The sequence below is a fragment of the Schistocerca cancellata genome, chromosome 3 (genome assembly GCF_023864275.1).
Source record: "Schistocerca cancellata isolate TAMUIC-IGC-003103 chromosome 3, iqSchCanc2.1, whole genome shotgun sequence".
NCBI lineage: Eukaryota > Metazoa > Arthropoda > Insecta > Orthoptera > Acrididae > Schistocerca > Schistocerca cancellata.
Genome location: NC_064628.1, coordinates 414,181,430 through 414,469,787, shown reverse-complemented (window position 1 = coordinate 414,469,787; position 288,358 = coordinate 414,181,430). Strand labels below are relative to the sequence as shown.

The window sequence follows — 288,358 nt, the reverse complement described above, 5'->3', positions numbered from 1 at the left end:
TTTATTCTGATCAATGTAATGTAGCAAAACTGGGCCTGGTCTTATACTCAGAATTAAAGAATGATGGTTTATCCTATGGCACATCTCTCACTAACATTAATTATAAGTAACAAATCATAAAAAAACACCATGTAAGGAGGCAATAACAAACAAAATGGGAATGAGTCCCAGCTCACATTGCTACAAGGTCTCTAGCTAAGTATTATTCATTACTGAATAACACCACTCATATAGATTTGTGGGTTTTTATGGTTCATTTATTTACAGAAACACAAGAAAAACAATGCACAATTTCACTACACGTGTAACACTACTCGAGGAGCAGACAGGACTGCCAAAGGAGCTCGAGTCCCCAAAGACCTTTTACTCTGCGCTTCGCCAGTGAAGTTACTGGCAGTCGACTGTCGCCACAGAGCGCCCCCCCCCCCCCCCCCGCCCCAGGAGTGCGGAGCACTGGTGGACAGACGTGGGTGTCTTCCTGTGTAGTGGCGTTGTGGGATGCTCGCTGGTTGATAGCAGCGTGTGCTAAGTGTCCATACTGTCTTTGCAGGGTGGACTAGCGCTTGTATAGTCCGCCATCCAGTAGGGGGGTCGGACTGTTCGACCTGCGCGCATGAACTGGACGGGCACAGGAGATGTTGTTGCAGTACCGGCGGAGAGTGGGATGCGAATCTTGAGCATCCCATCGGTGCTGAACGTTGCGGTTATGGCAGCCGTATCCACCCCATTTGGGATAGGGACTGTGCGCAGGATGTTGATGTGTGACGTGGGTGTGGAACCACGTGAAGTGTCCCCTATGCGGAGGACGAAGATGGATCCCTCATGGAGCTGCAAGGAAAGCTTGTCGCATTGGCACTCAGAGGCGTTGATTGCGATGCAAATTTCGTCGACAGTGGATGTAGGGTGCACTAGGGGGGGGTGGGGGCGAAAAGTAACGTAGTTCAGGAGAAACCTTGGAACACTCTGTGGAGGTATTGGGTACCAACACTTGGGACGGTGTAATGTCACATGCAACATGAGGTTGAGCCTGAGGTTGTGGATTGTCACACACATTGCCTGTTTGGAACGAGGGTAGCATATCATCGTACGCAACCGCTGAGTTGCCCTCGGGTGTAGGCTCGGTGCACATACGATCATGGTGGGACGCAGGAGGGTGGGTGGTCTGTTTGGGGTCGGGGTCATCACCATCTGGTGGAAGAACACTAGACTCGGAGGGGTGTGTTACAGATTCTTCGATCGTCCAGGCTGGTTTCACGCGTTGGAGGGAAACTGTCTGCCGGCGACCACTGACGAGAATGTCCATAGTATTGTCTCTGCAACACACTACTCGATGTGGGCCAGAGTAGGGTGGTTGTAATGCCGGTTTGACCGTGTCATCCAGTAACATAACGAACTCACAAGAGTCCAATGCCGCATGCCTGAACACGTGAGGGCGGGTATGTGGCCATGGAGGAGGCGTGGGGATCGCGGCTATGTGTGTCCGGACCCGTTCAACTAGCATGGGGAGGTTGGACAGGTCGGCGATTGCTTCGTCGTTGACGAACTCTGCGGGGAGGACTAGGGTCTCGCCATACAGTAGCTCCACGAGTGAAGCCTGGAGGTCTGTCTTATAAGCCGTGTGTATTCCTAGCATAACCCAGGGAAGGGCATCGCACCACTCACCACCGTGGCACATGAGTGCCGCTTTCAGCGTTCTGTGCCACCGCTCGACCAGTCCATTGCTCTGGCGGTGGTAAGCCATAGTGCGGAATCTATCCACCCCACAGAGGACGCAGAGTTTGTTAAACAGCAGGGATTCAAACTGTCTTCCCTGGTCGGTGGTGATGGATGTAGGACAGCCAAATCGAGCTATCCAGGAGGATACAAATGGCGTGCTACGGAATCTGCTGAGATGTCCTGCAGGGGGATTGCCTCCACCCAACGTGTAACGCGATCAATGCCGGACAGGATGTACCTGAAACCATCCGACATGGGTAATGGTCCTACGAGATCCACATGTACATGACGGAAGCGGCCTTTCGGGATGTCGTATTTACCTAGACTGGGTTGTGTGTGCCTGCCAACTTTGCTGCTGTAAACAAGCACGAGCCCAAGTACGACAATCCCTCTTCACACCTGGCCACACAAAGCGTTCTGTAACCAGGCGCGTAGTAGCCTTAGCACCAGGGTGTGCCAGGTTATGTAAAGTACTGAACACTTGGCGATGCAGCACAGGGGGAACAATAGGCCGAGCAGTGCCCATGGAAGTATCACACCATAGTGGCTTGGCCGAGCCCGGTAGGTTGCACGAAACGATCTGAAGGGAAGTATCTGGGTCCTGTCGGAGGTTGTGCAATTCGGTGTCACTGTCCTGTAAGTGGGCCAATTCATCGAAATTAATAGGGGATGAAATTGCAGTGATACGTGATAGGTAGTCAGCCACCACATTTTCTGAGCCTCGAATGTAACGGATGTCTGTTGTGTATTGGCAAATTAAGTCCATTTACCGGAACCTACGTGGGGGAAGGTCAGTAGCGGGGTTACGGATAGCCTCCGTGAGGTGGCGGTGGTCCGTGAAGATTGTTATATTCCTTCCTTCAATGTCTGTGCAGAAATATTTTACAGCTTCATAAACTGCGAGCAATTCTCTGTCGAATGCTGAACATTTACGTTGAGCTGTAGATAATTTTTTGGAAAAAAAATGGAGCGGTTGAGTCGTGTCATTGACATGCTGTTGTAGGACTGCACCGATTGCGAAATCACTTGCATCCGCTGTAATAGAGATGCAGGCATCTGGCAAAGGATGGGCGAGAGTGACACCACGTGCTAACACTGATTTAAGGTCTTCAAAAACTCTCACCATGCTGTCAGACCACGGTACTCGACCAGTGCCTGAGGTTTGTTTTCCGGCCAATGCATCAGTCAAAGGGGCTTGAATTGCTGCCGCCATCAGCAGGTTACGACGGTATAAATTGACAGTTCCTAAAAACCGGCGTAATTCGCGAAATGACACTGGGAGGGGTAGCTTACGAATGCAGTCAACCCGCACCTGCGGGGGGCATATACCATCCGTGGAGACTGCGTACCCCAGAAAAGTGACAGCGGTGCAGCGGAGTTGTGACTTGTCATTATTGATCTTGACTCCGTTACGTGTCAATAAGTCCTGTATTGTGGCCAGGTGGAGTTCATGTTCCCTGTCAGAGGGGGAGAATATTAGTATGTCATTGAGGTATGCGTACCAATACGTGCAGTTAAAAAGAAGTGAGTCTATAAAACGCTGCCAAGTTTGGGCAGCGTTTTTGAGACCATAAGGCATGTAACAGAATTTGTAAAGGCCAAAAGGTGTGATTACTGCTGTCTTTGGGATGTCTCTCTGTTCCATTGGTATCTGTAAATATGCCTTGCAGCAGTCCAAGACACTGAAGATGCATGCTCCGCTAAGTACTTGCGCAAAGTCTTGTATGTGAGGTATCGGGTAATTGTCTAATACCGTCCGCGCGTTGAGGCGACGATAGTCGCCGCACAGGCGCACAGCGCCGTCCTTTTTGGGAACTAAATGTATGGGGGAGGACCAGTTACTGTCCGATGGGCGAACAATGCCTGTCCTTAGAAGTTCCTCCACTGCGGCTTTAGCAAGGCGTAGTTAATGTGGTGGCAGTCAGCGCGCTTTATGGCGCACTGGAGGCCCATCTGTCGTGACAATTTTGTGTGTCGTGCCATTCGTAATAGCGTTCAGCTTGGCTGGCGGACTCATTTTGGGCCCATCGTGAACGGGGATCGGTAGCACACGAGAGTCACTAACCTGATGTGCCAGGGAAGCCGTCTGCTTCGGTGTCGATGAGGTTCCACGAGGTGCATCTCCAGTGTCAGGTGGTGGCGACGTTGGCAGGCGTTGTACGAGGCGTCGTGCCTCGGTGAGGGCTTGCATAGCCGATGATCTGGCACGGTTCCGTTCGACGTTGTGAGGACGGAGATCGTCGAATGCAGGGCATTCAGGCTGGAGATGGGCGGTAGAAATCGTGAGGCTGTCTGCCGATGAAGAGCACTTGATGGGAGCTGTGCCCAGGTCGTCAGGCAGTCGAGGGGGAGGGGGGGCCGAAGAGGCGACTGAACATGCAATTTGCGTGGACGAGGCGTGGTGCAATAATGCGGCTGACTGAAAATCTGGAGACAGTGCGAAGTGGAAAAGGAAGTCGATGATTAATACTGGATCTTCGACATCAGCCACGTAGAAGGACCAAGTGAACTGTTTACCAGGTATGAGTTCAATAGGTAACTTGACCAGGCCCTCGACACGAAGTGTCGACTTATTTGCTGCTTGAAGGGACAGTTTGGTTGATGTCATGTTCTTTACAGAAAATGTGGGAGGTATGACACTAACGTCTGCTCCGGTATCGACGAGAAAATACCGGCGCGAACCTACATCCAAGGCGTACAGACGTCCTCATGGGGTGGGGGATCTGACAGAATGCAATGTCTGTGGGCGCCCCTGCCTGTATCCGCTTGCCATGGCGCCTACAGCGGCCCGAGTGCGGTTTTTGGGAACGCGCAGGGCGGACGGCAGTTGCGAGCAGCGTCCCTGAAAGTGGTGTGAAACCAGCATATGCGTGAATCGGCTATACTCATCCCACCAGCTGAAGCGTCGGGCGGGGGGAAGGCAGGGTGGGCAGGCGCTAGCCTGGTTGGGGTAGGGAGCGGCTGTTGCCGACCCACTGGCAGTTCCCGGTCTTGGCCGCTAGGTGGCTGCTGTTCCGTGTGCTGTCCGCGATACGCACGCGCCCGGCCTCTACCGCCCGACGGTGGAAGTATACACACAGGGTTACCAACCTCGGCGGTGTTAGACACTGTGCTGTGTCGAATAATGGCGTATGCCTGATCCGCCAGCCGTAGTTTATCCTCGAGTGACGCTGCGGTATGTGGGAGCAAATGTAACTGTAGTTCTTGTGGCAGCTTCACCAACCACAGTGCCCAGAGCGCTAAGTTCGGCAGGATCTCGGTACCGACCTGTGCATGCAAGCGTCGCCACAGCTGTGAGGGTGTTCTGTCGCCTAAAGTCTCGTCGTAAATTATGTTGCGAATAGTATCGGCCGGCGGACGAGAGAGGCGTTCGATAAGTAATGCGTGAGCAGAGGCATATTTGTTGCTCTTAGGAGGATTCAGCAATAAGTCACTGATGAGATCAGGGTGGTCGTGCAGGTGGTTCACTAAACACACAAAACGGGTGCTGTCGTCCGCAATACTGTGTATGTCCAACATGTTGTCCACCAAGGTAAACCACGTCACTGGGTTGTCCGGTTGTAACGGCGGCAGCTTCGGAAAACGGCCGGGGGTCAGTGTTTGCGGGGCTGTAGGACGGGCATGAAACGCACGGGGATTCTGCACGGTGTTCACTGTGTTGCATTGAATGTCCATTAACTGTGTAGGCGAGACATGGTATCCAGTCCCTGTAGGCACGGAATCTGCGCGGCCACACGACAAGCACGGTGCGGCAGGCGCGGGTGGAATCTCGAGCAGAGGCGCGAGATCGTGATTGAGCGCCGAGTGACGGGGCGGAACCACGGCAGGTGCGTCGCCCGAGGTGTGCGCGGGGCGGCAGGACGGGTAGGCATATAAATGGTCCGGCGCGGTTGGCGCGAGTGTCCCTTCGACCGGCGCGAAGGGGGCACGTTAAACGGCAGCCGTGCATGTGGACCCAGAAACTGGCCAGCCGCGTGGTCCATGCTGTGCGGTAGAAACTCGGGGTTTCCGGGGTCTTGTGCTGGAGGGGCATTCTGTTGAGCGTAGAATGCCGTAGAAGGTGTCTGTGACGATGTGTACAGCGCCTGGTGTGGTATGCCGGCAGAGGTTAGAATCGTCCGGCCAGGTGAGGCAAACACAGGAGATACGAACATTCCCGGTGTATTAGTGGCACACGGGGTGAAGCGTTGTGCTTCACAGTCAAATGTCCATTCTGCGGTCGCGGCGTCGTGCACTGCTGTAAAAACTGGAGGCTGTGACATTGTCTATTGGCGCGAAACCGGTGATACACAGCGAGCGACTGCAACGTATTTTCGCGACTCGGGGTCACCAACGTGGGTTTTTATGGCTATAGTGACCGTCCACGCACCAAAAATACCAACTTATTACGTTAAGGCACTTTTATTACGGTTCGTTTATTTACAGAAATGCAAGAAAAACAATGCACAATTTCGCTACACGTGTAACACTACTCGAGAAGCAGACGGGACTGCCAAAGAAGCTCGAGTCCCCAAAGACCTTTTACTCTGCGCTTCGCCAGTGAAGTTACTGGCAATCGACTGTCGCCACAGATTGTTTTGTTTCATTGAGCACATCACGTAGCAAAGTGAATGGAATATTTAAATGTCATCCACAAGCAAATGAAAATGTAACAATATGGTAGAACGAGCTGGGATATGGGGTAATGTTGGGCTACATCCTAATGTTGTTTTAAGTTTAAAATTTGAGGAAATGAAATCAGAAAATGAGAACTGACAGTCACGCATTAAATCAGTGTGATGAAATGCTGAAGTCAACGCAAGACAACAGAAACTGAAATTTTGGAACCAAAATCAGATATGTGATGAACAACATCGAGGGCTTAGCAACAAGCAACATAAGGCTTTTGACACTCTACCACACAAGCAGCTTGTAGTGAAATTGTGTGCTTGTAGAATATTGCCTCAGTTATGTGATTGGATTCTTGATTTCCTGTCTGAGAGGTCACAGTTCGTAGTAATTCACGGGAAGTCATCGAGGAAAACAGAAGTGATATCTGGCATTCCGCAAGGTAGTGTTATAGCCCATTTGCTGTGCTGTTCCTAGTCTATATAAACGATTTGGGAGACAATCTGAGGAGCCATCGGAGGTTGCTTGCAGATGACGCTGTCGTTTATCGACTAGTAAAGTCATCAGAAGATCAAAACAAATTGCAAAACGACTTAGAAAAGATACCTGAATGGTGCTATAATTAACAATTGACCCTAAATAACGAAAAGTGTGAGGTCACTTATATGACAGCTAAAAGGAACCCATTAAACATGGATTACACGATAAATCAGTGAAATCTAAAGGCCATAAATTCAACTAGATACCTAGGAATTACAATTACAAATACTTAGATTGGAAAGGACACACAGAAAATGTTATGGTGAAGGCTAACCAAAGACTGCGTTTCATTGGCAGGATACAGAAAATGTAACAGATCTACTTAAGGGACTGCCTATACTACGCTTGTCCGTCCTCTTTTAGAAAACTGCTGCACGGTGTGGGATCCTTCCCAGATAGGATTGATGGAATACACCAAAAAGTTTGAAGTAGGGCAGCACATTTTGTATTTTCGAGAAATAGGAGAGAGAGTGTCACTGAAATGATACAGGATATGGGATGGACATAGTTGAAACAAAGGCATTTTTCGCTGCAAAGGAATCTTCTCATGAAATTCCAATCACCAATTTGCTCTTTCTCAAAAATATTTTGTTGACGCCAACCTACATAGAGAGAAAGGATTACCATGATAAAATAAGGGAAATCAGTCCTCGCACAGAAAGATATAAGTGTTGTTCTCTCTGCGGACTATACGAGATTGGAAAAATAGATAACTGTGCAGGTGGTTCGATGAACCCTCTGCCAGGCAGTTAAATGTGATTCGCAGAGTATACATGCAGATGCTGACATGTAGAAGTAAGTACCCTTCAAAATCAGTTTTATTTATATCACTCAGTGTATTTCATATAGTTCATATGAAAAACTTATTGTATAGGTTTGTTGGAACTTACTGAAAATGAATGCATCTCATGAAGTTGTTGGTTGGGAATAGTAGGTAGACGACAATGTGCATTCAGAACAGGACAGTGATGATTTGAAGATTTTAATGAAGAATGAAAATTTAAACGATGAAAGCCACAAAGCAGGAGCTGTAGGTGCCTCGAGTAATGCTCCCCTTTTCGATGAGTGAACTACCGAGAGCTTTTAGATGAGAGCAGTGACTTATTTGAAAAGCTCTAAAAATCTTAGAGGAGAAGTTGGACAAACAGGACAAGCACATAGGCAAAAATGTTCAGAATGGAGAGAAAAACTTTCATTGCTTTCGAGAAAATTTTGAAAAGCAAAACAAGTTTCTTAGTGGGAGAAGCACAAAAAGAGGAGAAGCAAAAAGACAGTTAAATAATACAATCCTGTAGATTGATGACTTAAAGGAGGAAGTAGGCAGTTCGGTAAGTTTTGTCAATACTGAATACCAGCTGACTGACACTCATATTATGGCAGTAGAAAAGAAAACAAGTAAAGTAGAAAATGACTTACTTATTTGAAACAGAGACAAATGGAGTAGATTTTAGGTACTGTATGGCATGATTAAAAATGAAAGGCAAATGTCTGAACAGGAATTAATTAGAAGTAAAGAGTCTGTTGACAGAAAATTAGCAAATTTCAACATTGATATTGATACATGTCAAAGCAACATATCAGATGTTAAAAGTAAATTCTATATTCTAAAAGAAGATTTTGTTACTAAGAGTTTTGGAAATGGCCATGATAATGTATGGGGAAACGAAAAAACGAAAATCTTTTAGAATAAAACAAATTACACCCAGTCAACTTCATCTTTTAACGTAAACACAATTTTGTATCACTAATGTTTGAATGTTTAAAATTTAATTTGTAAAAACATTTTTAGATGGGCAAGTATTATCTTGGGTCAACCAAAATATTAGTACAGATATGAAAATATTGTCCGAAAAAATTTTTTGTAATTAACTTTCGGTCAGAAACTACATAAACAAGGAAAAAAAGTGAATTCTTAAATAGACCTAATTTCAGGGAAGGTAGTGGTAGAATGAAGGACTTTTGTGAGCAGCATTGAAAAATGTTAATGTGTTTAGATAAGTCACTTCATTAATTAATCCATATTGATGGCCTAAGGAGGAGATTCCAAATAAAGTTCAGTGGGGATTACGATATGGGCCAGATGCTCCTTTTCTAAGATATGTAGACAAATCGTGAATGGTGTGTCAGAGAAACGAAAGACCAAGGGATAGACAAAGAGAATACAATCATAAACAGAGCTAGGTAGGGGGGCTGGTCTCAAAATTATTATGAGGATAGACATAGAAGGGGAGACTCAAGATATTATAGAAATTATTATCAGGATAATAATAAAAGAGAGGGAAAGCTACTGAAATGAAAGGAATAGAAGTGAAGACAGGAGCAAAGAAGTAGACCATGGGAAGGAAATAACACACACTTTTGGCAACAGGGGGACAGAAAATAGAAGGGATGGCGTGGAAAACTGAGGGACATACCACTGGGAGACTATCAGTTTGTGACGAGAAGAATACATCAAAATGAGGCTAATTGTTATAGAAGAAGTAGCTGAAAAGCAGTTCAAATCAAAATTTCACCATGGAAGTAATATGAAGAGATATCAGGTTAACAGTATTAATTTTGACAGCGAATTTTGGGAAACTATACCCAAATGGTGAAGATATTCTTTCTTCTAGTGTTGTAGTTATGTACTTTGCTATTATTTTTCAATTGGATGGGTTATTAATAATAACTTTCGTAAGTAAATATATGTATTGTAAGGTACTGTGGATATCCCAGTTCCTTAAACAAATGTCTGCAAGATAGTGTTGGGTGGGCTCCAGCTAGTATTCTGATTACACACTTTTGTGCAGTTTCAGTTTATTCACCGTTGACCATTCACAGCGGAATTGTTTTGACCATTAATTATACAATTAAGAAGAATTTTTACATTGAATACTTTTCTCTTAATGACGAATTACGCCAAAATATGATGCCATATGAAAGCAGTGAATGAAAATAGGCATAGTAGGCTAACTTACTGATATGTTTATCACCAAAATTTTCAATAACTCTAATAGCATAAGTAGCTGAACTGAAACAGTTCAGCAAACCAATAAGTTTCTTCCAATACAACTTTTCATCAATGCACACACTCAGAAATTTTCATTATTCTGCCTTTTCCAGACCACTTTATCTACCTATCCTTCCCCCCGAGTTTACATGAGTAGTGGGTGGTCCACAAATATGGAATCAGCCTTCTGAAACAAAAATATATGGATGAACAGAAATTTGAAGTTGCTATGTCGTTCGAACAAGACACAGTCAGGGAAAAAGCATGGCAGGCGCCAAGATGCGAGTTGGTGCCAATTCCGTATAAATTCGCCACCTGCGCGAGTTCCACCAGCACCACCGGCGGCGGTGAGGAGGATGAAGGTATCCCGACTTCGCCTCGGCGGCCGAGTACAATCCGCCAATGACCAGACGACAACGGACAGAAGCCTCTCTGAAGATAGAAGAGAAGCTCTCGTCGAGTTGGTTACAGATCATCGTCCAGGGCTTACGTAGACAGGGAACGTCGTTTAGTGAACTTTTAGAAGTGAATAGACGTGTCGTAAATTGCATTTGCTAAGCACTGTGAAGCTTACCTGCGATTACTTGCACTTAGCCATTGAGGGCCTTTTTTGTGTCATAGTACATGTACAGTTACAGACTTCATTATTCGACAAGTCACAAAGATGAGTAAACCTTTTTAACTCATTTGTGTGTCTTTGTTACCAATTTGTTGGAGCGTTGTAGAACCTTCGTTCTCCAATCCTGTTACCTGATCCTGTGACATAGCTGTGTAATGCCGTTCGTAATAATCAAATATTACATTTAAACAGACAAAGAGTTGGGGACAGCTTTATTCGTTATATGGTTAAGTCTGACGTGTATACCTTACAGGTGAATGGAAGCTGATGGTGAATTATTTCTACGTATGTTCTGTGTTGAGATCGTCATGATTTCGGGAGAGAGGAGCACCCGTGTTAACGCAGAGGATTTCAGCCAACTCTTACCCAGACAGACCAAGCTGTATCGACGGTGCAGAGTTGAACCGTTCACGATATTCCACGGAAATGGATGTATCGGAGGCAAAGCGAACGCAGGACGATCGAGAACGCCTGCAGATGTCGCAGCATCAATCGCTGTTCTTGCATTGTTCACTGGGAGTCCCGACGGCAGTGCTCGCTATATCTTGCAGGAAACTACGGTCAGCCGTAAACGAATAATGAAAATTTGGCCCACACATTAATGGCACCCTCATGAAACACAAATGTTACGTATCACCGAGATCGATCCAGATAACCGAATTCAGTTCGCAGAATGGGTGACAAGCAATCTGGAAGGAAACAGTCGCTTCCTCTCCCTGACGTGCTGTTTACGTTTGATGCTCACTGCATGGAGAGGCAAATAAATAAATCACAGATGCTGACCTGATTGAATCCTGACTGGATGCATCCATCTACGATATTTGGCGTATCACAAGTGATGTTTTGGCCTGGAATATGAGATTCTCGTATTTTCGGGCCCTTCTTCATTCAGGATACACTAACAGTACTACTCTATTCTGCAGCTGTTAGACAAAGAAGGGCTGCCGTGGCTCTGTTTGAAGACAGCAACTTTCTTTCAGCACGATCTTGCCCAAGGAGGTAGAGAATACATGGAGAGGCTATACAGCACGTTATTTAGGGCTCCCTGCAGTACCACTGCAGTTTCGGGCAGTCATTCGGCGGTAGTTTTGAATTCGTGTATGGTTTTGTAAGCTACACAGTTGCAGAGTTTCTTTTCAGAATCGTGCTTGCCGTGTTCTAAGAGCACAACTGCAGGCATGTGTCTCGAAAAGAGATTTAAGATTGATGTCATCATTTCTACGTATGTTCTGTAACAGTGGCGTGTTTTAATAAAGTGGTACATTTGTTTACTTGTGTAATAAAGCCGGTTTCATCAGTTCTCCATGGCAACTAGCTTAAGCCATATGATATTCTGGCAACTTTATGATGATGGAGAAGTGTGACAAAGGCTTTCATCATACTTTGTAATATTTCCGAAACGTCAGGAAATCGTAAGTATTTTCTGTGACTGAAATTTAGTTGCTAGATAGAAGGTGTGATTGATTAGGTCTTTTTCATCATTTTGTTTTTTGACAGCTGCAATAGGCATTACTTCAATAATATTGTTTTGTTGCTTTCTGGAAAATTTAAATGAAATAAGCTTTTGCATTAGAAAATATGGACTACTAACAGAAACGTTTTAAATTATAATGTTAAATTTCAAGACGAGCCCTTTATATACAAATCATAATGTGGAAATTACTCTTTGAGGCAATCTCGTTGTGCTTTAATATAACGATAATCATTTTTCCAAGTTTTGACCGACAACGAGTGGTTACACATTTAGACTATAGCTTCAGATAAACGCGTAAATAAAGTAAAATGTGCAAAGTGTAAATTAATTTGATGCCGAACCTTTGAAATCGAAAGCAGATGGATAGTGTTGAGGCTGAAGTGTGATACTGGACGATTTCCCCCCCCCCCCCCCCCCTTGAAATCTTGGTTGTTGTCACAGAATTACCTACAGCGTAGCCTAATGTTTACTTTCGCCCATTATTGAACCGCACTTTCTCATATATAGCGTACTTTCCGTCATAAAAACCTACTGAAAGGTAAAGTCAGTGTTTTCATGCTTATTTTGTACATACATCGTAAATAAGGAAAATGCAAGCGTAGAGAGAGGGAGGTGGTGGTCCGCAACGAATCTTGGCTGTATATGAGGATGTAAGCGTAATATCTAATTCATGAGAAAGACAAGATAACGTACTGACTATAACATTAATAAATCTATCACCAGTGAAAAACTTCATTGCATATTCGAATGCTTGGGTGACTTTGGTTGTAATTTATCTGCTCTGCGGAGTGGTGTGGTGTTTCCTAGCTCAGCGTAACACAGTTTTTGTTTTGCGTCTGAAATTAATGATACATACAATTGAAATCAACGAAATCTTTCAGGAGAACGTTTGTCTCTGAAACCTTTGTCATTCTCCAAAAGTTTTCTGTTGAAAATGGTGTACTAAAACACATGAATAAGAATCCTAAACTAAGTTTTGCAGACTGTATCTTTTACTTTGAAATGCTCCGCTGCTGACCGTCTGGGGTCAGGGTATTTAAATGAAAGCTACTGACACTATCAAGCGACGATGTACACAAAGTGTTAGTGGGCTCTACTCAGAGGTTATATTGCTCCTGGCTATATAGGATGGTCAGAAACAGTATAAAAAGCTCGTAAGGGTGTTGCATGGTAGGTTGTGATGAGAAGTAATTGTCATGAAAAAAATTCATACGTTGCGCCGTTTCCAAGCTAATTGTCGTTGAAGTTAGTCAATGAGACCGTTACGCGCGCAAATTAAAGCGGCTCACCAGATACAATAAGTGTCACCTGTCATCATAGCGTAGATGACAGCACACAGGACTGCTCAGCCTTGGCTCTACCGTCCCATGTCCAACTTTTGTGTCGCTTTCTTTTTCGGTTTTAGGAAATCAAACCAAGTACCGGCACATTTGGCGACACAGTCACTAGCGTAACGTATCGTATTTTTTCAGAACAGTTACTTCTCAGCGCAATCTACCCTGCAACACCCTTACAAGCTTCCCTAACTGACCACCCTGTATCTGCTAAAAGCTAACAGTTGCAATTTCCTGCCGGCCGGTGTGGCCGAGCGGTTCTAGGCGCTACAGCCTGAATCTGCACAACCGCTAAGGTCGCAGGTTCGAATCCTGGCTAGGGCATGGATGTGTGTGATGTCCTTAGGTTCGTTAGGTTTAAGTAGTTCTAAGTTCTAGGGGACTGATGACTTTAGAAGTTAAGTCCCATAGTGCTCAGAGCCATTTTTTTTTGCAATTTCCTGCCGCGCGGTATTAGCCGAGCGGTCTTGGGTGCTGCAGCCATGGACCGTGCGGCTGGTCCCGGCGGAGGTTCGAGTCCTCCCTCGGGCATGGGTGTGTGTGTTTGTCCTTAGGATAATTTAGGTTAAGTAGTGTGTAAGCTTAGGAACTGATGACCTTAGCAGTTACGTCCCATAAGATTTCACACACTTCCAGTTGCAATTTTGTAATCTTCTTACCCACAGTTACGTACCGCACCCCTTTCCTTCGACTTCCAAAAATAAGGCGAGGATGGTTCAGTTTATTTCACTTTGATCACGGTTTTGCCTCTATGTGGTCTATCTCTTTGATGATGCATCACCTCATTATTGGCTAGCTGTCGGGAATACTTAGACATCCAGTTTCCTCGGAGATACATAGGTAGTAAAGATACAGTGAAGCGGCCCCCACGATCCCCGAATTTCAGTCCCCTAGATTTCTACCTGTGAGGACGAAACGCTGTAGACCTCAGGGAGCGGATTATTGGTGGTTGTGCCCGCATTTCGGAACGTGTTATGGTTATTGAGAAATGAATGAAGCGGATAACAACAACTTTACAACTTGCTGGACATGACAAGTACATCTTGTACCCTTTTTGTGTTGTCTCGAGCAGTTGCCTCGTTCTATACAAAATGCAACGTAACTGCAGAACTAATAAATCTATGCGTAAATGAAAGATGAAGGAAAGACATCACAGTTTCTCTCGTGTAATTCTCTGCCTGTTTCATTCGTCACATAAACCCATTCTCATCAGAAAATTGCGAGTTTCATCGCAGATATAGGCTTCCGAAACGGTCACCATGTTGGTAATATAGCCTGACAGGTTCTCCCCCTCTCTCGTCTAATGCTACTTCAAATTATTTATATTTATCAGCCTGTTTTTATTATTAGAAAGGTGGTTCCAAACCTGTGACTCACTCGTAAAAGCTCAGTACTGTTGAAATCATGGTCACAGTTCGTTCGCCTCTAGAATCTCGAATACTAATCGCACTGACATACCATGGGTATATACTTAACCTTGATATCACATTAATTAACAAGAACACAAAATTTAAGAATAATATACGGTCTTGTGGTAGGCTAGAAATGTAAATCAGGTGATTCTGTTGCAAATGAAAATGGGATGCATGTCGTGTCTGTAAGGAAAATGTTTCAGTTTATTCATGGAAGTCGCCCCTACAGTTTAGTTAAAGGCCTTCAGACCATCTTTGCCCCAGACTTAAAGTCAGTCAATGGCAACACACTATCACATGAACATTAGCAGCAAATTAAAATTTACAGTACTTGTGTATGTGGTAACCCAGATATATACTCCAGCACAGTACGTAATAACAGCCCAACCGTGTGGTATGGCCCCGCTGTTTAAGGCGTCATGTCACGGATTGCGTGGACCCTCCCGCAGGAGGTTCGAGTCCTCCCTCGGACATGTGTGTGTGTGTGCGTGTGTTGTCCTTAGCGTAGGTTAGTCTAAATAGTGTGTAAGTCTATGGACCGATGACCTCAGCAGTTTTGTCCCTTAGGAATTCACACACACGTAAGAATATAAACAGTTTCTTTACAGGAGCTGTTCCAAATGCCAACCATTCTAACACTTTCTCCCACGCCAGTTTTCACTGTTGTCGTTGTTATGTGCAGTTTGGTTTGATGTAGCTCTCCACGCAACATCAAGCTTCTTCTTCTCTGAGTAACTGCTACAGCCTACATTTTTTAGACCTTATTTACTGTATTCATTTACAGGTGTCCCTCTACGATTTTTAACACCCACGCTTCCCTTTAACATTAAAATGGCGATCCCTTGACGTCTCAGAATGTGTCCTATCAACCGATACCCTTCCCCAGTCAAGTTATGCCTCAGGTCTTCTTTCTCCCAGTTCAGTCTAGTACCTGCTCACTTGTTGCACGATCTACCCACCTAATCTTCGGCATTTTTCTGCAGATACACATTTCAAAGCTTCCATTCTCCCTCTGTCTGAACTGTCCATCATCCACATTTCACTTCCATACAAGGAAGACGAACGCCTTCAGAAAAGACCATCTCTCAACAAATTCATACTCAGTACTAACAAACTACTCTTCTTCAACAACGTCCCTCCAGCCATCGCCAGTTTACATTTTACATCCTCTCTATTTCAGCCATAATCAGTTATCTTACTGTGCAATAGCAAACTTCATCCACGACTTTTAGTCTCCCAATTCCCTATTCAGCTCACTCAGCATTACCCGATTTAATCCTGCGACATTCCATGTTCGTTTTAAAGCCTCCTTTCAAGACACTGCTTTCCGAAGTTCCTAGCCGTCTCTGACAGAATCACAGTGTCATCGGCAAACCTTCAAGTCCCTACCTCTGCTCCCTGAACTTTAATTCCAAATTTTTCCTAAGTTTCCTTTACCGCCTGTCCAGTGCAAAGACCGAGTAGTATTGGGAACCGGCCACAACCCTGCCCCGCACCCCTCTCAACCGCCGCCTCGCCCTCTTAGTCCTCGACTGTTATAACTAATGTCTAGTTCCTGAACAAGATGTATGTAGCTTTTGCTCCCTACACTCTACCCCTGCTACCCTCAGAATTTCGAAGATTGTACTCTAGTCGACAAAATCAAAAGCTTTCTCCAGACCTAAAAAAGCTATAAACCTAGTTTTGCCTTTCGTTAGCCTATCTTCTGAGATAAGTTGTAGGCTCAGTGTAGCCTCGTGGTTTCCTATGTTTCTCCGCAACAAACTGACCTTCACCGAAGTCGACTTCTACCAGTTTTTCCATTTCCCTGTAAATAATTCGGGTTGATATTCTGCAACCATAATTTATTACAGTGGTATCTGGGTTATATATACACTAGCCAGCACCTCTTTTCTTTGGAATTGGCATTATTACACTCATCTTGAAGTCCGACGGTATTTAGCCAGTTTTCGCAACAAATTATTATACTCACTGTACAAAATTCTTACACTTTGCCGCCTCTCTCAACTCGGCGCCCCAAGGGGCGCTACTGATTGTGATACGTCTTGTATAAAAATCTTCATTTGTGGCGCTTTTGGTGATCTCCTCAGCTTGGTGCCTCAGCCGGCGGCTTGTATCGCTTGGGCTTTAAACCGAACTTGGACGCAACTTACAGTACAGCCAGGCACAATGGATGTTTTATGCGCACATCAGTCCTAGAGGACTGGCGTAAAAGTTCAGCAATTGTGAACAAAAACGATGCGCATCACTGTATATCTACAACTGATGTTGCCAGAAGCGGTTCCGAAAAGGGCTGGGCTGTAGACAACTGAAGAGCGGAAATGGAAAATGTTCCAAGTGCCAGAGCTCACTTTTGTCAGGAGAACCAAAAATATGCATATCTTTTTGTAAATAACTCATTTCTATCCAAAAAATTGAGAAAATATTCAGATACCATGGATTATTTATGGAGCCCGCCGCATCACTGCAAAAAGTAATGAAACAAATGAGAAAACAGGTAATTAATTAAAAGCCATGAGAGGAAACTGTCTGATTCTAAGTGCCACCAGGAAACGTTTTGTTACAAATGCCATTAGTACAGAGGTATTACGTTTTATTTGTGATAGTTCAAGTACAGAAATACAGCAGTAATATTTTAACTAGTAGAACTGTAGTCGATAAAACTTTTCCTTTAATTGTTTTACAAGACAACACAATGCATCTCCAGGAAAAGTACCTCTCAGTATTGACTTACGTTTCTTATACAACTAAACTGTTGGAATCAGATGTTGCAAAGTGTATTGTAAAAATTCCTGTACCGCTGGCAAAGAAAAAATAATGGCAACATCGTCAACGGCATGGCATGCGTCTACCATGGTCTTCCCGCTTTTGAATGCTTTGGTATTTTTCAGTTCTTCAGCTTCAGAGTAAGAACTTTTACACAGCTCTTTGAGATGGATGAGTATGAGACATTTTGATCATTCGCATTTGAGACACCTGCGTTGACAAAACGCTTCACCGGAATCTTTAAAAACAAAGTAGTCAGTAGTATGCATTGGAATTACAATGCATTGGTTTGTAACTTTAGCTGGCTCTACAGGCTTGTGTAAACCTAGCGGAATAATGGCCTTGCTTATATTTCTTCTTTCCTCTATGACTGTAAAGACACTGTCACAGCTCAAAAAGATGTGCCCACTCACCAAAAATTTGTGTGTTATCGCTTCAAATCATCCTAGGTTAATGGAGCACTCTCTGACGCATGGCATTAGGAACCTAATTAAGAAGCACTGCTTGGCACAATGTCCGTGCGGCATCTAGTAACGAGTGTTAGAAACATTTTTCTATGACTTAACACTTGGAATACGTTTAGGGACATCCAACAGAATACCAAGAATGCAACAGCACTGAAAATATTTTGTTGACACCCACCTACGTAGGGAGAAACGATCATCTTAGTAAAATAAGAGAAATCAGAGCTCGAACGGAAAGATTTAGGTGTTCCTTTTTCCGACGCGCCATTAGGGAGTGGAATGGTAGAGGAGTACACTACTGGCCATTAAAATTGCTACACCACGAAGATGACGTGCTACAGACGCGAAATTTAAACGACAGGAAGAAGATGCTGTGATATGCAAATGATTAGCTTTTCAGAGCATTCACACAAGGTTGTCACCACCTACAACGTGCTGACATGAGGAAATTTTCCAACTGATTTCTCATACAAAAAACAGCAGTTGACCGGCGTTGCCTGGTGAAACGTTGTTGTGATACCTCGTGTAAGGAGGAGAAATGCGTACCATCACGTTTCCGACTTTGATAAGGGACGGATTATAGCCTATCGCGATTTCGGTTTATCATAGCGCGACATTGCTGCTCACGTTTGGCGAGATCCAATGACTGTTAGCAGAATATGGAATCGGTGGGTTCAGGAGGGTAATACGGAACGCCGTGCTGGAATCCCAACGGCCTCGTATCACTAGCAGTCGAGATGACAGGCATCTTATCCGCATGACTGTAACGGATCGTGCAGCCACGTCTCGATCCCTGAGTCAACAGATGGGGACGTCCGCAAGACAACAACCATCTGCATGAACAGTTCAACGACGTTTGCAGCAGCATGGACTATCAGCTCGGAGACCATGGCTGCGGTAACCTTTGCGCTGCATTACAGACAGGAGCGCCTGCGATGGTGTACTCAACGACGAACCTGGGTGCACGAATGGCAAAACGTCATTTTTTCGGATGAATCCAGGTTCTGTTTACAGCATCATGATGGTCGCATCCGTTCTTGGCGACATCGCGGTGAACGCACATTGAAAGCGTGTAATCGTCATCGCCATACTGGCGTATCACCCGGCGTGATGGTATGGGGTGCCATTGGTTACACGTCTCGGTCACCTCTTGTTCGCATTGACGGCACTTTGAACAGTGAACATTACATTTCAGATGTGTTACGACCCGTGTCTCTACTCTTCATTCGATCCCTGCGAAATCCTACATTTCAGCAGGATAATGCACGACCGCATATTGCAGGTTCTGTACGGGCCTTTCTGAATACAGAAAATGTTCGACTGCTGCCCTGGCCAGCACATTTTCCAGATCTCTCAGTAGTTGAAAACGTCTGGTCAATGGTGGCCGAGCAACTGGCTCGTCACAATACTCCAGTCACTACTCTTGATGAACTGTGGTATCGTGTTGAAGCTGCATGGGCAACTGTACCTGTACACACCATCCAAGCTCTGTTTGACTCAATGCCCAGGCGTATCAAGGCCGTTATTACGGCCAGAGGTGGTTGTTCTGGGTACTGATTTCTCAGGATCTATGGACCCAAATTGCGTGAAAATGTAATCACATGTCAGTTCTAGTATAATATATTTGTCGAATGAATACCCGTTTATCATCTGCATTTCTTCTTGGTGTAGCAATTTTAATGGCCAGTAGTGTAGTATGAAAACGAGAAAAATGGTTCAAATGGCTCTGAGCACTATGGGACTTAAATTCTGAGGTCATCAGTCTCCTAGAACTTAGATCTACTTAAACCTAACTAACCTAACGACATCACACACATCCATGCCCGAGGCAGGATTCGAACCTGAGACCGTAGCGGTCGCGCGGTTTCAGACTTTAGCGCCTAGAACCGCTCGGCCACTCCGGCCGGCAGTATGAAAACGGTTCGATGAACCCTCTGCCAGGCACTTAAGTGTGAATTACAGACTAACCATGTAGATGTAGTTGTAAAATGCGCTTTTTTAAAAAATAGCACTTACAAGTTCAACGTTTTCCATTCTTCAACTAATATCTGACGGTAAAGATACAAGAGGTTATTTAACTTCATTGTCAACAGTCATTACCAGCAACTAGTTGGATCAATAAATTTGTAAACACAGCACGCATTGTCACTAGTGTATTAAAAAAAATTCTCAGAGCAATATACGTGAGTGAGGTAACGAAGTCAAAGAAGGACACTACAGCCAGTCGTTCAGTACCAAGATTCTCTCACGTCGAAATCCTCAATAAGGAACGGTGATAATCATTGAAAAGTCGTCGTAATGGTCTACACCTTTCCTGTGGACATTTTACGCCGAACACGCCACAATGAGCATTAAAGTTGTGATAGTAAACCTTGTCACTGGACATTTTAGATAGGTTTATCAGTCATGCATGTTTTCGTCGCGTCCGATGCTCTCTGTGAACTAACAAGCAACTATCGAATCAGTCTTTGTTTCTTATGTGCGTAGAGAACCATATCAGTTTCCTCGAAACGACCTATCGGCTAAATACTAACTCTTTCCACACATCTAACTAAAGTCCAATGTCATACGTGGCTGTAACAATGTGTAACGTTTGCAAGAAAAAGCGATAAGATAAATAACTGTCTTAGTTATGAGGGCGTGTTGAAAAGTAATGCCTCAGAATATTTTATACGAGAACTCTTACGGCTTTTTAAATAAAATGAACGTTATTAACACACTGCATCATTATTCTTCATGTCTACATATTGATTTTTCAACATAGTGACGAACGCACTTCCCCCAAAGGGAGACGAATTACCTGATACATTCAGCCTAGGATGTTTGATTTTGTTAGCGGAGGCACAGGTTCACCTCTGTTTACACAGCTTCATCACAATCGAAGGGGTCCTTAAGGTTTGGGAGCCGATGAAAATCGTATCGGGGCAAGTCGAGACTGTATGGAGGGTGATCGACTATAGTGAACCCAAGGCGTTGGATCGTTGCAGATACCGCAGAGCTCGTATGCATTCTGGCATTGTCATCATGAAGGAGAGGTTGCTCCAAACGTGGTCGAATTCTTCAAATTCGAAGCTCTATTACAGCAGGCTGTTTCTCACGCACCAACGTAGTTACGTTACTTACCGACATGTTACACTCCACAGTTCAGAGCTCTCTAGCGGCAGAGGCTGCAAACATGTAGACATGAAGCATGAAGGTGTAGAATGTTAATGACGTTTGCTTTATTTAGAAAGCTGTAAAATTTTTCGCGTAAAATATTCTGAGCCATTCCTTTTCAGGGTGCCCTTTTAATTAGCTGTATTCAAGTTCCGCGGAAATAATTGCGACCAATCGCTATGAAGTGAAAGTGTCAACTGTTTTACAAACATATAAAATAAATAAATGGAGGAATCCCAAATGTGTGTGCGTGTAAATGTATGTTGGGTTGTAGTCAATGTTCCCAACTGATTGAGAAGCTGTCTAAAAAAGCTTCTGTAGCTGACGTCAGGTATTACCTATATAACACGCTCCTACACAATGAAGATTTCCCTCATAAACGAAAAGTTGTTGCTAAATATTATACCATAAGATACCAGTAAGTGAAAATAGAAAAAATAAATCAACATCTTGACATCTGTCTCTCTAGCCGTTCTAGTGATTCTTTGTTCCTACGTTTTTCATTTTCTTCCCTTCCTGTTTAAGAATGTTGTAGTCTTCAAGCTGAAGACTGATTTGATGTAGCCCTCCAGCCTAGTTTATTTTGTGCAAGTCTCTGGTCTCTGCCTAACTGCTGCAGCCTACAACCATACATCCACTTGCCTACTGTAGTCAAGTCTTAATCTTCGTCTATAACTTTCACCCCCAGAACTTCCCTCCATGACTTAGTTTAACATTCTATGGTGCCCCAGGATTTGTCTCTCCTTTTCGTCAAGTTTTACCATAAATATACAGGGTGTTACAAAAAGGTACGGCCAAAGTTTCAGGAAACATTCCTCACACACAAAGAAAGAAAATATGTTATGTGGACATGTGTCTGGAAACACTTACTTTCCATGTTAGAGCTCATTTTATTACTTCTCTTCAAATCACATTAATCATGGAATGGAAACACACAGCAACAGAACGTACCAGCGTGACTTCAAACACTTTGTTACAGGAAATGTTCAAAATGTCCTCCGTTAGCGAGGATACATGCATCCACCCTCCGTCGCATGGAATCCCTGATGCGCTGATGCAGCCCTGGAGAATGGCGTATTGTATCACAGCCGTCCACAATACGAGCACGAAGAGTCTCTACATTTGGTACAGGGGTTGCGTAGACAAGAGCTTTCAAATGCCCCCAAAAATGAAAGTCAAGAGGGTTGAGGTCAGGTGTGCGTGGAGGCCACGGAATTAGTCCGACTCTACCAATCCATCGGTCGCCGAATCTGTTGTGAGAAGCGTACGAACACTTCGACTGAAATGTACAGGAGCTCCATCGTTCATGAACCACATGTTGTGTCGTACTTGTAAAGGCACATGTTCTAGCAGCACAGGTAGAGTATCCCGTATGAAATCATGGCGGTGTATCGAGGAAATACAGTACATAGTGACGAAACTAAAATGAGCTCTAACATGGAAATTAAGCGTTTCCGGACACATGTCCACATAACATCTTTTCTTTATTTGTGTGTGAGGAATGTTTCCTGAAATTTTGGCCGTACCTTTTTGTAACACCCTGTATATCCTTCACGATTCGATTCAGTTCCTCACCATGACATTTACCCGTCTAATCGTCAACATTCTTATGTATCATCACATTTTTATTTTTTGAGTCATCAGTCTTCTGACTGGTTTGATACAGCCTGTCACGAATTCCTCTCCAGTGCCAACTTCTTCATCACAGCGTACACTACAGTCTGGAACCGCGCGACAGCTACGGTCGCAGGTTCGAATCCTGCCTCGGGCATGGATGTGTGTGATGTTCTTAGGTTGGTTAGGTTTAAGTAGTTCTAAGTTCTAGGAGATAGATGACCTCAGAAGTTAAGTCCCATAGTGCTCAGAGCCATTTGAACCATTTTTGAACAGCGTCTACATGCAACTTACGTTCTCAATTATTTGCTTGATGTATTCCAATCTCCGTTTACCTGTGCTGTTTTTACCCTCTACAGCTCCCTTTAGCGCCATGGAAGTTAATCCATAATGTCATATAAGGTGTCCTACCATTCTGTCTCTTTTTCTTGTCCTTATATTCCTTTGCTTGGCGATTCTCCAAAGAACCTCCCCATTCCTTACCTACCTAATTTTCACCGTTCTTCTATAGCATCACATCTCCAGTTTTCCCACTGTGCATGTTTCACTACCGTACAATACAGTGTTCCAAACATACATTCTCAGAAATTTCTTCCTCAAATTAAGGTCTATGTTTGATACTAGTAAATTTCTCTTGGTCAGAAATGCCCTTTTTTCCAGTGCTAATCTGCTTTTTATGTCGTCCTTGCTTCATCTGCCATGGCTTAATTTGTTGTCTAGACAGCAGCATTCACTAACTTCATCTACTTTTTGATCACCAATTCTGATGTTAAGTTGTTCACATTTGTTGCTATTTTTCATTACTTCTTGTCTCTCTTAGTTTCACTCTCAGTCCATTTTCTCTACTTGTTAGAGCGTTCATTCCATTCAGCAGATCCTGTAATTCTTCTCCTTTCTCACTGAGGATAGCAATGTCATCAACAAATCTTTTCGTTGATTTTCTTTCACCTTGAATTTTAATTCCACTTTTGAATCTTTCCTTTATTTCCGTCATTGCTTGCTCGATGTATAGTCTGAACAGTAGGGGCGAAAGACTACGCCCCTGTCTTACACCCTTTTTAATCTGAGTACTTCGTTCTTGGTCTTCCACTTCTATTATTCGCTCTTGGCTCTTATACATGTTTTATATTACCTGTCTTTCCTTTTAGCTTACCCTAATTTTCCTCACAATGTCTAAAATCTTTCACGAGTTGACACTGTGGAAAGCTTTTTCCAGGTTGACAAATCCTATAAATGTGTCTTGATTTTTCCTTAATCTTGCTTCCATTACCAACCGCAACGCCAGACTTGCCTCTCTGGTGAATTCACCTTCCCAAAGCCAAACTCATCGTCATCTAACAGATCCTCGATTTTCATTTCCATTCTTCTGTAAATTGTTCTTGTCAGCAACATGGATGAATGAGCTGTTAAGCTGACTGTACGATAATTATCTCACATGTCAGCTCTTTCAATCTGCGGGATCGTGTGGATGACGTTTTTCCGAAAGTCAGATGGTACAACCTCTGACAATAAAGTTCGGTGAATGAAGTCAGATCGGTCGATCAGGAAACACTGGAGACTCACAATGCTGCACCTGTGTAGCGGCCAGTGTCGACAACGTGCCCCCACCGCAGTTCAGTACAACATCGTGTGTGTTCCGTGTTGGACGAAGTGCTTGTTTAGTGTGTTGCTTCTGAACAGAGAACAGGACGATGGACGAGCAAAGGATCAAGTTAGAAGTTTTGTTTTAAGCTTGGCAGGAAACCAAAAGAAACGCATGCAATGCTGATTCTATTTTACGAGGATCAAGCGCTGCCCATGAAGTGTGTGTACGAGTGGTTTGCCCGTTTGCGAGGAAGCTGGGGAAGTGTTTCTCAAATACCCACAGCAGACGACCGGCGACCGCTGTCAGTGACGAAAACATTGGGGAAGTGAGGACTTTAATCACGAACGACCTTCGATTAGCTATGCACATGATAGCAGATGAACTGCAGATGAACCGTGAAGCCGTGCCAGAAATCCTAACCCTGGAGTTAGGGAAGAGGAAAACTTGTTGTCGTCTTGTGTCACATCACTTGGCTGACGGTCAGAAGCAGGAACGTTTAGAGGCTTCACAGGATTTTGTGGAAACGGTGGATGCGACACCCAGTTTCTTGAACCACATTGTCTCTGGTACGACCCTGAAACGAAACGGCAAAGCATGGAATGGCACTCTCCGATATCACCTCGCCAGAAAACGATCAAAGCCGAAAAAATCACGCATCAAAACAATGCTCATCACCATTTTCGATAGTCAAAGCATTATCCGCAAGGAATTTCTACCTGGGGGAACGACATTGAACGCTGTTCGGTACGTTGAAATTTTTACCCATTTCATGCAACGTCTACACAGGGTACGATCCCAGTGCGCACAACAAAGTTCCTGGTTTTTTGCTCAACGGTCGGCCACCCACAGTCAGTATCGTCAGACAGTTCCTGGCAAAAGAGGGGGTGGTGAAACTTGACCATCCACCATACTCGCCAGATCTCAATCCTCCAGACTTTTTCCTATTTCCTCGACTCATGCCCGCTTTGAAAGGAAAGAGATTTGACGATATTCCTGACATTCAATGAAACATGACGCGACTTTTGAACACCATCCCAAAGGAAGACATCATGCAAAGTTTCCAGGACATGTATGGCAGAGCTGAGTGGTGCATAGTTATGGGATGTGACTATTTCGATGGACAGTGAGGTAACTGTAGTTCATAGTTCACCTATGATAATGTTACAGGACTGCTCACTGAACATTATTGTCATAGGTTGTATATCACCAGACTCATACGTTCTACACACCAACGTGAACAGTTGTTTTGTTCCCACTTCCCCAATGATTTTAGATGTTCTTATGCAATGTTATCGATCCCTTCTGCCTTATTCGATCCTAAGTCTTCTGAAGTTCTTCTAAATTCTGCTTCTGATACTAGATCCCCTATCTCTTCTAGATCGACTCCTGTTTCTTCTTCTATCACATCAGACAAGTCTTCCCCCTTACATGGGCCTTCAGTGTACTCTATCCACTTATCCGCTCTCTCCTCTGCACCTAAGGGGGGACTTCCCATTGCACGCTTAATGTTAGTATCACATGTAAAACAATGAAAAGGATGAAGACTAGAAATACTGCGCTATACTTCCATACGAACATTTCCATTCAGAAAGGCACCATAAGAAATATCATGGAAGTTGCATTATAATAAGCTTGCAGATATCGTAAAACGTTCTGTCACATTATTTAAATAATGTGAATGGTGAAAGTAAAAATGAATAAACACTGATCAGCAGACTACAACAAACATAAACCCAATAACTTGCTTGCCCAGTTTGATAGGTCATGTGCCAAATCCACACAAGTTAACTTAGCGTTAAAGCCGATATCAGCTGCTGATTAAACTCTCATCTTTAATAGTGTTTCCTAATGTGCACAGATTTAGTAAGCGCGAAAGTCTGTGGGAGTCCCTGCACCACAGGATGCAAAGTATCAGGGATACGAACGTTAAATTACGTACAAACCCCAACAGGCATACTTAAAGGAGTCTCTTTATAATTGAGCAATAAATAATTTGAACAACGATTGACTTGTGTGAGGAAAGGCCCACCGCAGTTAATGAAATATTGTCTAAAAAACATCGTTTTCTTTGTTAATAACGATTAATCGGTGATTTGAATTGTGCGTTTTTGAAAGTTATTTTTTAATGATCAGTTACATGTTAAAAGTACAGTATTAGTGTTTAATCAGTTTATGGCTCTGCAAACAATTCAAGACAATGGGTTCCTTTCCTTTTGTGTTTTGCAATTTGTGATGTGTATGTGTGAAAGAGTAGCTTCCTCCTGATTCTTTTGTTCACTAAAGTGATATATGTACTTTTGTTTGTCTTGCTTAAATAATTATTGTGTACTCCATGTAATAGATTCTTGTTCTTCTCCATGATGCAATGTTAAAATTATTAAGTATGCTCTTTACTTAGCTTTCCAATTTATCAGATGGTTCATCGATTCAGTCATGAATGTTGAAGTACTTAAAGAATGGGTGCATAAAACGCGTTTGGTTTTGTTCTCATGTTGTGTTTGTGTTTCTTTTACTTTCACATTCGCTCTAAAACATTGCCTGTTGAATGGATCTTTCTATGAAAGACAGTTTCTTTTTTATCCCTTTACTTTATACTAGAGACTGCCCTCCCATTGGAAGGCCAGTCCAGACTCATTTTTCTCTTGAGGCATTGTGTGATGAAATGGTTAAAATAGACTAGTTTCCTAGATGTAAGACATGTATCACATACAACTGTGCTCATAATAATGAGCTTACATTGTGTATGAGTAAATCAGTCTGTATGATGAGCATCTACAGATGGGATCAGTTCACTAGTTTCTTTATTTAATTTGTCAAAGACCTATTGTGACTTAAGAAGTTGGGATTGGCATGGAAGGCCAAGCCCCTATAATGTCACTTCTTGAACACAACAACTAGTAGGTCAATAAATTAACAATTTATTCAAGACCACATTTATAAAACAGCTAACACACAATAAACACACGGCCATCTTAAAAACAATATCCAGAAAGACTAATGATTTCCTTCTCAAGCAAACAGCAAATTACAATTACTTAATGAACAATAAATCTGAAGTAATTTAAAAAGATGACTCAGATAAAAAATTTTTTGAGCAATAACACAATGAGCACAATATGTTACACTTCATATAAGGGAAATTAATTTTTTTTAGTACATGAGAGACATTAAATGTTTATCAAATTTGGCAGTGACGCCAGACTGGCCTGGGCAAAAGGTGACTTAATTTAAAATGCCGGAAGCAGCAGACCAGCCTTCCTAAACAACACCTAAACGCCGGGGCCCAACTGGGAGTCACTTCCCATTAGACGACACGTCACAGCTTCTGTGCACCGAAGCTGAACGTGGCTTCGCTGCCACACACTAGAACACGCAGAGAACTGGAGCACAAACAGACCGCAGAAAACACGGCAAACACCAAGCAAACATGAATCAATATAAGTGAAGAGAACAATAAGCAATATAAATTTAAAAAAAAAAACAGTAAGTGCTCTCAATAGAAACTACTTAAGTTTTGCAGCAATATCAATGCTGTAAAACATTGAAACTAAGACTTGTACACCAGTGCAGTGCTGTCAAATAATTTTAGACCTTTACACTCTCATAGTTTACCCAACAATGAAGGCCGACAATGTGTACAAAGATGAAATGGAAATAATTTCAAGATAATGTCACGTTATTCAAATGCACATCACAACAAAACTAGGTCTGTGCACTTTAATTTTGTTGCATAGGTCTGCATGTAATTGCCAATTGTGTAAGTTTGGTATGCAGAAAATCAGAACTAGACTATGAGCTAATATCTGCAACACCTTACATTTACTACATCTTTTGGGAGCGCTGATTTCCTTAAAGGAAGTAGTGACTGCTGGTCTCCATGCGATCACACAGCTTGCTGGCTGCTCTTATTCAACAACACATACATTAGGGCAACCAACTAATCAAAAAGTGACAATTGCTACAACGCAAATAGTTCCACGAAACGAAGGCACCAAAACCACTTACACCTTCGATGTAGAGCGTTGTTCCAGATGGTCTCGAGGAGTGGGTCTGTCTGAGAAAACAGGCACCAAAGCAATGCGACGAGTAGCGCCCGGATTTGACATCAGGCAGGTCCACCACAAACTCGTGCTGTCCGAGCCCGCGTGTTTTGCTCCTTCGTCCCCTCAAGCATGTCCTAGAGCCTCGTAGCGAGTCCGACGACCAACTCCTGACCGCAAAATACCCGCTGCCAGATCACAACAGGAGCAAAGATCGTAGTACAGCCGGGTAATCGATAGTCGTGCCAAAGAGTGCTGTGCCAGAAAAGGTGCACCACGGCTCACCTGTGAATCTCCTCTTTCCTTTCCATGAATGAATGGATGATTGAACAACAGAATGAGTGCAGATCAAGCTTAGCCATGTGCAAGACAGAGTCAATAAAGTAGTTTTTTTATCTACCAAACTTAACTTGGTGGAAGGAGATAGCAGAGAGTAGAGCAGTGGTCATTGTCAAAGATAGCAGGTAGTCCTGCACAGCATGAGAGTGGTGTTGGCTGTACACTACTTAATGGGATCTCTCCACAGCACCTGTCCAAGTGAGAGGTGATTTGGACTCATGCTTCTCAGTGCATTCATGTTCTCATAGGGAAGTTGTAAGTAACTGCTCTAGTAGACAGTCTGACTAGTGTATGAAGGTATCAGAATATATTAATAAAGTCTGGGAGAGTGTTTAATCCATTTCAGCTACATTTTGTTAGGAGAGTCACCTGCTATATGTTATGTACATTTTCCTGAATTTGATGTGTTGAGGGTTATCTGATAGACTGCACTTTGTTTCTTGAGGATGAGTGTCACTTTTGAATTTTATTAGCAGTGTGAGGGTCACCACGAACCACCTATTCACTTATTTAATGTCGTAATCTTACATGGCCCTTATGAGGAATATGTGTTGAATTATCGTTTTTTTAACCCTGCTGTCTTTTTGTATGATGTCTCAGCTTTTGATAAACGATTCACCACGTTTTTTTTAGAAGTAGTACTTGTTACAGAACAGTCAGATGTGTTACACAACCACCTTGAGGAATTGTCACTTCCATATTCACAATTTATTTTTGCATATCATCTTTGTTTAAAGAATAGGTGATTTATCGTGACTTAGTCATACCAAATGAACATGATTCAATCCAGATCTCTAGATTTAGTACCTATCGTTTAATATCGCTGAACACGATGCATAATGCAAGATTTCACCCCTATCGAATACTGATATACTTGAAGAATTTACTTTCATTCTTGAATTTCCCAAATTTAACTCAATTCTTGCAGAATTGAGTCTTATCACCAATGCTATTCCCTGCTCTCTCTGTCTGTTATTTGAATGTTGCCATAAAATTTATTGGTAGGAGTTGACATTGTTCACTCTCTGTGCATGTGTATGCTTGGATGAAATAAGTCTTGTCATATTTGTTGACCAGTGGATCCAAGCTGACACGGGTGCAGTCTGCATTGTTGCCAAATATATTCAGGATGTCAGCAGTAGATGTGGCGTCGTCACATTACTGATGTCCCTGGGTGACGTCATGGCTTCCACTCCTTCCCTCCCCCCACTCCCCTCAACCTCCTCTTCCCCCCTCCCATCCCACCTCTCCCCTTGCGTTCTCTACCTTCAAATAGTGAAGAATGCTTAGTTTGTGCTGAGCTATTGCTGTGGAAGGACTTAGTGTGGCATTTTTTATTTTATTTTGGGAATTACGGGTACTATCGCATTGGAAAATTTTCTTTTAGTTCACAATACCACTCGAAATTGGCGGGGAAGCTAAGCTGTTGGTGTGGAAGGTACAAGTATTACCCTGACCACAAATTACATGTCTTAATTACGTAATTATGCTGCTACTAGCTATCCCAACCCTGAACTGCTGAAAAAACGTATACATGGGAAACGAAAAATACAAATAAGACCTACAATCACCATATATGGATGTATTGCCCAAAAACTGTATTTGTGTCCTCAAATGCTGTGGAGATACCTGTACATGGTGCCTGTCTAGAGTTTAATAGTGGAAATATAGGTAGAATTAAGTATCTGCAGAGATTAGGCTTCCCTCCAAGGAAGGGTTTATGTTTGCCATGTGTAGTGCTCTCCAAAGTAATTTTCTTGGAACAGTATCATACGCTTTTTCTAGATCTATGAAAATTAATCCTATACTTTTTGATTTTTCCCTATGTTTCTCCAAAATCTGTCGTAATGTGAAAATATGGTCTACACATGATCTTCCAGCTGTGAATCCACATTGTTCTTCTTGGGTTCTAAAATTTTTTTCCAGTTTGTTTTTAATTACTTTCGCAAAAATTCTCATTAATGTGTTTGTAACACAAATTCCTCGATAGTTTGAATAAATTTTGCTATCCCCTTTCTTAAATATTGTAGTAATGTAACCTAGCTTCATCTCGTTGGGTATTGAATCTCCATTTATCATTTTATTGAAGAGCTGTGTTATCAGTTTCACAATTTTGTCACCCCCATATTTCAGACACTCCAGATTGATATTGCCTGGTCCCGGCGATTTACCATTATTTCCTGTTCTCAATGCCTGAAGTACTTCACTTTCTAAAATCTGGATCTCATCATCTTCATGTCCTTTATCTTCCCCTGTTCCTTCTTCTAGATATTCTTCTGTCCTCATTTAATAATTTTTGGAAATACTCTTCCCATTCCTTTTGTGTTATCAGTTGGAGATTAGTTTTGCTTTTTGTATCCTGTCGAAGCCCTTTCAATACTGACCATGCTTCTCTTGCTCTCCCAAATCCTAATTTGCTATTCACCCTGGCACATGTTCTTTCCCATGCTTCATTTTTTGCCATCCTTATTTTTTTCATCACTTCATTCTTCTTTTCGTTGTATATTGACCTTGTTTCTTCTGATTTATCATTCAACCACTGAAGGAACGCATTTCGTTTTTCTCTAACGAGGACCTCTAGTTCCTCTGACCACCACTCTGCTGCATGGTTGTGGTTGCTATCTTTTTTACCCAACACCTCTGTTTCAATGATTTTCACATTAGCTTTTATATAGTCATATATTTCCTCTGTACTTCCTTCAAATGATTCAACCAGTTTTCTTTCCATCCTCGCCGCAAAGAGTGTTCTGATACTTTCGTCTTGTAGGCTGTCAATATTAAAAGGTAAATTTTCATCTTTCTCAGTCTGGTTCATTTTATTTATGTTACTTGTATCACTCCTTGCATTCTTCCATGGTCAGGAAGACTTCATTTTAAGTAGATAGTGGTCTGATCCACACTGGGCTCCTCTATAAGATCTGACGTCTACTGCCTTGAAACTACTTGTTTGCCTAGTGATAATATAATCTATTATAGAACGAAGTTCTTTGGTGTTCTGTTGCCAAGTATATTTATGAATGTCCTTATGTTTGAAAAATGTGTTGGTAATTTTTAGATCTAATTGTTCACAAATTGCAATCAATCGTTCCCCATTGTCATTATATTCGTCCTCTCCATGTTTTCCTACTATTCTACAAGATTCTCTAATTCCTACGCTTCCATTCAGATCTCCCATGATAATCAGTTCCTTTCTTCTTGGGATTTTTTCAATAGTCTCCCTGAGGGTGTCCCAAAATGTATCTTTCTCCTTATCTTTTGTGTCGTTCGTGGGTGCATATACGCCAATAATCACAACTTCCCAGCAAATAATGTCATTTCAACAGTTATAAAACGTTGATTGATGAATGTCCAATTTGTGATTCTTTCTTTCCATGATTTCTTTATCATAATGGAGACTCCTGCTTTGGCTCTTACTGCTTTTGATACCCCACTCCAGATATGAACATTATTATCCAGTTCTTCTCCTTGGCCTTTCTTCTTTGTTTCAGAGAGTACAACAACATCCATGTTGAACATGTCAAGTTCTGCAGGGAGTAAATTTATTTTAGTGGAAATACCTTGCACATTCCAGCATGCAAACATAATTTTCCGTTTCTCATTGCCAGTTCGTCGTCCAAAGTTCCAATTTTTCCGAAGCATATTATTAGGTTTTTTAGCATTTTTATGTTTTTATGTGAGTGAGGAGCTGGCCCACTGCACAACCCCCAACCCGGAGGACCAGGTAATTTTTACTCAAGGTTTTCTTCCTTTAGCCTTTGATAAGCAAATATCATACTACAAGGCAGCAGTTGCTAGTTTTGGTCCACCCCGGGTAGTTTATTCCCCAGTACCCACCATATCTGGTGAGCATTCCTCTATCTGCCACCTGGGGAGGTGTCCGATGGGAGACCAGCAAACTCCACACAGGATAACACACTTCACGTCCTGGGAAGACTTCAGTGATGCATCACTTACTCAGAATGTCTCTATTACAACGGCGGCTTCTGTGAATGCTGTGAATGCAAATCTGTAAATACAGGATGTAACAAAAATGTAAGGCACAAATTACATGCCACATTCGTAACACATACATGAAGAAATTATATTATACGAACGTGGGGCTGGAAACACTTTGTTTCCATTTACAACTCGTTTTCTCCGACGGATTGAGCGAGATAAAATTGTAAATTATCACTATCAGCATGTTTGGGCAGGTGTCGACCCTCACACAACTGTTGAAACATGTCATCAACAAAGATTTCCTGTCAACGTTTGGTACAGCATTATTGGTGACTGTTTGGTAGGGCCTAACTTTCTTCCACCCAGTCTCAACGGAAAAAGTTGTAATTTCACAGGGATTGTTCTGTCTCATCTGTTACCAGACGTGTCTGTAGCTGTGTGGCAACACATGTACTTCGTAAACGATGGAACACCTTATTTTAGCATTAATGTACACTGGCTTCTAAATAACAGATTCTATGACAGATGGATAGGTACAGATGTACCAGTCGCCTGGTGTAATTGCTCTCCAGACTTAAACCCAATGGACTTTAATTTGTAGGGGCATTTGGAAAGTGTTGTACATGGAACTCCAGTACAAAATGTTCAGAGACTCGGTCCCATATTATGAAATGCTGTGATACCATATGCAATACTCCAGGCACCCATCAGCACATCCGAGATTCACCACGACGACCAGTTGATGCATGTATCAGTGCCCATGGAGGACATATTAAACACCTCCTGTGAGAAAGAGTTGCATGTGGTATGACGGTGCCATCTCTTTGTATATGTTTACCATGATTAATGAGTTGGAGAAAATAAGTTGTGACACGGAAACAACGAGTTTCCAGACCCATGTTCAAATAACATAATTTCTTCACCTACATGTGAGGACTGTACCTTACAATTTGTGCCGTACGTTTTTGTTACACCCTTTATGAACCGTCTGAGCTCGTCATCATAGAAACCTCTGTAATATACACGACACTATGATCTAGCCACAACATGTTAAAATGAACTAAGTGTACAACCTTCAACAAATATTATCGATACTATGTATAAAAAAGACTGTATTGTGTAAAAATGACGATAATTATTTCATTATTTCTGTAATAATTTAATTTCTGGGCGAATTAAAACTATTATCAATGAACTACATTCATAGACAACGACAATTATATATATATATATATATATATATATATATATATATATATATATTTTGTTATCTGTGACAATTGTGGTTCATTTGTTCTTCCTGTACTAACCGATGAATTGTTCGGACATGAGACATGTGAGGTCTGTAAAGAGAAAACCTGTATAACTATATTGTTAATTATTATTTGAAAATTAGAGTCGCTATTGTCTAGACGTGTATTTGTATTTATTTCAATTGTAATCCAATCTAATTATTGTTTTAAGTGTTAATTTTCAGCTCCGCAATTAGGAGTGCAGCCATTAGCGCTAGTACCTTACTGCAGAGTTTATTAGTAGCTGGTATAAAATATATGAAACATTTTTGATTGAGAATTATTTTTAGTGCTAAAGAATAGAGAACAAAAGGCTTAAAGACTTTTATCTGAATATATTAACTTAATATAAAGGAATCGAGAGTCACAATAGACAAATTGACTATCGTCTGTCTGCCGCCATCTTAGCAAAAATATCTCCGCAGCAGTTTTCAATCGAGAATTTTAACAAACATAAATGTTGTTAGATATAAATGAATGGAAATAAATGTGTACTGATGGTCCTGAATATACTTTAAAAGACGGAATTCGACTCAGAGTGAATCTTTAAAAATAGTGCTCACAGCACGTTACGTAATATTAATCTCTTATTTGCTGATGTATGAAGCCTATTTATTTCGGACAATTTACATGGAATATTTCAATAGAAGACACACGTCACTGTTTTGCACGGGTGTGTTTCCATTTTAAGTAACACTTGTGTAAAATCTGATAAATGATATGCAATTTAGTGCCACTCACACGACTTAACAAACAACATTTCTACACAACGTCAAGTGGAGATTTCTTTAGCAGAGTGACAAATATTAGCCGGGATAATCATTTTTTAAATCAAAATTACCTTAAATATCATTTATAAACAATTAAAGTTACAAAATACTATAAACCGGTTCCGCCACTCCTCGAACATCTGCAATAATGTTCACACAACGAGATGCCATTGCAAAATGCTCTGGGTATGACATAATACCTGTTCATTTATACAGCTTGTTGCAGAACAGCAGTGAGTAGACAATAGTTAATCACACGGTCATATGAAACTGGAGCAAGTGCTGCAGCGCTTTCTGGGATATTGCTCAAGATTCAAATTCAATTTGTACATCTATCAGTCAGCTCTTTGAATTACTGAGGGCTGAGTAGACATCCTTCTTCTTCAGCACCTTCATAGTAAGAAGCAGAGAACCTGACATACATGTCAAATGCTAGACTGTACATATTTTCATCTCACTGTAGCAGTTAATTGTCATTTTGATAGAATTCCGAATTAAAGTAGGCTCTGGCATTAGTTAACTTATAGTTGTCAAATTTGGTGGAATCTTTTGTTATATTCCTCCTTATTTCAGTCTGAAATGCAAGTCTAATGAATCTGGGTGTCTCCAGTTAAGGAGAGGTTTTAATAGCCCACACTTATCTGAGTGCTGTAGGTAGCACTGGGTATTCCAGCTGACCAGAACAATCCGTAAATTGTATGAATCAGTATATCGTTGAGATAGGAGTTTTTTTGAAACGTTGCACTCAACATAGATTTTGGTGATGGGGAGTATATCCAAAGGTAGATCAGACTTGTAAAATTTACTAGGATACTTCTTCAAAATTGTCACTTGTGGAACCCAATCCTATTCAGTCTTACTGGTTAAAGTCAATCGTTGCATTCATCGTCCTTTTTTCAGATTTAAGTGTACTGATGTTCGCACGTAGCTCAATCTCTTTTCCACACTGTTTTAAAACCTTGTTTAAGTAGTCAATATCATGCATCTGTTTGTGTTTCCACAATTTCTGTTTGCCATTAATTTCCAGATGGAGTTTAACAATAGTCTCTGTGATATTTGGAATGCTGTTGTACGTTTCCAGCCCGATCAGCAGAATACTGCAATCTCCAATGCTTAAATCAACTGGTTGGAAGTAATTTGCATGTAATACTACCTATCATTCTTTTAAAGTCAGAGTATATGACTTTGCATGTGAACCTCAACTGTTGAATGGATGCTTAATGCTCCTTGTTGTATATCCTTCTTCATAAACGTCAGGAGGAACATGATGCATAGATGACTGCGCAGGTATATATGGAAGTCTTGACAGCGTTGAAAATTATAGAACGAGTGTCTTCTATTGATGAAGTATCACTGTAATTCTTCTGGAGGCTGCAGGTCACCAAATCAGTCGAAACAGTAGATATTATTAGTGCTTTTTTAACATACGTCACAGTTTCACATTGCCAGGATTTCCACATAGTCTTTGATAACGTAACCTGCTCAAATACACTGCGTGATCTCGGAATGTTGATTTTTTTCTATTAAACCTAGACAGATCTGTATTTTCAAGCGCCCTATATGCTTTTTGTTTATGAAAAGATCTAGTCCTTTCTTGTGTGATTTCAGATATTGCCCTCTTCCAGTGCCTGCTGCATCTATCATGAGTTTATGTAGATATAGTTTAATATTATATAATACTCTATGTGATCAAAAGTATACGGACACCTGGCTGAAAATGACTTACAAGTTCGTGGCGCACTCCATCGGTAATGCTGGAATTCAATATGGTGTTCGCCCACACTTAGCCTTGATGACAGCTTCCACTCTCGCAGGCATGCGTTCAAACAGGTGTAGGAAGGTTTCTTGGGGAATGGCAACCAATTCTTCACGGAGTGTTGCACTGAGGAGAGATATCGATGTCGGTCGGTGTGGCCCGGCACCCATTCGACGTCCTAAAATATCCCAAAGATGTTCTATAGGATTCAGGTCAGGACTCTGTGCAGGCCAGTCCATTACAGCGATGTTTTTGTCGTGTAACCACTCCGCATAGACCGTGCAATATGGACAGGTGCTCGATCGTGTTGAAAGATTCAATCGCCATCCCCGAATTGCTCTTCAACAGTGGGAAGCAAGAAGGTACTTAAGACGTGAATGTAGACCTGTGCTGTGATAGTGCCACCCAAAACAACGAGCACACCATAACACCACAGCCTCCGAATTTTAATCTTGGCACTACACACGCTGGCAGATGACGTTCATCTGCCATTCGCCATGCCCTCACCCTGCCATCGGATAGCCACATTGTGTATCGTGATACGTCACTCCACACAACGTTTTTCCACTGTTCAATCGTCCAACGTTTACGCTCCTTACACCAAGAGAAGTATTGTTAGGCATTTACTGGCGTGACGTGTGGCTCATGAGCAGCCGCTCGACAATGAAATCCAAGTTTTCTCACCTTCCACCTAACTGTCATAGTGCTTGATGTGGATCCTGATGCAGTTTGGAATTCCTGTGTGATGGTATGGATAGATGTCTGCCTATTACACATTATGAACCTCTTCAACTGTCGGCGGTCTCTGACAGTAAACAGACGAAGTCGGCCTGTACGCTTTGGTGCTGTACGTGCCCCTTCACGTTTCCACTTCACTATTACCTCTTAAACAGTGGACCTAGCGATGTTAAGGAGTGTGGAAATATCGCGTACAGAAATAAGTAACACCCAATCACCTGACAACGTTCGAAGTCCGTGAGTTCCGCAGAGCGCCCCATTCTGCTCTCTCACGATGTCTAATGACTACTGAGGTCGCTGATATGGAGTCCTGATAGTAGGTGGCAGCACAATGATCCTAATATGAAAAACGTATGTTTTTAGGGGTGTCCGGATACTTTTGATCACATAGTGTATATATGCCATTTTCACCCTCTTTTGTACCACTTTCTTACAAAATAAATTGTCCCCGTATGTAACCTCAAAATCTTTCTCCGTTATTAGTATTCCTTTTATGCCACACAACTCCGATCATCTATGGTATCCAGAATGCCAATATTAGGTTCCTCAATGCAAACTCAACAAATGTATGCTCCCTGAAAATCAACAAGTTCCAAGTTAAAGAATAATTACATAAATTATCCTGAAAGGGGCCGCTGTGTCATTAACAATCATTGTATTTTGGCTGACATCATGATAATCCATTGCGCTATACTATTGTAATTTTTATTGATAGGCCTCAATGGATGAGAATCAGTCCTTCGTCCCTCCGCCTGTCGCAGCTGCTACTAGTCTCCGACCATTGGTGTGAGATGACACAGAGTGTTGGAGGGACTCCATTACTTGTTCTAGCATGGTAGGTGGAGATTTGGAGGGGCTGTGATGTTCTTTTACGGCAGTCTTCCATTGTGGTCGACTGGAACCTTCGTAACGTGTATGCTTGTCCTCACATTCCCATGTAGTGCAACACTGGGCCACTGTAACATCCGAATGACAGACGGATCTGGATATTGCTCGATTTGATGAGTCGGCCGAATGTAAAGCCACAATGAGGCCGCTTTCAAATTTTGCCAGGTGCTGATAACCCTGTCTCTCATAAGGATGTGGCATCTCCGTGTCCATCGCAGCGATCTTTCAACAGCCGACAATTTTCATACGCGGCCAGGCCTGCTAACAACACTAAACCCCAACAATAGTAATGCATTATGGTCGCTGTTGCACCTGTCACAGAGAACTGGAACTCTAGCGAATTACATACTCGCTGATAGCGTGCAGGTGTACGAAGTTACATTGATGTCGGAAATTTTTTTGTGGGTTTCAGTTTTTTTTTTTGTTAAAATGTATATTAGATGGACGACGTAGTACAGAATGTAAGCTTAATAATGGTCCAGGAGCAATACCGTGTGTTTCAAAATGGGTCTTGGGGTTTTAAGGCTTTCTAAAATTGTTCAAATGGCTCTGAGCACTATGGGACTTAACTTCTGGGGTCATCAGCCCCCTAGAACTTAGAACTACTTAAACCTAACTAACCTAAGGACATCACACACATCCATGCCCGAGGCAGGATTCGAACCTGCGACCGTAGCGGTCGCGCGGTTCTAGACAATAGCGCCTAGAACCGCTCGGCCACCCCGGCCGGCTAAGGCTTTCTAGCGTATGTTACATTCAACAGTCAAAAATAACACTTCAAATGAAAGGGCAACTTAAACAGTTTTCCTTACAAGTGTTCAGTGTGAGCACCATTCGTCACACGGCACAAATCGAGTCCATAGGTGAGGTCTTCCCCAATTTTCAACAGTATGTCTAGAGTAGCTATTGCAACAACTGCTTCAATCCTGTTTCTTAAGCTGGTTAGCCTAGTTGTTAGCGGAGGCACATACACATGATCCTTCATGAAATCCCAAAGATAAAAGACACATGCCGGCAGATCGGGTGAACATGGGAGCCATGCGAAACAAGCTCTGTCATCCGGCCCATTGCGGCCAGTCCAGTGGTCGTGTATAACGTCGTTTATCCAGTAGCGTACTGAGTTATGCCAGTGAGGTGACTCACCATCTGTTTGCCAAGTTCTGTCGTTCAGCTTCTACCAAGTTATCAAGGAGCCATAGTTCTAACGCATCAAGGTAAGAAACAGCAGTTACAGTCGCTTCACGAGAAAAGAAAGGCTCTTACAGTTTCGCAAGGATATGGCACAAAAAAAAACCTTCAACTTAGGGCAGTCTCGTTGTAATTTCACCATCTTGTGGGGATGTGCTGATCCACAGATTGGCACATTAAGTATGTTATCATTATGACTTAGGTGAAATGCCGATTCAACATTGAAGACGACATGACTCAGAAAATTTTCATCGTCATGCATCAACATTTCGTTTGCAAAGCTGGCATGTAAACTGTAGTCTGTAGAGCTTGTAACAACTGCAGTCGATAAGGGCGTAGTTGTAAGCGTCTCCTTAAATGTTTCCACGCAGACATCACAGGAATTGCAAATTCACGACTAGTTTTCCGAACTGATTTCTTGGGGCTGCGTTTGAAAACTCTTTCACTTGTTCATCCCATTCTTCAGTCGGTGTCTTCGAACTGGTGATACCATCTACAGATGTTACTTTCAATAGGAGGATTAAAATGGGACTTGGCAACACACCTTGCACAGTACTAACAGAGTCAGTTTTTGCAAACTATAAATCACAAAAAGCTTTTTGGTCATTAGTCGCCATCTCTGCTGCTAACGCTTTCGAATGGAATATACAGTAAACAGCGCATGGGCACAGGTATACAACCAAATTGAATGGAATACATGCTACAAAGCGTAAAACTCCGACACTCATTTTGAAATTCGTGGCAGATAAGAATGTACCCCGCAACAGAAGCATAGGACGAAGCACACAGTCGACCAAGGTTATGCCCGTTCCAGTGTGCCGGCCTCCTTTTCCGATAGTGCAGTATCTGAAACCAGTTGGAGCCTGTCGCAGGTGTTGCTTTCATGCCAACGCGTGAGGAACTTCCTTTGCACTCGTTTTTCTGACAGACCCGTGGAAGCCCGTTAGTTAGTTAATTAGTGACGTATTCCATAGGTCACTTAGCTAATTAGCGACGTATTCCATAGGTCACTTGAACGACTTTTTTTCAAAATGTTGTGAAACGAGTGAGCTTATTGGATACGGATAGGTGATTAGTTTGAATATTAATGAACGTATTTTTAAGTCCTAATCATACAACTATACCTGTAAACTAAGTTCTTTTACAGGGCACTAGTTTTTAAACAAAAATTCGTCAATGGAAAAAAGTAGTCCAGAGGTAATGGTTTTAAGTTTAATTTTTAAAAATTGTTTTAGATGAGCCATTGACAGCTCTGTTGTTGGATCCATACATATCACTATTCTTTTCAGATGTGAATGATGATTTAAGAAGAATTTCATTATCGAATACAGATATTCTGAAAGTTCCGTTAAAATACCTAACTCCGTGAGGAGGTACCACCAAGAAGGCTTAAAGTGAACACCATGTGTTTTTCTTAGTGCTTGCTTTTGTGCAGTCGGTACTTTCTTTGTAAGTGCAGATACCCTCGTACATTATTCCGTAAGAAATTATAGAGTGGATATACATAAAATACCTCAGGAAGTTGATTCGTCTGTTTATTGATTGCCAAGTGGTTAGGACCACAGTCCTCATCTGTAACTGCGCCAACATCAAAGTATCTCTTAAATTTTTTTCTAATGTAACTTTTAACTAAATACATATTCCACAAACACAGTGACAGAATAGCTGACGAAGGCGTAAGAACTCTTGTCTTTGCCGGCCGTGGTGGCCGTGCGGTTCTAGGCGCTGCAGTCCGGAACCGCGGGACTGCTACGGTCGCAGGTTCGAATCCTGCCTCGGGCATGGATGTGTGTGATGTCCTTAGGTTAGTTAGGTTTAAGTAGTTCTAAGTTCTAGGGGACTGATGACCTAAGATGTTAAGTCCCATAGTGCTCAGAGCCATTTGAACCCTTTGAACCAACTCTTGTCTTTTAGAAACACAGTGGTGTCAGCACTCTTTTCAGTAACATTGGTAACGATAGTTGACAGCCCACAGTGTCTATCATAATTAGCAGCAAAAATGACGCGTGTAAAAGTATTACAGAAGCAAAAATCGTTTCGGCGAACATGGATCTGCAACCGCGACGTTTGCGAGATAACTACAGATCTGTGGTTACAAGTCGCCGCTGATTTCACTATAAAATACTGTCTCAGTCAGTACAAATAAGTGGCATCGTTGCAATTCGTTTTAAGTGCACGGATCATAATTTTAAATGAGCAAAAAAAAGTTTCATTTCCTAACCAATTGAAGCATGTGACAATTCTAGACAACAGGACCTAGGTTTTTATACACTACTGGCCATTAAAATTGCTACACCACGAAGATGACGTGCCGCAGACGCGTAATTTAACCGACAGGAAGAAGATGCTGTGATATGCAAATGATTAGCTTTTCAGAGCATTCACACAATGCTGGCGCCGGTGGCGACACCTGCAACGTGCTGACACGAGGAAAGTTTCCAACCGATTGCTCATACACAAACAGCAGTTGACCGGCGTTGCCTGGTGAAACGTTGTTGTGATGCCTCGTGCAAGGAGGAGAAATGCGTACCATCACGTTTCCGACTTTGATAAAGGTCGGATTGTAGCCTATCGCGATTGCGGTTTATCGTATCGCGATATTGCTGCTCGCGTTGGTCGAGATCCAATGACTGTTAGCAGAATATGGAATCGGTGGGTTCAGGAGGGTAATACGAAACACCGTGCTGGATCCCAACGACTTCGTATTACTAGCAGTCGAGATGACAGGTATCTTATCCGCATGGCAGTAACGGATCGTGCAGCCACCTTTCGATCCCTGAGTCAACAGATGGGGACGTTTGCAAGACAACAACCATCTGCACGAACAGTTCGTCGACGTTTGCAGCAGCATGGACTATCAGCTCGGAGACCATGGCTGCGGTTACCCTTGACGCTGCATCATAGACAGGAGCGCCTGCGATGGTGTACTCAACGACGAACATGGGTGCACGAATGGCAAAACGTCATTTTTGTCGGATGAATCCAGGTTTAGGAAATGAGACACTTAAAGTAGTAAAGGTGTTTTGCTATTTGGGGAGCAAAAAAACTGATGATGGTAGAAGTAGAGAGGATATAAAATGTAGACTGGCAATTTGTATACATCGAGTATAGCTTTAAGTGTCAGGAAGTCGTTTCTGAAAGTACTTGTAAGGAGTGTAGCCATGTATGGAAGTGAAACATGGACGATAAATAGTTTGGACAAGTAGAGAATAGAGGCTTCCGAAATATGGTGCTACAGAAGAATGTTGAAGATTAGGTGGGTAGATCACATAACTAATGAGGAGGTATTGAATAGAGTTGGGGAGAAGAGGAGTTTGTGGCACAACTTGACTAGAAGAAGGGATCGGTTGGTAGGTCATGCTCTGAGGCATCAAGGGTTCACCAATTTAGTATTGGAGGGCAGCGTGGAGGGTAAAAATTATATAGGGAGACCAAAAAATGAATACACTAAGCAGATTCAGAAGGATGTATGTTGCAGTAGGTACTGGGAGATGAAGAAGTTTGCACAGGATAGAGTAGTATGGAGAGCTGCATCAAACCAGTCTCAGGACTGGAGACCAGAACAACAACGAATCCAGGTTCTGTTTACAGCATCATGATGGTCGCATCCATGTTTGGCGACATCGCGGTGAATGCACATTGGAAGCGTGTATTCGTCATCGCCATACTGGCGTATTACCCAGCGTCATGGTATGGGGTGCCATTGGTTACACGTCTCGGTCACCTCTTCTTCGCATTGACGGCACTTTGAACAGTGGACATTACATTTCAGATGTGTTACGACCCGTAGCTCTACCCTTCATTCGATCCCTGCGAAACCCTACATTTCAGCAGGATAATGCACGACCACATGTTGGAGGTCCTGTACGGGCCTTTCTGAATACAGAAAATGTTCGACTGCTGCCCTGACCAGCACATTCTCCAGATCTCTCACCAATTGAAAACGTCTGGTTAATGGCGGCCGAGCAACTGGCTCGTCACAATACGTCAGTCACTACTCTTGATGAACTGTGGTATCGTGTTGAAGCTGCATGGACAGCTGTACCTGTACACGCCATCCAAGCTCTGTTTGACTCATTGTCTAGACGTATCAAGGCCGTTATTACGGCCAGAGGTGGTTGTTCTGGGCACTGATTTCTCAGGATCTATGCACCCAAATTGCGTGAAAATGTAATCACATGTCAGTTCTAGTATAATATATTTGTCCAATGAATACTCGTTTATCATCTGCATTTCTTCTTGGATAGTAATTTTAATGGTCAGCCTTGGGTTGGGTATCGACAGAACCCAGGATGCTTTAATCGTCCTTTATGCTTCCGTGCGCTTTCATCTGCATACATTGCATCAGGATACAGTTTTTAAGAACTCCTGCCTTGGCTTCTCCTTGTTCTTCGTCATCGTTGTCTTCTTCTTCTTCTTCTTCAGTGCACAAAGTGTGGAATTCATAACTTGCTTGAAATTCATACCCAAACACACACTTAATTTACCACGCATGGTTTTATCAACAATAGATGCTGCAATTTACTGTCCTATACCAATATCCTTTTTCGCACATATTGCCTTGGTTTCATCAGCTAAAATTATATCTGCTTCGGGACGTCCTGTGAGATGTTTATGTTTTGAATATGCAGTGTCATGTTCCAATCAAGCCTTGTGAAACAGATTAATCCCTCTATCATGATGAGCCCAACATCACTGAAGCTTTGCATCAAGTCCACAGTAATTATGCTCTGGTATGTGTAATTTGACTGTAAGTTTGTGGAGAATACCGCCACATCCTACAATGTATTTCTTATCTTTCATGTTATGCTACTGTGCACGTTATGCTCTGTGCACCCCTTTATATAGCAAATCGTCACCGTATGTCCAGCTGTTTCGTGTGGAAGGAAAACCAAGCCATTTAACTAGTGCTCTATTCCCTCGCGCACTCTATAAGAAACACATGTGGTTCTGAGCACTTTTGCAATTACTCTGAGTAAAAGCATCCTGAAATTTCAGTGCCACTTCTATTCTTTAAGAAGCAAGTTCTGCGACTTGTTCTCTGCACTCTGGAAGTTGTGAATATCTCAATCGACCAGTTTGGGAGATATGACTTCTCAAATGCTGTCTTGTGTTTTGAGATGCATAGCAAATTACCCACATTTGTTTATGTGAATCCAAAATTTTAATACGATAGTTCACTGTATCCATGAGTCCATTATTATGAACATCGATTTCTCTCATTTTTATTGAGCTACGTTTGCTTCGATTATACTGGGTGGATAGCCACGAACATGGACCACACAGATTAAAACACTTCCCCATTTAAGCTTTTATTGTTCTTTTCATACGTTACACAATACTCGCCTTAAGGTGGGTGAATGTTGAGTAGTGATGTATTCCGTGCTGCTGCATCAGGGTCTTGAAATACCTATTGTAAAGTCTCCTCTGTGATACAGTAATACTGTGCCTTGACGGTCTGCCATGGAGGAACGTAATGCGTTAGGATAACACCATCACAGTCGTACACGAGATTCACCATACCTTTAGACCTCTCCATTCGCACCATCAACAGAACAGGCCCTGCTAACGGCATACTACGCCTTCCACATCGCTGACAAAGGGTTCTACGCAACGCTGGTGACTACTTTGAAAGACAGTAACAGGTGCAGACATGTAACTCTTTTGTATCGGTTGTGAATAAATAGTTGCCACTATTTAAGTTCCAACCCTCGTATACTGAGCGGGCCAACTGCTGACTCTTTTATGCAAGCTGTCAACACCATTACCAACCTTATATCACCATATATAGGTTTTATAAGGGTTTTCTACTTCGCTTTCCTACGTACACCAGTCAACTGCAGTATTTCACTATACGTACCGAGACTTTTGGGCTATTAATTTGCTGTGTATGTGGGATTTAGGAAATTGAGGTTCATTAAACCAATTGTTCTTTGAAATTTCTATCACCTACCTGTATTGTACGATTTTTCAGAGCCTGTGTTATTCCGTATTGCGATGCAAAGTTCCTTTGGACACGCATGCAGAATAACACAGGCACAGCAAAATCGTATTTATTCGCCGACAGGGTCAAGCGACTTTCAGTAAATATCTCCCCTGCACAGGAATATACATAATGAATGTACAAGTACAGTTTGTGACCACATGGTTGACTACATGTGGACGTTTGGGTCTGACCATGCGTCGTGCGCGGATAGCCAAATGGCAAGGCGACCACTCGCTATAAGCGGGAAATCTGGGTTCGAATCCTGGTCCAGAACAAATTCTCATTGTCGTCATTCTATTACGTAGCAGTTGCGAATACATTTCACATCTGTATTGTTTTTTCTTTTTAACTCATAGGCTGGGTACCCACCATGTCTGGTTTTTCACCACTGACACCAAATGTTTTCTCTGTCCTACAATCGTTGTGACGGGTAATGAAATCAGGAACTCTGTCGTCATTGTATAGTTTCGCTGATAGTTCATCGAGAGATTCAATAACTGGTTTAAAGGTTTCTTTCAGTGTCTGCTCTCGATCCAAATGTCCTAACCTTAGCAGTCATAATTTCTCTCAAACAGCCTTCCATGCCATGATGACCTTATGCTTAGTTGACATCTTGTTATGTAATAAGTAGATTACTTTGCAGGTTATACCTTATATACATTCTGTGCTATTCTATTAATCTTTCAGTTAAGTCGTTTACATTCTTTCTATGTTCTGTAACCCTAGTATCCAGTTCGTTGGTAAGTCTCAGAAGGGTCTGGATATACGTCTCTAGATCCTTTACGTTTGAGAACTAAAATTTTCCGTCTCTGTATAGACGAATTCTTTGTCTATGTGTACCCACTCTCTTGGGGGAACTTCCTAGCATGCATGCAAATTTGTCCATGGCATGATGCATATTAACATACCATATATTTCAGAGCTATGTATACAGAAACTTCTGGAATTTATGTCTATACCTACCATCATTCAGTTTTCTTGTTTTATAAATCACAAGAGTCTGATACTGTGAGTGATTCCAGAAATCTCCAGATATATTTACAAATTAATTGGGCAACGCATCAATTCCGACAGGAGCTTGGTAACTGTGCTTTAAGTAAAAATTGTCTTGTTTGAAGGCTATAATGAGGTTTGCTTTATCCATCACCAACTGTTTCAGGATTATGGAATACGTTCGGCTCAAATAAAATACGACTACCAAAACAGAAATATCGTAGAATTTTATCCTGGGTTTCCACAGAGACGTTATCAAACAAGAACACGATGTTTGGCTTTAGTTTTTCTAGAAGGAGTTTTTCGCTGCTTTGGGTGAATCTCACATACGTTACACCATCGACGCCTTGCAGTATCTTCTGCAGCAACTTGTAGTTGTGCTGAAACAGCGTTTTTGAAAATACAAATTCTTGCTCAAAGCAAACTCCTTCTGGGTGTTTTACCAGTGACATGAGAACATCTGTTCTGCCACAGCTTTGTGGACTTACAATTGTCGCCCGCCTATTATCAGGGAGGAGTATCCCATTCTTCTTCTGGTCTTCTTCTGCACAAACATGAGATCAGTATATTTGTGTCGAGGATGCTTCACCCAGACTGCCATGATACTTCATAAGGTTTTGTTGTGCAATGTGCTTTCATAGAACATATATGTATGTAGTGTTCACAGGGTATATACACACACCTGAAAATTGATCTGTCATTTAGTTTAACAATGACTGCTGAAGATACTGACTGTGGAGATGAGGTGATTCAATATACAGAGTGAGTCACAACTATTGACACCTAGATTAACTCCGAAAGTATGATAGTAGCCGAAAAGTTTGTAGGACAAATGTTGCATGGGACAACAGGGGCCATAATATGACGTTGGTTTTTTGTTGCTAGGAGGGGTCGCGTGCGAGATATGAAGGTCAATTTTGTTTTTTTAAATGGGATGCTATAGTTTGGTACTTATTTTCTGATAGCAGCTATCGAGACGAATCCAACGATGTGTAACGGTAAGGTCTTTGAAGGTCAACGAGCGTCAAAAATGTGACATGAATGTCCATTTACAGGAGGTGTTCGAAGCGATGACTGTTGATATCAGTGCAGTGCTGCAATCTTCTTACCATGGATTGGGTGGTATTCGTTATCACTTCGGCGCTTTTCGAAGCACATGTTCTGACAATTCTCTCTCGTATATCGTTCCAATAGTAAATATTCGCTGAATACAGCGTGCGAGGTGCCGGGGCTAGCAGTGTATTTAACACTAAATTCTTCTAGAATCTACATATGTAAATGATGCTCTATGCCCCCCCCCCCCTATACTAACTCCGACTTTTGCTGTTGCACATGGATTAAAAAGATACGCAAACTGACTGTAATCAACCCTGCAAGTGGAGTAGAAAAGAGTTTGGCACCTGCAATAATTTTATTTGATAAATAAGTTAAATAAAGGAAGGTTTCATTAACGTAGTGAGAAGTGATAGGATTGCTCTACCGATTAACAGAATGAAAGTTCTGTCCAAGATAACAATATGATTTATTAAGACTAAACACAAAATAATAAACAAAAACACATGATACATTTACAATACATCAAATTGGCTCAAATTGGATACTCAAACAAACGCTGTGAAGGTGAAGTTGTCCCTAAACTAGATTGTGACGTTTATGACGAAGTGGTATGTGGAGCCAATTCCTTGCAACTCAAATCTTAAGAGAGACACACAGCTAACCCAACATTAATTGCTGCTACATTAGTGAGAACTCAGACAATGAACACCCAAGATAGAACAAAGTTAGAAAAGACAAACAGGCGCGCTCTGCTGAGCTCTGATTATCGCCTAGCAAAAATGCCTGCTTTGCCGGTGCTGCGGACGTAATTGCCAAGCTGTCTTCTTAGCTGCAAGGACACGATCTGGCGTACTGGAAGCGATGGCTGGTTGCTTCGACGTCCCGTCGTGGTGACGATAATGTCGCGAGTATAGCCCGAAACAAATTGTCCTGGTCTGGTTGTTCCAGACTAAAGACTTCCTATCAATACAAACGCGCCTCTGAGGGAGACGAAGAAGGCTCGCCACACAATCACTGACGGTACAGTAATTGATTTTAACAAGCAAAGTCACACAGTAACTCCGATACAGTCAACTTTAGTCAAAACTGCCCAAGACAGACAACATAGGCTGCTTGTACGCAGAATGCTCAATTGCCAACTGTACTCGGAAAGTTACGTTGAAGTCGAAACTTCAGCAACTTCGTCAATCAGTTACAATTAAATAAAAGTATATTAGACAGCCAACAGAAAGCAGGCTGTCCAGAGCAGCGAGAGCTCAGTCTTGTAACCTACTCTGACCGACAGGTGAGAGCCAACTACCCCACAAGAGCACCCGTACAAACCGAACACAGAACATTCCCGCCCCCACGACAGTGGCCGTGGTTAACCATTCCAATCAGCAACTCCAAAACCGGCGGAAAATCCCACTCTATTGCCGGAGCACTACCATTCCACCAATGGAGATTCTTGGCGCCAATTTCTGTGCCGATTTTGCTACGTCACGGAGCTACGCCCTGAGCAAGCCAATCACAGTTACGATTTTGCAGAAAGCGCGGGAATTTTCCCGCCACAACTGCCTGGGTACACAAGTCATTCCCACGCCTCGCTGGTAGCCCGCCAGAAAGTGTTTTCGTTAAGTTTCTGCGAAGTAACGGAACCTCTAGCCCAGCCGCTACTTCAGGCCCCCGCGAGCGTGGCTGCCGCTATTGTACAATGTCGGCGTCTGGAAAGCATTCACTCGACTCCCTCACACCCGTCGGCTTACCCTTTCAAAATCAGCAGAGCCCGCCTGACACCGGACCAACCAGGTGACGAGAGACGCTGCGTGGGGAGTCCGCGTGTGAAGGAATAGCAACTTTTCACCGCATGCAATTAGAGAGGAAAATCGTTAAGATAGAAATATGAGAGGGAGCTCATGCCACCTCTCAAGCGTACCCATCTAAAGTGCCATTGACATGTAAACACAATTTGACGGTTTCGCTATACAACACTAATAGGAACGATAAGACTAATATCGGCGAATCAAGCGAATGTGAATGATGCATTCCTTCGAAGAACAAGTCGATATGCTTCTCATTTACAGAGAATGCCAACGAAATTTAGTGAGAGCTAGAGACTTATACACTGAAAGATACCCTCAACGTACTCACCCCACACATCGTACATTTAAATATGTTGTGACTGCGAAGGCTTTCCCAGCGTAATAATTGATAATATTGTTCTCGGGTATGCAGCCGATTATAGCGTCTTCATGACACAATATTTCCGCGGTCCAACTGGCCGCCATCTTCAGGTGAGAGTGCTGGTGCACGATCTCGCCGGCGAGAGTGCTAAAATAGTGTAAGCAGAGGTGAATCTGTGGCGCCATCAACAAAGTCAAAGGTTCAACAAATTGGTCTCTCGTTGGGAGGAATGTGTTTGTCGCCGGGGTGACTAAGTTGAGGAATAAACATGTAGACACGAAGAATAAAGATGTAGAATGTTAATAAATTTTGTTTTATTTAAAAATCTTTAAGGGTTTCCACATAAATAATTTGTAGGCATTACATTTCCATATGACTCTTAGAATCATATGAAAATTCATTCAAAACGTCATGAAAATGATCGAGGGAAGTGTCTCATGCTCAGTGTTGAACAATATAACAAACACAATTTCCAGAGTTCTTTCATTAGCCTCACTGAAGGGTTGCTGGCAGGATAATTCTAAATGAAAGCAGGTTTTATTTGCTTTCCTTATAGCATTTCTTTCCATTTCTGGGACTGAAACTGGAGGCCATTGTTGGAAATTACTTCCATACATGAGGTGAGTTGTTTTTAGCGTCCCATTGACAATCAGGTCATTAGAGATAGAGCAAAAGCTTGGGTTACGAAGTATGGAAAAGGAATTCAGCTGTGTTCTGTAAACGGAACCTTTCCAGCATTCATCTGGAGTGATGTAAGGCGGTATGCCTACTCTTGCTCTTTCCTGCCACTTAAAAAATAAAACAAAATGCCATGAAAACTTAGAATGCAGTACTGTTTTGTACAGATTATTTTATCTGTGTTTTACTCTATGTTTTCAGCCCCACTGTTTAGTGAAGAATATAGTGTCATGGTACTAACAATGCTAGCTGCTTGTTGTGTATTTCATCCAGGCATGATCATTTCTGGAACAGAACATACCGGTAAGTAAGTGAAGGGCCCGGTTGCCATTTGCCGGAAGTTTCAACAATAAGCAAGTCTGCTTCCTGTTGTTGACTCGTACCAGGCATGGGGAAACAAAAATATGATGTAGGAGCAACTTTATGTCAGGCTGTCACGTTGAAAGCGACTACCTCTGCATATTCCACAGCGTCCGTTTGTGCACGTTTGGAACCACCGCTGACCTGAGGAGAAGTAAAGTTGTTTCCCCAACGCCGCCAACATACTAGTGTATGTGGAAATAATACTGTAGAGCAGGCGAAGCCAACTTTTTGTACCTACGCCCCACCGGATCCACGGTAGTAATGATTTACAAAGTAGGGAAGTAACTTAATAAAATTTATAAACCTGAGTTGCAGCAAGTTAAACCATATAAAAATAATTACTTACGAAATGCTTTATGTGAAAATATTATAAATACTAATGAACATGTTTTTAATGCCTCAGCAGCCTACGACCCCGAGAAAGCTGGTACTCCCACTGGTGGGCAGTAGCAACAAGGTTGTTTACCATTGCTGGGGAGTAACTGAATAGGTTTGTAGTGAGAACCGGTTAAGCCAGTAACATTCCATAGCGTAGTAGCAGCTTTGCGGCTCTGTATTGTCCTGTGAAATTCCTCGGGACAGGATAATGCACTGGAATACTTATGAGGACAGGAAACTCGCTCGCCAAGATAGTAAAATAAACAGCAATACATGGAGCACCTCCTGTTCCACAGTTTCTCGGAATCACCCTACAGAATCTGAGCTCACCAGAACATTGCTTCAGGTCGCTAGATAACAGGAGTCCATTTGTTACGAAAACTTCATTGAGGTGTCTCGGGTGTAGCCTGTCATCAGCAAATCAGAGACAAAGTCGATAAAAAATATCGTGTCAAGTGCTGTACTGTGGTAATATCGGTGTAAAGTAAACAATTGACACGATACTTTCTATCAAGTTTCTTTCTGGTATTCTGACGATAGACCATGCCGGAAACGCTCACTGAAGTTTCTATAACAAATGAATTACTGTAATGTGTCGACCTGATGTAGTGTTAAGAGAAGACTAAGTTCTCCTGTACGACTTTGTAGTGTCCACAGAGGTGAAATTCGTGGAAGTCTCTGACGACAATAGTGTTTAATAACAGACTGCTGACGTTCTATTATCTGCACAGATTCTCACCTTTCTTCAAATTTCAGCCGTACGTGTGCGGCGAGGATTATTTTCAATGGTTACCGAAGCCTCTTTGGGTTTAAGATGAGTGAGGTCTGTGTAGATGATAGTAAAGTAAGAAATCGACACTTGCTACATTTTACTGTGAACTTTTCGTATTTCATTCAAGTTCAAAAATGTCGCCATCGATTATGCACATTTTGTGGCTGATACACACAGATGCTTCGGTGCAATCGGAACAGTTGTCTACGCGAAATTTTAATATTACGCCGCTGGGAGACCAGGTACTAAGGTACTGTCCCCCCACCTGCTCTCGACTGTGGTGACACATTTGCCAACTTTTTCGTGCAGTGTTCCAGTGACTATTCAGTGTTGTTTGTCTTTCTCGTGTTGCGAACAGAAACCATGCTGTCGCTAGGTGTGAATTTTATGTCTTTTGCGAACAGAATCCAGACTGTCGCCGTGTTTTTTAATTGTCTATTGTTTTCCCTGTCTGCTTCGTATGTATTTTTATTAGCATCATCATCCCTCTGTTGTTTGTTTTAAGTTCCACGATTTCTTTCCGCCATGTTACTCTTTAAGTCTCCGATTTTATCGCCTGTTTTTTATTATTTGTTCTCTTGATCTTTGTCACAAAATCTGTAGGCTGAAGAGCGGCATACTAAGCTGCTGCCAGCCCGCCCCCTTCGGGGGGAATTGAAATTCAATAAAGAAAAAAAAAATAAGGTACTGTCCGGCACAATAATCATATTAATTTAATTGACTCAACATTTAGTTAATTAACCTTGGCCAACTTAATGGAGCACCAAGCAGTGAGGGTAACTCAGCCCAGTCCAAGTACAATTTTCCAGAATAGTAAAAAAGTAGCTAAGAGCTGAGAACAGTCCACAGTGTCACAGGAAACATGCATGCTCGTGCGCAACACAACGTCCGCCGTATGAATACGCCACAATTACTCAAGATAACACGTAGCGTCTCATGGAAAACACGTTTTACGACCTTCACTGTCAAACATCATATCACTTCAGAACATGAATTAGGTGTAACGATACTCAGAAGGAAACATGGAACTAAAATGTGGTCCGGTTTATACGATAATAGCACCATCGTATGGATATGTCAGCGAAGCTGTTACGTAATGATTGTATTATTTTCTGTAGACAACAGTTCATCAAGTACATTTTTTCTCCGTGTCTTTGTCTGTTTTGAAATCCCAACCCCATCTAGTAGCGCACAAAAATTTAAAAATAAAATATTAGGTTGTGCCTAAGGTCGTAGCGTTTTCCCATGAGTTTGATAAACATAACGGATAGACATAAGAGAGACTTTTGTCGTCAATAATATATTCTCTTTCACTATTTGCAGTAGCCTAACAACGCTGACGTAACTTTGCGATTATGCGACTGTAGAAATCACGTGGTTTTGAGACGAAGAACTCGTCAAGACATATTTGGAAAGCATTGTCATCCGGAAAGGAAGTTCCTTGAAGGTTGTTCGAAGAGAACGGTGAAGGTGAAGATCTGAAGGCTCAGTATCAGGTGAGTAAGGTGGGTGCGGAATGACTTCCCAGCCCAACTCTGTGTATAGCGGTTTTTTGTCTAGCAGAATTCTGACGGGAGTCACCGTGGAGTAGCATCACTACAAGCAGTCTTACTGGTCGTTGTTCATGGACTGTCTACAAGAAGTCTCAGCCGTTCACAGTAAATGTCAGCAGTGATGGTTACACCTCGGCGAAGAAATTCCTCTTACACCATACTATCGATGTTCCACCAGATGCATAACGTTATCTTTTGTGGACGCACACAGGTCTTTGTACGGGCCGTTACTGTTTTGTTTGGGCTCTACCTTTCCTTTCCTTTACTTATGTTGGCATAAAGATGCCATTCCATGTCACCTGTAACGATACAGGATAGGAAGGATCTTGACATTCACGAGCCATCTGATGACGAGCAGGCATATTGTTCGTGATTTTGGCTTAGATTTTTGAGCCTTCCACATTGCATGCAAATGTCGCACGATGGTGGAATGATCACAGTCTATCGCATTTGCCAGCTATAGAGGACTGTGACGTGGATCATTGTGGATTTATTCGATCTTCCAGTTCTTCTTGACCTGAGAGTCACTAAAGTTAAAACGATCTCCTCAAAACGACAAAGCCTTTTCTTGTCGTGCTCTGTCCAATGGAATTATCCCAATACACGGCGCAAACGTTTCTGGCTGCCTCCGCTGCCGTCGCCCCTCTATTGAGTTCAGAAGAATATGTCGAAAATGTTCCGATTTCTCCACTTGGCACTCCATTTATTTTCTAGCGTCCAAAGCTCCACTCGTTGTCTCCAAATGACAATATGTAAACTCACATAGCAACAGTGAACGACGAATTAAAACGACAGGCGATAAATAAACGCATAGCAACCGGAAAATAGCAACATGTAAAACGAAAACGCTACGAAGTTATCCACCAACCTAACAGAATGGGCTGTGTAAAAAAAAAAAAAAAAAAAAAAAAAATTACGTCGTCAGCCGCTCGAGATTAGCCGAGCGGTCTAGGACGCTGCAGTCATGGACTGTGTGGCTGGTCCCGGTGGAGGTTCAAATCCTCCTTCGGGCATGGGTGTGTGTGTTTGTGCTTAGGATAATTTAGGTTAAGTAGTGTGCAAGCTTAGGAACTGATGACCTTAGCAGTTAAGTCCCATAAGATTTAACACACATTTGAACTTTTTTTTTACGTCGTCAGAGGTAACATTTTCATCATAAAATAATGAAGAAGATCCGTAGATAATGACTGTTTATCCCCTATTTTTATTAGGGGGCGATCAAGATGTTTCCGTTTGAGGACATTGCTGCAACGTATGCGCAGCCCAGCGCGACTCCGACGCGGCTGCATAAGTACCTAGAAACTGAAACGTCGGGGAAAACTACAGGGGTTGCCGCCGCTTCATGTTAACGCACGTCCCCAAATCGCAAATGTCGTAACGCAGAAGTTAGGTCAACTCAAGTGGGGGACACTCGAGCACCCGCCGTATAGTTCCGATCTTGCCACATGCGATCATCGTGCCTTCGGTCCCTAAAGACAGTTTTGAAGTGTCGACAGTTCCTGTCGGATGGGGATGTGCAGTAAGCAGTTACGGGCTTCTGCACGCAGCAGGACATGTTGTTTTACGAAATGAGTATCTTCAAATTGGTGCTTCAGTGGAGTGATTGCCTCAAACATCACGACGGTTTTGCCTGATAGACCGATTCTTGACTGTGCAGCCTTCAAGCAGAAACTTTGTGATCACGCCTTATTGATAATATTAGATGTACGTTTCGTTTCAATAGATGCGTAACGAGGAGCTCCTCCAGAATGCAGGCCATGTCAGATAAACAAGAATACACAATAAATATTTACAAAGCAATTAAATATGCTAATGTACCTTCCACAGATCCCAAGTGATACTATCCCTCTGGATGTGGAATAAATCAAAACTACCTTAAACACACTTTTTTAATAAATGTAATAAATAACCTGTCACAAAATATGCAAATGTTCAACGCATTGGTAATTCTTAGGGTATCGAAGCCATCCATCATCAGTTCATAGAAAAATCATTTTACGACCCTTACTTACAATGATCGCATTACTGCATTGAATTTGTACAGAAGTTAGATTCTACTAATAAAGTAAGTCTGGGAGAGATGACGCACATTTTCAAAATTATTCATAAAAAATCCCATGAAGCACTTAAGTCAAAATAATTTATTGTACAAGTAAACAAATCTGTTTTCTTAAAATATAATTTTTTGAGAGTTTTACGTACACGCTTTCGTCATGATATTTGACCATTAAGAAAACCTTACAATGCGTCATCTACCCCTTAGACTAAAGGTGAAATGCCGCGCCCTTATGGGTGACATGCCGCATGATGATATTTGTTGAAATTTATAATTTTTCAACAAAAATATGGTTAAAACGCTAGTTTCTGATAGAAGTAATTGAGGAATAAAAATAAACACTGAAGAATTGGCAAACAAATAATTTTTATTTTTATTTTTTTACCTCCATCATTAGTTTTTATTCGTATTTTCCCTGCCACTGTCAACACAATAAGTATCAAAGACTGTATTGTTCAATTTTCGTGTGCCCAAAGCTTAAAAGCCAAGCAGCAAACCAGTCACATTTTTTACTGGTTTCACAATACAATTCTTTACACTCCTTACATGGTGTATTATCAAGATATGCTTCCTTTGATATAGCACTAGGCCTATGTTTGTCGTAATTCAGATCGTCGGGATCTACATCTACGTCTACATCTATATCTTCATCTACATCTACATCTACATCTTCGTCTTCATCTACATCTACATCTACATGGATATTCTGCAAATCACATTTAAGTGCCTGGCAGAGGGTTCACAATTCTCTATTATTCCAACCTCGTATAGCGCGCAGAAAGAACGAACACATTTATCTTTCCGCACGAGCTCTGATTTCCTTTATTTGATCATGGTGATCGTTTCTCCCTATGTAGGTCGGTGTCAACAAAATATTTTAGCACTCGGAGGAGAAAGTTGGTGACTGGAATTTCGTGAGAAGATTCCGCCGCAACGAAAAACGCTTTCCTTTTAATAATGTCCATCCCAAATCCTGTATCATTTTTGTGACACTCTCTCCCATATTTCGCGATAATACAAAACGTGCTGCCTTTCTTTGAACTTTTTCGACGTACTCCGTCAGTCCTATCTGGTAAGGATACCACACTGCGCAGCAGTATTCTGAAAGAGGACGGACAAGCGTAGTGTAAGCAGTCTCCTTAGTAGGTCTGTTACATTTTCTAAGTGTACTGCTAACGCAGTCTTTGGTTAGGCTTCCCCACAACATTTTCTATGTGTTCCTTCCAATTGAAGTTGTTCGTAATTGTAATACCTAGGTATTTAGTTGAATTTACTGGTTTCAGATTAGACTGATTTATCGTGTAACTGAAGTGTAACGAGATCCTTTTAGCTCTCATGTGGATGACCTTACACTTTTCGTTATTTAAGATCAACTGCCACTTTTCGCACCATTCCTCTATTTCTTCTAAATCATTATGCAATTTGTTTTGATCTTCTGATGACTTTATTAGTCGATAAACGACAGCGTCATCTGCAAACAACCGAAGACGGCTGCTCAGATTGTCTCCCAAATCGTTTATATAGATAAGGAACAGCAAAGGGCCCATAACACTACCTTGGGAACGCCAGAAATCTCTTCTGTTTTACTCGATGACTTTCCGTCAGTTACTACGAACTGTGACCTTTCTGAGAGGAAATCCCAGATCCAGTCACATAACTGAGACGATATTCCATAAGGACGCAATTTCACTACGAGCCGCTTGTGTGGTACAGTGTCAAAAGCCTTCCGAAATTCCTTGTCAATAGCACTCAGAACTTCAAGTGAATAAAGAGCTAGTTGTGTTTCCCAAGAACGATGTTTTCTAAACCCATATTGACTGTGTGACAATAGACCGTTTTCTTCGAGGTAATTCATTATGTTCGAACACAATATATGTTCTAAAATCCTGCTGCATATCGACGATATGGGCCTGTAATTTAGTTGATTACTCCTACTACCTTTCTTGAATATTGGTGTGACCTGTGCAACTTTCTAATCTTTGGCTACGGATCTTTCGTCGAGCGAACGGTTGTATACGATTGTTAAGCATGGAGCTAACGCATCAGCATACTCCGAAAGGAACGTAATTGCTATACAGTCTGGACCAGAAGACTTGCTTTTAGTAAATAATTTAACTTGCTTCACTACTCTGAGGTTAATTACTTCTACGTTACTCATGTTGGCAGCTGTTCTCGATTCGAATTCTGGAATATTTACTTCGTCTTCTTTTGTGAAGGCATTTCGGAAGGCTGTGTTTAGTAACTCTGCCTTGGCGGCACTGTCTTCGACAGTTTCTCCATTGCTATCGCGCAGAGAAGGAATTGATTGTTACTCGCAGCTCACAAACTTCACTTATGACCAGAATCTCTGGATTTTCTGCCAGGTTTCGAGACAAAGTTTCGTTGTGGAAACTGTTATAAGCATCTCGCATTGAAGTCAGCGCTAAATTTCGAGCTTCTGTAAAAGATCGCCAGTCTTCAGGATTTTGCGTCTGTTTAAATTTGGCATGGCTCTGAGCACTCTGGGCCTTAACATCTGAAGTCATCAGTCCCGTAGAACGTAGAACTACTTAAACCTAACTAACCTAAGTACATCACACATATCCATGCCCGAGGCAGGATTCAAGCCTGCGATCGCAGCGGTCGCGTGGTTCCAGACTGAAGCGCCTAGAACCGCTCGGCTACTGCGGCCAGCTGGCATGTTTGTTTCGTTGTTTCTGCAACAGTGTTCTAACCCGTTTTGTGTACTAAGGAGGAGCAGCTCCGTCGTTTGTTAATTTATTTGGTATAAATCTCTCAATTGCTACCGATACTATTTCTCTGAATTAAAGCCAAATCTGGTCTGCACTAATATCATTAATTTGGAAGGAGTGGAGATTGTCTCTCATGAAGGCGTCAATTGAATTTTTATCTACCTTTTTGAATACATATATTTTTCGTTCATTTTTGGAGGATTTGGGGGCTACAATATTCAGTCTCGCTACGACAACCCTGTGTTCATTAATCCGTTTTGATACTAGTTACTAACTCAGGTTTATTTGTTGCTAAAAGGTCAAGCGTGTTTTCACAACAGTTTACTACTCGCGTGGGCTCATAGTTTTCAGAGAATGCGTTTAGCACAGTTTCGGATGATATTTTATGCGTAACTCCGAAATGAAACATGTATTTTCGCTAATCGAGGTTTTCCAAATTTAATTTCCTTTTCCCGGTCTGAACTTTAGCAGTAGAATCTTTTTATTTTTTAGCATTTTCAGCTAACCTCTTCTTCAGCTCATCTCTATTTTCTTTGGAAGTTAATAAAACTGCCCCTTTCTTCTTTCCTTTCCTGGGTGTCTCTTGATTTAGTTTAGGTATAGGGGAAATAACAGCTAGAAATTTTGAAGCAGTTCCCTCAGGCTCAGGCTCGAAGCTGTCCTTGCTGGAACCACGTTGTGGTTCGCTGTCAGATGGTTGTGAGATGCTAGTTGTGGATGAAGATGCGGTTTGAGGTTGTGAAGATATCGCCTCGGGATTAGGCGCAGTGTTATCTGATATCGAAAAGAGGTAACCCGGAAGAATAATCTTGTCTAGACGGTAAATTCCTGTAGCCTTGAATCCACTGGTCCCATTGCCAACGGAGGCTGCTTTTTCCCAAGCCCCTCAAAGTATAGGGCCAACATCGTACCTAGTCAGCTTCCCGCCAACATTTTGTTCAACACAGGTGTTGCTCGCTGCTTTAAAATAAGTTTTAAGTGGGGCGAAGAATGACTTACCAAGAGGCTGGAGAGCGTGTGTAGTGTGAGGGGGTAAACAGAGCAATGATACATTTTCAGCTTCAGCGAGTTCAAGGAGCGCGATTGCTGTGACATGCGAACAGTGTCCATCGAGAATTAAAATGTTATGCCCTTGCGCTTTCCGGGACGGAAACATATCCTTGAAACACTTAAGAAATATATAATAAACTATCAGCCTCGAATGCGGTAATGACACCAACCTTTACCTAGGTTTCAGCCCAAATAATTGAGCCTTTTTCAGAAGATATACCTGAATCTATAATTTTTCTATGAGGGCATGCTCTAGAAATAAAACTAAAACGGTCTGAATAGGTGTAGTAACATTTTTAAAATGCGGTACATAAGTACTAAGTAAACACCAAGAGTTAACTTAAACTCTGGCGTGCGCCTCGTCTCCATGGACGCCGTGCGTTGGGCCTCGGGAGCTCACGTGAAACTAAGTAGGACTAGCTAACGCGCTGCGAATCAACATGGCGGGGAAGATTGCGCATGTCTAACTGAGACCATGACTGTCAAAGATAAAAGACCGAGGCAGTTATATCTTAAAGCATATAACTTATAGAAAGTTTGAAAATCTTACACATAAAGCCTCTGCACCAGGTTATGACTAAAATGTAACAAACTCTGCACAGACTTATATAAGTTCGAACACACTACCGCGACTTACATTATTAGAATATATCGGCCCTTTCACAACCAATGCTGCATGACGCACCCATCGTTATTAATGAAAGATGACACAGGACATAAAACAGCGAGACTGGAGTATGTAAACGCCATAATGCAATAATCTCGGTTAACCGGTACACAGATGGTCGAGTAGGTGTTTTTATCAGTTGATGTAGATATACTTCTTATTACTGACACGCACTGAATGAAGAATATTATCAAGATAAATTTTTTATCTTATTAGTAAAAATAACGCGTGAGTGAACGAACAACGCCACTTCATTGCCATAATACCAAATGACCAGCATGGGTCAAATTATGTGCTACTTGTAAAAACTATGGTAATTGCGTGAACGGACATGCAACGCCCTTTCATCGCCCTTACACTCTGTCGACTGACAGAGGTCAATTTCACTATGCGCTACGAAAGAGAATTATCGCCTCTTATATTAAAAGCTATTGTTAAATACATATGATATGATAAAACATGCCTGACCCAAAAAGACACATAGGAAAATTTTATGGACACTTGACAAGGGAAAACGGCATGTTATTCACAGGAAAGAATTAAAAAGAAATGAAAGATAGCTAGTAATATGCCCATGTGCATGTCATTAATGGATAAGGATGAGCCGGCCGGTGTGGCCGAGCGGTTCTAGGCGCTTCAGTCTGGAACCGCGTGACCGTTACGGTCGCAGGTTCGAATCCTGCCTTGGGCATGGATGTGTGTGATGTCCTTAGGTTGGTTAGGTTTAAGTAGTTCTAAGTTCTAGGGGACTGATGACCTCAGATGTTAAGTCCCATAGTGTCAGAGCTACACTCCTGGAAATTGAAATAAGAACACCGTGAATTCATTGTCCCAGGAAGGGGAAACTTTATTGACACATTCCTGGGGTCAGATACATCACATGATCACACTGACAGAACCACAGGCACATAGACACAGGCAACAGAGCATGCACAATGTCGGCACTAGTACAGTGTATATCCACCTTTAGCAGCAATGCAGGCTGCTATTCTCCCATGGAGACGATCGTAGAGATGCTGGATGTAGTCCTGTGGAACGGCTTGCCATGCCATTTCCACCTCAGTTGGACCAGCGTTCGTGCTGGACGTGCAGACCGCGTGAGACGACGCTTCATCCAGTCCCAAACATGCTCAATGGGGGACAGATCCGGAGATCTTGCTGGCCAGCGTAGTTGACTTACACCTTCTAGAGCACGTTGGGTGGCACAGGATACATGCGGACATGCATTGTCCTGTTGGAACAGCAAATTCCCTTGCCGGTCTATGAATGGTAGAACGATGGGTTCGATGACGGTTTGGATGTACCGTGCACTATTCAGTGTCCCCTCGACGATCACCAGTGGTGTACGGCCAGTGTAGGAGATCGCTCCCCACACCATGATGCCGGGTGTTGGCCCTGTGTGCCTCGGTCGTATGCAGTCCTGATTGTGGCGCTCACCAGCACGGCGCCAAACACGCATACGACCATCATTGGCACCAAGGCAGAAGCGACTCTCATCGCTGAAGACGACACGTCTCCATTCGTCCCTCCATTCACGCCTGTCGCGACACCACTGGAGGCGGGCTGCACGATGTTGGGGCGTGAGCGGAAGACGGCCTAACGGTGTGCGGGACCGTAGCCCAGCTTCATGGAGACGGTTGCGAATGGTCCTCGCCGATACCCCAGGAGCAACAGTGTCCCTAATTTGCTGGGAAGTGGCGGTGCGGTCCCCTACGGCACTGCGTAGGATCCTACGGTCTTGGCGTGCATCCGTGCGTCGCTGCGGTCCGGTCCCAGGTTGACGGGCACGTGCACCTTCCGCCGACCACTGGCGACAACATCGATGTACTGTGGAGACCTCACGCCCCACGTGTTGAGCAATTCGGCGGTACGTCCACCCGGCCTCCCGCATGCCCACTATACGCCCTCGCTCAAAGTCCGTCAACTGCACATACGGTTCACGTCCACGCTGTCGCGGCATGCTACCAGTGTTAAAGACTGCGATGGAGCTCCGTATGCCACGGCAAACTGGCTGACACTGACGGCGGCGGTGCACAAATGCTGCGCAGCTAGCGCCATTCGACGGCCAACACCGCGGTTCCTGGTGTGTCCGCTGTGCCGTGCGTGTGATCATTGCTTGTACAGCCCTCTCGCAGTGTCCGGAGCAAGTATGGTGGGTCTGACACACCGGTGTCAATGTGTTCTTTTTTCCATTTCCAGGAGTGTATTTGAACCAAGCCATTCGATAAGGATGAAGTCATCTCTGGATTGCAACTACAAATAAATGTAAAGGGAATAAAATCCCAAATGGTCGAGACGGACGAGCTAAACTTCATCTTGTCACCTGAGGCTCCATTTCACCCCTCGTGGGTTAGTAACCACTTATATGAATATGACTATTGTCTAAGGGATAGATGCAGGCATCTTAATTATTTAAACAGCATGTGTGCCACATTATGTAAGCATGGAAAGACCACCTGATGGGATTCATATACCAAAATGTCACATGCTCAAATGCACGCATGCTAGCCACTACCTTAAAGGATGTCTAAAATAAAGTATATCAAACACCGACCATCTGTGTCACACCGTCACCGAAATACTGCTCGGCTCCTGCAAATCAGCCATTATCTGGTCATGATATTCTAAATAATAGCATCAAACATTCAAAAAAAATTCTTGTTTTTAAGATGATGTTGATCATTAAGGAGGTTATCCTTATCAAATTGCAGATGTTTAAAAATTTCCATTTCTCCTAGGATGTCTAATCTAGCACCTTTAATCTCATGATGAAGTAGCTCCGTGCTGGTTAGGGTATTAGGCGCATGTGCCATTTAGATCAGGTGTTCGGCGAAGGAAGAACCTCGTGTGCCGTCACCACTTTTGGTTGGAATGTGCTCCTTATATCTAGCAGCAATAGCTCTGCCTGTTTGACCTATATAAAGTTCGGGCAATCCCCGCAGGTGATTTTATAAACCCCAGAGCGAAATAGAATGTCATGTGATGCTTGCAGTGTATGGACCAAAGTTTTTTTCAGATTATTGTTGGTTGAAAATTCTACCTTAAACCCACAATTCTTAAGCATTCGGCCTAATCTGTAAGAAACCCTGCCTATGAATTATCTGTAAATTATCTGGGAGTATGCGTGCGGAACGATTTGAAGTGGAATGATCATATAAAATTAATTGTTGGTAAGGTGGGTACCAGGTTGAGATTCATTGGGAGAGTCCTTAGAAAATGTAGTCCATCAACAAAGGAGGTGGCTTACAAGACACTCTTTCGACCTATACTTGAGTATTGCTCATCAGTGTGGGATCCGTACCAGATCGGGTTGACGGAGGAGATAGAGAAGATTCAAAGAAGAGCGGCGCGTTTCGTCACAGGGTTATTTGGTAACCGTGATAGCGTTACGGAGATGTCTAACAAACTCAAGTGGCGGACTCTGCAAGAGAGGCGCTCTGCATCGCGGTGTAGCTTGCTCGCCAGGTTTCGAGAGGGTGCGTTTCTGGATGAGGTATCGAATATATTGCTTCCCCCTACTTATACCTCCCGAGGAGATCACGAATGTAAAATTAGAGAGATTAGAGCGCGCACAGAGGCTTTCAGACAGTCGTTCTTCCCGCGAACCATACGCGACTGGAACAGGAAAGGGAGGTAATGACAGTGGCACGTAAAGTGCCCTCCGCCACACACCGTTGGGTGGCTTGCGGAGTATAAATGTAGATGTAGATGTAGATGTATGAAGGGAATAGATAAAATGGCAGCAAGCTCACTTTCTTCCCCATCAACTAATGCAAGTGACGTGTTATTTCTTTTATTTAGTTTCTTGTTGTGCATTTGCCTCACCAAATCAGCCTTGTAACCATTATTTCTACCAATTTTCTCAAGCTTTGCTAATTCAGATTCTAACATTCAGGAGTGGGGGCTATGGGTCATTTTGGAGTGCCTCCACAGTGTCGGCGTGAAGCAACTGGTGGGTTCAGCATCGGCAGTAGATAGCATTTGCATTATTTGCAAGCCTACCCAGGCATGATACAGAGAAGGGTGTCATCGATGGCTGATGAGACATCACTTGACCAATAACGGCTGAACTGTGGGATCATTTTCCCATAATTTCGACTTCATGGCAATATATCCACGTGGCCAGGAACAAATGGTCTGCGATTCTTTCTAAAGATCAATGTGCTGTTGACGGTGTTGGTCACACATACTGTGAACTCGACTACATGTCACAGGAAGATGTTAACCACTTCATTGCTGAGCAAGGACTAGTTGTGGAGTAGCTTGAACAAGTGGGTCCTCCCTATCCAAGGGTTTGAGTTGAATATGGTTTGCTGATAGATACTGAGTGTGATGGCAGATATGATTTGGGGTATTCTCACTAGGAGAACAGAAATATGGTACTGGATAGTGTCCATTTAGCTCAGTTCTGCTTTATTTTATAGACTGACTAATACATAGGTCTTCCTTAATGAGGAAAGGTGGGTTTGCGTCATTGCAATATAGTCACTATATGCGATATTTTGCTGTAGGTAATATGTTCATTCCCTATGATACAGCACCACCATGACCAGTAAACAGGGCATTCATAGTGCACGAGGTTCCGTAGCAGACGTGGAAAGCTATGTCGTCATGGGTTTTGACATTACCATGTTGTGAAGGGGAGCCATGTCTGTGTTGTTCTTTGACTCTCTGTCTCGATGGGAGACTTCAACTGTCTCACTCTGAAACCGCTGGTCCTCCATTCACGCCTAGCTCACTGTCACTGGACTATCTGGACCAGTTACGTCACCAACTAGAAAGGTCACTCACTGTTTGCCCCCTGGTCTGCCTCGCAGTCGGAGCGTGGCGTCGTCATGTCCCCACTCCTTGTTCATGATTCTGCACTGTCCTTGAGACCAGATTCCGTACAAAATCTTATTCTCCTACAATATAAAACACAATATATAAACACTTCTCCATGACAGACTCAGGTTTACTAATTTATTTATGGAGTAATTTGATCACATGCAAAATAAATTTTTCGTAAGGATTATAATGCAAACAAATGTCCCTCGTTCCAGTTTATTATTACCAGTACTGACATAATCAACCTTACGTGTTATGTTTGTAATGTAATTGACTGTCATTTCCTCTTACAGTAACACAGTCTTATTGTACCTTGGCATGCCTGGATCTAGGGGGGAGAGGGGGGAAGGGAAACTGGGGTATCTGCCCCGAGTGGCAATTTCAGGGTGCCGCCAAATCCATATTCTTGAAGAAAAAAACCTTGTTTCACAAAGCACCTAGCATCCAGTGCACGGTCTATCGATTGTTCATATGATACTGAAACGCATCCCTGTTGGATTTTGAACATTTTTTAACACAAAAAATGTTCAAATGTTCAAATGCGTGTGAAATCTTATGGGACTTATCTGCTAAGGTCATCAGCCCCTAAGCTTACACACTACTTAACCTAAATTATCCTAAGGACAAACACACACACCCATGGCCGAGGGAGGACTCGAACCTCCGCCGGGACCAGCCGCACAGCCCACGACTGCAGCGCCCCAGACCGCTCGTCTAATCCCGCGCATTTTTGAACACATTGTAAGTTGATTTCTGAACTAATAATAAGTTGATTTTTGAATTCGGGCGTAGTGGATGGTATTTCTCTGCCAGTTGAAGCCCCTTCGCATCTAGAAATAAAGAACTTTCCCGCAGTTAAAAGGGGACGGGGTTTTACTAGCTGAGCTTAATAAACCGGAACGGGCGAATGCCAATCGTGTTTGTTTTTTTGGTTGATTTGGTGTGCTAATGATAAGCGTTGTTATAATTATTAGCGAAATCCATAGACTCAGACTACCTGAATGAAAATAAACAAATAAAAGGAATAACAGGTAAGAAAGATTACATATTATCTTCTCGGTGATCCAAGAAATCGAAATTTTGACAAAATTTTAGCCACATCGCTGCACTACTAAGGGCCAGTCGTGCCGTCCCCGGTTAGTAGACGCTTAATTCTATTTTCGAAATACCGCGGAAAACGCGTTGCACGAGCACGTAATAACGCCTAACCAGAGAATAAACGCGGTATAACTAAGCCGGGGGTTTGGCAGGGTTAGTGAAGTTAACCGAAGAACAAGTTCTGACAATGGCAGAAAAAGTTACTGAATTAGTGATGACAAGATTGTTTGTTAGAACGAGAAGGGACAAGAAATAGGGACATCATACAAATTATATGGAAGAATATGGCGATTCTAAATTTACATAAAAATTTCGGACTACTACTGCTTCCCAGTCTCATGCCTGAGAAACTGGAGCATATGAATGAAATGTAAAACTATTTCCTAACATGGAACTTTTTGCTCGTAGTAGCCCTAACAGGCATTTGATATTGGTATTTTGGGTATTATATTCCGTCGTGTTATGTATGTAAATGCGGTAGATAAAAATGACCATTTGTGCGAAAACACTCACTTATTTGCTGTGTGTTACAATTGCTGCAATATTAGAAAGGGCTATTTCGTTTCATGTAGCAGAATGTGACAAAATAGACGTAATCAAATCGAGAAACCACACCATTCTTGGGTACTATTCGTATTAACAGCTTTTCAGTGTTAAACAAAATTTTGATGTTTCATGTAGTTAAATGTTTGACGAACTTTGATATAATAAATTCTTTCGCAGAAAAGAGAGTACGTCTTGTAGACCTGTAACAAAATTAGAGAGAAAGAAAATGCTGGGACCTAAGGATAGAAGAAATATGTACTGTCGTGTTTGTCTCTTGTGTTTAGTGCTTTTATGTTTCCCATATTTAATTTTATGGCACACAAAAGAGAATGTTATTAGCTAATAGGCAATAAAGAGTGCAACATTTCTCAGGAGTTCTTATTCTTCCGTTCGTAAATAATCCACCCACCACTAAAAACTCACAATTATGTGACCGGACTGGGAACAGGAGAGGCACCACTGGGCGTTTTAATTTCCACTGTCCCGAATATCGGTTTGGTGGCTTCTATTACAAAATATACGTATGTTAATTACACGGAGCGAAATACATTGGCTCGCGATGGAAGAATACTGTGTGATGAAGTTTTGCACTTCACTTTGACGTACTTAAGACCAAATAACATGGCTTACATTTCCTCCAACATATTTGTTTTGTATATCAAAATCTTAAGGAAGATGTGAGATTCTGGAAAAGTCGATTTTTTTTTTTTTAAATGTCATCCTATCCCAAACGCTCAATTATGATGGTTGGGGGGCCGCCACTATCAAATTTTTGCCCCAGTCGGAAATATCGTAGATCCGGAGCTATGCCTTGGTGCTGTCAGTGTCTATTCTACAGAAGCTGAGATTAGTACAAGGTTAGTGAAACTGTTTGCTGAAGAGTGCTAACATGCATTTTCTGTTCATAGTATGCCTTAAGATCTATCAACCGTAATTAGCTGCTCGCTCACCATATCCTGTTAGTTACGTTAACATGCGAGTAAAGCTGCGTGTTTACAGACAACCTGGATGATTACTGTGTACAAGCTGAGGTATGCCCTTAGTGATACTGTAACGTGTATTTAGGCGAGCTAATCGGCCGCCCAGTACTGGTACGAGGTAAGGTGAATTTGTTGTACGGTCGGCCGCCAAAGCGCCGCGGCCCATTTAGAGACAGCGACCGTTGCTAGCGAACAAAGGTCCAGGAACAAAGGCTTGGCCTAAAATACGAGATTTTGAAGGTTAAGAGGACAGACAATGCCAAGAAATGGTGGAGTGTCCGAAAAGCTGAGAGGTGATTTCTTACAGCTGTTTGAGAATCTATAATAATTTACAGTCAAATATTAATGCAAATCTGAATACATCCACGATCTCACAACAATTAGGTGTCTCGAGTGACTCAACAATATTTCAGTTTCTTTAAAACTAGAGAAGTCAGTATTCCACAGCGAATAAATACGAGGGCTATCCACAAAGTACATTACGTTTTGGAATTAAAAATAAATAAAGTATTGAATTTTTTTTATTATATACAGATGAAAGCCACACTTAAATACTACTTTTCTACATAGTTCCCATTTAAATTAAGGCACTATCGTAGCGATGGACGAGCTTGGAAATTCCCTCGTCGTAAAATTCGGCCGCCTGCGCTTCCAACCACGTGGTTACCTCTTTTGGGACAGAAAAGGTGTGATTTTTGTGGATTTCCTGGAAAGAGGCACTACAATAAACTCTCAAAGGTATTGCCAACCTCTACACAACTTCAGAAGAGCAATACAAAACAAGCGCAGGGGAAAGTTGGGCTCAAAGATCTTGCTGATTCACGACAACGCCCGGGCCCACAAGGCAAATGCCACTCGTGAAGTTCTCGAATCTTTTAAGTGGGAGTTGTTTCCTCATCCGCCGTACACTCCCGACCTGGCACCGAGTGACTTCCACTTATTCCCAGCAATGAAGAAGTGGCTGGCTATGCAGCGTTTTGATGACGACGCACAGCTTCAAGAAGAGGTAACCACGTGGTTGAAGGCGCAGGCGGCCGAATTTTACGACGAATAAATTTCCAAGCTCGTCCACCGCTACGATAAGTGCCTTAATTTAAATGGCAACTATGTAGAAAAGTAGTATTTAAGTGTGGCTTTCATCTGTATATAATTAAAAAAATTTCCAATACTTTATTTATTTTTAATTCCAAAACGTAATGTACTTTGTGTATAGCCCTCGTATTTTCACAATGAACCTCCGAAGAAATAACTTTTAAATGTTTCATAAGATTTTAACGTGCAGTAACTCAATTGACAGTATCGAACCACAGCTATCATCGCTAAAAGCTACATATTTGCATCTATTTTATTTTTGATTTATTACCTTTTTTTTTAATCTTTTGATTATGCAGATGTCTGCCGGAATATCGTATCCTCCACAATTATACAAAAAGTGAATACTCCATTAACACTTTATATTTGACATATTTGTGTATTTATTTATAGAAAAGTTTCCTCTCGTTCTTGTTAATTCTTGTTATGAAATTATTTATTTAACTTTATTTTGTAATTCTATTTTATTAAAAAATGTTTCTAATGGCTCTGAGTGCTATGCGACTTAACTTCTGAGGTCATCAGTCGCCTAGAACTTAGAACTAATTAACCCTAACTAACCTAAGGGCATCACACACATCCATGCCCGAAGCAGGATTCGAACCTGTGACCGTAGCGGTCGCTCGGTTCCAGATTGTGGCGCTTAGAACCGCACGGCCACTCCGGCCAACCTGTATGTTTTTAGTTCGCAGTTGTAGCCAGTGCATAGACTATTTGACTGCAGGAACACAGTTACAGGTTCTTGCTTGCAGGAAATTAGCTGCGGCGCAAGAAAGCAGACAAGTGCGCTTCGACCGTATGGCTACAACCAGTTATTCTTTTTAAACAGAGCCGTGCATAGCCTACATACCAAAATACGAGGAGTCGTAGGTAAGACGCTACTGGTTTGCTCATACGGGATGCTTTCTGGAGGAGGCGTTACTCAGCGGTAACCATTGGGTACCATCAAAATGTCGTACTTTGTCTGTTGGTGACAACATTGTCTGTTCCCCCCCTCTGTCTGTTCCCCTTCTCTACAGTCATTCAGTGTACCATGAATTCTGTGTTCTTGATGTGCTACAGTTAACGGCTACCGTCCACAACCAAGCACTTTCGTTCCCTTTATGTGCATTTCTGTTATCCCTAACTTCATATCGAACACAAGTGGCTCACTCCGTTCATAATTTGCACAAATAAAATTTTCATTTTCCCACGTTCGTGGTCCATACCGATATGTATGACATCCCCTTTTCCTTCTTTATTCCCTCTGTTTACGCTCTGTAGACCACGTACTCTCCAACTATGTACTGAATTCACTCGAGCTCTCTTTCTTTCGACCAATTAAGGACCAACGATATTTCGTTGGCAGCATGTCATGGCACAACCATATGATTTCAGTAGGAGTGAAAGGTTTGACTAAATAAAGATACTATTATCTTCCAGTTCTTCAGGCAGTTGGACTAGGTTTCATAAACCCGTCTCTTTAATGGCGTATAAACTTACCATTACTTGCTCACCCTGGTCCTGTGTTGAGCGTGACCAGTATATCGCTAGAAACTTCTCTCTAAATACTGCAATCAACGAAAAGTTCTTAATAATTGGAAAGAGTCTAATGGTGCTTCTGTGTCGAGGTGACTGACTCATTACAAAACGTAGCCGACAAAGCGCTGACCATTTGGCAGGAAAGCAATAGAAGAACTGTCGAACCCAGGCCATCGGTTTTCTCTTGAAGTTTTGGAATGGATGTGCTAATATGTAGAACACATCGTCCATTTATTCCTTTATTAGAGATGCATTTTTTCAGTCCGACTCACACCCTGTCCCTCGTTCCCAGCTATTCGGCGGCGATAAGGCTAACCCCTGCTTCGCTAATTGTTGATTTCAGGTTGCACGCTAGGTATGCGTCCTTGTTCACGGCCTGTGGGCAACTTCCTGCGCAACACCGCACCTTTTGTTGTCTACCAAACAGTCCCCATCTGTTTCATACCGGAAAACGTTCTCGTTACACTCCTCTACTTCTTTGTTCCCCCATTGATTGAGACTGTCCTGCTGTTATTTGAGTATAGGCTGCGTGGACCCGAACATGGCTTTCGTATCTCTTGTCCCACGTGTTCACTGTTCTTGGTCTTTAACTGATTCATGATCTCTTCTGATTTCGCATTAACATAGTCTTTGAGTTGACCGACACGCTCTTCCCTTAATTAATCACGCTTCTCCATCTTTTCTTGTCTCGTGCTTTTGCAAATCAAAGTTGTTCCTATAAAAGTTCTATGGTTTCAACCATACAAGTTAGTTTCATTATCTCATTAGCACTTCCCTCTATGGTACGATATTATAGTACCTGTATTACTCTGATTATGATGCAAAGTTCGTTTGGAAATGCATGCATGTCCAAAGGAACAGGCACTGCGGTGACTACATCCGCCTTACCATTTGGCTATCCGTGCACGATTCACAGCCAGCCCCAAACTTCCATATGTCGTCAAGCATGTGTCTACGACCTGGACTCGTACATAGATTAAGTATATTCCTGTAATGTCAGATATTGTACTTAAAAGTCGCCTGCCCAGTATCGGTAGCGAAATACGATATTGCAGTGCCTGTGTTATTCTGGTTACAATGTCCGCCACCGTAGCTGAGTGGACAGCATGCCGGCTTGTCATGCTGAGGGGCCGGGTTCGATTCCCGGCTGGGTTGGAGATTTTCTCCTCTCAGGGACTGGGTGTTTGTGTCGTCTTCATCATCTCGTCTTCATCATCATCATCTAATCCTCAATGCCGCGGGATTAGCCGAGCGGTCTGGGGCGCTGCAGTCATGGACTGTGCGGGTGGTCCCGGCGGAGGTTCGAGTCCTCCCTCGGCCATGGGTGTGTGTGTGTTTGTCCTTACGATAATTTAGATTAAGTAGTGTGTAAGCTTAGGGACTGATGACGTTAGCACAAGTCGCCGAAATGGCGTCACCTCAAAAGACTTGCACCAGGCGATCAGGTGCATTCAGGTCCATAGGAACAGCAACTGCGGCGACTACAGCCGTTATGAAATACATTAAACGTATTCACAATTGCGGATAATGACAACCATCAGCTGTAAAATGGAGTGACGACAATGAAAATTTGTGACGGACCGCGATTCGAACCCGGATTTTCCGCTTATCTCGAACGGCCGCCTTACCTACGATTTGGCTAGCCGCGCATGGCTCTGCCGATACCGAGCAAGCGATTTACAACGTCTGACCTGTACGGGAATATACATAATGGATTTATGAGTCCACGTGGTAGACGCATGGTTGACGAGATATGGAAGTTTGGGTCCGTCTGAGTCGTGCACGGATAGCCAAGTGGTAAGATGACCGCTCGCGATAAGCGACAAATCGGGGTTCGAGTCCCGGTCCAGCGCAAATTTTCATTGTCACCATTCCATTCTACAGCTGATGGTTGTCATTATCCGCAATTGAAATACATTTAATGTATTTCCCTTTACTGTTTTCCTGCATTCTTCTTTCGTTTCCATCGCTACCTTCCTGGCTTCTTGTGCCGGGTTCCTGGCTCCCTGAGCTACTTTCGGTTTCTTCTGCCAATTTCTTAGTTTCCTTGGTCTCTCCCTTTACTTCCTTGACCTCGTTTTGTATTTTTTTCCCCATTTTCTTGGCTTTTTCTCTCCACTTCTTGGTCACGTCTTTGACTTTACTCCTCATTGCTTTTAAGAATTGTATGACACCAAGTCTATTATCTCCTGTCTCACTACATCTATGTGGCGAAGGTGCACATGAACCCAACGAGGTATCAGTTCTCGCTGTTCTACATGTGGCGTGGCCTTGTCTTCCTCTTTTCGATAACCAAGATCGGCATCTGCTTCCTGCACAGTGAAGTTCGTGGAACGCAATTGGTGAATCGTATTTTTATGTTCGCCCTGACCAGCACCAATTCCGCAATCGTTTTCACCTTTACTACTTCCCAGAACATGTTCCCGACCTCCAGCACCGCCCTCATTCGTGTCTTAGCTCGTTAGACCATCATCTTGATAGAAATTGCCCCGTGCGTTCCTCATTATCGCTGCTACGAAATTAATTGTCCCATTTCATCCTTCGTGTATTAGGTGTCCTTCCGTCAGAACAGTAAACGCCAGTTGCCACAAGGTAGTTAACTTTTTTTTTTGGGGGGGGGGGTGGCATGATACTGCGAATACGCGGAGCTCGCAAATAAGATATGTAAACCTTAGAATTATATAGACTTGTACAGAGATGCTTACGCCTCGGTTAAATACAACGAAGTATGACATTTAGAAAAAGAGTGACTCACTGTCTTAGATTCCTTTTAAGGTTGCTGCGACCCTCATGTTGCTATTGTAATTTACTTCAGTGTGGCTCAAAAAAGAAAAAAAAATTCAAACTCCCATGTAATTTTAAGCTACCAAAAACATGTTGTTTATGCACTCGTAAAAACTTACATTTACCGTTTATTCTTTACAACCATCTAACATTCTGCGTGGTGTCTTTTGTTCTATGTCGTGTCTCCCTACCTCTTTCGCGCAACGACGCTCTGAGCGTGCTTTTTAGGGAATTGACTAGTTTGAACCTGGGACCTGTTGCTGGTAAGGAGACGCCAGAGCACACATGACATGTAGAGTTCAGAAGAGTTCAGTGAGACTAGCGATGCTATAACCAAACACTTAATGATTTCAGCGTCAGCTCCACTGCACTCCCTGTAAAAGAATCTTAACACTAACTAAATTTAGTAGAAGGGGTTCAAGGCTTTCCTATTTTTAGTTAGCTGGTAAAATAACGTCGAAAAAGCAGTTAAGTTTACCATTGGAAAATGTATTCTACTCACAAAACATTGTTTATAAATTGCATTATTGATAAAAGTAAATGTTTTAGTACAGGATGATAAAAACCAACTTCGTTAAAAAAAATGTGAACGAATATTCCCTGAATGGGTTTCCAAGTTTTACAATGGATCGAAGGATGATCTATGCCATATCACAACTATAATCTAGGTTTAAATTAAGTTTCACAAAAGAGAAAACTATCAAAATGGTCTACAGTGACCCTCAATTATCTTTAATTATTTCTCTAACTTGTCGTAAATTACAGTGGCTGATGTGGCTTCTCAATAATTATATAACAGAAAAATCATCGTGTTTCAGATTTTAACTTACGTAGCAAATGTGAATACCATGAGCTTCAATTGACGATCGACACTAGTATTACGTAAAAAGGGTATGTAACAGATGAGACTTCTGCAGTTCTGAGTGAAGCCTTATGCACTCAAAAATGCGGCATCGCGTGTGTTCATTACCTTGTCGGTGTTCGTCAGGGGGCGGCGGCCGGCGCAGCTCCATCCAGCTCGCCGTCTCGGAAGTAACCCTCTCCTAACTTCTCCTTACTACAATTTACCGAAGTTGGTTTAAAAAAAACTGTCTGGCTGTGTTTTCATCTGACCAATCAGTGTCTCAATGTTAACCTTAAGCTCCGCCTACAAAAATTCTGTCCATCCAATGAGAAACGTTATACTTTTCGTGGTGGGGCAATGTTTTTAAAGTTTGCAACGTAACAGAGACGCGAAAAAGTCTCACGCTAAAGCTTGCGGCTGGTGTGGCCCTTTTGGTGTTATCGTAAGATCTATACTGTTCTTCTGGAGGGCTCTAGCTTTTAACATGGGCTGGGGGGTGGTCCTGGTGGTTAGCAGGCGTCGTGGGTGTCAGTCCCTTATCGTAGGACCTTCTAGCTTAACACGGTTCTGCTCTCAGCTTCTGTTCTCGTTTCTCCCCTCGGAACTGCGTCTGTCTCACGGTGGGAAGGTATGACATGCATTTAGGCATTCTTGTGTTAGTCTGTGGTATTCCATTTGCTCACTCGTTAAACGTATTACTTTGGTTAATTTAATGTTACGATTTATTCGGAGCTTTGTGACATACTACTGGATTTGCTTATCATGTCAGGGTTTTCATGGAAGGTGTTGGATTTGTCTGACACCTTACAAACATTCTTTTCCTTGCGGCATCACTTTGTTCTAAATTATTCTTGACGGAGAAAGAACAACATCTGAGTTCATGTAAACCACTGTCCATCGCTTTCGTATACCCTCTAACGTCTGCTTTTGTTACTTCATTCCAGCACAATTTGCCACACAGCATTACTCTTCCACAACTTACGATTTGTATGTAATTTCCCTAATACTAATTTCGTATCCGCATTCATCCGTCTGATTTGGACACAATGCTTTAGTCAGACTGTTAAACCTCACTCTCACTTTACAGTATAAAAAAATTGTACATACATAAAACCATTAAAAATATTTACAAAACGACATCACTAATCAATCAGCCGAAGAATAGAATCCACGGAACAACAGACATGAAGCTGAAATAAAATTACATCTTTTATTTATTCGCACCAGTAGAGTGCTATTGACTATCGTGGTTCTAAGTATTTATCGTTCCCAAGTCACTTACAACAAATCCGAAAGATGACTGCGTCATAGAAAATTCTATGCTGATACAATCAATTTATGCAGAACCACATGTGTATAAAAAGTGAAAGCGTGTATCAGAACGTTAATTATTAGACAGATAAATTCCCCGATGACCTGTTGCACTCAAACGGATTAGTACAAACAAAGAAACCCTAATGCTCTAGCTGTGGGTCCTTAAGGAGTGTGTTGCGTAATATTAAGAATGGAAATGTTTAAAGTGTTGGCAAAAATATTATTTGAATATCATATTAATTTATTCAAATAAACCACAAAGAGGGAAACGCATCTGATTATCCCACGAAAGGAAGTTAATAATAATAACTATACAACAAACTTCAAACTATATGAAATCCTTGGTTGTCAAAGTTACTTAAAAAATTTAAAATGGGCACTTATAAACACATCTGACATACTGCAATAACTCACGATTTCCTACTAATCGATTACAGTGACTGCTTGGCAGAATGTTAGTCTGAAAAGACACATGCATCTGCTAATGTGCTGATAGACTTGGATTAGATAATTGTAATGCTCAGTTCCGTGACAGGGTTGTTCTTTTCAGAATCAACAGCAAACCAACACCGACAACGATAGTTCAGGTATACATGCAGACGTCGCAAGCTAAGATGAAGAGACAGAGAAAGTGTATGAGGATATTAAAAGGGTAATACAATATGTAAAGGGGGATGAAAATCTAATAATCATGGGGGACTGGAACACAGTTTTAGGGGAAGGAGCAGAAGAAAAGGTTACAGGAGAATATGGGCTTGGGACAAGGAATGAGAGAGGAGAAAGACTAATTGAGTTCTGTAACAAGTTTCAGCTAGTAACAGTGAACACCCTTTTCAAGAATCACAAGAGGAGGAGGTGTACTTGGCAAAGGCCGGGTAATACAAGAAGATTTCAGCTAGATTAAATCATGGTCACACTGAGATTCCAAAATCAGATACTGGATTGTAAGGTGTAACCAGGAGCAGATATAGACTCAGATCACAATATAGTAGTGATGAAAAGTAGGCTGAAGCTTAAGACATTAGTCAGGAAGAATCAATACGCAAAGAAATCGGATACAGAAGTACTAAGGAATGACGAGCTACGGTTGAAGTTCTCTAAGGCAATAACGAATAGCTCAGCAGGCAGTAATGTTGAAGAGGAATGGACATCTCTAACAAGGGCCATCACAGAAGTTGGGAAGAAAAACATAGGTACAAAGAAGGTAACTGCGAATAAACCATGGGTAGCAGAAGAAATATTTCAATTCAATGATGAAAGGAGGAAGTACAAAAATGTTCCGTGAAACTCAGGAATACAGAAATACAAGTTGCTGAGGAATGAAATAAATAGGAAGTGCAGGGAAGCTAAGACGAAATGGCTGCAGGAAAAACGTGAAGACATCGGAAAAGAAGTGATTGTCGGAAGAACAGACTCAGCATACAGGAAAGTCAAAACAACTTTCGGTGAAATTACAGGCAATGGTGGTAAGAGTGCAACGGGAATTCTACTGTTAAATGCAGAGGAGAGGGAGGATAGGTGGAAAGAATGCATTCAAAGCCTCTATGAAGGGGAAGATTTGTCTGATGTGTTGAAGAAGAAACAGGAGTCTATTTAGAAGAGATAGTAGATCCAGTAGTAGAATCAGAATTTAAAATAGTTTTGGAGGACTTAAGATCAGATAAGGCAGAAGGGATAGATAACATTCAATCACAATTTCTAAAATACTTGGGGGAAGTGGCGACAAAACGACTATTCACGTTGGTGTGTGGAATGTATGAGTCTCGCGACATACCATCTGACTTTTGGAAAAGCATCATCCGCACAATTCCGAAGACCGCAAGAGCTGACAAGTGCGAGAACTATCGCACAATCAGCTTAACAGCTGATGCATCCAAGTTGCTTACAAGAATAATATACAGAAGAATGGAAAAGAAAACTGAGGATGCGCTAGACGACGATCAGTTTGGCTTTAGGAAAGGTAAAGGCACCAGAGAGACAATTCTGACGTTGCGGTTAATAATGGAAGCAAGGCTAAAGAAAAATCAAGACACGTTCATTGGATCTGTCGACCTGGAAAAAGCGTTCGACAATGTAAAACGGTGCAAGATGTTCGAAATTCTGAGAAAAGTAGGGGTACGCTGTATGGAGAGACGGGTCATTTACAATATTTTCAACAGATTAGATTAGATTATATTAGATTAATACTTGTTCCATAGATCATGTATACGACACTTCGTAATGATGTGGAACGTGTCAGGTTAATAAAAGATGTCTGTACAAGATATTACATTACACAAAGTATTGCATGACACAAATGTTTAAGTTTTTTCCCCTTAATTTATATCTAAAAATTCAGCCAATGAGTAGGAGGAGTTGTCATCTAGAAATTCTTTTAATTAATTTTTAAATGTTAGTTGGCTATGTGTCAGGCTTTTGATGCTGTTTGGTAGGTGACCAAAGAGTTTTGTGGCAGCATAATTTACCCCTTTCTGTGCCAAGTCGGATTGAACCCTGCATAGTGAAGATCATCATTTCTCCTGATGTTATAGCTATGCACACTGCTATTACTTTTGAACTGTGTTGGATTATTAACAACAAATTTCATAAGTGAATATATATACTGTGAGGTTACTGTGAGGTTCCCTAGATCCTTAAATAGATGTCTGCAGGATGACCGTGGGTGGGCTCCAGCAATTATTCTGATTACACGTTTTTGAGCAATGAATACTTTTCTACTCAACGATGAATTACCCCAGAATATGATGCCATATGAAAGCAGTGAATGAAAGTAGGCATAGTAAGCTAATTTACCGAGATACTTATCACCAAAATTTGCAATAACCCTAATAGCATACGTAGCTGAACTCAGACGTTTCAGCAGACCACCAATGTGTTGCTTCCAGTTTAGCCTCTCACCAATGGACACACCTAAAAATTTTGAAAATTCTACCTTAGCTACATACTTTGAAACGTCCCCTTAGTACATTTATAAATGACTGTTTAAACTGACACCCAATATTTTTTAGCGCAACGCAATCTGACTTTCAGAAATCCCTACAAAGGAATGGCCCTCACTAACATTAACCTATACCTTTTTACAAATCACTTACCCCACCAAAAATCTCCGTTACTCGAACTACTGCAATACAGCGAGCGCCACTACTGCCAGCTAAATAAAAGATTCAAACTACGGAAGGCACTAACTACTAATAGGCATAGTTAGCAAATGAAAGATTTTAATAGAGAACAAACAAAGAATTTACCTTAATATCATCAAAAGTAATAATATATGTAATTTCAGAACTCCGCCATTTCCTTCCACACATCCACCACTGCTGGCGGCTCACCTCTAACTGCGCAACGCTACGCGCTGTTCACATCCAACCGCCGCTGCCCAACACTACAATGACAGACAACAATGCAAACTAGCCACAGACTGCACACAGCACAGCCAGTGATTTTCATATAGAGCGCTACGTAACGTTGCCAATAAGAAAACATAAACAGCCTACTTACATAGCCCCCATGCTCCCCACAAAAAATTTTACAAATTGTTTTGGGCAGTGGCCAATAATGATTTGATAAAATGTTTCATAATTAAAATAACAAAGAAATCAAATGCACACACTTATTAATACAATGTTGATCAAAACTAAAATTTTCTCACAGTCCATAAAGACAGTCCAGATTGTTCATCACAGTAAAATTTCAGTGTTTTTTTTTTCAAAGTCTGAGCAGTAAAAGACAATGCACACGGAAGTAGTGGATTTCCATGCAGTCTTGAAGAAGTAGTGTTGTCCTTCCAACGGAAAGACAGTGCTGACTCTTGACATGCAGTCAGGTAATGGGCCACAACAGAGCAAACCCACAGCATAGTCATTCGACGTTTTGAAGAATATTGGTAGGTAGGTCATCACAGAGTAGACCCACTGTAGTCCTGGTAGAGAGTATGGTATTGGTGTTGGTGGGCCACCAGAAGTGCAGACCCACTGTAGTCCATGTAGAGATGGCCAGCAGCCATCTGCTGTGACTGTGCAGGTGCACAATCACCATCGAAGAGTCTTGCAGAGAAGTTAGCAAGTCCATAAACCACCACTTGTGCATGCACAAAGTTTTTGGAATTGTCCTTAGAAGTCTTGCAGACAATATAGCAAGTCCATAAACCACCACTTGTCCACTCAAGAAATTTTTGGAATTGTCCTTAGAAGTCTTGCAGACAATATAGCAAGTCCATAAACCACCACTTGTACACTCACAAAGTTTTTGGAATTGTCCTTAGAACCAGCAATGCTGTTATCCAGTCCCTTGCTGAATTATTAACCCACATGTAAACACTAAGAGTCCCAGCTTCTCACATATTGTGCATTACTATGACCAACAGAAATGTGTGCAGTGAAATGAATGCTTACAAGTTACTTAATTTGATGAACTGGCGTCAATTACAATATTATAACATGAGAATACAATAACAAGGTACAAAATACATCATTAAAGATCATAATAATACAGATAACATTTGTAGTAATACAGGCTTTACAAAAGAACAGAAATAACATATACATCAGTGTTACAGGAATTATGACATAAGTAAATACATAAAAGATCAGAATAACTTTTGAAACATCAACTTTACACATGAGCATTAAAACAAAACAGAATAAATAATGTCTAAGCATATTTACAAGGTAAATAACATATTATTAATGCCAATTATATTTGAGGATAACAGTATTCCTCATCATAGTGAATATAGCTTAGTATTAGAAGAAGAAAAAATTCTATGAAACTACACAGAGACAGAAAGAAAACAAATACACAACGGTACACAAAAACATAGTGGGATAACACAAAAGGAAAGGACAGGGTTTGTTTTCAGTGTAACATTTGGTACTGCAGTCCAACCCAAAACTTCATTCCATAGATCTTTTGTCTTATTTCGACATTTGCTCCAGCCAAAAAATTCTATCCAAGCATGCTTTCTGTATTTTTCTCGTATAACCTCTCAGTGCATGTCTTCAAAGCCATCGCAACTATTTCTCTTATAGGCTACCCCCTCTTAAGCTAACTTAAATCTACTGAGCTCAGATGCTAAACTAAGGGACGAGGCAATGCAGCAGCACAAAACAATTAACACAACATCAATGACAAAAAAATTTAATTAGGCAAAGCAATTGCAATATTACAACTAATATAAGGCACTGTGCAGCAAACAAGAAAAATAAATCAGTAGTAAACTGGCTTAGCAGAGTAACACAAAGTCAAATTCAGTAACACTATGCCTGGCAAACAGCAGCAGCAGCAAATTATACCTAAACATGACATAGCTCAAGCATAAAAAATATTACACTAAAGACAATAATGCAGACAAGGGAAATATATATTCACATCTTAATGTCTATGTAATTAAAGTGGTGCACCACAAATTATTCTACGAAAAATATTACCAAGTAGTTGAAAAGAAATTTATATATGCAGTTATTGTTATCAGTCCCTTCTTATTGTTCTTTCCATTCCAAGAGCTCCTTTTTCGAAGAAAATGGATCATAAAATAATTATTTAATAGATCTGTTGACAGAAAGAGTTCACATTAGCAAATGCATTTTTTTTATTTTATAAAACTAATGCTACAACACAGCTGGAAAACAGATATTAAACAAAATGAGCAATCTCTCAACTACAAAAACAATAGATGTAAAATGTTTCTCATCATTTCATTAGGCATTTTAGTAAATATCATAAATTACGGGCTCCACAGTACGCTTTCAACAAGGAAATGTCAATAGTGAGGATAATGGCCTCCCCTATCTTTTTTTCTACCTGTGCCTCTGAAAAGGGTACACACACTAATGGCTTGTTCTCCAGGCATCTGACACAGCTGGGTGCCCACGACGCATTACGTGCAGGTGGTAACTTAACTTTCTTACGGAAATATTTACGACAGGTCAAGAATTTGCGTTGCAAATGTGTAGAAACAAAATCCTATGAGTATAACATTGTCCAAAAAATTTTCGTCGGTATTGTAATACATTCACGCATTTACATACATTTCATGACTCTTAAAGTACGATTCTTGGTTTCCAACATCCTTTTTCATGAATCAGAGTCCCTAACCACTACTCCTTATTCCTTACCTTACTACACATATACATATTCGTCGACACTTCTTCAATATTTCATCTTAATAAATATGTAGCATAATCAAATTCCTCATATAACATCGGCTTATTGATCATAAGCATACCTCAACAGCATAATACACATCGTCATCGTAAAAATAACTCATAACACCTCAGTCAAATCTCAAAATCGTCGTAGCTTCCTTCAATAATTTCAAAACCTAAAAAAATTCTCTGCTCATGTCAAAAGTGTCATCTGCCTCAAACGTACTTTAAAAATCGTGATCCCATACCAAATATATCATTCAAAGCTCTCATAATATCACAATGGGTCTGAAAAAATATGAAAAGTTCACAAAGTACAGACAAAATACAAATTCTTAAGTGTGAAGTTATCCAACAGTGTAATTACGTAAACATGTGTCACTGACATAATAAAAAAGTTTGTCTCTCTCACTTAAATGATCAGATAGCTGTGTAATTTGTGTTAGAGAAATATGGTATCGTTGTGTAAAGTTGTATAAGCAAATACCATATTAGCTAGGGCTCCTTGTGCTTGCCAGACACATGGTACACAAAGTAAGCGTGTACCCCCCTGAGGATTAATGTAATTATACCTTCAGGTGTTACAGATTACAACAATGGAATGAAATGTATTACGGAAAACCTTTGTATCATTGTACTTCAAATATCTTTAAAAATAAATTATTTAAGTACAAAATTAACCACTCAAATACGTGTCCTGTAGCGCTAAATGTGCGTCTTGTTGTAAGATAATCTCTGTGGAAGTGTCGTAGTTATTGTCCTCTGAAAGCTAAGTTCTGCAGAAGTCAATGTACTTACCTCATGATAAACAAAAGTGAAATGCTTTGCGTATAGATATCTTAGTTATGACGATTATTGTTGTGATGAAGAAAGTACTGTGCTGTAATGTATTGTTGTGCTACAAAAGAGGCTGTCTCATTGTAGCTATACCACAAAAAAAACATGTTTTACTTTCCAGAATAATTCAGAAAAACTGTGCAGATATAAAACAGAAACACCGCAAAAGCAACATTGTAAATTGTCACTCATTAGTAGTGTCGTGATAAAATCGTGTAGCTGTCACATAAACTAACCACTGTGTCATCTGGTATTTCACTGAAAGTACTTTAAATCCAGAATGTTTCTTCAAGTAAACCAAAATGTTGCATTAAAATCTCGTTAGCAGTACCAGTATATGTCCTAAGTATGTGAGCCTGATAGTCGTTACGTAATTGTGGAACTAACAAGCAAGAATGTACACACACAGTAACACTGTGTCCTCTGTTCACTATCACAATGCAGTGGTAATTACTGTCTAAATATGTACCCTAGGTTCTAGACTGGATAGTTAACTTCAAAACATAGTTGCATGATAACAGTTTCTAAGTGTGACAGTGCATACTAGAAATGTGAAGTGAAACGTTTTATGGCAAAGACAAAGTTAAAAAGCAGATTATTTTTCAATAAACGGTTTTACATGTGAAATGTGGTGTAAACCTTTACTCTTCCTAGTACGCAGAGTTTCAACTTCAACGCAATTATCATGTGGTATACGTCGATAAAGAATACTGGAACTTTTCTTCAGGTTAGCGTCTATGTTATTTTTCTCTGAGCCAGCCGGCGCACGCGGCAGCCTGCGGTGCGAGTCATTGTCTGTTCCTTTGTTGGCGTGCGTCGTTATTGCGATTTGTAGACCTAACTTCTACAAATTCACGTTGTCGAAAGTGCCCTGCTCTGTTTGAGTCCCGCCAGTTCTGATGAAATTCAGGTCTGTCATTTTGTCGGTAGTTTACATAGTTTCCTGTTTGTCGGTCATGTGGTGGAGAATTTCTCCCGGAATCGTAACTGCGTGCTGAACTGTTGCGTCTGAAGTTATTCTGTCTCCCTTGATAATAATTGTTTTGGTTTCCATATTGTCTGTTTCTATGATTGTCTCTGTCATATTCATTACTACGGAAATGCGATCTTTCTCTGTAACTATTACTCTGCCAGTGGTTGTCATACGGGTGGTGTCTGTTTTGGTCACGATTTCCATTATAAGGATAGCCTTGTCGTGTATTATTTCTGTCATCACGGAATTGTGACAGATGTGACCTGTGGTGATTGTTTTCCTGTTTTCGCATCCCACGACCGTCTGTATCAATTTCTAATTCTTGTAAGAGTCCCTGAAAAGCTTCAATGTCGTCTTTACAACGTCCTGCCAAAATAATATGTCGTAAATGTTCAGGCAATTTGATTAAGCAAATGCAGATGAGTTCTGAGGGGCTGTATGGGTTTGACAGGTACTGATTCTTGTGCAACATGTCTTCAAAATATTTCACAAGACTGGAAAATTCAGATTGTTCGAAATGTTTCATCATTATGATGCCATGTTTTACTCGGTCTTGTGTGGCTTGAGACCAATATGCTGAGAGGAAGGCATGGTAAAATTCTCCTTCACTGCGGCAATCGTGAATGACCGATCGCATTGTTACAGCTGGTTCATTCTCTAAGTAGCCACACATAAATTCTAATCTGTGCTCTAATGACTAGGTGGGAGGAAAACAATGAGAGAATTGATGGAGCCACGCTTGTGGATGAATGTCGTTGGCAGAATTCTTAAACGTTTTGAATTTACGTGTAGTAATGAACAGCTTATAGTCAAAATCGTCGTGTCAGCGAGTAGCATATCGGTCATTGTTACGTCGTGTCGGCGGTTCCATCTCAAAATTCGGTGCACCCTGCCAATTTCTTTCATAATTTCCCAAATGCCCTGTGTTATTATTTTGTGGCTGTTCCGTATTTCTATGTCCCTCTTCCCGTATTGGAGCGCGAGTGTCCTCTGAAATACGTAATTCTTGTATTACCTGTGTCAGCTGATCTTGTACTTCCCGGATTTCTCTTTGGTGTTGCGTATTAATTTGATTCAGATTTTGTTTCAGTTTCCTAATTTGTTCGCACTCTTCTGTGTCATTAAAGACTACCGGTTTTGTGTCATTCAGATTATCATCTACCTTCGTAGATAAATTATTTAGCTGATCCGAAAGTTCAACTACTTTCTCTGATAATGAACTAGTTTCCTCCATGTGTCTTTCTACTGTGTCCTTTAAGTTTTCCTGAGTTTTTGCAAGTTGCGTAACCGAATCGGTAGATGCAACTGAGTCCATTTTAGCTTGCAAGGTCTCATGATTTTCATGAACAATAGTTTGCAGTTCTTTTATGGCTGCTTCGTGATTCTGTAATGCATTTTCATGACGCGAAAAAATAGGTTGTAAATGCTCACAAATTTGTGTTTTTACGTCATTACAGACTTTTTGACATTTCGATTCAATGTTATGTAACTCAGCAGTTAAATCTTCACGTGTTTGTTCGAGAGTTTTTTCCAATGAGTCTAACTTTTGAAGCTTTTGCTGTGTTTGTCTCTGATTTTGTTCCATTGTGTGTAACTGTTGCTGTGTTTGTCTCTGGTGTTGTTACATTGTGTCTAACTTTTGAAGATTTTGTTCCATTGTGTCTAACTTTTGAAGATTTTGTCCCATTTGTTGCATTAATTGCAATAATAATGTATTAGTGTCTGGAATCTGTTTCTGTATGCTTTTTGGCAGTGCATTTTCACCGGCAACATTCACATTTTGACAAGCAGAAAATGTGTCTTGACTCATTTGAGAAAACGGTGAGGACCCAAAACCTAAGTCTACAGTATTTGCAATATTGTGTTCTGTCATTTCGGATTCCTGAGGCGAGCTGTTGCCGACCGATCGATCGATAATGCCTCCTTGTTCACTAATTGTTTCACTGCCTACACCATTATTTGACGCCCGCTCCATTTCCCTATGCACAGTTACCAAATTACTACTTTGAATATTTGTTAATTCATTACACAGTGGTGACGATAAGCTACGCTCGTCGTCACTATTATTTCTCAGTTTACTTTGGAGCCTAGTGTTACGTTTTTCACACGCCATTATTGTCACAATATTTCACACGATAACACAGAAAAACACAATTTGAAGAGCAAAAATAAGAGAACACATTAACATAGAACTGAAAATAATATCTAGTTAATTGCAAGCGCAGCTGCGAAATACTTGGTGCAAATCTACATGCATGCCACAACTGTTTTACTGTGCAACAATGAAAAACTACAACTACCAAGGAAATTCTCTCTATAATTACGCGCTAGCAATAAACAAAAGCTACACTAAATACACAAACTACAAGAAAAAATCAGATTCCAGTGAGGTATCCTCGGCTAAGGGTCGACATATGAAACGTCCCCTTAGTACATTTATACATGACTGTGCTTAAACTGACACCCAATATTTTTTAGCGCAACGCAATCTGACTTTCAGAAATCCCTACAAAGGAATGGCCCTCACTAACATTAACCTATACCTTTTTACAAATCACTTACCTCACCAAAAATCTCCGTTACTCGAACTACTGCAATACAGCGAGCGCCACTACTGCCAGCTAAATAAAAGATTCAAACTACGGAAAGCACTAACTACTAATAGCCATAGTGAGCAAATGAAAGATTTTAATAGAGAACAAACAATGTATTTACCTTAATATCATCAAAAGTCATAATATATGTAATTTCAAAACTCCGCCATTTCCTTCCACACATCCACCACTGCTGGCGGCTCACCTCTAACTGCGCAACACTACACGCTGTTCACATCCAGCTGCCGCTGCCCAACACTACAATGGCAGACAACAATGCAAACTAGCCACAGACTGCACACAGCACAGCCAGTGATTTTCATCTAGAGCGCTACATAACGTTGCCAATAAGAAAACATAAACAGCCTACTTACAACTTCTGTTCAAAGTCTATATTTATTGCTAGAGTTGTGCCATTTACTGTATGGAACTGTATATACTGTGTTTTATCAAAATTTAAAGAGAGTCCGTTTCCTGAGAACCACTTAATAATTTTGTGAAAAACATCATTTACAATTACATCACTTAGTTCTTGGTTTTTGGATGTTATTACAATGCTTGTATCATCATCAAAAAGATTTAACTTTGCATCTTCATCAATGTGGAATGGTAAGTCATTAACGTATATCAAGAACAGTAAAGGACCTAAGACCGAACCCTGTGGGATTCTGTACTTGATAGCCCCCCAGTTTGAGGAATCAGCTGTTGTTTTAACATTACATGAACCACTTATTTCAACTTTCTGCATTCATCCAGTTAAGTATGAATTAAACCATTTGTGCACTGCCCCCCACAAACCATAATGATTTAACTTATCTAAAATAATTCCATGATTTACACAATCAAAGGCCTTTGAGAGATCACAAAAAATACCAATGGGTGATGTCAGGTTATTTAGAGCATTTAATATTTGATCAGTGAGAGCGTATATAGCATTTTCTGTTGAAAAGCCTTTCTGAAAACCAAACTGAGATTTTTTTAGTACTTTATTTTTACAAATATGGAAGGCTGCTCTTGAATACATTACTTTCTCAAAAATTTTTGATAGAGCTGTCAGAAGAGAGATTGGGTGGTAGTTGTTGACATCCGACGTATCCCCCTTTTTATACAATGGTTTTACAATGGCATATTTCAGTCTATTGGGGAAAACACCCTGCTCCAAAGAGTTATTATATACGTGGCTGAGAATCCAACTTATCTGTGGGCAACAAGCTTTAAGTACCTTGCTGGAAATGCCATCAATTCTGTAAGAGTTTTTACTTTTCAGTGAGTTTATTGTTTTACTGATTTCAGAGGGAGATGTTGGTGGAATTACAGTTGTTTCAAACTGCACAGGTATGGCCTCTCCTATTAGTATCCTTGCCTCTTCTAGTGAAGATCTAGATCCTATTTTCTCCACAACATTTAAAAAATGATTATTGAAAAAATTTTCAATTTCAGATTGTTTGTTAGTACACTTGTCATTCCGTTTTATGGCTCTTGGTTGCCCTGTTTCCCTTTCAATAATATTCCAAATTGCTTTAATTTTATTATCAGACTTACTGATCTCAGACATGATACACATGCTTCTGGACTTTTTAATAACTTTTCTTAGTTCCGAACAATAGTTTTTATAATATTGAGCAATTTTGGGGTCAGTACTCCATCTTGCTGTTAGATACAGTTCTCCTTTATGGTTGCAAGATATTCTTATTCCTTTAGTTAGCCAAGGTTTTTTATATGTTTTCTTGGAATTATGTTTAACTATTTTCTTGGGAAAACAATTTTCTTGGGAAAACAATTTTCAAATACACTTAAAAATGTATCGTGAAATAAGTTATATTTCAAGTTTGCATCGGGTTCCTTATACACTTCATCTCAGTCTAGCTGCTGTAGGCTTTCCCTAAAGTTTGCAATATTTATATTGTTAAATGAATGCACTGCTTTGAAAGTCTGATTTGATATGCTGCATGGAGCTATGTCTTGTACTGTAACTAGCTGTGCACCATGATCTGAAAGACCATTCTCAACAGGATAAGCATTTATGTCCTTAAACTTATCTTGGTCTATAAAAAAGTTATCTATCAATGTATTCTGTTCTTTGTTATCCTAGTAGGAAAATCAATGACAGAGCTCAAATTGAAAGAACTGAGTAATACTACAAGGTCATTCTTCCTATTACATTCTTTCAGGGAATCAATATTGAAATCCCCACAAATGATAATTTGTTTTCCCCTGTCTGACAGATAGCACAACAAAGCATCCAAGTTTTCTAGAAATAGCTGAAAATTCCCTGAGGGGGACCTATACACTGTTACAATTATGAAAGTGCCATCATTTAGTTTAAGTTCAGTGGCACATGCTTCCATATGTTGCTCTACACAAAATTTTTTAGTTTCTAAATTTTTTGCTCTGTGGAAGCTCTTGACATATATGGCAACTCCTCCTCTCATCATATTACCTCTACTTACATGTGCAGCTAATTTGTACCCATTGATGCTAACCTTTTGCGTATCAGTGACAATGTGATGCTCAGACAGGCATAGTACATCTATTACATTCTCAGTTTCTATATCTTCTAAACAAAGCAGAAGCTCATCAATTTTATTCTTCAATCCCCCAATATTTTGATGAAATATACTAACATTATTTTTCACTTAACTTGAACTTTTTTAACATATTTAATACTTGCCTGGCTGAGTTTCCCACTGGACGCTGATCTTACACTAAAAAAGAGTTTCCACCATGAGATGTAGTTCCTCCCCCCTTTAAATTTCCTGCTATCAGCCCAGCCAATTTACCCTTCCCTTTCTTGTTGAGGTGTAGGCCATGTCTAGTATAGTCCCACCTGCAGAGTGAATCAACAGAAACCACACCAATGTGTGACCCTGCACTAGATCCATGTAGCCGTTCCAATTCCAAATTAACTCTCCTGACAGAAGAGCTCAAATGAGGTCAGTCGTGGTGCTCCAGAACCAACACAAACCCAACACTGGTATGACTCGATGTTGATGCAATCTTTGCCAATGCTGTGCCCCGGATCTTTGTCAGTACTGTTGCCTGACCCACCCACAATAACCACGGTATCTTCCGTAGTAATGCCTCTACGTAGTGAACCTAAATCCTCTGTAACCTGCCCCAGTCCAGTACTAGGTTTGAAAAAACTTGTGACCTGGTATTCTGACCCTAATTCATCCTGCAGAAGTTGGCCCACACCCCTAGCATCCGAACTACCTAACAACAAGACTGTCTTTCTCTTTGCAGACTTCCCTACATTCTTATTCAATTTGCTGCTGAAAGCTTGTTGAGCCCTGTCTACATCTACTTCTGTGAGAGGCTCATCAGTTTCTGACTGAGGCAACAGGTCAAACCTATTTTGTACATTAATAACAAAGCTGTCAGTAAAATTTCTTGGCCTGTTCCTTATGCCTGTTGCCACTTCCCACCCCTGTTTACCCTTCTCCCCCCTTAACCTGCCCAGTTCTCGCCTAGCCTCATCTAAATCAGCCTGAAGGGCAGCAATTTTCCCCTCCTGTTCCACAATCTTTCTATCTCTACTGCATAGCCTACAGAACCACTGATGAGTCTCGCTCATTTTCCCAATTCCCACGCCACTACAATCGCCCCAATGAAAAAGGTACTACATACATCACACCACACCCCGGAGCTAACGATTCTACGGCACGTCAGGCACTTTACACTCATGGTACAAATCGATTTTAGTGACAGAAAGACAATTAAGTTACCGGAAAACAACGAAAATACGTGTACGAAAAATTAGGCCTTGTCGCGACTATGTAAACAGTGATTCAGAAGTCTTTTACTGGAAATTACTTAAGAGACGACGATACTCTACAGATGTGAAGGGGCAGCAAACGTATTTAGCACACTAAACTATCAGTAAATGCACCTAAAATTGCGGTATGAAATTTAATCTGAAAGCTCAGAAGTTCGGCCTGGCCGCGATGTGTAAACAAAACGAACTTTACATGATTACTGTGGAAATACGCGAGTAAGACCAAAACCTTTAATGGTACGCTTGAAGAGCACTATAATTAACGTAATAAATTAGTTTAAAGTGTTAAAAACAGTTTATTACTTCTTAAATTACTTATCTTGTACGAGAGCTGTGACTCAGACGTCCGTATAGACAAGAGGGAATAATAAGAGTGAGCAACCAAGAACGAAGTGTTCGTATTAAAAAGGGTGTAAGACAAGGATGAATCCCTTCGCCCGTACTGTTCAATCTGTACATAGAGGAACCAATGATGGAAATAAAAGAAAGGTTAAGGAGTGGAACTGAAATTCAATGTGAAAGGATGGCATTGATACAATTCGCTGATGACATTGCTATCTTGAGTGAAAGTGAAGAAGAATTACATGATCTGCTGAATGGAATGAACAGTCTAATGAGTACAGAGTATGGACTGAGGGTGAATCGGAGAAGTAGCAGAAATGAGATCAGCAAGAAGCTTAACATCAGGACTGAGGGTCACGAAGGAGATGAAGTTAAGGCATTCTGCTACCTAGGCAGTAAAATAACCAATGACGGACAGAGCAAGGAGGACATCAAAAGCACACTAGCAATGGCAAAAAGGGCATTCCTGTACAAGAGAAGTCTGCTAATATCGGCCTTAATTTGAGGAAGAAATTTCTATGAATGTACGTCTGGAGTAGAGCATTGTATGGTAGTGAAACATGGACTGTGGGAAAACCGGAACAGAAGAGAATAGAAGTATTTTAGATGTAGCGCTACAGGTGAAAATTAGGTGGACTGTTGACGTAAGGAATGAGGAGGTTCTGAGCACAATGGGAGTGAAAAGGAACACGTGGCAAACACTGATAAGGAGAAGGGACAAGATGATAGGACATCTGTTAAACCATGAGGGAATGACTTCCATGGTATTAGAGGGAGCTGTAGAGGGCAAAAACTGTAGAGTAAGACAGAGATTGGAATACATCCAGCAGACAAGTGAGGACGTAGGTTGCAAGTGCTACTCTGAGATGAAGTGGTTGGTACAGTAGAGGAATTCGTGGCGGGCCGCGTCAAACTAGTCAGAAGACTGATGACAAAAAAATAAAATATAAATGCTCAGACTCAGTGCTGGTCAGGGATTGTCCTAACCTGCCGGACCTGCTGTTTATGTGCACCATAAATTATCAACACAAGATAAGCAGGTCATCGCCTCCATCTCTGATTTCCTCCAATACAACGCCGGGCTGCTGCTGCCGCAGACTCGAACCTGCAGAGAAGTGCTCACTTCTAAGACCCACATCAAACTCCCTCTTGTCTGTCAAAATTTAAAAGCCCACTCTTTTCGTCCCACCAAGAAAAAGGATAACTAATCTTACAAAGATTCTAGTTCGGCAATGGCGTGATTGCTCTTCCAGCAAAACTCCCGCCAAGACAGCACATCATGCAAAAAAACTCCAACGATCTCTTTGACCTCCCCTCCCCTCTAATAACCTTCCCTCAATGTGGTCTGGCCTCATGATGCCACATTTCATAATGTTTTCTCCAATCGGTGTTTTTTGTGCCCAGAGCTAGCCCCGTTTACGACATTCTCGGAAAGTTACAAAAACTGTATCTGAGGATAGTTGCAAATTCTGCGGCCCCTTCATGTAATTTCAGAATCCTGGATATTCTTAGCTGCTGAAGGCACTGTTCTGAACATGGCAAAATGCCGGCCTCAGGCTGATAGACATTCCTTCTCCCAACCCTAGCTCTGTTTCTCCGGCCAGAGTGGACGTGTGCCATTAAGCTGCATAAAAGCTTCCGTACACGGGGGGCCGCCTGGCAAAGCAAGTTCCATCTTCACTACACGTCTCTTACTGCCTGAGGCGCAGCCCCGGCTCTGTTCCTGCGAATTCCTCTATCCCTGCTTTTTCTGTCAAGCCTTACAACTCCTGTCCAGAGTCCATCGCGTGTGCAACTCCCAAACTCTCAGAAAAGCAAAGAACAGACCCACACCAGCTGTGAAAACAATGACAAGAAATTAGCAAGAAATCAGCATATATAGTTACTGCAGTCATGTTTACCCTTCAGAGATGTTATTGTTAGATTCTGCCTTTTCAGTATCATTTATTGTTATTGGTTGAAAAGCTGAAAATTTTGCGCCTTTCAGTCCGCCATTATGTTACAGCTGCAGCACCTACAAGGCTATCTACAACAAGTTTTCTACGGCCTACAGTGTGTAAGTAGGCTGTTTAGGTTTTCTTATTGGTAACGCCATGTAGCGCTCTGTATGAAAATCACTGGCTGTGCTGTGTGCAGTCTGTGGCTAGTTTGCATTGTTGTCTGCCATTGTAGTGTTGGGCAGCTGGATGTGAACAGAGCATAGCGTTGCGCAGTTGGAGGTGAGCCACCAGCAGTGGTGGATGTGGGGAGACAAATGGCGGAGTTTTGAAATTTGTATGACTGGATGTCATGGACTGCTATGTATATTATGATTTTTCAACACTATTAAGGTAAATACATTGTTTGTTCTCTATTAAAACCTTTCATTTGCTCACTATGCCTATTAGTAGTTAGTGCCTTCCGTAGTTTGAATCTTTTATTTAGCTGGCAGTAGTGGCACTCGTTGTATTGCAATAGTTCGAGTAACGAAGATTTTTATGAGGTAAGTGATTTGTGAAAGGTATAGGTTAATGTTAGTCAGGGCCATTCTTTTGTAGGGATTATTGAAAGTCAGATTGCGTTGCGCTAAAAATATTGTGTGTCAGTTTAAGGACAGTCATGTATAATTGTTCTAAGGGGATGTTTCTTATGGCGACCCTGCCAGGATATCTCACTGGAATCTTCTGATTTTTTTTCTTGTAGTTTGTGTAATTAGTGTAGCTATTGTTTATTGCTAGTGCATAATTGTAGAGAGAATTTCCTTTGTAGTTGTAGTTTTTCATTCTTGTACAGTAAAACAGTTATGGTATGCATGTAGATTTGCAGCAAGTATTTTGCAGCTGCACTTGCAATTAACTAGATATTATTTTCATTGCTATGTTAATGTGTTCCCCTATTTTGCTCTTCAAATTGTGTTTTTCTGTGTTGTCGTGTGTAAGGATTACAATTATGAATAACTTAGGATGGAACTGTCACATAGGTAATGTGGGTTAGGCAAACCAAAGACTACGATTTATTGGCAGAACACTAAGAAAATGCAACAGGTCTACTAAAGAGACTGCCTATACTACGATTGTCCTCTTCTGGAGTACTGTTGTGTGATGTGGGATCCACATGCGTCACACTTACAGTCGTGATACTGTGATGTTGTCTATCGCGGTATTCCTATACATGCTGGAACATTTGTTCCGTAGTAATTCTCCCTTTTTTCATTGCTACTAATTCCTCTGGTAGAAGTGGTTCTGGGTTGGCAGCACTTCTAGTGACCTCTCGGTCCAGTACAACAAAGCCTGTTCCGCTTGGTTATGGTCATACCAGCGGTCGTAGCTGGTAGACGAAATGTTGCGCCTGTTAATACACAAGTTTTGCCGTTTATTATTATTCCGCCATCCTGTAATTCCACTCTGTTTATACCCGTTGGTTTCCCACGTTCATAACTGTAAACTATGACTACTTCTGGTGAAAAAACTGAGTAGACATAGTGGGTTTCTGCTCACTGGAAATGTGGATATGGCCTTAACACTTCCCTTTGGCATTCACCTGCTAAGGGTTTTCCCAGCAATAACTGGACCTCGCATGCCTGTATGTCAGCTTGTATCGTCCTACTTGGACAGACCGTAACGCTTTCCCTCTGGCATCTTTGTATGGCTTCCAATGGCGTTTGAGCGTAGTCATCTCTTTATTCTGAAATTGTTAAAACACCTTTAGTCCGTTCCTGTACCCATTTTTCCGCAATTTCCCACCAGACTGGATAGGGGTGTACGGTAAAACATTGATACCATGCACTGGCATCTGCTTCTGGGAATCGAATTTACACATGAACCTTGCACCATGGGAACTCATCTCAACGGTGGAAACATGATAGAAAATTGCCAAATTTCTTTCTGTTGGTTCCACTATGTGTCGTAATTCTGTTGTAAATTCTTTTTGCGCTTTTTGTAGACCGGTTAGGAATTGCTGTGGTGGCAATAATGTAGAACTTAGCTGCCCCTGACTGGAGTAATGCACTGCTTCTTGTAGCTTATTTACTTCCATCCTTGCACCATTCTATCTGTTAGTGCACGTAGCAACCTGGGCTACGGCCACTTTTCCATCAACTGCGTTCAGTCCATTTTGCATTGTGTAAATTACTGTTTAAGGCCTGCACCGCATCTTGCACAATCTGCGCTAGTTCGGCAGTTAATTCTCGCACTGGCGTGGTGTTGTTAAGCACATGCTGTTCTAGGTTTGACAGCTGAGTGGTATGCCATTCCGCTCTGGATTTAGTAGCCTCCGCTACTCTTGTATTCGCTCCATCGTGTCGTTCAAATTCCGAATGTCTTCACCGTCGGCTGTGCCAAACACCGTTTTTAGTAGTTTTTCCACCAGCGTCTAACCGATACCTCCTCGTACGCACCTGGATTCGGCGTACCAGGTCCAATACCTGTGTAAGTTGTTCCCTTAGTTTTCCATATCAGAGTTGTAAAACTCGGTATTCCCTTTATACTTGGGTTAAAATTCCCTCTTTCTGTGCTTCTCGATGTAACGACTCAAATGCCTCTTGCAATCTACGCACTTCATTCCTAACGTCGAAGCATCCACTGATGATTTGTCGGTAGGACGTCTGGTTGCCTGCAGAACAGGCCGGACTCAAGAGGCTGGGTCTGTAATGCAGCTGTTACTCTCATCCTGGCGAGGTACTGCATCACCTTGACTACGTCACTCCTCCAGAGGCCCCATTCCCGTATGGTACCCGAGGGAAAAAACTTTCCTTCAGAGGGCGAGATTATCCAGAGAAAATTATACTCCCTTATACAAAGACAATATTGCACCGATCTGTCGATAGTGAAAAATTAAAAAAAAACTCACTTTAAAACAGACTATAAATAGAACAAAATAAAACTGAATGACTTCATAATACCATACAAAGGAAGAAAACGAAGTGCAATATAGGCAAAGAACAACCTTATCTATCGATGTGGTGTAAGCGCGCAAGGCATTTTAGATATACTTTGGTTATCAGTTGTCTGTTTTTTGTTCCCTGAGGCTTCACATTCTGTACTGCAGATGCTGCTCGTATCAGTGGTAATGCATCTCAAACCTCCAGCAGGCAAACAAGAAATTAAGTGGAAGTACTGGACGGATTGGGGTTCGCATCATTCGCCATTGTTTATTAAAACGGCAATACTTTTAATTGCTCTCGAAAACTCTTATTTTCCTCGTTAAACTGAACAGCATTGTCCCTAGTGGCTTCACATCATTATCACATACTCCGCGTAATCTATATGGTGGCGACTGTAGTCTTTTTCTGCCCAAGAGCTCCAAAATGACTACTGACTCCTCAGCCCCTGTTTCCCTTAGCATTTACTTTGCCTAGCAGGCAACATTCCGTGTCTGAATACGTTTCTGCAGTCTTGTGTTCTACTGTCTTTGTGTAGTAATTTTGATCTCCGAAGTGCACACATTGACGTCGAAGATTTGCGCTCAGGAATCGGGCCCCAAATCCACCCAGAGTGCTCACTGGTGCGAACTGTCCGCTCTCGGTTCCCATTCAGGAGACTGGAGCCGGCAGTACTGGTGTCTGGCACAGGAACAGGATGAGCAGGGGCGGTATCCCCTCTCTGGAAGGCAGATGACGGACAGCGTCCAGGTCACACAGGTTAAGCTCCAGCAGACATGGAAGTAGATGGCGGCCTCTGCGCCAGATGTTGGCAGTGCGACTTGTGGTTCCACAGGTGATCGAAGACTGCTACCGTGCTTAGGGTCGACCTCCATAGCTTCCCTTCTCACTGGATACCTGCAACTGACACAAGGATGGAGACTTTGAGTCCGTGTTTGTCGCAACTTGCTCAGCATTTCCCCCTAGCTGGCTGTCTACAGGTCATTGACACAAGCGGTTTGGCTTCTGGGAGCTGCCAGGGTAAAATTTGGATGAAATTTTAGTGTCCCCGGAAATACTATCGTGAAGCGCATTAGTGTGGTGCGTCCTTCAGTCCCTGGCAGTTGGTTGTAGAAGTGGGTACTGTATTGTCTTCCCAGAATAAATACACATTTTAGTCTGTTAGTTTGGGATAAGTAATCAAAAGAATGACTGAGAATGAAACGGACCAAATTTTTCCAGAACCGTTCAAACTATTTTGTCTAACTGCGACAAGTACTTCAGTTGAAGAGAGTCTTTCTTGTCTCAAACGCGAAAAAATGAATTTGAGGAACAGTATGGCCCAGCATCACTTGTCAGCTCTTGCCTGAACGTCAACTGAAAAATCAGTAGTGTGAATACTGGAAAACCGCAATACTTGGTATGATAACGTCTTCGAAAGATCGGGGAAGAAGAAGAATCGTCGAGTTATCTTGTTTTGCAAATAACAACGCTTAAACGTCCAGTCTAGCAGCTCGTCTGTAAATAAAAGTGAGTGTCACTATTATTATTATTATTATTATTATTATTATTATTATTATTATTATTATTGGTAGTAGCTGTTGTGGTAGTCGTCGTTGTTGTCTTAATAGTAATAGAAGTAGTGGTAGTGGCCTTGAGGAATGCTACGTTTGCATACATAAGTAGAAAAATAATGGGGATTTTCCACTATCTCTCCTGACCTTCCCAGCACTGTGGCTTATCGTCCGTCACAGCATCCTCTGTAGTTTCCTTGACTGTTGTCATGCTGAAAGACCGACAATTAGTGTTTTCTACGACTAAACAGCACATTCCACATTCCAACACATCTTTATACCTTTACGCGAGGAGCCCATAGGGGACATCCACACACTTACCCAGCCAGTCCAGCACTTCTCAATACGGCGGAATCGAAGGGCAAAGGCTCTTCGCTCAAACCCAGTGGAGGGGGCAGATCTCTCATTGGTTGTGACTAACCTGAAATCTTATAACCTAGGAAGTTAATTTATATTTGGCACTGACTTCAAACCTTGGCTTTGCCGAATAAGGCCTCAGAGTTAAGTCCCTACAGCTTTCATCCTACCCAAGTATCTATGCTTAGCTCCTACTTTCACCTCATTCTCGCTCTCATGCATTCAGACACACAGAAAAAAAAATAACCAGCATGAAGGGTCGCATAACATATGAAAAATAATGCAAATGCGTCCATTATTTATAAGGAGAAATTTCTGCATGTACCGTTCAACGATGTCAAATCAAAAATGGGTGAACGAATATAATGGAGTGGAACTAACAGTACCACTGCAGTGGTAACAAAAAGACCCGACCTCTTTGAGGATGTCCACACTGAAATCGGTATCAGTGACCTTGAAACAGTTGTAGCAACACTGATTACCAAAGCACACAGGGTAACTAGAACAGGTAGCAGGATTTACATGGGTATCAAAGTAGAGAAAGAGGCAATAGTGTCATAAATCAGAGAGCAATTTGAAACTTTTATCTCTGGTCAGGAACATGTAAATGAATTGTGGCTCAAATTTAAAAGTACAGTTCACCAGTCACCTGACAGACCTGTAACTAATAGAACAATTCATTATTGGAGTGCCCCTCCATTGCATACAGCCACTATAAAGAGACTTACAAAGAAATGGAGCCGGCCGGGGTGGCCGAGCGGTTCTAGGCGCTACAGTCTGGAACCGCGCGACCGCTACGGTCGCAGGTTCGAATGCTGCCTCGGGCATGGATGTGTGTGATGTTCTTAGGTTAGTTAGGTTTAAGTAGTTCTAAGTTCTAGGGGACTGATGACCTCAGAAGTTAAGTCCCATAGTGCTCAGAGCGATTTGAACCAAGGAAACGGAAGCTACTGAACAATACATCTGAAATATATCATAAGGCTGTAGATACAGAGGAGCTGAATGAAACATGTTTAATTGTCATGACGATAACGCAAGAAGATCAATAGTAACGTAATGCTATCGAAAGATCTCTCTAAAATCCCATTAAGTTCTGATCATACGTAACAGCAATTAGAGATACCATAGTTGGCGCTCAACCATTTACGGATGAGACAGGACCGAAAATGCGGATAAAAAAGCAAATGCAAAAATGATGTAAATAGTGTAGAAGTACCAGTTCTGACCAGAATAAACATTGGGTACAGCAATACTTTTGCTGGTATCAGCGTTGTCAGATTACAGATGCGGCAATTGTTCTTATCACATGCAAGGTAGCCCCCAGTGTGGGAAAGGGAGGGGAAGAGACAGAAGGGGTGGAGGGTGACGGGAGGAAAGGGGTGGGTGATGGGGCAGGACAGGAAGTTGGCCGATTGCGTTCTAATGCCCTTAGCCAATAGGATTCATTCGAAGGATGTACTCCGTAGCGAGACGATAATTTTGTTGTAACTAATAAAAACAAATTAATTTGTTCCAGTTAGGAACTTTAGTAATAATATCATCAAGAGCAGAGTTATCCTGCCCACGAACATTTCCATAAATTACGAGACACTCTGACAGTATAAATAAATGACTTTGTGCCATATTCTGCAAAACAGCGGTCGATATCAATGTAAGATGCTATGACATTACAGCGTACGTATGCCGGTGTTGGTCTCTTTGCTGCAGACTATAGCCAATTACTTCCGAATTCACTTCTTTCCTGACAGATTCCAGTTCCCTTAAAGATGCAGCCTCTTTGCTTAAATGAAAAGAGCTGCATCGAAGAAGCGCCCTAAGTTCACCACAACTCTGCCCAATGACATCGTGAACATATCATAAGATGGGAAGTCGTCACTCCCCGTCTAACCCAAATATCATCCCTTCTTTTGACGCCTTGCGAGTGAGGTCGGAACCGCGACACCCAGCGTGGAAATCAAGCGGTGTTCTTATGGGTACTAAGGAAAACATTTCAAAGACATCGCTTCTCAGAATCGACACGAAAAGGCCTCACCGGGCGGCATAAAGAACGTCAGTGAAACCACCCCTTCCCTTATCGCATTGATTCCCACACATTTCGCGATGCGATGAGCAATATTACCATGTTCTTTACAAATCTGGCCACTGCTACCATCCCCTGGGGTTTCAGCCCTGCACTGAGGACATCGAGATGCTGCAACCACACTGAACGTGATGTGTGAGTGTAGCGCGACAGCAAGTAGTGCCGTACCAAAAAGAATGGAACCACTAGAATCGGTTCAGAACCATTCGACGAAATTTTTTAACTGGATACGAAGCAGTACTTCTACATTTTCATCTACATACATACTCCGCAAGCCACCGTAAGTGCACCACTACTAGCCATTTCCTTTCCTTTTCCAGTCGCAAATACAGTGACGGAAAAACGACTATCTACTGTATATGCCCCTGTACTAATCCTAATCTCCTCTTATCTATCTATATACCACCGTAGGAACCCTAATCTCCCTTATCTTCATGGACCTTACACTAAACGTGCGTTGGCAGCAGTGGAATCGTTCTCAAATGCCGGTTCTCTAAATTTTCTCAATAGTTCTCCTCGAAAAGAACCTCTTCTACCCTCCAGTGATTCCCATTTGAGTTCCCGAAGCATCGCCGTAATACTTGTCTGTTGTCCGAACCTACGGGCAATAGATCTAGCAGCCCACCTCTGAATTGCTTCGATGTCTTCCTTTAATCCGACAGGATGAGGATCCCTAACACTCAAACAGTAATCAACAATGGGTCGCACCAGTGTCCTATATGCGATCTCTTTTACAGAAGAACCACACTTCCCTAAAATTGCCTCAATAAACAACAGTCGACCACTCGCTATCCCTACTACAATGTGTGCTATAGTGTTTTTTATGTTTTTTCATCCCTTTTTTTCGTGCCTTCCTGTGTTGTGATAACGGGCGGGTTCGACATTGATACATGCGTGAATAAAATGACAACGTATCCCTCTAAGATCACCTACTTCGGCAACTTTATCGGTGATACAGCTGCACGTTAAAGAAGTATCCGTAAGAAATTTCGACACCAGTTCAGCCTAGTGGCTGCTCCAGTGCCTGAGTGTTAGTCAACCCCTTAGACGCTCTTAGGTGGGGGTTACCTACCTTCGCGCGCTAGAGCATCAGCGAGACTAAATTGCTGTAGAATTTTTGACAGGTACACTTTCAGTGTACGCAACAGATGTGTAAGCTGGCACCGAGGGTATTGGCGGAGGTCTTAGAGCGACACTTTGTCATTTTATTCAAGCATGTGTCATGTCGATCCCTCCCGTCATCGAGCCACAGGAGGATGCGAAGAAGGAAGGACGAAAAAGCATAAAAACATTTTACTACTTCCGATCAGGTTCAGATTTCGTCAAATGATTGTGGTTCTACCTTTTATGTCACAGCAAAAATTGCTGTCGCGCTGCACACCAAAAAGGCGAGATCACATTCAGTGGGGTTAAAACTCCGTGATGTCCTTAGAGTTAGGTTCGAATGCTGAGGGAGTGGCAGCAGTGGCCAGATTTGTGAAGAACCGTGTCCTGTTGCTCATCGCACCGCGAACTGTCGTTTTCAACCGCGAAATGTGTGGGAATCAACGCCCCAAGGGAAAGTCTGATTTCGTTGGCGCCCTTTATAGTAACCCTTAAGCCCCTTTTCGATTCTGAGTGGCGATGTGACTGAAATGTTTTCGTCGGCCAACCATAAGAAAACATCATGATTTCCACGCTGGGTGTCGCGGTTATGACCTGCATCAACGAGCCGTCAAAAAGAAGGGGTGTAACGTGAGTAAGACTGGGTGTGACGATATTCCCGTCGTACGATGTCTCCACGGAGCGCAGTGTGTTTTCAGAGATACTGTAATACTTTCGAAGTGTTTTCACTTACCTTTTTGGAAAACAAAGTGCCGTAAGAAACCAAAAGCCTCCAAAATGACAAGATGTTCAAAAAAATGCAACCTTCGTGTGAAACTATCCTCTTCAGTGGCTTTCGTGGTGTGTGTGTGAGAGGGGTGAAGGGGGAGGGGGGGATGGTCCACGTGGACTGGTTTGCGTCGGACTACCTGAAGAAAACGTTCCAGCCAAGATTAGTTGAATATTCACAGGTTTACTATACCGCAACGACCAACAAATCCTACACTGTACGTCCACAGCTAGATTCGGAAAACCACAGCGATTTGGATAGGGCGGAGACAGTTAGACCATATATTAAGGGGGAGGGGGGCGGGGGGAATAACCGGAAGACTAAATTCTCCGAACTTAGGCGGAAGCGTCCGACAGAAACAGCATTCCTGTCATTTATACGCTCGCACAGCCATTGTTTTCAGACCTGCACTAACCGCTTTAACGCTATGTGAAATAGTGATAACGATAAGTGCACACTTCGACATTCCGCTGCGTAAATTAGTAAGGTGACGAAGTTGGTCAGGCATGAAACTTAAGATTCTGTACGTTTCGTCTTCGTATTGTGTGTGCACAAGAACTGATATATTTTATACTTACTGTAGTTTAACACCGATATGTATGACATCTATAAGGAGCGTTCAAAACGTTTCCATTTGAGGGCGTGTATGCAACATATCGCGACTCCGATGCGGGCATATAAGCACCGAGATGTAGCCAAGAGATTAATGTGACATTCGTGTCTTTCAGAGGTGCATGCAACGAATGCGGAAATGTGAACTATAACGACATCATTACCATATGCCTCCAAATGGAACCAATGTCCTTTTATTCTTTTCTTGATTCTGGAATGACAAACACCGGTAGACATACATAGGAGAATGAAGAATGTGTAAGGGACAGCATGTCTATCGAAAAGTTCTGGGTGCTGCTGCTTCAGGATAGCGGATGTCCCCATATCGTAAATGTCATAAAGCAGAAGTTACGTCAACTCAAGTGAGACACATTCAAGCAACCGCCCTACAGTCCTGATCCCTCCTAACGCGATCGTCACGCCTTCGGCCCCTTAAAAACGGCCTTGAAGGGCCGACAATTTCTGTCGGAGGAAGATGTGCAGCAAGCAGTTACGGACTTTTTCGCGCAGCAGGACACAGTGTTTTACCAAACAGGTATCTTCAACCTGTTGCGTCTGTGCTTTGATTGCCTCAATAATCATGACTATTAGTGAGGGAAGATAGGTCGAAGGATTGTAGTCATGGATTTCCTTCCTTCATAGATCCACAAACTGAAGAGCGAGCAGGTGATTCCCAGCTCTGTCTTCCCCAAGACATCAGAAGAAGTAAGTACAGGCTGTTTCACAAAGATACTCTGACATTCCGCGGTGTCAGTGTGCATGAGGGTGTTTATTTTCTACAAAGTCCATTAACACTCACTGGAATCCAAATGTGAGTTAATAATAATAATAACGCAAGAAACGCATATGGGCAGAATCTACGTACATCTCTGCATACTGTTCTACGCTGTTAGTGGGCAAATTAATTCTAAGTCATTCTGTACGGCAGCTGCAGTGTTCTTCCAAGAAAGACAACTTGCCCCAACATGAGTGCTGCTCGCTTTTCATTTTACCAGTAGACTATACTTCCCCAGGATTTTCAATCCGGTTCTCTGATGTGAGTAGAGAAAATAAATTCAGAGAGCTCTTGTTCATATACTGAAGGAATTATTTTTAGTTTATTACGTGAGTACTTATCTGCAGGTTCTAAGTGAGCTATTATGTAAAAATGTTCCACAGTTGGCGCTGTAAATTGTTTACCATACTGAAGAGCATGTCTCAAGTATAACAAGCTGTCAGTATTGTCTCCATTAGCACTGGCTGAATGCTTTCGCAGTATGAGTGGTATCAAATGCAACACCACAGCCTCAGCTCTCACAACATCTGAAGAGGCCAACAGGCTTATATTGTCTCCATCTGTAATAAAACTATGTCACCTACGTTCTATGGAATTTCAGACATTTCAGCGTAAGTCAAACAACGCATTATTGCAGATTGCTCTTCTAGACCTGAACATGATCAGTCCCATTCCATCAGTCATACACTCCGCGTGGGAGGTATACTGCCGATGTGTGGTAAGTCACTTCACTGAGTGCAACCCACTCTATAAGTGCCAGCAATCGCCGAATGGAAGAGGTTTACGTAAACTTCCTATACACAGATAATAGTGAGAGAAGTTCAGTAACTTTCAGGTCATTCGTAATTTGCTGCCAGGGGATTACTACAGAATTACACGGCTATAAAATACACTGTCAACAACAGAGAGCGACAAAGTGTCAAATTAACCAATCCATTCCCTTCTCCAGCCACAAATACAGGTCGCCGCCAAAATTACACAAAGTAAGAACTTCTCAAGCACAGTTTATGCGAGTATATTTTACATGAAAGTTCATTTAACAACAGCAAGTAATTACTACTCTAATTAACTGAAAATAGCTGCACTATGTAAGAACCAGCTGACTGAAGTTATTTTGTCTACTTACAAAAAAGAACTGTACAGGAAATGCTGGGGAGATATAGTCTGTCTGTGAAACGAAAACCAACGAAAACTCATAGTGGGAAAAGTTACTACAGCTGCCGTACATAATGACAAATACTTCGTGACCCGAATGAGATTTTCACTCTGCAGTGGAGTGTGCGCTGATATGAAACTTCCTGGCAGATTAAAAGTGTGCGCCGAACCGAAACTCGACCTCGGGACCTTTGCCTTCTGCGGGGAAGTGCTCTACCATCTGAGCCACCCAATCACGACTTACGCCGCCTCCTCACAACTTCACTTCTGGCAATACCTCGTCTCCTACTTTCCAAACTTTACAGAAGCTCTCCTGCGAAACTTGCAGGACTAGCATTCCTGAAAGATAGGATATTGCGCAGACATGGCGTAGCCAAGCCTGGGGAATGTTTCCAGAATGAGATTTTCACTCTGCAGAGGAGTATGCGCTGATATGAAACTACCTGGCAGATTAAAACTGTGTGCCGGACCGAGACTCGAACTCGGGACCTTTGCCTCTTGCGGGCAAGTGTTGTACCATCTGTCGTGTCCCATACAACGCCGTAGAAGAGTATACAGAGATTTATGTAGGCTCCGTCAGCATGCGTTTCTTGCGTTAGTACTATTAGTAACTCACATCTGTATTCCACAAAGTGTTAATGCACTTTGTATAAAATAAACGGAACACCCTTCCCGCCACCTCAGGCATGTCAGCTCACTGCGTCGCCAGTGGTTCGTAAGGCGCGCTGCGTAGGGTCGATGTAACTTTGTGAAACACCTCGTATTTGTTTCTTCTGACGTAGTGGGGTAGACAGAGTGGAGAGCAATCTGCTCGCTCTTCACTCTGCTGCCGTATGAAAGAGGGCTGTGCGTGACCAAACCGGCCGGTGTGGCCGTGCGCTTCTAGGCACTTCAGTCTGGAACCGCGTGACCGCTACGGCCGCAGGTTCGAATGCTGCCTCGGGCATGGATGTGTATGATGTTCTTAGGTTGGTTAGGTTTAAGTAGTTCTAAGTTCTAGGGGACTGATGACCATAGATGTTAAGTCCCCTAGTGCTCAGAGCCATTTGAACCATTTTTTGCATGACCAAAGTTCGACGGCCTACCTTCCCTCGCACTTCTACTCTGCCCCCGCCTCCACCCTATTAAACACCAAAAACAATTTGTCCCTTGATGTGGCTTACTGCGCTTGTACGCGGTACACACATTTAGTATTTGTTCAAAATTCATTTCATTTAACAGTAACGAGTTTTACACCATTAAAACACTATTTTTAATCATCTGCATTTTTTCATGTCCTGCAGCACAGAAACTACAGGGCGACAATTATTGAACAATATGAAAAAAATCTTAAATTAATTACAAACTACTGAGTGCACACACTTTATTTAAAATGTAAACATCATATTCGGATTTAGGTTATGACGTGTTCCATACGCCTACCATCATTGGCGATGATGTGAAGCAGACGAATGGTGAAATTCTGCGTGACGCGATGAAGTGTCGGAACATCAATGATGTCGATGACCTTCTGAATGGCAGTTTTCAGCTCAGCAATGGTTGTGGTGTTATTGCTGTACATCTTGTCTTTAACATAACCCCACAAAAAGGAGTCGCTTGTGTTCAGATCCGGGGAATATGGTGACCAACTGAAGCCCATGCCAATGGCCTCTCGGTACCCCTTAGCCAGAAAGCGACAACCAAATTACTCCTCCAGGACATCAAACACTCTCTTGCTTCGATGGGGTCGAGCTCCGTCTTGCATGAACCACATCTTGTCGAAATCAGGGTCACTTTGGATAATGAAGATGAAATCATCTTCCAAAACCTTCACGTACCGTTCAGTAGTCACCGTGCCATCAAGGAATAACGCCGCGATTATTCCGTGACTGGACATTGCACATAACGAAATCACCCGTTGAGGGTGAAGAGACTTCTCTATCGTGAAGTGCGGATTCTCAGTCTCCCAAATGCGGCACTTTTTCTTATTGACGAAGGCATCCAAATGAAAGTGGACTTCGTCGCTAAACCAAGCCTTACTAATCCCCATCACATCCTGCGGCCAATAGTGCAATTTGAACGTCCTAATGCAAACAGTTCAAAAGTTATGACCATTTTATTTCACATAGTTCAATAATTGTCACCCTCTATTACTCCTAGAGAAAACATGAAGAGCAACTTTTTCCGTAGAAAATTTTATCTAGTCTGAAACGTCCCCTTTGAAAAATTAAGAATAACAATGCTGGTAAACTTCTACGTTATTTGATTTTCAACCAGCTGAGCAAAACTCAACGTACTCAAACAGTTTTCTCTTTACTTATTCTGATCATCACTAAACTGACAAACAATATTTTTTGCGCAGCGCAATTTGACCTCCGATAATCCAGGTTGTTTAGGTTTTTATGTTGGTAATGCCACACAGAGTATGAAAATCGCTGATTGCGCTGTGTCCAGTCTGTGGTTGGTTGAACTCATTGACGGAATATTCACTTGTGTAGTGTTGGGCAGTTGGATGTGAACAGCGTGTAGCGTTGGGCAGTTGATTCTAACTACTGAAGGCACTAACTACTGATAGGCATAGTTAGCAAATGAAAGATTTTGATAGAGAACAAAAAATGAATTTACCTTAATAGCGTTCAGAAGTCATATATATACAGGGTTATTACAAATGATTGAAGCAATTTCACAGCTCTACAATAACTTTATTATTTGAGATATTTTCACATTGCTTTCCACACACATACAAAAACTCAAAAAGTTTTTTTAGGCATTCACAAATGTTCTATATGTGCCCCTTTAGTGATTCGGCAGACATCAAGCCAATAAACAAGTTCCTCCCACACTCGGCGCAGCATGTCCCCATCAATGAGTTCGAAAGCATCGTTGATGCGAGCTCACAGTTCTGGCACGTTTCTTGGTAGAGGAGGTTTAAACACTGAATCTTTCACATAACCCCACAGAAAGAACTCGCATGGAGTTAAGTCGGGAGAGCGTGGAGGCCGTGACATGAATTGCTGATCATGATCTCCACCACGACCGATCCATCGGTTTTCCAATCTCCTGTTTAAGAAATGCCGAACATCATGATGGAAGTACGGTGGAGCACCATCCTGTTGAAAGATGAAGTCGGCGCTGTCGGTCTCCAGTTGTGGGATGAGCCAATTTTCCAGCAAGCCCAGATACACGTGTCCTGTAACGTTTTTTTCGCAGAAGAAAAAGGGGTCGTAAACTTTAAACCGTGAGATTGCACAAAACACGTTAACTTTTGGTGAATTGCGAATTTGCTGCATGAATGCGTGAGGATTCTCTACCGCCCAGATTCGCACATCGTGTCTGTTCACTTCACCATTAAGAAAAAATGTTGCTTCAACACTGAAAACAAGTTTCGCACTGAACGCACCCTCTTCCATGAGCTGTTGCAACCGCGCCGAAAATTCAAAGCGTTTGACTTTGTCATCGGGTGTCAGGGCTTGTAGCAATTGTAAGCGGTAAGACTTCTGCTTTAGCCTTTTCCGTAAGATTTTCCAAACCGTCGGCTGTGGTACGTTTAGCTCCCTGCTTGCTTTATTCGTTGACTTCCGCGGGCTACGCGTGAAACTTGCCCGCACGCGTTCAACCGTTTCTTCGCTCACTGCAGGCCGACCCGTCGATTTCCCCTTACAGAGGCATCCAGAAGCTTTAAACTGCGCATACCATCGCCGAATGGAGTTAGCAGTTGGTGGATCTTTGTTGAACTTCGTCCTGAAGTGTCGTTGTACTGTTATGACTGACTGATGTGAGTGCATTTCAAGCACGACATACGCTTTCTCGGCTCCTGTCGCCATTTTGTCTCACTGCGCTTTCGAGCGCTCTGGCGGCAGAAACCTGAAGTGCGGCTTCAGCCGAACAAAACTTCATGAGTTTTTCTACGTATCTGTAGTGTGTCGTGACCATGTCAATGAATGGAGCTACAGTGAATTTACGAAATCGCTTCAATCATTTGTAATAGCCATATATATATATATATATATATATATATATATATATATATATATATATATATGTGTGTGTGTGTGTGTGTGTGTGTGTGTGTGTGTGCGACATGCAATCAAATTTCTTTTTTTTGACGGACGCACGTCCAGATCGTCCGCTCAAAACTTTGGCATCTCTCTCTCCACATCCACCACTGCTGGCGGCTCACCAACTGCCCAACGCTACGCGCTGTTCACATCCAACTGCCCTACAGCACACAAGTGAAAATTCCAACAATGAGTCCAACCATCCACAGACTGCACACAGCGAAATCAGCGATTTCCATACAGAGCACTACGTGGTATTACCAACATAAAAACCTGAACAGCCTACTTACAAGTTTAATTTTATTCTTGAAATAATTTCACTGGAAGAACGCGGTTTTTCAGTTATTAAAAAAAACATAAAGAAGTGGTGTTTACGCGTCACCCCCATGCCCCTCCACCACTAACACACATTCACACACCACCGGTTTTGATTTTTACATTTTGTTCATGCATCACACTCCTATCACCGTACAAAAAATTGTGACTACACAGTTTTACGAAATTTTCCCCTAATTTTCCTTAAGTGACTGGACTATGGTGTGACAGGCGGAAATTGCGACGCTTGGTTGTATAATGATTCTTGATAACAGACAACTACGAGAAGCAATTCCGTTACATGTTCAGTACCTTGTATTTCAAAGCTAGTTGATAACCACTAACTGTTCCCTTTTCTCAGAAACGAGTTAACGTATCAAGTTCAAATTTACGTCTCATCTCTTGGCGGTGTAAAAATTTTAATTGTTAAAATTCATGGTGAAATCTTAGGCTGTCCTTAACTTTGCACTATTCATTACTAGTTTCGGTAAAATGACCATTATCAAAATAAGCTGGCATAAATGGCAGTAAAGTTATACCATAATTTGAAGAAACGTAATTTGCTTTTTCGAGCCCACTACAATTCGTAAAATCTTTTATAATATTAACTGTATACAACAGTTTTTATCAAGAAGTAAAGTCCACACCGACAGCTACTTAAACACTTTCCTTCTTGATGAAAACTATAGTACATAGCTCTTATTGTAAAAAAAAAAAATTACATGCTATGGTGGGCTCAAAAGAAAAAATTACTTCTGTTCAAATTATGGTATAACTTTCGTGCCGTTTATGCTAGATTAGCTTGATAATCGTCATTTGACCGAAACTAGTAATTGTGCAAAATAAAGGACAGCCGAAGGTTTCAGCGTGAATTTTAATAATTAGTTGGCGGCTGAATAACATCACCTGAAAACATTAAAAAAATGTTAAGCTTCTAAGACAGTTCAGTCAAAAGATACTGCTATGTATGTCACATAATTTTGATACTCGAGAACTCATTCTTCGAAATCTATATGATACTTTCCCTTGACCTAGAATCTTGAAATTTGGTAAGAAGGAAGGCTTGACAGTAGAAGTAAAGGGCAAAATTCGAAATTGTTAATTTGTAGTTAGACTACACAAAAAATATTTCTTTTCTCCTTTGTTATCCGATTTCAAACTTGAAGTTAAAACATTCTCGAAAGTCTTGGAATCTCTGGGACCGATATCTTGTCAGAATCAATATCAACAACAGGCAAAAACCACCAATATCCTTCATTTCCAGAATGGGAAAACTGTCTTTGTGCATAATTAAGTTTGTACGGAGCCCTCAGTGCGCGTGTCTTACTCCATCTGGGCGATCTTTTTTATATTTAATCACAGATCAGTTATTGCTGGAAAGTGATAACCTTTATCGCATTTTACTAATACTAATTCTGACTCTAATTTAGTAGTTTTAAAGTTCGTAGTCATAAATAAATATAGACGTACAAGAGTCTTTTTTTGTCGACAATGAGTTTACTTAAAGACGAGAGAAATATCAGAGAAGACATGCCTGGCGATGACGTTGCCTCGCCGATGCTTCAATAAAATCTGCAACCGTCGGTACTCTAAGACACAATGGACGATCAAGCTAATGGCGCGCCTTCAAAGTTTAATGTAAATAAACAGCAGATTAAAATTCAGGTTGATTAAGCTTTGCGGTGGGAGTTCACCGTTCAACAGTTAGCTACATGCTGAAAATCTCAGCTATCACCGACGGATTCTAGGATACGAATTTGATGTCCAATAATGGCAAAATACCATTTATATAGCCAAGAGCACACGCCCATCCCAACAGAACGCACTATTTTATTTCCACACATAAAACAAGTAAAAGTGTTCCAATGTTCCACAAAGTCGGTCAGCTTCTGTCGGTTTAAACTTTACTTCGGTATGGATACCAATGTCATTAGCTTAAAATCTTAGTGTAGCCTTAATACAGACTGAACGAACGGATCACAGTCCGATACACTACAGCAGGTAATTAACACAGTTTATAACTGTTATGAAGAAATGCAACTTATTAGACTTCCACCTTCCACACAGTTCAAAGTCACTAGCGCAATCGTTTAATTATCTTCGTAGTTAAGACAGCAGTAACCCCTATTTGCGTAATACTGCGAGGTACGAGATTACTATTCCACAGCTACTTTTCCCGTTACAGCCATAAGGTATCTGTGGGACCACTTAGAAACCATTCACTATCCTACATCAGATACCTACCAAAATGTCTCACAGTCAAATTAAAACGTCCACGTAGCGCGTCTGCATAGACTCGTGCATCCTCTTCCTGAGTACTCTACAGCATTGGTCCCTTACGTAGCTTGCATTTATGACGAATCTCTTGCCTACCACAAAGTCCCAATCGACTGGGAAATAGCGTAGGTGAATCCAGTATATAAGAAAGGTAAATGAACGGACCCGCAAAATTACAGACCAATATCCTTAACTTCTGTTTGCTGCAGATTCCTTCAACATATTCTCAGTTCTAATAATATGGACTTTCTTTAGACTGAGAAGCTTACGTTCGCGAATCAGCATGACTTTAGAAAGCATCGCTCGTGCGAAACTCAGCTTGCCCTTTCCTCTGCGAACTATGGATGAAGGGCAACAGGAAGATTCCATATTTCTATATTTCCGGAAAGCATATGACACAGTGAGACAAGGGTATCGTCAGTAGAGCCCCAAGCAAGTGTGATAAGACCGCTGTTTTTCACTATATACATAAATTATTTGGCTGACAGGGTGGGCAGCAATATGCGGTTGTTTGCAGATGATGCCGTGGTGTACGGTAAGATGTCGAAGTTGAGTGATTTCAGGGAGATACAACACAACTTAGACAAAATTTGCAGTTGGTGTGATGAATGGTAGCTAGCCGTAAACGTGGAATAATGAAATCTGATGCGGATGAGTAGTAAGAACAAACCTATCATGTTCGGATACAGTATTATTAGTGTCCTGCTTGACACAGTCAAGTAGTGTAAATATCTGGGCTTAAAGTTGCAAACCGATATGAAGTGGAACGAGCGCTGTGGTGGGGAAGGCAAATGGTCGACTTCGGTTTATTGGGAGAATTTTAGGAAAGAGTGGCTCACCTGTAATGGAGACCGCATATAGGATGATGGTGTGACCTATTTTGGAGTACTGCTCAAGTGTTTGAGATCCTTACCAGGTCGGATTGAAGGAAGACATCGAAGCAATTCAGAGACGGGTTGCTAGATTTGTTACCGGTAGGTTCGAGCAACACGTAAGTGTTTCGGACATGATTCGGGAACACAAATGGGAATCCCTGGAGGGAAGGCGACGTTCTTTTCGAGAAACACTTTGAGAAAATTTTGAGAACCGGTCTTTGAAGCTGATTGCCGAACAATTCTACTGCCGCCAACATACACTATGCGTAAGGACGACGAAGATAAGATACGGGAGGAACAGGAATGGGAACGACTAGTAGTGGTGCAGGGTACTCTCCGCCACGCACCGTACAGTGGCTTGCGGAGTGTCTATGTAGATGCAGGTGACATAGTAATTCATATTCTCTTGTTATCAACAACAAAAACTCCTCAGTCCTGGCAAAATTTGACATACAAGTAGATGAACCACACTGAGGTGACAGGAGTCATCGGATGGCGACATGCACATATACAGATAGTGACAGTATCGCGTACAGAAGGTATAAAAGGGCACAGCATTGAGACAGTTGTCATTTGTTCTCAGATGATGTATTTAAAAAGGTTTCCGGCGTGATTACGGCTGAACGACGGAAATTAACAGACAATGATAGCCGAGTGGTAGTTGGAGATAAACGTATGGGACATTCCATTTCGGAAATCGTTAGCGAATTCAGTATACCGAGATCCATAGTATCAAGAGTGTGCCGAGAATAGCAATATTCAGATATTACTTCTCACCACAGCCAGCGCAGTGGCCGACGGCTTCACTTAACGACAGAGAGCAGCGGCAGTTGGGTAGAGCGGTCAGTGCTAACAGACAAGTAACACTGTGTGAAATAACCGCAGAAATCAATGAGGATGTACGACAAACGTATCTGTTGGGACAGTGCAGTGAAATCTGACGTTAACTGTCTATGGCAGCAACCCACCGACGCGAGTGCCTTTGCTAACAGCTCACCCGAGCTCGTGACCACATCAGTTGAACCCTACAGGGTTGGAAAGGCGTGGCCTGGTCAGATGAGCCGCGACTCCAGCTGGTAAGAGCTGATGGTAGGTTAGAATGTGGCGCAGACCCCACGAAGTCATGGACCCACGTCGTCAAGAAGCCACTGTGCAAGCTGGTGGTGGCTCCATAATGGTGAACCGATCATTAATTGGAAATGGTTATGTTCGGCTACTTGGAGACCATTTGGAGCCACTCATGGACTTCATGTTCCCAAACAACGATCGAATTTTTATGGGTGACAATGCGGCATGTCATCGGGCCATAATTGTTCGTGACTGGTTTGAAGAACCATTCGAGCGAATGGTTGTGCCACCCAGATCACCTGACACGAATCCCATCGAACATTTATGGGACCCAAACGACAGGTTAGTTGGCACACACAAAATTCTGCACCGGCAACACTTCCGCAATTATGGACGGCTACAGAGGCAGCCTGGCTCAGTACTTCTGCAGGGGACTTCGAACGATTTATTGAGACCATGCCACGTCGAGTTGCTGGACTACGACGGGGAGAAGGAGGCCCGACACGATATTAGGAGGTATCCCATAACTATTGCTACCTCAGTGTACATCCCGAACTGGGTCACCGCATAACCGTCCATATAGAATAATATTTTCGGGTAATGTTGTAGTTACAAAGTAGACAAATGTTACAGCTGTGAAAAACAATACAAATGAGGGGTGGAAATGGAAAGCGTTGAATTTCAGATCCGATATTCGTCAGAAGAATTAAGGAAACAATGTATGTCTGTTCTCACACAACTGATGCGCACTTGAAAAATCCAGGAGGTATTCCAAAACACATAACTGTGCTGCTCACCACATCGCTGTAAAAAAGAAATAAAATACGAGACAAATTAGAAAGTAATAAATATTACGAACATTTGAAGCGCTATATCAGAAAACTGACTGGTTTTAAGTGGAATAAGAAAGTTTTTACGCGTTAATTCTTGCAAATTACTGCAACTGGACATATATTGAAACCGGTAGCGGTGCTAGTTGCGTAAATAAATAGCATTGTTAACAGTGGGTGCATGCTGTTTTCTGCTTTTCAAGAAATAACTTTTATTCTGAACACAGGCATGTTCTGAAGAATGTCGGTTTCCGAGAAAATACTAGGAAGAAAGTTTTTGTTCCAAAAGCCTTTAATGTTAGGCACCACGTTTTATTTGTGATACTACAAGTACAGAAACGCCGCATTAGGTCGTAAACTATTAGAACTGTAAGCAACAAAGACCACTTCTCTTATATTTTAACTTTCTAAAGCATGTCCGAAAGACTTTTACCAGGGTTTGGCACTTTGATCAGGTCTAGGGACATTCAACAGAGTACCAAGAATAGAATAGCACTGAAAATGCGTTTTGTGAAAATACATGACTGGGAGCATATTCTATTTCTTCTCTTCAGTACAGTTGGTAATAAGACATATATGAGCAACATAATTAATATTTTACTCAGTAAAAATGGAGAATGAATATGGGTAAGCAGATAAATGTGTGCTGTTTATAATAAGACTCTCCGGTTCAGTACCACTGCTCGTTTTGGTTGTGGTTATATTTTGGATCATTTTATGTACTTCAGTGTATTGTATGACTTGGATTGCTGAAACAGTTTATGAATATAAGCTTGTACAATTTTGAAGTCGATCATGTGAACTGAACGTCATGAATAAAATAACTCAATAGACTATCAAGAAGAGGATATTACTGAATGAACACACGTGCATAAAAGTGGAACAATGTGATCTCTATTCAGGAGGCCCGTCCGTAAGTGGTGTCCACCGTGACGTCCGTTCTTGGGCGTAAGGAATGGTGCATGGTTTGTAGTACAGAAATACTTCATGAAGTATCCGTCACACAGATGTGTGACTCACATACACCTCTGGTGTCAGTCTTCAAGCTCTGGTAACATATTCTTGGTCAGACGTTTGCGCCGAGCGAATCCGAGACTCCCTACTTACACAACAGGTTTTTGTCCGAATATCCACATACAGAGGAAGAGTAAGAAAGGATATAGAGGGTATGGAATTGTCTAGCGATCTAGTTTTGCAAGAAACAGTTTATCCGATTGAAACTAATGTGGATAATTATGAGAGAATTAATTAGTGATCTAATAACTATTTATCTCAATTGTAATAGCCAAACGAACAGTGGAAAATGAACAAATGGGATATAAACTGAATAGCGTAAAGTTTAGTTTTCCAAAAAAAATATTTCATTGTTTTAAAGTAGTCAGGATAATTGAGAAAAACTTTATTATTGACTTGAGGAAAAAATTATACAATGAATTTTTATCCGAATTTTCATAACCCAACGAAGAGATGACAACGACCAATGGGGTATAAAATTAACTAGTGTGCGATATAGTTTCCGCAAAAGAAGAATTTATTTGCTTACAGGTAATAAAGAAATAATTAATTATTGAGTTGAGGGCAAAGTGAAATATTGAAACAATTACTGCTACTAAATATGTAAATGAAATATCAGAAAGTTCATCCTTTCAATGCTTAGCAATTTTGCATACAAGAAGTTGCGCCAGTGTGATATTTATCTGTCAAAATGGTTTCCTTCGAATTCAACATTAATTTCGAGAACAGAAGACGCTAGGTAACGTGTGTCGCACTTTCTGAAGAAAAATTGAAAATATAAAGTATTGAAAAACAATCGTTCAGATGTTTTGTGAAATGATTTGTCTGAAAGTAAGAAATGGAATAGATTAGAGAAACAATTGACTGTCCTTTGGATGATGCACAGAATCATGTACAGCAAATGCGGTGTGTCAAATATTTCTCTACTGTGTTTTACTTCTTGCTTTTAGACGAATCATTTCACGTAACATTTGACCAATTGTTCTTTTTTTTAAGTTATTTTTTCATTCTTCCACAAAATGTAGGACTGCTCCTCCATCTCACGAGCGCGGACTGAGCGATGCTTGGCATTGTTTATCTTTTATGCTGTTACAGAACCTGTGCCTCTATGATGCTGGAAAAATGGGCCCAGGCTTTCAGGCTACTTCCATTTGCTAGAACATACAGAAAATCGTATTCATCATATCACTGATGCTATAGTGGACGTCAGCTGCTAACAAGTTGTGGAAATGAGAAAAGGAAATGTATAGAATCGTGTGTACGTACAAGCACCATAACAACAGTAAACACAAAATTGAAGTCATTCGTGTAAGTAGGTCGTATGATACTAACAGTATTCCATTTGAGTCCGTAGACGTATCACGGCAATGCACTGAAGAGGTATTTGAATGTTTTGCAGGGACAGTTGAATTCAATGAAACTAACCTCCTAATTCTTGTTGTTTACACGTCAACTCTGACTTCAGAGCTTTTCCGCTTAAGCTAGAGAGGGTTTTTATGTCATTTTACACAGAGCACCGAAACCAAAAATTAGTTATATGTGGTGACTTCAATATTGATTTTATATGTGATTGTGCAAGAAAAAGGATGTCGGAAGATCGTCTAAATTCTTATGATCAAATGCAGACTGTGTTTTTTTTTTCAACCAGGGTGCAGAGGAACAGTTTACGTTCTGGTATACCTGTAAGTTACGTGATTATTTCAATAAAGTAAAGTTTGTGTTGTTAGTGTATTCTTATGCGCTATCCATTTGATTCTCCAGTAAGTAGCCGAAGTGAAAAGTTCCGAAATCAGTGAAAGGTTTATATAGTGTAGGCTCAGTTCTTGGTTTACTTTTTGTTTCGTCACATAAAAAATTCATGTTAAATCGTTATTGTGTCTCTATTAGTTTCGAATTAGTATCTGAACTCTAGGCCTAAACTTTCAAAGAAATTTAATATATTAATTGAGTAGTCTACGAATTTATTGTTGTTTTGACCTAGAGTAAAGCTAAAATTTGTTTCCTATGGTGAGAAGTGTATGACTTGCCTTAGGATTATTACTTCCGGAGTGTGGTGTGAGGGTTATTGCAGTTTCTTTCATGTGTGCGACTGTAGCGGCGTGGGAATGGAGAAAATAAACAAGACTCATTGGTTGAGTAGGATTTGCTGTAAAGATAGGAAGATAGTTGAACAGGAGAAGATTGCTGTCCTTCAGGCGGAACTAGATAAAGCGAAACAAGATCTAGAAAGGTTAAGGGGGGAGAAGGGAAAAGAGAAGTGGGAAGTGACAACAGGTTATAAGAGAAATAGGAATAGGACGTTCTCGGACAATAATAATAATAATAATAATAATAATAATAATAATAATAATAATAATTTTATTGTCATTCGGCTGATTACAGCAATAGATAAAGTAAAGAGCATATATTTCTACATAAATTACTATATCGATGTAAATTGGTTTACATAAAATAGGTACACGCTAGAATACAGTATTTTCATCTTCAAAAGATTCGTCAGTGGTGTGAAACGGATTGTTCACTAGTAGCTCTTATAATTTAACTTTAAAAATATTTACAGTGTGGTTGAGAATGTGGAAAACAGGTTTGATCTGTTGTCACAGCTGGAAACAGATGAGCCACAAGTAGATACAGGAGTAGACAGGACATAAAAAACGTTCAAAAATTGCTTGAAAAGTAATCAGTCAGAAATAGTTGTGAAGAAGAAGAAGAAAGTTTTGTTGTTAGGTAGTTCACATGATAGAGGTGTTGGCCAACCGTTACAGGATGAACTAGGGTCGGGTTACCAGGTCACAAGTCTGGGTCAGGTGATATAGGATATAGGTTCACTTTGCAAACACTTCACAGTGGAAGACACAATGGTAATAGTTGGTGGGGCGGGCAACAGCAGATACAAACCCTAATTATTCAATTGAGAGTGACCTGGTAAAGACAGCATCAGCAACGAGACATACTGGTGTTGGGCTCGCGTCTGTTCTGAGGCGCCATGACTAGACTCATATAAACTCTTCTGTTAGGAGAGTTAATTCAGAGGTGGAACAGCTGCTTGGATCAGGTATGGTGTCTCATACCAGTGTGGTTCCTGTTGACTTTATCAGCAGGTGGGACTATACTAGGCATGGCCTTCACCTCAACAGGAATATGAAGGAAAAACTGTCTGGGCTAGTAGCAAACGACTTAATGGGGGACACTGTAACAAGTGGTAAAGTACGAGTGGTTACAAGTGACAGGTCAGCAGTTTTTTTTAGGGTAGGGAAGGCAGAAGCAAAGGATGTTCAGAGACAGGATGAAAATGACATTCAAATTGATAAAACAGGTAGCCAGAAAGCCAATTTTAATGTACGCAGTTCATGCAGAAAGCCTATGATTGAAACTAGAGATACTCAAAGATTGGTAAGAAAATTAGGTTCATCCCGTTGTAATTCAGTCAGTGCACAAAATCAGTTATCCTTATTGCATCAGACTACTGGAGGGCTAGGGAGTAAGCTTAATGAGATGCTCATTTGTATTGAAGATTTAGAGTTGAGCAAACCATTTGATATAATCTGCCTCTCTGAACATCATGTGACCACTGGTATAGATGTGTCATTGCTACAGGATTCAAGTTAGCGTCTTACTTCTGTAGAGAAACTGTGGAGAAAGTAGGAGTTACCAAATCTGTCAGAAAAGGTTTTGATTTCAAGAATACTGATATTAATAAATTTTGCTCAGAGCAGCACTTAAAAACTTGTGCAACACAAGCAGTATTTCAAAATAAATCCTTTATAACAGTAGGTATATACAGATCACCTTCAGGAAATTTTAACCTGTTCATAAAAATTCTAGATGCTCTGTTGTCTCATCTCGTGATAAAAACAAGGAAATAGTGGTTTCTGGTGAGTTTAAGATGGATTTATTGAAAAGCTCTGTCAGTGAACAATTATTGTCATCAGTAATACTGTCATTCAATTTAGTGCCAATTGTGAACTTTGCAACTAGGATATGTAAATGCTCTCAAACTGCTATTGATAATATCTTTGTAGACAAATCTAGGGAAAAAGTCATATCACAAAATCAATAGCAAATGGGCTATCTGATTATGACAAGCAGCATCTTGTGTTAAATGTTGAAACTTGTCAAGATAAAAGATCTATTAAATCTGAGTACAGGAGGGTAATAAATCAGTCAAAACTTGAGAATTTTAGGAGATTGCTCAAAGACATGAACTGTATAGATGTTTACAATACTTCTGCCTCAATTCAAAAATAGAAAGCATTCATCAATAAAGTTACCTTCTCTTTTGAAAATTGTTTTCCACTAAAGGTATCTCAAAGTACACAGAAGTAAAAACGTAAACTGTGGATTACACAAGGAATAAAAATATCATATGGGACAAAAAGGAGACTGTATCTACTATCTAGTAACAGTTCTTATGTTAGAATTGTAATGCATTACAAAGAATACTGCAAAATACTGAAGCAAGTAACCCAGAAATTGAAGCAGTTTTATTATGAGAAAAAGATAATTACATCAGGCAACAAAATAAAAACTGTATGGAATATAGTGAAGAGAGAGACAGGTGGGGCCAAAAAGGGAGAGGAACAGATAGCTCTAAAAATAAATGAGACTTTGGTAACAAATGCATATAGTGTTGCATACTTCTTAAGTAGATACTTTCATTTCTGTTACTGACAGCTTCAGGTTATCAGGTTCGGTGAAAGTGCGATGGAGTATCTGAGACCAGTCTTTAAAAATAACTTCAGTAAAACTGAAATGACCCTTACATCTCACAAAGAAGTAGCATCCATCATAAAATCCCTAGAATCTAAGTATTCCAGTGGGTATGGTAACATATCAACGAAGTTATTCAAAGAGTGCTCATGTGAGTTAGGTTCAATGTTAAGTTACTTGTGTAATCAATCTCTTATCAGCGCAAAATTTCCAGACTGGTTAAAATATGTTGAAGTTAAGATTCTTTACAAGAAGGGGGATAAAAAGATACCATCCACCTGTCGACCAGTTTCTGTTTTGCTGGCTTTCTCAAAAGTATTTAAAAAGGTTGTGTTCAAGTGTCTCCTTAAGCATCTGACTGTAAATAATATATTTTCCAAGTCACAGTTTGGATTTATTAGGGTTCTGATACAGAGAAAGCTATTTACACTTGCAGAGGAATGTACTTAATTCATTAGATAATAAATTAGAGGTGACTGGCATTTTCTGCGACCTGTCAAAAAGCCTTTGACTGTGTGAACCACTGCATTCTCTTAAGTAAATTAGTATATTATGGTGTCACCGGCAGTACTGCGAAATGATGTGAGTCTTATCTATCTAACAGGAAACAAAGGGTGCCATTGAATAATACCTGTGCAGTAAGCAGTCACTCTTCATGTGAATGGCAATTAATTACATGTGGTGCTTGTCATCTTGGTCCCACTGCTTTTTCTTCTGTACATTAATGACCTCTCGTCTGTAACACTGTAAGATGATAAGTTTGATTTGTTTGCAGACGATACAAACATTGAAATAAGTAGCAAGTCAAGTACAGTTTTTTCCGCCAAGAGTGGCCTAGCGGTTCTAGGCACTTCAATCTGGAACCGCGCGACCGCTACGGTCGTAGGTTCGAATCCTACCTCGGGCATGGATGTGTGTGATGTCCTTAGGTTAGTTAGGTTTAAGTAGTTTTAAGTTCTAAGGGACTGATGACCTCAGATGTTAATTCCCATAGTGCTCAGAGCCATTTGAACCATTTGAAGTACAGATTTACAAATAGCTGCTAATCAAATTTTCACTGACATTAATAAATGGTTTAAAGCTAATTCACTGCCATTAAACTTTGAGACGACCCACTGTATGCATTTCAGAACATGTAAGAGATTTCCTTCCAACATGTTTATAACACGTGAATGGGTGCAGATCGAAGAGGCTGACAGTGCTAAATTACTTGGATTACAACTGGATAATAAATTTAGTCTGGAAGCGCATACCACAGAATTGATGAAGTGCCTAAACAAGTCTGTATTTGCAGTGAGAATGATGTCAGATGTAGGAGATATAAATGTTCCTTACATTTATTCTATTATGTCATATGGGATCATATTCTGGAGTAACTCATCAAACCGAGCAAAAGTTTTTAGGGTGCAAATGCGTGTGATAAGTATAGTTTGTGATGTAAATAGAAGAACATCATGTAGAAACCTGTTCAAAGAACTTGGTATTCTACGCACTGATTCCTAGTATATTTATTCCTTTATGAAAATTGTTGCAAGTAATATATCTTTATTTCCAACCAATAGCTCAATACATAGTACCAGTACTAGGGATAAGAACAACCTACATAAAGACCTAAAATCACTTACCTTGGTCCAAAAAGTGTTCCAATATTAAGGAACATACATTTTCAATAAATTGCCATCAACCATTAAAAACTTGGTTTCATATAAAGCACAGTCTAAACAGAGTTTGAAAACTTTTTGATAGGAAGCTCCTTCTGCTCTATAGATGAATATCTTAACAGAAACTGTTCAGCCAGCTTAAGTAAAAATGTCTGTTAGATTTCAGTTTTGACAGCACTTGGTCACAGCAGTCAAGATTAGGAAATTTTTGTATGATAAATTTATTAATAGCGTATAGCAATGTTGGATTCTGACAGTGTGTTAATTCTGTAAATATTAGCTGTTTTAGTTTACTGCACTGTATTCACCTATTTCGGCAATCTCCTGACAAATGATCAGTGTAATAAGTATTACATTCAAATGTTTTACGTTTTTATGTTATACTTTCTGACGTTCCACACCCACGAGAATCATCTCCTTTTTTGGGTCTATGGAACGAAAACTGAATCTAATCTAATCTAAAGTAGCACAGCCACATACAATATTTTTGTTCATTCTTCATTATTAGAAGGGCTTTCTGTTAGTAGTAGGGTGAATGGCCTTTCAGATCACGATGCACAAATTTTAACACGAAAAAGTTTTTGTACTCAAACAAATGTTATATATAATTACAAACTATCTAGAGAAGCTAATTCAACGACGATAGAGAACGTTTTAAACCTCAAGGAACGAGAGTAACAGGATGTTTATAATATCGATAACATATATGACAAATATAATGCTTTCCTTAACACATTTCTCACCGTCTTTCAAAGTTGCTTTCCATTAGAACGTTCTAAACAGTGTAATAGCCTGAGTGGCTGGCTAGTGGGATAAGGATATCTCATAGAACGAAGTGGGAATTACATGACAACGTTAAAAGTATTCAAAATCAAGCTACAGTAGCGCATTACAGATAGTACTGTTAAGGTACTTAAAAATGTTAATAGGAAGGCAAAGAGTATGCAGTACGCAAATAGAATAGTTAATTCACAGGATAAAATGTAAACCATATGGTCAGTAATGAGATAAGTGTCTGGTCAGCAACATAAGGTCGACGATATGAAGTCAGTCGGTAGTAAAAATATATCTGTTACTTATAAGTCAGATGTATGTACTATAGTTATCAATCACTGTCTGAACATTGCTGGTGAATTAAATAAAAACATAGTTTCTACAGGGAATCTCTTGGAAAACGCCTTTCCAAGATTCATGTCTGAAATACTCCTATGAGATAAGGACAAGGTGGACTTCAGTCAATAATTAAATCAATGGAGACTAAGGACTCTTATAGATAAGATGGAGTGCCTAGTAGAGTATTAAAGTACTGTGCTGTACATGTTAGCCCTTACTTAGCCATGTTTGTAATTTTTCCTTTAAGAATGGTCAGTTTCTTGAACTACTAAAGTCCTCAGTAGTAAAGCCTCTTTATAAAAAGGGGAGAAAGGGATAATGTAGACAATTTTACTGCTTTTTCTATGCCACCATTGTTTGCTAAAGTTATGGAAAAGGCTGTATAAGTAAGGATAATTGATCATTTTATTTCACATAATTTGCTATCAGATGTGCAGTTCGGTTTTAGAAGTGGTTTAACAACTTAAAATGCTATATTCACTTCTCTCTGTGAAGTACTGCATGGGTTAAACAAAAGCTTTCGAACGCTAGGCATCATCTTTTATTTAACTAAGGCCTTGTGTTGATCACAAAATGTTGCTCCAGAAGTTGGACCATTATTGAATACGGTGAGTAGTTCACAGTTGAGTCACCTCTTACTTTAACAACAGACAGCAAAAGGTCATTATCCAAAGTGTCTAGACTGGCTTTGATATTGGGTCTGAGTGTGAGGGGAGGGGGGGGAGGGGGGGGAGGGGGAGGGGGAGTAGTGCCCAAGAGATCAGTGCTGCAACCACTCCTTTTCCTTATTTATATAAATAATATGCCTTCTAGTATTACAGGTAATTCTAAAATATTTCTGTTTTGTGATGATACCAGCTTGGTAATAAAGGAAGTTGTACGCAACATTGACACTGTTTCAAATAGTTAAGTTCATGACGTAAGTTCATGGCTTGTAGAAAATTGACTAACGCTAAAACACAGTAAGACTTAGTTTTTACCGTTTCTAACACACAATTCAACAAAACCCGACATTTTAATTTCACCGAATGGGCCTGTGAATACAGACTTGTAGGTGTTCAGATAGGTAGTAAACTGTCGTGGAAAGCCCCTGTTCAGGATCTTGTTCAAAGACGTAATGCTGCCATTTTTACTATTCGAATAATTATGTGAAGTAAGTGATAGTTAGACATGAAAAGTAGTCTGCTTATTTTCATTTACTTATGAGGAATAGTATTATATTTTGGGATAACCCTCCCCATTCTCAAAAGATATTTTTGGCTCAGAAACAGGCGGTTCGGGCAATAAGTGGTGTAATTTGGCAAACCTCTTGTCGATCCCTGTTCGACGGAGCACCAATGCAAGGACTCTAATCAGGTCTGCAACGAAGTATTATATATATATTCTTTACTGTCTTTTCTTGTTAACAATATCAGCTTATTCCCAAGAATTAGGAGCTTTCACTCAGTTAACTCAGTTAATAATAGGCAGAAATCCAATCTGCGTTTGGATCGCACTTCCTTGAATCTTGTGCAGAAAGGTATGCAGTATAATGCTGTATCCATTTTCAGTAACCTATCACAAGAATTCAAAAATCTTGGGACTAATCTATACGCTTTCAAATCGAAACTGAAGAGCTTCCTCATGGGTTGTTCCTTCTATTCTGCCGAAGAGTTCCTTTAAAAATTAAGCTGATTCTTGCATTATATTGTTGATTGCCTTTACATAAACTTATGGCTTGTCTTTTTTGTGTTCATAAACATTTTATTTTATCTGTTATTACTTTTATGCTATAATTTCACGTACTGGCACGTTCTATGGCCTTGGAGATTTGCTCCTCATTTTGGTCCTACGGAGCTAGACGTATAAAATAAAATAAAAAACAGAACCCGAAGTTGGGCCTAATTTACTGTACAGTAACACACATTAACGTCACTGAAAGTGCAGTACAAGACAACTCAGACAACGTAATTGATAGCAGACAACCTAAAACTCAGTTCCATGTATTTATAAAGTACTCTGACGAACATAAAAAGGCGTTGGTACATTCTGTCGCACGCGTCGACGGAGCACCAATGCTACGACTCTACTCAGGTCCGCAACGAAACGTCTTTCCGTCACATTTATGACCAAGTGCCACAATCTCAGAAAGTATTCGTTTACGGGTACATGCTTATTGGGCTAGTTATTCTTGTTTTGTTTCCACCGATCAAATTATTCCACACTATGCAACACCTGTGTACAGGAAAGAGCTTGGTATCCAAGGTACTTAAAATTGTGAACAAAACCTGTACATCTTAGAACATTATTTCCGAAGCCTATGTACTTTCATTTTTATTTGGCTTCCAGCTTACAAGATATCAGACGTAGACATCGGAAGTTTGTATTTATATTCAAATCAGACGTCACTTAAGCATCAAGATGCGTTATTTATCATTGCCAACACGAGAAACGCCTCAATTGTGTAAAAGTACCCTTAAGGAATGCTTACATACTGAGGTACGGAAAGCTACCATCGGAGGTTACGTGAGCAGAGAACAAAACAAAGGAAACAGATGTGTGGACGAGCATTTCTTTCCTGCCGGGGAGTCTACCGGTTTACCTTTAACTGCTTCAAATGCAAACGATATACAACATTTTACCAATTAAGGTGAAAATGATTAGAGCTGCCTTCATAGATTCACGGGTTCATGTGTTTGTCTGCACGTGGCGTTTTGTGAGTCGTTATGTGTTCCGCTCGTAATGAGGTGATATCGGGATGGCTTGCAATTAGTACAAACGCCCGTCGCAGCAAATATATGCAGTGGCGGGGTGGGGCGATAGTAGGAAGTTAGGGGAGCTGTTGTCCTTCCGCCGGTTTCTGTGGTCTGATAACGTGGTAGTAGAACCAGCAGTGTCTGCCTCTAGTTTCTGCATAACAGGCTGTGCGGTCGCTGGCTCGTCGAGTGAAGTGCAACACGACGCATCCGTCATGCTGGGCAACGACGTGAGTACTCGAAACTTTTTTTCTTACTGTTCAGTCATACTCTTTGCATTGGGAATCGCTGTTGTGGCACTTATTATCAGCAAGTGTTAAGAAAAACGCGAAAGGACTCGTTAGTCTGCCGGCCGGAGTGGCCCAGCGGTTCTAGGCTCTACAGTCTGGAACCGCGCGACCGCTACGGTCGCAGGTTCGAATCCTGCCTCGGGCATAGATGTGTGTGATGTCCTTAGGTTAGTAAGGTTTAAGTAGTTCTAAGTTCTAGGGGACTGATGACCTCAGAAGTTAAGTCCGATAGTGCTCAGAGCCATTTGAACCATTTTTTTGACTCGTCAGTCTAAAATATTCCAAGCTGTTGCAGTTTTTCGCTATTCAAATCGTCTCTACCTCATTGTCCCGGTTCTGCTTCTTGAATCATCTAGAGGAGGGCCGTTCTGGAGTAACTGTCAATCGATAATCACGTTCTGAAGAATGTGCAGTAGCGGAAAAGAAACTTTGAGGCGGATCAAAAGACTGGCGGTTGTGCGACGACGCTCGTGAAACCCTTGGCGTTCATAACACATCGGAACTTCACCTACTGTTCTGTTGTTCGACAGGCGCGAGTAAAGACTCGACTACGTTAGTGCACGTGTAAATTGGTAACCGAATCGTGTACTTGCAACAAAAACTTCTGCTCTATCAGCAATGCAACAGTTGAGGTATCATTTTATTCATGGCTGTAATGTTCAGCAACTGTAGTATATATTTTTCGGGATAAAATTCAGTCGTCGGTTGCAAATATATTTTTATTACGCTTTACCGATTTCGACAAATTAGTAAGTGGTGCACATATCTGGACGTATCATGGCATTATGGAGGAGACACTGACGTCTGCTAAATCAGTACTAAGCTTCTGAAAATGACAGATTACTTTTTTGAAACCGGTAAAGAGTAATTACAATGCGTTTGCAACTGACGACTGAAATTTTTTTCGAAAAATTCGTAGAGGTAACGGGGCCTATTGACTGTTTCCGTACAGAATGACCCACATTTACCATAGTAGTCGTTTTCTTGAAAATGTCGTGGGGTCTTTAGGGAGAATATGTTTTAGAAAGCCTTTAATGCCGAGGGGAATAGTCATTTACTTGAAATGAGATTGACTTTCAAGCAAACTTAATTATGCCACTTCAGAATTGAATTCGAATATTAAATTTCTATTACTATCAACTAAACATTTACTTGTCAGAAATTTGTTTGGCACACCAAGACGCTACGGAGCACTAGCCAAACTGGAACGATTGGGATGGGATGACGCAAGATAGTACACGGCTACTATGAATTATTCATTCGTTTCCAGAGTTCTATGTTTTTCCGAAGTGTTACATGGACAATGTGACTGATGCGTGAACAGAATCTTAAACTCGCCCTCTTCGCACTGTACCCATCAACCGGCGTTATAAAATGGGGACAAAGCGGGAAAAGAGTTAGCATATGTTGGAAAATCAGGGCGGGTTTGAGAACATTTTTTCAGACAAGAGAATTCTTCGCGCCCCTCTCCCTCCCTTCCACCCCTTTCCTCTCGTACACTTTCACCCGTGTCAGTCTCCGCTGCTAATTGCGATACGCACAGTACACAGACCTCGCGCTTGTGTACCCCTACCACTCCTCTACACTTTCCCAGCGAATACGAGAGATGTTCATCTGTTACAACAGTGCAGCTTACATTCAGAAGGATTTATGCAAAAGAACCACCATGTAACCATAGCGCTGTGCATTGGTATCGAACAGTTAGTGATACTGGTTCCCTTTGTAAACAGAAAAGTACCGCTCGATCGTATGCTAGATGCATCCGTGGAGAAAATGGTTCAAATGACTGAGCACTATGGGACTTAACATTTGAGGTCATCAGTCCTCTAGAACTTAGAACTACTTAAACCTAACTAACCTAAGGATATCACACACATCCATGCCCGAGGCAGGATTCGAATCTGCGACCGTAGCGGTCGCGCGGTTCCAGACTGAAGCGCCTAGAACCGCTCGGTCACTGCGATCGGCCATCCGTGGAGAAAATGAGGAAAAATTTCTTAAGCAGTCCCAAAAAAAAAAGAAAAAAATTAACGGTCCATGCAAACCACGAGCTTGGAATAACGCACGAAAAAGGATGGAAGATTTAGCAACGGCGTTTACATTTCGAACCGTACCGTCTGCACATCGTGGAACAATAGAAACCGAAGATTATGGCCGACGCCTTCGGTTTTGCATCACAATGCAGGAGCACTTGAGAATGAGCATTTCGCATCTAAGCTGATATTCAGCTACGAAGCAACCTTTCATTTGTCTGGAAAGCGTTATCGCCACAGTGTGAGAGCGTGGGGCACTGAAAAATCTCATGAAAAAGTGGCCCATGAACGAGATTCGCTGAAAGTTAACGTTTTCTGGGCAATATCACAGAATGTTCTCCTTCTGAGTCGGGTACCTGTTACCCCGGTACGTTGCAGATGTGATTGTTTCCACAAGGGATTGCTGATGCGGAGAATTTCATCCTACAACCAGACGGGGTACCCCCTCATTGGAGCATAGACGTTCGTCGCTAGCTAAACGACAAACTTGCACATCGCTGGATTGGATGTAGTGGTGAGGATGATGTGGCTCTGTTCCCCTGGTCCCTCAGGTCGTTTGGTCTAACGTCGTGAGACCTTTATCTTTCGGTTTTCATGAAGAACCCTGTTCACGTACCCCCACTGCCAAGGACATTGTAGCAGCCCAGAAAAGGTGTCAATGCTGCTCTGATACTCATTGACAGGATGTTGCTACATAAGATTTGGAGCGAACTTGAAAATCGTATGGATGTGTGTCGTGTATCCAGAGCGGCACTCACAGAACTTTTGTAGAGTGCAAAATGCGATCTTGGAGGATTTACGGTTCTGTTGGAGCATCAGTCATAATTTTACGTCTAATATTCTGAAAAATAGGGTTTTTTTGTAAACGAATGAATCATTAATAGTAGTCCTGTACGTCTTGCGTTTTCTCTTTACTTGTAAGCTCACCGGGCAAAAAATTAGTCACCCCAGTGCGTAAGCACATATTTTCATTTAAGCCTTTGCAGGTGGCAGGGCAACGGCCTTGCTGCAGTGGATACAACGGTTCCCGTCAGATCAACGAAGTTAAGCGTTGTCGGGCGTGGCCGGCATTCGGATGGGTGGCCATTTTTCGGGGTGCACTCAGCCTCGTGATGCCAATTGAAGAGCTACTCGACCGAATAGTAGCGGCTCCGGTCAAAGAAAACCATCATAACGACCGGGAGAGCGGTGTGCTGACCACACGCCCCTCCTATCCGCATCCTCAGCGGAGGATGATACGGCAGTCGGATGGTCCCGATGGGCCACTTGTGGCCTGAAGACGGAGTGCTTTACAGGTGGCAGAGCGATGGACTCACGTGCTGAACCGCACGCCCGCTGCCTCTGCGTGAGCGAAAGACAGTAGCAATCAGTGGAACATTTATGTACGTAAACATGCGTAAATGTAGAGACGTGACGGTCTTGCAAAAAGCGGAAATCGTGTTTGGCCGTATCAAGTTGGTAGATTTGTTGGTGTTCCACGACGCACTGTCATCGTGTCTACAAGCAGTGTGTAACTCACGTTTCCACGAAACACGACGTCAGAATTGTGGTCTGAAAAAGATCCTGACTGAGACGGACAGGATAAGCGTTTTGTGAATCAAAATGGCTTATAACCCGCCAAGAACTGCTGCAGACAGTGAATGAAGGTCCATCCCACCTGTCAGCGAGGGAACACTGCAATGGGAACTGCATGCAATGAATGTGATGCGCTAAAGCTATGGCGCTTTCCTCATTTGGAAGAAGCGGAACTACAGAAAACTGTTTGGTAGGAAGATTGTGTGCCGCCTCACTGGTGTAACTCAGTATGCGACTGGATGAATTTCATTGTATCCAACCACTGGATTTGCCGCAAGAGGCCGGACAACAGAGCTTGTTCCGCATGGACTCCACGTTCAACCGATTTGGCGCCAGACGAATTTTATCTATGGGGGTTTATGGAGGATCGTGTGTATCGGCCTCTGCTAGCAGCTGATCTACCCAACTGAAGAACAGGATTGAAGAAGTTGTGAAACACACGCTCATCAATATTTGGGACGAACACTCGTGTCACTTCAATGTGTGCCGTGTGACGAATAGTGCTCACATTGAACACTTGTAAGAAAAACTGTTTGAGTTTTTCTTTCAATTGATATATTATTTGTAACTGTACGTTGAAAGTAGAAAATTCTGTAAAGTCTTAAAACTCCTATATTCATTTTGGAATATCAATTACAGAGCGAAGAACCACTTGCAGACTTAGTAGGATTCAGCTCAGTTAATAAAAGGAGTGTACTGTAATTGGCAGCGACTGAAAGTAGCATCGTCGCCACAATTTACTAACTGGAGATCAACAAGAGTTTCGCAGAAACGTAGCTCATTGCAACATATCTTCGCTTGACGTGGTATTTCGTATCTTCGTGTGAGGCACGGCAACGTAAGTATTTGCTTCAATTTTGCCCACGATAAAAGCTAACTAGCGTGAGACCAGTATCAAGCGTAGGCAAATTAATGTTTCTGGACCAAGGAATCCACCCGTCACGTTCGTACCTCATGGATTGCAATTTCCTTCCAGTAGTAGAAGTAGAGCCTAAAATTTCCTACTAATTATGCTGAGTGGGAACACGACTTGCACGATGAGGGATTTATAGCCACATCGCCTTCCATTACACCGCTGCAACATTTGCAGGTGAATGTACACGCAGCCGGAGTTACTGTATCAGCGGACACTCAAGTTTCCTTCTACCACCAGCAGCTTTCATCGCAAATCCATTTGGACCTCTCATGTCAGTAGATACCCAACTTAAAAGGCAGGCTTTCATGGGACTGATAACTGAGGTGGCGCATCGGTATGTACCTTGTTTTCAGATGGAATGAGGACAGTGGTCGGCAATGGGAGACGTGAGGGGTAGGCGGGGTTGGGGGGGGGGAGATAGACTAGGTTATCATAAGCCTGCTTTTATGTTCGTTGCACATGTAATTAGAACATCCTCACGTGTAACTCCACCAACACTCGGTACTTTAAAACAAAAGTTATTGTAATAAATATCATCTTTGAAGTTTTCCCGGCGTACTGAATCTTCTATAAAATTGTGGCAAGAACTCAACATGATCCGGCTGCAATTCTGAAACCTCATTGAATATAATAGAACCTATTTTAAAGGCATCGTTGGCTATAAATGAATTCCATATATTGGTTGTAAATTGTTAGCCACTGTGCTAATGGGACAAGCAGTATGACGAACTGAACCTCAACATCGACAGTGATTCCTGACCTATTTTCCACACTGACACTTTCATCACATCAGCCTCTACAAAAATTTTGTATTTGCTCTCTCATTTCTTTTACATTATCATGCACTTCATCAAGTCAATTTTTAACTATCCCCGTTACGTTAACTGGTAAACTTGTTTGGAAAACCTAGAATCAGGTACTAAGGCTTATAAAATTGAAAATGAAGCCTCTTAAAACAAAAAGTGGATAGCAGTTTTAGTAGAGATCTAAAAAGGAATAAAAACGTGTACCAACACTCCCACAATAAACCACCGTGTGAGTAATGGATCCCTGATTTATTCTTGCCGATGTCGTTTATAATAATCTCAACTACGTTCTTATTTATGCCAGAAATTTTGTAAACCAACGACCTCCGAAATCCAAGACTACAGTAATCCAAGTGAAACCTGTCCCCACTGTCTTAAAAACTTAAATTCCCGAACAGTTGTCCAAATGACGACCCGCACTTGTCTGTAACAGTCCCACATATTCTCGTTAAAGCAAAGCAGAGTTAAGAAGCAGTAAACCAGAAATGACTACTGTCCTCAAACAAACACTTAATTGACACACTCCTTCTGTTAACAAATTTCTGCAATCGACCCCCTCCCCCTCACAACACACATGCAGTCATACGTACACATACACACACGGACTAAAGACTTTATCTGCTTTATCGACTCTGCCCTCTAGAACTACTAACCTACCATCTAATCCACAATCACATAACGCGGGAGACCGCGCTGACGCTACCAGTAGCACATAGCTGCTTGCCGGCTGTCACGTGCAGTGACAAAAACACAGAGCGTACGCCACGCAGTTGTCAAGCGTGATTACAAAAACAGTTTTTGTCAGCCCGGAAACACGTGCATTGTCATTGTCATCCGCACGTTGAACGCCAAACGAAACAAAGCAGAAGTGGTTGTTTTCGAAATACGTGAGCGGACAGTTTGTTATATTCAAGCATGTAAAACTCGAAGTTTTCGGCGATTTGGTGGAGAAGGGAAGATTCTTTCAAAAGTGGAATTTCTTATGAAAAGAATTTTGTGCCTTTCGTCTTGGCATACGTATACAATGTGAATCACGTAAAATTTGCACCGCAAAGATCGCAGAAATGGAAAGTGCTATTGATGTGCGGTTTTCGCAAAATGAATTGGTAGTCAGGGCCTCGCACTGTTAGTCAATTAACAGATCGCAGTAATAATTAAAAAATGTATTTTTTGTGAAAACCACACTTTTTAAAATAGAACAATGCACATTGATAAAAAGAAACTAAAGATAGGGTAAATTAGAATGTCAGTGATATTTATTTCAGGATATTTTGAAAAGCTTTCATACCCACACTTGTACAAAACATGTGGTAGCACACGCTAAAGAACAAAACAAGTGCATACACTAGTTATTATTCTGATCAATAACGAGACAACTGGCCATCACAGGTCGTGTTCAAAATAACGACAAGCACGGCCAATACACGCTTGCAGTCTGGTATGGAACGACTGCTACACACGTGTTAGCATTTCAGCGGAGATATCCAGGCAGTAATATATCGCTGAATATCATCGGGTGGAATAGGCATCCAAGGTATCGACCCCTGCATCCAGTCCAACGATTCGGATCCAATTCACGGAGACTTCATGTAGTACTTCCTGCGCTGTGAATCGGACGGACATCGTGTTGGTACCAGAGGTTCCTCCTAGTGTGCAAAGAAACGTCTTCTAGCACCCATGGAAGATGGTCTGTTAGGAGGACACGATACTTGTGCGTGTTCAATGTTCTGTCCATCAAAAAGGAGCCAATGAGCTGATGGTTCACTATCCCACACCACACGTTTACACTCCATGGACACTGAAGTTCCACCTGACGAAGCTAACGGGGATTGTCAACAGACCAATAGTGCATGTTTCGGCAGCGTACCTGCCCATGATTGGTAAATGTCGCTTCATCACCAAACAAGATAAATGATACATCTTGAATATCTTGTCTTAACATAAGTTAACACGATTGTCGTAATGGTTTCCCTGCAGCTCTTGATGGAGAGAGATGTGATAGGCATGGAAATCGTGTCGGGGGACGATGCATAGGACACTTACCTGAATTATGCCACTTCCTCGTGCGATTTCACGGGAGCTAAAGTATGAATAAACAACAACAGCAGGAAGAACATTAATTTTGCCCCCTTCTGAAGTTCACTTGTTTCCTTCTGTTATTTTGTCGAAGTGTTACACTATCACTTTAAAATAATTGTGTGAAGAGGTTGATAAATAACTGCCGAAATCGTTGACTTGTATTGGGATATCTTGCCGCATACACCGTACAAGAACAAACTACATTCTTCCTACACTCTCATTCCCCATCAGCATGTCTGCTTTTTGTGCTCTGATAAATCACATCGCCCACTTACAACCTCCTGCATGGACCGTCGCATACTAATTGACTATCAAGTCGCAGTGCACTCAAGGAACACACAAGCACATTGCAAGCAAACATAAAACATCGCACCCAGAAACTTTGCAATTTGATTGGCACAAACAAGTGTCGGTGTGGGAAAGCTTCGAAATGCAATATCTTGTAAACGGGTCGGACTAGAATCCACAACAAACACCACTGACATTATAATTTACCCTAATTTTTGATTTTTAATGTTAATAGACATTGCTCCCTTTAAAAAAAGTGTATGTTTGCGCAAATGATACATTTTCTATCTATTATTACACTCTGTTTATTGGCTAACAGTACAAGCTCCTGATTGCCAATCCATTCTATGAAAACCGCACGTCAGTAGCACTTTCCATTTCCGCAATATTTGTGCTGCAAATTTTAGGTGATTCACCCTCTATAAAGGTTCAAACTTAGTATTTATATATGTATGTTTCTTGCTATATTCATATACTGCTGTTCCCCTGAAATTATGGAAACGTAATTAACATAATAGTAATTCCTCTGCTGACTATTAAAATTGCCACATCAGGAAGGATATCAAATAATGAAATTTTGCCTATAGTGCACATACAGTATGGGGATGTGGTTACCTACCTTTCTGACTCCATCATACCTGATTGTAATTTAGGTATTGGTAGCTCCTCTCTCCAATTCACCACACCATGGTCATCAACATTATTGCCTAACTAGAGTTTAGAATGAATAAGAATTTTCTTTGTACGTTTTTACTTTTAAAATAAGAATAGATTGCCAATACTTAGTTTTTGCACGTGTTTTTATTAAACCACAAAGTAACGAGTAAATTAGACAATTAGTGCTACTTATTTCTAACAACCTTTTTTATTTTTATAATGAAGAAGTAATTTTCAGTGTGTTCAGAGTGCTACCTACAGCTCCTCAGAAAAGAAAGCTTACTATCCACCTGTAAGGTAGACACAAAACATATTTCTCCAGCACCAATCCCGTTTTCAGCAATACTTGCTTCAAGCATGACCTTTACCCCCATTTAAAATGAACAAAGTTAAAAAAATTGGTACTGTAATTACTCTTCGTAAATCATTTGACTGTTCGACAGCTTCCCGCGCCCGGGTTCCCGGGTTCGATTCCCGGCGGGGTCAGGGATTTTCTCTGCTTCGTGATGACTGGGTGTTGTGTGCTGTCCTTAGGTTAGTTAGGTTTAAGTAGTTCTAAGTTCTAGTGGACTGATGACAATAGATGTTAAGTCCCATACTGCTCAGAGCCATTTGAACCATTTGAACTGTTCGACACTTTATTCTGAATTGGCAGAGATCGGAAGGCTTCAGGCTGCCAGAGCTTCATGCACTCCCACTGCCACTAATATTATTGTTATAGTAATAATATACCGAGGTGACAAAAGTGATGAGATAGCGATATGCACATACAAATATGGCGGTAGTATTGCAGTGCATTGGTGGAACTGTCATTTGCAAACAAGTGATTCACGTTAAAAGTTTCCGACGTGATTACGGCGGCACAGCGGGGATTAACAAAAAAAAAATGGCTCTGAGCACTACGGGACTCAACATCAGAGGTCATCAGTCCCCTAGAACTTAGAACTACTAAAACCTAACTAACCTAAGGACATCACACACATCCATGCCCGAGGCAGGATTCGAACCTGCGACCGTAGCAGTCACACGGTTCGGGACTGAAGTGCCTAGAACCGCACGGCCACCGCAGCCGGCGGGGGATTAACAGGTTTTGAACATGGTGTGGTGTCACCGTCAGACACCACACTTGCTAGGTGGTAGCCTTTAAATCGGCCGCGGTCCGTTAGTATACGTCGGACCCGCGTGTCGCCACTGTCAGTGATTGCAGACCGAGCGCCGCCACACGGCAGGTCTAGAGAGACGTCCTAGCACTCGCCCCAGTTGTACAGCCGACTTTGCTAGCGAAGCTACACTGACAAATACGCTCTCATTTGCCAAGACGATAGTTAGCATAGCCTTCAGCTACGTCATTTGCTACGACCTAGCAAGGTGACATTACCAGTTTATATTGAGATTGTAATTATGTATCATGAAGACCGATGTTCTCCAATTAAGGATTAAAGTTAAGTATTCCAGAAGCTATGTACTATTTTTGGCTACTATAATTCCTTGTCATTTTCCAGACCTCACGCCAGCCTGCGTGAGCTTAAACGCGTGCCTTCGGCTTCCTCCAAACTCCGTGAATTGGCACAACACTGCATTGTCACAACACATGGAATGGCAGTTGGAGCTACACACATAAGACATTCTATTTCAGAAATCGTTTGCGAATTCAATATTCCGAAACCCACAGCGTCACGAGTGTGTCGAGAATACCAAATTTCGGGCATTACCTGACGCCACGGGAAACGCTATGGCCGACGGCCTTCACTCAGCGAGCGAGAGCAGTGGCGTTTGCATAGAGTTGTCAGTGCTGACAGAAAAACAACACTGAGTGAAACAACGGCAGAAATCAATGTGGGACGTACGACGAATGTATCTGTTAGAAGAGCACGGCGAAAACTGGCGTTTATGGGCAAACGAGCGACGCAAGTACCTTTGCAAATACCACATCACATGCAGTAGTTCTTCTGGGCACGGTATCATATCAGACGGACCCTAGACAACTGGAAAAACCATGGCCTACTCTGATGAGTCCTGATTTCAGTTGCCAAGAGCTGTTAGTAGGGTTGGAGTGTGGCGCAGACTCCACGAAGTCATGGACCCAAGATGTCAACAAGACAGTACGCAAGCTGGTGGTGTCCCGATAATGGTGTGTGCTGTGTTTATATGGAATGGACAGGGTCATCTGGTCCAACTGAACCCGTTATGATTATGTTCGCCTACTTAGAGACCATTTGCAGCCATCTGTGGACTTCATGTTCCCAAAGAAACGTCTGAATTTTTATGGATGACAATGTACCATGTCATGGGGCTACAATTGTTCATAATTGGTTTGAAGAACATCCTGGACAGTTCGAGTGGGCCGCGGTGGTCTAGCGGTTCAGGCGCTCAGTCCGGAACCGCGCGACTACTGCGGTCGCAGGTTCGAATCCTGCCTCGGGCATGGATGTGTGTGATGTCCTTAGGTTAGTTAGGTTTAAGTAGTTCTAAGTTCTAGGGGACTGATGACCACAGATGTTAAGTCCCATAGTGCTCAGAGCCATTTGCACCACAGTTCGAGTGAATGATTTGTCCACCCAGATCGCCCGACATGAACTCAATCGAATATTTATGGGACACAATCGAGAGGTCATTTCGTGCATAAAATATTGTAGCGTTTCGCAATTATGGACGGCTATAGAGGCATATGTCTCACTATTTCTGAAGGGGACTTCGTCGAGTTGCTGACTGGCCTGGGCAAAAGGAGGTACGACACGATATTAAGAGGTATCTCATGACTTCCCCTGAGCAGTGTAGTAGCCATTGTATAGTACTGATGTGCTGTCAATTGGTTCGCTTATATCTGCGAAGTGAATACGGAAGAAATTTCTGGCCCATTGTGGAAACTATCTACAACTCGAAGAAGGTATCTTCATCTGCTATTTAAGCGTGTGTCTCAGTTTCATTCTGATGGATGCATGTAGAAACTATAAAGTATGCATATAGTGAGTGGACTAAAGATGATGACGTGCATACATCAGTCTCACAAGCTCTAACTTCTCCACATTTCGACACACAATTAGAGTACAAAAAATGTGATTATTGGTGTGGTAACTTACGTGATCAGTACTACCGACCTACAAAATAGTGATCTTTAAAAAATAATTTAGTTTCCTGAGCGAAACAAATTCAAACTCGTTGTTACTCATCAGCAACTTTCATTTTACCTCTTGGTGGATAATTACCTCCAGATGGGGAAACTCTGTTCCACATTAACAAAAAGAGAAACATGGCTTGAATTTTAATTTTCGCACTGGACCGTAAAGGTTTTAGTTTCAAAAGAACTATCCTGTTTTATGAGAGTATATTCACTTTGCGACAAGAAAAAGACGCACCACGAAGGGATTAACCGAATGGGACAGAAATAGGCAGTTGTGATGTACATGTACAAAGAAACAAATCATTACAATTTCCGAAAAATTCTATGATTTATTCAAGAGAAAGAGCTTCAGAAACTGAGCAAATCAGTAACACGTTGGTCCACCTCTGGCTCTTATGCGAGTAGTTATTCGGCTTGGTACTGATTGTTAGAGGTGTTGGATGTCCTCCTGACGGATAACGCGCCAAATTCTCTCCAATTTGGGCGTTAGATCGTCAAAATCACCAACTGGTCGAAGGGCCCAGCCCATAATGCTCCGAACTTTCTCAGCTGGGGAGAGACAAGACGACTGTGCTGGCCAAGTTAGTGTTTGGCAAGCAAAAAGACAAGCAGCAGAAATTCTCGGCGTGTGTGGGCCAGCATTATCTTGTTTAAATTTAAGCCGAGGATGGCTTGCCATGAAGGGCAACAAAACAGGGCACAGAATATCGTTGCAGCCCAGACCATCACTTCTGGTTGTCGGGCCTTCTGGAGGACGACATTCAGGTTGGTATCCCAACGCTGTCTGGGGCGTCTCCAGACACATCTTTACTGGTCATCAGGGCACAGTTTGAAGCGGGACACATCACAGATAACAGTTCTACTCCAGTCAATGAGATTCCAAGCCAAAAAAGTGTCTGGAGATACCCTGGACAGCGGTGGCATATCAATCTGCCTGTTGCCTGCCATATGGCCTGCCACCCAGAAATGACAGTCTGAAGTGCCATTTCGTTTCAAAGCAAGAACCCTTTTGTTGTCACCCGAGGTACCCTTTCAGCACAGCAGTACGTCAACAACTTCTTCTCCCTGTTATGTTACCCTTCCTGGCAAGCCACCGTTGGCTTATATTTCAGCAAGTTAATGACTACTAGCACAAGGTGAGAGTTTCTGTTGTTTGTTTTTGAGCTTGATAAACCATACTCTGGCTAGTAAGGGCACCGGATCTCTATCCGATTAGCCGGCCGCTGTGGCCGAGCGGTTGTAGACACTTCAGTCTGGAACCGTTCTGCTGCTACAGTCACAGGTTCGAATCCTGCCTCAGGCATGGATGTGTGTGATGTCCTTAGGTTAGTTAGGTTTAAGTAGTTCTAGGTCTATGGGACTGATGACCTCAGATGTTAAGTGCCATAGTGCTTAGAGCCATTTGAACCATCTCTCCCCAATTGAGAACGTTTGAAGCATTATGGGCGAGGCTCTCCAACCAACTAGTGATTTTTGACGATCTAACGCACCAATTGGTCCTCCTCAGGAGGACATCCAACAACTCTATAAATCAGTGCCAAGCTGAGTAACTGTTCTCATAAGAGCCAGATGTGGACCATTTCGCTATTGACTTGGTCAGTTTGTGAAGTTCTGAGTAAATCATCGATTTTTTTCTAACATTGTAATAATTTCCAGAATGAGATTTTCACTCTGCAGTGGAGTGTTGCTGAAGTAACTTAACTGATTTTTTTTTTAAATTCAGTATATTTAATTAACTTAACCGATTTTAACCCTTTCCCTGCTCCAGACGTTAATATACGCAAATCGTTTCAGTGCTCCAGACGTATATATACTATTTTCTATAAAAAAAAACGCTTACAGTGGTTCCCTGCTACAGTCGTATAGTTACGTATAACGCCGACAATCGGGCCAGCGATTCGGAGGTAACTGTTGCGCAAGTATGCAGTTTAATTGTTGGAATACTAGGAAATACCTGAACGATTATTGAATGCTGAATTCTCCTTTTGCTGAGTTCATTCGTATCGCTATATTACCTAGTTTGTGTGCGGCCGTTTCCGCGTTACCGAATAAAATGACGCGAAGTTACTGTCAGTTTACAGACGATGAGCTGCTGAGTATTCTAAACCAAAGTGACGACGAGGACATCATCATGCCCAATCCAGCTGATTATGGGTGGACAGATCATGACGACGGCGAGCTGGCAGATAAATCTGTCGCCCAAAAATAAAAAAAATATGTGCGAACCAACAAACGTTGAACCAGTAAATACAGATCAAGATTTTGATGTTATCATCAATTCTTTCTCCGATTACGAAGAAGAGCCTGAGCGTATGCCTGAAAAATCTCCTAAGTGACACAAAACAGTTGATTTTAGATGGAAAGACTCCGATTTGGACCCTAAAGTATATAATTCCAATAACAGTGGTACCAGTTGCAAAATCGTCAATTTAGATGACTTGTGTACTGTATACGACTGCTTCCAAGTTTTTTTTAGCCAATTAATTGTGAGTTACATAGCTGAACAATGTAATTTATATTATGAACACTTTTGCAATGATGCCAGTGGAAAATCAAGACTGCGACGTTGGAAAAACACAAACAGTGACGCTGTTTACTGTTTCCTTGCTGTAAGTTTTCTGATGGCTCAAGTGAGAAAAAATGAAATAAACAGTTATTGGACCAATGATCAGTTACTGTCTACTCCAATTTTCGCGCAAATCATGCCGAGAGATAGATATCTTCTGTTACTTAGAATGTTACATTTTGCTGATAACAGTAAGGACCCTGGAAATGACAAAATCTGGAAATTACATCGAATTGTGGATCACTTAAGAAAAGTATTTCCAGGTGCTTTCTATCCCTTTAAAAATTTGTGTACTGACGAAAGTTTAGTTCTCTTCAAAGGTCGTGTCTTCTTCAAGCAGTACATTCCTTCCAAACACCACAGATTTGGTGTAAAATTTTTTGTGTTATGTAATTGTGAAACTGGTTATATTCTTGAATTTATTATTTATGTGGGTGCAGCAACAGAAGTAAAAAAAAATGAAACTGACAGTGGTGTAAATGTTGGAATACCTGGAAGCATTCTTCTCACTTTACTTGAACGTTACCTTGGTAAAGGTCACACATTATATGTTGACAATTGGTACACTAGCCCAACGTTATTTTCTTATTTGCATGACAGAGTGACAAATGCCTGTGGAACTGTGAGAACAAATCGCAAAGAGATGCCTGCTTTATCAAAAAACTTAGAAAAGGCCAGATCGAGTTTATGTCAACAGATAAACTTCTTGCTCTGAAGTGGCAGGACAAGCGGGAAGTTAGGAATCTTTCAACTCTTCATACAAGCGAAATTACAGCGACTGACAAAATTGACAGAACCACAATGAACCAAAAACAAAACCAGTTTGCATCATAAGCTACACTGAAAATTTAGGGGCCGTCGACAGGAGCAACATGATCCTAAGTTCAGTAGAATGTGTACGAAAAACTGTAAAATTATATAAAAAAATATTTTTTCATTTGGTGGATCTGTCTCTGCTCAGTGCGCATGCATTATATAAAGCTCAAATGGGACGAAATATTTCAGTATCTGATTTTCAACAGAAACTTATCAAGGAGATACTAGAGATTCACCACCAACCACAAACAGAGGGACATCGTGGAAGGAGATCGGCTGATGGTGACAATCCCTTTGCCTAACGGAGCGCCACTTTATCTCGCTAATCCCAGGAACTTCAAAGAAGAAGTCCACCCAGAGAAGGTGTATTGTATGTGCAAAACATAATAAACGAAGTGACAGAAGATACAGTTGTGTAAAATGTAATGTGCCTTTATGTTTGAATTTTTGTTTCGAGAAATACCACACTTTGAAGTATTACTAGTGTAATATGTTTTTTCTCCTAATAAAGTACCTTTTCTCAACAAAATAAGACTTTCTGAACAAAGATTTAAAAAAAGGAAACGACTTACGCTGACAATACTGGATTTTGAGTCTAATTTTTATCTCAGTCATAATGGTAGACTGCACATATACGCACCGGGTAAAAATAACGCGCACAGAGCAGGAGCTGCTGAGAGTAAATACTCAGTGAAAGGGATAAAACGTTAACCAAATACATAATATTTACAATAACTCAACTAATTATAGTAACCAACCGATTTATAACTTAACTATATAATTTTCAAATTAATTGTAAGACAATAATATGTATTAGTTAACAAAAGTAAATTATTTTTTAAAAATCACATTGTTAATGTAAGTAAATTAATAAAAATGTATTAACTAACAATGGTATATTATAAATATTTTACATTGTGAACATAAGTAAATAAATAAAATAAATTAGTTAACAAAAGTAAGTTATTTTTAAAAATTGTACCTCGTGAATATAAGTAAATTAATTAAAATGTATTAGTTAACAAAGTACATTATTCTAAAAAAACAAATTGTGAACATAAGTAAATTAATTAAAATGTATTAGTTAACAAAGTACATTATTTTAAAAAAACACATTGTGAACATAAGTAAATTAATTAAAATGTATTAGTTAACAAAGTACATTATTTTAAAAAATCAAATTGTGAACATCTGTAACTTAATTAAAATGTATTAATTAACACAAGTAAATTATATTACAATTTTTAGTTTTTTTCTTTCTATCTGTCATAAAATGTTTCAGAAAAGTATATAATGATCAATTTAACATTTTTATAAGTTTTTTAAGTTTTTTATTCATTAATATAGAATCAAATGTGTTATAATTAAAAATTTTCAGTAAGTAATCTATGTTGTGCATCATATGTAAGATTCTTTTTACCATACGTAAAAACATAAGCAAGTGCATCATTTGGAATTTTATCATTAAAAGTTGCACAAAGTTTCATGTTTGTTCTTCGTGTGGTTATAACATTCTATCTACGTGTCATATTGATTACATAAATTGGAAAAATAGTTATAACACAAAATGGATTAATATCAATATCTGATTTTAGTAAAGTAATTCCTTTAAAATCAAGAAATGAATCATATGCTTTTAGAAGATTATTCGATGGATTAATATTCCACATTTCTTTAGGAAAAACTTAATTTCTACTATTTTTAAATATATATTCTGTTGCTTAACATGGTCAAATAATGATGAAACAACTAATTGACTAGCTTTTCAATTTGTCTGAAATACAACAAAGACAAAATATGGCATATCAAATTCTGTACAATTATATTAATATTATCTTGAACAACTTGCTTATTAAAAATAAGTAAAATTTCAATACTATCTGCTATATCCAATACAATTTTACCACACTTTCAATAGTTATTCTGTTTAAAATTTCATCTGCTTTAATGTGTATATAAGGTTTTACCAAATCCATGATTTTTTGAAAACTAAATTGACCTACAGGAATTTCAATTGCTTCTCTATCACAATAAATATTATTATATTTTGTTGTAAATTTGGTGTTCAAAAGTTGATTAAAGGCAAACTAATGATACATAAGTCTAATTATCACATATTGGAACAGTTAATCGTTTACAAAGTGCAGATGATTTATCACTAATTTGAAAGAATCTACTCATTTACGACTAAAAATTATTAATAAATGAAAAATTATGAATAAATAAAAAATGATTAATAAATGAAAAAATTATTAATAAATGAACAAAAAAAACTTGGGAACCTAAAGTAAGAATTCAAGAAATAGACTTAAAAAATAAACATGGCAAACTTCTAACAAATTCTATAAGTTGTGCCATAACTGAAGAAGTGGTTATGGTAAAACAAAATTAATGATTGGTAATTATATTTTAGCTGCAGGATAGTTAAATTTGAATAAAATTAACCATTTCTATGTTTATTTAAAAAGTTTAGAACAACCAAATATCAATAATTTCAAAACAATGTAAACAATTGAAGATAAAAATAATATACAAATCGTAAGTTTTATTGAAAATTGTCTTGTTTGATGAATGTGAAGATAATTCAGTTGTTGTAGATGATGACTTGACTCTAGAAAATCAAGATATTGTTAGAAATTATTTTACTAGAGGTCTACAAAGGTATAGAGTGCTTTTACTTAGCTCAATCTTATTCAAAAATACCAAAACACTTAGTTAGAGACAATTTAACTTTTTAAATAATTTTAGACAAGATGATGCAAATTTAAATCATATTTGGTTTGAGTTTTTGGTGGAGATTTAAAGTTCGCTAATTTTAAAGAATTGTGTACTAAATGTTGGACTGGTGAATTTGGTTTTTTAATAGAAGATATGTCTAGAAAACCAAATGAAGGTAAGTTTAGATCTAAAATACAGCATTTCTTAACAACATAAACTCTAAACCAAAACATTACATAAAAACCGAAACACTACATATTAAAATATTAACATTAAATATTAACACATTAAAACATTAACATTAACTTTAACATTGACATTAACATTAACAATAATACATTAATATTAACTATAACATTAATATTAACTTTAACATCAACATAAATATAAATAAAAAACATAAACATGAACATCATCATAAACATCAACATAATTAATTTTTTTTTTCATTAATAAAGGTTTGCGAAGTATGACGCAAAAGTTGTTAAGTAAGCTAAACAAAATAGAAAGAAATTTGAAGAACTAAAAGAACAATTTAAGCTCTGGAAAAAGCAGCCAAGAACAGAATGTGAGAATATAAAAAGGAAGAATTTAAAAAGGAAGATCAACCTGTTACTGATGCTTTAGAAAAAGTAAAACAAGGCATTTAAGGTTTAGGTGATAATGTTATAAAAGAAAATAAGAAAATACAGAAGTAGACAAACAAATGATTCCATATCTTCATATAGAGAATTTTGAAGATTTATCACCAAGTAAACATTTAACAGATTGGTCTGATGATATTCCTGGATATGATTATACATTAAGCGAAACAGAAATTTGCGATGTATTAAATAAATACAACAAGAAAATGAAAGTAAAAACATAAGTGAAACTAAAAAGTCGAATGTTAGTGAAAGAATGTTAAAGTATATAAATCATAGTGAAGATAAAGTATTTGCTTTAAAACCTGTGATATGTTTAAATATATTAATAATTTACCTTTAGAAATCAATGGTGATAAATTAACAATTGGTAAAAAAGCATGTGATGGTATAGAGAGATTAATGAGACTTTTAACTGAAATACAGATTAATATACACTCCTGGAAATGGAAAAAAGAACACATTGACACCGGTGTGTCAGACCCACCATACTTGCTCCGGACACTTCGAGAGGGCTGCACAAGCAATGATCACACGCACGGCACAGCGGATACACCAGGAACCGCGGTGTTGGCCGTCGAATGGCGCTAGCTGTGCAGCATTTGTGCTCTGCCGCCGTCAGTGTCAGCCAGTTTGCCGTGGCATACGGAGCTCCATCGCAGTCTTTAACTTTGGTAGCATGCCGCGACAGCGTGGACGTGAACCGTATGTGCAGTTGACGGACTTTGAGCGAGGGCGTATAGTGGGCATGCGGGAGGCCAGGTGGACGTACCGCCGAATTGCTCAACACGTGGGGCGTGAGGTCTCCACAGTACATCGATGTTGTCGCCAGTGGTCGGCGGAAGGTGCACGTGCCTGTCGACCTGGGACCGGACCGCAGCGACGCACGGATGCACGCCAAGACCGTAGGATCCTACGCAGTGCTGTAGGGGACTGCACCGCCACTTCCCAGAAAATTAGGGACACTGTTGCTCCTGGGGTATCGGCGAGGACCATTCGCAACCGTTTCCATGAAGCTGGGCTACGGTCCCGCACACCGTTAGGCCGTCTTCCGCTCACGCCCCAACATCGTGCAGCCCGCCTCCAGTGGTGTCGCGACAGGCGTGAATGGAGGGACGAATGGAGACGTGTCGTCTTCAGCGATGAGAGTCGCTTCTGCCTTGGTGCCAATGATGGTCGTATGCGTGTTTGGTGCCGTGCAGGTGAGCGCCACAATCAGGACTGCATACGACCGAGGCACACAGGGCCAACACCCGGCATCATGGTGTGTCGAGCGATCTCCTACACTGGCCGTACACCACTGGTGATCGTCGAGGGGACACTGAATAGTGCATGGTACATCCAAACCGTCATCGAACCCATCGTTCTACCATTCCTAGACCGGCAAGGGAACTTGCTGTTCCAACAGGACAATGCACGTCCGCATGTATCCCGTGCCACCCAACGTGCTCTAGAAGGTGTAAGTCAACTACCCTGGCCAGCAAGATCTCCGGATCTGTCCCCCATTGAGCATGTTTGGGACTGGATGAAGCGTCGTCTCACACGGTCTGCACGTCCAGCACGAACGCTGGTCCAACTGAGGCGCCAGGTGGAAATGGCATGGCAAGCCGTTCCACAGGACTACATCCAGCATCTCTACGATTGTCTCCATGGGAGAATAGCAGCCTGCATTGCTGCGAAAGGTGGATATACACTGTACTAGTGCCGACATTGTGCATGCTCTGTTGCCTGTGTCTATGTGCCTGTGGTTCTGTCAGTGTGATCATGTGATGTATCTGACACCAGGAATGTGTCAATACAGTTTCCCCTTCCTGGGACAATGAATTCATGGTGTTCTTATTTCAATTTCCAGGAGTGTAGAAGATTTAAATGAAAAGTTTAACAGTGAAGATTTATCAAATTTTGCTGTTATATTATTAAATTCAACATTATATTCTGATAATAATTCAAATAAAATAAGATCAAGTAGAGATAATAAATATAAATATATAATAAAACCAACTGGTGATTATTATTTTCCAAACACAAGATGACAAACTATGGATGATTCTACAAATATTATTTCACCTAAAAAAATTAGGTGAAGGTTAAGTTAAAATATATACAGACAAATCAATTGGATGTGTTTGGTCTAATGATGTTTAACTGTTAATTGATAGATTAGAAGTAATTCATGGTGAAGAAGTAGCTGGAAATAAAAATTATCATAATGAAAATGTTAGTATTAAACAAAAGTTAACAAATAAATGTAGTGATTTTATAATTGATAATCCAAAAGGAATTCGATATTTAATTATTTTTTAAATAATCTTCCACATACATTTTGAAAAGTTATCAATGTGGAAATGGATTAGTAAATACCTTAAATAACAAACTCCCATTTGAAATTCATCTTCCAGGTCATAAATTTTGTGATCAAGGTACAATATTAGAAGAAATGTTAGCTAAAAGTGATAAAGGTATAAATCCATTAGATGACACTTGTATAAAACATGATATTGCTTAAAGAGATAATAAAGATTTAGAAAAAAGCATACAGCTCATAAAAAAAGTCAGTTAGTTGCAAAAGAAAGAATGTATGTGAATAATGCTACATTTGGTGAAAAAGTTGCAGCAACAGCTGTTGGAGGAATAATGTATGAAAAAAGAAAATTTGGTATGGAATTAATGTTGATAAAAATGGTTGGGTTTATAAAAACCTTTATAAAATCTTAAACTATATAAAAAATCGTTATACATAAAAATTTTTTTCACAATTTTCAATTTTATAAAAAAATCTTTATAAATTTTTAACCATATCAAAAAATCATTCCAAAAATTTTAACCATTACATTTTTAGCTATATTAAGAATTTTTATACATTTTTATCTATATAAAAAAATCATAAATTTTAAACTATATAAAAAATTATCAATTTTTAACTATATAAAAAATCTTTATTACATTTTTGACTATGCTAACTGGTAGCAAAACTAAACCAAAATCAATTATATGAAGAATTAAATGCAATTAAACCATTTTTAACAAATATTCAAAAAGGGAAAAAAGGAAAGATGGTTGGTAGAAATTTAGTTGTCACGTTGTGAAAGAAATAAAATTATTAAATATTTAACAAAAAAGATAGATGGTAAAGGATTAACACAACATGATGGTACATTTCTACCATTATTACTAACTGCATTACCATATTTGCAACAATTGGTACTTTAGCTGGAGGATCTGCAGCAATTGCAAATGCAGTATTAAACAAAAAGAAAAATTATAACAGAGAAATGGAAAAAATGGTAATGGAAAAAAGACAACAAAAACATTTGAAAAAATATTTGATAAATATCATAATGCATTAAGTAATTTTGATATAGAAGATCTATCTAAACAATTGATACTTCCTGGCAGATAAAAACTGTGTGACAGATCGAGACTCGACCTAAGGACCTTTGCCTTTCATGGGCAAGTGCTCTACCATCTGTTGTGTCCCATATAACTTCACGGAGCAGTATACAGGCACAGGTAATGAGTTCGAGTGTCGGTCTGGCACACAGTTTTAATCTTCCAGGATGTTTCATATCATCGCATAATCTGCTGCTAAGTGAAAATGTCATTCTGAAACTAAACAATTAAAAATTAAAGACTTTCATTGCGTATTCATGGCTGACAAATTAGTAAATAAACCATTAAAAATTGAATGTTGTAAATAAATTTACATACATCTGCTACTCATTGGATTTGTTATCATAAAAATATTTGTTTTTGATTCATTGTTGGTAATATACCAGAAAATTTGATATCTATTTAGGAAAAAATGAACTATATTATAAAACAGACAGAATACAAAATTTTGATAAAGTAATATGTGGTCATTTATGTTTATTTCTTTTAAAATTGCTATGTGGGAATTACAATTTTAATGATATTTTAGATTTAATAAATGGACATTTTTGGCAATAAGATACATCTAACTGAACAAACTAAACAAAGAGTTAATACACTTACATTCATATTTTAAAAAATGTCATCAAATGACATCAATCATCCATAGATCCAAAGATAAGTAACGCAATTTAATAATTTCAAAAAGAATGTAATGCTATTTTTAAAGTAACTAAGGGTCATATTGCTTTTAAAAAAAGGAGACTTGCTAATTTAAATGATCCAAGTGATGCAAAAGATGTCGTAAACAGACAATAATTAGAAAATGAACATGTTATAAAGCATTTTAACACAGTTCAATAATTATGTTAGTAAAGAAGATTATAAAGCGATTGTTTTACATTTAAAGCAAAGAAACGGCATTATCCATAGTATCTAGGAAGAACAAAAGAATAAAATAATCGAAATGCAAAGTAATATCCTTTATACATTAACTATAAATAATTCACTACAAAGTAAATTTAAAACATTAGTATGATAAATTAATAAATGCTTACATAAGAAAGCAGGAAAAGAATTTGAAATTATGCAAGAAATATAATTATTAGATTAATTTAAAATTTACTAAATTCTTTAATCAATTTAAATCTTTATATATATATAAATGTAAAATCACAGTTCACATTTAGTCCTTAAATACGATCATATTTATTGTTTATAGTGTAAAAAGTTTACAGAAACACATAATCCACATAGAATAACTACTAAAAATGGAAGACAATTTGTAAATGTAAAAAGAGCACATTCATTAAAAAAATTGTAAATGGTGAAGGTTTAAATGATATTCATGAAAATATATTTAATGAACTACGTAAACCAATTACAAAAATTTTAAAAGAAGAAACATTGTTTTTTTAGTATAGATGATTTATGGCAAGCTGATCTAGTTGAAATTAGTTCAGGTAATTAAAAAGGAATTTCAAAAATAAACAAAGGTTATAAATATTTTTGACAAAACTGATGATTTTTCAAAATATGCATTTGCTGTTCCTATTAAAGATAAAAAAGCTAAAAATACAGATAATTAAAAAAAAATTATAATCAGAAACCCAAATAATTTACAAATTGATGGCAGTAAAGGATACTGTAACAAATAATTTAAAGATTTAATGAAGAAACATAACATTAATCAGTATTCAAGTATTTCAGAATTAAAAGCATCAGTTGTTGAAAGATTTAACAGAACACGTAAAGAAAAAATTTGCTTTACAAAGAAATTATAAATGGTTAAATTCAGTTAAAAATCTAATTGATGAATAGAATATCACAAAACATTCTATAATAAAAATGGAACCAATAGAAATTACTGACAAAAATTAAAAAATAACTAAAGATGTTACACGTATGTTTAACAAGATCAAAAACAAATCCGCGGGCATCAGTAGCGATTCTAGGAAAATTAAAGTTAAGAAGAAGTTTGTGACCCTGACATACAAAGGGCGTGTGTCGGAAAGAATTGCTAAATGCTTTCCAAAAAACATCGCAGTGGCATTTCAGAATGAAGGGCAAATGGCACATAGATTAAGACATAAACCAGCAACGATGAAACAAATGAAATAATTACTGAGTATATAAGATTAAATGTGCAGAATGTGACAGTTATTATATAGGACAAACAGGGCGGAATTTCGAAATTCGATACAGGGAACATTGCAGTCATAGCAGTCGAACAGCATTTGGAACACATGTAAAAGAGAGTAGACATGAAGTGAGTAATATAAATGAACAAATGGAGGTGCTACATAAAGCTCAAAAAGTCTCTATCTCAACGTGCTCAAAGAGATTGAAATATATGCACATCAAAGAAAAACCCCAGGCCTACTACTTAATGAGCAAAGTGATTTTATGCACAGGAATTATTATGAGATTTTTAAAGACCTGTTTTAGGCTTTTCCTTGAATGCAACAGCACACCCAAGTAGGAAACAGGTACAGTGGAACGGCCCTCAGTGTACTGGCAGCGAGGTGAATTGGGCGAGGCGAAAGATGACTCGGCGTGGCGTTGTATATCTTCTGAAGTAGGGAAATCCACTCCACCACCAATCAAAAACAAAGAAGAGCAAATGCACATTTTTGGAAGAATATCTACATTTTAATTATATTTTATGTTTCTTTATAAAGAAATTTTAAATTAATGTAAAAATCTTTCGTTTCATGTTCCACTCAAAAATATTATTCATATGGCTCAAAATGGCTCTGAGAACTATGGGACTCAACTTCTGAGGTCATTAGTCCCCTAGAACTTAGAACTAGTTAAACCTAACTAACCTAAGGACATCACAAACATCCATGCCCGAGGCAGGATTCGAACCTGCGACCGTATCGGTCTTGCGGTTCCAAACTGCAGTGCCTTTAACCACACGGCCACTTCGGCTGGCTATTATTCATATGTTATTACCTTAAAAATTGTTTTATTAAAAAGAATATTCGCCATTAATATATACAGCGAAATAATAACAGATGCACAATTGTTATAGGTAGAGGGCACTTTTTACTGTTACCAATCAGGTTACTCTTAAATACTGCGATATAATGTTTTAACAGATTGAAATTTACTTTACTTATGACAGTGAACTGTGTGTTCTGTATGGACAAGTTACTCTGTAACTACAACACATGGTATGTTGGCATTTAATACGTTCCAAAATTTCTTTTTGTAAACTAAGATATTTTTATCACTAACTGTATCTCTCTTATTAATTACATTTTTAACATTGTCTAACATATCTGAAGATGGGCAGCTAGCTCGAAACCGGTAATTGAAAATAAAGAATAGCGATCTAAGACTGAAACGCCATATTTTATTTAATGAACGATCGTGGAATTCCCAGTGAGACAACCATGTCTAGTTTTGATAAGTTTAACAAGTATCAAACACTTCCATCATATTTTAAATTTGAACATCTTTTGATTTAATTATTTCATCTTTTACGTTAATACAGTCACTTTCATTTACATTCGATCATCTTTTATTTTAATTACTTCATTGTTAATTTTATTCAATGTCTGTAGCTATTAAATACAAATATATTTTTGTTTTGTTTGATATGTGTAAAATGTTTCCATTTATAAAGTGCTTTTTTGTTTACATGAATTACACATATTTCGTGAACTCACTGTATTGTTCTGTACTGTTAAACAAACAATCTTTGCAATCTTCAAAATTTATTTTTTGTTTAACAACACCTTTCTTAATTCCTTTAGATTTTTTCTTTATAAGCATACATTTTCACTCTTAAATCACAAAACTCTTAAATTACTACTCCATTACATTTATCTTTCAATTTTCCAACAATTTACTTGTTTACATGTGGAGGATTATATATACTATCTGTTGGATAGTTACTTGTTTCAAAATATTCAACCATGATTTATATCCTCATAGAAATCTTCGGTTTTAATATTGTAAATTTAACTGTCTGTATCTTGATAACATAATTCAATATATTCTCCACATTTAGGTTTCATAACTCTATAGTGAAAATCATTTATTAATTCTTCAGATATATCAAGAATATTGTATCCAACATAAAGAGGTTTATCAAATATACCTTCAGTTTTATACATATGAACAGCAGCAAGATTTAAAGTTCGGTTTAGCTAAAAATTTATCACATACTTTACTAATTTGAAATTAATTTTATATATTGTCTGCTTCTTATATTCTTCATGGTTTTACCAAATACAGATTTATTCATTAATTTATAGAAATCTTTTGCGAAATTATTTGTAGTTTTGTTCCTAACATTATATTATATCTATATTATTTTAACCAATTATATTGTTTAAATATTAAAACTATATGAAATTTTATAAGTTGCTTTGCTAGAGATAAATATTCTTTAGGATTCGTATAATCTATTAAAAAGTATGTTTATTATCTAAAGTAGTTATTAATTTACATTCATTTGTACCTGGAACGAATTTTAATTCATGAGTTAATGGTAAATCTTTATGTAAATAGTGTACTTTTTTTGGATATTCTAAATCTAATTCAAATATATAACCATATTTTCATAATTGTTTGAAAGTTCATTTAATTATGTACAATTAAAATTATTTGGTTCATCCCACTGAAATCCACAATAAAAGGTATTAGCATCTAGATATGTTATATAATTTGATATTTCTTTATTATTAAAATCTATTAAATATGTATTATTTGCTATTTTGTATATTTTAGAACATTGTGATATACCTCCTCTTATTCTCTTTTCAACCACTATAACAATATCATTATCATATAAAAATTCAAGTTTTTGTACAGTAATTTTTAATATTGCATCCTGAGATAACCTGGTGCTGTAAAATACTAAGTTGGATCTATATTATATGTCTGTATACATGTTTTTCTAAAATTTTCAAAAACAACTCTTAACAATAGCATATCAGTTTTAAGATATCATACTATTCACCAATATTTTTATACGGAATTTTCACCAACTAATTTTGCATGATTATAATCTTCATAAGTTGTGTTACAATTATTTTATTTATTGTAAAATTTTCCTTTTGTTGGTAATTGTGATTCTTCCAATTTTTCCAAAAATGCAAATTATCATATTGATAAACGCCTTTTCTTAATATTAAATTAATTAATTCAGGTGAAAAACACTATTTAATATTTTTAATTGATTTTTCGTTATATTTGTTGAATGTTTGACAAGTGAAGAAGCTATAAATCTAAATGTACCAACAAATCTCATTTATAATTATTTTGTATGTTTACCAAAACTAATATGTATATTTTCATTGTTTGGTTTTAATTCTATTTCTTTTTATCATAACCAACCTCATTTACAAAAAGATGAAAATAAAACCAGGTAAATTAAGTACATAAACAGGTACATAATAAGGTTGTTGTAGTTTTAAATTACAATTATTGCACAATGGAGCAATACTTTACCAGGTAGATGATCATGATGACGAACTTTTTTATTACTATTTCTATAATGATATTTACACAATGTACAAAATTTAAAAATATGTGTATTTTGTTTTCTTTAAATGTAAGTGGTATCAATTCTTCAGTTTCAGAATAAATTTTTTCAATTTCTTCACCTTCTTGTTTTAGACATTAAATAATTTTGTTATGACAATTCGATCCTCTATAAACAACAAGACGTTTATAATTTTCATATATGTATTTCATGTTCTACCAAATTTCACTTGGTTCATGTTTTTGATATTTCATTGTATATGGTTTTTTTTATTTGGTTCCAATTGTCAGCATTTGAAAGTAAACTTTCAAAATCAGCACAAATGACATATGGAACTTTTTTTGTATATTGATAATGTTTAATATATACACATGATCAATTATTTGGCATTTCAACTTTTAATGGTTTTTAGTTAAACAATTTGGTGTTTAATTATCTAATTTTTCTTTACTATTGAAATGTAGTAAGCGTAATTCATAAATAAATTTTACTAAGTTATTTGACTTGATACAAGTCTAGATAATTTTTTTATGTAATAATAATGTGAATTACGATGTTTCTAGAAATATAGTAGATGTACATGTTTCTCTTTTTCTACATTTTCTAATTTTTAATAGATACATTTGATATTCTTCATCATCAAATGAATAAACATTGATAGATACATTATTTATATTTTCTATTTTTGGAATAATCTTTAATTGTATTTCTATCTCTTGGTTTCAGTTGAACAAATATATTTGTAGGAAATGGAATATTCTTTTTAATGGTTTTCTTATTTAGTTAGGAAAACATCATCAGTACTATAATATGGTAACTTTTTGCAAAGATTTTTCACTTATTTCAAGTGTATAAATTTAACAATATTTGTATTATTTTCACTTTATTCAGGTGTATATTTCTTACAATATTTGGTAACGGTTTCAAAAAATTATCACTTACTTCAGATGTATAATGTGTTTGTATTATTTTCACTTACTTCTTGTGTATAATTTCTAACAATATTTGTATGATTTTTCAATTTATTCATGTGTATAATTTTTAATAATATTTGAACGATTTTTAATAATAATTGGGTGATTTCCAATAATAAATCTAATTAAAGTAGCTTTACATAAATTTGAACAGCCTCATAAATTATTTATTGCACAAAATTACACTAAATGACTATTATTTAATAGATGAATAAAGATTATTATTAAATAGATAATTATTAAAAAAGAGAATTAGTTTATTATTTAGTTTAACAATCAATTAGGTTTTAAACAATTACCTTTTTAAAATTATTAGTCATTATGTAGTTTAACAATCAATTAGTTTTATAATTTATTTAATTAATCATAAAGGACTATTACTTAATAAATAATAAATCTTAAAGTTAAAGCTTTCTTATTCTTAATATATTCTAAAGTACGCTTCTTACACTTATCATTATAATTATCTTTGTGTGAAGGATTCATAAAATAACACTTTAAATCTTTAATCTCTTGACAACTTTTACATTCCTTTGTAGATGTATATGTTTCTTAAGTTACAACTTCGTCGTTATTTATTGTAGATGTAGATTTTTCTACATTATTCATGTTTCACGATATTTTTGAATGTTCTTCACCTGGATTTCGTCGTAAATGTTCCTTCAAATAATTAGCGACACTTTTTTCACACTCACAAGGAATTCGAATTTTATTGTAATTTTTTACATGATATTTATTTATACATGGTCTACATATAGTTCTATAACCATATTTTGTGTATTTTTGGAAAGTAAAATTATCAATTGATTTCTCTTTATTACAATATTTACAAAATTTAGATTTCACAGACGACTCTTGTTGCACTGGTTCCATTTATATATAAAAAATGTATTACATTTGTGAAAAAGTAAATATTTATAATTTTTACAATTTAAATATTTAATTAATCATAATCGTGATAATAATGTTGGTTCACCATAATGTACATCTTCACATCATCATCATTTAAGACTGTTTATGCCTTTCAGCGTTCAGTCTGGAGCATAGCCCCCCCTTATACAGTTCCTCCATGATCCCCTATTCTGTGCTAACATTGGTGCCTCTTCTGATGTTAAACCTATTACTTCAAAATCATTCTTAACCGAATCCAGGTACCTTCTCCTCGGTCTGTCCCGACTCCTCCTACCCTCTACTGCTGAGTCCATGAGTCTCTTGGGTAACCTTGCTTCTCCCATGCATGTAACATGACCCCACCATCTAAGCCGGTTCACCCTGACTGCTACATCTATAGAGTTCATTCCCAGTTTTTCTATGATTTCCTCATTGTGGACACCCTCCTGCCATTGTTCCCATCTACTAGTACCTGCAATCATCCTAGCTACTTTCATATCCGTAACCTCAACCTTGTTGATAAGGTAACCTGGATCCACCCAGCTTTCGCTCCCATACAACAAAGTTGGTCGAAAGATTGAACGGTGCACAGATAACTTAGTCTTGGTACTGACTTCCTTCTTGCAGAAGAGAGTAGATTGTAGCTGAGCGCTCACTGCATTAGCTTTGCTACACCTCGCTTCCAGTTCTTTCACTATGTTGCCATCCTGTGAGAATATGCATCCTAAGTACTTGAAACCGTCCACCTGTTCTAACTTTGTTCCTCCTATTTGGCACTCAATCCGTTTATATTTCTTTCCCACTGACATTACTTTCGTTTTGGAGATGTTAATCTTCATACCATAGTCCTTACATTTCTGATCTAGCTCTGAAATATTACTTTGCAAACTTTCAAACGAATCTGCCATTACAACTAAGTCATCCGCATATGCAAGACTGCTTATTTTGTGTTCACATATCTTCATCTCACCGAGCCAGTCTATTGTTTTCAACATATGATCCATAAATAATATGAACAACAGTGGAGACAGGTTGCAGCCTTGTCTTACCCCTGAAACTACTCTGAACCAAGAACTCAATTTACCGTCAACTCTAACTGCTGCCTGACTATCCATGTAAAGACCTTTAATTGCTTGCAAAAATTTGCCTCCTATTCCATAATCTTGTAGAACAGACAATAACTTCCTCCTAGGAACCCGGTCATATGCCTTTTCTAGATCTATAAAGCATAGATACAATTCCCTGTTCCACTCATAACACTTCTCCATTATTTGCCGTAAGCTAAAGATCTGGTCCTGACAACCTCTAAGAGGCCTAAACCCTCACTGATTTTCATCCAATTGGTCCTCAACTAATACTCGCACTTTCCTTTCAACAATACCTGAGAAGATTTTACCCACAACGCTGATTAAAGAGATACCTCTGTAGTTGTTACAATCTTTTCTGTTTCCATGTTTAAAGATTGGTGTGATTACTGCTTTTGTCCAGTCTGATGGAACTTGTCCCAACTCCCATGCCATTTCAATTATCCTGTGTAGCCATTTAAGATCTGACATTCCACTGTATTTGATGAGTTCCGACTTAATTTCATCCACCCCAGCCGCTTTATTGCACTGCTATCTACTGACCATTTTTTCCACTTCCTCAAAGGTGATCCTATTTCCATCATCATTCCTATCCCATTCTACCTCGAAATCTGAAACATTTCTGATCGCATTTTCACCTACATTGAGCAACTCTTCAAAATATTCCCTCCATCTTCCCAAGGCATCCACAGGATTCACCAGCAGTTTTCCTGACCTGTCCAAAATACTTGTCATTTCCTTCTTACCTCCTTTTCGAAGACTGCTAATTACACTCCAGAATGGTTTTCCAGCTGCTTGGCCCATAGTCTCCAACCTGTTTCCAAAGTCTTCCCACGATTTCTTCTTGGATGCTGCAATTATCTGTTTGGCTTTGTTTCTTCTTTCTTCAACATAACTCTCTCTGTCTACCTGGGTTCTGGTATGTAGCCATTTTTGATACGCCTTCTTTTTCCTTTTACAGGATGCCTTGACTGTATCATTCCACCAAGCTGTTTGCTTCATCCTACTTTTACACACTACTATTCCAAGACATTCTTTAGCCACTTCCAGTACTGTGTCCCTGTACCTTGTCCATTCCTTTTCCAATGACTGTAATTGACTACATTCAACTAACTGGTACCTTTCTGAGATCGCTGTTATGTGCTTGTGCCTGATTTCCTTATCCTGAAGTTTCTCCGCTCTTATCCTCCTACATATGGACCTGACCTCCTGCACTTTCGGCCTCACAATTCCAATTTCACTGCAGATTAAATAATGATCATTGTCATCAAAGAATCCCCTGAATACACGTGTGTCCCTCACAGCCTTCCTGAATTCCTGATCTGTTATTATATAGTCAATGACAGATCTGGTTCCCCTGCCTTCCCAAGCATACCGGTGACTGTTCTTATGTTTAAAAAAGGAGTTTGTGATTACTAAGCCCATACTGGCACAGAAATCCAAGAGTTGTTTCCCGTTCCTGTTGGCCTCCATATCCTCTCCAAATTTACCCATAACCTTTTCAAACCCTTCTGTTCGATTTCCAATCCTGGCGTTAAAATCACCCATGAGCAGAACACTGTCCTTGTCCTTTACTCTAACAACTACATCACTGAGTGCCTCATAAAAACTATCCATCTTATCTTGATCAGTCCCTTCACAATGCGAATATACTGACACAATCCTAATTTTCTTGCTAGACACTGTCAAATCTATCCACATCAGTCGTTCATTTACATACCTTATTGCAACTACGCTGGGTTCCATTTCTTTCCTGATGTAAAGCCCTACACCCCATTGTGCTATTCCTGCTTTGACTCCTGACACGTAGACATTGTATTCTCCCACTTCCTCTTCTTTCTCACCCCTTACCCGAATGTCATTAACAGCTAAAACGTCGTACATCTTCACATTGATCATCAAATTTAGCATAAATATCAATTATTTCAATTTTTTCTGGTACTTTATTTTTGATAATAGTACTACAAAATGGACTGTTTTCTTTTTCCCTTTATCAATACTTTTTTATGAAAAATATATTGCAGCTTGTTTTAACGAATTGATTATTATTTTCATTACTTAAACAAATACGACAAACAGTATTTTCAGATTGCTCAATTAGTTCATAAGTCTCTTTTGGTTTATTTTGCATTTCATTTAGGATCTTCATTTATAAGAAATAATTGTTATTAGATTTATAAAAAAATAACAATTTTCCTTGAATTATATGGTTGTAACTTCAAAATTACAATTTTTTTAAAATTTGTTGAATGCAAACTACACATTTATTTTTATAAAACTAATATAAATTTTTTCTATATAAATGATTACTTGAATCAAGAAGCTCAACACTGTAAATATTTCTAAAGAAATTAAAAAAGTAAGTGAGCTAGAGATAAATGTTGTATATTATATTATTAACTGTAAATATTTAAATACTAGATATGTAGAACAACTTTGTCTAGAACTCAATAATGATTTTAAAGTTATTTTACCAAACAGATTTTCTAAATTAATTGTTGATTTTGATTTTGAAATAAAAAAATGACATGAAATTGAAATATACAGGAATGAAGAAACGTAATAGTAGAAATAATGAATTTCATGACTTAGAATTCACAATGTAAAATTTTAAAATAATGTACTTTCGTTTTAACTAATAGATTTTATTATCTTACAATCACATTGTAAGTTTTTTATAATTTAGTTATGTTAACTACTACATTTTATTTATTTACTTACATCCACAATCTGATTTTTAAAACAATGTACTTTGTTAACTAATACATTTTAATTAATTTACTGACATTCATAATGCAAAATTTTTAAAAGTATCTTACTTTTGTTAACTAATTTATTTTACTTTTTACTTAGGTTCACAATGTAAAATTTTTATAATTTACCTTTGTTAGTTAATACATTTTAATTAATTTACTTACATTCACTGTAATTTTTTTAAATATTTTACTTTTGTGAACTAATACATATCATTATCTTTGAATAAAATTGCAAATTAAATAATTAAGTTATAAATCAGTTGTTTATTATAATTAATTGAGTTACTGTAAATGTATTTAGTTAATGTTTTAAAATCGGTTAAGTTAATTAAATATACTGAATATTTAAAAAAAACAGTTAAGTTACTTATAAAATACAGATTTTAATATTGAGCTATTGAGCTAGAACCGGTAAAATTATTCTACTACAGGTGACGAAAAAATTTTTTTGAAAAACTTTTATATTTTGATAGCTGATCTCTATAGATTTTTATTAGCTGAAACAAAATATAGCATTAATTTTTTCCATCATACATAGTTTTCGAGCAATGTGCTTTTTACTATTAGTATAAAAATCCTATCCCATACAGTAAACAGGGAAATCAATGAAATGCTTTGTTACAACATAAGCATGGTTTGTATTTACACTAAGCTACTTAAAACAATGATATGTATTAATAGAGGTTTCACTTGTCAGCTGGAATTGGTTCATATTTTCTATCTCTTTTTTCATTGAAGCTTCTTGTGTAGCTTTTTCTATGATGAGTCGCTTGCTGAACTCGGTGAAGTTACCAGCAGTAGCCCCCCATCATGTGTGTGTTCCAGCAGACTTGGTAGCGTTTTTCCATCACTTTAATGTCCTAATCAAAACCTGCCTTGGCTCCTCGCTAACATCTCCATATTGTCTGGGAAGTAATGAAGGTGACTGTTCAAAAAGCAAACTTCCAGGCTCATTAAACATCCTAAAGTTTTAAACATATTCTGGGCCTTTTTCATGTCCTAAGAACTTTGTAACGACCTACTTGATTGATACTCATGCTTCTTTGTCATTTAATGTCATCGTGGATTCAAAGTTAACATCAAACATCAGTTTTCTAATGTCTGATCCAACAAATACATCTTCTTTTAGTTTAGCTTCTGAAAGGTGTGGAAACTTTTGGCAGAGATACTTAAAACATGGTCTATCTTTAGGCAAAGCCTTTACAAACTGTTTCATAGTCTTAACTTAGAGGTGGTAGGAGTACGTTTTTGGATATACAAGGTTTTTGTGTAGAATTTTGTTCTCACCAGGTTTTAAAGACTCCCTCACAGGCCAGTTCTTTCTGCACCAATGTTGATCCCTATCCCTACTGTACCATTCACACAAGAAACATGGAAATTTGGTAGTCACTTTGCTTACCAAGGAGCATGCATGTTACTTTTAGATCGCCACGTAGCATCCAACCATGAGCAGAATAGCCTATTTTATTTAGCACTATTTCTAGGTTTTCATAGCTTTCTTTCATATGTACACAATGTCCATCAGGTATAGATGCATACATGTTACCATTGTGTAATAAAGCAGCCTTTAAACTACTTTTGGATGAATCAATAAACATCCTCCAGTGTTCCTGTTTGTATTCAATACCAAATTCAGTCATCAGACCGGGAATGTCTGAGCAGGACACAAAATCACCTTCTTGTTGAAAAAACTTGGAAAACTGCTGCTCTCTCTCTTTCTATAGATGTATATGCTGGTTTCAACTGACAATAAGTTCTATTCTTTTAATCTAGAGCCAAGGAATTCAGTTTTTCTTGTGTTAAGCCCAGATCAATAACCAAATCGTTAAGCTCAGTCTGAGTAAACAATTGTCGCTCTAGACTTTCTGTATTACAATGGAATTCATCATCGTCTGGTTCATCTAAATCACAATGTACATCAGAAAATTCTTCTGTTGGAATAGAGTTTAAATCAACTGGTGGTCCAGGAACTGGCAAGTCTACACTATGCCCTACTGGTCGGATGGCGGACGGAAGGCTCAAATGGTTCAAATGGCTCTGAGCACTAAGGGACTCAACTGCTGTGGTCATAAGTCCCCTAGAACTTAGAACTACTTAAAACTAACTAACCTAAGGACAGCAGACAACACACAGCCATCACGAGGCAGAGAAAATCCCTGACCCCGCCGGGAATCGAACCCGGGAACCTGGGCGTGGGAAGCGAGAACGCTACCACACGACCACGAGATGCGGGCATCGGACGGAAGGTTAGGGTAGCTTATTACCTTCTTGTTTTTCGACTTATGACCGGTAATATCAACACTGCAAAAGTAGCAATCATCATAATGATTTCTTAGTTCCTTCCATGTCACAGGAACAGCTTATCTAAAGACTTTTTCTCCTTTTTGGACGATTTTCTCAGATCTTCAGCCCACACATAACATACGTTATGCGGCGCCGAAGATTTATCTTGATCACCAAGTTTAGATCCTGCTCTGATCGCAGGTTCGAATCCTGCCTCGGGTATGGATGTGTGTGATGTCCTAAGGTTAGTTAGTTTTAAGTAGTTCTAAGTCTAGGGGACCGATGACCTCAGATATTAAGTCCCATAGTACTTAGAGCCATTTGAGCCAAGTTTAGATCCAAAGTATGATAAATAAACCTTTTACACAAAGTCTGTAATGTTTCTTTGGTGTTTTTTAATCACAAATTCACCACAAATATAACATGTACAGGAAATGGGAAAGTGAGGTTAGGTGGACAGTAAACAAAACACCATCTGTTAACACAAAAATAGAATCGACCTTTTTTGCCTGTAAATGTTTCTCAGCAGTCATCTACATTCATTACATCTCCTTTTTAAATTATTTTAACTATATAAATGCTAAATGTGATTTGAGACTTTCTCGGCGTATTCCATTCGTGAAATCTTCTCGGGTGATCAGCCGAGTAAAGGCGTCGTCTTCTCGCAACGTTTCGAAGGGTTTCGTACCCATCATCTTCAAGCGAAGTGTCGAGATGCTGTGTTGCGCGGTCCTATAAAGGCTCCTGGACCAGTGACTGATCCCGGGCGCCGACCAATCAGGTACCTGCGGAATCGGCCGCCGCGCCAGTGGTGGGGGGTTCGCGGCGCGGACCGGGCGTCGAGTCCCTGCCGGTTCCTACTCCGTCTGTGACCGCTACCGTCTTCGTGCCGGAGCGTTCTCTTCTAATTTTAGTTATTGCGGGATTCCAAGCTGTACTAAGTTGGAAACCAGTGTCTCGATTGATCAGGTTGCTGTTCAACCGAATTTCTACAGCCTCTTTGAAAACCGAATCCCAAAATCCTTTAGCGTCACACAGCTTCTTCGTACCCTCAAAGAGGAAGGTGTGTCCTTCGTTAAGGCTATGTTCCGCAACCGCCGATTTTTCTGTCTGACCAAGGCGTACATGTCTAATGTGTTCCGAGCGCCTCTGCGTGATGCAGCGCTGCGTTTGTCCGATGTATTTCGTACCACATTCACATGATGGGTACGAAACCCTTCGAAACGTTGCGAGAAGACGACGCCTTTACTCGGCTGATCACCCGAGAAGATTTCACGGAGAGTATATAAATGCTGTTAAAATCTTTAAAAACCGGTTAAATTAATACATTTAACTGTAAAATGTGAAGAAATGGTGTATGTTACTGTTTTTTAAGTATCATATTTGGATTTCCTACCCTACAAACATAAGAAAAAGATATGTTCAGCAAAAAAGTTTCTCCATAGTTGGCCTGTGTAGTTGAAATTCTAATCATTTACATATCCGCCGAAGCTTTGTGTGGTGTCACCGCCAGACACCACACTTGCTAGGTGGTAGCTTTTAAATTGGCCGCGGTCCGCTAGTATACGATGGACCCGCGTGTCGCCACTGTCAGTAATTGCAGACCGAGCGCAACCACACGGCAGGTCTAGAGAGACGTACTAGCACTCGCCCAGTTGTACAGCCGACGTTGCTAGCCATGGTTCACTGAGAATTACGTTCTCATTTGCTGAGACGATAGTTAGCATAGCCTTCAGCTACATTTGCTACGACCTAGCAAGGCGCCGTATTCAATTGCTATAATAGTTCTGTATCATCAAGAGCAATGTTCTACAAATGTGGATTAAAGTTAAGTATTCCAGAAGCTACGTACTTTTCTTTATAGCATTCATTACATATCCTGTTTCAGACCTCACGCCAGCCTTCGTGAGCTTATAGCGTACATTTCGGCCTCCTCTAAAAACAGTGTTGGCAATTCTGCTGACACTTCACTTTGCATGTGCATAAAGTTTCACATACAGACGGTCATACGATCTGGTTCTTAACTTCTTTTGTCTGGCAATGTAAATCTGGAGCCTGTCATGATATAGCTCCTTGCGGAATGTGGCAGCTTTCTATCTCAGTGTTAGCAAACTTTTTCAGATATTTTTGAGAAGTGCCAACATTAAAACTTGTAAGTCATTCTACTATTCTTTCAAAATCTTTTGAACATCGTTCAAAAGAGTGTACCATCCCACTTGAAACACTCGCACGCGAGGCAGCCTCCCGTCAAGGAACCCGGAACTCAGTGCTGCATAGACACTCAGAGCGAGCGTCGATACAGCGCCATTAAAAATTAATACAGTCCTAAACATCTGAGTTGATACCACAGAATTAAATCTCCCCTTTTGTAGGCTAATATTGTTTGTTAAATACCTCGTTTCAACATTTTAAACCGTTTACGAAATAAGAGAGTTGTTACGTTTCGCATGACTTAGTCTGCACCTGTACCGCTATCATCAGATAGTGGACATACACTGCAGGGTAAATGTCGCCTACAAATTACTCCACGCTATGAAATCTGTAGTACTCGTTTCCATGTTGCTCTTGCACGTTTCTGGACATATCCTTTTATTGGCTAGAACGAATTTCCACTCTGCAGCGGAGAGTAAGCCGATCTGACAATTCCTGGCTAATTAAAACAGTGTGCCTGACCGGAACTAAAATCTGGGAACTTTGTCGTTCACGGGAAAATGCTCTGCCGATTGAGCTATCCAGGCACAAGCTATCCAGGTTGTGGCTAAGCTATGTCTCTGCAATATCTCTCTTTCTTCCAGGAGTGATAGTCCTGCAAGGTGTGTAGGAGACCCTCTGTGATGTTTGGAAGGCAGGAGGAGACATACTGGAGGGAGTGGAGCTGTGATGGACGGTCGAGAGTATGACACCGTGATCGATATCCTTGGCAGCAGGCTCGTAGCATCAGGAGAGCCTTACCTTCTAGAACTTTCTGCTGTCTCCCACTTTTTCAACTGGACAGGGCATTACCGTGTGCGAGGCAGTAGTGGATCAGACTCGTTCGAGTGAACTTGTAATGAAACAGCTGCTGTGAGTCTGAAATACAAGACAGTTCCAAATACGGCTCTCTTTCAGCAACCATATGTAAATCTCAGCAGAGAATCGACACAGCCAATCGGTTGTAAATAACTGACCTAGGTCTCAATATAACATTTAAGTGACTGCATAAACTTTAAGTGAAATGAAACATAAAATTTCAGGCTATAGCCCACGTCACGTAGGCTGGCGTTTCTGCGCATAGATACAGAGAGATAGGAAAGCTTGGAGGAATGAGGTCTGTACGTGCATGGCAGATGCTGGGTCCACTGCAGCCTTAGTCCGCGAGTGTCAGAGGCGAGAATAGTTGGCAGCTCTGTGAAGACGTCAGGTACAATTGTCTAACTACAAGGTCATTGAAGCTGCTTGCAGTAATTGTCACTTACTGTGCTTTGAACTGTATTATGAGCAAAAATGTAATGCACAACAAAATTAACTTTAAACACAAATCAGAATGTTTATATTTGCTTGACAACTGCTTCCACTCAAAGGATTTTTTTAAAAAAATGTGTATAATGTGTTCATGCCGGTGCTTTCGACTGTAGTTAGGAGTAATCACTGTACATAAAAAAGAATTATCGCTAGAAAAGACTAACGCAAAGGACTATAGCAAAAATGGTCCGTATTTTGTCATATTTTTCGCTATCAACGGGCATTATGAGTGTAAACTAATTATTTCGACATTACAGTGAGCGATCGCATTTAAATTCCATTGAACAAGCGAACAATTAATCATTTTTGCGAATAACTTGAGGGATTGCTGACAAATAACGTAGAAAACCACCGATGCTTCGTAAGGTAAAGTTTTAAGGCATTTTCCAATCCATTCCTTGGAAATGACAGGGATTTATCTGTGGAAATATCAGAGATTTTGACTAATTGCTCTGGCAGCATTGTAGCCAGTAATTAGAGCACGCAACTAAGACATATTATTACTTGACTTTGTCCCAAAGTCTCCATCATGAAGCCATCGTCACTGCTATTCGTCTGATCGTAAATTTATGTTGATAGGTTCAAGCCTTACAACCATCTTCACCTCCCTTTCAACATCTTCTTCCTGCAGCATTTCAGCATATCACACAGACTGTGGCAACGCTGAAGGGGAGGATGTCTATTGCTTCATGCACAATCGATTCAGTGTCTATTGTCTTGCACATTTTTTTATTATTTTTTTTTTTCTCCCACGTAACCTTTAAACACTGCCCAAATTAATTCCATGGGACTTGTATACATTTTAACCAGGGCACAATATCCGCTTTCCTGGTGTTTATATTTGGTGTTTCCTCTGTGACAACTGAATGATAACTGGCACGGTACATTACAGTGACCAGTTTTGAAAGAAGGTATGACAAGAACTATTCAGTGAAGCACTTCATGAAACTGATAGCCTTCGTTTCGGAATGACAGTCACTACTGTTTTTCTTACACCTAGATACAAGTTTACTCTAAGAACAAAAAGAGAAGAACTGCCAGGATGCAGAATAATTATCCGAAAATCTATTCCTATTGGAACTTTAAAACTACCAGTACCATCGTTCATTTCCCAGCAGGTATTCCTGGAATGATTCTGATTCACCTTTGTTTCGTAAAAACACCGTTGACCTACCTCCTTCATATTTAAAACCAATGTCTTCTAAAACTCTTTATGTTGAAGCCAATTTTCTCATGCAAATTGTAAGAACTTTTTGTGATGTCAAGTTATTCAGCATGCAGTAGAAATGCTTTAAAACATAGTTATCAGACACACCCATTTATGTTACAGGTTTTTTGCGATTTCGATGCTTTCCAGACGACAGAAAACCAATATTTTTTAACATTTATTGCCTCATCTGACACTTTTTCTTTAATCGCACTAAAACATTTACTGATATACTTTCATAGCCATATTGCTACAAGAAAAGAGAGAAACACCGACAGTTGGGCAACAGTGCAGCATGTAAGAGAGAGATTCTCGTCGTCCAGCTGTAACTCGTGGCTAGCCGCTCGGTAAGACAATGAATCTTATTGGCTGCCAGCAGTTTAATGGAGGGTGATGCGCAGAACGGCTGAAAACTGGGCCGCCTTCCTACATGACGCGGAAATAAAATGTAACAGCAACAGATTGCTGTAAGATGAATATGTAGAGTATGAAAAATCAGCGGCGTATAACGAACTTCACATGTAAAGTGATACAAAATTTTTCACAAATGATCCAATATTCACACAAGTTCTCCATTCCACACTCTTCACATCACTGAACAGCAGGCTTGGGAAATTTATTCTGTCCTGGCAAACAAACACCCACATCCTTCCAATGGTGTGCAAGTGTCTGTCAGTCTGCTTGCAGGGCCTTTCATTGCACGAAATTTAATGACTGAATTGTGGGTTAGTGTTTCCTCACTCCTTCGAGGTTCAATACCTGTATCTGTCATAGAAGCTAGATGCCTCCTCTCAGTGTTCATTCCTGTCTTCATTATTTGATTCACTAGAGTCACAGCTTTGTTCTGAAACAGTTCCAGGTTCACTATTGTAAGATGGGTCATTCTTATCTTCGAGATCATTTTCACTCCTACCTTCACCTTCTTCTAGTGTTTTCCTCACAAAGTCCAGAAAATTTGGATGAAATACTGAGGAAAGATAATGAGAACTCGAAGCAGTACTAACACTGACAATATATGAAAACACCAACAAAGCCTAAAAATTATATATTTAGTTGATAAATAAATTTTGACCACACAGAAAATAGAAACACTCGCATTGCTGTGGAGTCAAAAACGGCAATACCCAAACTTCGTAATTGTGATCTGGTGAAGCGGACGACTCGGCAATAATTCTAGTTTGTCTGCAGGTCGGTTGTCAACTGCTGGTTGTACTGCGTTCATCATAAGAATAAACCTCGCGTAAACAATATACTGCGTATTCTTCCGTGTTTGCTGGAACCTGGTTGGATTTCGTTTCACGTGAAGCGGAAACCAATCTGTCTCGAGTAATTCAAGTATGATAATGAGGATACGTTTTATGCTGTGCGTTACGCTTACACCGATTCAACGATGACACGGGGCAACAGATTTACCGGTGCCTTTAAATTAGACAGCACTGGCCAAGCAAGTGATACAACTAATCTGCAGTGATGCAAACAATTGTAGTAAAGACGTAAAAAAAGACGAGCAGAGAACAATAGAGCTTTGAATGTCATTTAATTTTTAAGCAGAAGGAAGGTGTGGCAAAACTCAGACGGTACGCTTGTTAGGTGACCTGACGGAAAACATAACATGCCCTCGATCTTAGCTAACATATTATTGTAATTAAAAACAAGAATGACGAAAATTTCTGGCATTAACAAGGGTAATATTTCTGCTTCAGCTATGTATGACGCAAAGCTCACTCCTGTTTTCCCATGTACTTAAATATCGAAACAACTGAAGGTATAACAGTCAGTGGTCTGCTTATCTCTGAACTCCTTCCATATCCTATTCAGGAGAATACATTTTAGTACTGCAGTGTTGAAAAAGAGGCGATCAGCACCAGAATCCCAAGCCACCTAAAAGTCAACATTTCCTTTTCTTTTATGACGCACAGTTTTGCAGTCGGCAGCTGTGGCCGAGCGGTTCTAGGCGCTTCAGTCCGGAAGCTCGCTGCTGCTACGGTCGCAGGTTCGAATCCTGCCTCGGGCATGGATGTGTGTGATGTCCTTAGGTTAGTTAGGTGTAAGTAGATCTAAGTCTAGGGGAATGATGACCTCAGATGATAAGTCCCATAGTGCATAGAGCCATTTGAACAGTTTTGCGTTTCGCCATCGTTCGGCAGTGACTTGTCACAAGGCTTCGCGCATTACTTCCAGTACGTTTGGCAGCTTAAATATCCTGTTATTTCTCGCGACAAATCCATTAACTTGGCTCTAGATCAGTTTTATTGGGTTCAGATAATGGTGGCATGCTGACAACTGTGAAAATTCAGCATTTGTACAGTGTGATCGATGCCGCGAAAATCATTGTTTTTCATGTTTCTACGACGCTTATCACTCTGGCTCGTGTGAAAATACATCGGTCCTACAAAACAAAGGGTATATTCAAATAAAGAGTACTTGATTTTGCTCTTTTCTCCAAAAAAAATTTGATTGTGTGATACTTTCTTATTTGTAGCGATCTTCAACAATCATTTATAAAATATCGGCACTTAAGAATTTATATCTGCAATGAAAACCAGAATTTTGCGTGCGATATGTAGTTAGAAAGTAGAGGACGCGCATTTTTCTTGACAAATGATGGTTAAGTATGAGTTAATTAACATATATTTGATGAATTTCATATTGAAATGATCTAGGTATTCTATTCGAAAAGAAATTATACTTCAGAACGAGATTCGAACTGCCGCCCTAAGACGCTACTCATTACGCTACAGGCATGATAGCAAAATGATTCGATTTTTATTACACAATGTTTTTCGAAAAACGTCAGAGCTGATTTTTCTCTCTAAGCTTGTGGAAAACATTAGGAACAACTCGTTTTTCGCCATTAACAGTACCCGCGCGCATGTTTCACTACGAAGCAGAAAGCAGTGCCATCCATTTTCACAGTACGTATAAGATTAACAGCGAGAGAAGAGCACAAGTAGCGTTTACGAAGACTGTGACTGTACACGATTTTTGAAATAAAAGTTACATAGCTAAACTATGATTACGAAAAAACTTTGATGGCTATTAATACATCAGAATGCCCCTGCTGACCAGTCATAGCGCTTGTGTTTGTTTACATTAGGTCTATTCTTATGATGAACGAAGTATGTGGAACCGCCAACAATAGAATGACCAACAAAGGAAACGGCAGAGGTGTACCGTTTCACTGGTATCGAAAAGGACTCCTCGCAACTCCGTTTGAGGGGTAACTTGGGGGACGCACGTGGAGAGGTCCTCGAAAGATTCTGACACAGTTCATCACCGTACCGCACCTCATTAGTCCAGGCGACAGTTCTTCCATCCTAGTAGCGTTCTGCGTCCTGTGTCATGTGGCGAGAAGGTAAGCGCGTAGAACTGCATGCTATAGTGAGGAAACAGATGTTTCTGAATGGTACAGCTCCTCAACGGTTCTGGTGAATGAAACACTGCACTATGACTTTTAGATCCGCTGTTATACACCGCATTAGTCGATGGTGAAACCTGTCGGCATTATTCTCTTCATCAGATAAGCAACTTATTGTCTGAGAATGACAGCAAAACCGGGTCAAAAAGTTGTACGGCAAAAGATACGAGGGCGTGCTGAAAGTAATGCCTCAGAAATTTTTGACACCTGTTAAAGCTTTTTAAAGAAAACCTTATTTCCTTTCTACATGTTTATTCTTAATTTCTACATATTTGCAGCCCTCAGCCACTAGAGGGTTCAGAATTGTAGCGCGTAACATAGCGATGTGTAATGTAACTATGTCGGTACCTGAGGAACAGCGTGCTGTAATCAAGATTCGAATTCGTAGAGTTCGTTCACACATGGAGCATCGTCTCCTTCAGCATTACAATGCCAGACCACACACGAGCGCTGCGACATCTGCAACAAACTGACGCCTTGGGTTCACTGCCATCAATCATCCTCCATACGCTCCCGACTTGGCCCCATCGGATTTTGATCTGTTTCCAAAACTTAATGAACACCTTCGAGGACTTCAGTTTCATAGTGATTGAAGCTGTACAAGCAGAATTGAGGTTGCGGCGCGAAAACAGACTCACCCATTCTAAATTGACGGTATCAACAAGCTGAGCTGTCATTCGTGTTCGTTGCCAGGGTTACTAAGTTGGGAAACAAATATAATGACTTCAAGAACAAAGATGTAGAACGTTAATAAAGTTCGTTTTATTAAAAAGATTTTAGGAGGTTTCACATAAATAATTCGGAGGCATTACTTTTCAGCACGCCCTCGATTAGAAGGAAGGACAGTTTCTGAAGACTGCGGTGGAGACAGTAAAAACTTCACTCAACGAACGACTCTGATATGGCGTTTGAAATAAAATGCAGCCATCACAGTCAGTTGAATAAACAAATTAGTTTCCTGTTAGTGTACAATAAATGAAGGCTATGATGACGCCGGGGAAAGGCTCTTCAAATATCTCTAGGTGCCACAAGCTGTTTATGGTAAAGTAACAGAACTTGTTTAAACAAATATCAAGTATTAACTTACCGGTACTTGGTGTGAGCCTGAACTGCGTGCCACCATGGCACCATTAGCTAAGTCCAGCGAAAAGTGCGCTGAAAAAGATAATAAAGTCATAGGCTGACCCCTGAACTCGCTTATAGTGTTGTCGGCACTGTGAGGTTTCTAAGTCCTGAGTTCTGACGTTCAAAATAAATAACTGTCCGACAGAGCGCGAATAAATACGTCCGGGTTTTCAAAACACTAGTAGTCGAACGTAAATAATTTTCAAAAAACCTCTTGCTCAGCAGCCATGGGAGCAACAATGACAGTCAAGGAAGGCTGTTGAGGCAACTCAACGCACAGGCAGTACGAACAGGGAGTGTGGATGCAAGGTGCCAAGGGTCTGGCCGCCACTCGGGACCGCGTAGACAGCCAACAATCGGCTTACCAGACAATGGTCTACTGTGCAGCGACATCTGTACTCTGAACTGTCCTGTGACCTACCAGCGAGGCTCACGAGAAAGACAGGCCATGGCGCGTACGTCGCAGCATTTGACACTGCAGTTCTTGGGAGTACAGCTCGCGCAGGATGCGGTGGGCGACGCACAATGACCAGTTTTTGTCCAGATTGCTGGGCGAGTTCATTCGCTTGTTCGGAATGGGACGTCTGTAAGTGGTTTCCACCTTTCGACCGGTCAGCGAAGACAGAATCGAGGCGCGCACACTGCAATCTTTCTAAAACGATTTTACAGGAACTATTCGGTAAAAAAAAAATCATTTTTCTTTGCTTATAGCTTTACACGTCAGTTTCATGACGATGTGCCCATCGTCTCATTAACAGTCATAGTTATTGTGAAGTTTACGAGAAATTCGGAAAAGTGTGCAACGAGAACTAGGGGTCCCCATGATTTTGCGTTTGGTGCATATTACAAAATATGTTCTTGCATGTGAAATTTAGCTAACCTATTGAATTTATCTTTAGACTATCTGTCACCAATCTCGAGAAAATTGATTTGATGTAGCACACTCATTTGCGATCGCATTGCACCAGTGATAAAACCAGAGTGAAATATCCACACCATTCTTTATATTTCATAAACAGTTTCAGATATCAAAATGAGATTTTGGTAAATGATAGCACGCAAAGAGGAGAGTATTTTACCATATTATTACTATATAAAACTTCATTATCTACCGTGTCACTCCAGTAACTAAAGAAAGTAATTTTTGGGCCGTCGATAGCTGGTGAAACAAGAAATGCTATGGGTTTTGGAACAACATATGTGAAGGCATTACAGATTTTTTTGTGCACAGGACGTGCTTTCTCATATGCTACTGACTTCATTTTTCCTCTGTTCCTCACTTAATAAACAATAAAACACTGTTTCAGAATTCTCTCGCAGCTGTGTCTGCACAACATGTTAGTGACGTGAGACAGTGTAAACTCCGCTGCTCCGCTGCGTTTTGGCAAGAAGAAGCAAATTTTGACATGGCATCCCGAGAAATCTATAGGTTTTACTCAAAATTCGCCACTCATGACGCTTCTCAAAAAGTTACAAATGGTCAACAAGCCAGGCGAAAACAAATCTTTGCATTTTCAGCAGAATTCTTTTTAGATACTAACGAAATCAGAGGGGACAGCTGATATTTATGAACTTTGGGACTATCACAAATCAACACAACACGACTGCGACCAACGCAAAATATAGGTACAGGTTCTGACTGTTGGTCAAGACGCAAATACACGAAATTTTCGAGCATTCTAAAGGAACTTCCTACTGAAACATCTTAGTTCTCTGTGGAAACACTCGGAAAATCAGAAAAGAGAGACAAATCACAAAATAAAATCAATATCGTAACTGTGATTCAACTCCGAAACTGCTACTAGCGCTGAGGGCAGACACATGAAAAACTCTCAAGTTTAAACAGAAACGTTTGGCTTAACTGCTGCATAAACAATCACACGTCCAATGTCCACTGTGCTCCAAAATAGCCTTCACGCCGGGCTCTTGTTGCTTCTTATATACCATTGGGCTGTATTTCCATAATTACCAGTTGTTAGATTCAAAGTTTGCCAGTACACATTTACAATTTCTACAACTACATGAAAATACTCACTGTTGTCCTAATTAATTGCAGATGTTGTGATATGCATCGCCGGCCGGCGTGGCCAAGCGGTTCTAGGCGCTACAGTCTGGAACCGCGCGACCGCTACGGTCGCAGGTTCGAATCCTGCATCGGGCATGGATGTGTGTGATGTCTTTAGGTTAGTTAGGTTTAAGTAGTTCTAAGTTCTAGGGCACTGATAACATTAGAAGTTAAGTTCCTTAGTGCTCAGAGCCATTTGAACCATTTTTTTATATGCATCAGTCCACTGCTGGAACGCAACATCTCATGTTTCATTCATAACTGATTTAAATTGATCACCATCTGAGTTCTATCAGTTAAAAAATATTGAACACTTGTAACACAGAAGTTAATTCCCATAGTGCTTAGAGCCATTTTTTTGAACCACTTCTAACAAGTAACTTCAGCGATTGCCAGAATTAAGTCGTCTACTTTCATAATGTTTCCTTATATTTTCTAATGGCACTTTAGGGTGTGTTCTTTTCTGTATTTTAGCTGTATTTTAGCCTGTTTGACTAGGGGTAGGGGAACAATCAGCGAGGTAATCGGTCCCATCGGATGAGAGAAGGATGGAGAAAGAAATCGTCCATGCCCCTTCAAAGGAACCATCCCAGCATTTGCCTGAAACAATTTAGGATATCACGGAGAAAACTAAATCAGGAACGCCAGACATGGGTTTGAATCGTCGTTCTTCCGAACGTGAGCCCAGTGTGCTAACCACTGCGCCATCTCGATCGCTAATGTCTCCATTATGAGCCAGAATAGACAAAGAGGCCCAGGGTAAGACTCGTTCACTTGCCGAGTCACCCCCCTACTCACTGGGAGTTTTGGCTTGCTTTCAGAGGCGAAAGTAAATATGTTGAGGCTAAGTGTCTGCTTGTGAAAGGAATGAAGCTACAGCCCCAGTATTATTTAGCCCCGGCCCTTGGGAGTTGCATTCCAGCGATTTTTCCCATAATGTGCTCTGCCTACGTTCAAAGAAGTTATATAACGTACCATGACAAGCAGCTGTACTGTACTACTGCAGAATCTTGGTTTTTACAAGCCGCACCATCCAATCAAATCATATTAGCTGAAGTGAAGGAGAAAGTCAACGACAGATACCGTCTCTACATTCTGTGTGAACTTACATGGCTGTGTTGTGTTCAGGAATTCTTTTCTGTCTTTGTGAAATTATGGGCCGACTTTCTGGTGACAGTGTGGGGTGAACACTTTCTTATCTAAATGTTCACCCTGCACCAAATGTTACCAGAAAGTCCGCCCATTGTCTCACAAAGACAGAAAGGATTTTATTTGGGGGGCGGGACCAAACAGCAACGTTGTGAGAGCATTATTGATCGGTTAATCCGAAAAAAAAAATAATAATATGTGAGAAGGGGAATTCAGGACACCAGTTCCTACAAAGTTCAGATGTGGAGTGGGACAGCAATACAGAACTATTTACAGAACTGTTTATGAATTGCATCTATGGGAGTAAGATGATTGGTTAACATTGTAAAACTTTGGCCCTGTGGAGAGTTCGTTATTTTGTTAACAAACAATATTATTGACCAGCATTTTGCAGAGCCTATCTCGTTGGCACAAGATAATTGTGAAGACTTTAGAGAGGAGAGAGAATCTGTTTCGGTAGAAGACCTGGTTTGGTGATTCTGAAGAAAGTGCTTCGATTAGGGATTGTGAACAGAAGACATCGCGCCGGCCGGAGTGGCCGTGCAGTTCTAGGCGCTACAGTCTGGAGCCGATCGACCGCTCCGGTCGCAGGTTCGAATCCTGCCTCGGGCATGGATGTGTGTGATGTCCTTAGGTTAGTTAGGTTTAATTAGTTCTAAGTTCTAGGCGACTGATGACCTCAGAAGTTAAGTCGCATAGTGTTCAGAGCCATTTGAACCATTTGAAGACATCGCCTGGAAATGCTGAAGGAATCACTGGCGACATACTTCGCCTAAAGCTGTGGAGAAGGGATGTTTCACATTCAGTAGCTGATATGTTGCAGACTGCAGCAGATCAGGGTCCTCTCAGCTTCATACACTGAATGCAGAATTTGGTGAGAAATTGCGGTTTAGGGGAGTAGAGTGTGAGAGTTACTGAGCATCTGTAGGCACGTCGTAAGGTCAAGTAAGATCCGTGAATCTTATGCTTTTCTCGAGTGACTAGAGGCTCATTCATAACTTGTTCGGTGATTCTATTTCCATGCCGTAGTTTGTCATTCTTATGGTGCAATTAGGTAATTCCTGTGTGACCACAGTGGATTTGTCTTTCATTATATCATTTGGAAGATCCTGGTTTTGTCCCATTCAGATAAACTATCTGGTCTTTTCCAGGGCATTTAAGTGTTAGATTAGAACTATTCCATATTAATAATTGTCAGTTTTCATGTTCTCTGCCTTTTTCAAGATCGAATAGACGTTATGATTGGTCGTGTATGTGTTGACAGACTGCTTCATAATAAATAGCTGTTAATTTGCAGCAGTGTTTTATTTCACAAATTGATGATCGCCTTATTTATTATCTTTTATGAAGTCCAACACTCATGTTTCGCGTTAGCTAGGGCCACCCGTCTCCTATTAGTTACCCATGGCGCTACAGTATTATTAAAGGATACGAGCCGATGGGGAGTAATATAACTATGGCAAGTCCAACTGATTTGGATCATTCTGACATCCACAGGGATATGTCAAAAGTTCATTTGACCCTTCACAGTTAGAGTAATCTGTACGTTTGATAGTTCATCCACACTTAATAACACATAATTAACAAGATTGCACGGTTTTATTAATTATTAATGTCAAAATAGTTTATTGAATTATAAACTGACACATAACTCTTATGAGAAATCACCACCCTTTCCTGGGAGTTGAGTCAGTTTTCTCAGAACTGTTATAAAATTTATAATGCTTGAGGCTATCAATACATGAATGCAGAATATGGTGTGAAACTACGGTTTAGGGGAGAAGGGCGTGAGACTTACTGAGCGTTTGTAGGCACGTTGTTATGTTCAAGTAAGATCAGTGAATCTTAGGCATTTCTTAAGTGACTAGATGTTCATTCATGACTCGATCAATGATACTGATGGTTCAAAGAACCAAGTCGGAGATACAAAACATATAACATTATAAGAACAGTATATGGTGTGTATGACGCTATCCAAACACATTCCACATATCTATTATGTGTAGATGTGTTGTTTGATTAATTAAGCTGGATGTGAATAAAACGTACATATAATTCAAGTTTACTGGCGAAATGTGATGTTCCTCACAACAATTATCACATTAGCTGTTACGTCTCCCCGAGTTCTTAACACTGACAACATGATGGTTGATTTTACGAAGCTTGTTTCGTACCTAAGTAAATGACTTGGTACAGTAACGAACGTGGTATCAAATTGTTTAAGTGATGCAACGCGTTTCAATGCATCTTGCATTGTTGCTATGGCATGTCCATAAACAGTTCCAATATATACACTGACAGAAAAAAATCGCTACACCAAGAAGAAGTTATGCGACGTAGATGATATTTCGTACACATGTTTCGAAGTCTGAAAGATGATGTCTAATCAGAATTAGGGCCAGTCGCATAAGTGTGGCTTTAGTAGTGACATTATGAGAATGCACATCAAGTTCGCTTTAATTACACACTGTATCGGTCGTGAGCGTTAATTACCTTTGAGATTGGACTTCATGACTTTATGTTAGTCAAGAATGTCTTTAAGGCTACAAAGGCGCCATTATCAACACCTCACTGAGAGGTCTTGCAATGGGCTACAAGAAGCTGGATGTTCCTTCTGCAATACTGCCGAAAGACTTGGCAGGAATGTAGCCACTGTACACGACTGCTTGCAGCGGCGACCATGGGAATGTACGGCCACCAGAAGACAGGGCTCTGTACGGTCACGGGGCCATACCGAGAGGAAAGACCATCGTGTTCAGTGTATGGTACTGGCGCATCGTACTGCATCAGCAGCAGCTGCAGTGGAACAACGAACTATTACAAATGGGTTACTTCAAGGACACCTCCGAACCAGACGCCCTGTAGCTTGCATTCCATTCATCCAAAACCACATCCATGTGTGTCAAACAAGAGGTCATTGGAAGATAGGGTGGATATCTGTTGTGTTTTCCGATGAAATCTGGTTCTGCCTTGATGCTAGTAATGGCCGTACCGTGCTCAGAACGCCCAGTATAGAACAGATATACTGCAATCCCGACTACAAATCTGTAAGTAAGTCTGGTTATTCGACCTGTTGTGCAACCATTCATGGACAGCATTTCAGGGAGTGTTTTCCGAAAGAATAACGCTCGTCCACTACCACTGTTGTAATGCAGCCAGCTGTACAAAACGTAGACATGTTGTCTTGGCCTGCTTGATCACCAGATCTGTCTCCAGTCGAGTACATTTGGGATATCATCGGATGAAAACTCCAGCGTCATCGACAACCAGCATTCGTCCCTTTATTGACCCACACCAAGTGCAACAGGCATAGAACTCCATCCCAAAAACAGACATCTGTCTCTTGTACACCACGATGTGTGCACGTCTGAATGCTTGCATTCAACATTCTGGCGGTTACACCAATTACTAATGTGCCAGCATTTCATATTTGCAATGGCTTCTATCGTGCATGTATTAACCTGTGATCTTGTAACGTTAATCACTTAAATATGTTACTTAGAGAAACGTACTCCCAAAATTCCATTACTCTACACTAATTATGTTCTGGTGGTGCGATTTTTTCCCTTTAGTTTATATATACTAATCTCACAAAGGATTAGCAGCTAAGTGCTATCAGTGGTAGTTCCCCACACGTGGACTGCGCTTTCCAGCGGTGGCACAGTAACAAGCGGGCGATATAAGTATGTGCAAAACAATGTAGAGTTTTATCCCTTCTCAAATGCACTGCTTGAGACAGTGCTATTTCATACAGTTCTTTATGTTTCAGGATCCCACAAAACCCACTGATGATGAGACAGAAAAATTAAGCTTCACAGCAGAAAAGGAATCGTCATTTGAATGCATACTGGACACAATTGGCAGCAGAGGAAAATTTCAAATTCGACTGAGTTGTATTTACATTTGTCTCTCTGTACTCTTGTGTACCTCTCCCAGTCATATGTTTATAATGTCTATGGTGGTTCCTGATCATTGGTGTCACGTTCCTGGAAGAGAGTTATCGAATTTTAGCGTCGAAGAATGGAAGAGTCTGACGATACCAAGGTAATTAGGAGGTGTGTGACGGAAAGAGAGAAAAATATTTCATGTTTCAGGTGACTGATTCATGATAATCAAATGCGACAATTTCATTATGTTTCCATTTCTACTTTCTTAGATTCTTAAGTGAAGTGCCTGTAACACAATTCTTCTTTCAGCCTTGATATTATTACAAACTTCCTAATTTTTTGTTTTCGGCAGAAAATTTTATTTTTTGATCTAGTTTGTTTTAATTTGTCAGGAAAAATGGATCGTACAGCAAGTGTTCCATGTACAAAAATACGGAACAAAAAAATGAAACGATATCATGTCAGTATGGATGGGAATTTGATACAACATGGTATTCGCTCACTCTACCAGCCCAGGAAGAGTGGGTCTGTGACCGAGAAATTGTGGTCAGCAATACTCTCGCCTTGATCCAAGGCCTCTCCGTCGTCGTTGGTCTGGCAATATGTTACATTGGAGACAGGTATTTTACTTTTTAAGCTTTTACCCATTTACTTAGCAAGCTAAATAAAGTTGGTCGCTTTCGGCTGCCTTTGAAACTTTGTAAATACAGCCCAGCTGAAACTTTTTAAATACGATTCTACTATTGCAACTGAATGAACGTGATGCATCTGTGGCGTTTTACTGGGAAACTATGTAACTTTTAAATTACTATTACAGATTCTGATCTACAATAGCCTTAGCTACTCTACAAAAAAATGTTCTAATGTCTGTGAAATCTTATGGGACTTAACTGCTAAGGTCATCACTCCCTAAGCTTACACACTACTTAACCTAAATTATTCTAAGGACCAACACACACACCCATGCCGGAGGGAGGACTTGAACCTCCACCGGGACCAGCCGAGCTACCCTACATTTGAACACGAACATATTTATGCGCATTCCTTTTGGTGTGTATAATACTAATTAATCTAAACTGCATCTGTCTGTAAATGTGACTGAGTGTAAGGAATGGTTATCTGTAATACTAACAACTCTTTTGTCATGAAACAAACATACGCAATGACTAACGGTTGCGTAACGAGAACTATTCTCTGTAAGAAAAACGTTGATTACATGACAATTTTACAAATTAATGCTGTTCCTAATTTTCTCAGTAAGTTCGTTTAGGCCCTACAATCTTTACGTGTCTCTGCAATGGATAACCAGAGTCTCCTCTGCCTGTACACTGTAGCGGTGTTGAGTACTGAATGAAATATATACGAAATAAATCATTGCGCGGCAAACTGCCTTACATTACTGATTGTATTAGGCTGTTTTCGCAAGTTAAACTTTTGTTATGTTTCCAGAAACACGCTTCACTCTCCATGCAGTAGTGCAAGGCGTGTTAGCGCAGGTTTTACCAGATACAGTTTTCATCTAACAGTGAGGATGAGCTTCAGTTCAATATTTGTAAATTAAAAAAGGAAAGTCTTCTGCAATTATACTGAATCCTCTTAATGAGACAGAAAAAAACACGAGCTAGGATGAACAAGAACTTTTTCTCAGCAATGTCATATACCACAAAAAATACTTTTACACAGAGTATTCAAAAATGGTTCAAATGGCTCTGGGCGCTATGGGACTTAACTTCTAAGGTCATCAGTCCCCTAAAACTTAGAACTACTTAAACCTAACTAACCTAAAGACATCACACACATCCATGCCCGAGGCAGGATTCGAACCTGCGACCGTAGCGGTCGCGCGGTTCCAGACTCTAGCGCCTAGAACCGCTCGGCCACCTCGGCCGGCACAGAATATTCAAATTACGTCAAATTTTCTCTTTACTTTTTAAAATGAAATACTTTTAACCTACAATGGTGGAAGGAAACCAGTTAAAATACTGAATACATGTTTGATAATTCACTCCGGTTACCAACACATAGACGTCGTTAAACAATATGAAATCTTTTCACTACCATATTTGTTACCTTCTTCCAAAAGTATCGTATCGGAATCATTCTCTATCCTCAATCACATAATGGTGCATCACTAACAAAAATTCATTTCCTGAACAGCAAATCCGCCAGCCAAGCTCCTTACTCTGCCATGACACATCACTCTGGCCGACAACTGCTTACTCGCTCGCCCGAGCTCTACTCAGTAATACTACAACTTCTGGTAGGCAAAGAATACGTATGTGTTCAGACATGCAAAGATGATCATAGATGTAAACATCCAAATAAACTTTAAAGTGTACCAAGGATACTCTCATTTTACATGACATACACAAGGTGATTATAATTAAAGTTTAACTTTCAAAACGCTGTAGAAAGAACACCATTTGTCAGAATGATGTCAAATTGCAACGGAATATTATCGGAGAAGGGGGAAAACGTACGGCAGAAGAAAAGTAAATAATTACAAAATGTAGCAATAGATGGTGCTGTAATTTAATAGTGGTCTTCTACAAATGACAAATGAGGTATACAACAATGTCTAAGGTGTACATTTGACGTTAAACAAACTGTACTACTCAGTGTGCATGGGTGTATTGGTGCCATACTGTTAGTTACGTATGTCCATTCACCATGGCAATGTCATATCACATCAGATGGGAAAAATCTGTTTTTAATTGTCCTGAGACCAAAAACCTCATAAAAAGCATCAATCAAAATTAAATCGGATTATAAACTTCCGTGTTATTGGCGCAAAACTTGTTCACTATACTGTCCACCGTTTTTTGCAACAAGTTGAAATCGAGAAACAGTATGTTCCACAACTGATCGAAGTGTTTCTGGGGTCACATTCAGAATGTGTTGCGCAATGCGTGCCTTTAATGCAATCGAAACACTGAACACAACACCTTTCAGATAGCCCCACAGCCAGAAGACACACGGATTAATATCCGGTGATCAGGACTGCGAGGCTTTAGGGAAATGGCGGCTGATAATTCTAGCATTTCCGAAATGGCACTTCAGTAGCTGCTTAACTGGATTTGCAATGTGCGGAAGTGCGCCATCTTGCATAAAAATGACCCCATCCACACATCGACGCTGTTGGAGAGCTGGAATGACGTCGTTGCGCAAAAGACTCTCATAGCGCTTACCAGCGACGGTACAGGTAACAGGACCGGAAGCATCCGTCTCTTAGAAACAATATGTTCCTATGATAAGGGATGCCGTAAACCCACACCACACAGTGACCTTTTTAGGATGAAGTGGTACCAATTGATTTGCGTGTGGATTTTCCGTTGCTCATATTTGACAAAAAAATGGTTCAAATGGCTCTGAGCCATTAAGGCAGACAAAAGCAACACAGCTGTAATTATGTATGAATCAGAGTACATTAACAAAACATTAGATTTAAAAAAAATAACATCATAACTGAACTAGAATCTGATCCTACCCCAAAATACCAAAACAAAATAAAGAACTGCAACTTCCTCCTAACAAAATAAAGAACTGCAACATCCTCCTAACAATTACTGAAGCCAAACATTGCATAATAATGAGCCCAACAGCCCCAAAGCTCAAATCATAACCCAAGGTTCATAAACAAACCCTCCCACTATGCCCAATAGTCAACTCAATAAACAGTCCTGGATACAGAATAACCAAAAAACTTCATGAAATCCGCAGTAAATCATACACATTTACAAACAATTACTCTGTAAATAACAGCTATGAAATAACTCTCAGCATAAAAGACAACACTATTCCCACAACAGTACAATTTACATCCCTCGACATAGTGAACCTGTACACCATCATACCTATAACAGAAACACTTCACTTAATCAAAAAAAACTTATTGCATCATAAAAAGCTAAGTAACATAGAAATCTATGAACTGATGGATTTGCTCGAGTTAATGTTGTCTCACACTTATTTTTACTTTAATCACAAAATCTATATTCAGAAAGACAGTTTAGTAATGGGCAGTAGTTTAGCTGGCATACTAACTGACATCTATATTAATGATCTGGAAAACAAATTCTTTAAAGATAATCCAATGGAAAAATACAGTCATTTATTATACACGCTATGTTGATGACACATTGATACTACACAATGGAACAACAACTGAAATAGAAAACTTAGCCAATAAACTAAATAATGTACATCCCAAAATACGTTTTACAGTTGAACACCAAACACAACAGGGAATTAATTTTCTTGACTTAAACTTAACATGTCACAACACCAAACAAAAATTCTAAATTTACAGGAAACCCACCACAACAGATGTAGTTATAAATAACACATCATGCAACCCGAAACAGCATAAAACAGCATTTTTCTTATCAGCACTCAATTGTGTAAACAAAGTTCATGCTGAACCTGATGTAAAAACCAAGGAACTAAACATTTTAAAAACAATAGACCGCAACAATATTTATGACCCAACCATAGTTGACAAACTAAATGCAAAAACGAAAACTAAGCAAAAACCATCAACAAACCTGTCCTCAGCACCAGAAGAAACTAAATATGTCGGTATGCATTTCCTTTGTAATTTATCATATCAACTTACAGAACTATTCAAAGCACACAAAGTCAAAATCATTTTCCACACAAACAACATAATACAAAACAAAATAATTTGCAACATTAAAACAACAAGCCCACTATATCACAAATCAGGTATATACAAATTAACTTGTGCCAGTTGTTCTTGCTGCTATGTAGGACAGACAGGAAGAAATTTTTAATTCTGATACAAAGAGCACACTGACACTCTCCATTTAAATAATTTAAATAAATCCACTGTAGCAGCCCATCTACCCCAAAATAATCATTCAGTCACAGATATAAAAACCAACCTCCACATTCTGCACATTGTAGACAAAGGAATAAAAATGGACCTCTTGGAACGACTAGAAATTTTCATGCATAACAATAAAACACCCCACACCATCTTAAATGTACAAATTGATTTAGCAAATAACCCATTCTTCCAAAATTTTACATAATTCTTAAATATGAAAAACTAATAAATACTGTACTCATCCATTCCCATACCCATTCCCTACCTCACTCATACCACACCTTAACACCATCCTCTCTGTCTCTTTTTTACACACACACACACACACACACACACACACACAATTTCCCTCTCTCTCTCTCTCTCTCTCTCTCTCTCTCTCTCTCTCTCTCTCTCTCTTCCTCCCTCCCTCCCTTCCCGCCTCCCATCCCCCCCCCCACCTCCACAATACTCCAAACTAAGTTGTATCATCTGATAATGAATCGCCAGGCGATTCGAAACCGGTCAAGAATAAATAAAAAACGAAGAAAATACGGCGATTGGTTACAGTAATTCCTGAAACCATTAGGAGAAGTGACGCAGTCTTATAACTATACACCATACTACTAACATTTTAAGTCTGACAAGGCCAATATCTGCCATGTTTTAATTTTAATTTTATATTGTGACATTTCTCAAGAAGGCTACATTATTATAGGCGAAACCTTGATAAAGTTTCTTTGCTTATGCACCTGGAGGCTGAAATTTAATGTAATTATACGTAAGTTAAATATAAATCAGCATTATTAATTTAAGGCATAAAATGTATTTGCGAGATTTTAATATATGACACATATGTGCGTCCTGACAAAAATTATGGGGATGCTGGTCACCTGGGCCAAAAAAGGGGAACCCTAATACTCTTCAGAGCACAGTTTCGTGAACATCACTGAAGTAGTTTTCACATGCAGAATAGCTTACAATGGAGGGTCAGGCTTTCGAATCAGGTCATAGAGTGGAAGAAAGATTAGAGTTCAACTTGGTATTTATCTTCACAGTTTGCGTAATTGTCAGTTGGCACTTCGAGTATTGCACTTACTGATGGAGCAGGGAAAATTATATATTGTCCAAGCCTGCCTGGGTCTATCTGATTGTTAAAAACCCTTTTTTCCCAGCAATGGGTAGGCATTTCAAGTTGAGGTTGAAATTATGCTGAATACTATGGTCTAAGATCTCTTGGCACTGGAACAAATGTAATCTTCTAAATCAATACAGTCAACTGATACAGCCATTTATGTCGCATACTTCGATCCTCACAAACTCATTAAAATCTATATGGTACTTCCCACTGGCCTAGAATCATGAAATTTAGCAAGTAGTAAGGTTTTACAGTACAAGTAAAGGGAAAAATCGAAAAATTGTTAATTTCTAATTATATAACACAAAAAATTTTCCTGTTGTCTTTTGTTACCTGAGTTCGAAGTCAGAATTAAAACATAGTCGAAAGTCATGGAACTTGCTGGGCGAATATCTTGCTAGTGTCAATAACGATAACAGCCAAAAATTGTCGAGATTCTTGGGATCAATTAAGTGTCTACATACACAACTAAGTTTATGAAGTCCTACTAGCGCCTGACCAACTATATTACTAAAAATTTAATAAGTGCTGGCACAGTGCTGAAGCTGGGGAATGACACCACAATATATGTTTTTGCTTCTGAATAAATGGGTATTTTGACATACACTGAAGAAGGGATACCTTCTCTAAATTCGAACAGGTCACCACTGTCCAATTGGCACATCTTTTATTTTTTGCAGTTTCGTTTATTCCATGTTTCTGGATTTCTGATAATCACCCCACAAAATTGAAGTCGTTCACTTGTTGTAGAACAGCTGTCAAAAATGTACAAAGAACTACATGAATTAACTTAGAAAAAAGTATTGAAACGTACAGTTATCCTAATAAAAGAAAAACTGTGTTAAAGTAACACAGAACTGTCTCAAAATTAAAAATCACGAGCTGTCGCCACTAATTGTGTATCAAAAATTCCAATTATTGTAGTGCCACAGTATGTATTTGATTTTATTTCTCATCCATTAAGTTAATTATTGACTGCAACCAAACTATTATCAGGAATGGTTGTGCTCCTAACTTTCACTTTCATGTAATCACACAATAAGACACACAAATTGTGTGAGATAATCCTCTCCAAAATATTTCACCTATTTCAAATATATAAAAACAAAGCAAACAATATTTGTAGAACACTTTTCATAGAAATTTAATGTGAAAGAACGCAAGTTAACAACAATGCAACAGTATCACAACAAATGAAATGTACAGAAAATAAATATATTCACTTTTACATTCATGTCACCACACTCATACTGTATCCACGTGCTCTCAATCACACTACAATGATGTAACGTAAAGAACACAAGTTAACGACAGTTTCCCAACAATACAGCAGTATCACAACAAATGAACTTTCAGGAAAAGAAATACATTAACTTTTACATTCATGTCAGCACAATCATACAGCATTCACATGCCCTCAGTCACACTACACTGATCAGAAAGAACTCAAAAACTACTGACTACCTAAATGCACTGTAGTGATAAATAAATACATATTGTAGTTCTAATGTGCAAATTTCCAGGTGCAATGAGTTAAAATTATCTAATTCTAAGACATTAATTGTGTAAATTGATTTTTTGATTCAATCTAACTGAACCAAGATTGGCTCTTAATTATGATTATGATTAAGGACAGAGGAACAAATTTAGATCGAGATAATTATTTCAAAGGGACAAAAATATAGCTAAAGCTAAAATTATATTCTTAATTAATTTGTGTGAAATTACTGTGTGGTCAATCCATAAAACTGAGTGGGGCCTAACTGAGGTACAGCAGTTCTGCAGCATACATTCGTGAATGAAATTAGTCATAAACAATCCATCTCCACTTGAGAAGGATAACGATTCCCATACCTACCACACTAGAGGAAAAAATGACCTATATTAACCGTCATATTAAAGCCGTCAGTGGGTCACAAATGTGTTAAACGTGTAGCAATAAAAATGTTTGATCAATTTTCCAATGACATAAAATGTCTGACAGATACCAAAGCAAGTTTTAAATCTACCTTAAAATCATTTGACAAATCCTTCTATTCCATGGACGAATTTTTATTTACAAATTGGTAACCTCTAAAAAAGAAACCTAGTTTTCAAGTGTAATTACGGGAGTTGGACTAAAAATAATATATTCATTAATGGTAGCGCTAATCGTGTTTACATCCTGTAAACGGTTTTGTTCCACATCATTTCAATAAAAGAATCGGTCAAATGATCCCAGAACCATGTAACTAACTAATTAACGAAGTAACTGTGGGCTGCCCTGTAAACCCGTTTCCTTCATCAGCTTCTTCCTTCAGTAGATACTTCTCCACAGCTTCTTCAGTTTATTTATCATCCTCTCCTGTTTTTAAATGTGAATCTTCAGCCCTTTTTATCGTAGCATTCGGTTACTTGATTTCTATTTCACTGCCTTCCCTTATTTCCTATCCTACCATATCATGCTGTTTGTAAACCATAAAAGCATAATTATTATTTAAAGGACTAAATAGTTGCACAATAGCCACGCTATCGTCTGGCACTCCCTTACTTATCTCTTTGTCAGCCACAACACCTTTCATAATAGACTCATTACAAACATATGATCCAGCATCTCCTTCACAACTTTATCCACTACTTTCATCACTACCTGCACCACTATCCTCGTTGCTTCCTTTATTATCTATTACCTTCTTCTTTTTCTATGTTCCCTACTTGTTACTCTATATTTGCCTCACTTTCCTCATTTCTTAAGTCCCACACTTCATTTTGTTTTAAACCTTCACGATTGCCACTTAATTCTAGAGTACATTCCTATGTGATCTTTTCTCTTCTGTTTCATTACAGTCCTTATGCACTCTCTTACCTGGGTATTCGTAGCTACTTTCTCTTCTTTCCATGTTATGTCTGATAGTTTCCACTTACACTGAACGCCTACATCTTTTGATAACTTTAGGGTACTGTATCGCAATACATTTGGGTTCTCTATTCTGGACCACTTCACTATGGATCGTTACTGATCCCGTGTCCTCTCTAGAGCCCTGTATTCCCTGACAGTAACTTCCTCTGAACAGTCCCCAGCCTCTGTTTTCTCAACTCCTATAGTTATTTAGGCTCATTTTATTCATATGCCTCACATTATCATGATTTCCTTCACTCTGCCTAATATCATATCCATAATTATCTACATCCCATCTGTCAATTTTAGCCACTTATTTTACAATTTTTTTAAATACTGGGTAGCATATAACATACTTTGCCAACTGGTAGTTTATCCAATAGACTGCCTACAATATCAGTATTGTAACGCTGGTAACCAGCTTTTAGCTAAAATAATGAGAAGTAGTGAGAATGATACCGTGAATCAGTACATAAATAGCTGTAGACTGATAGCTGTACGTGTGATAACAGTTGGTCAGAATAACATACACCTAATGGTATTGTGGGACGAGTCTAGCCGCACTCAGTGGAAAATTGCACTGTACAGTTATAACGGCTGTAGTGGTTAGGTCGATGGCACTATACCACGGCGAAAGTCTTGTTACAGGCAACGTGACTGGGTGCCAGGTATTAGTGAAACAAATAAGTCTCAGAGCGGTATAAAAACATGTGAATTTTGAGACAGAAGTCATTGCCTGAGTCCAGTAGCAGCACTACAACACCAAAGGCCACGACAGGTAGGGAGACGTCTGGGCATCACCATCAGTAGCCATATGTATGCGTGCTGCCACCAGCACTAAGTTCATAGTGTGTCTTAGTGTCTTACCATCAGCTGCTGTCCAACAGCTGCCGTCTGTTTGCTGCCAGAGGGCAGCAAGCTGAAGACCATGCACTATCATTTCCACATGCCACCATGGTAAATGCGTGCAGAGCCATGGGGCCGTCAGGGTACCGTGCCACCAACGGAAGCAGGGAGCCGCCGACGTCACAGCTGTGACCTTTGGAGGCCAGTAACGTGTCACAGGGCTTCTGTCTGCAGAAAAGCCACTGCCGATACGTCAGCGCAGACCAAGAACAACAGAGTGACACATGGTTGCCTCGCTGAGCTATGACACGTCATATACTGGAAATAAATAAAGGCGTTATATATTGTCAACAGAGTCCCCACTGGGCCTTTTGGCCTGTCACGACCATTCACTCACCACCCTGTGTTCGACCGCACTCTTCAATGTCTTTATGTTCATACTGATCCGATGTAGCCCCCTTAATAACGTAATTCATGGAGTGATACCAGACAGGTATCGAATCGACGGGCGGGAGAGCGGAGAGGGAGGGGGTCACAATTGGGAATGGTTCCCCACTGGTCAGGCTCTCAGTCTGACTCAGTTTATTGAAGATGGTTTTGAGAGGCAGCTTCGGGCAGATTAGTGTTCATTGACCTAACTGCAGCATACAGTTTAAACCTGGGAACTCCTATCTCCAAAAATTAGATGACAAAAAATGACAAATGCGTAAAAAATCTTACTACACTGTTGGTTGAAAGAAGATTAATCGAATTCCAACAAACGAGAAGCAGATGGGAAAATAAGAAGAACGGTTTGCCACAAGGTAGTCTGCTGTCGTCACTGGTGTTTAATATACAACTTATTGGCGAAAAGGTCAAATCTTTTATTTACACAGATGATAGGGCAACTGCACATCAAGAAAAATCTTTTAATGAAATTGAAAATGGCCTAAGCGAAGATCTCATAGTGCTTACAAACTGTCACATATGTAATAATCTAAAATGAAACCCCATTAAAACACAAGAGGTCTTTACCACCTTAACAAACGGAAGGCAGGAAAGGAGCTCAATATCATCTAGAATGGTACTTGCTTGAACAACTGTCCCCATCCATCCTACACAGAAGTCACTCTAGACACAACTTGACATGCAGGGTGGGGCAAATAAAAGTGGCCCAGAGAACAGTGTTTCAAGGTGCCAAGAAATACAGCAGGGGAAAGATAATACTAACCAGACGGTATCAGATGTTGAAAGTACCACCAATTTACTCTTGGCAGTTTTTGGCCCTGGTCATCAAGTTGCTGAAGGCGGATCGAAGCTGGTTTGGTGGAATTGCTGCAATCTCATCTGAAATGTTCTGTTGCAGTTCTTGAAGACTATGGGGGTTTTTGCAATACACATGGGACTTGGCGGCTCCCCACACAAAGTAATCGCACCCCGACAGATCAGATGATCTGGGTGGCCAGCTAGGGTCGCCTCCAGTTTGTCTGCTAACAAATCTATCAGGTGTGAAGATTTTGTAAATATGCTCCAAGGTTTGGCCAGATGCATGGTCAGTTGCTCCACCCTGTTGGAAGTTACTGTAGGTGTTTTCCTCCTACGTTGACATGCCACAAATCGTATCCACTCGTCTGGGCCATTTTAATTTGCCCAACAATGTTTAAGATACACATCGAGATAACAAAAGCTAAAATGCAAATACATAGTGGCGTACTGAATAAGGTGACATGTGCAAAGTCGGGCACCAATGCCAGTATACTCCGTTCCACATCACTCGCTTTTCAGTTCCTGAGTATGGATGCCCAGTTTGGGGAAGATATCGTCACGATCTCGTGGTCTTAAACGATACCTGCACGAAGATAACTGGTTCCTTGACACCTAAAGGAGTGGACCACTTATATTCAGTATAGGGTATTGCCCCACCAAAAGTGAGAAGATCATCCCTGATCTTGAAAGAAAGGAGCAAACAGATGAATGACCAGCGTCACCCGCTACACAAGCATCAAACCATGACCAAAATGCTTAAATCCAGATGAAATCCAGACTAAGTTTTATATACTCAGTACAACCAACTGAAACTTCCATAAAATCGTTGTGGCAAGAAGAAAATCCAGAAGCCCTATTCACAGAGGAAACTCTGCTCCAGGGCTCCACCTATACTGGCGACGCAGGAAAACACTGAACCGACTTCATACGGTGTGATCAAAACAACTTATGAGGAGGCAGGGTCACACTGACAGTGACAAGTGTGTGTGTGGTGAAAAGCAAACCTTCTAAAATTCCCGTTAGCGCATGCACCCAGAGAGTGTGCTCAGGAGGATCCCCTGAATCATTCTAAGACAGATGCAGCTTACATCAAATTCAGGATGAGCGAAATATGTATCTTGTATTTTTTACTATGTATTTCTGATAAACAGGACATAAAATCCCGCCTGAGAGCTGCGATCATTTTTGTGTTAATAATTGGCAACCAATGCTGTACAATCGCAATAAAGTCAAGAGATCTTCAGTTGACTCTTTTATTAGAGCATATTACGCGTTTCGGGATCACACCCATCATCAGACATCACAGATTTCAACTCCTTCCTAACCAACCAGGGGTACAGCCTTGAGAACTCAAAGAAAGTGTCCAATAACATATGAATTTAACTGCGACACAAGCAGTCTTGAAGCAGAGCGTATACTCTCATGACTTTATTGCGATTGTACAGCATTGGTTGCCAGTTATTATTTATTTCTGTATTTGACATGTATTTTTTATAGAAACAAACCTATTTCGCATTTTAAATTATGTACTTGGCTTTTTTATTTGATGTGTATTTTATGATGCGGTTTGTACATGAATACATAGAAAAAATTAAATGTTCACAGTACTCTTCCATAGACTTTTCTGACTGCCTAATACAACATTGTGTCCATATAAAAGGTTTCTTCACATCCTTTAGCTTCTCCTCCGACCAATACTCCTCTAAGAGTCGCTATGTACGTTCTTGAAAATTTCCATATCTTTTTGGTATGTCTGATCCCCACTCAATACTGTATCTCTTTAATAAGGTTCTTGGTTGTCTATACTTTTCTGACAATCTTCAGTGAAGTCACTTCTTAACACATTAATAAAAAATGCTGCAGGTTGAAAACTTTCATTAGGATCGAAGTATAGAATAAAAAAATAATTTTCTCTTACAGAATTAACTTGTGGCTTCATTACCACCTCATTGCACTGAAAATTGCTCTCTAAACTATCCACACGCCCTGGCACTTTGTATGTAACATCTCCTAACTCCATAATTTTCTATCCAGATTTATTTGTATGCTCAAGGGTCAGGTGATCGTAGGCAAGTCTAATTTCATTTTTTCCTTTCTTGCACTTATTTTCCTGGTCCTCTAGCTTTGTATCCAGATCTATAATTTTCTCAGTAACTCGTGATTCTAGGTTTGACTGTTTATCACTTAATTCTCTTTTTAATTCTCTTATATTTTTATCTGTCCTTTCTATAAATTCTAATTATTGCTTCTGTACTCATTCTTTCACTAATTAATGAAAGAGATTTAGCTACCTACTTTTGTTTTCAGATCCTTTTTTCAATCATTTATGTGTTATTTCACTTTCTATTTAATCTTCCCCATTTTTTAGAAAGATTCCATTTTATTTTTTTCAGTAAGATAATTTTAGTTAATTTTGTCATGTTTCAGTAAGATCGGTTTTAATTAACTTTATCGCATGTTTTTAGTAACATTGTATCATCAGTGGTAATTTTCTCATTATTTCTGTTATAGCACTTCAACTGACTTTTCCTTCCACAGACATCAATGTTCGAAAATGTCTACTATCTGTTGCATTTTCGGACACACTACATCGAAACCCTGAGAACTATCATGCGTTTTTACGTTATCTCAGTTTCTAATTTCATATACTACATTTTTTCCTGTTGAATTCCTACATTAATTTCGTCGCAACTTTTTGGAATTCACTCCCAAACCTCTAAGTTCGGGACTGTTTAACACTTGGTATGGTGTTAGCAAAGGCAGTTACTACACATGAAGGCAGCAATTGTATTATACTGTAACAATAAGAACCAGTCCTGTCATGAGACAATCTCCAAGTCTAGTGGAACAGCTCTCTAACAATGTATAAAGTACTAATGAATTAACTTCTAAATTTCTACTGAAACGTACATTTAATGTAATTGAGAAAGACTATATTAAAGTAACACTGAACTGCCTCGAAAATATCATGTGATGTTGTCACCAGCTGTGTGTCAGAAATTCTAATTATTGCATAAAGTTAATTATCGACTGTAATCAAGTTACTATCAGGAATGGTTGTGGCCATGATTTTCATAATTTTGTAAATCACACAATGAGACCCAAAAAAATCATACAAAATTATCCCCTCTAAAATAGTGCACACAAAAATGTACAAAAAACAAAGCAGATAAATTTTGTAAAACCCTTCACAAAAATGTAATTTAAATGAGCATATATTTCTACGACGCTGATCCACAACACCAGTTTACGTACAATGCAGCAGTGTCACAGTACATGAAATGTAGCAGTAAGACCGAACGAAAACAGATTCGCTTTCACTGTCAGCACAATCACACTGCATTCATATGCTAATCATACCACAATGATCAGAAATAATTCGAAATGTGTCATGTACAAAAGTACTGCGCAGTAACAAAATGAATCTATCGTAGTTCTACTGTAATAGTTGCCCGGAACAATATCACATAATTACTCTTTATCTACTTCAGAGATAGTAATCACGTAAACTGATGTTTGACTAAATCTTCAGATAATTAATTACTGAAACAACAATCCCTCAAAACGACGATTGTAATTCATGACAGAGGAACAGATTTTAGTTCAGAATAGAATTTTCCACAAGAACAAAAACGTAGCTGAAATCCATTTGAAGCGTTATATGCTCGATGAAAATGTGTACATATGTGGCCAATCTACAAAACTGAGGTGTAGCAGTTTTTCAACATGTTACGTAGGAAGAGGTTGCCAGTGCATCCAGTTTGTCATTGAGCAAATGAACTCCCCAGATAATTGTATGGGCGTCGTTTCTTGATATTGCCCATTTACAAATGCTCAGCACTTCATTACACGTCAGTTCGCAGTTCTCGCTAGCCACATTCCTACTGCCGCGTGACCATAACGTAACAAACAATTTGTCAAAAGTGCTACAATCTCCTCTTAATCAAAAAATAAGTGCTGTTCATGAATATTTTCCAACATATTAGCTTTCAGGGATAAGATGCCAAACGATTCCATGTACACACATTAAACAAAATCTGAGTATGAGCATTTACAAAAATTTAATTTACATATTACACAGAATACTTAAAGAAATAGCAAACAAATGGCTTGTTAAGTAGCGTCTATACACGGTCGTTACAGCAAAATAGCTCGTAAAAATTAAATAATACCTACAGTACGTGTATTGACTTATATTACAAGCTACCTAATTGGGGCCGGCCGGTGTGGCCGAGCGGTTCTAGGCGCTACAGTCTGGAACCGGGCGACCGCTACGGTCGCAGGTTCGAATCCTGCCTCGGGCATGGATGTGTGTGATGTCCTTAGGTTAGTTAGTTTTAACTAGTTCTAAGTTCTAGGGGATTGATGACCTCAGAAGTTAAGTCCCATAGTGCTCAGAGCCATATCTAAATGGGATTCCTTTCCGTCTTCGTTCATCGGTGAAACATTCCGTGTACTGGTTAGGTAATTTATGTGGTGATAAAAAGATCTGTTTCAGTTTCCTGTATTGAAACGTAAGACAACATTACTCCCTGTATCAAATAAGTTTTCAATATTACAGTTAGAGAACTATCTGTAAATGCTCTCTTTTCCATCGATACTGTCCCTCTATACATTTCATCTATACATTTGAGACGTCATCTGAGCTACTATTGAACTATTTGGAACGACAAAGCTCCTTGATCTTGCTGGAAAGCCTACAGTGAAATACAGAAAGAAGAAGGGAAATGCAGTTAGCGTTGCCAAGTCCTAAAATAGAAAAGCCGGGCTCGGCGTTATATTTAGCCAGACATTTTGCAATAAAAGCCAGACTTCGTATTTTAAATAGAAACAGGCGGTTGGATGTTTCCAATCGTTTATTAATGATCAGTTATGGTGAGCTTTCTGTGAGATCAACCTTAAACGTAGGTAACTAAAAAAAAACTGCCTTGTAGCGACTTTGCATCGGGTTATGACTCGTTGGCAAAAAAACATTTTAATTTTGTGATTCTTATATGGAGTGTAATGTGTTAAACTCGAGTTGTAAGACTACCCTATGATTTCATAGTATGCCCGTTTATAAATATTTTTTTCGAATTTAAACATAACGGTGCTGCCGCACTGGCTACAACACCAGTTGGCTTTGCTCTGTTGAAGTCACACATTTATACATTACAAAATGCAAAAAAATACCGCAGATGTACACTACAAGAAGGGAAATATGGACCAAAGATATACGAATATATACTTAAAATGAATGAACCTGGATCTTAAACCATCACAAAATAGAACTGGAGAAATAAGAATCTTAATATTTTGTTAGGCATTTGAAACATTACAGTTATACTAAACAAAGTCTTAATTAATTTTCGTTGTGTCTATTGTAGTAAATTACTAAATATTTTTCCAACTCGTTCAGAAAGGCCTTCCATACGTCTGCCAACATACGGCAGATTTCACATTTGGAAAGGTCCAATCTGTTTCACTAAACGTTGCGAAGTGGAGCTTCATTGTTGAAATGTTGCTTGCAAAATAATCCTTAAAAAATGGTATCTGGAAGCATAATGTCTGGTATAATGATACTTCTTTATCTCGCAGATTTAACAGCAGCACGTGTATGTAGATTTTGTAATGTATTAAAAATTTGCTTACGGTTACAATATTTTACATAAAATTAGAATATCAGGTTACTAACAGATGTTACAACGGTTGCAATGTTTGGGCGTTTGATTGAAATTTTTATTTCTTAACGAGCAAAAAGTGAACACTTAGTTCTGGGTTTCCTGATTATGTGCTACGCTGACCTGTTTCTTTTCTTTTTTTTTCCGACCAGTATGGCCGAGCGGTTCTAGGCGCGTCAGTTTGGAACCGCGAGACCGCTACGGTCGCAGGTTCGAATCCTGCGTGGGCATGGATGTGTGTGATGTCCTTAGGCTAGTTAGGTTTAAGTAGTTCTAAGTTCTAGGGGACTGATGACCTAAGATGTTAAGTCCCATAGTGCTCAGAGCCATTTGAACCATTTTTTGACCTGCTTTTACAACTAAGACAAGCAGCTAGTGACGGCTGTAGTAGAAATAAATTCGACTTACACACTTTTTTTAGTTTTCGTTTTGTGGTCACTCTTTACCAAGCGTTAGTAAATGTTCACAATGGTTCCCAGCGAAGCACGGCTCACCAGGTAGTAATAACTTTTATATGCATCACTACAATCACGTACTATTAAACACATAGTTCAATAGATTCTGTCTAATTATCAATTAAACTGAGAGAAACCTAATTTTAAACATCACTGATCTAAATCTCTATCTTTCTTGCTTTTTGAGCAGGCCGTCACCAAGTTCTCCATCTCAGCGAACGCACAATCTCTCTTTCCACAATTATTATGGCAAGGCCTCTTATCCTTTCAACACTCATTAAAGATATCAGATAGTTTTTAATCATCTTTAACTTGGAAAATTTATGTTCAACAGGGGTTACTGACATTGATATGCACAAAAATACTGGACAACGTCTAGCAAGTTCTTTCCGGAAATGTACTGAAATATGTGTTGGCAGTGTGGGGAAGCACAGGGGACAACATATCCAATTTATTTACAATGTCTCCCCTCGATATTTCGCCTACAACGCCTGTCCCTAAACCCACCATTACCACTTTCCCCACGCGTGCCCTGGTGTAAGCTCATCTATCGGACACGGCATACTGCGCGGACTATAACATTAACATTCAAGATATATTTTTTTAAAGTGAAAAAGCAAATGTTCGTTAAGTAAGAATAAATTTTTGTAGCAATCATAGAGGGGCCCCCTCAAGCTCGGGGCCACCCGCGACTGTGGTTCTTGCCGTAACGGTAAACCAGCCCTGCGCTGTGCGTTTGGCTCGTTCGTCCTATGAAGAAAAACATAGGATACAGACACTAGAGCACCTGCTATAGCTCCTTATTCCTCGCACTTACGTCATTAGCTTGGTATAGGCCTCCGTTATGCGTCATCATCGATAAAAAAATCTAACAAAAGCCATACAGACCGGACTCGTATTTATTTGGCCGGACACGAATGTAAAAAACCGGATACCTGGCACTGTTAAATGCAGCATTGTCATAACACACCGCCAAATTTTCCTTTTCTACGTGTTTGTAAATGCACAGTTTTTCATCTTACAGTTCACATAATACAATCATATTTCTATTATTCGCTCAAGGGTCTGTAAAAAACAGTGACTGTCACGAAAAATATGTGAATTTGCTCTAGAATTTTGTTTAAGAAGGAACTTAGACACTAGTCAGCGCATAGCAATGTATTCATTTTTTTGCAGCTTACTGCTTAAAATTTTGTCCACAGGTTTGGCCGACGTACGCAGTATTTTGTCTCTCTTTCGCTGATTTCTGTGTGTCGCAGCCTGAGTGTTCTGACTGTGTCCATATATCCATTGTTCATCGTATTGTCGATTCTTGGAACTGCTGCAGATAGTTCCACCACGGAGGCAACTACGGCAATTGGTGAGAGCCGATAATAAAAGAAATAAAACTATAATTCTAGATCTAAGATTCCAGCAAGTATTAATTCACTTCGTAATACATATTTTGAAAGATGTTTTCCCCCTTCTATGTTTGATATGAAAGGCATAGACATCTAAATTCTCTAACAAAACTCTCACGACAGTTAGGTGGTACAAATTACCGGCCAGCGAGAAATCACTGGATAATTATGCTTGTTATTTTTTGGTAAGACTTCTCTTCAAGTGTATTTTTGCATATCCTTTGTCCTTTCCTCGGTCCTGTATCATTTGTGTAATTTAATTGCTGTATTAATCGTAATGTACACTGATGGTAAAAATTGAAACACCAAAAAAGAAGTAAAGTAGAGTAATGAAATTTCGGAATACAGTTGTGTAGGTAACACAGGTTACTGTAAGCGCGAAATAAGCCATTGAAAACGTGAAATCTTCTTCTTTCCGTTTATATCCAGTTCGGATGTTGGCGATGGTGATGGCTATACTTCTCTTGTTGGTAGCAACACAGATTAGTTCTGTTAAAGACATACTGAACCAGCATCTAAGGCTGTCAAAACAAGATATTCGTCTTCTTTTGCTGTTGATTTTCCCTTAAAGCAATGTTTTGTACCAGATCTTGTCTGTTTATATTACGTATGATGTGTCCTAGATATTGCAACTTTGGGCATTTCACTATCTTGATTAATCTAGGTGTTGTGTTCATTCTTCTCAAAACTTCTACGTTTGTCACTCTGTGGGTCCAAGGTTTACTCAGGATCCGCCTATAAACCCACAATACAAAGGCTGCTTCTCCGTGATTTTATTTAAGGTCCCTGTATGTACCCCATATAGGAGGGCAGATTATACATAGCAGTGCAAAACTCTGGTTTTTGTTCTTAGAGTTAGGTTATGGCTTTTGAAGACAGCACTCATTTTCTGAAACACACTTCTTGCTTTCCCGATGCAAATCTTGATTTCTTGCAAGTTATTCCAGTTCTCATTTATTACAGTTTCAAGGTATGTATATTCTTTTACCTTTCCTATAATTCTTTGCTTTATGACTAAGTTTATGCCTGTAATAGTTTCCTTACGACCATGAGTTTTGCCTTTGTGGTGTTTAGTTCAAGCCCGTACTAACTGCTAACTCTTTCAGTTCCATCCAATAATAATTGTAATGCTTGAATAGTGTCAGCAAATACAGTAGTATGATCAGCGTATCGAATTTTGTCTAATCTTATTCTATTTATCAAAATTCGTCTTCTATTTCTAGGGATTCTCTAAATAAACATATAATACTTAATAGTACAGGTGACAAAATACATCCCTCTCTTACTCCCCTGAGAATAGTGACTGCTTCAGTGTGTTCTCCATCAATACGCTCCACTCCTGTTTGATTCCAGTACAGGTTCTTTGTGATTCGCAGATTCCTTTCCTCCATTCCAAATTTCACAAAATCTACATCAGTTTGTCGTGTTTTACTCTATCAAACGCCTTCTAGTGATCTATCAGGCAAGCAAAGACATTTTTATTTACATCTGTACATATGTGAAACAATACTTGTACACTGAACAAGGCTCCTCTCCTACCCACAGCATTAACAAACCCAAGCTGTTTAGGGGCTATTTGTTGGTCATATAATCTATATATTCTTCTGTGTATCACCCTCAAAAACAATTTCGAGATATGGATCATTAAGCTTGTTGTTGTTGTGGTCTTCAGTCCTGAGATTGGTTTAATGCAGCTCTCCATGCTACTCTATCCTGTGCAAGCTTCTTCATCTCCCAGTACCTACTGCAGCCTGCATCCTTCTGAATCTGCTTAGTGTATTCATCTCTTGGTCTCCCTCTACGATTTTTACTCTCCACGCTGCCGTCCAGTACTAAATTGGTGATCCCTTGATGCCTCAGAACATGTCCTACCAACCGATCCCTTCTTCTAGTCAAGTTGTGCCACAAGCTCCTCTTCTCCCCAATTCTGTTCAATACCTCCTCATTAGTTATGTGATCTACCCATCTAATCTTCAGCATTCTTTTGTAGCACCATATTTCTAAAGCTTCTATTCTCTTCTTGTCTAAACTATTTATCGTCCATGTTTCACTTCCATACATAGCTACACTTCATACAAATACTTTCAGAAATGACTTCCTCACACTTAAATCTATACTCGATGTTAACAAATTTCTCTTCTTCAGAAACGCTTTCCTTGCCATTGCCAGTCTACACTTTATATCCTCTCTACTTCGACCATCATCAGTTATTCTGCTCCCCAAATAGCAAAACTCCTTTACTACTTTAAGTGTCTCATTTCCTAATCTAATTCCCTCAGCATCATCCGACTTAATTCGACTACATTCCATTATCCTCGTTTTGCTTTTGTTGATGTTCATCTTATACCCTCCTTTCAAGACACTGCCCATTCCGATCAACTGCTCTTCCAAGTCCTTTGCTGTCTCTGACAGAATTACAATGGCATCGGCGAACCTCAAAGTTTTTATTTCTTCTCCGTGGATTTTAATACCTACTCCAAACTTTTCTTTTGTTTCCTTTGATGCTTGCTCAATATACAGATTGAATAGCATCGGGGATATGCTACAACCCTGTCTCACTCCCTTTCCAGCCACTGCTTCCCTTTCATGTCCCTCATCTCTTATAACTGTCATCTGCTTTCTGTAAAAATTGTAAATAGCCTTTCGCTCCCTGTATTTTACCCGTGCCACCTTCAGAATTTGAAAGAGAGTATTCCAGTCAACATTTCAAAAGCTTTCTCTAACTCTATAAATGCGAGGAACGTAGATTTTCCTTTCCATAATCTGTTTTCTAAGATACGTCGTAGGGTCAGTATTGCCTCACGTGTTTCAACATTTCTACGAATCCAAACTGATCTTCCCCGAGGTCGGCTTCTATCAGTTTTTCCATTCGTCTGTAAAGAATTCGCGTTAGTATTTTGCAGATGTGACTTATTAAACTGAAAGTTCGGTAATTTTCACATCTGTCAACACCTGTTTTCTTTGGGTATGGAATTACTGTATTCTTCTTGAAATCTGAGGGAATTTCGCCTGTCTCATACATCTTGCTCACCAGATGGTAGAGTTTTGTCAGGACTGGCTCTCCCAAGGCCGTCAGTAGTTCTAATTGAATGTTGTCTACTCCCAGGGCCTTGTTTCGACTTAGGTCTTTCAGTGCTCTGTCAAACTCTTCACGCAGTATCGTATCTCCCATTTCATCTTCATCTACCTCCTCTTCCATTCCCATAATATTGTCCTCAAGAACATCGCCCCTGTATAGACCCTCTATATACTCCTTCCACCTTTCTGCTTTCCCTTCTTTGCTTAGATCTGGGTTTCCATCTGGGCTCTTGATATTCATGCAAGTGGTTCTCTTTTCTCCAAGGGTCTCTTTAATTTTCCTGTAGGCAGTATCTATCTTACCCCTAGTGAGATAAGCCTCTACATCCTTACATTTGTCCTCTAGCCATCCCTGCGTAGCCATTTTGCACTTCCTGTCGATCTCATTTTTGAGACGTTTGTATTCCTTTTTGCCTGCTACACTTACTGCATTTTTGTATTTTCTCCTTTCATCAATTAAATTCAGTATCTCTTCTGTTACCCAAGGATTTCTAGTAGCCCTCGTCTTTTTACCTACTTGATCCTCTGCTGCCTTCACTATTTCATTCCTCAAAGCTCCCCATTCTTCTTCTACTGTATTTCTTCCCCCCATTCCTGGCGATCGTTCCCTTATGCTCTCCCTGAAACTCTGTACAACCTCTGGTTCTTTCAGTTTATCCAGGTCCCATCTCCTTAAATTTCCACATTTTTGTAGTTTCTTCAGTTTTAATCTACAGTTCATAACTAATAGATTGTGGTCAGAGTCCACATCTGCCCTTGGAAATGTCTTACAATTTAAAATCTGGTTCCTAAATCTCTGTCTTACCATTATATAATCTATCTGAAACCTTCTAGTATCTCCAGGTTTCTTCCATGTATACAACCTTCTTTCATGATTCTTGAACCAAGTGTTAGCTATGATTAAGTTATGCTCTGTGCAAAATTCTATCATGCGGCTTCCTCTTTCATTTCTTAGCCCCAGTCCATATTCATCTACTACGTTTCCTTCTCTTCCTTTTCCTACTGTATGATTCCAGTTACCCATGACTATTAAATTTTCGTCTCCCTTCACTACCTGAATAATTTCTTTTATCTCATCATACATTTCATCAATTTCTTCATCATCTGCAGAGCTATTTGGCATATAAACTTGTGCTACTGTAGTAGGCATGGGCTTCGTGTCTACCTTGGCCACAATAATGCGTTCACTATGCTGTTTGTAGTAGCTTACCCGCACTAGTATTGTTTTATTCATTATTAAAACTACTCCCTCTATTTGATTTTATATTCACCTGACCAAAAGTATTGTTCCTCCTGCCACCGAACTTCACTAATTCCCATTATATCTAACTTTAACCTATCCATTTCCCTTTTTAAATTTTCTAACCTACCTGCTCGATTTAGGGATCTGACATTCCACGCTCCGATCCGTAGAACGCCAGTTTTCTTTCTCATGATAACGACGTCCTCTTGAGTAGTCCCCGCCCGGAGATCTGAATGGGTGACTATTTTACCTGCGGAATATTTTACCCAAGAGGACGTCGTCATCACTTAACCGTACAGTAAAGCTGCATGGCCTCGGGAAAAATTACGGCTGTAGTTTCCCCTTGCTTTCAGCCGTTCGTAGTACCACAACAGCAAGGCCGTTTTGGTTAGTGTTACAGGGCCAGATCAATCAATCATCCAAACTGTTGCTCCTGCAACTACTGAAAAGGCTGATAAACTCTGCATTGCTTTGCATTTGGCTTTTTGGACAGAGTAATGAACTTCAGCCACGCCTTTGGAATGTTTCCAGATACGTGAATCTGATTGAAAATTTGGGTTAATTATATTACATGATTTTCATTCATCAATTTTAAGAACACCGCTTTTAATTTATCTGGTCCGACAGCCTTTCCGTCCTTCCTCTGCCCGATGGCTGTTTGAGCCTCTACTTCCACAATATCTGTGCCACTGATTTCATTTGTACTTGAATTAAAAGCACATCTAGTGTCATGAAATAAATTTTCTGTACATTTTTTCCATGTTTCTTCTTGTCTTCTAATTCCACCATCAAGTTCCCTGCTTCATCCACTAGTTTCCCACTCACACTCTTCCTGCATTTCCCTGTTATTTCTTTGAATTTATTGTGTACATTAAAACTATCATATTTACTTTGATAAAAGCCGATTTCCTCGTATTTCTGCACCTTCTAAAAGGTTTCTAATTTGTAACAGCAACCAGCCCCAAATATGATTTTAGAAGGGTATTTAAAACAAATAATTACGGTTTTAGGATTTATTACAAATACATCTTCAGATGGTTCATAAAGATTTTCTTGCTTTTTTTGCTGGGGCCTCGTTGTACAGTAGACATTGATTTTTGTGCACCAAGACAAACAAAAAGCGCCGCGCGGAGTGGCAGCGTGGTTTGACGCGCTATGTCACGGATTGCGTGGCCCCTCTCGCCGATGTTCGAGTCCTCCCTCGGGCATGGGTGTGCGTGTTGTTCATAGCATAAGTTAGTTTAAGTAGTGTGTAAGTCTAGGGACCGATGACCTCAGCAGTTTGGTACCTTACGAATTCACACACATCTGAACATTGAACAAAAAAACGTTTCTCGTTCAACATTTGGTAAACTCAACAGATTTTTTTTTTCTTTTTGACCTTCTCAGAAATATAAATGGAATGACTTTAAAGTTATTAAAACATGAAGTGGTGACTTACATGATATTTATTTCTGTGTGACAAATTTGTTGTATATTAGTGTTAAACATTTTGAAGATGACATATTTTATCACGTGCCCCATGTGAGTGTAACACGATGATAAACGAAAGAGTACCGTTTCATCAGTAAACTAAGTGTTGTTCGATCTCTGTACTAACTTCATTGACGAGACTAATCGTTTCCTGCATGAAGCTGCTGCCTGCTTCCCTGAATCTATTACTTGGTACCTCTTTTACAACTGACATCTAAGTTACTCTTGAAAGCAAGCAGTTTCCGCCACACTGTAATTTAACTAAATGTAACTGGGATGTTGTCTCTTTAGAACAGATTTGAACGACCATAAAACGTATCGCATTTCTCATGTCAAGTTAATCGACCTCTGTATACTGATAGATAAGCTTTTTCTGATATTGCACTGCCTTACACTTCCTGGTTTCTACATGAACACTGCAAGTACGAACACATACTCGTTCACACAATCAAGCTATTCCTACAGATTTAGTGGGTATTTACTAAATGGATGCGTGTGTCTATGATCTTGGTTTTATTTTAAAGCTATATGTGAAATATGGAGAGACCTGCCTAATATTTTAATTTACTGCTTACTTCGCAGTTCATTTCAAACGAATATTATAACATATTCCTGTTGTATTTTAATTTACGGCTAACTCTGTGGTTAAATCTAAATACATATTTTACCGTTTTCCTATAGCGTTGGCGATAAACAAACTGGTAACATCTGAATAGTAAAAATTAGTAACAACAATTTGACTGCGCAGTTTTATACTAACATGGTACAAATCCAGCAGCAAGCGTAACTAAATAATGTCTCCACTGCAACACGCAAACTTATTCGTTGTCTAATGTTAAAATGCTCTGTATATCAAAATGTCACTTCACTGAATTGCTTTTCTTTATTCAGTTGATTTATCCTATTGCATGGTGCGCAATAATAATCGACGTATGTACTGGGCTGCTATGAGTGATTCATTCATTTTCATAGTTCCGTATTTTCCAAAGTGTTCCATTTACAGATATGACAGATGCATGGATATACCCATAAACTCACCAGGTTTGCATTTGGCAGTTTTAAATGTTCTGCGAGTGCCCCTCTGGTTTCACGATGCACGTCCAAGTTCCATACATTATATGTCAACACAGTAAACGGCCATCACAAAAACATTGAAGCGTTCTGTGAGCTGTTCCAGTATTCTTGACAGTGGTGGTACGTAAACGCGGCCCTTAAGGTAAAGGAAAAAGTCACAAGGCGTTGGGCAGGTGCCTTGGAGGGGGGGGTGGGGGGGGCAAGGGGGGGCAAGGGAGTAGAGCCAGATCATCGTCATCTTCACAACTATGCCCAATCCAGCGATGCGGAGGTTCGTCGTTAAAGTAGCGACGAACATCGATGCTCCGTTGAGGGGTGCCCCATCTTGTTGGAGGATGGAATCACCAGTCAGTGTGGAAACAACCACGACTGCAGCACATCAAGGGAGGAGGTCTTCTAACAGAAGGAAAACGGCCTATACAGCTTCACCTGTGACACTACTCAAAAACATTAACCTACGAGAAACTTCGTTCATGCACCACAATTTCATGAGAACGATCAGTGTCCCACACTCTCCTATTGTGGAGATTACCTTTCCAGATAAATGAAAGGCTGCGTCGACGATGAATTTCAACCTGGGCGCGAAATGTTCACCATCTTCCTTTGTCGCCATTTTGTCAAGGCGCTGCAATCGCAACGCTATTTGGCACAATGTAAACTCGGTGAGTTTATGGTTCTAACCCCGCATCAGTCATATTTGGACACGTACTGCTCTGGAAATAAAGAACTTTGAAAACAAATGAATCATTTATAGTAGCCCTGTATAGCTCATGCATAAGCAGCCTGTGCGCAATGGTAAAAATTATGTAAGCAGTCTATCGAGAAACTGACATATCCTGTCTAGGTGGATCTCAGCAGCCTGTTCGCCAAAATGCAGCTATATGGGACTTTGCCAAATGACTAAGAGTTACTACTCGAAAACGATCAGAATCCAGTGTGGTCAAAGAAACACCAAGAACAGAAGATTGATTACCATTATACTTCTAGTAAAACTGCATCTAGAGTGATTTTAATGCTGCTTCACTATGTTAAAGGTAACAGCATGTATGCAAACTTCCGATATTGTTCAGTATTAGCCCGATAATGTGTACATTTAATGATACCTCAGTATCAATAAAGTGACAAGTGGAATACGTTTCATTTATTTCAGCTAGTTCTTTGATAGTGTTGCCATTTCCCAAGCAGTAGTATATGTGTTTCGTATATAGCTAACAGGTTGCACATTGTGGGTTATTCACCCATGCCAAGCATCTAGTTTTTTTCCATTTTCTCACCAATTAACTTTCGTATAAATTATGAACCAAATGTGATCCAACATATTACATATGTTATGCATATCTCTGAGTAAAACATGCAAGTTCATACAGCGTTGCGATTGGATGTTAAATCCTAGTTTTCCTTTCTCCATTTACCTATGTACTTAAGTCACAATAACCGGAGTTATTGTGCTTGATAGATACAGAGAGACAATACAACAGTTATTCATATAAACGAGTTAAGTGTTACGACACGAAGAGCTCTCATACCACACCTAGACCAAAATTTTATCTTTCAAACCGACTGACACAACTTTTGCATTCCAGGACTTGAACTGACAGATATCATGCATCGCTCCACTATCAACTTCCAGTTCACTGTAATGTACTGCGTGGGTTCAATGGTGAGTCCCCTAATTGCTTGGGCCACAAGGAACTGGATGATATTTATGCTGGCCTCATCAGTACCATGCTTCCTTTTGTTCTCATGTCAAAGGTACGTTCTCTTACGTATTATATATATTTTTTTAAATTTAATAGATCAGAGTGTCAATACTGTGTGCCACACTGCTTAATCTTAAACGCACTTACGAAATGATAAGGTTGGTGCATAAGTTCGTAGCGTTTTTCCCTAAGTTTAATAACCATAACAGATAAACGTAACATAGAGTTCAGTCATCAATAATATATTCTTCTTCACTATTTACTACAGTCTGTCTACGCTGGCGCAAGATCAGGTGAATAAGGTTGGTTCGGAATGACTTCGAAACTCAACTCCAGTATATTATTTTTTGTCATTGTAGCAGGATGCGGGCGGGTGTTGTCGTGGACCAGCATCACTACAAGCAGTCTGTCTGGTCGTTGTTCTCGGACTGCCTGTGCAAGACATCTCAGTTGTTGACAATAAATGTCAGCAGTGATGGTTACATCTCGGGGAAGCAGTGCACCCCACCATCGCTATTCCATCAGATGCATAACATTATCTTTTGTGGATGCGCGCAGGTCTTTGGAAGAATTGCTGCTTTCTTTTTGTCTCAATCATTCCTTTCATCTCATTATGTTACCATAAATAAATCATACCCGTCAGCATTAACGATACAGGATAGGAATGGTCGCTGTTGTTCACGAGCCAATTGATGACGAGCAAGCAGAGATGCACATATGGCTTGGAGCATGCGGTACTCGTTCACCCGATTTTCGAACTTGTCCCAACGAATGCAAACGTCGCAAGATGGTGGAATTATCAGAGTACACCACTTTTGCCAGTTCTGAAGTACACTGACACGGATTAATGCGCTTTAACGATCTTCATGAAACCTCAAAGGTCTTCCTGAACGTGGAGAGCCATTAATGCCAAAATTATGCGCGGCATGTTGCAAAATCTCGCCACAGAATTGACATGCCCCAGCAACTGACTCGGCCATGTGGAGAGAATATTTACAAGATGCAAGGAACTGCATTGATATTTTACTCAGTCTCGACCCTGAACAGCAGTCGATGTCATCCCGACATACAGGGGTTGGGTCGCAGTTAATTACGACTGAGGAAGATGGACAAGATTCAATACTAACGAAAGAGATTACGCTTTGACAGTGAGATGTATTCTATCGAAATTCACCAACATAGAGCCGATAGCAGCTTTCGCTGCTGCTTTAATACCGACTACACTAGACCCTCGCTAATCCGGCTATTCCTTGCACATATGGGTGCCGGATTAACGGAACTGGCGGGTTATGAAGAGCGTCTGAAATTTACACACATCAAAAAAAGTTTTGCATCACCTCGGTTCCGAGAGTTACGGAACATGTACTGAACATTGGAATAGAGATCAACATAAACATTATTTCCGCCATTTTTATTGCTCATGAAAACCACATATTGTTGTACCACCATACAGCGGGACCTTCAGAGATGGTGGAGCAGATTGCTGTACACATCAGTACCTCTAATACCCAGTAGCACGTCCTCTTGCATTGATGTATGGCTGTATTCGTCGTGGTATACCATCCACAGTTTCATGAGGGCACTGTTGGTCCAGATTGTCCCACACCTCAACGGCGATTCGGCGTAGAGTGGTTTGTGGGTCACGTCGTCCATAAACAGCCCTTTTCAATCTATCCAAGACACGTTCGATAGGGTTCATGTCTGAGAACATGCTGGCCATTGTAGTCGAGCGATGTCGTTGTCTTGAAGGAAGTCATTCACAAGATGTGCACGATGGGGGCGCGAATTTTCGTCCATTAAGACGAATGCCTCGCCAATATGCTGCCGATATGGTTGCACTGTCCCTCGGACGTTGGCATTCACGCATCGTACAGCCGTTAAGGCACCTTCCATGTCCACCAGTGGCGTACGTTGGCCCCACATAATACCACCCAAAAACAGCAGGGAGCCTCCACCTTGCTGCACGCGCTGGACAGTGTGTCTAATGCGTTGAGCCTGACCAGGTTGCCTCCAAAAGCGTCTCCGACGATTGTCTTGTTGAAGGGACATGCAACACTCATCGGTGAAGAGAACGTGATGCCTATTCTGAGCGGTCCATTCGGCATGATGTTGGGCCTATTTCTACAGCACTGCATGGTGTCGTTGTTGCAAAGATGGACCTCGCCATGGACGTTGGGAGTGACGTTGCGCTTCATGCAGCCCATTGCGCACAGTTTGAGTCGTAACACGACTCCTGTGGTTACACGAAAAGCATAATTCAATATGGTGGCGTTGCTGTCAGGGTTCCTCCGAGCCATAATCCGTAGGTGGCGGTCATCCATTGCAGTAGTAGCCCTAGGGCGCCTGAGCGAGGCATGTCATCGACAGTTCCTGTCTCTCCGTATCCCCTCCATGTCTGAATAATATAGCTTTGGTTCACTCCGAGACGCCTGCACACTTCCCTTGTTGAGAGGCCTTCCGGGTACAAAGTAGCAATGCGGACGAGATCGAACCGTGGTATTGACCGCCTAGGCACGGTCGAACTACAGACAACACGAGCAGTGTACCTCCTTCCTGGTGGAATGACTGGAACTGATCGGCTTTCGGACCCCCTCCGTCTAATAGGCGCTGCTCATGCATGATTGTTTACGCCTTTGGGCAGGTTTAGTGACATTTCTGAACAGTCAAAGGAACTTTGTCTGTGATACAACATCCACAGTCAACGTCTATCTTCAGGAATTCTGGGAAACGGGGTGATGCGAAACTTTTTTTGATGTGTGTGTATTAAAAAAATAGCGGATATACGTTATTAAATCCAAAGAGACATACATTTTCAGAAGCTGATTATTTTTGTTTAGATTCCTTTAATGTAACATGTAATTACGTTAGAGAAGACGAAAAATTCGTCGAACATTGTACCCAGCATCAATGGCCTTCTGCGAAGAACCTCGCTTCAGCGTGTCTCAAACTTCGACGTTTTGCTTCGTGTCTAGTGAAATGTGTTTCCTTTTAGAAGAAATGACACTGAAATGTAAAAATGCCACAATTTCAAATGCGTATAGCATTGTTTAAAACTGTAGTTCACTAACATCACTGCTGTGCACGATAATCCATTGTTGTGCACCATTTTGGACGTGGGCCTGATTACTGAGAGGCCACATTACAAAGGGCCATATTAGCGACAGTTTAGTGTATTAAGTCAGTGCATTAGTTCGTAGCGTACATATTTCCAATTCAGTGATTGGATCTAGTAATTTCTCGGAGAGCAATCTGACTCTTAAAAGGTCTGTGATTCATAGTGTCGAAATTGTGAATTTGGAAAAAAACATTTCGGTCGTACTGGAAACATCAGTGAAATGAATTTCAGAACTGATTGATTTTCCAGAACAATCACATCCCATTTCAGCAAGGAACTGCAGGTGTGGTTTTCTCACGAGTGTTTGTGAGTGAACTATTGATTTCACTTTTTGATCTGAAGATGACCGGTGACGACCGAAGCCTACATTTCTTGTTGAAAGTATATATGGTTGTATCGAATAATTAACCACTTTTCTGAAAAAATGCAATTGTTAAGCTAGTCTCACAGGTCACTACGGATCTGGTGACTCTTGTGAAAAACTACGTCACTAATAAAGTAGTGCATAGAGTTAAACCTGGTCCCCCGGTAAAAACTTCTTCGCTTGCAAAAGTGCAGTATTCGTGTATTGAGATTGCTAGTAGCACCAACTGTTTCCTGGGGCACAAGAACCGCACCATGGCCATGCCCCCACAACTTCGGGCTGTAGACAGAAAAGTGGATTATTACCCACTTTACAGTTTGTAGCAACCTAACAAATTACGCCTGAAGTCAGTTGTCCCTCTAAAGATTACTCTGAAGCAGAATTAAGTTGTTTCACGAGTGCCTCCTGTTTTCTTTTCTTTATTTCACTGTTATTAGAACGTTTCAGACCTGTCTTGTGCATTCAAATTTGAAGTTGCACATACTGCAAACTAAGTCGATGGGAGGGACCGTAAAGGCATTTCCTATGTACGATCGTTCCCATCAGCCACTGCGAAAAGTGTCAATGTAGTTGGCGCGGGCAGTAAGTTACGCCTGCTGGTCTAGACAATGCACAGCCTGATAAAAAAAGTGCAGCACCCAAAAGACGTCGTCGGATGTTGGTATACACACTATCGGTGGATATGTAGAGTTGCAATTCTCTATGACATACAGAAGTCCCACCAGACTACATTAGTGTCGCTCGTGCTCAGTGTTGTAACCAGCCTGCTTAGGCTACAAAACAGAGCTCAACAGCATCACATGTTGACCAGTCAATGTGTAGGACATAGAGGTGCTATGTACTTGTCTGAGACAGAGTTATCAGCAACTGACAAAGTTTGAAAAGGGCAACATTGTGAGTGTCTATTTGGCCAGCTGTTAGAATTGTGCCATATCCAAATTTGTGTGGCATTAGAACGTAAAAGTGACCCGAGGTTGGACTTAATGGATCCGTAAGGCAGGCATACTTGTCGTCGTTACCGATCGACCATGTCTGATCACCACAAGGGAGGATCGCTGTACTGCATATCATGCACAGCGTAATCGCTTCATATCTACCCTCCGAGAGCAAGTAATGGACACCCTACAGCAGTCGGACTAGGGAATTACCGTCCCATGAGTAAGTTGCCGTTCAAAACGCAACACAGAGGGCTACATCTGGAGTAATGTCGTGGTTGGGAAGCGTGGGGTGCTAATGAATAGAGCCGCATTGTGATCAGCAGTGAATCTTTGTTCTGAAATATCCTACATGACAATTGTCAGCAAGTATGGCGGCGACTTGGGGAGAGGTCCAATTCTTCCAATGTCTTGGAGAGGCAGAGCCATGTTACTCCCGTTGTCATGATGTGGGGACTCATTTTGTTTCCTCATCGCCTTCTGGGTGCTTCACATTTTCTGTCAGCCAGTGTATAATTGTCAGATACCTTACTTCTACAAGGACCAAGCAAATCAGCTGCCATCGCCGACTGCCTTGAATGTAATCAAGAAATTACACACAGCGAGAGAGTACCGTGGTACGAAACGCAGTGTTTCTGAGACTGCATACTAAAGAAGACTGTCAGGCTTTGAGTCCGGCATTAAATTTACCCTCTAAGAATAATAAAAAAAGGACGCGACACTTAGGAGTTATGCAAGTACCGACAGAAAATGTAAAATTGTAAACTTTGGCGACCGATGGATGACTGTGTGATGCTAGGCTGGCTACAGCTGGCAAGGATAGTGAAAATGGGGTCTTGTAGATATCAGGGCACAATTTCTTTGTGAATTACATTCCGTGAACTCTGTTGAACAGTAACTGCGTCTCGCAGACAGGTGCATGAACGATATACGCAGATGTCAGCATTTGAGAGAGGACGTGTAGTTGCCGGCCAGAGTGACCGAGCCGTTCTAGGCGCTACAGTTTGGAACCGCGCGACAGCTACGGTCGCAGGTTTGAATCCTGCGTCGGGCATGGATGTGTGTGATGTCCTTAGGTTAGTTAGGTTTAAGTAGTTCTAAGTTCTAGGGGACTGATGACCTCAGATGTCCAGACTGAAGCGCCTAGAACCGCTCGGTCACCTAAGGGCCAGAGGTGGACCAACGCGTTTTGCGAAGCTCTTTCTCTTGAATGATTCATCCATTTTTTTTTCAAAAATTGTGATCATTTGTTTGTCTGTACGAGAACATCACATCTACCGATTTCCATAGGTACGTCTTGGTTTTTTTTTCTTTTTTTTTTTTTTTTAAATCTGCAGTCAACTGATACACTTGAGATGGAAAACGCTGAGAGAATTTGCGTCGGGTAGCTGTGTGACCTCCACAAAGGTCAACGGCAATACAGTCATCTGTTGTGGCGCTTGAACGTCGTCCTGCGGGGTTTGCACTAAACGTCGCTGGAGGCATTCCGAGCGGACGTGACCTTCTTTCCCGCATGCCGAGCAAGTGCGAGGTTGTCCATCATAGCTTATAATCGCTCGACAATCTCCTATGCACAAATAAGAGGGGACGTGCTTTCGCAGTTCAATCCGTATTTGTCTCACCCTATTTAGGATGGGGTATGTGGTAAAACTCGTCCATTTTTCGGCCACATGGGATAGCACTGTACCGTATGGTCGAAAGGCGTCGATCACAATTTCAGACGAAACCTCAAACGGAAGTTCGAAGACCCGAATGGTGCATATCCCCATTCCTGTGTGGTCGACTGTAACCGCACCAACATTCCCATCGGCATGACAGAAACTATATCCGTTCGGTGATCGTTGTAGAAGTCTTTCACAAGCGGCCTCGTCAATAAGCTTGACATAGACGACGCTTGAAACGATCGATAAATGGATTCCCACCATTTCTCATGGATCGATTTTAACCTCTTCTCTTAAAAAACGTTCAGTCGTGTGCCTTTGGTCGCGGATAGTCGTTCGCAAAACTGAACTTCAAAGTCGTTTTTCTGTACGAGTGTGCCATCTCGTTCTAGATTCAAAACACCGCAAACGCGAAGCTGCTCCGGCTTAAACTAACAGGCGCGCGCACCACATCGCGGCCGGCGGGCAACACGGTCCGCACTGTCACTGCCGAAGGCAGACTGTCCGACTGAGCCACTGAGGACACAGACGATAGTGCGACTGCAGGGACTTATCTCTGGCACGCTTCCCGTGAGAGCCACACTTTCCAACTTCCTGTCCACACACTGTATTTGTAGTGCCCCTGCCCACCATACTTATTACACGCGGCGGTCAACTAACGATTCCCGTAAGAGTTCGGGCAATTTGAGTGCATCCTCACTGAAGACGATCATTGGCCGGTACTCCTTATCTATATGAAGCTGGTATTTGTACAGATATAATTGTGTTCTTGCAGCTCTCGAAGAATGAAGTTATAACGAAATCTAGATTTCATTATAACTTCATACAAATATCTTGGTTTTAATCTTGTGATGACTTTACTAGATGGTAAATAACACTATCGTCTGCGAACAATCTGAGAGAGAAAGACAGGGTGTGTGTGTGTGTGTGTGTGTGTGTGTGTGTGTGTGTGTGTGTGTGTGTGTTCGTTCCACATCTCCTCCTAAACCAAGCTTGGTACACATATACCTTACTGTCAGACGACAGTCGTTGTGGGGGTAAAAACCACCGACCTATCGAAGGTGTGGGGGTGGAAAAGAAGCGTAGCCTGCGACGCATGAATTCCCAGATTTCATTCATCCAGTATTGGAAAATGAAAGGCCCTAGCGACTAGCAACTAACTTTACACATAATTTCAAACCTTTACGAATTTTTTTTTTCTCGCTTACAATCCCCTACAACAAGATGGAAGGTAAAATATTTATCGCTTACTACTCTTCTGTTGTTCGTGAAGTAGAAGTACCACATGAGGCATGAAGTTACAATTTATTCCTTCTGCACTAACTGTTTTCACAACACATTTTATGGACAGTATGCATATATAGCACTGAATGTAAGTGCAAAATTATTGTTAGACACATAGTTCAAGAGATATGACGTCATAAACAATTAAGTGCATGAAAAACTTACTCATCGTGTATTCCGCTTAAATTTATTAATTCGTTGGTACCGCACTAACTCCATTAGAAACACTTTTGCAGACGGTATCCACATATGCTGCTGACTGCACCTACAAAATTATATTATTGTAAGGCACATAGTTCAGGAAATATGACTTCACAGACATTAAGCACGTAACTAAATACTTCGGCAACGCCGGGTTTCTCCGTTAGTTATTTATATAGATTGGAAAGAGCAGAGGACCTATAACACTTCCATAGGGTACGCCAGATATCGCCTCTGTTTTATGCGAAGTCTCTCCATCAGTTACTACGAACTGTGACCTTTCTGACAGGCAATCACGAATCCAGTCGCGACAACTGAAACTATTCTCCATAAACAAGCAATTTAGCTAGAATCTGCTTGTGAGGAGCAGCATCAAAATCCATTTGGAAGTCTAGAAATAAGATATCATTCTGAGGTCCTGTGTCGATAGCATTCATTGCTTCATGAGAATAAAGAGCTAGTTGTGTTTCACAAGACCCTCATTTTCTGAATCCGCACTGTGTGTCAACAGATAGTTTTCCCCGACGTAATTCATAATGTTCGAGGAAAGTACATGTTCCAAACTGCTACAACAAATCGACATCAGTGGTATGGTCTGTAATCCATCGGATTACTCTTATTTCCTTTCTTGAGTACTGATGTGGCCTGCGAAACTTTCCAGGCTTTAGGTACGGATATTTCGTCCAATCACCGGCTGTAGATGACTGTGGACCGGTGGAATTGCCTTTATTAAGTGATTTAAGCTGTTTTGCTACACCAAGGTTATCTGCTTGTAAGTTACTCGTGTTGGCAGCAGTTCTTGACTCGAATTCTGAAATACAGAGTGTTTTCAAAAACAATGATCAAATTTTGGATCGTAACAATTACGATACATCGCACGTGCCTGCAAGGAAATGTATGCTGCTTGAATAGGCGTGGCGTAGAGTTTCAGAAAGTCGCAGTTAAATATCAGTCACTGCGTTTTGTCAGTTTGCAGTCAGTCAGAAGTAAGATGGCGTTCGCTCAGCAGAAGGCGTTTTGTGTGCGGCAGTTTGCAAAGAGTGAGTCAGTGATTTCGGTCCAGCGTGCTTTTCGTCAGCGTTTTGCCATTGAGCCGTCCGCACCCAAAAACATTCGTCGTTGATGTCGCCAAACTGAAGAGACAGGATGCTTGTGAAAAGGTAAGAGACCTGTTCGACCTCGTACTTCTGATTACATGGAAGAAAGAATTCGGCAATGAACTATCTTCAGATGCTGCAGAATTGGCTTTCTGCACAACTACAGGATCCGATGTCTTCATTTTCCAGCAGGATGGAGCTCCACCACACTGGCACATTTACGTACCACAGTTTTTCAGTGACTTAACGCTGGATAAGGCGCACGGGACTCCGAGACACTGCCGTGCATTCTTGGCCAACCAAGACCGCCAGATATGACCCCAGGCGATTTTTTTCTAGTGAGGATGTGTGAAGGAAAGTGTGTCCGTCTCCCCTTTACCTCGTGACATAGAAGAAGTGAAGAATATAACAACAGCCGCCAAAATTTCTGTAAAAGCTACTACATTTGTACGGTTTATGACGAATTTAGCTATCGTCTAAATGTTGTTCGTGCTGCTGCCGGTGGACACGTAGAGCATTTGTAATAGCACAGCTAAAACTTTAAAATCTTGTATATTGCAACTTATCCCATGTTTGTAATATGATTGTATCAGTAAACACGGAGTTTTGAAACCAGGTCATTCATTTTGAAATACCCGGTATTTACGTCGCCTTCTTTGGTTAAAGAATTTCAGATAATCGTATTTAGTAATTCCGCTTTAGAGACGCTGTCATTGCCGTCACTAGCACGCACTGAAAGTCTTGATTCTGTCTTGCCACTGGTGTAACACATACGACCAGAATCTCCTTGGATTTTCTGCCGAATTTCGAGACGCAGTTTCGTTGTGGAAACTTTTAAAAGCACCTAATATTGAGGTTCGCTCTAAATTTCGTGCTTCTATAAAACTTCGCCAATCTTGAGGACTCAGCGTTCTTTCGAGTCGAAGCACTTATTTCATAAGTTTACTTTGAGAATAGAGTGATATGTAATACTAGTGGTTTTAGCTATGTTGAACCAATGTATTCTTTATTACAGCTTTCTTCCTGAGTCACCGCGCTGGCTGCTCAATAAGGGGCACACGAAAAGAGCGTATTCGGTGGTGCACAAGATAGCCCAGACCAATAAGAGGCACGTTCCGGCCGACACTCTGGAAATTTTAAATGCAATGTCAAAACGACGGTCTGCGAAAATGGGAGTGCTAAGTTTAGTCACCAATAGAAACCTGTTTAAGAATACACTTAAACTGATTTTTGGCAGGTAAGTGAAAATGTTCAGTGTTTTGTAAAACGAACATCTCTATTAAAATTGACTGTCCCTTAGGAACATTGGCTTATGTAGTCAGGTCAGTACGGGGTGTATCATAATTACTGGTGTAAACAACACGACATTAGAAGCAAAAAGGTCTTGGTAATCACAAACCCTACGAACAAACTGCGAGATAATTGCGACTTTGTGGTTACCAGACACCTCTGACTTGATTGCGTGTAAAGGTCATCCCAGGTAGGGAAAGGTAAAAATATTGTACAACATTAAGAAAAGTTATTAGAGATACTTTGGTAGAAGTGCACGTGTTTTGAACAAACACGACATTCTCATGGCTCTACTCATAATTAAAGGAGAAGTTCGAAGTGTCGTCTTTGTAGCCGAGTGCATGCCTGTACCCGTCACCACAATAAGTTTCGAGTCCTTTCAAACACGCCGCGATCATTTCGAAATTCTTGACAAACACTGACAAGGCTCTGCTCCAATTCTTCAACCGTTTAAACTGGAGTGGCGTACACTAAACCATTAAGGTGGCCTCAAAAATAGAAATCCATGGGGTTCAGATCATGTGATCTTGAAGCCACGGTAGAGGTCCTCCTCACCCATTTCATCTTTGGCCATATCGGAGTGTTAGATGTCGTTTCACCATAGCAGCAAATTGTGCCGGTGCTCTATCACGTACGTACCACATTTTCTGGCGTTGCTCTAAGGGTCTAAGCTGTAAACCAACGTCCTCAAACAATCCTGCAAGATGATGCCGCAGAAACCGAAGGTAATTCCGTCGACTGAGTTTGTTCGGTAACTTGTATGGCCCAATGAGACGATCACCTACCACCTTAACAACATATTCAATACGAAACGTCGATGTGGAGACACATACACAGTATGTGGGTTGGAGCCAAGATGACTCAAAACGTGAGAAATGTGATAATTACACACACTGACTCGAGGGAACCCTGCTTCATATGTAAATAAAATGTTATTGTCAAACGTATGGTTGCCTAAATGTTGTTGTTGCATGCACTGGCAAAACGTTAGTCTAGGACCAAAATCCGTCTCACTGAGTCAATAAATTCGTTGGAGATGTTTCGAAGACAATAAACTCGTTGGAGGTGATCATAGAGTAAATATCTCTGGTGTGAGCATTCACATGCGCAAAACAGATTTTGTGTTGCAACATACGTTGCCGGCCTGGTCACGTGTTCTCGGGAAGTCGTGTGTTTGTCCGTATTGCGCCCCGTATATTTCGAATGTCACTACATCCCTAGTACAGGCAGATTCTTTTCGTACGTGTGTGGATTATTTATATATGTTGCGCACACATTTTAACAGTATCCATTTGATACCGGGAATAAACCAGCTACGTAACTTTTAAGGGCAAGTGATATTGAATTCTGCTTCTTTGCGATAGGTGTCACAGTTCAGATTCTCTCGATTTTCTGTAGTTTTCGGTATGATACGGCACTTTATTGTATTGCAGAGCCTGACGTACATTTTTGCAGTGATAGTCTTGCAAAACGAGTTGACAGTACGCTAGTACTTTTGCAAGTGTCCGAAAAACACCGAATTTGCCACACATTGGCATAATATATCCCTGCTAATTCGTCCTTTTTTTCTGCTATTTCTGCGTATTTATTTTCTCGTTTTTGCGACCTAAAGCACAATTTTTCTTACTGGTGACACTTTGAAATGTTTATTTAATGCATTTTACGTACTTGCTCCCAGTTTATTAAATAAATAGTAGAATGAGTAAGAAGTGGGGAAAAAGGCGATCGGAGAATAAATGTACTGTAAAGCAAATACAGTTGGTCATGTAGCAGTCAACCCATATAACACCATTAAGGGAGGTGGAAAGTGACACAAATGAAAGAGTTTGGGGACATGTTTACTAATATTTTACGCTTCTTAATTAAATGGTGAAGAAAATAAATTGAAGGCAAAATACACCGAAGAAGATGAATGTGTACTTTGATTAGCTACACTATTGTGTTTTTTATTTGATTTGTGCAGAAAATGTATTTAAGCTGAATGCAGAAATTGGTAGTAGGTGCTGTGGAAAATTAAAAATAAATGATATAGCATCTACCGTCAGTCACAGACGTCCAAATTTTTCTCTGTCTAAACATTCCTCTTCAAAGTGCTTTGAACATACTTCGGAATATTTTGTGGGGACAAAATTACTTCTCCTTATTTTCTGGAGCTACATCTTTACTCGTTGTTCATCCTTCGGGAAACAAAAATATAAATCACACACACTCATTCTCCAGATCCTAGACACATTTAACATGGTCTCCTACTGTAACTTTATAGTAAACAAAAAGGTTTGGACACACATATTATACGAAGACAATTACATACTCCCATTCTATTGAATTTATCTGTCTCCTGTGTTTCAAATCTATATATATAATCGACAAGACACTGATAAATGCATGGAGGATAATATTTGCTGAAGCAACTAACCATTCCCTTTCCTGTTCCACTAGCAAATTTACGAGAGGAAGCGATTGTTTGCAAGCTTTTGTACGAGCCTTAATATCTATCATATAGTCATAAAATCGTAGAAAAATAGGTCTACAGAATCAAGCCTTAATCATAACGCGTCTCGAAATTTTTAAACATAGTACCCATGAAAAGTTACTATCTCTCCTCTCACAAAACTTGCTTTGCATCCGTAGCAACAACAGTAATTCACCATCGCTATTACACTATAAACAAACGGTGAAAACACAACAAAAACTCTTGATATTATAAACTTCGAACTCTGAGGAAAGCATACACGCACAGCGAAGTCCCGTAAACACGTGACAATCCTGCTTTAATGTTGACAACATGCTCAGAACGCAATGCTCACTCCAGAGATATTTACTCTATGGAGGTGATACGGGTGCATTGCACTGCGATGCATTATTCTCCAAACACTAGTGTGGCTCATTCCATGAATTTGTGTGCCAAGTCTCCTTGTCGAGATTCCTGGAGAGTGTTTGTTTCCAACAAGTTCAGGTGTAATTCGAGCAGGAACACCCACTCGCGCAGCATGTGCAAAGTTCTCAGTTGCTCCGAGGCGTTGATGGAAACTTGTAAAAGTTCGTCTCACGGGATACCCTCGAGCATGGTATGCTTGTTGGGACGATGCAGCCTCCCGTGCCTTGCTGTTAGCTCTACCATACATAACATGTATATCCGCTTACTCCTTGTTATTGTAATGTTCGACGTTACCACCAACGCTCGTACCACGTAACATACGCTCTGCAAACAACTGACGTGAGTGGCACTTTGAGTGTATTAGTCGACCACAGAATTGCTGTACCTGGGAATCAAGGCGCTTCGGTTGGCTTATCGTGAGTTTTTATCGCCGTATTTCACGAGGACATGCTGAAATGGTTGATAATAAATGCGCAACTGTCTTGAAATCATTCACTGAGCGAAGCGTTTTCCTCAACCATCACTGTAATTGTTTACTGTAATTTCACCGCTTTACCGATAACGGCCACGGAAGGTCAAGTGTAATAATATCAGACATTCTTTTTACAAGTCCATGCCTCGAAAATGTAAGAACACACCATTGACCAGCATGTGGTTGGTTGCTGGTAATCACAAAGTCGCAGTCACCTCATAAACTGTTCGTTTGCGGACCTGTTTACTGGGAGTGCTTTCTTTGTAGTACCATGCATTTTCAACTGTATACCTTTAGGCCATTAGCTATGATACACCCTGCATTACTAACCGGCAGCATTAAAAATGAAATTATTATTGCCATGAAACTTTAAATTTTATGCCGTCTGTAAATGTATTTCTGTATTACTAACTGACATCTTTCTTTAGATTAGTCTGCATACTGACCAGAAGTACCATGATGTTTAATATCGGTAATCTCGGCGGCAATCCATTCCTCGCCTATTTGGTTCAAGGAGCTTTCGAGTTCCCCGGTAACCTTGCAGCGCATTTCCTGGGCAACAGGTTTGGACGGAGGTTCACAGAAGCATTTTCATTGTTGGGGGCAACACTGGTTTCCGTCGCCATCATTATTGTAATGACAGGTAATGTATCTACATCTACATCATACTTCACAAGCCACCTAATGCTGTGTGGCGGAAGGCAGTTTCCGTTTTTTTGGGTAACATTGATTATCAGTATTGACGTATGTGCCACTGTACAACAAAAATTGCGGGCTACGACAGGGAATACGCCACTGACGGTTAATCTTTACGTTCTAGCGCTCTTAGAACCACTCTTCGATAATAGTCTTCATAGAATCAGAATCACACGAAGAGAACTTCAAAATTAACCCACACTTTCTATTATACGTTTATCTTGAGCTGAGAAAATGGTACGTTAGAAAAATGAAAAAAAGTTTGTATATTTATTGAATAATTCTGTAACTAAAGATCCGCACTACCAATATATTTGCCTATAACCCAATATAATTTCATTATCATTGGACAAATACATTTCAGAATACATAATTTTATAAGTGAGCAGTTCCTAGCCGAGATGCCCAGAACTCGGACAAACAATTCTTACTCTAATCGTAAATAAATAGTGATCAATGAACTTTAAAAGCAAATTGTCTCATGTAGCCTACAGCAGAATTAAAGAAGGAAGATTTTCGTATAACTTGTTTTGCGATAATCCTACTAGCTCATTTGTAATTAAAGCCTCAACTGGATTCTCCATAATAAATAATTCGACAATAAAAATCTACCTGCTTCCTGCTCGCTGTTTTCTCTTTCCATTTATCACCTTCAGTCCTATTTAGTTTTGTGGTTTCCATCCTCATTTTTTAAGCAGGCCTTGGACTTTTTACTTTTCCCTCTTATTTTATTTTTTATTTTTTATTTTTATTCTTCGTACTATCCTCTCCTGGAAACATACAAAACTACTGACACCGCCCAATATATCGTTAGTGTGTGATATTTCTCTACACATTGCATCATGCAAAGAGCTACATCACACTTTTTGCATCTTATACATGTGATTTTTTGCTGTGAATTAGCAGAACACAGAACACAGTGTCTCTGGAGAATCTCCTTTTCTCCATGCTCTGAGGAATCTTGGATAATATCCTTCTTTATTTTGCATACCAAATGGAATATCTTGTTTTGGTGCCCGTGGGATCTCAGTTTTACATGTTTGCCCACGAAATTTATTCAGCAACTGGTTGGTTAGTTCCAAGTGGAAATTCACCAGTGGCGTGTTAAGTTTCTTTTTTTATTTCAAGAATTGTTTTTGCAGTCAGTACACACAAGTCAGTCAAATGGAAGAATACCTTTCTGTGACACTTCATTGTCTTTCGGATGCACTGTGCAGAACTTAACATCAAGTCTATCGTATCAACAGCGCCCATTGACTTATTGTAGCTCATTACAGGAGTGGGTTTCGATTTATTTTGTCGTGTTTTATTTTCCCTCTTCTCTATTTCAACAAAGTCTGGACCATTTATGGTTGAAAGCATCCATGCTTCATTGTTGTCCATCCATTTTAGAGAAAAGTGTGTTACACAAGAACTGAACTATATTTCCTCTTTCTTCAGTCCGCCAGGTAACGGTGGTAAATGTTTCCTGTTTTTGCGTACCTTTTTTAATGGCATTGGTGCATTTATCGTGGAGCCATAGGAATATTCGGAGCTGGAATACCAACTGTCTAAATAAACGGTATGACCTTTTTAGAAGTATGGCAATAACAAACAAACGACATCTCCATATTTTCCCGTCAGCATTTCCAGATTCCATTTCCGTGGCGCCACCAGTATAGGCAATATAATCCAGAATATGATTATGTGACCCTGCTTAAACCGCAGCCTTCCTTGGAAAAGCAGCAGACATGAAATACTAAATTTTCGAAAGGAACTGTGACCTCACGGAATTTTTTTCTTTTGTGCTCTACAATGAGCCGCATTTTCACAAGAACATCCTGGAATACAGCCTAATTATCACTGAAGCGCAATAAACGGAGCATCAGTTTCAACCTGTCCCTTGACATTATGTGTGAAAATATTGATGTTTGAAGCAAAAAATGTGGTGGCCAATACTGATTCTCTACCAACTATTTAGTTTTTGGCATAAGCATGGAACACATCAAGAAGCAATAAAATTCTGCAAGCTCTATATGTTTCCACAGTGTTAACATTCTGGGTACTGTCATCAGAAATGTAAGAAATATGTAGTAATTATTCATCTGTATACAAATGGCAGAAACAAATTCAAACGACATAAAGTACAAAAAGTTTAAATGACTTGCTGAAACATGGAGGTCTATTCTTATGCAGCTAAATGTGTTCACGAAATGGTGGCTTTTGGACACAGGATGATTATCCGACCAATCAAACGTTCTTTTTCATGACGAAGCTGCGCTTACGACTTTATCTTCTCTTCCCCCTTTGAAAGATGAATCTTCCGAAAAAGGTTCCTTGTATTCGTGAAGAATCATCATTACGTCCAAACACATCGGCATCTTCGTCCGATGAGGGTTCCGAACTGAGGATTTCCGTGATTTCCTTGTTCGATAAATTACGTTCCAACATTGCAAAGGCAATACAGACAAAGGCTGTCGTCTTACCAAACGTGGAAACAAGACTTGCCCATTGCATGACTCGTAATGCTCCTTTCTCTTCTCTTTCTATTATATTATCCTCAAGTTTGTTCACCTTACATAGATCCTGTAAATACGCACTCCTTCCACCTCCCAGCTTTCCCTTCTGTTTTCTTCGGAGGTCTCCTTAATTTTTGCTGTAGGCTGCATCTATCTTTCCCCTAATTATGGATGCTTCTACAGCCTTGCATGGGCCCTCTACCCACTTCTGCTTGGCCGTTTGGCACTTTCCGTGAAACTCATCTATTCCTTTCTTTATTCTCTTTCACCTGCACCATTCACTGCATTTGACAATTTCTCTTTTCATCAGTTAAAGTCAATGCCTCCTGAGTTGTCCATGGATTTCTAGTAGACCTTGTCTTTTTACCTATATGATCCTCTGCTGCTTCCCCTATTTCATGTCTCAAAGCTATTCATTCGTCTTTTGTTGTATTGCTTTCCCTTGTTTCCGTCCAACAATGCCTGACACTCCCTCTCAAACTCTCAACAACCCCTAGTTCCTTCGAATTATCCAGGTCCCATCTCCTTAATTTCCTACCTTTTTACAAATTTTTCAGTTTTAACTGGCAATTTATAGCCAATTACTTATGGTCACAGTCCACATCTACATCTATACTCTGCAGTCTGTTACATTTACGAATGGAGGGCGGGAAGAATGATTGTTTAAACGCCGCCGTGCGTGCTGTAATTAATCTTATCATGTCATGATTCCTACAGGTGCGATACATAGGGGGTTGTGGTGTGTTGCTACAGTTATAATTTATAGCCGTGTCTCGAAACATCATTAGCAGGCTTTGTCGCAACAGTTTTCATCTATCTTCAATAGTCTGCCAGTTCAGTTTCTTCAGCATCTCCGTGACACTCTCCATTGGATCTAACAAACCTTGACCATCGTGCTGCCCTTCTCTGAATACGTTCAATATCCCTTATTAGTACTACTAGGTACAGGCCCCACACATTTGAGCAATATTCTAGGATGTGTCAAATAAATGATTTGTAAGTAATCTCCTTTGCAGGCTGATTGCATTTCCTAGTAGTCTACCAACAAACCGGCGTCTGCCACCTCCTTTACATACGACTAAGCCTATGTGATCGTTCCATTTTATATGCTTACAGAGTCTTAAACCCAGGTGTATCTATGAGTTGACTGATTCCAACCGTACGTCGCTTATACTACACTCCTGGAAATTGAAATAAGAACATCGTGAATTCATTGTCCCAGGAAGGGGAAACTTTATTGACACATTCCTGGGGTCAGATACATCACATGATCACACTGACAGAACCACAGGCACATAGACACAGGCAACAGAGCATGCACAATGTCGGCACTAGTACAGTGTATATCCACCTTTCGCAGCAATGCAGGCTGCTATTCTCCCATGGAGACGATCGTAGAGATGCTGGATGTAGTCCTGTGGAACGGCTTGCCATGCCATTTCCACCTGGCGCCTCAGTTGGACCAGCGTTCGTGCTGGACGTGCAGACCGCGTGAGACGACGCTTCATCCAGTCCCAAACATGCTCAATGGGGGACAGATCCGGAGATCTTGCTGGCCAGGGTAGTTGACTTACACCTTCTAGAGCACGTTGGGTGGCACGGGATACATGCGGACGTGCATTGTCCTGTTGGAACAGCAAGTTCCCTTGCCGGTCTAGGAATGGTAGAACGATGGGTTCGATGACGGTTTGGATGTACCGTGCACTATTCAGTGTCCCCTCGACGATCACCAGTGGTGTACGGCCAGTGTAGGAGATCGCTCCCCACACCGTGATGCCGGGTGTTGGCCCTGTGTGCCTCGGTCGTATGCAGTCCTGATTGTGGCGCTCACCTGCACGGCGCCAAACACGCATACGACCATCATTGGCACCAAGGCAGAAGCGACTCTCATCGCTGAAGACGACACGTCTCCATTCGTCCCTCCATTCACGCCTGTCGCGACACCACTGGAGGCGGGCTGCACGATGTTGGGGCGTGAGCGGAAGACGGTCTAACGGTGTGCGGGACCGTAGCCCAGCTTCATGGAGACGGTTGCGAATGGTCCTCGCCGATACCCCAGGAGCAACAGTGTCTCTAATTTGCTGGGAAGTGGCGGTGCGGTCCCCTACGGCACTGCGTAGGATCCTACGGTCTTGGCGTGCATCCGTGCGTCGCTGCGGTCCGGTCCCAGGTCGACGGGCACGTGCACCTTCCGCCGACCACTGGCGACAACATCGATGTACTGTGGAGACCTCACGCCCCACGTGTTGAGCAATTCGGCGGTACGTCCACCCGGCCTCCCGCATGCCCACTATACGCCCTCGCTCAAAGTCCGTCAACTGCACATACGGTTCACGTCCACGCTGTCGCGGCATGCTACCAGTGTTAAAGACTGCGATGGAGCTCCGTATGCCACGGCAAACTGGCTGACACTGACGGCGGCGGTGCACAAATGCTGCGCAGCTAGCGCCATTCGACGGCCAACACCGCGGTTCCTGGTGTGTCCGCTGTGCCGTGCGTGTGATCATTGCTTGTACAGCCCTCTCGCAGTGTCCGGAGCAAGTATGGTGGGTCTGACACACCGGTGTCAATGTGTTCTTTTTTCCATTTCCAGGAGTGTACATTTATAGTAGACCACATTTTTTTCATTTTGTGAAATGTACACTTTTATGTTTCTGGTAATTCAAAGGAAGTTGCCTATCTTTGCACCACGTTGAAATCTTATTGAGATCTGACTGAATATATATGCATCTTCTTCAGACAGTACTTCATTATAGATGACTGCATCATACATATATACAAAGTTTAATGTTACTTTTAATTTTGTCTGCAAGGTTATTAACATTAAAGATGCATAGCATGTGTCGCAACACACTTCCCTCGAGCACACCCGCAGTTACTTCTACATCTGGCAGTGACTGCCCATCCAGGATAACAAGTTGTGTCGTCCCTAGCAAAGAATCCGTAGTAGAGTCACAAATTTCACTTGATACCCCATATGACAGTACTTTTTATAATAAGCTTAGATGTGGTATTAAGTTAAATGCCTTTCGAAAATCAAGAAATGCTGCATCTACCTGATAGCCTTAAGCCAAAGCTTTCAGTATGACATGTGATAAGAGAGCGAGTTGAGTTAAACATGATCGATGCCTTCGCCACCCATACTGGTTGATGTAAGGAAGGAGGGAAGATTGGTTTTAACGCCCCGTGGACGTCGAGGTCATTAGAGACGAAGCACAAACTCATATTGTGTCAAGTGTGGGGAAGGAAATCGGCCGTGCCCTATCAAAGGAACCATTCCGGCGCTGGGCGACGTCGAGGAGGTCATTCTGTTCGAGATATCTCATTACCTTTGAGCATAGTATCTGTCCTGGAGATGCCTAACGGTTTAAGATCTGGTTCTGAAATCTCTGTCTTATTATTAGACAACCAGTACGTAACCTACCACTATCTCCAGGTCTCTTCCACGTTTACAACCAACTTTCATGATTCTTAAATCAAGTGTTACCAATGATTAAATTATGCTCTGTGCAAAATGTGGTTGCTTTCTCTTTCATTCCTTTTCCCCATTCCATCCCTGTCTTTCAGTTCTCCCACTATTTTCCTTCTCTTCGTCTTCCTAATATTTCAGTCACCTTTCACAATTAAAATTTCCTCTCGGGTAACTTCTGAATAATTTCTTTTGTCTCATCCTACATTGTTTCAATCTCTTCATCTGCGAATCTAGATGGCACACAAACTTGTGCTACTGCGGTGTGTGCTGGCTTTGTGTCTGTTTTGGCTACGATAATGCGTTCACTCTGCTGCTCATAGTAGCTTGCCTCATTCTTATTTTCTTATTCATCATTAGACCTACTCCTGCATTACCTCTATTTGATTTTATATTTATAATCCTGTAGGAGCTCACATGACAATAAATTCTGTCCATCTCTCCATCAAACTTCAGCTATCCTCACTGTATCTAACTTCAAACAATAGAATTTCCCTTTTATATTTCCTAACCTGTCTGTCAGATTAAGTGACCTCACATTGCACCCTCCAATCCGTAGAGTACTGGTTTTGTTTTTGGTAATGATGACAACCTCCTCAGTAGTCCCTGGCCAGATATCTGAATGGGAGGACCGTCTTACGTACAGAATATTTTTCTCAAGAGTATGCCATCATCATTTAATCGTACAGCAGAGCTTTACGCCCTCAGGGAAAAAAATGATTGGCTGCAGTTTTCCAATCCCTTTAGTTGCTCGCAAAACCAACACATCAAGGGCCATGTTGGCTATTATTACAAGGCCAGATCGATCGGTTATTCAGGCTGTGGCCGCTGCAACTACTGAAAAGGCTGCTACCCTTTTCAGGAACCACATATTTCTGTGGCTTTCCCACAGATACCCCTTCATTGTGGTTGCACCTACGTTACAGCTATCTGTATCGAGGAATACAAGCCACTCCTCAGCAATGTGTGTCATTCCTAGGGATATTTAATTTACCTTTCATAATTGGTTGCCCTGAGAACAGTGCCGTCCATGTGCTGCGTATTTCGATTTTGTTACTCTTTGTCATCCGTATGCCACAAACAATTATATACATCTAAACATAATACACAAAATAAAACGAAATCTTCTATATTTCGGCTCTTCGGAGTCCCTTTTACAAAGAAGAACAAAAATGGTGCACCTTAATATATAACTTTACCTGTTTTAACAAGAGCAATGTGGAGTGTGGTTCAAGTAGAGTTTGTGTTGTTACAGGCATTGTTGATATCTTCCATCGATAATACTGGGGGATTCCAGTAATGCCATCTCTCTCTCCAATCCCCAGTATCTGAGTCGATTAGTGTCATACTGTGGAACAGAAGACATTAATTAGTTACAAGTATCATGTATTAAAACTCAAAAATTATTATACTCTGTGTCTTATTACTATCCTACTATCTAATCAAACTTGCTCCATCTCTGTTTCATATTCAGCTACTGTGGATGCTATCCTAAGGTTACTGTCTATTATCAGAAGTGAGTCTCACATACTGCTCAAGCAGTAAGCTGTTGTCTTGACCTGTATTCTGTCTTTCTCGTTTTTTTGCGCATCGCCTTCAGTAGTCCTTCTAAAGGCTCCCATACACAGGCCGATCAGTCAGCTCAGCCCCCTTTGCCAAATGGGTCTCCCCGACGTGTCGGTTCTGGTGTGGGTGCACAAGTTTTACAGCAAAGCGCTACCTCGTAGTCCTGATCGCTACCTCCTGATCGCTACCTGTCAGTACAAACTCTGTCACTGCAGGCAGGTAGGTTTCACCAAGCAGTTGCCATTGCCCACACACAGAGGGGTCAGCGAGCTGGCTGGTGAACAAGTCGGCACACCGATCAGGCTGTGCATATGAGGCTCAGGGATTCAGACACCCAGCTGTGAGCAATCTTTTCCTTTGTTGGGCCACGGTGCCATTAACTGATAACGCGTCCGTTAGCATCCCATTAAGGTGCCCATCCACAGTCCGACCAGTCCGGCCACTCGCTCACTGACTGTAACTGCAACACATTCGACTGTGTGTGGACACCGGCGAACGAATGGCGGACCCTACATGTCTTTCTTGGTGGTGGGAGGCAGCGATCGTTACAAACACACGGGACTCGCTGGTGGAACCGATGCACCCAAACCACAGACCCGATTGGAAGCCTGTCGCCCACACACAGGCGAGCTTATCTTCGCTAACACGCTTGGTGAGCGGGTCGGCAACAACTCAGCCTGAGTTGGACAGTTTTATGGTTTACCTCTACTCAGTATCCAGTGCTATAGATGCTGTTTGAATTCTGAACATTACCAAATCCCTACATTTAAGATATATGTCTTGTTGTACTTTTTAGTGTGATTGCTAAAATTCAGACATGTCTTATTGTTTCCCTTAATAAAATGCCAACAGCCATAATTAAAACAGAGAGATTTTGCTATAAGCATTGTTCGTTTGATACTCAATGTATATCATGTCGAACACAGGTCTAACTTCTCTTGGCTCAAATCAGCATATGCTAAGCATGTCCATTTCGACAGCATTCTCTCCCAAAAGTAAGTTTTCACTGGTGCTTCACAATATACAAATGGTGCGAAAAGTGTAAGGATGTAACTTGGACCACACATAGAAAGAACCACCTACAGCGCAGTACAGAAAGTAACTGAAAGAAATACACAATGAGACAGACAGAAATGGCACATTTACGCAACGTCCATAATTACACGGAAGTCACCGTGATTCACGGAGGTCCCCTGGACGTCACAAAAGGCAGGGCATGGTACTTAATACGATTTGTGATCACCATAGACGGCAATGTATCATCTGCAACGTTCTTCCATGCTGGCCATAAAGTTGGGAAGGAGTGCTAGTTCTGCTAGGTTTGTAGGAGAGCTTCTGTGAAGTTTGGAAGGTAGGAGACGAGGTACTGGCGGAATTAAAGCTGTGAGGACGGGGCGTGAGTCGTGCTTGGGTAGGTCAGTTGGTAGAGCACTTGCCCGCGAAAGGCAAAGGTCCCGAATTCGAGTCTCGGTCCGGCACACAGTTTTAATCTGCCAGGAAGGTTCATATCAGCGCACACTCCGATGTAGAGTGAATATTTCATTCTAGGATCCTATTGCTCATTTTTTGGAAATGTAAGTGTCGCAGTTGTCCTAGCGTGATCGATATTATTAGCAGCTCGCTACTTGCTTACTTTGACTTACAACTTGTCTTGCTTAACATGTTTATAATTTGTAGCATTTATTGATATCGTTCACTTTGATTTCTTAAGCTGCCCTTATGAGCAGATCTTTTTGCGTTTCGTTCAATCAGTCTTCCATACTTTCTCATACTTCCTCACAGTGTTAATGTCATTTGTTGTTTAATTCGAGTTCAGATATCTTTGTTCACTATTAATTTTTGTTCTGATTTTAATGAATCATTAGAGAAAATAAATATCTGTTAATCTCAGTCATGGCAAAGATTCCAAGATACAGTACGTTCTCCTCTTTAGGTGACCTATAATAAATGTAGCCTGGTGCATACTGAAGCTGGTTGTTCACACTGTGATGGCATTATCGTTGTGCACAGTGGCCAAACTGTATAATCAATCATACACTCCTGGAAATTGAAATAAGAACACCGTGAATTCATTGTCCCAGGAAGGGGAAACTTTATTGACACAGATACATCACATGATCACACTGACAGAACCACAGGCACATAGACACAGGCAACAGAGCATGCACAATGTCGACACTAGTACAGTGTATATCCACCTTTCGCAGCAATGCAGGCTGCTATTCTCCCATGGAGACGATCGTAGAGATGCTGGATGTAGTCCTGTGGAACGGCTTACCATGCCATTTCCACCTGGCGCCTCAGTTGGACCAGCGTTCCTGCTGGACGTGCAGACCGCGTGAGACGACGCTTCATCCAGTCCCAAACATGCTCAATGGGGGACAGATCCGGAGATCTTGCTGGCCAGGGTAGTTGACTTACACCTTCTAGAGCACGTTGGGTGGCACGGGATACATGCGGACGTGCATTGTCCTGTTGGAACAGCAAGTTCCCTTGCCGGTCTAGGAATGGTAGAACGATGGGTTCGATGACGGTTTGGATGTACCGTGCACTATTCAGTGTCCCCTCGACGATCACCAGTGGTGTACGGCCAGTGTAGGAGATCGCTCCCCACACCATGATGCCGGGTGTTGGCCCTGTGTGCCTCGGTCGTATGCAGTCCTGATTGTGGCGCTCACCTGCACGGCGCCAAACACGCATACGACCATCATTGGCACCAAGGCAGAAGCGACTCTCATCGCTGAAAACGACACGTTTCCATTCTTCCCTCCATTCACGCCTGTCGCGACACCACTGGAGGCGGGCTGCACGATGTTGGGGCGTGAGCGGAAGACGGCCTAACGGTGTGCGGGACCGTAGCCCAGCTTCATGGAGACGGTTGCGAATGGTCCTCGCCGATACCCCAGGAGCAACAGTGTCCCTAATTTGCTGGGAAGTGGCGGTGCGGTCCCCTACGGCACTGCGTAGGATCCTACGGTCTTGGCGTGCATCCGTGCGTCGCTGCGGTCCGGTCCCAGGTCGACGGGCACGTGCACCTTCCGCCGACCACTGGCGACAACATCGATGTACTGTGGAGACCTCACGCCCCACGTGTTGAGCAATTCGGCGGTACGTCCACCCGGCCTCCCGCATGCCCACTATACGCCCTCGCTCAAAGTCCGTCAACTGCACATACGGTTCACGTCCACGCCGTCGCGGCATGCTACCAGTGTTAGAGACTGCGATGGAGCTCCGTATGCCACGGCAAACTGGCTGACACTGACGGCGGCGGTGTACAAATGCTGCGCAGCTAGCGCCATTCGACGGCCAACACCGCGGTTCCTGGTGTGTCCGCTGTGCCGTGCGTGTGATCATTGCTTGTACAGCCCTCTCGCAGTGCCCGGAGCAAGTATGGTGGGTCTGACACACCGGTGTCAATGTGTTCTTTTTTCCATATCCAGGAGTGTATTACGAGTTCAGAGAAAAGAAAGAGCATTGCACTCGGTCATTTTGTATTATCGAAGACTTGTTTTGAAACGGGCATTGCACTTATGCTTCTCAACTGTGATCGAGAACATAGACCTAACTTTCACTCTTATCATATCTTACTTTCTTGAAATGTGTCAGTCTTATTCTTTGTGATAAACTTAAAAAATTTAGTTGTAGCCTTTTTTTCCCTTTTGTAATGACTATTCGTGACTGAACGTTCCGCGAGTTTCCCTAAGCTGAATCCCCCATTCACACTTTCCATTAACTTGGTTACTATAATTTCGATATTTCCCATGATAACTTCGTCTTCGTCTATCAAATTCACCCACTCCTGTTCTGGGAGGACTGTGACAGTAGTTTTGCTGATCTTGTGCTCCATACTATGGCCTCTCTTCAAGGAGTCATGATAAATCTCAGTGACGGTACTTATTCCCAACTTCGCACATCATCTTGCTTCTTGCCTTTCCATCTGTTTCTGCACCAACCTTCCAAATTCTGATTGTTACCTGTCAATGAGTCTAACTGATCTACTATCTGCACAATAGAATTGACATCTGTTTGTGGAATTCCAACTAACTTTTCCTGTATTAATACTGGTAACTTAAACATTATAACTGAAATTAGGTTCCACTATTTAAGCAGGTCGTCCAAATACTGATGTTTTTCTAAACAGGTGTGAAAGAGTTCTTTATTATTCTTGCACCCGCTACTATTGAAATTACGACCTTCAAATATTTCTTTCCTCACAATGTTTTGTGCATTTTCCGACCAATATCAATTCAGATACGCACTTTTAAATTGATCGAATGTGTTGCATTGCAGTCCTGTAATCCCAAGAAAATGTTCCTTCGAAACTACTAATTACGCAACCAACCTTCTTCTTATCATCCCACTGCTCCAAAAATATTCCATCAAACTGTAGTTTGGTTGCAGTCTGGCATTTTCTTCCTCTGTCAGAGGAATTATGAAAGTTACAAACTTACAAATGTTGATGATCAAACATTAGATAATTTTTATTTTTAAATTTCAGTTTTCCTGCTCATACCGTACTTCAGATACTTTGCTTTATTTCAGTTCCACCTGAGCAGCATACTGAGCCCCTGACTCTAATTCTCACTCCGTCTCTAATGACTTCGATGTCAATGGGACATTAATCCCTACTCTTTCTCCCTTCCTTCTAATTCTACCTCAGACCTGTCGTCATTTTTTCGCGATTTTCTACAGTTCTGAATGAAGTTCACTCTTGGCACATGTCTTTCGGATTAGTTCTACCCTCATAAAGAAACCAACATTAACCCTTACTATTTTTATATCCCATTGCTCATGAGCAATTTAATAAATACCATTAGTTACTTTTTGACCGCTCACTAACTGCACAGTATTAGATTCTAAAAGAGTTATTCGAAGTTCATCTGCATCAAACAATTCTTTATTCTTAGGACCTTCTTCTGCTAAAGATTCAGTTACTAATTCATTAAGTTAGATCGAGGTTTCTAAACAAATATCATCTCCCAGTTTATCAAATTGAGACTTCTTTTCCACTGAAGATTTTAATAGCCTGTTCAAGCTTTCTAGATTCTGTCTCGTACTGACGAAACTTTCTTTGGTGGAATTTTGAGTTCATGCCAGGATTTCTGTGAGAATTCTCATCATACCACATTCATCATCAGTAATATTTACCACCAAACTTAAAACAGATATTTCACCATCACTATAGACAGCCACATGGTCTGATGATACAGCACGCTGACTTCGACTTTGTACATTCATTTCTAACATCATGGTCCTCTGAGAGTATTTGCGCACTATCTTCCCTGACATCTGAAATGTCTTGCATTGATGAACTTCCATCACGTAATTCTGACTATTTGTCATGTGATTCTAGTTCATCCTTGTGATCTCTCCCATGAGCGTAACATACTTCCCTATTACTTAACACCATGAGGTATCCTCTATTCTCACTCATGGTTCAAATGTTACTGATACTTATAAATAAACATCCGTTTACTACTAGCTAACCTATTGGGAATGCTGCTTTTCACTACACTGAAAAGCGTGTAATGCCACAGGTCCTGGGGCTTTTAAGAAAGATAAGATCGTCGTGCTCTGAAATTTGGGCGTCTTGGCTGCGTGTCGTTGGCTATTGAGCTTCCCTCGCTTCGACTGGTCCTGTATTGCCTTTTGCTTTCATTGCTGGTGGCACACTGCGGTGACAACGATCGTCTGCCTGCCTCCACGTGAAGACTACGAAGAACCGCGTGCTGCCTCACGCCACAGCTGCCTGCAATCGTTTTTTGGTGAAAAGTACATTGGGAAAAGACAATACATAAGGCCTTAACTAGCGTGAAAAGGTTAGAAGGTGTTGTGTTTTGTTAATAACATAAATATTCGATTAAATAAAAACAAAGAAATCTCTGCAGGCCGTACAATCTATGCGAGCAAAGCAGCGCGTGGTAAGCTACTATTCTAATAAATAAATCGTTCTAAATTTAGAAAAAAACCATAAGCGTAACGTTTTCATTAAATCCTAAGGTAGGTCTTGTCGAAATTGCAGAGATAGTACTCAAATAAAGAATTATATTGATCTGTGTAAAGTCAACCAATTTCTTAAACTATTAACAATCACTAACAATGGATCAGTAAATCAGAGATACCAACGTTTCACGTGTAACGGGTATATTGTATTGGCCAGATAGGAAGTTCAGCCCGCCACCCAGATCAAATAACTGCATGACACTGGGGCAGCAAACACCTGTGCAGATTGGCAGTCATGCGCTAAGTGACCCCAGCGCGTTCACCAACCCACTATTTTACGTCCGAACAGGTATCACAACAGTCACACATATTGTCAAGCTGGAACAAAAGTGTCAGGTGGTTCTTGTATCTGAGCGGCCTCTTGTCTGGCCAGCACAGTATACAGACTGGTCCAATATGCTGAAATAATAATTAAAGATAAAGGCAACAGCCTACATCATTAAATTGTTAATTGTTAAGTACTCCTATCGTCATCTAAGAAACAATTCATATAAATTCAGATACACATAAAAATTGAAATTTTGTGGGTATGTTAGTAAGTTACTGTATTTATAAGTTATTCTGGTAATGATGAGAACTAAATTTCTGAAATGTTTTGTAATTCTGTACATAAATTTGTGAGTAAAATGGATCCCATATTGTTGGTCAGAGTGCTGAGCTTCTTTATTGCCTTTCAGTAGTGAACAAATCTCAATTAAATAATAATAAATATCCAGTATAAGAACGATAATTGTGCTTTTGGGATATTTATTTTACTGCAGAGAGGCTTAAGAAATATTTGTTCCAGTCACTACATTGTTAGTGTCATTTGTCACAAATAATGTGATATCCATGTAATATGGCATAAAACAATATGTGAGTTAAATGTTTCACTAGGATTTCTAAATATTTTGAACTTCAAGAATTCCCTGCATCATTGTCTACTCTACTAGGCTACAGTTTCGTAACGTTTCAGGACTTAATTTATTCCTTTCGGAATACCGTTGCTACTGCCTTAGCAGAAAAATTTCAGAGGCAGAGTTTAACTAGAGTTAATTTTCAATACATTTCGTCCTCCGTACACGTCAATTCAATTAAATAAACACGAAAAAGGGAACTGAATTGAAGTAGTTCTTTTCATTCCATTAAAGGCACGCTAACCTTCTTTTCAAAATACTGTATTGCAGAAAACTTACTAAACAGCTTTAGTCATTTAATATTTATCTGAGTCTTATTCAAAAACTATCTCCCTTTCTAGTGTCTGGGCCTGACTGGATGGTGAATTCAGGAGCTGTTCTCTTGAGGTTTTTCAGTTCAATGTCGTTGTTTATCAACGTTATCCAAAGCATGGAAATCCATCCAACGTGTGTCAGACAGATTGGTTCTGCCATTGAGTGGGCTGTCATCGCGGCCATGATTGGAGTTGCGCCATATATTGTGTACTTGGTACGTTTTGTAGCCACTGTCACACTTTCCCTATTATGGCTTTACTAATGCACGTGAAACAGTAAATGTAATTTTTCAGATAGGCCTAATTTTATTACATCCTAAAGTTAGTAAATTTCTTAACGATTTGTTCTTTGCAGGGTGAGTTGGTTGATCGCCGGTGCCTATATGGTGTGCTTGGAATTCTCCTCTTCTTGGCAGCTGTGATAACGTCCTTTCTTCCAGAGTCTTTGCACGAGAGATTACCAGAGACTCTCGAAGATGCTACCAATTATGGTGCCTGTCAAAAATACTGGAGCTTACCTGTCATTAAAAAGGGATGGAGATCCGCTACTTACATGCCTGGCTTATTATTTCTTAACAATTTATGCTTCAGTATACCTTTTACCAAAGTCATATTTATGCTTTTTAACCTCTTTCGCACTCTGTTCATAATTTGTGGATGTGATCTCGGCAAACGGCTGAGTAAAATTGCGCTGATGACCTCGATGTTGAGCGCCCATAAACCCCTCCCCCCCCCCCCCCTGAGTAAAATTAAGAAAGAAAGAAAATTAGCACACACCGTACTTAAAACAGAACATTAATTTCTAGCTTTGAAGGTTGGTACACCAATTAGAATATAAATTAATATTCGCACCCTTTCATATCATCATTGTTAGACTCACTTCGTAATGAGCAGCGTACCAAATTTATTTTCGGTGCCTCTGAGAGAGAAGACATGAGTTGTTTTCACTGTAACCTCACCCTCTAACACTTAGATTGCCTGAAGATATTATTTTTGTGCTCTCCTGTGCGCAATCGTTCATACTAATCGTAAGAAAGACTGAAAACTTTATTGCATTATCACATGGCAACATTAATCGGTCGCCACCACACTTCGTCTGGAAATCTTCTCAACTACTCTTATAGGGTTAGTCAGGAAGATATATTACGGTATATTGATAATTTTTACTTATGGACCGTCTGACAGCAACTGAATAAAACACAATTTTAGTGCCATACGCGTTTCGCCTTTATTTTCTGCAAGGTATCATCAGTGGCCTGGAATATGTACATATGTTAGTTATTTAATTTACATTTTTGTGACTGTGCCTATAGGTTATAAACAGTTCTGGTGCTTGGTATTTCCTATTAAGTAGTAATGTTTTGAACTCTACTTACAGGTTGCATGGACAATTTCTTACATATTGCGCTCCTGTTGCATTTTTGTTGTTCTTCTTCTTCTTATGAACGCCAATTAGCGGTTTTCCCCACATTCCAGAGCACTATGCACTGAACACTTGTTTTAATGCAATGTTTTGGTTTCTGTTGCCGACTGTCAAATGTTTTTGCCAAAGATCGAATGTTATTGCCAAACTTATGGGTGTAACTACTGAAGTATCTGTGGTCTGTTCGTGTATGCATTTGTGTGTGTGTATGTGTGTGTGTGTGTGTGTGTGCGTGTGTCTGTATTTTGGTGCGAAATATTTTTTTTTTTGTCTTCGTGTGTATGTGTGTGTGTGTGTGTGTGTGTGTGTGTGTGTGTGTCCAGATGGTGTGGGGAAGAGTTTTTTTCGTTTTATGTTATCATTTCCTTTATTAAGTGTAGTATGAAACAAACCATTCCACATTTGCAGAGCATTTAAAACACTATAACCATCATCCTACAAACATGGAACAAGAAATGAAAATAATGAGAATAAGCAACCATGACAAACATCTTATACAAACGCAAGAAAACTTCCACAACCAGAAGGCCATAGCAGAAAACAAACATGTGATAAATGAACAAACACACATCAGCACAGGCTCCCTACTACACATAATAAAGGAAATGATAACATAAAACAAAAAAAAACAAAAAAACTCTTCCCCACACCATATGGACACACACACATACACACACACACACACACACACACACACACACACATACACACGAAGACAAAAAAACAATTATTTCGCACCAATATACAGACACACACACACACACACACACACACACATACAGAGCACAAAAAAATAAAATAAAATAGAAATTTATCACACCAAAATACACACACACACAGCACAAAATAAATAAATAAATAAATAAAATACAATAAAGTAAAATAAATAGCACACCAAAACACACACATACACACACACACACACACACACGCACACACAGCACAAAAAATAAATTAATAATAAAATAAAATAAATAGCACACCAAAACACATACATACACACACACACACACACACACACACACATACATACACAAACGCACACACAAATGCATACACGAACAGACCACAGATACTTCAATAGTTACACCCATAAGTTTGGCAATAACATTCGATCTTTGGCAAAAACATTTGACAGTCGGCAATAGAAACCAAAACATTGCATTAAAACAAGTGTTCAGTGCATAGTGGTGTGGAATGTGGAGAAAACCGCTAATTGGCGTTCATAAGAAGAAGAACAACACCAAAAATGCAACAGGGGCGCAATATGTAAGAAATTGTCCACGCAACCTGTAAGTACAGTTCAAAACATTACAGGGCTATTACAAATGATTGAAGCGATTTCATAAATTCACTGTAGCTCCATTCATTGACATATGGTCACGACACACTACAGATACGTAGAAAAACTCATAAAGTTTTGTTCGGCTGAAGCCGCACTTCAGGTTTCTGCCGCCAGAGCGCTCGAGAGCGCAGTGAGACAAAATGGCAACAGAAGCCGAGAAAGCGTATGTCGTGCTTTAAATGCACTCACATCAGTCAGTCATAATAGCGCAACGACACTTCAGGACGAAGTTCAACAAAGATCCACCAACTGCTAACTCCATTCGGCAATGGTATGCGCAGTTTAAAGCTTCTGGATGCCTCTGTAAGGGGAAATCAACGGGTCGGCCTGCAGTGAGCGAAGAAACGGTTGAACGCGTGCGGGCAAGTTTCACGCGTAGCCCGCGGAAGTCGACGAATAAAGCAAGCAGGGAGCTAAATGTACCACAGCCGACGGTTTGGAAAATCTTACGGAAAAGGCTAAAGCAGAAGCCTTACCGTTTACAATTGCTACAAGCCCTGACACCCGATGACAAAGTCAAACGCTTTGAATTTTCGGCGCGGTTGCAACAGCTCATGGAAGAGGATGCGTTCAGTGCGAAACTTGTTTTCAGTGATGAAGCAACATTTTTTCTTAATGGTGAAGTGTACAGACACAATGTGCGAATCTGGGTGGTAGAGAATCCTCACGCATTCGTGCAGTAAATTCGCAATTCACCAAAAGTTAACGTGTTTTGTGCAATCTCACGGTTTAAAGTTTACGGCCCCTTTTTCTTCTGCGAAAAAAAAAGTTACAGGACACGTGTATCTGGACATGCTGGAAAATTGGCTCATGCCACAACTGGAGACCGAAAGCGCCGACTTCATCTTTCAACAGGATGGTGCTCCACCGCACTTCCATCATGATGTTCGGCATTTCTTAAACAGGAGATTGGAAAAGCGATGGATCGGTCTTGGTGGAGATCATGATCAGCAATTCATGTCATGGCATCCACGCTCTCACGACTTAACCCCATGCGATTTCTTTCTGTGGGGTTATGTGAAAGATTCAGTGTTTAAACCTCCTCTACCAAGAAACGTGCCAGAACTGCGAGCTCGCATCAACGATGCTTTCGAACTCATTGATGGGGACATGCTGCGCCGAGTGTGGGAGGAACTTGATTATCGGCTTGATGTCTGCCGAATCACTAAAGGGGCACATATCGAACATTTGTGAATGCCTAAAAAAACTTTTTGAGTTTTTGTATGTGTGTGCAAAGCATTGTGAAAATATCTCAAATAATAAAGTTATTGTAGAGCTGTGAAATCGCTTCAATCATTTGTAATAACCCTGTACTACTTAATAGGAAATACCAACCACCAGAACTGTTTATAACCTATAGGCACAGTGACAAAAATGTAAATTAAATAGCTAACATATGCGCATATTCCAGGCCACTGATGATGCCTTGCAGAAAATAAAGGCGAAACGCGTATGGCACTAAAATTGTGTTTTATTCAGTTGCTGTCAGACGGTCCATAAGTAAAAATTATCAATATACCGTAATATTACACGCAACTGAGGAAGACAGGACTACAAAAGTTGAAGATGTCAGGAAGATATAGTTAGTAGCATTTCGTATATGTGTGCGGTGTCTACTTTTTTCTAACACACACACACACACACACACACACACACAGATGTATATAAACACACACTGAAGCGCCAAAGAAACTGGTATAGGCATGCACATTCAAATACAGAGATTTGTAAACAGGCAGAATACGGCGCTGCGGTCGGCAACACCTATGTATAAGAAGTGCCTGGCGCATATGGTGGAACAGTGGTGGTGTGGTGTATCACGAATTGCTTCCCCGAGGTGTAACCACAACTGCTAACATTTATCGTCAACAACTGAGACGTCTTGGAGACGCAGTCCAAGAATAACGACCAGGAAGACTGCATTAAATGATGCTACTCCACGATAAAGCCCGCTCGAATTCTGCTAGACTGGCAAAAACGATATACAAGAGTTGCGTTGGGAAGTTACTGCACAACCCGTATTCGACTGATATTACACCTCCAGACTGTCACCTTTTCCGCTCTCTATCGAACAGCCTTCAAGAAACTTCTTTCCGGATGAAAATGCACTCTGAACGGGCTCGATGAGGTCTTCGCCTCAAAAACACGTGATATCTATAGCTGCGAATCGAAAACTTACCCAAACAATGGCAGACTGTTGTAAATGGTGAAGGAGAATATAATATTGACGACTAAATTCCCTGTTACGGTTATCAATTGTGGTATTAAACTTACGGAAAAACGATATGAACTTGTGAAACAACATAATATGCCGCGGTACTTACTTCATTTTGAATTATCAAAATCACTATAATCGATATCGAAAAGAGAGTCAATTCACGATCAAACCCGCCAGGTTAGTCGAGAGGGCTAATGCGCTGCTTTCTGGACTCGGATAGGCGCGCCGGCCCCATATCGAATCCGCCCGGCAGCTTAACGACGGAGGCCGGTGTGCCGGCGAGCCTGGATGTGGTTTTAGGCGGTTTTCCACATCCCTCTAGGTGAATACCGGCTGATCCCCACGTCCTGCCTCAGTTACACGGCTCGCAGACATCTGAACACCTTCGCACTATTCCATGGCTTACACTAGACACGGACAGTTGGGGTACACTAATTCCGTCTCGGGGGGGGGGGGGTATGGGGTGGCGGCAGGAAGGGCATCTATCTGGCCGCCTCTTCAATTAACCTTGCCACAGCCGATTAAGCATGCCGACCCTGCGTCATTGCGGGAAAAGGCACAAGCAAAAGAAATGAAAGAAAGAAAAGTCAATTCATTATCAAGCTGTGGTATCAGTCTACTACAAGGTGCAGAAGAGTAAAACTTTGTTATCTAATAGTTTCTTCAATATGTAAAGAGAAAAACTGCTTAGAGGGGAAGTATTTAACACAACCAGTAAAAGTTGTACTGAGAAACTAACAACAGGAACAGATGTAGCTTTACTTCCGTTCCATAAAACAGTAACCAAATTGACTAAAGTCAGAACACTTTCGTGATGCGAGAATGACAAGGTGCCACGTTACTTCTACTGACGTGGAGTCGCACATATGCAACGTACCTACTATGTATCTGTTATGCCAAACGTCACGCCGCCTGTGGTACTTTGATGGCCGTCTTGTCAAGATGCGCACAGAGAAAAAGCGGACTATCTGCGCATTGGGTCCCAGTTCGACGCGGCTTAACCCAGCGCGGAAAATATCACCTTGTTATCTAATGAGGCGACGCGCTGTGCTGACATGATCTCAAACGATTTTACAAAAACTAATCGGCAAAAAAAAAAAAAAAAAAAAAAAAAACCATTACGTTACTTATAGCTCTATATGTCATCCTCATGGACAGGTTCCCAAAATTTCGATAATGGTCGTACTTATTGTGCTGTTCTCACTGAAGTAAGGCGCGGCGCGAAATTCGAATAAGTTTGCAATGATAAATATGCGTCGCTATGATTTTGCATTTGGTTCGTATTACATCATATGTTGCTGAGAATGAAATTTAAGCAAAGCAAAATACTGAATTAGCCTTAGCAGAAGTTCTCTACCTGTCTCCAAACTGGAGAAATCACGCCTCCGACTGTAGCCACATGAGAATGAAATATTTATAACGTACGTTGTATCTCGTAAACCGTTCGAGATACCGAAACGAGATTTTGGCAGGTGATGATCACGCCAAAAAGAGCGTGTTTTGCTACATGGTTAACATACGGAACTTCTTTATCCACGACGGTATAGCAGAAGCTACGGTTTTTATTTTATTTTTTTCCATCCACTACTGCAATTTTTTTAAGACTCTTCGACAGCTATAAGGAGGAGAATTTGCTAGTATAAAAATAAAGAGGAAATTCCTTATCTTATACTACAGCAAACCGACACAGTGAGGTTTTACGTAAGGTATTGACCACACTGACCGCATATTGCTCGTTTAATAAAAGACTTAAGTTTCAAGATTCTGTCGCATAGCAATTGCAAGGCGAGTTTGTGCAATTTATAATGTGTTTTGGCAGAAAAAAGCAAAATTAAACCGCTCAACAAGAGAAATGTAGCCATTCCTCATAACTGATGAACCTTCCTCAGAAAAGAAATGGTTAACAGTTCAGGCAAAAATAAATCGGGACGGAAATAAGTACATGTGTGCCGTTCACCAGATATAAAAACCGATAACTCAAGAACGAAGTGAGCTATCGCTCTGCTCTCAGTTCTAAATAAAATTTCGATGTCTTATCTACATTTAACACACGACTACATATGAGCTGAAAGCAACCATATATGCAAAGTTTACGCAATGCGTTTTTACCTCCGCAAACCCTTGAAAATTTCGTGCAGTGCTTTACTTAATTTAATGCAGCATGGTACCTACGACAAATAACGGCAGCATATTTACTCCCTTATCGAGTGAAGGTATCAGACTGTAAGATGTGAAAAATTAATTTTCTCACCCAATAGTTTTCTTAAAATCGGACGATAAGTACGTCATAGCACTCAGCAAGTCAGCATGGAGGGAACTGAGCCCACTGTGCATGACTATCCAACGGATATAAAAATCAATAACTCGAGAACGAAACTAGCTATTGCTCTGCTCTCAATTTTAAACAAAATTTCGATATCTTATCTACTACATTTATTACATGGCAGTTTAAGGGCTACAATTAACAACATGCAAAGTTTACCACTGCAAACTCTTGAAAATTTTGTGCAGCGGTTTACGTAATTTCACGCAGCGCAGCAACTGTGACAAATAACAAAAAGAAATTGTCTCATATCGAGTGAAAATAGCAGACTTTAAGACGTGCAAAAAGTCAATCTTTTCCACCTGATAGCTTTTTTTAAAGTTGGATGACAAGTAGAGACCGTATTATAAGCATTTACATGTTGCATATTCATTTGCATCTTTGGTTCCTTTTCATCGGTTACTGCATATTTTAACTAAAAACTAGTCGCGATGCATATTTTCGCTCTATGTTTACCATATTTCAAAAATTTTGATGGGTGGTCTCTAGCTGGATCTAGTTTTGATTTCTCACAGATTGACCATGAGCTAGAACTGCGTGCAGTCGCTAACCCAGAGGCCACTGCCTAGCGACGTCATTACATAAGAGGAACAGGAACAGGCAGACACAGTCAATGCTCCTCCTCCCGCACCCTCGGTTATTCCCCACTATTGGCAACAATTAAATTAAACTACGCAAGCTTTTAGTGGGACGCCCATTGTTTCAGTTTAACTTTCTATTTACTTGTGGCAACGGCCTTGCCGCAGTGGTTACAACGGTTCCCGTGAGATCACCGAAGTTACGCGCTGTCGGGAGTGGCCGGCACTTGCATGGGTCACCATCCAGGCCGCCATGTGCTGTTGCCATTTTTCGGGGTGCACTCAGCCTCGTGGTGCCAATTGAGGAGCTACTCGACCGAATAGTAGCGGCTTCGGTCAAGAATACCATCTTAACGGCCGGGAGTGCGGCGTGCTGACCCCACGCCCCTCCTATCCGCGTCCTCCACTGCGGATGACGCGGCGGTCGGATGGTACCGATGGGCCACTTGTAGCCTATATACGGAGTGATTTTTTTCTGTTTACTTGTACACAAATGAACGTGTAGTGGGTAACGAGTTGTGCGCTATGTCACCTGAGAAAAAAGAAAAACGGCTTTACGTGGATATCTGACCATCTTGGAACATTTACATTTCACTCGGCCTCGGCTATCTTCAAATGGTTCGACGCCAGTCGTCGTGGTCGGCAGGAGATCGGCGGCCCCTTAGACGTCTTGATATAGTGCACAGTGTTGTGCCCGACGTCCTTCGGTATGCCTGGCGCCGTGGTTAACGCTGGAAAGTCTTTCAATAGTGCGACATACTGATTGTCAGTGGCAGTAATCAGCTGGGCAGATTGGGCGGATGTCTGGCGCTGGAAACCTGTGGCCGTCAACCGTGCGATCTGGTTCACAAGGTGGGTGTTGGTCATATCTGGAAAAAGGTTATAGAACACCAAGAAATCCGTCCTAATATTGGCTCTGCCGCATCCGCCACCCTGAAATTCCAAAGGAACGTGCAGTGGAGGCCAAGATACATCTCTATTCTGTGCAAGCCATACGTTGCAGTAGGCGGGTTATTTGCCGTCGCCAGGCAAAACGACATACGTGGTCGGCACTGATGTAGCGTCATACGTGGGTAAAGACATAAGTTGGAGCGAGTATCACTCAAGTTCTTATACCCGGTGTGTCGATCGCTGATGGACAGGTACTGTGATGTTGGCCAGTAATCAGGCGAAGCACCTTTGTTCAACTGCTGCTGGCATTTGGGAAAGCGCACGGTTTGGCACAGCATTACACACGTTCCCCAAAATGCTGGTGGTACCAGGGGCCCTATTCTGTATCGTTCATACCGATCGGTGTAGTAGGTTTTCCTCGGTACTGACGTCATTTTCGGTTCTGTAGCGAAATATCCTATTCAGTAAGATTCTGAGACCTGTTACCGAACGGTCCTCCCACCGATTTTACGACAATTGTACCGAGAGGTTTTGGATTTCGCTGTGTCCCTGTCAATCGGTGAGCTGTGGTTTATGTACACTTATAATTTGTTATTTTAAACATATTTAGCGGTTTTAGCTTTGGATTTAGTGATTATGTTACTCAAGAATCACCAGAGGACGCATCCGGTTGGAAAGTGAGTGCATAATAGACTATTTTCCTTAGTTAGAAATATGGTTAGGTTAGGTTGTTACAGTGAATGATTACAACCAAAAAGAAAACGTTTTCGATCAATATTCTCTAAAAATACGTGTTATTTTAATGCAAATAAGAGTTTGAAGATCAGGAAATATCAAGACATCGGCTCTGCTTACGTATATTACATGAGTGTGAACTGACGTTACTAGTGACTTTGTGTACTTTTTCCCAAAAATGGTTTAGTTAGTAATTACCAAAACGTGTTTACAACCTTCAAGTAACAATGGAAAGCAATTATGTGAAGTCTGATTTGGAAACCTTCCAACCTATTACGCATTTCTGACTTACGCAGAATCGTTTGGCAACGAAGTCAGCCTACGTTCCTCTCCCCAATAGTACAAGAATTGAGCAATGCGTAGCTGTTGTTTAGCATTGCAAAGTGGTTAGCGCGTGGGAGTGCTATACAAAACAAGGGTTCGCGCACGGATGGGTGCAAAAAAAATTTTTTTTGTCCTCTTCATATATGCAACACGTTCTGAGACATTGTTATTGGTGTAAGTTAAGATTTTTCTGCAATATTCGTTATTACTTACATGTAAGAGCGCGCTTCCTCAATAATGATTTCGTGATTCCCGTGCGTTTAAAAAAACGAAATATGAAAATGCTCGAGATGAAGTTGCTGTGAGTGAAACAACTGACAGTGACCTTTATAGTTTTTCTGGTCATAAATAATTCACCATTTTTTCCGAATATGTAGCGATTTCCGAGTATGAGGTTAGACAGGAATCTAAGAGCACAACTTAAATTACTGGGAATGTAACTAGCAGCACTCATTTTCATATTCTTGCTTGTCACAAGTATTTATCTGTGATCGAAACCTCAACAACAGTAGACTGAGATGAAAGATCTCCGCTGTAATATTTGTAGACAGTAGCACCATATACGAAACATTTTCAATCATGAGATACGTGTTATAAACTTCGACGAACTGCAGGAGCCCTCGAAAACACGTTTTTTCAATTTTGTTTTTGAGACCCAAATCATTGACGTATCATGTAGGGAAGTGGGCTACTTAATCATTTGGATCTCTAGGAGCGAGTTATAACCACATTCTGTTTATCTTCTTATTCTTTGAAACTCTCAGAATCAATTTTTCGGGTGTTTTTATAGATGTATTAGAGCAATGTGGTACTACACACTATTCCCAACTCAGTTCCGAAACGTAAAATCCAAAACACGATGTCAGTGTGAATGAGAATAAGATGACATAATGCAGCATTTCCGACAATCTGCAGAATACAGTCAAATATGCTATCTTTTCGGTACTTTGAAGAATAGCGCGCCTGTGTCGTCTGCTAGCCGCTTTGTGTTGGTGGCGCTGTGCGCGCTGCAGTGCGCATACGCGGATCTGTGGCCGCTTGCTTTTGATTGGCTTGTGCGACGCGAACCGACAACAGCGCTTTGTTTCTCTAGACCCGAACGGCATCCCTTCCGAAATGCATACTGAATAACGCAGGGGCTTTAATTTGAGCACTAGACCATTCGGTGCTCTTGAGTACCGAAATGATCGGCACAATAGCGGAAAGATACAGAATAGGCACCCAGCACACGTCTTTCTGTGCATCAGGTGATGGTGCAGGCGAGAGGAATGAGGCCCTGCTGCGGGAGTGTCTCCTTTATCTTGGCCGGCTGTGATCTCCGACGCTGCAACACACTACCAGCTGGCTACTCTGTTGAACCAGTTGATCGACCTTCTCCGCAAATGCATCGTATTCAGCTTGCGCTACTGTGGTGGCTGCACTCACGCACAGTGCGGCTGATACAGTAACAGGCATGGGTGAGACTGCATCCAGCACCTCGTCAGCCAATTCTGCCACTGTGTCTAACGACATCTCCCATTGCTTCGCGATAATCGTCTTGATAGATGGAGGTAAGCGAGTGCTCCAGATTGTACGAGGCGTGTTTTTGAAATAAGTACCGTTTTGAAACTAAAAAAGGATGGGCTAAGATATCTCAATAATTCTATTTTTACATGATAGCCCGTACCTTAATCTACGCACTGACGGCATGACAGTCTGACTCTTCCTTGCTTACTTTGTGTACTGAATGTTTAAAATGCCTCCGATAATCGTGAGTCCCGCCGACTGTGAAGTACGGGCTGTTATAAGATTCCTTAGTGCTAAAGGCCTAAAAGCGATCGATATTCATTGTGAGATCTGTGCAGTTTATGGAGAAAACATTATGAGTGATAGAATGGTAAGAAAGTGGGTGAGAGCTTTTAAAGATGGCCGCTCAAATGTGCATGATGAACAATGGAGTGGGCGTCCTTCAGTCGTTAATGAAAGTTTGGAGCAGGAAGTGGGCAATAAGGTGAAAGAAAACAGACCTTCCTAGTGTTTCTCATAGTGTTTTGTATGGCATTGTGAACGAGCACTTCAATTACCGAAAACTGTGCGCATGTTGGGTACTGAAATTGTTGACAGATGTGCACGAAACCAAACGTTTAGACAGTGTATTGACTTTCCTTTTGCGGTACCACAACGACGGTGATGATTTCTTAAGCCAAATAGTTACGGACGATGAAGCATGGGTGGCCTACATCACACCAGAATCAAAGCAACAGTCCATGGAAGTTGAGCAAGGGCATCGTTTTGCTGCAAGACAATACCCGTCCGCATGTGGCGAATCAGACCAAAGATCTCATCACATCTTTTCGATGGGAAACTCTAGATCATCCTCCGTACAGCCCCAATCTTCCTCCCAGTGACCACCATTTGTTCCTGCACTTGAAGAAACATCTGGGTGGTCAGCGTCTTCAAGACGATGACGAAGTCAAAACAGTGGTGATGCAGTGGTTAACAAGTCAGGCGGCAGACTTCTATAGAAGGGTATTCAAAAACTGGTACAACGTTATGACAAGTGCCTCAATATTGACGGAAATTATGTAGAAAAGTAGATTAACGTACAGGCTTTCATGTAAAAATAAAATTATTGAGATATCTTAGCATGTCTTTTTTTTATTTCAAAACGGTACTTACTTAAAAAAAACACGCCTCGTACATAGCAGATGACCATGTACGGTATTAGCATCAATTTTACTTCTAAATGCTGCAGATACTGTGATGGTCTTTGGTCTCCAATATCTTCTTGAGTTAGTAACTGACGGAAGCACTCTTCTTGCGATGCAGATACACGGTGGATCAGTTCCGTTTTCAACCTTTTGTATGCATTCCCTTCAGGTGGTGCAACGATATCTTCCTCTCCTGCCGCATATTGCTGCTCCAATTGGCTCACCACCAATGAAAATTTAGATGTGTCTGCGGTAACGCTTGGATAAATGAAATTTGTTTCTACCTGGACAAACCACAGCGCCAGATTTTGTGGCCAGAACGGCAGTAGCCTCACAGCTAGTCTAGATACTGTCAAGTTACCATCCACTTGATTCTCATTCATTCATTACTGGTGTTACGTGTGTGCAGGAATGACCAGATCACATCGGTGTCACCACTATAGCCACAGTGTAAATGAATTAGGTCCTGATATCTGCACTGTGACATCATGGAAATTACCCACTTGTGCATGTACGGTGCCTGCCAACTTTACTGTTTTGGCACTGGAGGCAACACTTCATCCACTCTCTACAATCCCTCTTTGCTCCTGGCCACATGAGGCGATCTAGAATCAGATCGAGTGTAGATCTCGTACCAGGGTGGATCAGACTGTGTAGCGTTTCGAATGCTTGCCGTCAGAAGTTCATAGACAGGTATGGATGTGGCTTGCCTGTGGACACATCACAATGCAGTTGCGTGCTGGTGACAGGAATGTCTACAGATTGTAATTGCACTGAAGTCTGTGCATCTTGTAACAGGTCTTGCTGCCCTTGGTCTGACTTCTGTGCTACTGTGAGTACAGTGTAGTCCAGTGTAGAGCTGTTGCTGACACAAGAGAGACAGTCCGACATGATGTTGTCGATCCCAGAAATGTGTTAAACGTCTGTGGTAAATTGGGCAAGGTACAGCAGTTTATTGTGTTGCCTCTGTGAACAGTTCAGATTATTTTGCCAGAAGGTGAATGTCAGCGACTTGTGGTCTGTAAATATTGTGAAGGCATGAGGATGAAAGTATTTAGCAGTCTCATATATTTCCAGCAGTTTGTGGTTGTGTGTGCTCCATTTCTCTTGCGAGGTGGTCAGCTTTTTAGAAAAGAATGCTAGTGGCTGCCAGGCCTCATCAACCCATTCTATTGCTGCCTATTCTATTACTGTCTGGCTCGCATCTACAACCACATCAGCCGGCCGTGATGGCCGAGCGGTTCTAGGCGCTTCAGTCTGGAACCGCGCGACTGCTACAGTCGCAGGTTCCAATCCTGCCTCGGGCATGGATGTGTGTGCTGTCCTTAGGTTAGTTAGGTTTAAGTAGTTCTAAGTCTAGGGTACTGATGACCTCAGATGTTAAGTCCCATAGTGCTCCGAGCCATTTGAACCATTTTTTTTTACAACCACATCCATTCGGCTCAGGATTGCCAACAGTGCCGCATCCACTATCACTTGCTTTGTTTTCTCAAATGCTGCCATCATATCGTCTGTCCAGGTAATTGCTGAATTGCCTTTAGCCTTCGGGTCTGCCAGCATGGCTGTCAGTGGCTCTTGAACTTCAGCTGCATGTGGCAGATGCAACCAATAAAAGTTCAGTATGCCTAGGTGGCGCCTTAATTCCTTGCATGTGGCCAGCCGGGGCAGCTGGCGAATAGCCTCTATTTCGTTCAGCAATGGTAGCAAGCCTGAAGGAGTAAGACGGTGGCCTCGGAAGTCAACTTGCGACTGTTCAAAGATACACTTCGCCACGTTCAGCACAATTCCGTACTCACTTGGATGTTGAAATACATCAAAGAGATGCTGGCCACGTTCTTCTAGCGAGGAAGCCGGCCGGAGTGGCCGAGCGGTTCTAGGCGCTACAGTCTGGAACCGCGTGACCGCTACGGTCGCAGGTTCAAATCCTGCCTCGGGCATGGATGTGTGTGATGTCCTTAGGTTACTTGGGTTTAAGTAGTTCTAAGTTCTAGGGGACTGATGACCACAGCAGTTAAGTCCCGTAGTGCTCAGAGACATTTGAACCATTTTCTAGTGAGGATGAAAAGACCAAAACGTCGTTAAGGTAAGCGAAATAGAATGACAGGCCTCGCAGCACAGAACTGATGAACCTTTACCACATTTTCTTCGCAGTCTGGAGACAAAAAGTCATAAATTTGCTTTCAAATAAGCCAAATGGCGTAATTATGGCTGTCTTTGGTATACCTTTGTTGGTCACTGGGATCAGTGTATAGACCTTAGCACAATCTAGTACATTATACACACAAGCGCCACTCAATGCACAGTTGAAGTCACAGAGCAGAAGTATCGGGTACCTTTCAGGTATTGTGCGGTCATTCAGTGCTCTATAATCCCCACAAATTATATCAGCAAGTGAAAATTGCTCGAAATGTGTATAAACTCGACGGATTGACAGGCAGTAAGGTCCCACATTACTGAATTTATCGAGAAATTGTTCCACAAATATACGGCCATCAACCTCGTCATTAGTTGGTTTACACATTGCTGAGTGTCGTGGCCATATTTTTTCATCTGAAGACGTGCGCCGAAAAATGGGCTATCCCTCAAATGTAACAGCTTAGATATAAGTGTTGCCATCTGTTGCCAGGTATGGGAACTATCAAAATTGACATTGGTCTCACCCCTAAATATCAGGGATGAGACCAATGTCAATTTTGATAGATCCCGTACCCAGCAACAGATGGCAACATTTATCTCTAAGCTGTTACATTTGAGGGTTAGCCTATTTCTCCGTGCATGTCTTCATTTGTTTCTTAGGTACTGTAAAGGAATCTCCAACTGGACACCTGCACCCACAGTGAACGTTAGCTCTTCTTAATATAATGTGAAGAGGTAGGCAAGTAATCTTCTTCGGTTGATCCAGCCATCTACTTGCTGCTCTTCTTCGTGGTCTTCTGCTTTCGGTTTAGTCTTACAAGATGGTCTTTTCTAAGTTATCACCTTGTCTTCCTAAAATGTTCCCAAGGAACTGGCAATATTTTTGACTGACATGGGAAGATAGGGCTCTTGTGAAGCTAAGTTCTGCTATAATGAAAGCATTGGTTCATATTTCTGCCCATGGTGTGCTTAACATCTTCCACAAACATTACAGTCATTGACTACCTCTAGATCCTTTAAGCAACCTGTAAGTTGGATTTGATCTGATACTTAGCGATTAAGGGGAGCCGGAGGTGCCTATGCTGCCCATGTTAAAATTACTAAGTTTGAGGAACATTTATGAATAAACTATCAAATAGAAAAATTTGAATTTTTTTTACATATAGAGTGGTTTAGTATTGCAGTTATGACAGAGGGATTTTGGAGTATCTATCCTAGTTTCCTTCCAATTATTTTTTTTATTAATGACCCAAATTTTTTTACAAATAATTGCTTTATAATTAAACTGAAATGAAACTACTGAACATATTGCCAAATGGCTGTGTTACAATGTAAGTTTGACCACTAGGAGTTCTGTATAAAAATTTCATCTCTCTAGCTTGAGTGGATTTTGAGAAAATGTTCCTTATATTCGAAAAATTCTAATTTACGGGAAATGGCTATCAAAGTTTCTCAATACATTCCTGCACTATAGGATGGATTATCAAGGGTCTTCTTCATCCACCAAAAGCTTCCTCCTCTTTCTTCTTTTCTGGACTGTTGTTCCATCATACTTCATATGCCTCTCTTCTTTCTGCTCCTCTTATCCTTTCTCTGTCAATATTTCTTAGTGCTCGTACAGTGTTCACCCCAGCTGTAAATCCTAATGCCTTCAGAACTTCACACTTCACACTGTTCCCTTGGTTGCATGTTGCTATTGCATCATAAATGCCAAAGTGCAGTGTTTTTATGCTTACAAACACCCTTTTAGGAATCACTTTCCAAATCAAATTGTTTACGCTCTCATTAGGATTCTGCGTCTTTCCGTGTAGACATTTGTGTAACAATTATGGCTGTGCTAAGTCATGAAAAATTGGTTTTATTGCATTTATCACAGCTGCTGGCAAACCATGTTTGTGATCATAGTCCTTTTTTGCATTACATTTGCACCAGGAATCTTTTGGGCACAGGCTGTGTTGAGGGTATTCATTGGAAGAGGCAGTATGAAGGAACAATGCCCACACTGCTTTTCGCATGTCACTAACATTACTAGTATTTTACCTTATAGCATACCCATAGTATCTCTGTAGACGTTCAGTCACCTCATCAGTATGCCTGGCTCTCCCTCCTATTGTCTTTCCATCACTGAGCTTACTTGAACCCAAAGTTTGTTTGAGCCTTCAAAGCCGTGCACCCGTACGCTTTTGCACATGCCCAATTCATTCCAACTTTTCAACTACAAATTCATTTCCATATGGTTTCAGTTCCTCTATAGTCTTGAAACCTTTGGAGTCACCATCCCCAAGGTAGTATTTGTACCTAACGCTGTATCTGGGAACTGAACGTTCAAAAATTTGTTTCACTCCATCAACTTCCATTGCTCCACTTGATCCACTAAAATTTGCCTCACAGGTTCCACTGTGCTCTCCTTTGATTTTATTTTTGCACCTGCAATGTTTTGATAATATTGCAACATCTATCACTTTTGCACTATCACCACAAGTAGCAGTTACAACCCCATTCATGGATTTATGACCCCTCTTTTGCCAGGAACCATCTAATGCCACTACCAAATCCCTAGAACCACCGTTCATTTCTACAGATTCCTCCACTGTTTCCTTCATGGTTTTCAAAGCCATATCTTCAACAGAGGATCCTACCAGTTCACAGTAGTACCCAAATTTGCTTGGAGGCGATGGCAAGTTCATAATACCACAAAACAGTTTACCAGCAGCAGACCCTTTTCCAATGGATTGAAGACCATACACAAGTCGAACATTCACATCAAACACTCTAGATCGTCCATTTTCACCAAAGAGACTGGCATGTGAATTGTAGAAAGTCACTTGATACTTGCAACGTGCACAGATTACCTTCATCTCACAAGCTAAACCAAAGTGCTTTGTTATCTCTAGTCCCACTCCTACACTTGAACACATTTTGCACAGAACACTTTCTTTCAGCACAGAAGATAATAATCCAATATTCAGTACTTCGTTAATATCATCACTGTCACTAACATATTCACGAAATCTGTCACTTCCACCAGTCAGCTTCTTGCTAGAAGATGTCACAGGGCTATGGCTGGCCATGTCTTGCTTAGCAGAAGAACGCACTGTTTCGGTAATTGTAGTATCGCAACTTGGTATTAGTGTTAATTTTCTTTTCCCTATGTTCTTCCTCTTCTTATATACACGGTTACTAAAACGTGGCATCGTAACCAGAACAACGCTTTACACAAGAAATATAATACTACCAATAACAGGCGCAACACTGAACTAATTCGAAACGGTAAACAGCAAAGAGATGATGTTCCGCGCTCTTAGCGCTTCATTTGTCACAGAAAACAATTTGGCCAACCCTCGCACACTCTCTGTAGGCGTAACATAAGGCGCTGTATGCGTAACAGGCCAAGAAAATCCCAAGCAGTTCGCCAGGAAGTCACGAGAGGGTGTTAGATGCATTCAGCGGCCGCCCATTTCCTCTGCAGGCGTGGGGGAAAATGGTAATAACTCCACTTCTAGGGCGAGTAGAACAATAATTCAAAAGTTTACATTAAAGAGGAATGTTCCAATTAATTTTCGGTAGCGAAAAAAAAAAATCGTAATTTTTTGGATCTGACCACCTCCGGCTCCCCTTAATAACTTTTAGTTAGATTTTTCATGTTTATCTCTAGATATTAATGTAAATTAAAAGTCATCGCTGTGAAGAACAGATCATGAAGTTCCTCATCACTTCCTGCAATGAGGATAATATCAATTGCAAAGCACAAATTGGTTATTTTCCTACTGCCAATCGAAATTCCACTATTCTGGCCATACAGTCAGAAGTATTAACCCTACATTACTACACCGTTTCTCAATATTTTCAACACATATTTCCTGGTATAACTGAAATTAGGCGTTTGTGGACTATGAAAAGTAGCTTTACCATATTTCGATTTGCGTCTGTACCTACAATAACTATGGAGCTCACTACTGCTGTTACAAATAAATAAATGTGTAAAAAAAGGACAAATAAGTGCAGTATTAAAGTGTCAGTCTCAATGCAAAATGTAAACATACAGAGTTACACGTAAGTCGTCTGACAGTCTCATTTTGTCATGCACAGTACACTATGCTCAGTTCATAGATATTCTTGGTGTATGTATTCTTTCCATGATCCTGTCTCTGATTCTTTAGGTTTGTTATCTCTCAAAGTTTAGTTCTGTGCTGCAGTCGTTTATACCACCATAAAACATATTCGGTTTTTCGGAGCTAGATTTGAGACAAGAAAATTTAAATTTCTGTTTGTAAATTGATTTTAGTTGTAAACTCCTTGAAGCATTATCAAAGATTTTAACGGAAGTGGCAGTGTGAATATGAAAGTATGAAATACAGGTACCGTACCTCAACATTGTGTTGTGCTTACGGCAGCCAGCTATTGGACACTCAACGGCAATCTGTCTTCGCGTGTGAGATTTCGCCATCCCTTTAAACGCAATGTACGGCACATTGAGCCAGCATTTCTTAAAATAATGTCCGAGGACACCAGCTGTGGAACATGTCAAAGACTTGCTGACAGCTGCTTGCGTATTTCGAAGTGGTGTCCTATCCTTGTAGTAGCCGTCATAGTGCTGTGGTCGTACTATGCTTACGTGGTAGAATTTTGCGTTTTCAGTGTGGATACAACATACGAGAATATAGTGTACCTGTTCGTTTTTCATTTTCTCTTTGTTTTAGTATTGGTGGCGTACTGGAGAACTAGTTTCACGCACCCCGGAGAAATTCCGGATAATTTCCAAATTCCACAGCCTGAAACATCCAACCAACTCGATGTCAACAATGGTGCATGCATGAATGAACACTTAGAAGAAATTGTTCGAAACATTGGTGTGAAAACGCGAACAGCAACGGGGGATATTCGTTACTGCGAAAAATGTCGGCACATTAAACCTGACAGAGCACATCACTGCAGTGCCTGTGGGAAATGCATTCTCAAAATGGATCATCACTGTCCATGGGTTAACAATTGCGTTGGTTTTAACAATTACAAGTTCTTCATGCTGTTTCTGGTATATGCTATGTTGTACTGCGTTTTCATTGGGAGTTCAACGTTGATGTACTGTATAAGGTTTTGGAAACAGCAGACGCAGAACAATAAGTGGCAACTTTATATCCTATTCCTGTTATCTGTTATGTTTCTTATCAGCATAGCACCGTTATTTTTTTACCACTGTTTTCTTCTCCTAGACAACAGGACGACTCTAGAAGCATTTAGAGCGCCAGTGTTTCTGCATGGAATTGATAGGGACGGATTCAACTTGGGCAGAAGTAAAAATTTTAGGGAAGTGTTTGGAGAAAATTGGCTTTTATGGTTTCTTCCAGTGTCAAGCACTCCTGGTGATGGCGTTCACTTCCCATTACGCATTCGTAACTCTGGCAGAACGTACAATACTGTGGAGAGAGGTGACAGTCATTTTAAACGCAATCATGAATATGGTGAAGTAAAGTGAATCCAGTAATAGACCCGACTTTTCACAGTCGCTCCCGAGAAAGCAAGGATGAAGTGTGAATGAGTGGATACGGATCTTTTCTCGAGTCGGCTTTTAAAACTCGGGGAAATAGACGGCTTACAGATTGTCTTAACAATACGGCAACAATTCGGTACGGCACTTTGTGTTTCAGGTAGTACAAGCATGAACATCAATCCATAAAAAAGAATAAGCGTCAGTTGTACTACATATTCACGCATTCTTCATATTTATTTAGAAATAAAACATGCAATCGCAAATTCTATCAAAATTCTGGCTTGATCACATTACATTTATTTTCAGCTTAATAGAGACAGCAACATCAAAGATGTTGAAGCAGCATATTATTTACGATGTACGAAAAGGTAAGTCACAACTACTTGCAGTGACCATATTTCCAATTATGTCTAATAGTTCTGTAACGTTTTTTCTACGTCAACCCGCAGTAAGGGCACTTATTTCAGTCCCTTCGTAGAGCTATTCTGACAAACAACTTTTACTACCGGCACGGTAGGTAGGCCTATGCCTACTTGAAAAATTTCCGCAGACAACAGCTAAAACCAGACCTTATTACTCCTACAGAACACGCAGGCCCCACTGGTAGGTGCTATTATGGAAACTGCAGGCGTGATATAAGTAGGATACCGTAATAGTTTCCCTTTCAGCTCTGGTAGTGTCACTAGTTTTGCACGTCACTGGAGAACGTCTGTTCTACTTCGTAAAAGTCTGATGCTGACCGCAAAAACCATTTAACGACGCGTTCCCGGAGTTTTCATTAGGAAGTCATTTAATAGCCATTCATTTGTGTTAAAAATAAGTAGGCATTTCTTTTGTCATCTGTTTCCTAGTTTCCAACTTTTTTCTACGCTCCCCTTCACCCGCCTCTTGATAAGGTAGATGCCCATTTTATTCTGCAACGAAGGAGACGACTCAACTAGAAACAGTAGTACAGTGAGAAGAAATATTTTGAGAACTCAGAAAAGCATTTTGCAAGCTTGTAGTACAAAGGTTGACATGCAAATACGCTATTTTTATATATGTAAGAAGTGCCAGGAGTCTTGTTTAATACTATACTTGTAAGTTATAAGTGAAAAGATAAAGCACAGCTGGTGAGCTCATTACCAAATCTACGACTAGTACACCAGTAAAAAGACCGTAAATTTCAACATAGCAACTCTGTTCCAGTATCTCCTGGAAGAAAATAAAAGTATGATGGAGGCGGATGGGAGAGGGGGGAGGGGCAAGAAGGGTCACTAGTGCGCCCCCCCCCCCCCTAGATAAGGAGATTTTACTCATAAACTGAGAGCATAACCATCAACTCCCTGAGATATAATAAGTTTATTGTGTAATTTTTAAAATTTAGTTCTTATTGGATGACATCTCAAATCATGCCAACACATTTACATAACAAAAATGGTAATTTGAAAGTCTTGTGCCCCACTGCCCCCGCCTTCCCCACCCCCCTCCTGGGAACACCAATGCTGCAACAGCTTTCAAATTGAGCTTAACATATGGTACACTTCACAAATAAACAAACTTGGTGCCAAGCCCATTGCTAATTATCCTAAAAGAATAAATCTCAGCAAAGTGATGATGACAGGGAAAGATACATCATGATTGAAAGGAAAGGTCATAGATATCAGATTAAAATTTCCAGCCGGCCGGTGTGGCCATGTGGTTCTAGACGCTTCAATCTGGAACCGCGTGACCACTACAGTCGCAGGTTCGAATCCTGCCTTGGGCATGGATGTGTGTGTTGTCCTTAGGTTAGTTAGGTTTCAGTAGTCCTAAGTTCTAGGGGACTGATAACCACAGATGTTAAGTCCCATAGTGCTCAGAGCCATTTGAACCATTTTTTAAAATTTCCAGGAAACAAATAATTAGTATATCTCAAATTTAAAAAGAAATTTGCATGTTAACTGAAAATGTAATTAAAAATGAAATAAATAACTATGATGAATTTACAAACATATTCTTGTTCTTGTGGCTTTGCCCTGCTTCATGGCAGGATCAGCATGATTATGAATGGATTTGGCATGGTTAATTTAAAGGGCTGCCAGATGCTTTTCCAAATAATTTAACTTAGTGTGATGGGGGAAAGTGCCAGAAAATCACATCCTGGCTGCACATTGACCATTGTTCTTAATCTGCCAGACAGATCTAATCCAGGCTGGTACATCCATGTCCTGAAAGTGGTGCTTTAATACACATGGCTATCTGAGTGGGTGTAAATTAACAGTGATAACCCAAATAACATTTTGTAAACTTTGCTAATCAGCCAGTCCACTCAAGAATTGCAAATTAATTGCACAAACCCTACCATCTCATGCAAAACAGACAATAAATGTGATAATTTCTTAGCTGCATACCACTTTCATAAACTGGCAAACAAACTCAATATTCCCAAACCAAATAACTATGACATATTCAGTAATTTAATCATAAAGTGTGCAGAAGAGGAAGTCAAAACTCATTTCTTTTGCTTTCCAACGTGGTACTAGGTGCAAGCATTTTCCTAAAGTATCTTAAGCTTACAGTTACCATTATATAACCAGTTCAGTAAGGGGAATTTAAAATCTGTAGGTATTTCTACATACATGCTATGCACAACAAAAATTCATTGGAGTACACAGAAATTGAACAGTTGCACCTAGACAGATATAAATTGGATCACATTTCTGTACGTAAATTATAAGGAAAGGGAGAGGAACTGTAGACATAAGAAGTGGGAAAGGACCCAGGCCCCAGATGTAAATAAATTCATCTACATCTACAGGATTACTCTGCAACTCACAGTTAAGTGCCTGGCAGAGGCTTGACTCAACAGCTTTTAGAGTGTTGTGCTTCATTTATGAACTAGGAAACTTACGTATGTGATAGTGTTTCTGATAGTGCACTATGCCACAACAGGGAATTTATTACACTTCATCAGGCAATCAGAGATAGTTCCAATAAAACTTTGTAAAATTAACTACTGACTTGGAAGTCTTCGTATGAATTAACTTCATCTCAACAGTGATAGTTAAAGGAATACCCTTAACATATTGTTGTAATCAATGACTTTGGGTATAATTCCTAACACAAAAGGACATAGTAACATGCATCTATAAAAATGGAAATAAATAAAATCATCTGTTGTTAGTAGCGCACTTCACTTCTCCCAGATTTTGAGAAAGTGGTCTATGATAAAATATAAAACATTGTCTCTTTTACATGTAACAATATTATGAGAAGGAAAGTTCCTACTCATCGTATAGCGGAGATGCTGAGTCATAGATTAGCACAACAAAAAGACTCTCACAATTAAAGCTTTTGGCCATTAAGGCCTTTGTCAACATAGTGTATGTGTGTGTGTGTGTGTGTGTGTGTGTGTGTGTATGTGTGTCTTTTGTTGACAAAGGCCTTAATGGCTGAAAGCTTTAATTGTGAGAGTCTTTTTGTTGTTATATCTGTGACTCAGCATCTCCACTATGTGGTGAGTAGCAACTTCCCTTCTTGTAATACTGTTACATTCCATCCTGGATTTTCCGTTCTTTGTCTTTTATATGGTTAGAATTGCTTCTCAGTTTGTCTTTAGCTATACTAGGAATGTATACTAGACCTCACAATAAACAAGTAAAACTATCCCATCAGTACACTTTGTGGACTTGACAAAGGTTTCGATTGTGGTGGTCACAAAATTTGCTTGATATACTGAAGTCTTAAGGCATTAGTAGCACCCTTCTACAAGGACAGAGTCTTGCCTTCACAATAGAATACAGATGGTTGTATTGACAGGGATGAAACGGACTTTGTAAGGAAGGAAAGTAACATAAAACAATTCACTATGACTGATACTGACGCACTCTGGCTTTGAACGTATGTGAAACTGATTTTCCAATGACTTGAATGGATTCATAAAAAACATTAATTTTTTTATGACTCCAGCATTCTAATGCAGGGTCCAAATTCACTCTAATGTGCCACAGCTTAGGAGAAAGCTGAACAGATCTATAAATGATTAACAGCAAATATTTTTAATATCAGAAAATATCCTCCCATACTGATATCTATAGTTACATCAGGGTCCTCAGAATGTTGTGTTGCAAAAGAACCACTTCAATCATTGTTGCTGTTTTTTGAACTTCAGTACTTTCATAATACATTGTAAGTACAGTATTCTGCTTCATAAATCTTCCTATCAATAATGCAGCAATATGGCAAAGTTTGGAAATAATTTACATTGCTTGATGTCAGCAATGGCTGCTTGTACTTGATGAATAGTTAGTGCAGTAATTGTGTACATGGATCTCTGTTGATTCTAGGTAGATTTGCTCAACTGTTGCTCATCCTGTAATGTGGAAGAGCTAACTCTTCTCTGTTTGATATACTTGCAGATGTATCAAATTGTAGTGGGAAGCAGTGATGTATTTTCAGGTCACTTTTTAACTAAGTTTACATACCATGTATTATCGTGACGGGGTTAGATGACAACTGTAAATCTTGCATCACTGTCATAATCTCACTTTTGTTAATACAGTCAGTCAAATATACAATTACTGACTGTGATGAATGCTTCTTTTAATAACTCATCACCCTGGAAAGACTTTTTGTTCTGTGTGAATACATGAGAAATTTAGATAGAAGCAAGAGTGGCAATTTTAAATTTCATTACAAGCCTAGTTAGGATAAATTGTTGGTCAGACATTGTTGATCATAGATGAGTTATTTTCTTCTTTTGTATTTCATATAGAAGTGAATAGCTTGTATTAGAAAGGGTAACTTTGTCTGTTGTGACATTCAGCTTTGTTTTTGTAGCACTGCAAGTCTACAGTCACACATAAAACAGACACTCATTTTTGGATTAAAATGAGAAAGTATTTCCAACCATGGTGTGGAATATAGGTTTCATTGTTTGTGTTCTACAGGCTCGATACATGGTCAAGCTATATTAGTGTTACTACTACCTACATTCAACATCAATATTCAATAGCATAAACAGCAGATGACAGGACCAACAGTTATTTGTACAGTATGTCGGGGCACATGGAAAACAGTACAGTCATGTTGTAAAGTAACAATGGAGTCATTTACTGTGTCCAAAAGGGCATAATCATTGGCTATTGGGCCAAGGGTGGAAGAATTTTTGAAACAGTTAAGTTGGTAAATTTTTCAAATGCGACTAAGGGTAAACTTTACTTTGCATGATAGAATGGTACTATTCAAAACCGAGGCAACTGTGGTGCACCACATCACATAAATGATAGGAGTGAATGACATTTGCGAAGATGTGTGCAGGCAAACCACCCAGATGTACCAAGAGACTACCAACAGTATCTACTCAATGACCATTCAGCGAACTTTGCTGTGTATGGGTCTCTGCAGCAGGCACCTGATTCAAGCACCCACACTGACTGCTGTTCATCGGTGACAAAAACTGGAATTTGTGCACCAGTGCACAGCTGGAAGCACACTGTGTCACAAAAGGTGGCCTTTTCAGATGAGTCACAGTTCATGAGCTATCAGACAGATGGCATGAAATGTCTGAAAGCATATAATCTACAGGTGTTATGTTTTCATGGCATTCCCTCAGTGATCTCATCATTCTGGAAGGAGCAATGGATCAACACAGCTATGCATCTATCCTTGAAGACCACCCGTATCTGCAGTTTGTTTGTCCTCAGCACAATGGCATCTACTAGCAGGACAACACAATGTGACAGTCACCATGCAGTGTACCTGTGTCGTTCAAAGAGCACCAGGATGATTTTACTGTACTCCCTTCTCCACTAAACTCATAGAATTTAAACCTAATCAAGAATCTGTGGTACTGACTCAGTTGGGCTGTTTGCACAGTGGATCCTCAACTGAGAAACCTAGTACAACTGACCACAGCACTGGAGTCAGCACGGCTCCACATCCCTGTTGGTACCTTTCTGAACCTCATTATTTCTCTTCCTCCATGACTTGTGCTGCAAAAGGTGGTTATTTAGGCTTCTGACAAGTGGTCACATTAATCTGACTGGACAGTGTAAATCAGACAACGGAAAGCTGAGATTGGGACATCAACAGTATAGAAAATTGACTGATTGCTACCCACCATAAAGATGACATGTTGAGTCACAATGAAAAGACTGTTACACATTTAGCTTTTGGCCAAAGCCTTTTTTAGAAAAGGAAACACACATTCATTCCCACAAGCAAGCACACAACACATGCAAGAGCACACACACACACACACACACACACACACACACACACACATGATCGCCATCTCCAGCAGCTCTGACTTGAATAGAGCTGTCACGTGAATGAAAGAGCAGTCTTGAGGGGCCGGGAAAGGGGAAGGGACGGCAGGGTTCGAGTGGGCAGAGAGAAGAGATTTGTCTAGTGGATTGTGCAGCGACTGGATTGTATGCAGGCATGACAAGACTGCCACTAGGTGCAGCTTAGAGAGGCTGTGGGGCAGAGAGGCGTGGAGGTGAAACAGAGAGCAGAAAAGAAGAGGAGCAGCTAAGAGGAAAGATGGTCAGATTCATTGGCAGAAGGTGGCATGCAATGAGGGTGATGGGCATGAATATGGAGGACATGATAAGGACAGCAGCTGCAGACACAGTTGGGTGGAAGGTGTGGGGAAAGTACATTACTGTAGGTTGAGGCCAGAATGATTTCAGGAGCAGAGAAAGTGTTGTAAGGATGACTCTCACATGCGCAGTTCAGAAAATCTGGTGATAGAGGGAAGGATCCAGATGGTCCAAGTTGTGAAGCAGCCATTGAAATCAAACATGTTGTGTTCAGCTGCATGTTGTGCTGCAGGTTGGTGTACTTTTTTCTTGGCACCAATTTGGCGGTGACCATTCATCTTTATGGATAGCTAGTTGCTAGTCATATCAACATACAAAGCTGTGCAGTGACTGCTGCAGTGCTGGTAGATGACATGGCTGCTTTCACAGTTGGCTTGGCCTTTGATGGGGTAGGATAAACCTGTGACAGGACTGGGACACTAAGTGCTGGCTGGGTGGATTGGATAGATCTTACATGTGAGTCTTCCACAAGGATGTGATCCCTGTGTCAAGGTATTTGGATTGGGAGTGGCATAGAGGTGGACTAGGGTGTTGTGGAGTTTTGTTGGGTGTTAGAATACCACTTTAGGAGGAGAGTGAAGGATCTTGGGTAGGATGTCCCTCATATCAGGGCATGGTAATAGGTAATCAAAGCCCTGATGAAAGACGTGGTTCAGCTGTTCCAGTCTGGGTTGGTATTGGTGACAAAGGGGCCACTCTGTAGCTGGTTATTAGGGTGGTGGGAGGATTGGGGGTGTGTCAATATGAGATGTGAGATCTATTTGTGTACTGGGGCTGGGGATAGTGACTGTGAAGGCCTTAGTTTTAACTTCAGCATACTAGGCAAGTGAGTCCTTGTCACCGCATATATTCCGTCACTGGGTGGTTAGGCTGTATGAAGGGATTTTTTTGGAGTAGAAGAGGTGACAGCTGTTGAAATACTGGTACTGTTGGTGGTTAGTGGATTTAATGTGGATGGATAAGTGGATGGAGCCATCAGAGAGGAGGAAGTCAATGTCCAGGAAGTGGCATGCTTGATTGAGGAGGATCAGGTGAAACGGATAGGAGAGAAGGTATTGAGGTTGTGAAGGAATGACAATAGCATCTTGGCCATGAGTCCATATAAAGAAGACGTCATCAGTGAACCTGAGCCATCCAGACTAGGAGATTGGCATTTTGGGGTGCTAGCTAGGTCTCCTCTAGATGGCCTGTAAATGGGTTGACATAATACAGTGCCATTGGGATGACCATGGTTGTGCTGCAGATTTGTTTGTTTACCTTCACTTCATAACAGATATAGTTCAGAGTTAGGATAAAATTAGTAAGGTGTATGAGGAATGCCGTAGTGTCTTTGGATTCTGAAGGCCATTGGGGAAGGTAGTGTTAAATCACAGCAAGGTAAGGGATGTTGGTGCATAGAGAACTGATGTTGACAGTGGCGAGTAGGGATTCAGGAGGTAAGACAATGGGAATGGTGGAGAGTCAGTGAAGGAAGTGGATGGTATCTTTGACATGGAGGGCTAGATTACAGATTAGTTAGAGGTGTTACTCAGTGATGCCCAAAATTCTTTTGGTGGGTGCACCGTAAAACTAGCTACAATGGTGAATCCAGGATTGTTGAGTTTGTGAATTTTGTGGATCATGTAGAAGGTCAGTTTGCAGGATGTCGTAGGGGTGAGGAGGGAAATGGATTTAGGTAAGAGGTTCTAGGAAGGGCCTAAGGCTTTGAGCAGGGATTGGAGGTTATATCGACTTCTGGGATGGGACCACTCAGGCAGAGTAGGTAGGTAGAGGAGTCAAATAATTGGCAGAGGCCCTCAACCAGGTAGTCAATGTGATTCATGAAGACAGTGGTGGAACTTTTGTCTGCAGGTAGGATAATTAGGTTAGGATTAGTTGGAATGATCACCAGACATCGTCAGAGGAATCATGAGAGCAGAAGGTGATCTATATCTGAGAGTTGTAAAAAATTTAAAAGAATGATCAGCTTGCAGGACAATATGGAAATGTGTGAATATTAACATGGACATCAAGCTATGTGCAACTGTAACAGCATGTACACATCAGGCCATAGTTGCCATACCACATAATGCAGTGATTTGATAATCACATATGAGTATGTAACTTAGATACAAGAGTATGGATTATGGAGAATGTAAAGTACAGAGACATCACAAAACATATATGAATATCACTATAGAAATCGAGATGCATACTAGTGTATCATAACACAGACATCAAGCCAGAAGAGTCTGCTGGATATAGAAGTTTTACTCATGCCTTAAGCTTCAAGTTTGCCAGTTTGGCTGCTTATTTCTCTTGGCCTGAAATTCAGTTTGTGTGATAGTATATGTTTCACATTTGCAGTGCAGCAGTACTTCTATACAATGAGGCATGCATAAGTCTAGTTCCGCCTACTGGAGTAAACATAGACAGACAGTTATAATTTTAGGAGTTTTTTTTTTTCAGATGTATCAGGTTGTCATGACAAATATCAGTTGAATCGGCTGCTGTTGTGCACATAATGGGTATTTTCTCACAAGGTGCTGTTGTACACATAATGTGTGTATTGTCACTAGGTTTGTTACAACTTTATACTTTATGTATATGGTATCACTGCTGCTGGAAGTCAGACTGGATACTGACTGATGTACTTTGATAAGCTGAATTGTAAGTATACAGTTTTTGTTACTCTTCCAGTTTATAGAATATATTTGTCAAAATTTTATGGCATACCTTAGTGTCAAAGGGAATATGATTTTTATAATGTAGATCTTGAGCTATGTAGCACATTTTTTGCAGTTGTTTGCAATCTACCTTGAACTGGTATGTTTTGTGTGATATTATTATTTTATGTCCTTTGTTACAAATGTATCTTTTCCTTATATTGTGTATAGTAACACTCCAGTTTGAAGTCAGGTGGGTCAGTAGCCTATGGGCTCCAGCAAGATTTTTTGTATTAGATTTGATGTATTACATTTCTGTTTGTGATCAAATATGGTTGCAAAAGTGTATATGATAACACAGTTTTGAAGGAATGTTTTATAACATAGACCTTGAGCTATGTATTACATTTTTCGCAATAATCTATTTTCCTATGTTAAAAATGTGGTTTGGATTCTTGTTATTCTCATTGATTATAACATTTAAACAGAATTTACAGTGAGTACTCTCACAAAATATCTGTTATTTGTATGTAATTAAAGCTTAAAAATCATTAAATGTCAACATCTGGTCACACTCTGTTATTGGCTGATGCTGTGGTGACGTCATAGGCTAGGAGTAAGATGAAGCTATATTTGTGTTATAAAAGTGTTAGCCAAAATTGTGAGGTTTTTACATACTTTTTCTGCAAACAGTTTAGCTATTTGGTGATGGAAAACGCAGTTACAACTTTTAAGGGACAATAGAAAGGTATTTTGTAAACACTGATAGTGGAAGCCTTGTGAAAGTTGATGTGTTTATGCTTCAACCATTTGGAGCAGTGTTATTTGCAATGATAGACATTCTTTTCCCTGCTCCCTGCTACATTATTAAACTTACTCAGAACTAAGGAATTATTCAACTTTTTCAAATGGCCATATATTATAAATAGATTGTCGACTATGTCATGAGCTACAACCCAAAACACATTTAAATTATTCTTACTGCTGATTCCCTCTGTAGAAGACACTCAGGAGAGGACCTGTTTCTAGCAGCCACTCAGTAGCGTAACGGATAACACATATGGCTGCAGATAAAGAGGTCACATGTTCAAATCCTGAAAGTGTCATATATATTTAAAGTTTTACACAAAATACGAAAATAGCGTTAGCAAGAACTGATTGTGGCAGTTGTTTCAATTGTGGGATGTATTGTATACAGCTTCACATTAGTCTTAGTCTGAGAAATGGAGAATGGAGAATAAATGCATTTAGTTTGTGAACAAACAATACACTTTTCTGGAAAGCATTATTAGTAGTGAAGACATCACCATATGCCCTCAGTACAATGAGTTGTTGCATGATGATGTTATACAGAGATATTTAAAGTGTATCCAACATGCAGGTGACACTAACATAAGGGCAGTGATGTTTGTGAGTGTAAACTAATGTTGGTGTCTGAAGCAGACTTACTTCATCTTTATGTAAGATGATGAAACTGCAAAAGTTCAAACAATAATGATCCTAGCTGCACAGTGCAAAGATAAAAATGTTTCTAATAAACTGAAAAGTTTGTGGTCACATGAACTAGAAAATATCTTTGTGGACATGACATGAGTGAATAGCGATTGCAAATGTAAGTGCATGTGAACAGCAAGGAAAACACAATAATATTCTGTTTCTGGCTGATGTGCTGAAATTTTATGATTGTGACTCAGTTTTCATTTTGGGTTACATTCGAACCAGTGCTCTATGGATATGAACTCATAAAATACAACGGTCTACCACTGTAACAACAGAGCTACCAAATGATTGAGGTGTAGTTGGGTAAAACGACAATTTTCATTAGAAGTTTAATTTCATTGAATGACGCTATCCTTCTTTGTAACAGTGGGAGAGTGTATCTCAGAGGTAAGTTAATGTTAACTTTAAGATGCAGCACAGTTTTAATCAAGGTAGTGAATTTGTATGTGGACATGGTGGCGTTTTGCCAGTACAATGAAGTCACATTTTGTGCATATTCTCTTTCTATGGAACAATCAAAAACACTTTTTCACCAGTTTTTATAGATGTATTGGTACAGTATGGTACTACACACCATTTGTAACCCATTTTGCAAAACAAGGCATCACTCTCAATTAGCATTATGACAATGGGAGCAGCAAGCTAGCCAGTTATATCACAGGCATCATGACTCAAATGGAGCATTTTTAGCATTTCAGATTATCTCAATTTCATTTTTGTTTTTATAAAAGAATGTAGGAATCCACAAGGAAGCATGTAAGGAGCCTAAGATAACATAATCATTTAAGACAGTTTCCAGAGAACAGTCAAATAACCTAATGTTTACAGTCTACATTGAGCTGGTACAATTTACCCAATACTATTTTTTTAATGTCATTGTGATGTCTTTTAAAATTTACCCTTTGCTTATACTGTATATACACTGAAGTGCCAAAGAAACTGGTAGAAACATGCATATTCAAATAAACGAGATATGTAAACAGGCAGAATAGAGCACTAGTTGGCAGCACCTACACAAAACAAGTGTCTATCACAGTTGTTAGATCAGTTACTGCTGCTACAATGACAGGTTATGAAGATTTAAGTGAGTTTGTACATGGTGTTATAGTCAGTGCATGAGTAATGGGACACAGTATATCTGAGGTAGCGATGAAGCGGGGATTTTCCCATATGGCCATTTTGTGAGTGTACCATGAATATCAGGAATCTGGTAAAACATCAAATCTCTTAACATTGCTGGGGCCAGAAAAAGATCCTGCAAGAATGGGACCAATGACAACTGAAGAGAAACGTTCAACGTGGCAGAAGTGCAATCCTTCTGCAAATTGCTGCAGATTTCAATGCTGGATCATCAACAAGTGTCAGCATGTGAACCATTCCATGAAACATCATTGATATGTGCTTTCAGAGCCGAAGGCCCACTCATGTACCCTTGATGACTGTGCGGCACATAGCTTTATGTCTCGCCTGGGCCTGTCAACACTGAAATTGCACTGCACTGTTGATGACTGGAAACATATTGCCTGGTGGACAAATCTCATTTCTGATTGTATTGAGGGGATGGATGTGTACGGGTATGGAGACAACCTCATGAATTCATGTTACCTGCATGTCAGCAGGGGATTGTTCAAGTTGGTGGAGGTCTGTAATGGTATGGAGCATGTGCAATTGGAGGAATATGGGATCCCTGATATGTCTAGATACAACTCTGACAGGTGATAACGTAAGTAAGCATCCTGTCTGATCACCTGAATGCACTCATGTCCATTATGCATTCCTACAGACTTGTGCAATTCCAGCAGGACACTGTGATGCCCCACACATCCAGAATTGCTACAGAGTGGCTCCAGGACACTCTTCTGAGTTCAAACATTTCTACTTCCCACCAAACTCCCCAGCGGAGTGTGTGGCACTTCTGCATACTCGCCGTGGCCCTAGACAATGTTAGGCAGGTGTACCGGTTTGTTTGGCTCTTCAGTGTAATAACACTCCTGTTAGAAGTCAGGTGGGTCAATAGACAATGAACTCTGGCAGAAGATGTTGTATTACATGTGATGTAATACACTACTGTTTTCGATAAAGTATGGTTGCTAAAGTGTATGTGATAGCAGAATTTTGTAATAACATCATTGTTTTCACAGTGCTACCGTTTAACAGGTACAGTGTAATATTTATGTGACATAGACATCGAGCTATGTAATACTGGTCTCTCAATGGTTTTCTGTCCATCAGGGACCCTATACACATTGTTTTAAACAGCTTAGGATTGTGAATTTTTAAGAGAAGTTATGTTATGTTGAAATGTTATCATAAAATAAATATAGTGTAATACATATGTAACACAGACATCATGCTACATATTATAGTTCATGCAATTGGTTGTACTCTACCTGTATCCCAAACACTGTTTGATAGTACAGAATGAAAGTAGAGTATCTATTGCTGTATTGATACAGTCTCCTCTGACATGTAGCCAGCAAAGTTACATATCTTGTTTTTATGGCATGTAGCTTAGAGAGACGCGTATTTTACAAACATATTTCTGGGTTCATGATATGTCCTCAAGAACCTGACTTGTCCATGTACAGTGATATAGTACTTCTTAAAATATCTTCTCCAATTAGTTACTGGATGTCAGGTTATTTTCACAGAGTGTTTCTATGATGTTACTATGAAATAAGTATAATGTAACATTTATGTAATTTAAATATTGAGCTACATATTACTGTTCTCATAATTGTGTGCTGTCCATCCAGGACCCTATTTGCCTTGCTTTAATCTGATTGGGAGTGTGTAATTTTAAGGGTATTTGTGTCTTATAATGTTATCATACAATAAATATAGTTGAACTTGTATGTAACTGGATACTGAGGTATGTATTAGCATTCTCACAATTGGTTATAATATGTCTGGAGCTTATATGCTCTCCCTGATAATACGGAATAAAAACAGTATGTCTGTTGCTGTCATATGGTTGGTACAGATATGAATATAAGATTTCAGTTCTTTACCATGTACCTCTTCTGGTTGTGTGTTATAATGCTGATCACAGAAATAGTACCTATTGCTTTATTGATGTAGTGTGTTTCAGCATATGGCCCGTAGAGACAGGTATTTTAGAAATATATTTCTAGGTTCACAGTATGTCTCACTTATCTGTTCTGTACATAAATCAAAATGTAGTAGTTGTTAAAAGTTTCTGTCCATTTTATTACTGCATTTCAGGTTATTTGTATGAAGTTATTGCATTGGTACTGGTCTGTCGCTTGGTGTTTTCATAAAACAAATTTGACAAAATGAACTTGAATCTCATATCTTAAATATTTGTGCAGCTTATACATTTTAAGTATTTTAACATATTAGTGGATACCAGGTTGTGCAATACATTTTTCCACTGCTACTACTCAGTCCCATGGCATTTTGATAAATGTGTTTGAACCTCATACCTTAAATATCTGTGCAGCTTTTGTTTCAAATATTTAATTGAATGTACAAGGGTGGTTTGAAAAGTTCTCAGAATCACCATGAGAGGTCAGCACTATCACAATGAGTTGTTCATGTGATGTTCATTGGACTATTGCCTGTAAACACACACCACAACAGTGCTCTGGGAAGGGAGCTGTGGTGGTGATGTGGCTCTGCTGTTGCTCCCATGTAGTGATTTGTGAAGATGGAAAAAAATCAAGATTCGAGCAGTGATTCAGTACTTCATAAAGAAAGGTATGAAAGCAAAGGACAGTCATGCTGATTTCCAGAATACACTGGGGGGCTCTGCTCCTTCATATTCAACTGTTACCAAGTGGAAAAATGAATTTAAATTTGGTCGGGAGAGATTAGCTGATGATCCGTGCAGTGGTTGGCCAAAATGTGTCACTACTCCAGAATCATTGCAAAAGTGCACAAAATGGTCATGGAGGATCACTGACTGAAAGTGCATGAAATTCCTCATGCTTGCCAGATGTCATCTGAAAGGGTATACCACATTTTAACTGAAGAATTAGAAATGAAAACATTATCTGCAACATAGGTGCCACAACGAAAAAATGCATGCCCGCACACTTGTGCCGTTGCCACGGCAAAATTACACAAACTAAGATATGAATTGTGGCGACACCTGCCTTATTCATCTGATATGGCTCTGTCAGACTTCCATCTCTTCCCAAAACTGAAAATTTTTCATGGTGGATGAAGATACACTTCAAATGAAGAATTGATAGCTGAAGTTGACAACTGTTTTGCAAGCCTGGAGGAAACTCAATTAAGATGGTATTAAGGCATTGGAACACCTCTGGACCAAGTGCATTAATCTACAAGGAGACTTCATTGAAAATTAATTTTTTTTTTACGTTATTGTTATTTTAAGACCTGAAAAACCAGGTAGGCTGGCAGCAGCATGCTACGCCGCTCTTCAGCCATAGTGGTGACAATAACAGTACAAGAGCGGAGAATTAAAATGAATAGAGTGATGGGCAAAAATTAGTGGTCACAGAGACACAAAAAACACGGAGCCATTCACACGTGACGATAACAACACTAAAACGCGTTGACACGGCGCACATAACGCTGATGAATCCGACGGCACAAGTGAACGTACAAGCGGGACGGCGGACACTAAAAACACAAAACGATGTCACACACACGAGACACAGATGGCGTTGATCTCCGGCACGCGAAAGTCCACGTAGCGTGTGCAAGTCCGGGGACCTGCCAAGAGGGGAAGAAGGGTGAGGGCGGGTGGAGAGGGTGGAGAGGGGAGAACAGAGATGCCAATGGCTGAGGAGTAGAAGGACAGGGGATGGGAGGCCCGGGGGAGGAGGGATGGAGGGTGCCCAAAGGAACAGAGACAGGAAGAGGGAGGGAGGATCAAAATTGGTAGGAGGGGTAGATGGAGGGGAGGAGGACATCATCAGGGAGGGGAGCTGGCAGAAGCCACCTTGGGAGAGGGTAAGGAGGGTGGAGAGATGGAGACTGGGTGGGATGTGGGAATACAGGCACGGCAGCGGGCGGAGGTGGGAGAGGATCGGGGAGCCGAGCGGGTGAGGAGGATCGAGTTTACGGGAGGTGTACAGGATCCGTATCATTTCAAGGAAAAGGAGGAGGTGGGGGAAGGGGATGAGATCGTACAGGGGAGACGGATGCAACAGGCGAGGCGGAGAGCATGGCGTTCAAGGATTTGGAGGGATATGTAAAAAGTAGGGGGGGTGGAGATCCAAGCCGGATGGGCATAACAAAGGATAGGGCGGATGAGGGATTTATAGGTGTGGAGAATGGTGGAGGGGTCCAGACCCCACGTACGGCCGGAGAGGAGCTTGAGGAGATGGAGTCGGGAGCGTGCCTTGGCTTGGATTGTCCGGAGGTGGGGAGTCCAGGAGAGGCGACGGTCAAGGGTGACGCCAAGGTACTTAAGGGTGCGAGTGAGGGCGATAGGACGGCCATAGATGGTGATATAGAAATCAAGGAGGCAGAAGGAAGGGGTGGTTTTGCCTACAATGATCGCCTGGGTTTTGGAGGGAATTTGAAAAATTAAAAAAGTTTCAGTGATGTACGTACTTTTTTCCTATTCCATTCTGAGAACTTTTCAAATCACACTCGTAACAAGTTCTAGTATTTCTTTGATAGTATTATGTTTGACCTTTAGTCTAATGGCTATTAGCAGGTTTCTGGTAACTAGTGTATTTTATTTAATTTATAATGCAATACCCACTGATGTTACTTCACATGTTATATGTATCATAGTGTACTGCCACTTGGTGGCAAGGGCTATCACTTAACATATTGAGCGTACTCTAGGCATTACTGTGATTAATCCCAATGGCATATTCTTCCAACAGCAGAATGTTACACCTGATTGTAAATCAAAAAGGCTTTTTACAAAGCCAACTCTTACAATAATTTCCATAAACATTGAAGGAATATTATTCAATATGTGTAAGACAAAGAACTGTGACCTGTTCATCCAGGAAACTCAGAGGCCCAAATGACACAAGGCCAAAGATAATCAGAATGATTTTTATCATTGAGATCACCCTCCCTCCCTTCCATCCTGTTTTTTCCACACCTACCCTCTCTCTGCCTCCCTTCTCCCCCCCCCCCCCCCCCATAACCGAGTATTTTTGCATTCACGTCCTCCGCCTTTCCCCACTCCCTCTCAATGTACGAACCACCAAACAATGTATTTAGTTCCAAGGAACCAGATAATTCCTGTCTGCAACCAGTGAATTTGGCCATGGGAGATTTTAACTGCCACAGTGTATCATGGGCCTACAGAGAAACAGACAAAAGGGAAGAAGACCTTGAAAACTGTGTAGAATGCATGGGCCTGAAGCAAAACATGATCCAAGGCTACCATACTCCTTCTGGAGTGGAAGATGGGAATATGATACATTTGCAAATGAAAATGTTGCTCACCAAGTGAGTAAAGAAATGGGAGATCCAGTTCCAGAGACACAATACTGAGTTTTTATCTGCAATAAAGAAGCAGTCATCAAACCCAAGTATACCATCTTCAAGAGAAGGTTTAACTTTAAATGAGCACTTGCTGACGAAATTGACTCCAGAATCCTTGAACCTAATCCTTCACCTAATAATATGAGTTTTCTATAAAGCTGGTCAAAACAGTATCACATAGGCACATACCTCAGAGATGTAGAACAACATCTATAATGGGACTGAAGATACAAAGACACTTCTGAATAAATATGAACACCTCTTTGAAGATGATCCATTTTCTCAAGGGACAATGCAGGCTAGAGAAGACCTGATGCTAGCCATATCAGATACAAGGAAAGAAAAATGGTGTGACCTTATGATGCAGCTAGATATGAAACAAAACAGTAGAAAGGCATGGCAACTGCTGAAGAACCTTGGAAACACCCTGACAGCTACACCCTCAGTAATTCCTGATGTTACATTGAACCAGATAGGGCAGCAGTTATTGCTGAGTGTCAGAATTAATAAAAAAAATCTGTAATTGCAAAGATCCAAAGAATTATTGACGAGAATAACCATATTGTCACACCTTTCTCAAGGAAAAATTAGAATCCACAATATGCTTGATGAAAAACAATAAAACTGCTGGATTAGAGCACCTGAGAATGGAATAAATAAAAATTTTCGAACCAGCAACCAAGAAGTAGATTGTATATATGATGAACACCTGTGTTTCAAGATAAAAATACCAAAGATCTGCCAGCCAGGGTGGTCGAGCGGTTCTAGACGCTACAGTCTGGAACAGCGCGACCGCTATGGTCGCAGGTTCGAATCCTGCCTCGGGCATGGAGTGTGTGATGTCCTTAGGTTAGTTAGGTTTAAGTAGTTCTAAGTTCTAGGGAACTGATGACCTCAGAAGTTAAGTCCCATAGTGCTCAGGGCCATTGTTTTGAACCAAAGATTTGGAGGAAAACCGAAGTTGTGGCCCTATTTAAACCTAGGAAATGGCTAACACGTGCCAAAATCTTCTGACCGATATCAGTCCTATGCCACATTTGTAAAGTATTAGAGAGAATGATCTTTAATCGAATCTCAGACCATGTCTACCAAACACTGATAGGGAACAATTGAATTTTCGTCCAGGGAGTTCATGTTGTGGACAGATCTTGAATCTGACACAACACACAGAAGATGGATATGATGGTGGGCAGATCATGAGTGTTGCCTTTGTTGATCTTACTGCCACGTAAGACACCATTATTAACAAAGATCTATGCCATCACAAAAGACTTCCATTTAACATACTTTATGAGATGTCTGCTTCAAAACATACATTTTTTTCTCACCCTACAATACAAAAGGAGCCGTTGGAGGACACAGAGAATGGTATCCCCCAAGGAAGTGTGTTAGACCCATTGTTATATAATATTTATACTTATGACCGGCCAATTAGTCCTACCACAAGATCTTTCATTTACGCAGATGGTACAGCAGTTACTGCCCAAGGGAAAACTTTTGAGGAGGACAAAGAAAAACTAATGACAGGTCTTAAGACACTATCTGACTCTTATAATAGTAACTACCTAAAGCTAAAAAAAGGTCTTCATTCCATTTAAGGTATGAGAGGCCAGGAGGAAACTGAGCATAACCTGGAGAGGTCCACAGCTAACACACTGCGATACTCCAAAATATCTGAGAGTGAAGTTGGACCATTCCCTCATCTTCAAAGGCCACTGCATAGATACAAAAATGAAAGTCTGTGCTAGGAATGATATTATTTGAAAACTGAGAGGCAACAAATGGGGAGCACATCTGGATGTCGTCCAAACATCTGCTCTTCCTTTGTGCTTCCCCACTGCAAAATATGCAGCACTTGTGTGGCAGAACTCCAGCTATGTCAAACAGATAAATATTGCCCTAAATTAAACAGGACACATTGTGACAGGCTGCCTGCTGGTGACCCTGGTTAACAAAATCTACTATCTCATGGGCATAGCACTGCCAGATAAATGAAGGAGAACTGCAGCTGAAATGGAAAGGAAGAAGCAGGAGACAGACCCAAGACATCCCACATTTGTACATGAGCACCAGTCACTAAGACTGAAATTGAGAAAAAGTTTCCTGCAGACAACACAACCAGTTCCGACATGACCTGCAGTACATAGAATACAACTCTGGCTTAGTTCATCATCAGAGAAATATTGGGATGACCCCAAAGAAGAACTTGCTGCAGGTCACCACCTCCCATATGAGAAATGGAAGGTCCTCGATAGACTGAGAACTGGAGTCTCTCAATGTAAGGCAAACATGAAGAAATGGGGACACATCTCAGAGGATGATTTATATGAGTGTGGTGAACCTCAAGACCACCAACAGCTACTCAACTGCAGGGGACTGGCAGAACCTGTCTCGATGGTCGACCTGGCTGTTGCCAATGATAAGGCAGTTGGTATGGCCAAATTCTGGGCACCATGATATTCAACAGTGTATGTATTACATGTTCTGATCTGCACACATATAAATAAAAATCTCAGAAAGTATAAGATCATCGTACATATTTGATTCTGTATCTTTTTTTTTTGCGCTATATGAGAGTGCTCAGAGCTCTATATGTTGTCATATTGTTTGTAGGCAATGTACTTATAGTGCAATGGTGTAATGTTAATGATGACTTTGGATCAGTCCTATATTTTTTTTAAAGTATTGTACACAAATATTACTTACATAGTGGTATTGATTTTACCTTGTACATTATGTATTGTACTTAATGTTTTGGGGTAACTCTTCCCATTTTAAAAGGATATTTTTGGCTCTGGAATGGGCAGTTCAAGCAATAAGTGGTGTAAGTTCATGACCCCTGTTCATGAGTCTGGGTATTTTGACAATAGCCTCTCAATATATATATATATATATATTCCTTACTGTCATTTCTTGTTAACAATATTAGCTTATCCCAAAGAATAAGCAGATTTCACTCAGTTAATACTTGGCAGAAATCAAACCTGCATTTGGATCAGACTTCCTTAACTCTTGTGCAAAAAGGTGTGCAGTATATCGCTGCATCCATTTTCAATAAGCTACCACTCGAATTCAAAAATCTTAGTGGTAATCCACGTGCTTTCAAATCAAAACTGAAGAGTTTCCTCACACCTTCTAATCTGTTGAGGATTTCCTTGAAAAATGAAGCTGATTCTTATTGTATTGTAGATTGTGTTTACTTAAACTTATGGACTGAATCTTCGGGTTCATGAACATTTATTTTCATCTGTTATTACTTGTATCTTGTAATGTCATGTACTGACACGTTTCATGACCTAGGAGATTTGCTCCTCAATTTGGTTCTATGGAACTTGACATGTAAATTAAATAAAATACAACATTTTATGTTTTCATAATACATATTGGCCTCTATTTCATTACAAACTTTTGCATATCTGACGATGGCCATTGAACTGGCAGAAACAGGTTGCCTATGTGACAAAACTTGGTGTCTACACAATAAAGTGTTCTAAGAGGGTACTAGACTCTTGACTTTCTGGAAAGTGACCAGGCAGTGGTTAGGTGGGAGGGAGGACCACAGTTGGATGGTAGTATGAACTAGGAGAGGCAGACTTCAGTTTTTGGATCAGATTGGCTTAAGTTGGAGGTATTGGTGGCAAAGTAGTGTTTCTGTTGCAGGGATTTGGAGCAGAAGGGTAGTTCCTTGAAAAGTCCAACATGATTAAATTTAGGTGCAGGGCTAAAGATAAGGCCTTGGGATAGGATTGAGACTTCTGAGGGTTTTGGTGGAAAGATTAACAACAGTGTTCTGGGAAAGTTTGGTGCAGCGTTATTAGGCAGTTTTGGGGTTGTTGCAAGTCAAAAAGGTCAGCTAGGCAGGGTGTGGGTGTTATGAAGGTTTGACAGAACAACACTGCAGGTAGGGTAATGGTGCCACGAGGCAGCCGTAGGATGTCAGCACATTGGACAACTTATGGAGGTTGTATCTGGAATGCTCCTGCATGTGGAGAGCAAGGGATTCCACTTCAGAGATTCGGTGTATGTGGTGGGGACTGCAGAGTACCATTATTTTGTTGTGGGAGCAAAGGTGATTCTGGGGTGCCTGTGCCATGGAAATGCATATTTTTCCAGTATTAAGTTTATGAGGGCCAGGGACTGGCTGAATCTGAAAAGGTGAAGGTCATTGTGAAAGGAGGGCTGGGATCCAGAGAAAAGAATTTTTATGGTTAAGCTGTTAGGGCGGGTGGGTGGGGGGGGGGGGGGGGTCAGGGATTCCATGGTTTAGGGTTTAGGCAGCACTTACAGAACAGGATGTAGGACTTAGCTTTAGCCAGGAAAAGGAGTACATGTCTGATTTGGTGCAGGTGTACGGAGCAGGGCTCCACTGTGGCAGGGATGACATATGGGAAATGGAAATGGGCAAATGAAGGTGTTAGATGGTTGTGAGGGGAACTGGATAATGGAAAGGATGCATAAAATTATGTTAAAACACCCACAAAATACACAGATAGGTAGAAATATGTACAAATGCATAAAAATACACACAAACACCCAAAACTATGTCAAAATATGCACAAGTACATTAAAAACATTCAAAAATGTAGGAGAAAAGGAACAGATGAGATATGGGAGTAAGTGTGTATTGGGATAATGGAAGAGAGGGTGAAGGGGGATTGTTGAGTTCGTGTGGCACAGGCAGGTGTGGAAAATAAAATGCGAAAATATGCAAGATTGAGGAAGGAAATGGAATCAGTAGGAATAATGTAATTATTGTAGTGAAGAATTATGGGCATCATTTGCTGCACCAACCATGCAGTCACATAACCATGTGTTGTGCACAGATGAAATTGTTAATACGCGATGTCTCAGGAGTCAGCATGTCACCTTCCTGGACATTCTCTGCCTCCTCTCCATCCTCCGCTCTGTCCACATTAAATGCACCAGTAACCAACAGTACTTGCATTTCAACAGCTGTCATCGCTTCCACAGTAAAATATCTCTCCCATACAGTCTGGCCACCTAGCAAAGGCATATCTACATTGACAAGAACTCCCTTACTCCACATGTTGAAGATCTCAGCAACGCCTTCACAGACAGGCACTAGCCCCCAGACCTAGTCCACAAACAGATCTCCCAGGCCATTTATCCCCTCACCCCCAATCCTTCTCAATAACCACCTACAAGTGAGTGCCCCTTTCATCATGCAGTACCACACTGGACTGAAACAACTAAACCATATCCTCCGCCAGGGCTTTGATTAGCTGCAATCATGCCTCTCCTGAAGTGGAGTCCCATTGCTCACAAAATCTATCCCAATCCCTGTGGAAGACTCAGGTGCAAGACCTGCCCAGTCCACCTACCCAACACTTCCTATTCCAGCCCTGTCAGAAGCCAAGCCACCTGTGGAAGCAGCCAAGTCATATACCAACTTTGCTGCAATCATTGCACGGCCTTTAATATTAGTATAAACAGACACTGCCCAACTGTGACCTAGAACAAAGTAAACCATCCTGTCGCATGACATGCATCTGAACACAACATGATTGATTTCAAGGCTGCTTCACAATTTGGGCCATCTGGAACTTCTCCTCCACCATCAGCTTTTCTGATTGCACAGATGGGGTTATCCTGGAAACATATTCTCCACTCCCGAAATTATCCCATCCTCAACCTATGTTAATGTACTGTTGCCATACCATCCACCCAACATTTTTCTCCCCATTCATGGCCCATCACCCTCATAGTGTGCCGCCCTCTGTCAACACATCCACTCATCTTTCACCTTCCCTGTATCTCTCTTTTTCTGCTGCTATTTCCGCTTGCCACCTCCCTACTCCATGCCTATTGAATCTGTGTCTGGTGGCAGACTTGTCATGCCTCCATCGTTTCCCTGTACACTCTGTCAAACAGCACTTTTCTCTCCCCCTACTTGTACCCTGCTTCATGTGTTACATTATGTTATTTGTAACTTGGTAAAGCTGCTCTCTGTTCATGCCAGAACCTCATTCAAAATGGCAAGCAAGACACATTGCTCGATAAACAAGAATTTGAGACTGAATTTCTGGGAAAGCATAAAATTTGTCACGTACATGACATTTCGGAAAACTTAAATAATTAATAAAAAATGCATGCATATACATCATCTTTTATCCAATTCTTACTATTTATATGCATATCTGTTAGTTAAGAACTTATGTACTAATCAGTGCAGAAATGAATGCAGATCTGCTCTTGAGAAAGACACAATGGTAACTACTACACAAAAACATCATTTGAGTACTCTTGACCACATATGCTGGTAAAAACTAGGAATTTGTCAGACATGAGTTTGCACTGCGAGTGTTTGCATGGATATTACTTTGCACACTTGTTGTCTGTCGTCCCACTTATTTTACATTTGTCCAGTCACCATTAATATTACTCCTGGAGCCTAAGCAAACAGTTTTCTTATGAGTCCTTTTGTAATAGCCCTGAGAGAATAGCCTTTCCCAGAACAAGCTTTAATCTGTACTCAAACATCCTCTTTTCTTTTTCTCTCTTTTGTTTCCTTTTGTGCCTCTTCAGTCTCTTACATTTAAAGGAGGTAAGATACACTTATTCAAGCTGTTCAAAAATTGCCCCAAAAATCCTTCATTTCTGTAGTTTTACACATGTAAGAAATTCATGTTTATATTGCATTGATTGACTTTTCCATCAATTTATTCTTGGTAGAATATTTTGTACATCATGAATGAAAACACACACTAAGCTGGTGTAATATTCTACAATATTTGTTATTTATTTCAAAAACTGGTTTTGGCTGTTATGGCATCATCAGGTGTAAATATAAAAATGTGACACAGTCACATTTTGTAGAATCGAAGATTTTAAACTTGTGCATCTAAAGAGCATCTCCATTTCCAGAGTTGAAAATGTTAATGTTAGATTTAGGAGTAAAATGAGAGGAATTACATCAGTGAAAATGTAATGCAAGATTTTATTTATTTATTTACATTTTATGGCCTTCACTGGACCATTCTAGCCTACATTATACAAAGAATTTTTCAGTTTTCTGTCAGCCCAGTATTTCTTCATTCTCTCGGATCTCAACCTTCTATCTTCATCAGAAATCACCCTTCCTATTGTCTGTTTGTTGATTCTTGTTGGCAGTCTGGTTTGTTTGTCAGTTTTGTTTCTTAGGTCTTCCAATGTCATCTGTAGCTTGTCCATATCTTCCTTGATTTCTGTAATCCACTTAATGTTGCACTTAGTATTCCACAATTTTTTTTATTATTCTCCTGATGCCACTGTTCTATGGTGTTCTGAGTAGATGTCCAAAAAATGAAATGTGTTTCTTCCTAATTGTCCTCATTACCAGTTCTAATTCCTTGTAGACTGTTTCATTTGTAGCTACTCTCCAGTGTCCATCTTTCTGGTATAATTAGGTGATGCACATTCTGATGATTCTTCTTTTATTCTGAGTATTTTGTCTGTTGTGCAGTGTTAGTTGTTTTGAAGATGGTGTCACTTGCATCAATTTTGTTGCTATTGACAGGCTCTTTTTGTAGTAGGTGTTCTTGGTGATATAGTGCTATAGTCAATTTGTTTGTTCTGTTATGCCATGTTGGCTTTTCATTGAGGTTATATGTTATCATTTCTCCCAGTTATTTAAATTTATCTACAATTTTCATTTCTTGGTTTCCTATGGCAATTTTTTTTATGAGTGGTGGGTAAGTTAACATGATGACTGTTTTTTCAAAGGATATTCCAAGACCAGTTTTCTGTGCTATTTCCTGTAGTGAGATAACTTGTTGTTTGGTTTCCTGAATACTGTTGGACAAGAGAGCAAGACTTCCAGCAAGTCCTAGACAATTTGAACTTAAGTTGTCTTTGGGTCTTCCAATTTGAATGTTCTTTGAGTTCATCTTGTACCATTCCCTCATTATGTATTCTAATGCATAGTTGAAAAGCAGGGGTGCCAAGCAATCTCCTTGTCTTAAACCTGTTTTTATGATGAATGGCTCAGAGACTTTTGATACAGGTGAATTCTATCAATTTGATTAATTTTGTATGGAGCCTGAAATTTCTTAAGATTGAAGGTCTATGGATACAGTCATATGCCTTTTTAAAGTCCACAAAAGTTATAACAAGAGGTTTATTTCGTTTCTTATAATATACTATGGCTAATTTAAAAATGATGATCTGTTCTGCAGAGCTTCTCCGAGGTCTGGAGCCTCCTTGGTATTCACCTAATTCTTCCTCTAGTTGCTCGGTGATCCACTTGTATAGGATTCTGGAGAAAATCTTGTATGTGCAGTTAAGAGAGAGATACCTCTGTAATTATCTGGGTTGCTTTTATCTCCTTTTTTGTAGAGCAGGTGGAATATGGCTGTGGTTCAATGTTCAGGAAACTTTTCTGTTATCCAGATTTTTGTTAGGGCTATGTGTAAGGATGTTCGAACTGTATAACTGGCATATTTCCACATTTCTGCAAAAATTTGGTCTTCTCCACATGCCTTATAATTGTTCATCTCTCTGAGTGCCATTTCCACCTCTTGGATTGTTGGAGGATTTATGAGATCAGGTGGAGTCTTGATGGGTGTGTCTGTATTAATTTCTAAAAGTTCCTGGGGTTCTTTATGGTTCAAAAGTTAACTAAATGCTTTTGCCATGATTCTGGCATTTTCCTTGTCATTATGTGCCATTTTTCCATCTTCCCATTTCAGCATAAATGTGGGAGGGGCAAAGTTTTGTAATTGTCTTCCAAACATTTTGTAAAAGTCTCTGTAATTGGTTTTATGGTTATTTTCTTCTGTTGAGTCAATTAGATCTTTCTGTGATTGTCTCGGTTTGCCTGATAATTTGTGTGAACTTTTTCCTGATATTTTTGAGGTTGGTAGTATTTTCATCTGTTTTGTGTGCTTGAAATTTTAACCATGCATGATATCTTTCTTCATGAATTTTGTCACATTCTGAGTTCCACCAGACATGTCTTTTATGTGGGTTCAATGGAGCTAAATTTCCTGCTTGTTGCCTGAGAATTTGAATGAGTTCTTCTAAAATCTCTGTCAGTTTTATGTTTTTTGTGACTTCTCTATATTTATCATTTCTAATTAACTGGTGGGGATTGAAGTTTGTCTTTCGTTTATTGCATTTTGGTTCTTTTTTAGTGGTGTGAACTTAATTTTGATTTGGACAATGTAATGATCTGAACCTGTATCTACGGTACCCCTCTTAATACTGTAACATCGCAGATTTCTCTGTGGAAGAATGTATCCATAAATACATGATCCAGCTGCCATTCTCCTTTTCTCCAATCAGGATGTTTCCAAGTTTTAAGTCAGTGTGGCCTCCTTTTGAAGTATGTGGACCTTGAGATCAGTCTGTGTTCCCTACAGAGCTCAACAAATCTGTGGCCATTCTTATTTGTTTGTTTATGTGGAGCCCATTCTTATTTGTTTGTTTATGTGGAGTCCATTTCCAAATGATATCCCAGTATTTCTCTTCTATTTCGAGTTGGGCATTGAAGTCACCTAACAGGATCTTAACATTGTTAATATTTACTTGGTTTATTGTTTGGTCAAGGAGATCCCAGAACTTTTCCACTTCTTTCCTAGTCTTTGTTAGAAAATTCATTTCATTAGTAGAGGCATGGGCATTAATGAAGGTATAAATTTTGTTGGATGCTTTTAAACTCAATGTTGAAATTCTAGGAAAGATGGCTTGAAAATCGATAATCAAATCTATTATTTTCACATTGACTATAAACCAGTTCCAAATTGGGGACATTCTTTCATAACCCTTATTCCAGGTTTCTTATTGTAAATTCTGTAGCCTTGTGATCTGAATGGTTCTTCTGTAGCATTTCTCATTTCCTGGAGTCCTGCCACTAAAATTTTCTGTTTATCTAATTCAGCCATCAAATTCTTTAGTTTTCCTGCTTTAAGTAGAGAATTAATATTTTGAGTTGCATTGTAGTTGATCTGATCTTGTTTGGTCCTGTTCTTATGAACTGGCATAAGAATGGGCGATTTCCAATGCTCCGACTCATTGACAGTGGAAATTTTTTCCTAAAAGACCTTTCCATGGTTGACTTTTGAAGGTAGTTAAGCTTGGGTGGAGCAAGCTCTTATTTACAACTACAGTTGTTAACCACAGAGGTACAACCCTAGATGTTCAGAGCTTTGGGTTGGCATTTCCTGCGAACCCACTAAGGTATGGTTTTCTCGCCAATACTCGGGTGGCTGATTGCAGTGGTTTCTCACTGGATGATGGGGTTGCCATGTCCCTACACCAGGTAATGTAAGATTATTTAACAAAGATAAAAATATGGCAAAAAAGTACTATATAGAAATTACAAATACTGCTCATAGATGAAAATAAATGTAACAATAAGCATTGATGACACGTTCCAAAATAATCTTGTCTGTAATACATTGTAAATTACAGACTGAAAAGATACACTGATGAGATTAAACAGGTAAGTGAGGCAATTGTAATTATACAAAATTAATGTTTTTAATATGACAAGTAAATTACAATATATGAAGTAAAGGAAGAATGGGCCATGTGAGCAGGAAGGATAACATGGCCTGGATGAGATTGGAAATAGTAGTGTCTGGTTATTCATTAATAAGCCTGGGCAGATTGACATATTTCAAGATAGTTCATCTTCCTTTGTTTATGGATGTAATGTAATACTTCATGTTGCATCTTGTAACTACTGCCTCCTTTAAGCAGGTGGTCTGCAAAAGCAGAGCCTCCTTTTCTTAGTTTCAACTTCTGTAGTGTTCCTTCAAGCAAGTGCACATTTCCCTGCCAAACTGACCTATATAGAATTTGCCACAGTTACAACTAATTTTACATATTCCACTCTTTTCCAAAGCTGAAGTGCTGTGTTTACAATTGGACAAAATTTGCCCAGCAGTGTTGTGCACATAAAATGATGTTTTTAAGTTCTTGGATTTAAACTTACTGGCTACATTCCGTGAGGCTTTTTCCAAACTTGGAAATGTGCACTATTTATTGGTTTCATTATGTGGTGGGTCAGTAACAGGCTAAAGAAGAGAGTACACCTGTTGTTTCTGCTTTTTGTGCATCATGGAGTCCATCAAAGTAGAACAGTAGCCATTGTTGATGCTATTTCCTTGATTGATTTAATTCCATTTGGAAGCTGTCTTCACTTGTGGGTATGGATATTAGCTGCAGTATTACTGAATAAAATTCAGCATCTGTATGGGTCACTGGCTGTTGAGAATTGGCAGGCAGTACATCTGTGGTGGTAGGTTTCCTACAAAGCTTGAAAGTATGAATATAATCTCTGATGTCTATGGTTAAATCTAAATAATTTATACAGTTATCCCCACACTCCATTGTGAATTTTATACTCCTGTATTTATAATTTAGCTGCTGGAATAATTTTTAAATTTCCCTGATAGTACTTTTTTTTTTATGGGGGGGGGATTCAATTCCATAGCTAGACCATCTAATTGTTTGTATATCCTGACATTGAAATGGAAATAATTTTGTGTTAGGTCACTTGAAGTACTACATCACATCCACAAAGGAAGGAAGAGGAACTGTCTTGAAATAAAGTAAATTAATAAACATGTGCCCACATGCCCAAGTTTAGTACTGAATGACCAGACACAGTTGCCTTACTTGCCACTTCTAACTGCAGATACTACTTGTAGTCCCATCCAGGCCTTGTAAATTGCTCCTGTTATTCACATGGCCCGTTTTTTCTTTGTTTCATACACTATAATTTCTCTTGTCATGTTAAAAGAAATTAATTTTGTATAATGAAAGGTGCTTTGTTTACCTGCTTATTCTCACCAGTATGACTTATCTACATATAATTTAGGTCCTACCAAAGACTAGATTATTTTGCAACATGTCACCAAAGTTTATTGTTCAGTTTATTTTCTTCTTTAAAGAATTATTGCAATTTGTATATAATCCCTTATTCAATGTGTTCTATATCTTATCTTAATTAAATAATCTTAAGTTGCCTTTTCAGTTAAATTGTTCCTCTCATTTTAATTCTAAATCTAATGTTACCATTTTAATCTCTTAAAAAGGGACATACCCTGTAGATGCACTAGTTTAAAATATTTGATCCAACAAAATATGACTGCACTATATATGTATATTTATACCTAATGATGGCACAACAGCTGAAAATTGGCTTGTGCAGTAAATAATAAATATGGCAGAATATTACAATAGTGTTGTGTCTGTTTTTATTTATAATTCATGACTATGGCTTAATTGATTGATGAAGTACAGAGAAGTTTTGATGACAGAGTATGGGTAACAGTTTGATGCATTGTTCAATTTAATTTTCTTGCTTTTTAGTAAAAATGGTCCAGAGACATTGGAGTTCTATCCCATAAAATAAAGGTAATGAATATCAAATAGCTTAACACAAAATTTTCTCTCTTGCTCACTGATTCCAGAAGTCAGTTTCATAATACAAACTCACACTTTCAGATTTCTGTTTATTGTAGGCTGCACCCTTTCCTCTTGAAGCCAGTTTCCTAATAATTACATTCTTCTTAACGTATAGGTGTTCTGTTATGGTGGTGTGTCATATTGTAACATAACTGTAACTGAATTAGGCCATGGTTGCAAGGTCACTGCTGCTATAGTCAAAATGTTGTTTTCATTCTGCGATAGTTATTTCACAGTATGGTATCACACCATACCCAGAACATTTTTATCTAGAGGTTTTTTTGTGGCTATATCTCTCTCCTTTAGTTTTCTATGTAGTTGACATGTGTTCCACTGCAAAGAGTTTTCTCTCTCAAGTTCTCTTGTGATTTCTCATTATGCAATGATGAATGAAAGCAGCTATGGAGGCTAGTACATTCTAAACACAGGTGTGCAAAAAGCAGGTAGATTATTCACTGAAAAGGTGGTTGATATTAAGCTCGAGGACTCGATATTTTTTAATCCCATACTAACCTGTGTATTACGTGTTTATTTTCCCAAAGAAAATAAAACAAACTGATTAAGCTGTTTTGTAACAGACATCAAAAACAGTGAATGTTTGCAGCACAAGAGAGTGCTCAACTCTATCTTTAGACAATAAGAGTATCTACAGACTTTTATTGTCATAGCAGTTCAGCACTTGACAAATGTATCATTAGATACCACCACAGGACAGGGAGACAGCTGCTGCTGAGCAACACAGTGTGCACTTTTACATTAATGTAATGACTGCAAAAACCGCATGCTAGGTGTGTAAGTCCAGGGGTTATTATCCTCATACGTAACAAAAGTGATTTCTAATTTGAATAACAAAGGGAAGAACACACTGAAGTGGCAGAAGTCATGGGATAGTGATATGGACATACGCAGTTGGCTGTAGTATCAAATACACAAGGTGTAAAAGGGCAGTCCTTGGCAGAGCTGTCATTGTACTCAGGTGATTCATGTGAAAAGGTTTCTTATGTTATTATGGCTGAAAATTGGGAACTGACAGACTTTGAACATGGAATAGTAGTCAGAGCTAGATACATGGGGAATTCAACATTCTGACATCCACAAAGTCAAGTGTCTGCTGAGAATAACAGGTTTAAAGGATTGCCTTTCACCACAGATAATGTAGTGGCTGTCAGCCTTAATTTAATGACTGAGAGCAGTGGTGTTCTCATAGGGTTGTCATTGCTAACAGACAAGAGGTTCTGCCTGAAATAAACACAGAAATCAATGTGAGATGTAAAACACATTATGACAGTGTAGCGAAACTTGGCATTAACAGGCTATGACAGCAGGCAACTGACACATGTGCCTTTGCTAACAGCACAACATCCCATGCAGCACTTCTCCTGGGTTTGTGACCATATTGTTTGGACCCTAGATGAAAGTAAAACTGTGGTCTGGTCAGATGAGTTGTGATTTCAGTTGGTAAGAGCTGATAGTAGGGTTTGAGTATGACACAGACCTGATGGAGTCAAGGATACAGGTCAACAGTAAGGCATTGTGCAAGTTGGTGGTGGCTCCATGATAATGTGGGTTTGTGCTTACATGGATCATTGACCAGAAATGGTTGTGTTCATTATCTGGATGACAATGCGTCATGTCACTGAGCCACAGTTGTTCCCGACTAGTCTGAAGAACATTCTGGACAATTCAAGCGAATCATTTGGCTACGCAGATAGTCTGACATGAATCCCACTGAACATCTTTGGGACATAATCGAGGGGTCAGTTTATGCACAAAATCCTGCACTGGCAACACTTTTGCATTTATGGATGGCTTTAGAGTCAGCATGGCCCAATATTTCTTCAGGAGACTTCCAACGGCTTGTCGAGTCCATGTCAAGTCAAGATGCTGCACTATCCCAGGCAAAAGGAGGTCTAACACCATATTAGAATGTATCCTATGACGTTTGTCACCTCAATGAATAACATTACAGCAAACAGCAGCTTCATGGAACTGTGGCTAGCCGGTGCGGATAAAATGTCTGACAGACAAAAAAGTATAATGTGAAAACAAAGTAAAAAATTTTCTCCTTTGCAACTCCTATCCTGTAGAAGAATTGCTATTATTGTTAAGTGTAACAGGTGATGTATAGGTTTTATTAGCTTTGTGGGGATCGAGATGTTACGTAGGGTAATATTGAACCCAACATTAAGTATTCGCTCCTTTATAATGACTTGCTTGGTATTAGAGGGAACTGTAGAAGGCAAAAACTGTAGAGGAACACAGAGATTGGAATATATCGAGGAAATAATTGAGGACGCAAGTCACAAGTGCTTCTCTGCGATGAAGAGGTTGACACAGAAGAGGAATTCCTGGAGGGCCACAGGCCACACCAAACCAGTCGGAAGACTGATAACTCAAAAAAAAAAAAAAAAAAAAAAAAAAAAAAAAAAAAAAAAAAAAAAAAAAACTTTACACGAAATTTATGAAATTCAGAGTGGCACATTACAGGAAGAACAAGCATAACTTGTCTATTTTGTACTGCAAAACTTACACTGCCTCCTGGTCTTTAGTTCTTTTGGAATTTGGGGGGCAGAGCATCCACATGAAGTTATTCTGCATTAACGTTACTCTCCCAAAGTTAATGTCTGGTGTGGTTTCATGGAAGATTGTGTGATTGGTCCTTTCATTTTTGTAGAAAAAACAATAAACAGGGGACGTTTACTGTGACATGTTGAAGAATAAGTCTTTTCCCAAATGGACTATACTGAGGGTGAAAAGGAACTTGTGTTTTTCCAACAAGATGGTGCCCCAACTCATTACAGTAACCATGTGCGTGCGGCGCTTGACAATCGTTTTCCAGGAAGGTGGATAGGCAGGACTGGCCCAGTACCTAGGCCACCACGAAGCCCAGACTTAACCCCACTGGACTTTTTCTTTTGGGGCCACATAAAAAATGTTGTGTACATTGGAAAGATCAGACACATCAGTCATTTATGAGAAATAATTGTCACAGTGGTTGGGACAGTTACACCTGAAATGTTCAAGGTGAATATGTGGCGAGAAGTAGAATATCCTTTCGACGTGCGCAGGGCAACAAATGGTTCCTACGTTGACATCTGCTATCATTAAAAAAAAACTTGAAGGAATTCTCTTTCATGATATGTCTTCTTTGATGTAATTTTTCATTAATTTCCCCATTAACTTTATCCTTAAAATGTCCTGTATATTAAAGATACAGACAATCATTAAGAATAGTGCAAATGAAAAAACCTCAAAAACTGATTTGACACTTATTCAACAAATATGTTTATTAATTGTAAACACTTTTAATAATAAATGCTCTGCACTGATAACACTTTTGACACTTATCATTGTCCACTTACACAAGCTACACCTGAATTGAATTCAGACATTGGCATGCATATATGAAATCCTGAAACATATTATATGAATAATTTGATTGTCATGACATTCATTACTCAAGTTATAATTGCTACATACTTTGTAACTACTATACCAATTATATGCTGTGAAAATGTGTTACTATCTCATTAGGTTTCAATTTATATGAGAATGAATTTACGCTAAATGAAGAAGGCTTGCAGTGTTATGCATGACACAGATTAAAGAATTAACATTAATGTAAATTTTTTATACACACAGTCATACATCAAAGACATTTCTTTTTGTTTGAAAGTGGCTCAACCGTGATATTTTTGGCCTTCTGGCTGTTTCTTCCTCAATGCAAATAATGATTCACTTATTTTACAAAACACATTGACTATATTGTCATACGGCTAAACAGATACTCATGTATTACTTATTGTAAAAATTATTATATGAAATGCATTTATCTGCAAATGATTAATTAACACATCAGTATGTATCAACAATTCCCTTGTTAGTTCATGCCTACCTTCACTAATTCCAAACCAGGGAAATGAAAGAAATGTGGAACACACTGATCTTTTGATACAACTGTCTTGTTTCACTTGTGACCTTATATGAAAGAAGAGAGAGACATTTTGTTATAATTATTGATGTATACCCTGTGAAAGCAGCACTTAACATAAGTTTACACCAGATGAAACACAACTGATTTACAGTTAAATTTACATGTGCACACATTTGACCGTATACCTGAAATGATTTGTATCTTAACTGGCAAAAACGAAATTTAATATAACACTATGAGATAAAGAATATGTCACAAGAACATCCTTGAATAAGCAATAAAACTTACAAATGTTGAAAGTTGTAGATTACTGTTACCTGATATGAAGCACCACTTTTGAAGAACATTCATAAAAATGAAACTCTTAAAACTTTATTAATAGAAACTACAATTCATACCTTTGCACATGACAAAATTATTATTGTAATTAAAAAATAAATGTTTTCCTGATTATACCATATAAATAGAAGACATTACCATATCATATACTATTACATATCAAAGTGATGAAACTAGCAGCAGCAGCAGCAGCAGCAGTAGTGTATTCATCCAATGACGATGTACATTGTATGGATTTCGCCAAAGAACACAGTATAACAAAAATAAGATAAGGGTGTAAAGTTTCCTACATAATACAATGGTTCATTGTACCAATCACAATATTTTTGGGCAATACAACTTTGATTACTATAATAATATGAGAAGGATCTTTTACATGAAATACATTACAAGTGAAGGAGATATCAAGGTGGTAAGGTAATGACCACGGTTCTCTCTTCTATTCATTAATACTTTTATTACACGACAAATGTACAGATCAAAGACTAGGTGGGAACTGAGGTCCTGGAAGTATACAAAACAAAGATCAACTCAAAGACATAATACACATATGATGTTCTGGCCTATTGATCCATTGATCGACATCACATAGCGGCCCCCCCCCCCCCCCCTGCAGTATGGAGTATGTACCCGAAGGTAGGGGGGGGGGGGTTGGCGAGAGTTTAAGTGGGTTAGAGTGAGTTCGCGTCTAACGGCATGGGCCCTGTTGGAGGAGAGCGTGGAACAAATCCTGGAATGCTGATGCTGAAGTCTTGAAGTGATGTCAGCGGTTGTAGTCATCAGCCAGTGCAGAAGTGCTGGTGTGGAAGGGTGTCATCGGCAGGGAACCTAATGATCACCTTTCCACTTGGCCTAACGTAAGCACGTAGGTTGCCACACGTAGCACTTCGAGAGATTTTGAAACGCTTCACTACACATTGTGACACACCACCTAATGAGTCACACAAATCATCACACACAAGCAGCACTACCACCACTAACGACAACAGATAAACCACAAATGTCATTGGGATGAACGTGGGTAGAGAGCTTGTAAGTGGCACCTGCTAATGGAGAGGTATGCTGAGCTGGTGGGGTGGGGAAACTGTACTATGGTGAGGGCGTTGTGCTGCGAGTAGATTGTGATTGTCAGATGGTGAGGTCTGAGTGGGCATGGCAGGAACCTGTGGGCTGCACCAGTTAGAAGAGTGGCGCGGTGTGCTGTCGCACAAATATGGATCTGTTATATTAGAGCCCTGGGAGCTGGGGTCTCTGCTATGGGAGCTGGAAGGCGGAAAACCTCGGAATGAGTGTGGGCTCGTTGACGGGGCAGTGTAGGCATGAGTTTACTCGAATCTTGAGCAGAGGAAGAAGGCCGAAGGTGGCCGTTCTACCAAGGACGACATTTCAGACGGTTTGGTGACTGGAGTAGAAACAACAAGTTCGCCTGGCAGTGTAAGGGACTGGCCATAGACGAACTCGGCCACTGAGCCTTTAAGGTCTTCCTTGAAAGTGGTCAGCAAACTGAGTAAGACGAATGGCAGGGCTTCCATCCAAAGGAGGCCATGGCAACGTAGGGCTGTCTTAAGCGTCCTATGTCAACGTTCCACGAGGCCATTGTTTTGGGGGTGGTATGCAGTTGAATGAATTTTCTTGATGCACAGCCTACATAGTTCAGGAAACAAGGCACACTCAAATTGACGGCCTTGGTTGGTCGTCAAGTAAACAGGGCAGCCAAAGCGTGAAATCCAAGTATCTATGAAGGATCATGCGACTGATTCGGATGTAATATTGGGTAGCGGAGCAGCTTCCACCCAATGAGAGGTTCTGTCTATAATAGATAGCACGTATCTGTAACCCTCGAAGGGGCTGAGGGGGCCCACCAATTCGATGTGAACATGCTGGAAGTGACTGGGTGGAGCGGTGAAGCTGCCTAGTTGGAGCAATGAGTGCTGTGAAACTTTATTTTGTTGGCACGGGCCAAGGCTTGGCAGTCGTGACGCATGTCGCGCCAGACGAAGCGCTCTGAAATGAGTCTGGTAGAGGATCTCACACCTGGATGAGTTAGGTTGTGTAATTTATCAAACACTTGTTTCTGTAGAGGTTTGGGTATGAAGGGACGCAGTGTACCAGTTGATTCGTCACACCAAACCTCGCCTGTGACACCGGGAAAGGTAGATCGCACAGGTTTGAGTGATGAGCTGTGATAGCAAATAAGGCCCATAGTGTCTGTGTCAGCAGACTGCAGCTGAGGCAAGTTAGAAAGGTCTATCAGAGTTGTGAGAGCACCAACACGAGACAAAAAATCTGCAACCACATTATCTGCACCCTTGATGTATCGTATGTCAGAGGTAAATTGCAATATAAAGTCCAAATGATGGAAGTGTCTAGGTGGAGGGTCATTCGGGGGGTTCTTTACAGCAGCAACCAAAGGTTAATGGTCTGTTAAAATGTAGAAGTCCCTACCCTCAACCTCAGTGCGAAAGTGTTTCCCAGCCTCGTAAACTGCCACAAAGACTGAGTACTTTTTTTGAGCACCATTGAGCTTCTTAGAAAAGAACTGCAAAGGAGAGATAGTATCTCCGACAGTTTGGCTGAGGACAGCACCTACTGCAGTATCACTGGCATCCGTGCTAATAAAAAATGCAGCGTCCAGATGTGGCTGGGCAACAGTCACTGCGTTTGCTAGTAGGTGCTTCAGTTTGTAAAAAGCTTGTTCCATGGCAGGGGTCCAGGGGACCAGGTGGATACTGGTCGTATTTTTGCCAGCAAGGGCATCTGTTAGGGGAGCCTGAACCTCGGCTGTGGCAGGCAAGTGCTTCCTATAATAGTTAACTGTTCCGATGAACCTGTGCAGCTCCTTAAACGAGTGAGGGCGTAACAAATCCAAAGCATGTTTGATTTTATCCTTGGGAGGGTTGAGGCCCTTAGCTGACATGATGTAACCTAAGAATTTTACCGAAGTCTGGTGCAACTGGATCTTCTTATTATTCAGTTCAACTCAGTAGTGGTAAGAGTATCTTTGACAATCTGCAAATGTTCCTTGTTCTTTTGCAAAAGAGGACTGAAAATAAGAATGTTGTCCAAGTAAACGAAACAAAAATCCAGATGAAACAACACCTTGTTTATGAATCTCTGCCAAATTTGTGCAGCATTGCAGAGGCCAAAGGGCATGAACTGGTATTGGAAAAGACCGAAAAGTGTTGTAACAGCTGTCTTTTCATTATCCTCTGGTGCCATCAAAATTTGATGATAGGCCCTCCTACAGCCCACTACCAAAAAATATTTGGCACCTGCAAGAGCATGGTTAAAATCTGCGACGTTAGGAACCAGGTACTTGTCTATGATAGTATGAGAGTTCAACTTAGTATAGTCGCCAACCATACGCCAGGTGCCGTCACTTTTTGTGACGAAGTAGATAGGTGAGGCCCAGCATCTGGCAGATGGTTCGATGACGGCGGCTGTTAAAAGATCGTCTGTTTGTTCACAAGCCACTTTCATGAGGTCTAGCTTGAGATGGCGTGGTCGGCAAGAGATAGGCGGTCCATCTTGCAAGCGAAGTTTGTGGGCGGTGCCGTCTGTAACTATGGAAATGTGCGACCCGGTACACGAGGCAACTGTCTGTGGTATAGTGTGCACGCGGCCACTAGGCTGGGTTGTGGCGC

General features: G+C 40.4%; 1 protein-coding gene across 1 annotated transcript; it reads left to right on the top strand.

The window, feature by feature from the left end:
- Positions 1-123,363: 123,363 nt before the first annotated feature.
- LOC126176346 (solute carrier family 22 member 7-like) lies at positions 123,364-250,854 on the top strand. The gene is made up of 10 exons (XM_049923498.1): positions 123,364-123,472; positions 174,844-175,118; positions 175,354-175,581; positions 193,214-193,371; positions 201,863-202,031; positions 211,652-211,873; positions 215,705-215,919; positions 230,746-230,933; positions 231,074-231,308; positions 250,082-250,854. The coding sequence occupies exons 1-10, from the start codon at positions 123,458-123,460 to the stop codon at positions 250,852-250,854; spliced, it is 2,478 nt and encodes an 825-aa protein (XP_049779455.1). The 5' UTR covers positions 123,364-123,457.
- The last annotated feature ends 37,504 nt before the right edge of the window (positions 250,855-288,358 follow it).

Coding starts and splice junctions, on each gene's coding strand:
- LOC126176346 (XM_049923498.1), top strand. Junction 202,032..211,651: donor CTTTTGTTCTCATGTCAAAG/GTACGTTCTCTT, acceptor TCTTTATTACAG/CTTTCTTCCTGAGTCACCGC. Junction 215,920..230,745: donor CATCATTATTGTAATGACAG/GTAATGTATCTA, acceptor CTCCCTTTCTAG/TGTCTGGGCCTGACTGGATG.